The following is a 288,358-nucleotide window of genomic DNA, read 5'->3' on the forward strand; positions in this document are numbered from 1 at the left end:
TTTGAAGCAATTCAGCAAAATCAAACGACAACGTTGAAAGTTTTAACAAAATCGGGGTAAAATAAAAAAAATTATGACATTCTAAAGTTTTGATTTTACAAAACACTTATATCCACAACTCATTGACATGCAAATGAGAGACTCGATGATGCCCCTCACTCAATTTTTTCTTTTTATTGTTTGAATATACAATAGTTTCTTTCTAACAGATTTAACAATAAGGACCAACTTAAATGAACCATGATTTTTTTAATGGCCACATCTTCAGGGAGGAATAGAATAGTGTTTCACAGGACAACGATCAGAAAATAAGATATTGTATTTCATAATTATAATTAAGAAATAGGGAATGGGTGACATCATCAGTCCCATCATTAATACCGACTAGCTAGGATATGTTCTGTGAAATTAAGCGAAACTTAGAAATATCATAACTGGGCAATTTGATAATTTGATAAAATATGTACGTCCGACCCCCTATCTTATGTGGGACCTTCTGGACGTACAAAAACGTTGATCGTTTTATGGAATTTCCCAACTTTCTTATTACATCCGATTTTGATGACATTTTAAGTGTTATATGCCTATTGGATTTTTCTCCTTTTATTCAATTCAACTTTTTGTTGGATGTGTCCTTTAAGAAAACTGCTATTAAGGCCTACATAATTATAGAAATACGTAAAATGAGCTCTGAACAAGCGTAAATTTATGTTTATTATTTTATCATATTTTTTTTTGTTTTACGAAGTAAGAATGCTCGTCTGTAAAATTTTACGTGATTTATATTATATTTTGAATGGAAATGGAATAAAGAATTGAATTGAATATTCTCTAAAATCTTAATATTTACTCCACGTCCCCCAGATTCGGAAAAAAACTAGATGCAGCCAGAGTAATAATGAGTGCATTTGGTTTGGGGTATATGGGATCATTCCCACTGATTTATATCTCTATCACATGTGTACCGCTGGTGTTACAACCCTTTATGAAAGCAGTTATGACAGATCTAAAGTCCTTGAGTCTCCACCAGTAAATGAGGCTGTTAGCTATGAAATTAGTAATAACCATCGTCTCTTGTATATACACTATGCAGAACTGAAGTTCCAACGGTAATGTGTAGTGAATGAGATTACGACAGAGCCCAAAACCAACGGGGTAAAGCATAAACAGGACAGTTGTCCCCATGACCATACAGAATGTCCGCAGGACTCGTTGGTTCTCTTTCTTCCTCTCCTCCAGTTGGATGTTGCCGTTGGATTCGACCTTAGCAACGGAGCGATAGATGAAGATATAGCAGATGGATGTTGCCACGAGAGAGACAACGATGATGCAGGAATAGATTAGATCATATTGGTAGGAAAACCGATAAACAATTATCCCCAGCCCTGCCACAACGAACCAGGTTACGGCGCAGGTAATGATGCATCGAGGAGTCGTAATGATGTTTTTCACTCCAAACGGGTCGATTCGGATGGTGATGAGCTGGTAGATAGCGACCAGTAAGATACTCGTGTTGGACACGATGACAGTCATGACAAGGATACTGGGCAATGCCAGCAGATCAGTTGCGTAAATGATGTCCTATATTTTTTTTAAGATTCAGAACGGGAGAAACAGGGAGTAAGTGCAGTAGAGGAGAAGAAGAAGGAAGAAGAGGGGAAAAAGAAAGAAAGAGAGAGAGAGAAATAATCAAAGAAAGAGAGATAGATGGAAAGAAAGAAAAAGGATGAGGATATAAAATATCACAATCTAACTATAGCTAACATTTTATGGCAGTGATTGAAATGAAAATAGGCCTACATTGAATTAAATTTCGAGATCAAGTTTTTTCCTTTTTTTTCAAAACTCCTTCGTCTGAATTACAAAAGAAAATGAATTTCGATTATTTTTAGATCTAACATTCAATAATTCCCATTTTTATATCAACAAAACCCTGGAGAAACATGACATATTGCATAACTTATTCCATAATAGGCATAATACTTGTGATACATTCATGCCAGCCCCAATAACTCAGATTTAAAAAAAAACCTTACCTTATTGTGATATCTCATGATCTCGATAACTGCGTATGCGAGTACGCCCGTTAAATCAGCGAGAGTAAGGTTAAAAGGAAATATATAATGCTGTTTACGAAATCGTGGACGAGAGAGTATAAGAAGTAATGTTGACATAGTCAAGATGAGTGCAATCACGAGTTCCATTCCTTTGATTACAAACAAAGTAGCTTGGCATCCGCCCATTTCACTAAACGCCATTGTAAATAAAAAAAGATGCAATTTTGTTCTTCTTCGTCAAATATTTGGCAATTCTGCCGATGTACTCTGCCTTTCTTCTACAAAATATTACTATCTAGTTGACCGATGTCCGAAATATTGTAAAATAGAAAAATGAAAATCCATCTGTACTAGTGTTCGCATCTAAATCTCCAGAGTTAAAAATGTTTTCTGTAACAGACTGAAATTTAAAAAAAATAATAATAACCTAGAAATGCAGTGCTGAAAAATGATTTGAGTTTTTCCCAAAAAATATGAAGTTTCTTCCGAATGCGACGTGTACCTTATTCTGTTGCTGTGAGAGAAGATGGGTTGGAGCTGTAAATTTTATTAATAAAATTGGATGTAGAAAACAAAAGCACTGTTGCCATGACTGCGGTGTAAGGATTGGTTTGCAGTTTATACCATTTTTGTTAGCGAATACCTCAGTCACATTTGGTTTACGCCGGTCTTACGGCGAGTCGAAAGCATCCGTCTTATTCATTTTTATTCAAACCATGCACCCATGCTGTTTTCGACTCACCGTAGGGGAAATGTGACTGAGATATTACTCAACGAGCGTGACCAACTGTAATGGCACCTTAGAAGTGGACACGGTCATCGGTATTGAAAAACTAATTAATAAAATCTTATGATATTGATTACTTTACCCTTCTACTTCATGCAGAAACGTATTTTGATTGTGAAAATAGCTGTTTGCATTCAATTTCTCTATTGACAGCGTCCTTTTTGACTTTGTACACACCCCCAACCAATGTACGTTTCGCCGCCTGATATGAGACAGGGGCGGATCCAGCTTTCACCGATGGGAGGGGGGGGGGGTATTTTAATCCACCCTTTCCGATCGGCTACATAAAGCTGATTTCTGCTGAGTTTTATTTATATATTTTTTAGGGGTAGTCTTAATTAAAGTTCTAAGTACATAATAGCTTTATTCTTAAAAACAACATAATAAACCGTAGGTAAATAATTATTTGACCATCTTAAAATTGAGTATTCAGAATGATTTTCTTAACCAACATGGGTATCTAAGTCGACAATTATTGATGCAAGGCGCAATGTGCAAGCTAAAATATATATATATATTTTCGACCTGAATACTTTTAAAGAATTTTTTGTATGGCATCTAACTAAACAATAATTGATCTGAGCGCGAAGCGCGAGCTGATAGTTTTTTTTATTTTCTGAAAAATAGATATTCTAAGCACGTCTGTAGATAAAGAACAAACTGTATCCACTGGCGTATACAGGAGGCTAGGCGGCAAGGGACTCTCTATTCTGGAAAGGGGAAGAGAAGAAAGGAATAAAAGAACATAAGAAGAGGAAAAAATGAATACAAGAGGATGGCCGGAAATAATTGGAAAGTACAAAACAAAAATTTAGATAATTATATAAAGCTAAAACTATTGCTCACGCTTCGCACTCCCCAGTAATTTGCTTCAGTGGATATGAGGGACTAAAGTAGGCCTATTTCGTTTTCAATTTAATTTGCAAAAATGATTGGGCTCGCGAGTCGAGTTTTCATTATTTTGTATCAACGAGATGTGCACCCTATTCATGATTTCAAAATTGCTCAATATACAAGTTCTCCGACTCGCGCTACGCGCTTGCATTATCATTGGTTATGGAGATATGTATACCCTCCCTGAACTCCCACAAGCAGTCCTTGAAATGTCCCCTTTTCGGGTCAGTAGGCATATATCAAACATTTTTCAGCACTTTGAATTCACATTTCTAGTCAGATACTCATCCTGTTTATGATTACAAAAGCTCCATATAGTGTTCGGTTTGTAGGGATAAATCCCCCTCCCCTGAAAAAGTCTGCTCGGTCTTCGCACTCGCATCATTAATCGCGCAATCCATATTTTCTTAATAATGTTTAATTTGTACTTTTCTGGGGCAGGCGAGCCAGATCTAAAGGGCCTGGGAACGAATCTTTGACTGGGGGTGCTAACGTGAATTTGAAAAGCAAACAACAAAAAAGAGAAAGGTTTTCTAGACAATGAAGTTCATTTTAGTTACACTTTTTCCATTTTTACACATCTTCCAGATTACCTTAGGGGTGCTACCTGTGGCGTAACTACGGGGGGGCATGGGGGGGCACGTGCCCCCCCCCCCCCATTCGGCTGGCAAAAAAAAAAAAAAAAAAAAAACGGGGAAAAGGAGAAAAAGAGGGAAAAAGGGAAAAACGTAGTGGGGAAAGAAGAAATTGTTGTTTATCATAGTGTTATATTATATTATGTTATATAACATAAGAAGCATTTTTTCACAACTTTATGAAACAATATTTGCTTAATTGTGTCTTCATTGTTCCTGGTGCTCGCATAGACTTTTTAACGAGATATATAAACCTGCTGTACTAAAGCCTCCCGTTTTCAAATCAATATACAACAAAATAATATATTTCCTCGCAATTAGAGTTATTATTGTTTTAAGTAGTGATATATTCTTCTTTTTCATGACTACTGAAAGTTATTGCCCTATTTTAAGGTTTTAATATAAAACATATCCTGTCCGTGCTAACGTTCGCATTAGTGGATTGGTGAGATTTCTGCTCTTCATGAACTCCTAAAATCAGTCCTTAAAATGTCAATTTTTCTGATCTGAATATAAAAAAAATTTAGCTCGCGCTTCGCGCTCGCATCATTTGGTTATTGAAATAGGTGGAGTCTTAGTGAATACCTACAAACAAGCCTTGGAATGCCCCTCTTCGTGTCTGAATTTCCTAGATTTTCAGCTCGCGCTTCGCGCTCGCAGTATTTCATTAGTGAGATGCGTATGATAATCATGATTACAATGACTTCAAAAAGTGCTCCATGTGTTTAGATGTAGTTCTAACTAAATCAGCAAGCGCTTGGCACTCGCATTAGATGACTATGGTGAGATATGTATACTCTGACTTAATGGATTCGTAACTATAGTCCTTAAAATATCCATGTTTGGGGTCAATATATACTAAAATTTCAGCTCGCACTTCGCGCTCGCATCATTTGGTTAGTCAAATACGTAGAGTCTTAGAGAATTCCTACAAACAACCGTTAGAATGCCCCTCTTCAGGTCTATATTTCCTAAATTTCCAGCTCGCGCTTTTGCGCTTGCAGTATTTGATTAGTAAGATATGCATGATAAATCATGATTACATGACTATAAAAGGTGCTTCATGACTGTGTTTAGATGTAATTCTAACAAAATCAGCAAAGGATGGAAATAGCATTAGATGACTATGGTGAGATATTTATACTCTTAATGGATTCTATAATATAATCCTTAAAATTTCCTTGTCAGTATATACAAAAATATTAGCTCGCGCTTCGCGCTCGCATTATTTGTTTAGCGAGACAGTTAAGTATCATGATTACAAAACAATTTGCTTATAATGTCAATTTTTAGCCCTCAATATAAAAAATTTTCAGCTCGCGCTTCGCGCTCGCATTATTTAATCAGTGAGATACATATCCGTTTGATGGCACTGCATGTCCTTAAAATATCTCTATTAGGTCAGTATACCTGACAACTGAGCGCGCTTCGCGCGCTCCCTGAGTGACCCGAAATTTTTGCTGGTGCCCCCCCAATGCCGTGACCCACGGTACGCCACTGACCTTAGGGGTGCTACCTATGGGGAATAACACCCATAAACGCTGCACCCCCAAGGAAATACCCCTAGCACCCCCGCTTCCTACGGTCATGCAGTTTTAAACCCGTAGACATTGACATAGACAAACCCACGTCGGCAAAATGTTCGACAAAACACAGAAAAATCTTTGGCGCAGATAATCTTTTTCCAAGATTGAAGAGCGCCATCTATCCAAACAACCAGGTTAAGCTAGCTGAAAATCTTAGAGTAGAAGCACCTCCATGCATGATCAGAGGCAACCAACCTACTTTTCTACTTCTCAAGAACCCCCCCCCCTCCTGCCTATTATACTAAATGATGACCATCTGTACTCCGTGCGAAGATGCTGCGTCATTGCTGTAAAAAATAAGTGCAAAAAAAAATGAAATACATTTGTATTCTGTTAATTCATCATGAAAATAGTTTGTCATGTCATTGATTTTCTACTTTACCCCGTCTTGACTATTTTGTGAATATAAGCGAAAATTTCAAAGGCACATCACTTTTTTTTGGTTAAATATTTCATTGCCATGCTCTATTCAAATAATACATTGGACTAAGGCTCACAATCAGATTTATGGAGTAGGTTTATACATTAGATTTTATGTTTGTTTTTTTTATATTTTTTTAAATCTTAATCGATGATCATTGTGATTGTGTTCACTAGATTCTCGTTCTTTTGACGGAATTGATTTTCTGAATTCAGGTCTTCCTTATAAAACTTTAATCCATTTACAGCGTTCATGTTTTAGCACTTTGTACGCTTGAATTGGCCAGTATGCATTTCTTGTTGATCACATTATTCTTTGTTACTTATTTATCTTTTACTTAAATTTCTTTTTTTTCTGAACTAGTAATCATACTCTAATCTAAAGAAATTGTTTAAACATTTGAAATATTAATTTCATTTTGACAGGTAACTTACATTGTTATTCAGCTTTTTCAATTTCCACCTTCCCCGGGAAAAATTCCTAGGTACACCACCATTAAAAATAATTAGGCCTACATAACTCGTGTTGGAATTTATAGACTTTTCAAGTGTTTTAAGTAGACCAATAGAGATTTTGGAAAAGTGCTTGTGTGGCCGGTGAAGTACAAAATGTAAAATGTATTTCTAGAAAATCTACAAACTTCATAGTGGATTTAACAAATATTCTACCAACACAAGTCATGTTTGATTCACTTAGAATCTGTAGGAATTTAATTTCTGAGCGACAATGTGTTTGCATATGTTTCTTCTTTACTTAGAAATAGAAATATTTATGACATGGGCCCTGGCTATTTTTTTAAAAACATCAGCGGCGGAATATGCTAAAATCTGCTTAACGAGCGAGCGAAGCGAGCGAGAAAAAAAAATCACCTTTTCATGAGAATCTAACTTTGAGAATATTCTTTGACATAATATTCAGTAAATAAATCATATCCTACACTTTTCCTTTGTTTTCCTTTCCTCCTTTTTTTATTGTTCTTGGTTGTAGAACTTTTGGGGCCATGGTCCAAACCTTCAATACTTATACACGGCAATGCTACGCGGTTGGGGTCCGGGCGGAGCCCCCGGAACTTCTTGATATCAAAGTCATTTAAACCTCGCAGATTGCCACTTTTTCTAATCAAATCGCGGGTATATACAGAATATAGCTTTTACATAACACATTTATTCAACCCAGTTGCGTAATAAACCGAATATTTTGAGGGGGTAAAACCTATAACTTCTTTTATTTCCTCTTGGGTGTGGAACCAAGAACCCCCCCCCCCCGCCTGTACGCCAGTGATTAAAAGAAGGGTCCCTACAGGGGTTGTTATAGATCCATATGAAGGTTATAGATGAAGAGCCCCTACTGCGTGGGGTCTGGGGCAAAGGCCCGGTAGCTTATTTGCATAAAATTTAGCAACCTTATTTGTTGTGTGCTGTCCATTTTTCTCCCCGCTCTTTATTTTCAATCCTCGGCAGCCCGGTCGTGATATTATATCTCTTTTTTCTTGTCCCTTTTCTTTGTTTTCCAATTTGGCTTTTGACTAAGGCATTCTACCTTCGTTTCCCGCTATTGTCTTCCACTTTGTCATCTTTTAATTTACTTCCCATTATTGCATTACATATGCCTATTTCGGAATGATTTGTTCTTTCTCAAATGTTACGCTTTCCTTCTTTTTCCATTGAAAAAAATCTTCGTTTTCTTTTCGCTTTTCCCTTTCCTTTTCTTTTTCCTGTTTTTTTTTAATTTTCCCAGTGAAATCCGCCAGGGGGCAGCTTGTCCCCTCTCCCCGCCTGTTACGCCACTGAAAAAAACATGATGGGGAAATATAACGGTATAGACAAGGAAATATTAAAGAATATGTCTTTGTAAAAAGTCAGTCTAAATCTTTTTTTGTTTGGGGATTTTACGCGATTCCTTTTTGAGATTATAACCTTTTATATGTCAATTTAAGACCCAAATAATGCACCGCTATATACGTGCGACGTCTATATTATTAGCATAACAAAAGATACAAGGAATGCGTAATAACGTTCGTTTAGTGCAGGACTGCTCTTTTACAATGACAGGTTCTCGTGAAATTCGCTCGTTCAGTGCAAAGTAAACACCATTCATTTCACGGCTCAGCCCTTATATGCAGCAACACAGAACGTTCATATTGGTTTGTTCATCACACGCAGGTAGATGCGGAATATTATGCTGCATGCGACGAATGGTGCCAATATTTCGTCGCCATCCGTGTTCGTAATCTTGTAGAGGATATCTCGTCTACTGAAGATGGCAAACGAACAGACTAAAGAAGAGACTTATGCTTATTACTACCACACAAATTACATCAGAAATGCCCGTGCCATCGCCATCGCCTGGGCCATTTTTACCCTCTGCTTCTTCATCATAGTTTTGGTGGTGTTTGTTCAGCCATACTGGCTCGGGGACGGACCCAATGCCAATGGAATAGGGAACTTTGGACTATATCGATACTGTACGAGTTACAGTACGACAGGTGCTGAACCAACAACATGCGAGGGAGGGGTGTTTGATTTCTCCGGTGTTAGAGGGGCTGATGGTTTGGTGGTATCGTCAATGGTTGCAGCCACTGTCTTCGTGGGTCTTGCTGTTATTTTCGTGGCCTTATCTATTATTTCCATGCTCCTCTTTCTCTGTAAAGGCCCATTCAAGACGGGTACAGTGTTCGCCATTTGCGGAGTTTTCCAGTTACTTTCAGGTACACATTATCTTAACACAATCGTAAAAATTCTTTTGATATAAAATATTTCCCATTTGGTCCATTTGTATGCATTTCCACAAAAGCACATACCAAATATCATGCACTGTAAAAACTGCGGTGTTAAAACTGACACCAATTGGTGTTAATAGAGGACCACACCCTGAGGTGTTAAAATTACACCCTAGAGATTAAATGTAACACCAAAGAGTGTAAATGTAACAACAAAAGGTGTTGTAATAACACCTATAGGTGTAAAACTAACACCACCAATTTAACACCGGTGTAAAATAATTGGTGTGGTCCTCTATGTGCACCGGTTAACACCACAGTTTTTGCTGTGTGTTAAAATTCATGATTCTGCTTTCATTCCTTATAAGGCAATACAAGCATGAAGGGATCACTATAATTATTTTAAGAAGACAAGAGTGTGCACAATATGAGAAGAAACGGTTCTGAACAGATGGCATTTATTATGTATAATTCATCATTATTTTGAATTTGAATTATGATTTTGTTCTAGAAATAACAATCTTAGCGGAGTCTGGTAGTGCAACCTGTAGTGCACTCACTGCTCAATGCACTGCTTTTAAAAGGACATCAAATTATTGCCATACAGGTATCATAACCATGACAAATCGTAATGCATTCACATGAATGCGTGGTTACTATCTATTCAAATAGAGAGATCAGCCAATGATACTGAATAAGATGGAGTAGTTAATTCATAAAGAGAGCAAAATAAGAGTTAAGTGGCTGAAGATGGATCACGATCATCGCATATTACATGTATGCCCGAAATTATGAGAATGTTGGACAAACAAATGTGAGAATGGTATGAAGATCATCTCCGATTAAGAAAGGAAGGACAGATAAGCAGGTTAAAGTGAAATTGAATGGATGAAAACCTAAGTAATCTGGAATGTAAACAGAGCTATATCGAAATGCTTAATAATAGCTTAGAATTAATTTAAGTGTCCATTGATAATCCTAAAGTATTGATAATATGATAACTTTCTTTCTTCTCCATTTATGAGATCCATCTTCATGTGTATAGATGTGCCTTGTGTACAAGGCCTTTTTATAGGTCATATAGCAAGATATCTCTGCTGACTGATTTATTCAGTAGTAAATGTTTTACTTTTTATATTTATATTTTACTTGGTATACTACTGCATTAAAAACTTGCCATTTTATTTTTAGATATATTATGTATCATATCAATTATCAAATAATTCAATTTTTGTAATTTTTCGGAAGAAACATTTGGATAAGCACTTTGCATTGATAGGAATCTTTTTTTTGGGGGGGGGGGTAGTAGGAATCTTTAAGTTTCTACTTTTATAATTTCCGTAATTTTAACAATCTTTAAATAATTTGCAAAGCTATTTATAAAGTAAAAATATACGGCTGGTAGCCCTCTTTTCTACAGCAGCTTTAATTATTGTTGCCAGGCTTTCCTGGGGCAAGTGCATGATTATGAGAATATCACCACCATTGAATTAAATCATGAAAATATTACATGCAGCGTGACTTGTAAAAGGATATTGGCAATTGAACAATATGCATCTCTTATGGCATGTACATGTAGGTCCATGTTGTATGCATACTGTAGAGAACTACATAATACAACTTCTTTACAGTTAAAATAAAGTGAAGCCTTGATAGCATCTTATCTTCATTCAATCATGGCTTGATGGGTTAGTAACCATGGATACGAAATATTGCGAATAATTATAATGACGCCATTTGATTTTCGTATAATATGAAGACATATCATTGTGGAAATAGAGGGAAAGAGAGAGAGAGAGGGGGGGGGGGGGAATGGGGTTCCACGTGAAAGAGAGTAGGGGGGGGGGGGTTCGATAATCGTCATGAAACCATCAGTCGTTATATCATTGGCAATGTATGTATTATAATGAGTCTTAATTTATTAGCAAGCCTTGAGCGAAATATGAGGAGCAATACATGTACGTGTGTGTCCAGTGGTGTTTCTTTACCAATTCGTTGAGAAAAAATATATTGTCACATCATGTGAGAATGATATTCTGTGTAAAGACGCTTCTAACAGTTGACAATATATTATAAAGCAGCATGGATGGTTCGAAAATGATTAGACATATTTCAGCTTAATTGTGTTATACTAACCAATCTTTATTTCATGAATTAGTTCAATACGAAGGTCTATTTATGCTTCTATAATGATTTATTTTTTTAATTTGCTGAATACTGCCAACCAAAAATTACAAGTACATGTACATAAGGGCTGATACCTGGTAATATCAAGGAAAAGTATAGGTAACCATGATTGTGGTAGATGGGTACATACATCAAAGAGCTCAAAATACATATTTGTGGGGGTTTTTTTAATACCTTTCAAGAACTTTTTCGACACATTTTTATCAAGCCTTTCAAGCAATTTTTCGGTTCCCCTTTTTTGTATGAAAATTGATGGTATACCGAAAGATACGAGATCTCTAGTCGACTGATGGATGTTGTAAACAGACCAATGAATTCACCATGAATCGAAACCAGCTGCTCTATGTTCAGGTTATACATGTATTCAAGAATGATATAGCTGCATGTACAGTTGTATGTCATTTCATCTCGCTTCGGTTTTATCATAGAATAGTTAAGATAGAGCATGGTAGTCTCTTACAATGGATCGGTCTAAGTAACCAACGTGTTGGGGCGTGTTGGGGCGTGTTGGTGAATTGTTTCCTACCGATGAAAACAGATTCACCATTATGTTGGCTGATAGCTACCAATCACTTGATTCACGAATATGGCGATTAGATGCTTTGATATTGCTGGGACACTCACTACATAAAACATGAATATCGAGTAATGAAAATTCAAAATTTCATTTGAACAAAAGGAATACAGTGTCCATAATACTACCGTGACTGACCCAAATATTGCTCATTTCAATCATTATTGTAAAAAATTTTGCCATTCGTTTTCATGTAATTTGATATATAGATCTTATTCATTTTTATTTCTTGTAACATAGTTTTCTGTTTTGAAAATTAAGCATAGTGGATCAAAAAGCTATGAAGTTTATCAAATGTCATACAATCACAGTAATTTCATAGTAATCACAGTAATGATGTTTTTTCCGTTTTTTATCAGGCATCTGTCTACTCCTTGGAATTCTTATATATCCAAGTGGCTGGAGCCAACACTCTGCCTATAAAGCTCTCTGTCAGGATTCTATCAGCTATACAGACACGAAGGGATGTGAATTACGATGGGTCTTCTTCCTAGCCATCATCGCTGTCTTTGATGCCTTTATATTGGCCATACTAGCCTTCATCCTGGCCAGTAAGCAAGGCAAACTCTACATGGACATGCACTTCTCGGACTACTACAAGAATGGCAAAAGTAAGTCAACATGTCCACATTGGTACTGGAGACTCAGCGAGTGTAATAATATTATTCTCGGTTCTTGAACTTTCTAGGATTTAGCCAGGGAATAATTAGACCTAAACCCTGGTGGAGCACGACTTTATGCTGCCATTATAAGAATGTTATGCGTGATGTATCTCCCATTTCCATTATAATGTAACAAGACTGGATTTTTTATTCCTGTATAGGTCAGAGTTCTCTTCCCAAAGGTGTTAGCAAGATTAACAAGGTATCAACATTACATATTGATTCCACAGGTAATGGGGTCCAGCCCAAGCCGAAGAAGCATGGTACAGTCAACTCCACCATCTTCAACACCTACCCAGCTGTCCGTGAGAACAACCGACCCCGCATCAACGGATCAGCAAGCAGAGACAATACAGATGGAACCAACAGCATCCCAAGGGTGGAAGATGATCTTTACGCTCAGGTAAGACCTCGGTCGGTTCGTGATGCAGAGAGCCACGGGGCTGCCGATGACGAGCTGTCGAGTACGACGCGTAGCTCCAAAAGTGCCGGGAAGTCGTCACGGAAGTCGAGCAATCGCGAGCACAATGTTACCATTTGATTCGATTTAGTCAATAGATGATCTACAGTAGACTATGAGTGATTGAAGATTTTGGATGTAGCCTTGTACTATGTGATGTATGCATTTGAACATGAATGTCTTCCCGTGTATGTGTACCCATAATACTCTGCGAATACTGTGTCATGAAGAATGTCATCACTATTTATCGTTCACTGAAATGAGCACTGGCTGCTGACTGTTACGATGACAACTCAGTAGAGTGGTGTAATGAGATTTACAGAATTGAAGATCGGGTGTTGGATACATGCAAATATTGTAGAAATTTAGCGCTATCGAACGAAGCGGTCAAGCAATAATTTTTGTTAAAATCATTTAGTGACTCGGAAAACGACAGCAAAGGTGTTGACCATCTTCATCGAATGTTCAGGTTGCATTGGATGGTTTAGGGAAAACAGTACATGTATCCCAGCGCTCAGGGTACAATGTGCTAATCTAGTGTTCTTCCATTATGATGTCCATCATGAGTAAAAACATAGGAATAGATTCTGGAAAAGATTATACTGACCCGTATTCCGAACTATATCTCTGGTTTAAAGTTATGATTTAAATATGAATAGCTGATAACAAATACAAGTTATGACAGTTGGCCTTCATCATGTACATGTTCAGTTTATCAGCAGACATTCAAATCATTCGTAAATGTCTGTGAATAATAGCTAAAAGCGTCAAGAAACAGCATGTAAAGGAGGTCATGATTTTTCGGCTTTTCATAATTTTGATGATTTTAGAGAAGTTACTCGATGTGCAAACTGTAAAAAAATGAGAATTTTAGGAAGAGGATTAGGCAGGTATTTTTTTTAGAAGGAAGTTGAGTGAAAACTGATAAGTGATTATTGCTGTTTGTACAGATAATATTTATATTCCAAGGTGGGTTTTGCATGAAATAGAATTATAGATGCATATGCTTTGAAAGAATATAAGTTTGAATTGTATCCTTTAACATCATGTATGTTTTAAATCGTATATCTTATAGCGTTAATAGGTGGATCGGATTCCCGTGTTGTCAGCCAGCAGGTAACCTTAAAAAAAATCCTTTCATTATTTTCAGCTGAATATAGCTGATCTGCATGTAGTTTCGCAAATGTAGATGCTGTTTTGCAAATGTGTGTAACTGTGTATACCCAGTGGAAGTTGCTTTTGCGTGTACATAAAAACAAAGCATGTAAATTTATAATTTCAAAGAATTATTAATTAGATAACAGCTGCTAAAGCTTTGTGCATCTGTTCTTATTATATCACGTATACTTACAGTATTAGACAGTGATATTTTACTTATATTTTGGTTTTTATGAACTTTCAACATATTCGATTCGCATCATTGAGATTATATTTAAACTTTTGTACGGAGAAAATAAATAGGTTTTTTATGTTTGCTTATGGCCGTACGCAGTCCGGGGCAGAAATTTAAAAACTTTGTTGTTCTTAAAAAAATCGTCATAGGTGTGCACAGAATCCTTCAATTTCACTTCAGAAAATGACAAAGCTCGGTCGCTTCGCTTTCGAAAAACCTTACTCGTCTTTGCCCCCCCCCCCCGGAAAAAAAATTATGCATACGGCTATATGCTTGTTCTGGATTTACATGCTTTCTTTAAAAAATTGCATAATACTTAAAATATATTGATGGAAAGGAACAACTGAATCCCCCATTATTATTTGCCACTTGCTGCACGTATTTTAAGCCACTAATTTCAAGCACCGATACTTGAAGAAAGTAGAAATCATTCTTTGATAATAGGTATTGAGAAGTAAATGCATGTCTCCAGCAGGATGCTTTTTGATTAGATGGCAGGTTTTTTTCTTTTTAAGTATAATAATTTGCACGATTCGAACGTTGCATGTAATAAATATATTTCTTGAATCTGACATTATTTTGTATGATTTCGCAAATTATTTAGCCCTCAAACTTTGTAGCATTATATGTTGTCAATTTTCTTCGTACTGGAAGCTATTTTTATGCATGTATGTCTTGTCATAATTGCGTATAGACAGTAATGTATCTAAAATTCAGATTAACCATGTCTAGATATAGCAAGTTAAATTAGCTTGCTTTTTTGACAGGAAGCATCATGAATTTTGAAAAGAAATCATGAAAGTTTCATGATAGTAGAATATCTGCTTGCAACACTTAGGCCTTGAGGCAAGTGCATTTCTTATGTAAAAAACTTACATTGTACTGTAAAGAAATAATTGTTTGTGGCTGTTACTATGACTCATACATTCTTTAGAGATGCATGTGCACTTTCTATTAGTTTTTTTTAATGAAAACATTCATATTTTAGTTGTTTAGAGCAGATTAAGTGGTAAATATTTGTATCATGAATCATAGATTTAGAATATTCACTTCAAGATTGCGGTGTTCACTCTTTAATTTCTACATGTATTTATGGAATTTACACACATCATAAAAACTTGTCAGGAACATATATGTTGACGGTTCACATAAACGAAAATAAATGAATAGAATATAATATTTTTTAATTCCTTAATTTCCTTTCCATATAATTGCAACTTGTTGTAAAATTAAAACTAAAATTCAAAGTGCAAGTAGATTAGAAAATCATTACAAAACATTCAGATTGAGCATGAAAAAAATGTATTAGGTTTCCAAATTGAATTCAATTACATCAATACTTAATACCGTCTATACCATCCGTTCTAGTTATGTTTATTATGTTTATAAACCACAAATAGGCTCATCCAAGAACCTTCAACTTTATTACATTCTTGAATAAAAAATAATTTAGAATTTTGTAATATATAATTTTTCTCTACAAGGTTACACCTGACAACTCGAGAACAAGATTTGTCACCTGTCACGTGACTGATGTCGTCAGAACAGATTCCAAGCCATTTAGATATACTTTGAAGAATCGTCACATCGGTAATTCTGTGAGATGATGCTAAATATGCAAGGATGATTAAAATAAAATAATATAAGTGTAGGCTTTGTGGGGATCGCACAATGCTTATAGAACTAGTCTTCTTGAATATGCTTGCCATGTATTATTATGTAAGTAATGTAAGTGTTAAAATGAAGGGCAAGTTCAAGATAGTGCATTTTAATAAAGAAAATAATGTTAGCCACGCATTGACATCGAATATACCATTTCGATTCGTATTTTAGTCTTAATTTAAAAATTTCTTTTAAAGGTTATATAATAACTCATATATCACCAGAAATGAATACAATTGATTATTATAGGTAATTTAATTAACCATGAAAATGATCCAGTATGACTCCTTAAGTATACAGGTTGTTAGAAAAAAAGTAGGACCCTTTAGAGAAAAAAAAGTTTTCTTACGTCACTAGATCGAAGGTGTAAGCTTAAAAATATGTGTAAAAAGTATAGTATCTAAATGTATTTGCTGAAATTTTTATATGATGTATTACGTGCACTGTGTATTGGTTATACCGAGGACCATTTACATAAATTATATAGAGACGAAGATGTGCCTATTTTATTATTCTGTTATTAGTGAGTACGTTTTATTTCTTCACGTATATTCAATTGTTTTCGTAAATTCTAATGCTGTAGAATATTTTTTTATACTCTAAGATTGTTATGTAATTCACAATGTTCAGAAATTACCGTTGAATTATTGTGTATATTTTGTTTTGATTGTCTTAGTCCATATATTCATCAACATAACAGGTTGATTTTGACAGAGTGAAAACTTAATGAGATAAGCATATCGCTGAAAATTTATTTATTCAATGGTTAGAGTGGACTCACTATTACACCCAGCCCGGAAAACAGCTGGTAGAGACTAGTAATTTTCTTTCCATAATCTCTCTTTTAGCAATTTATTATTTTCTTTGTTTTCCGATGATAGAACACAATTCACGATGTGCCGGAAGGCCCAGAAAAGGGTCTTTCTTTTCCTTTTTTTTCATTAATTACCATAGGGTTTATATGAATACTGTTAACGTGAATTTAGAGGGAAATGCAAAGCTTTAAATGTTCATGGCTTATCTATTATGTGCTTTATTGATGCTTGAAGACCCATATAGAAATATTATCTCGATTAGAATTTAAGAGGGGTTTTAAAGAACAAAGGTTGGTCCTTAACTGCCTCCGCCTATTTACAAATATGATTACGGAATTATAATCATGATAATGATACACACGCTTCAATAAAACATACCTGAAAATTTATCTTATTATGTGCATGTACCGACATTATGGGGAAACCCAGTTCTTAATGAGAAGTGGGGGTTTAAAAAGTACTATAAATAAATCTGTGCATAAAATAAATGTTTTGCTAAGTGATAAGGGGGGGGGTGTTCATAATGCAGTAAGTTTTCAACTTCATTTAGCATGTAGTATATGTTGTAGAAATAGAGCAGGTTGTATCAAAATATAAAATACATATTAATAATTATCATAGAACAGTGTTCACCAAAATTGATCCTTGGTATACATATATTCATGTAATGATTTCTCAACTGAATGTCTAAGCTCACAGTTCAAGTATGTGTAAATAATTCATATTCTATATGTAAAGTTCAATTGGTTGTATAGGGGTTTTGGGCGTTTTATTTCTTTTTTTATATGGACCATGAACAGTAATATAACCTCGCCTCCTCTACTCATTAGTTTGTTGGGAAGAATGTTATCGTGCCTCCAATAAAACATTTGTTGCCCTCATATTTCATGGTATTTTCTTGGTCGACAATAGCTTCATTGTATGTACACGTTCAATGAAAACTGTAATCGAAACCGAATTCGATACCTGATATATTTTCTTCACATCAATCTTAACCCTATTTTCAAAGAAATTATGGCAGGATCGAGCAGCAATCTCAAGAATGGAATAACGTGCCAACCATTCATTAACCAACGACCTGCTTGTACTTTTTTTATACACACGTGTAATGTATATATATTAAAAAATATATTTATCAAGGATGGATTGTGATGTAGAAATTTCACATTATTGAGAAATAAAATTTCAAAAAGTTCAATGCTTTGTAAACCTGTGTCCGTTGCTCTTCTGTTCAGAGTTGTTTGGCCCCATTTAAAAAATTGCTTTCTTTCGGCATTCTTTCTCTTGTGTTTCATTTTCTTTGTTTATTGTTACTGCATCAATGCCTAACTGATCACTTTTTATAACTTTACCAAATATGGGGCTGACAAAGTGACAGTCTCTTGTGAGTGGAGTTTTGTCACCTATGTCAAATGCAGTAAGAAAATAAATGCACAATAAGTTCCTTGAAGGTACCTTCATTTTGTACATCACCATGCTGCACTGGGAGGGAAGTACTTGCTCATGTTTATGAGTATGTAATCCGGTGTGTTTCAAAAGTTGTAAACCCAATTAACAAAATGCCTTATATACACTAGAATCAAGAGAAGCAGAATATGCCTACATATGACTATATAGGCATATATTCAGGATGATTTTTTTAAATCAGAATTATGGTTCTTACATAGAAACTCGGTCAAATGGTAAATATTCAAATCGTTTTTTGTCATGAAATGCTGTTCGTAGAGGTACCAAAACCACTGCTTAATTTCTCGGCTCATTTAGACAGACACGAACTCCATAAAATGAATGACGTGTGCACTGAAAGACGGTATGCACTATTCAGGCGATATAGTGAAAATCTTGGGTGGAGTTCATTCCTGTATACATTATGCGTCATGAATATACCCCATAATACATTTCAATAAATAAGTATTTAATTAGTGCTTATCTCAACATGAGAAAACTCGCTATCGAATGGAATAAGAAAGATCGAACAGTAAGGGGGTTATTTTAGTACTAATCTATATTTTTAATTACCTAAAGCCGATTTCCTTTGTATGGGTTCTTCGCCTAATGAAGTAGATAAATGATGATGAGTACAACGATATTCTGCCGTAAAGAAAATAAAATCCGGACAGGCTCATTTTGAGGAAGCCCCAACATACAAGAACTGAGTAGAAAATAGGCCTGGCATAATATTATGTATTTTTTTTCGGAAAGGCATGGTGTGGTGGGGTTGCAAATAGGAACTATGAATTAATCATCATATGGTTCAAAAATATAAATACTGATCATTTTCGCGATTCCTTGGAAAATATATAGATTCGTTTTTATTATGTTTTTTGTGGAGGTGTGTGTATATAGCAAGAGCTACAGCCCCGGCTCTACCATATACTGATCGTGAGAAACTATAGTCCCCAACTCACCCGTCTTGTGAAGATAGCATACACCCTGGCAGATTGAGTACTTTACTATTATAAACATGCATGACGCGCTTGAGCAGTTACTCTCATCCAAGTGGAGCCGACAGTAGATGTGTTATTGGTGCATGATACATTGTAAACGGGCCTTGCACCTGCAACAAAAGGTTTCCAAGGATAGTTTGATTCTATCACAATATCAATGGTGTGCATTTCGACGAACCAGAAAGAATTAAAGAAAGGTACGATTGTTGTGTATCACTTTCTTAAACCAACTCCTGGTCAGAGTCCTACAGTCATGTAGATCGAGGTTAGATGTTATAACTTGTGCCGGAACATGGTTGGAACCACGACTCAAACTGGGGGGGGGGTAATTGTCCTCATGGTCTTCTATCACCCGTGTCTGTCCGACAAACTCACCTGTCAAAAAGTAAAATCGACTAAATTCAAGCGCCAACCCCCGAGTTCCGTAAAACCAAATTCTTTAAAGGCCAATTCCACACCAGAAAATGTTGATTGGAATAAAAGACTAAACTAACATAACGCTGAAAATTTCCTCATTAATTGGATGTTAAAAAGAAAGTTATAAAAATTCAAAGCTTTGCTTATTTTTCACAAAATAGTGATATTTCTTTTGTATTTTATTACATGAAATATTATTATTTACTCCTCATTGTCAAATGAACAGCGATTAATTCCTCTCTGAACATGTGAAATTAGTATTGTTAAGTACTATAATGGTTAATTCATGCATGTTGATCCTTATTGTCAAATTTGTAAAAAATGAAACATTGTAATTCAAACAATAAAAAACAAAAGAAATAGTGAGTGGATGACGTAATCTCATTTTCATACCTACCAAGATGTGCATATAACTGTTTTGTGAAATTAAGCGAAATGTCACAACTTCCTTATTTTACATCCGATTTTCATGAAATTTTCAGTGTTATGCTTGTTGGATTTTTGTCATTTTATTCAAATTAATATTTTGTTGGGGTGGACTTGTTCTTTAAGGGCATGATGAGTGGGGTAAACTACCCCAAGTACCGTTTTATGTTCATGTCATAAGAAAATAAGTACATTTTCTTGAAAGACCAAAGAGAATTGTATGTCAACATCTCGAGAACAGGTCACCAGTCACCGTAAAGTCGTAAGCAGCTGACTTATTGAGAAAAGCTTTTTATCTCAACTATTGAAAGAATGAATGTTCAGTTGGATCAGTCTTGAGTTGAGATTGATTTTAGGAGAGCAAACGCTGGCGCTGAGATTGCATACGTCATCATCACAAAGCTTTTAGTTAGATTTGATTCGGTACTTTATTTAGTCCAATGCCTGTGACTTGACTTCTGCAGACTTCCATCTAAAATGTGATTATGAGGCACCCTTCTAAGTGGTGAAGGCTTTTGACAACCCTCACATGTATTATTTGATTGCAATGATAGCAAATTACTGACTGAAATGACATTCGACATGCACAAGTGGTATGGCAATATAATATGCCCTATAAATGACATGCGTTACTCTTTTTAAAGGGGACATCATACCCCCCCCCACACACACACACAACCCCTTTACGACATGACACTTTTTCAAATCTCCCTTTTTCCTTCAAGTTCAATATAAATGTATCTATATGTTCCGAAATTCATATTTTACACAAATTATATTTGCCGTTTGTTATAAGGTATTATGTATTTTATCCGCATTTAGTTTGCCTGCTATTACAGCCCTTCAACATTTTGCACTTATCCCGTTCAATCCTTCTCGCTTGAACAAACGAGAGTATTGATTTTTGACAAGTGGTAGGCAATTTTCTGTTTTCTTTCTGGGTGTGAATCATAATTCCACGCCATGTACGCTTAGTGACGGACCGATCGATGCGATTATAATGCGATTTAGAAACAAAGAAGACTTAGAAGAGACAAATGAAAAATCTGATATTTTGCAGATCCTTAGCATAAACATTAAAAAAAAATACTGATAACCTTTTTTCTTTTTTTTCTATTGCATTTCACTAGACCGCATACGACAGAAGATATGAAGAAATATACAGAAATCGGAAAAAAGAAGAATAACATTCTTCCATCCTCCGTTCCCCTTCATAGGCCTACATGCCATTTCTCTTCAGTGTAGATAGTTAAATTATGCATCTACGATGGACGATTGCCGTTTCCAACTTACATTATTTTGATCTAATCGCGAAAACTGAACGGGTTTTTTTTTTACAAGTTTGTTATTTTAAATTGTGCACTCTTAAAATACCTACAATACATTTCTACACCTGAGAAATAGACAAGTCAACAGGTTATGCCAAAACAGTCGCCTTTTAAATCAATGACAAACAAGTAGTATTAACGTTTTATCATCATAATTGGTATCATTCGGGGGGCATATTTTGTGCAATTGGATGCAAGGTAGGCATTATCTAAGAAAGTGCACAGAAAATAAAATCTTAAGCCAAAGTAGTGAGGCTATCATTCTTTCAAGATACAAGAGACAACCGGTGGTCATTCTCGGATCCTATTCAGAGTCTGACCACATCTACTATGACCGATTTCAAGTCAAGTTGTCATCACACAAGAAACTTTTATTTAGAAATCGACGGAGTATTCTGGAGAAAACAATCCGTTGAGGAATCATGAACGCATCAAACCTTTTACGATCCATGTATGTGTCCGTTTAACGCGAGGTATTCCCCACTGAATTTACATAGTGGGAATACCTGACTTTGATATTCATAAATTTTTACTATTTTTATTACGTAATGATAACTAGGGGTTCGAGGCAGAATATTATTGATTGCTTTATGAAGAAGGATGATTGATTGTCATGGAAGATGTCCCTTCTTCGTTAACCATATATTATCTCAGTGTGAACATAAGTATCCCTCATAATGACACAAAATGATGTGGCACAAAACACTCATTCACAATCTCTCATATTCTACCGTTTTATAAAGTGTAAACTTGCTGTATTCGCAATATTGAGGCCGAAGATTCATCCAATGATTGTGAACTTGACATTAAAAATTGTGGGTTTTGGTCCAAAAGACGATATCCTTTCATTTTTCTCCGGTATGTGTTGCGACCATGGAAACAACCTTAGCAATAGGCGGTATATTGTGGGTGATTATGAAAATATGGTTCACATCTGAAACTATTGTCTGATTCGCTCGATCCTCCCTCATATTTTTCTTTCTATTTTGCTCGTTACTTCTTTTCTTCCAACTGTTTTGGTTTCCGCCTTCCTGTCGCCTGCACTCTACAAAAAGAAGAAAAACTGAAGATGGTGAAATGTTCTTAATTTGAATTATTGATGTGTTTGACCTAGATCGCTTTTAAAGGGAAATTGTCATCAAGGTGCTTTAATATTAAAGTAGAAAATTAGCTAAGGGGCACCCATTAGTGATATCAATATAATGCAATTTTCCCAGATATTGAAGAAATGATAATAGATTTAATTCCTCTACGTACAATTTATGTATTTCCTACACACGCTTCATAAATAAATCAGAATTCCTATCACATTACATAGGTGGCAACCACTGCTAGTGTCACAAAATCAAACTTCGATAACGCCCAATTTGTTTGATTTTCTCATTTTTCCTGCTTTTGATGAAGGATGAATTCTCCTGCAAAGTTAGACGGGTTAAGAGCAGAGGGCGCACCACCGATTATCTGAGAAGATAATTGATTCCCTTCTGTGACCAGCGTATCAATTTCATAAAGAGCAGGGCTTTCCCAAAGATTTTTATCAAATGAGTCTTTAAAAAATCAAACACATTAAAATATTTGCAAAACACACGAGATAAATATTTAATCTATAAGTTTACACTTAAAAATAATCCTGTAAAATTATAAATTTGTAATATCCTGAAGATTTTTTTACATTTTAACATTGGTACATATCCATTTAAGCAAATGACGATATAACTGTCAAAAAATATTTCCGCTTGAGTAAGCACCACATACTTTTGAAAAGTTAGTGAAAAATGATTTGCGCAGAACTTTGAAATATTTATGCGAATAAAAGTAGACCTTAATCATGAAGAACACGTGGCATTTAGCTAGTAAAATTGATTTGAAGATATCTTTTACCATTTTAAACTTTTTTCCTTGCTCAAAACACTTCGAAGAGTGCATCGCACCCCCTCCCACTCCCCTACACACCGAGGCAATCGTGACGATATTTACTTTACACTGAGCTGTGATTCACATGAAATGGCTTTGGCTTGATTTTTGAGTAAGTCATTGTCAAGCTTGAAAAAGTTGTGCAGAAATAAGTATTAAATGAAATGTGAACCCACTTTAAATGATAAAAACTTAGTGAAAAAATGCTGGAAATGTCTGATGTAAACTTTTGTTCAGATTTAGTTATGTCCTGAGATCCAGCTGGCACAAACAGGGTAAACATGGTGAAGGTTGTGCTTACTTAGTGTTGAAATTTCAATTTGGGTGGAAAAATTGTTCCAAAATGCTTGAATGTATCTGTTTCATTTCAATTGACTAAAAGTGTAAAGGAAATGCGTGAGAAATGTTTCGCAGGGTAAATTTGATTTCGCCCTTTCTCCTTGACACAGCGTGAAAACGAGCATTTCTGCGCAGATTTCCGCGAGCTTTACAAAAATGGACACTGCTTACTCAAGTGTAACATTCTGTCAAAATTTTTACCTTCATTGGATAGATGAGACCCAAACCTAAGATTATATGTGAAAAAATTACCCACATGCTGTATATTTTTTAATTCCCATGGCTTTTTCAAAGTGTAAATTTTTTTTGATACGCACTGTAGAATTAGTTTTAGCGTTGACGAAACTTTCTCATTCTCTACACAGTTCTACATTAACCATTACATTCGTGAACAACAAAACAGATGCGCACTGTTTACGTATTTCAGTGCAAAGTTGCACAATTTGCATCTTGCTTCATTCTAATATCAAAGAGCTATCACAAAGCCACATTGATTAAGGTAAAGGTGAATTTAAACATACAAAAAAGGCTTTATAAATGAATTTCCTAATTGATCAATCGTAATCCTCAATCATTGTTAATAAAAAAAAACTGCATAAAATTGTGAGCTGTATTATACTAAAGATGACTAAGTCACACGGTGTTTGACTAAGTACACTGTCACCTGCAGAAGCAGCTACTTGGACAGACAGAAGTACGCTAGAGGCAGTGGCGTAAAAGGCAGGGCGGGGCAAGCTGCCCCCCCCCCTTGGCGGATTTCACCGGGAGAAAAAACGGGAAATAGAGACAAGGGAGGTAGAAAGACAGGGAAAAGGGAAGAAAAGGGGGAAAGGAAAGGATGAAAAGGAAAGGGAAAGGGAAAAGTTAAAAGAAAACGATTTTTTTAATGGAAAAAGGAAGGAAAGCGGGAAAAGAAAAAAGAAATGAAAGAACATTTGAGAAAGAGCAAATCTTTCCGAAAAAGGCCTATGTAATGCAACAGCATGATTAGTAGGAAAGGGAAATAAATTCATAGATGACAAAATGGCAAACAATAGCGGAAAATGAAGGTAGAATGGAATTAGCCAAAAGCTAAATTTGAAAACGAAAACTAGGGACAAGAAAAAAAAACTTAACACGACCGGACTGGAATGAAAATAAAGAGCGGGAAGAAAGATGTACTACATACAACATTGTGCTATAAGCTTGCTAAATTTTATGAAAATAAGCTACCGGACTCTGCCTCTCTATATAACGCCCCTGTAGGGACCCTTCCTATATCCACTAAGCTTTACGTTCCATCACTGGCGTGCAGGCGGGGGGGGGGGGGTGGGGGTTGTCTTGGTTCCAAACTCAAGAGGAAATAAAATAAATTATAGGAGACAACGTAATGGAATGAATGGAAAAAATGAAATGTGTTATTTGGTGAATATAATGGAAAAATCTATCACATAATTAGCATTTTGATTTTAATTGGCTTTTTCCCAGCTCGCTTTGCTCGCTTGCGACTTTTTACAAATTTTCCCGCGTTGCTATGTTTTGCCCCTCAATATATTTGGTTCATTACGCAACTGGGTTGAGTAAATGTGTTGTCTAAAAGCTACATTCTGTATATACCTGCGATTTGATTAAAAATAGCGGCAATCTGAGAGGTTTAAATTGGCTTTGATATCAAAAAGTTCCGAGGGCTCCGCTCCGGACCCCAACCGCATAACACTGCCATATATGATTTCGGAAGGGTTGGGCCATGGTCCCCAAAAGTTATACAACCAAGAACAAAAAAAAGGATGAAAGAAAAGCAAAGGAAAAGTGTAGGATATGATTTTATTTACTGAATATTCGTCAAAAACATCTCAAAGTAAGATTCTCATGAAATGGTGATTTTTTTCTTGCTCGCTTCGCTCGCTCGGGACTTATATTAAGCAGCTTTTTAGCACATGCGCCATGCATACTGCGCCCATCGTTTTTTTTTTACTCTTCACGCTTATATACTGCCGCAAAGAATCCTGTTCACAGTGGCGTACAGACCAAAAAAGAAAAAAGAGTGGAAAGAGAAAAGGGTGAAATATATTATTCTCTGGATATCATGTCAAAATCTATCACAAAATTTGATTTTTATAATAAAAATGTTAAAGATTTTTTAAAACTCTTTAAAGATAAATTCTGCCCGATACCCAATATCTGGCCCTCTCAAAATTGTCGCCTCAAAACACTATTACGCCTGTTCATGATGATATGACCGGGAAATTTTGGGCTCTTGTCCCCCCTGGCCACCGACCCTTGTTACGCCCCTGGCTAGAGGATGTTTGCACTTCGTGTCCAAAGACAGGATCGTGGCTTGATCGGGAACAGTTAAAAATGCCTTTGAGTGCTTTACGAAACCTTGGACTTCTGGCAGTGTAGATGAAAGGATTCACGCACGAGTTGAAGTAAGTAAGGTTTACGAAGGAACGTTGCAGTGGACTCCCAAGGTAATTCCTGGCAATGTCGAACCCCATTTTTGCGAAGAAGTAGGCAATCTGATCTGGTGCCCAACAAATGATGAATACAACTATGACAATAAGCATCATCTTAAGAACGCGAGTACGAGCTTTAAGATGATTTGATGGCTTACCAGCGGTGACAGATCCTTCTGTTAAGATCTTGGAGAAATGTTGGTCCTCTCGATAAAGTTTCTTGGCTATTAGAATTTGGGTGAGAAGGATGAATACAGTTGGCGAACCAATGCGAAGACAGAGGTGGTAAACAGCAAAGGCCATGTCGCCTTCGACTGAAAGTCTTCTGCGAACGCACCGTCCATTGTGGTCTTCAACATAGTACCCAAAGATGGCCCTGCTTCCTGCGAGCATGAACGTCAACCAAACAAGAGCTGTACAAATCCACACTCGCCTCTTTGTGACCATGCGATTGAAGGTGAGAGGATGGACAACCGCGAAGTAGCGGTCGAAACATATGGCGACAAGTTGATAAGAAGATACCGTCATTAGCATCCATTGTAACGAAGGAGAAAAGATAAAGCGACAATAGAGACGTCCCACAACACTCGAAGGCATTGTTTGAGCTTTCGGGCGAGGAATCATCACGATGGATAACAAGAAATCTGCAAGGGCTAGATTGCCCACCAGGATGTCAGTGGAGCGTCTTGAGGAATTTTTCCAGAACACCACAAGGATGACCAGGAAGTTCCCCACTATACCCAGAATCGCAGAAACCATCTGTAAGATAACCCACCAAGGCCATTCCATTGTTGACCAAGACCATTGAAATAAAGTCTTTGGTTGCTTTTCTTCGGAGCGGTCTTCCTCGTAAGTAAAATTTAATAAAAAGTCGGTGGAGAGATCATCGTTGCTTAAACCATTTGAACTTGTGGTGAAGCCGAATTCGTTTGGTCGACCCGTTGATTCTTTGCCAGTGATATGTGCGAATAGACTTGATCCTGGAGAAGCCGATGTTCCTCCGAGACGAAGCGTTGATTGGTTTGTGGCCAGGGATTCATCTTTAACCAACACCAGGTAGATAATTGTGGAATAGAATTTGAAATTCATCTTCATATTATGGTAAAATACGTCCTCCTGATGAAATAAAATAGAAACTTAATATCAAAAAGAGAATTTTATTTCTTAGCTCGAATGAAAACCTTTATAAACGAGACGCCGATATCAATCTCTGTGGATCCTTTTTCTTTGCTGTAATTAATTTCATAACACTTCTTTTGATTTATATTTCAAATACAAATTATATTTTCAATAAGATATAAATTATATTTAAGACTTACCGATTGGCGATTCACTGATAGTTGTTGAAGAGCTGATGTAGTCTCCCAAGCTCTCACTTTTATATAGTCTGTGGTGTTTACCGCTGTGTCATCCGTTACGATCAATGCAGGCCCTGGAGAATAATGTTCCAATAGTGTCTTTTCTGGTTTTATATTGACTGTGCTTACAATCAAATCAGGGAAGTGGGAGGTGCTTCCCTTATTAAATCAAAATAAGTTGCCTCTCTTTTCAATGTACATTTAACTTCCTGACATGTTTTAAAAAGATATCAAAACGGTGAGACCATGACCTACTCTATAAGGAAAGAAAGTATCAGTAATTTCCAGAATTGAATATTCTCTCAAAGAAATCACTCATATAAAAGTCTGTCGAGTTTTCATTAAAGTTTCCTCCAACCTTCACTGTCATATGCAATTTTGATTTCGTGATACATAAGTGACTCTTTCAACAAAATATGCACTTGACGGTCATTCATTTTGATAAATATTCTGGATAGTCGAAAACCTGATACTAAAGCGGTTAATATGAATCTTTTCAATAATTTCTGCTTTCAAACAAGCCGTATACGTATGCGGTAATGATAGTGTATTTGAATTAAACGAGTTAAACGGTGCAGAAGTAATTGATTTGAACAACAAAATCAAATTCAATAAAATCAGCAAAGGTTTGAAAATAGAGGCCCTAAGTGCTTTTCAGACATCTCATTTGTTTAGCATTCCTTTATATTTTTTACGAGTGTGCTTCAGCTCTCTTAGAACTTCTTTTTTTAAATAATAATAAAAATATAAGCAACTTGTTAGGCGCCATATTCATCTCGTAAGAGGTGCTCAAGGCGCACAAGTAAGGGGGGGGGGCAAACGAAATTACAAGTAACAGAAAATCATTGATAAAAATGAGTTAAAGAGGTAATTTTTTTTAGCTTAATCTTAAATATTTCAACACTCTTGCTATCTCGAATCTCTCGTGGGAGGGAATTCCATAGTGAGGGCCCTGCATGGATGAATGCACCCCCCCCCCGTTCTATTACATTTTGGAATTATAAGAAGACCAGATTCACTGCATATGGAGCTGTGCAGCCCGCGAGACCGACATTTTCCCCTTCATCGGGTGCTGCGGTCGATTTGTTTAAGGCGCCTCGTTGCAGCGTCGTAACAGGTGCCTGTTATCAAAGGGGGGAGGGGCAGAGTCAAATATTTCCCAGTAATTCCGTCTAGAATTAGTGGCATAACTAGGATTTCAGTTTAGGGGGAAGTAGTGAGCACGGCAAGCGCATTCCGGGGGGGGGGTGGGGTGCAGGTGGGGAGTGTACACCCCGCCCCCTACGACTACTACTACTACTACTACTACGACTTCTAATTCTACTAGGTGCTGCTGCTAATATCATGATGACAAAATTAGTAACAACAACAATAAAAAAATGGGTTTTAAGACAACTCCCATAGAGAATTTCTCCTCCGGAGGGCAACTCCCCCATGACAACTCCCCTAAAGGACCATTCCCCCGAGGACAGGCTTCCCGGAGGAAAACTGATTTAAACCAGCACTTAGAACTACTTGAGTGACAAATTAATGTACGTTCTTTCCTATAGAACTTTCACCTTCTTGTTCTTATTTTTCTGTTTAAATGAAAAAAGAAAATGCTAAGATAGCATTGCCCATAATGAAGGTTCAATGTTTCAGGTGTATGTATTTTCATATTTCCAGTTTTCTTGTTAAACAATAAATGCACATGACCATGAAGAAGAATTACCATAAAAATAAACGTTGAATGAGTAGAGTTAATGATTAAGTAGTGTCAGTGAAATTATAGGCAACGTAAATTTATACTGTAAGTATCGGAAACACCCCCCTCCCTGCACCCCCCCCCCCCTAGAAAGCCTTTTCGTGCGCGCAGTAAGTGATCGCACGATTCGCGTGCTCACCACCGCCCCCTAAAATGAAATTCTAGCAACGCCACTGATTTTAAATTTAGTTACCGGGAATTATTTGTCCCCCCGATAACAGGCAGAGAATGTAAGATGAGCGGGAGCACTCCCTAGGAACAATTCGAAGAAAACGTCGGAGCTTCGGTGCTTTGAGCGGAAGGGGGAAAACTCCCCCTTATAGGGAGCGCCTTTCGCGCGCTCAGTATTGAGTGGTTCGCCACTTCTCGTGCTCACTACCGCCCCTTAAATGAAATCCTTCTGGACTTAGTTACCGGGCCATTTTTGGCTATACCCCCCCCCCCCCCGAAAACAGGTAGGGGGCGTATTAAGATGAACGGGAGCAGACAAGGAACGATTCTCAGGAACGTCGGAGCTCCCATCACGCTTCTTGCGGGGACACTCCCCCTCCCTGCACCCCCCCTCCCCTTAGGGAGCGCGCTTCCCGTGCTCACTACCGCCCCTAAACTGAAATCCTAGCTATGTCTCTAATTCTAGACGGAGTTACCGGGAAATATATGGCTCTGCCCCCCCCCCACCCCTCCCCTCTGATAAAAGGCATACGTCGCGGCAACGAGGCGCCTTAAACCACTGGGCACCTGATGAAGGAAAATAACATTTAAAAAAAAGTCGCTCTCGCGGAACTTCGGCCTCGCGGGCCTTCGGTCAAGTGTTCGGACCCCTGTGGAGCAGAGCCCATGCAGTTAAAGGATTTCGAATTTTGACGCGTTCACCCATGGACAACTAATGTAAAGATTTAAGAACAGGAGTGATGTGGGTAATTTTGTAACTAAGGGTCACTATACGAGCAACAGAATTCTGTAGTTTTTGCAAACGAGTAATTTGGGACTGGGGTAGATTAAATGAAAGTGTATTGCCGAAATCAAGACGAGATTAAATCAATGAATGAACAATTTTCTCTGTTGCGTCAAGAGTCAAATATTTGCGTGTGAATCCTAGGTTGCGTAATGATACCGTACAGATTTACAAATGTATTGAATACGAGTACCATCGATCATGTTCGAGTCGAGAAACATACCAAGATTGTTTTAGAAACTTCAATAATGTGGTTGGCAAGATGTAATTTATACTCTAGACAGATAGGTTATTATAATTATAGCGGTTATAACCCCTTCAAAAGATATATCCGTGTCCCCTTGCTTGTTACTTTCAACGACTAACTTTTTCACGCAGGCAATGCAGTTCTATGTCAATTTCAACATCTTTTATAAAGGAAAACCACTGTTTTTATTTTTTATTAATGAGAATTATTAATTGAATCCTGGGATACTCATATACCAGTACGTGTATAACAACCACGAACTACCCTCCGTTTTTAACAATTATTTCGAGTAAATAATTAAAGTAGCCATTACTCAACTATATATACAAATCAATTTGTATCACTTGAAAAGGACTCTTACAGCACTTACACAGAACACTTTCACATTCACTGCCCAAAATATAAGAATTCCCTTACTCTGAATATAAGAGAGTTAAACCTAATGTACATTTAAACTTAAAGTTAAGAAATCGCTGTTTGCCTCCTACTCCCGACAACCCCCTGGAATGTTTGACAGTTATACAGATCCCATTTACGACCCTTTCTTTCACATTTTTTTTTCTCTCTCGCTTTCTTTTCATTATTATTTTCCCTTTTTTGTCTCTTTTAATTGGATAGCCCCACCCCATACATCTTTGTTCAGTATTTTTTATCATCCATGACCGTGCATTTATTATCCCTGAAATCCAATCTCTGCTTACACTCCCTGATCTCCTATAACGTTCCTTTAATTGCTTTCTGTTCGAGAATCTAGCGTCATACAAGCCTTGCTTCTTAGCCTGTCCTTTTTTTTCATTCCTGCATGCATACTTGTTAAAAGGTTTGATTAATGTATTTTGTTTATTGTATATTATTTGCATTTTTATTTCCAATTTGCAAAATATAAGCTATTTTTGGTTTATGATTGATTTGTCTCGATTTATGTAATTGATTTTATTTGTGTTCCTCTAATTTGTAGGTTGAAAAAAAAATAGATATAGAAATGACATGTACCCAATAAATTCAAATTATCCGACGCTAATTTACTACATGTATATGAACTTTAAAGTAGTTAGTCTAAAGCTATTATATTTACAATTTGAAACAACAAGTATATGGTCAGCACATTGAAGATCCAATAAAAATCAAACTATCTTCCACTCTGAAAACACTGAGTAAAATTTTACCCAATATTGGGTAGAAGGGAACATGCATGTTTGCAGGGGGCCCATATTGGGCTAAATGCATGTTTCAAGGGTTTTATTCATATATTTTTATTTATTTCACATCTTTATACAGGGTGACCAATTCAGCTATACACGATAAAAAACATTAACAAAGATAAAAAGCTGGTTTGCAATTGGGCCCTGTTAATCAAAATACATACAAATTATAAAATACATAATATGTAAAATATACAAGAAATAAACCTTTAAAAGTCCCAATCCTCATCAGAAACACACAAACACACAGAAGCACCCAAACCCACACACACACCCCATTACACTCTGCAGACTTACTTGTAACATAAATTCAACATTATGATTACATTTGACATAAGCGAAAACAAATTTTACAAATAAGATACAATTAAGATGTAAATGGCGTGGGATTATTTTCAAGAATTCAGAAGACGTTTGAAATTTGCTAATGATTGTGCAGATCGAGTGTCTTGGGATAAACAGTTCCATTCACTTATGCCTACCGGTATAAACGTATTTTTGTAATACTGCGTTTTGAATTTCGGGGCTCGTAGCATTAATTTATTAGTTCTTCGTGTTATACGCACTGATACATCGTCATTAAAAATAAATTTGGTACTTAATAAATGGGGAGCTAATCCATTTACACACTTTTATACCATACATAATGTAGATTTCCTGTACAATTCTTTTAAAGAAGACCAGGAGAGAATTTGAAAAATACGCTCTGATGGGGTTTCCCATGTATAACCGCTAACGATGCAAGCTGCACGTTTATGTAGTTTTTGCACAGTATTATAATTAGATTCAGATTCAGGGTGAATTCAACGTAACATTACGTGAAATATACAAAATATTTGGTGTCTTTTTACCCAACCAACACGCATGTTCCCATCTCAACCAATAGTTGGTAAACCTTTTTTGAGTGCATTTAGCAAACTGTTAACAAATAATGTAGATGTGAAGTTTGCAGTATATTGTAAAGAACGTTTAAATCATTCTAGCAGCGTTCTTATACTGTGAATAACGTTAAGACCTCCTTTAGCCCGAGATTACCAAAGGAACTATATAGGGGAAAATAATTACAATGCAGTATTCAGTTCAATTCAATTCATTTTATTTCATTCACAGTAAATAAAAAATATACAAATGTAGAACATAACATAGCAATATGGCCTATGTATTAAGTAAATACATTGCATTAAACCTTAGAGCTAATAGCTGATTAAATATAACACATACAAATTTATCGTGTTATCGCGGATGGAGACAGCTGTGGAAGTCAAATACTAAGACATTCTTTTATAGCTGCCCCCTAAAAAGTTAAACTCATTACTCACTGGTATTTGTAAACATTTTCGGAATTTCGGAGCTGGGGCGTTCTAATGCCCCCCCCCTCCATGACCACCGTTTCGCGATGTATGCTTCTTCGTATTTTAGTATAGTAGAAAAAAATACAAAGCTTTAATTTTTTTTTGTTAGATTTTGAAATAAAATTCAAAAAATTATATCACATTCCACGCTTTTTTCTTTCCACTCTTCTTTCCCGGTTTCTTCATTTTCTTTGTCGCGAAACAAATAGGTGTCCATGTCCAGTGGCGTAACTACGGGGGGCATGGGGGGGGGGGTACGTGCCCCCCCAATCGGCTGGCCCCCCCAAAAAAAACGGAGAAAAAGAGGGAGAAGAAAGAAACGTATTGGGAAAGAAGAAATTATTGTACATTATAATATTACATTATATTATATAATTATGTTATATTACATAAGAAATATTTTTTTCATAACTTTATGAAACATAATTTGCTAAGGGCCAATTTGTTCATTATTCCTGGTACTCGCATTGTCTGTCACGAGATATATAATCATGTTGTACTAAAAGGTCCTATTTTCCAGTCAATATGCACCAAATATATTTCATCGCACTTCGAGTTATTATTGTTTTATGTAGTGACATGCTTCTTTTTCATGACTACTTACAGTGATTGCCCCATTTTAAGGTTACAAATTTCCTGTTCGTGCTTACGTTCGAATTAGTTGATTGATGAGATATGTCTGTTCTTCAAGAATTCCTAAAATCGGTCTTTAAAATGTCTCTTTTTCTAATCCAAATATAAAAAAAATTCAACTCGCGCTTCGCGCTCGCATCTTTTTGGTTAGTGAAATGCATATGGTCTTAGTAGATTCTTACAAACAAGCCTTAGAATGCCCCTCTTCAGATCTGAATTTCCTATATTTTCAGCTCGCACTTTGCGTTAGTGAGATGCATATGATAATCGTGATTACTATGACTTCAAAATGCTCATCATGTGTTTGGATGTGATTAAAAAAAAAAAATATAAGCAGTCGCATTTGATGACTATGGTAAGATATGTATACTCTTAATGGATTCCCAAATAAGAAATAGTCCTTAAATTTCCCTGTTTGGCGTCAATATATACAAAATTTTCTGCTCGCGCTCGCATCATTTTGTTAGTCAAATACGGCTTATGTCGAAAGGGTGGGTGCTGTCGCGTTAGGGTGCGTCAACGCGAACGCGAAGATTCGTCCAAAGCCCCCCCGGTTTGGCCGAAAGGGTGCGTTGGGAGCGCCACGTCGCGTCGCGTTCACTGGAACGCGCCCTTTCGTCCAAAGCCCCCCCCCCCCCGGTTTGGACGAAAGGGTGTGTTTAATAATAATGAATAAATAAATACAAATATTTATAAGAAAGCTGAATATAAGGTATTTTGTCAAACATTGCCAATTTGCACGTAAAATAGGATTTTCAATCATTTAAAACATTGACAATTTGAGGAAAAGAAAGAAAAGTTCAACTAAGAATAATAATGATAATAATAATAATAATGATAATAATAATAATAATAATAAAATCAGATACCCACCCTTGCAATAAGCCACTTGGCGCCAATTTTTCACTCCAAATTGGAGTGAATTAATTCACTCTTTGGGGTGAAAATTATTATTATTATCAGTATTATAAGTATTATTATTATTATTGTTATTATTTTTATTATTATAAGTATTATTAATATTATTATTATTATTATACAAACAACACGCACATATTATTATTATTATTATACACACAACACGCACACATGCACAACAGATACATCTCACAAAATATATAGAGGCAGGGTCTCAAGTGTGAAATATAGTAAGGGAGGGTCTGAAGAGTTAAACGTTGTGAATGCTGACCCGACATCAATTTTGGCCTTGCCCTTCCAGGACACATCTGCCGTAAGTTTTATAATTTTGGGGACATCAAATATCTCCAGGTATACGAATGTTTTCCTTTGTAATAAATACACACCTGCAAAGTATAAAATTGAAGGTAAGTTACTTTTTTTATTTGAAAGAACCTTGAAATCAGTCATAATTTTTACATGTATCAATATTACACCATAAAACATTTCCACCGAAAAATCCTCATGCAGCATGCCGTCATTGTTTTTTTTACCTTAAGAATGTTTGTGCCATATGATGATTTATGTTCCTATGCAAATTTCACATATCACTCGTCTTTTTTGTTTGTTCAGCTTTCTTATAAATATTTGTATTTATTTATTCATTATTATTAAACACACCCTTTCGTCCAAACCGGGGGGGCTTTGGACGAAAGGGCGCGTTCCAGTGAACGCGACGCGACGTGGCGCTCCCAACGCACCCTTTCGGCCAAACCGGGGGGGGGGGCTTTGGACGAATCTTCGCGTTCGCGTTGACGCACCCTAACGCGACAGCACCCACCCTTTCGAAATAAGCCGTCAAATACGTATGGTCTTCGTAAATTCCTACAAACAAGCCTTAACATGCTTCTCTTCTGAATTTCCTAAATTTTCAGCTCACGCTTCGCGCTTGGAATATTTGAACAGTGAGATGCGTATTTTAATCATGATTACAATGAATACAAAAAAGTGTTTCATGTTTTCTAAATAAATCAGCAAGCGCTTGGCACTCGAATTAGATGAGTATAGTGAGATATGTATTTTCTTATTTGATCCCTAAAAATAGTCCTTAAACTGTCTCTGTTTGGGGTCAATAAATACAAAAATTTCAGCTCGCGCTTCCCGCTCGCATTGTTTGTTTAAAGAGACAGATACGTTTATTTACTTGTAAACATTTGCTATGTCCCTTTTTAGGACTAAGTATCAAAAAAAATTTAAGCTTGCGCTTCGCGCTCGCATCAATTGATCAGTGAGACACATTACATATCCGTTTAATGGCACAGTCCTTAAAATGTCTCTATAAGGTCAACAGGCCCATATACCTGGCAATTGAGCGCGCTTTGCGCGCTCACCGAGTGACTCAAAATTTTTGCTGGTGCCCCCTCCCCAATGCTGTGACCCACGGTGCGCCACTGTCCATGTCCCTAGCCCCACCCCATCTGTGCGCCAGTTACTGAGAATACTTGTGCATTTAATAATAAAAATAAATACCCAGAGAGGGCGCTTGATAACAAATTAGAATTAACGGCTGAAAAAAATACAATGACCACTTAACTTTTGTATTATTAGAATGGTGATACTAAGTGTCAATCTTGACCCTTGACCAAATCTTTAGACGGTGGCATTTCAAGGTTAGTGACCTTTGCTAGCTATAGGCTCAACAAATGTAAAATTACGTGATGATATCAAAAATTAGTCTAGAGCGAGCGAAGCGAGAAAAATGCAACTTTCAGTACAATCTTAATTAGGGATAGATTTTGATATGGTATTCAGAAAATAACATTATTTATATAATTCTTACACTTTCCCTACCGTTTATTTTCTTTTTTTCTTTTTCTTTTTTGTTCTTAGTCAAATCTCCGTTCTTAATCATATACACCGACGATACAAATACTGTTTATTCTGATAAAATATTTATTACTTGTGTGAAACTGTAAATGTTTGTAAATGGTTTTGTGCAAACAAGCTTACTCTTAACTACAAAAAATGCAATTACATCATTTTTCATAACTCCACAAGGCATATTTATTTTGATAATGTATAGGTTAAGGTTAATATAATTGCAAGAAATATTGAAATGATATATCGCCATATTTTTATTACTGTATTTTGGTCTGGGCTAACACAATTATCAAACCCATCATTACAAATTATTATGTTCCCTTTTAAATAAAGTTGTACGTATTTATCATTATTATTGTTATTATTTTTATCAATGTTGTTGTTATTATTATTATATTTCTATTATTACTATGATTATTATTATTATTATTATTATCATCATCATCATTGTTATTATCATCATTTATTTATTTGGCCATAAAAAAAACTACAAATATTGTAAAATGTAAATAAAATTTGAAATTGAATAATTAAATAAAGATAAGAAGAAATGAAAGAAAAGAAGAAGAGAATAAGAAAATGATTTTCCATGGGCCAACTAGGGCTCGCACAATTAAAATTCAGTACTTGCCCAGAGGCATGAGAGCCCTCATAGAATAAAAATTGAGAAAGTATTACCGTCTTGTTCATTTTTATTCAAACCACTTACATGTAACTGGTACAAATATGTTAAAACTGCTGTTTTCGACTCGCCGTACGGCTGCCGTTGAGCAAATGTGACCGAGGTATTATTAATCACATGTGTACTCGCCAGGGCCCAGCATCTAACACATAACAAAACATAAAGACAACACATGGTAAATCACATGAAACTCGTCTCCTTTAATGAAGAAAAAGAAGAGAAATTAGGAACTGCGTAAAAAGAGTAATGATATATTCATATTTTTAGATTTGTATGTGCCCCAACAGTTTTGCTAAAGAAAGATTTCACCAAAAAAAATTTTTTGAAGCATTATTCTGAAATATTGACTGAATAAAGAGTAAGATCTAATTATATAAGGAATGCTTACTGATAGATAATTGATTCAAATGGCTTATTTCGAAAGGGTGGGTGCTGTCGCGTTAGGGTGCGTCAACGCGAACGCGAAGATTCGTCCAAAGCCCCCCCCCCCCCCGGTTTGGCCGAAAGGGTGCGTTGGGAGCGCCACGTCGCGTCGCGTTCACTGGAACGCGCCCTTTCGTCCAAAGCCCCCCCGGTTTGGACGAAAGGGTGTGTTTAATAATAATGAATAAATAAATACAAATATTTATAAGAAAGCTGAACAAACAAAAAAGACGAGTGATATGTGAAATTTGCATAGGAACATAAATCATCATATGGTACAAACATTCTTTTTAAGGTAAAAAAAAACAATGACGGCATGCTGCATGAGGATTTTTCGGTGGAAATGTTTTATGGTGTAATATTGATACATGTAAAAATTATGACTGATTTCAAGGTTCTTTCAAATAAAAAAAGTAACTTACCTTCAATTTTATACTTTACAGGTGTGTATTTATTACAAAGGAAAACATTCGTATACCTGGAGATATTTGATGTCCCCAAAATTATAAAACTAACGGCAGATGTGTCCTGGAAGGGCAAGGCCAAAATTGATGTCGGGTCAGCATTCACAACGTTTAACTCTTCAGACCCTACCTTACTATATTTCACACTTGAGACCCTGCCTCTATCAGTGTTGTAGTCAAGGCTCAAACCTCCAAGGCCAAGGCTAAGGCCAAGGCTTTAATACCAAGGCCAAGGCTTCAATACCCAAGGCTGAGGCCAAGGCATGGAAACCCAAGGCCAAGGCCAAGGCTTGAAACTTTGACCTCAAGGCCAAGGCCAAGGCATTTCAAACTTACGATATACAGAACAATGAGCTAACAATGCTTAGGCCGCTAGACATCACACATGGCAAAAATGTATGTGAGCGAGCAGACTGAGCGAATAAAGAATTTCACCCTTGTACATTTAAAACAAAAATAATTACATGATAGATTTAGACATAATATATTATATATAATATTTTTTGGGGGGTGGTTCAGAGCCAAAAAGGCACTTATATACCAAAATGGGAATTTTTGGTGCTAACAGATACATGTATTTTCAAAATGAGATTATCAACTGTGTGAAGTAGTTGTTTGTTTTGTAGAAATTCAGTTGAGCAAAGCCTTTTTAAAGTTATTTCTTATTGATAAGATAGATATTTTGATTTAGGTTTTACTTCTCAGCGAGAAAGTGTAGCGAGCAAGCAGTTTTGAAAAGAAAATCAATTCTGAAGTTGTAAAACTTGATTTTTGGTCAAGTATGGGGTTAATGACTGTTAAATCACTAAATCACTGTTGCGTGATGTTGCCGGTAGGAACCACGATCTCAAACTTCTGGACATGTGTAATAAGACATGAAAATTAAATATTCTGAGCTGTTTTTGTAATCATGAAAAAAATGTGTATCTAATTAAAGAAATAATGCTAGATAATGTACAGATCAGAAAAGGAAGCATTTAAGGACTGCATTTTTAATAGGATATTACATAACTCACCAAACAAAGTAATGCGAGCGCAAAGTGCGAGCTAAAAAAAATTGTGATATTCCAACCTGAAAACTGGACGTTCTAATCATTTTTTTGTGTGTAAACAGGAATAGAATGAGTACAATAATTGATGCGAGTGCAGAAAGCGAGCCAAAAATTTGTGATATTCCAACCAGAAAACACCATTCTAGATACATTTTTGTAACCATGAACAGGATTACATGTAGTACTGTACTAAACAATAATTGATGTAAGCATGATTCAAATTTGTGATTTTTAAACCTAAAATGTATTATTTTTACTATCAAAGAAGGTATTTCTTTTTGAAAATGGGCAGAATCATTCTGAAAAAAAGAAGGCATTTTTTACTTTTGAAAAAGAGGCATTTTTTCCTACAGGAATTTTTTTTTTGGGGGGGGGACAAGAGAGCACAGAGCGCAAGCTGAAATTTTCAAACGCTGACTTGAAAATGTGTCATTTTTAGGATTCTTGCCATTTTTCATGTTTTTTTCTGCTTATAACCACTTTCAAATTTCAATTCTCATTTCTTGTATCTTCTACACCTATTTTACCTAAAAAAACAAAATAAAGAATACTTACAAAATAAAGTTATATTCAAAAGGATACAAAATAAATGGGGCGCACCCCATACCCTTAGTGGGGGGGGGGGGGTAAACCTTGATTATATCCTGAAACATTTAATTATTAATAATTGTTAATAATATTGATAATTATTAATTATATGTCATTATTCTAATTAATCATTATTTCTTGAACCCACATTGACACAAAAACAAATACGTTATTTCATTGAATTTTTTCCCTTTGTTTTGTCAATCTGAGACACTAGACCCAAAACAAAATGTATACAATTTAGAAAAGATGTACTGCCTATCATTATTAACTAATTCTGCAGTATGATCTGCCTAACCAGCCACCCCATCTTTCTTACGCCCTTACATGTTTCTCCTTACAATTTAGAAAAGATATACTGCCTATCATTAACTAATTTTGCATAATTTTCTGCCCAACCATCCACGCCCATCTTTCTTACCCCTTTACATATTTCTCTCCCTTATCCTCTCTCTCTCTTCCCATTCCTCTTTCTCGTCTGTTTAAAAATATATCAGACCCCCCCAAAAAAAAAATGAGAGAGAGAGAGGAAGAAGTTCCACCACCAAGAATAAACTTAAAATAGGGGGATAAAGGAAAGGAAAATGTGGAGTAAATTTGATATTATTTTCTAAACATACTGTCAGTCTTTCAAAAAAAAAGCTTTTCTTATAGCAAAAGGGTGACAAATTTTGTTTGCTCGCTCGCTTCAATCGCTTTCAACTTTTTTGGCAAAATTGCAGTCAGATCTGTCAGAATTATTCCTTTTATCAAAGCGCTATAATCTTGATCATAATCATAATTACTGTCATTATTATCATTATTATTAATATTGTCATTATCATCATTAGTCATGATTACAACACATCACCAATTAATAGTTATTTTTCATCACTGCTGTTTTCTTTGTTACAATGTGATAATTCTTAATAATGATGATTTAACAATTACAATTGATGACTGCTGTTGCTACTGTTACTGGTGACTGGTAGTTTTGACCATTAGTGTCAATAAATATACAGAACAATTGAAACATTTATAATTACTTATATAAAAGAAATGAAAGTACAAAATACAAAATGCCTTAAAAAAGCCTTGAAAATGCCTTGAAATTTCAAGGCTCAAAATCCTCAAGGCCAAGGCCCTCTCAAGGCCAAGGCTTGAATGTTCAAGGCCAAGGCTCTAAAAAAATAGGCCTTAAGGCGCCTTAAGGCCAAGGCTGAGCATCAAGGCACTACAACACTGGCCTCTATATATTTTGTGAGATGTATATGTTGTGTATGTGTGCGTGTTGTAATAATAATAATATGTGCGTGTTGTTTGTATAATAATAATAATACTTATAATAATAAAAATAATAACAATAATAATAATAATACTTATAATACTGATAATAATAATAATTTTCACCCCAAAGAGTGAATTTATTCACTCCAATTTGGAGTGAAAATTGGCGCCAAGTGGCTTATTGCAAGGGTGGGTATCTGATTTTATTATTATTATTATCATTATTATTCTTAGTTGAACTTTTCTTTCTTTTCCTCAAATTGTCAATGCTTTAAATGATTGAAAATCCACTATTTTACGTGCAAATTGGCAATGTTTGACAAAATACCTTATATTCAGCTTTCTTATAAATATTTGTATTTATTTATTCATTATTATTAAACACACCCTTTCGTCCTAACCGGGGGGGGGGGGCTTTGGACGAAAGGGCGCGTTCCAGTGAACACGACGCGACGTGGCGCTCCCAACGCACCCTTTCGGCCAAACCGGGGGGGCTTTGGACGAATCTTCGCGTTCGCGTTGACGCACCCTAACGCGACAGCACCCACCCTTTCGACATAAGCCGATTCAAATTACAATACATGAAACGCAATCGTTGGATGCACATCATATAGAATGAGATATGCAAAGTACATGTAATTACTTAAGTAATATTGCAAGCATATCAAATTTCAGGAAAATTGTAATGGAAAAAATTAATTTGGTATAAATGTGTATTATTTCTCCAGACTACAAAATACCACATGCAAATACTAAAATTTTGTTTCATTCTATAAAATTGTTGAAAACAGACGACATCAACAAACTTCAACAATGTCATGAATGTCACTTGCTCTACTGGTGTTTAAATTTTCAAATTCCACAAAAAAAATCCTGATTCGTTTACGCATGTTTCAAACATACATCATTTACCCGCTTATTTTCTCCCCAAACATAGACAAATAATTTCCAACACATGCAACATTCGTTATACCATGGACCTACTATACTGGCCCCAAAATATGGAACGAAATTCCGGATTACATAAAAAAAAATCTCTATCAACAACTAGCTTAAGTATATAAAAAAATGTTTTTGTTATCTCTTATGAATATATTCCATCTCTCTCGTTTCCTTTTGATTTTAAGTTAGCATGAACAATGTACAATTGTTGTTGTAGCATTTATATTTCCTCCCCACTGATACATCTGTTGAGCACTCTATTTTAATGCCCGCCTCCCTGCTCACGTCTCCCTCTCTCGTTCCCTTTCCTTCTCTTCTTTCTCTGCCATTTTCTAACCCTATTTTCTTTATATTGTTTACTGTATTATATATTTAGGGGGTATCCCGCCACAAGCCTTTGCTTTTAGGGTATACGCCTTTTTCCATGGAGCTATCAACTTAGCTCCATGCTTCTTCTATAAACGTAGCATGTAGTCAAATAAAACCCCAACATAACAATCAGGTTAGATTTTTGCTGGAAGTTGTAGTATAGGGTGTCTACTCCAAGAATCCGACGGGTGCCACCTGGACACCCTTGGGCATTTTAATTGACGTCATAGGCCACGCCCACTTTTTCACATACCACTTAAATATGACTTTCCTATTTTACGGAATTGACATGTCATGTTTGGTATCAAATTAAAGGTAATGAAAAATCAAATGCAAATATATGGATTACTGGGCATTAAAAAAAATATTTCATATCACTTTAAAAAAAAAAATCGCTCGCGCTTCGCGCTCGCATTGCCCGTTAGGTGATTCACATATCTTGTTCAACATGGAGCTTAAATATCAAGTTTGGAAGTCAATATACAGAACATATTTCTCCTCGGAAATCGATTTTTCATTAATTTGTATGATTTAAAAATTGATTTTTAAAAAGTGCTCTGTAAAAAATGTTAGTTTTATGATCTGAATATTAGCATTTTCCGCTCGCGCTGCGCGCTCGCGAATTTTTATTTATTAGGTACCTATTACTTTCATGTATTCAGTTTTCAAAATATCCCTTTTCAGGTCTTATTGTCAAAACGTATTAGCTAGCGCTGCCATGCTTTCATTTTGATTGGCGGGTTATGTATGTCTCAACATTGATTATGCATATATAACAAACTACTTAAAATCCCCTTTTCATGACAGTTTATCAAAAATTTCAGCTCGCGATTTGCGCTCGCATTAATGGCTAAAAATATGTCAACTGATTACTGATACATCCTATTCATAATAAAAAAAAGTGTTTGAAATGTACAGTGTTCAGGCCATAATATCATCAGATTCCGCGCCCTCATTATGCATTAATAAAATAAGATATCAATTTGATAATTAAATTGTCCCCTTTGTTTAATCTCACGCTTAGCAAGATGAATAGGAATATATAATATAGTCATCATATTCATATGATAACATGTCCTAAGGATGTCACGGTCCTATGTCTCAAACTCAAAGTAATAATGAAAAATATCAGCTCTTTATCAAGTGCGATTTATATCCACCTTACAATTTTCCTATAAAGTGTTTGAAATATGAAACTGAAATTGACCCCCTTTTTCAGATCGGAATATCAAATGTTTTAAGCTCGCGCTTCGCGCTCGCTTTTATTTTCATGATAAAAGATGTATTTAGAATGCCTAGATTCTAGATCTGAAACACGCGCGCGCATGTTCATTCAGTTATCCAGTTTCAGATCACAATATAAAAAAAAAATTCTGCTCGCCCTTTGTGCTCGAATTATTAATGTAGGAAGATCCCCCTGCTCATCCCTTTCATGATTTACAAATCATGAATAGAGTGTCCTGTTCTAGGTCTAAATCTCGAATATTTCCGCTTTATTTGAAAAATTGGTTGAAATATGTAACGTCTTCAATGCTAAGTGTAAGCAGTCCTTAAAGGCACTTATCGATCAGTTCAAAACGTATACAAAGATTTTCTGCTCGCGCTCTGCGTTCTCATTATTAATGTAGGAAGATCCCCTCTTACTCATCCTTTTCATGATTTACAAAACATGAATAGAGTGTCCCGTTCTAGGTCTAAAACTAGAATTTTTCCGCTCGCGCTTCGCGCTCGCATCCATTGTTTACTTAAATAGCTATCCTGTTCATGATTACAAAAATTGATTAAAATTTTCCATTCTTTATGTAGAAATGTCAATATTTTTTAGCTCGCGCTTCGCGCTCGCATTATTTGATTGTTGAAATATGTAACGTCTTCATGGCTAACAGGTAGGCCTACCTTTCCGAAGTTCAAAACGTGTAACAAAAAAGTCTGCTCGTGCTTCGCGTTCGTAGTAATTATTGCAGGCACATCTTTTTTTTCAGAATGTTCAAAATTTAGGAAAAAATACATACAATTTCAAAAAAAATTGCTCGCGCTTGCATTATGAAATAAGGATTCAATGTAGGAAGATCCCCTCTTACTCATCCTTTTCATGAATTACAAAACATGAATAGAGTGTCCCGTTCTAGGTCTAAAACTAGATTTTCCGCTAGCGCTTCGCGCTCGCATCCGTTGTTTAGTTATATAACTCTTTAAATATAAATTCTGCCCGATACCCAATATCTGGCCCTCTCAAAATTGTCGCCTCAAAACACTATTACGCCTGTTCATATGATGATATGACCGGGAAATTTTGGGCTCTTGTCCCCCCTGGCCACCGACCCTTGTTACGCCCCTGGCTAGAGGATGTTTGCACTTCGTGTTCAAAGACAGGATCATGGTTTGATCGGGAACAGATAAAAATGCCTTTGAGTGCTTTACGAAACCCTGGACTTCTGGCAGTGTAGATGAAAGGATTCACGCACGAGTTGAAGTAAGCAAGGTTTATGAAGGAACGTTGCAGTTGACTCCCAAGGTAATTCCTGGCAATGTCGAACCCCATTTTTGCGAAGAAGTAGGCAATCTGATCTGGTGCCCAACAAATGATGAATACAACTATGACAATAAGCATCATCTTAAGAACGCGAGTACGAGCTTTACGATGATTTGATGGCTTACCAGCGGTGACAGATCCTTCTGTTAAGATCTTGGAGAAATGTTGGTCCTCTCGATAAAGTTTCTTGGCTATTAGAAGTTGGGTGAGAAGGATAAAGACGGTAGGCACACTAAAGCGAAGACAGAGGGTGTAAACCCCATAGGCCATGCCGATGCCGCCTTCGACTAAATATCTTCTGAGAACGCACCGTCCAGTGAGGTCTTCAACATAGAACACAAAGATGTCCCTGCTTCCTGCGAGCATGAACGTCAACCAAACAAGAGCTGTACAAATCCACACTCGCCTCTTTGTGACCATGCGATTGAAGGTGAGAGGATGGACAACCGCGAAGTAGCGGTCGAAACATATGGCAACAAGTTGATAAGAAGATACAGTGATTAGCATCCATTTTAACGTAGGAGAAAAGATCAAGCGACAATAGAGACGTCCAGCAACACTCGAAGGCATTGTTTGAGCGATCGGGCGGGGAATCATCACGATGGATAACAAGAAATCTGCAAGGGCTAGATTGCCCACCAGGATGTCAGTGGAGCGTCTGGAGGAATTTTTCCAAAACACCACGAGGATGACCAGGAAATTCCCCAGTATCCCCAGAATCGCAAAAACCATCTGTAAAATAACCCACCAAGGCCATTCCATTGTTGACCAAGACCATTGAAATAAAGTCTTTGGTTGCATTTCTTCGGAGCGGTCTTCCTCGTAAGTGAAATTTAATAAAAATTCGGTGAAGGGATCATCCTTGCTTAAAACATTTGAACTTGTGGTGGAGCTGAATTCGTTTGGTCGACCCGTTGATTCTTTTCCAGTGCTATGTGCGAATAGACTTGATCCTGGAGAAGCCGACGTTCCTCCGAGACGAAGCGTTGATTGGTTTGTGGCCAGGGATCCATCTTTAACCAACACCAGGTAGATAATTGTGGAATAGAATTTGAAATTCAGCTTCATATTATGGTAAAATACGTCCTCCTGATGAAATAAAAAGATAATGAATATCAAAAAGATAATTCTATTTCTTAGCTCGAATGAAAATCTTAATGAACGAGACACCGATGTCAAATCTCAGTGGATCGTTTTTGTTTGTTGTAATTGATTTCATTACACTTCCTTGTTTTATATTTCAAAAACATATTATTTTTTCAACGAGATATAAATTCTATTTAAGTCTTACCGATTGGCGATTCACTGATACTTGTTGAAGAGCTGATATAGTCTCTCAAACTTTCACGTTTATATAGTCTGTGGTTTTTACCGCTGTGTCATCCGTTACGATCAATGCAGGCCCTGGAGAATAATGTTCCAATAGTGTAATTACATCTTTTCTGGTTTTTTATTGACTGTGCTTACAATCAGATCAGGGAAGTGGGAGGTGCTTCCCTTATTAAATCAAAAGAAATTGCCTCTCTTTTCAATGTACATTTAACTTCCTGACATGTTTTAAAAAGATGTCAAAACGGTGAGAGCATAGCCTACTCTAAAAGGAAAGAAAATATCAGTAATTTCCAGAATTGAATATTCTGTCAAAGAAATCACTCAAATAAAAGTCTTTCGTGTTTTCATTAAAGTTTCTTCCAACCTTCAATTCTGATTTCATGATACATAAGTGACTCATTCAACAAAACATGCAGGTGACGGTCATTCATTTTGATAAATATTCTGGATAGTCGAAAACTTGATACTAAAGCGGTTAATGAGAATCTTTTCAAGAATTTCTGCTTTCAGACAAGCCGTATATGCCATATATGCGGTGATGATAGTGCATTTGAATTAAACGAGTTCAAAGGTGCAGGAGTAATGGATTTGAACAATAAAATCAAATTCTATAAAATCAGTATGCTAAGGTTTAAAAATATAGGCCGTAAGTGCTTTTCAGCCATCTCATTTGTATAGCATCCCTCGACTTTTTTTACTAGTGTGCTTCAGCTCTCTTAGAACATCTTTTTTTCTTATTAATGATAATAATAATAATGTATGGAATTTGTTAGGCACCATATCCATTTCGTGAGAGGTGTTCAAGGCACACAAGTGAAGGGGGTGGGGCAAACGAAATTACAAGTAAGAGAAAATCATCGATAAAATGAGTTAAAGAGGTAGGTCTTTAGCTTAATCTTAAATGTTTCGACACTCTTGCTATATCGGACCTCTCTCGTGGGAGGGACTTCCATAGTGAGGGCCCTGTATGGATGAACCCCCTCCCCCCGACACTTTGTTTTACATTTTGGAACTGTAAGAAGACCTGGGCCCTGTCTAACAAAGAATTACGATTTATCAAATCAATCGTTACTCTATGGAAATTCATCAGTGTCATAATTTTTTTCTACAAGAAATGTGCATAATGTCCTTTGTAAACAAAAAGAAGCACACTTAATTTTCAAGACATCGATGAATGCATGAATATGCATCATAGTTAGAAACATATGCATTGAAGATGCAAGACATTGCTGGCCGTCCATAGTTGCGATCGATCGGATCAATCGCAAATCTTTGTAAGACGTGGCCCAGATTCACTGCACATGGAGCGTAGAAGCCTAGATGGTGTGTAGAGCAGAATTGTACTGTGGAGCAGAGCCCAGTTAAAAGCCCCCTCAAGCCTGACCGAATGGAGACAGGCGAAGGGCGACGAATGGGAAAAATGCACGCGAATTCAACCAATTCAAATAAATAGTCCGGCAGCCCAGGAGGTTTATTCAACCGAAAGCCGGACAAGCAAATGACCCCATAGCTGGATGGCATGGACCTTGAAGTTTACAAAAATGCATTGCTGCCGGGTTCTATGCGTGGTCTTCCCTCCGAAATGACGTAATATATGACGTCACTATAAAATGGCCCTATTTCACCATTTTTCAGACATTGTACACATAGCATGAAGTCAAGGGAGAATATCTCAGCCAAATCATACTTGTTTTGTATGAAACTTTCACAATGTATTGTTCGAGTAGTGCACAAGAGATATGCAAAGTTTCACGAACAGAAATTATTGTTTACATATGCAAATTACGTAATGAAATTTGCATATCATTAGTTTTGGAGATTTCTCGCATAAAAAATTGTCAAAAATCGATTTAGAAATTTATTTTCTTTTGTAGTGTACTTTATTTGATATTTTTTCTCTCAAGCATAATATCATTGTCTTCATCCATATCTCTACTTTAAGAAAATATATAACAGTAATTGAAAAAGACATTATAGACTGGGATTTCAGCCCCCTTTCCAATATGGTGCGCACGTAGAAATCGTGCGTTTTTGGCCTATTTTCACCATATGGCTGACGTGTGCGAACGATATGCCTACTTTATTGATGTTTCCTGCATTTTGCATGATATTAAATCTTCCAAACAACATATTTTCTTCTTCATTATGTCTCTGGTGATCAATCAATGATTTCAGCAAAATTTGATTGCCCACTGGGCAGTCTATAAGCTACGTTTTCAGCCTAGTTTTCAACAACGAACCTACGTATACCATGTATGACTGCATCGTTGTAGTCGAGTCGGATAAGGGGGTTTCTATGTACCATCAAAACATTTTTCACTCAATGTTTTGGTATTTGCCTAAAGTGTCTAGTTAATAAAACTTGATGTTCCCTTCCCAAAATCGTGTCCAACGGAGTTCAAAATTGATATCTTTGGCGGCCCTCTTGGACATTTTTAATGAAAATCAATTATTTTCATATTTTATTGCACAAAGTCTGACAATAGGAAATTTTAAATCAATACGCATTTCACTAGGATTTGGATAGTAGAAATCGGTTGAAATTGTTTTCTGAATAGTCCGGTTAATATATTAAAAAAAGAATTCATCAAAAATTTTGAACCAAAATGTTCAAGTGCATTGACATCTATCTGTTTCATCTTGCATCCGATCGCCTTTGTTGATGTGCCTAACATGCAGAAAATAACGTACTTAGCGATCGATAGAAAGGTATGTATTACTTGTATCATGTGTATGAGGGTAAAAGGCATTTTCTACACAAAGCAATTTTTATGATGATTAAATCTCTTGAAAAAGATAGAAGTTCGAGGCATTGCTCTGCATTTTCATTTTGCATGCAATTACTCTCGGGCACCTTAAAGCATAGTCCCACAAGAACCAGTAAAATGTTACATACAGTACCATACCATTATCCATAGCTTGACAATTATGATATCGTGCTTTTCGGAGCCCCCAATGTGGTAACATTTTGTTTTGAGTATGTAATTTTTTCCTTTAAATCACTTTTCTCTATCAGCTACATATAAAGAAATTGGGGCATAGCAAAGCCTAACCCTCAGGGGGCTGCCAAAGTCACCCAATCTTTTTTTCGTATCTTGCCAGTTTCTCGGAAAATTAGTCATTTTGAGGCAAACAGTGTTTCTGCCTTGCGGTAAAGCCCTTGTTTTTGTTTTGTAACCACATAAAGATGACAAAGTAGGATCTTCTTTATCAGTTACATATGTCTATTTTCATTCTTTATTGTAAAAAATGCAATGTTTGAGCCCCAATCAGACAAAAGGGCATTTCTGCTATATAGTAAAGCTAGCTTTGATTTTGGAAACCACTTTGAAATAAAAGAAGAGGCATTTTTTTCTATCAGCTACATGTAAAAAAAAGTGCGGTACATCGACTGCTACCTTCTTCAGAGGCTCCAAGATTGGCAGATTTTCCCCATATTGGAAAAAATATGGAAAAGGGGTGGGTGACTTTCGGAACCCCCGGAGGGGATAGACTTTGCTGTGCAACCATTTATTAGCAGCAGATTGAAGAAAGTCTACTCCTTTAATTCCATGTAGTTTCAAAAGAATGAAACTGGCTTCACCATATAGCAGAAACGCTTTTTGCCTGAATGGGGGCTCGAAAATAGCACATTTTCCCATAAACAGGTAAAGTATGGAAAAAGGGTAGGTGATTTCGGCGACCCCATAAGGGGGGTATGTTCCAATATGCCAACACCTCTTTATATGCAGCAGATAGAGGAAACTCTACTCTTTCGTCTCCATATAGTTTAAAAGCAATAAGAGTAGTTTTACTATATAGCAGAAACACCTTTTGCCTCAATGGGGGCTCGAAAATAGCATATTCTCCCCCAAAATAGTCAAATTATGAAATAGGGTAGGTGATTTTGGTGACCCACTAAGGGGGTATGTTCCAATATGCCAACACCTCTTATATGTAGCAGATAGAGGAAACTCTACTGTTTCGCCTCCATGTAGTTTAAAAGCAATAAGAGTAGTTTTACTACATAGCAGGAACACATTTTGCCTCAATGGGGGCTCGAAAATAGCACATTTTCCCATGATTTTGCAAATTACGTAAAAGGGGCGGGTAACTTTAGCAGTTCCAAAAGGGAGTAGGCTTTATGGTACCAGCACATCTTTATATGTAGCAGATAGAGGAAACTCTACTCTTTCGTCTCCATATAGTTTAAAAGCAATAAGAGTAGTTTTACTACATAGCAGAAACCCCTTTTGCCTCAACGGGGGCTCGAAAATAGCATATTTTCCCATAAATAATTAAAATATGAAATAGGGTAGTTGAATTTGGCGACCCCCAAGGGAGGTATGTTCCAATATGCCAACACCTCTTTATATGTAGCAGATAGAGGAAACTCTACTCTTTCGTCTCCATATAGTTTAAAAGCAATAAGAGTAGTTTTACTACATAGCAGAAACAACTTTTGCCTCAATGGGGGCTCGAAAATAGCATATTTTCCCATAAATAGGTAAATATGGAAAAAGGTTAGGTGAATTTGGCGACCCCCCAAGGGGAGTATGTTCCAATATGTCAACACTTCTTTATATGTAGCAGATAGAGGAAACTCTACTCTTTCGTCTCCATATAGCTAAAAAGCAATAAGAGTAGTTTTACCACATAGCAAAAACACCTTTTGCCTCAACGGGGGCTCGAAAATAGCATATTTTCCCCTAAATAGTTAAAATAGGAAATAGGGTAGTTGAATTTGGCGACCACCCAAGGGGGGTATGTTCCAATATGCCAACACCTCTTTATATGTAGCAGATAGAGGAAAGTCTACTCTTTTGTCTCCATATAGTTTAAAAGCAATAAGAGTAATTTTACCACAGCAGAAACACCTTTTGCCTTAATGGGGGCTCGAAAATGGCATATTTTCCCATGATTTTGCAAATTACGTAAAAGGGGCGGGTAACTTTGGCAGTTCCCAAAGGGGGTAGGCTTTATGGTACCAGCACTTCTTTATATGTAGCAGATAGAGGAAACTCTATTCTTTTGTCTCCATATAGTTTAAAAGCAATAAAAGTAGTTTTAATACATAGCAGAAACACATTTTGCCTCAATGGGGGCTCGAAAATAGCATATTTTCCCATAAATAGGTAAAATATGGAAAAAGGGTAGGTGATTTCGGAGACCCCCTAAGGGGGTATGTTCCAATATGCCAACACCTCTTTATATGTAGCAGATAGAGGAAACTCTACTCTTTCGTCTCCATATAGTTTGAAAATAATAAACGTGGTTTTACTAAATAGCAGAAGCACGTTTTGCCCAAATGGGGGCTCGAAAATAGCATATTTTCCCATTAATGGGCAAAATACGTATAATTATCGGGTAACTTTAGCAGTCCTCAGAGGGGGTAGGCTTTGCTGTAACAGCACACCTTTTTTGTAGCAGATAGAGAAAACTCTACTCTTGTCTTCACATAGTTTAAAAACAATGAAAGTGGCCGTATTACATAGCAGCAACACTTTTTGCCTCAATGGGGTCTTGAAAAAGCATATTTTCCCACAAATAGGTAAAATATGAAAAAGGGTGGGTGATTTCGACGCTCCCTGAAGGGGTATGCTTCAGTATGCTAGTAGCAGATAGAGGAAACTCTACCCTTCTTATCTCCATGTAGTTTAAAAAGAAAGAAAGTGGCTTTATTCCATATCAGAAACGTTTTTTGCCTCAATGGGGGCTCGAAAATAGCATATTTTCCCATGATTTTGCAAATTACGTAAAAGGGGCGGGTAACTTTGGCAGTTCCTAAAGGGGGTAGGCTTTATGGTACCAGCACTTCTTTATATGTAGCAGATAGAGGAAACTCTACTCTCTCGTCTCCATATAGTTTAAAAGCACTAAGAGTAGTTTTACTACATAGCAGAAACACCTTTTGCCTCAATGGGGGCTCGAAAATAGCATATTTTCCCATAAATAGGTAAATATGGAAAAGGGTAGGTGATTTCGGCGACCCCATAAGGGGGGTATGTTCCAATATGCCAACACCTCTTATATGCAGCAGATAGAGGAAATTCTACTCTTTCGTCTCCATATAGTTTAAAAGCAATAAAAGTAGTTTTACTACATAGCAGCAACACTTTTTGCCTCAATGGGGGCTTGAAAAAGCATATTTTCCCACAAATAGGTAAAATATGAAAAAGGGTGGGTGATTTCGACGCTTCCTGAAGGGGTATGTTTCAGTATGCTAGTAGCAGATAGAGGAAACTCTACCCTTCTTCATGTAGTTTAAAAAGAATGAAAGTGGCTTTATTCCATATCAGAAACGTTTTTTGCCTTAATATGGGCTCCAAAGTGGCATATTTTCCAATAAATGGGTAATAATGGTATTTGCCCTTTAACTAAGCAAATAAAGACATACATATTGTCATGAAGCGTTACAGTATTATCGGTATATTATATCCTCTTTCGTGTCGAATGCTGATATTTTGAAATAGTTGTTGATGTTAATGATTGAACAGATAGATATCAATGCACATGCAAATTTTTGACCAAAATCATGCCCATTTCGGGATAAATTTTATTTCAAAATATATCATCAGAAAACGAATTAAATCGATTTCTACTATCCCAATCATAGAGAAATGCGTATTGATTAAAAGATTGTCCCATTGTCAGACTCTGTGCCATAAAATATGAAAATAATTGATTTTCATTTTAAAAAAGTCCAAGAGGGCCGCCAAAGATATCAATTTTGAACCCCGTTGGACACGATTTTGGGAAGGGAACATCAAGATTCATTAACGAGACAGTTTAGACAAATACCAAAACGTTGATTGAAAAATTGAGTGAAAAGTATTTTGATGGTACACAGGAACCTCTTATCCGACTCGACTACAACGATGCAGTCTTACATTGTATAGGTTCGTTGTTGAAAACTAGGCTGAAAACGTAGCCTATAGACTGCCCAGTGGGCAATCAATTTTTGCTGAAATCATTGATTGATCACCAGAGACATAATGAAGAAGAAAATATGTTGTTTGGAAGATTTAATATCATGCAAAATGCAGGAAACATCAATAAAGTAGGCATATCGTTCGCACACGTCAGCCATATGGTGAAAATAGGCCAAAAACGCACGATTTCTACGTGCGCACCATATTGGAAAGGGGGCTGAAATCCCAGTCTATAATGTCTTTTTCAATTACTGTTATATATTTTCTTAAAGTAGAGATATAGATGAAGACAATGATATTATGCTTGAGAGAAAAAATATCAAATAAAGTACACTACAAAAGAAAATAAATTTCTAAATCGATTTTTGACAATTTTTTATGCGAGAAATCTCCAAAACTAATGATATGCAAATTTCATTACGTAATTTGCATATGTAAACAATAATTTCTGTTCGTGAAACTTTGCATATCTCTTGTGCACTACTCGAACATACATTGTGAAAGTTTCATACAAAACAAGTATGATCTGGCTGAGATATTCTCCCTTGACTTCATGCTATGTGTACAATGTCTGAAAAATGGTGAAATAGGGCCATTTTGTAGTGACGTCATATATTACGTCATTTCGGAGGGAAGACCACGCATAGAACCCGGCAGCAATGCATTTTTGTAAACTTCAAGGTCCATGCCATCCAGCTATGGGGTCATTTGCTTGTCCGGCTTTCGGTTGAATAAACCTCCTGGGCTGCCGGCTTAAAACTTTCCGTCAAATCATGCGATCAGTAACTATTGTCAAATTTTATCAACGAACAGTAAGCGAATGATAAACTATGAAGGATATCGATATTTCGGTTCACTTCTTAGATTAAATTGCAGCCGAAGGCGAGCGAAAGGTTGGTATAACCCAAATAAGGCGAACGAACAGTGAGCAATGGTTTGATATGGCGTGCAATTATATAGAAACGAAGACGAGGGAAAAGATCGGGTGTTCTTGTACGTTTGTGTCATCGTGTTGCTTCGTTACAGGCATGGGCGGAAATCTTTCCCGAAATGTAGGGGGGACCACAGGGGCGGATCCAGCCTTCGCCAATGGGGGGGGGGTCAGCCATATGTTAATCCCGATTGGCCGCTTGAAGATGATTTTTGTTTGTTTCATTGAAGGGGTAGTCTTCATGGTCACTTCCTAGCTTTATTCTTATAAATCAACATAAATTTATAATATCATAATCCTTATTTATATAATGCGAGCGCGAAGCGCGAGCTGAGATTTTTTTAATTTTCTACCTAGAGAATGGAAATTCTAAGCATTTTGTGTAACTTAAACATAATAGGTATATAAATAAACAATACTTGATGCGGAGCGCGAGCGGAAAATTTTGAGATTTAGACCTAAGAACGAGACACTCTATTCATGTTCTGTCATGAAAAGGATAAGTTATTGGAGGTCTTCTTTACATTAATAATGTGAGTGCAAAGTGCAGCCAGAAAATTTTTACATACGTTTAATTTGAACTGATCGAAAAGGTACTTAATTGTTAAGCAGGGGCGGATCCAGCCTTCGCCAATAGGGGGGGGGGCGGATTTTTTCAGCCATATTCTCCCCGATCGGCCGCTCGAAGATGATTTATGGTTTCTTTGAAGGGGTAGTCCTAATAGTCACTTCTTAGCTTTATTCTTATGAATAAATTTAAATATATGATATCATAATCCTTATTTATATAATGAGAGCGAAGCGCGAGCAATTTTTTTTTGGCGGAAATTTTACGCATTTTTTCCTAAAATGTGAACATTCTGGGCAATGTTTGCTATCCTGAAAAAGATGTGTATGTAATACCTGTTAAAAGACTGCTTGCAGTTAGCCATGATGAAGACGTTACATATTCTAAAAATCAAATAATGCGAGCGCAAAGCGCGAGCTAAAATTTTTTGACATTTTTACCTAAGGAATGAAAATTCTAAGCACTTTTTGTAATTTAAACAGATAGGTATATAACTAAACAATAGATGCGAGCGCGAAGCGTGAGGGGAAAAAATCGAGATTTAGACCTACAAACGGCACACTCTATTCATGTTTTGTAAATCATGAAAAGAATGAGTAATCGGGGATCTTTCTACATTAATAATACGAGCACAAAGCGCGAGCAGAAATTTTTTGGTGTTGTGATCTGAAACTAGATAATGATTTAAATAGAAACCAAGTTGAGTATCTGAATAAACATGCGCGCGCGTGTTTATTCAGACCTAGAATCTAGGCATTTTACACATCTCTTATGAAAAATCAGAGCGAGTGCGAAGCTTAAACTATATGATATTCCAATCTTAAAAAAGAGTCAATTTCAGCTATTAATTTCAAGCACTCTGTAGGAAAATTGTGAGGTGGAGATGGATCGCACTTAATAAAGAACTGATATTTGTCATTATTATTTGAGTTTTGACATAGGACCGGGACATCCTTAGGACATGTCATATGAAAATGGCGACTATCTTCCTATCACTCTTGCTAAGCGCGAGATGAAACAAAAGGGACAATATAATCATTAAATTGATATCTTTATTTATTAATGCCTAATGAGGGCGACTCTCTGATGATATTATGGCCTAAAAAACTGGAAATTTCAAGCACTTTTTTAGTTATGAATACAATGCATCAAAATAAAAATATTTTTTTACCATTAATGCGAGCGCAAAATAATAGGTACTTAATAAATCGAAATTTGCGAGCGCTCAGCGTGAGCAGAAAATTTCAATATTCATACCATAAAGCTGTCATTTTAACAGAGCACATTTTAAAAATCAGTTTGTAAATCATACAAAATAATGAAAGTTCGATTTCCGAGGTGAAATGTGTAATGTATATTGACTTCCAAACTTGATATTTAAAATCCATATTGAACAATCACCTAACAGGCAATGCAAGCGCGAAGCCCGACCAAAAAATTTATATAGTGACATAAAAGATTCTTTTTATTTTCCAAGTCTTCCCCTCATCTTATTTTATTCACTCTGGAAAATTTGACAAGCAAAAAAAGGTTTTCATCCAAAATGTAAGGTCATTTAGTACAAAATACATGCATTATTTCGAATATGAATGATGCATTTTTTCCATCATAAAAGACCAAAAATAGTAGGGGGGACATTTAATATTGTGTCCCCCTGTCCCCCCTGGGGTTTCCGCCCATGGTTACAGGTTCTTTCGAGATCGGTCCACTTTGGCAAAAGTGCGATGAGGGACTATGCGCGACAATAACACACGAACGATAAACGAACGATTACCGCAGACTAAATAAGAGATGCGAATTTAAACAGATGACCAACGATGTTTCAATTCGTCAAAAATTTTAAAACATGTTCGAAATTTCCGTGCGAATTTAAATAATCGCAGCTATTAGTTCAGAAGGTGTTCGAACCCAAACACGGAGGGTATTAAAATATGATTTACTATCAGTTACCATTGGAAACCATTTCTGGCAATTCGGTTAGGTGCGAGGGGGCCTTAAAGGATTTCGAATATGACGCGTTCACTCATCATAATGTTTTAGTACTCTAGAAAGATGGGTTAGTAATGAAGTCATATTATATGACGGTAACCCCTTCAAAAGTTATCCGCGTCCCCTTGTTACTTTCAACGACTAACTTTTTCACGCATGCAATATGACAGTTTTGTATCAAATTCAACACATTTTACAAAGGAAAACCACTGTTTTGACTTTGTATTGATGAGAATTGTCAATTGAATCTTGGGATACTTATATACCGGTATAACAACCACGAACTACCCTCCGTTTTTAACAATTATTTCGAGTAAATAAGTTAAAGTAGCCATTACTCAACTACATGTATATACAAATCAACTTGTACTACTTCAAAAGGACTCGTAAAGCATTTACACAGAAAACTTTCATTTTCGCTGCCCAAAATATTGGAATTCCCTTTCTCTGAATATGAGAGAGTTAAACCTAACGTACATTTAAACATAAAGTTAAGAAATCGCCTTTCGCCTCCTACTCCTGACAACCCCCTGGAATGTTTGACAGTTATACAGATCCTATCTACGACCCTTTCCCCTTTTATTCTCACCTGCATAGCAGAGTGAGACTATAGGCGCCGCTTTTCCGACGGCGGCGGCGGCGTCAACATCAAATCTTAACCTAAGGTTAAGTTTTTTAAATGACATCATAACTTAGAAAGTATGTGGACCTTTCGTCTTTCGCCTCCTACTCCCGACAACCCCCCTGGAATGTTTGACAGTTATACAGATCACATCTAAGACCCTTTCCTCTTTTTGTCTCACCTGCATAGCAGAGTCACTCTGCTATGCAGGTGAGACTATAGGCGCTTTTCCGACGGAGGCGGCGGCGTCAACATCAAATCTTAACCTAAGGTTAAGTTTTTGAAGTGACATCATAACTTAGAAAGTATGTGAACTTAGTCCATGAAACTTGGCCATAAGGTTAATCAAGTATTACTAAACACCCTATTAGAGTTTCATGTCACATGACCAAGGTCAAAGGTCGTTTATGGTCAATGAACTTTGGCCAAATTTTGGGGTATCTGTTAAATTCCCATCATAACTTTGAAATTTTATGAATCTGATTCATGAAACTTGGACATGATAGTGATCAAGCATCACTAAACATTTTGTGCAAGTTTCAGGTCTCATGATTAAGTTCAAAGGTCATTTATGGTCAATGAATTTTTGCCAAATTTTTTTTTTTTTTTAATTACCATCATAACTTTGAAAGTTTATGGATCTTATTTATGAAACTTGGACCTAATAGTAATCGAGTATCACTGAACATCCTGTGCGCATTTCAGGTCAGATCACCAAGGTCAATGAACTGTGGGCATAATGGGGGTATCTGTTAAATTACCATCATAACTTTGAAAGTTTATGGATCTGATTCGTGAAACTTGGACATACATTCATTGACCCTAAATTACCTTTGGCTGAATTGGGGGTATCTGTTGAATTACCATCATAACTTTGAAAGTTTATTGGTCTAGTTCATTAAACTTAAACATTAGAGTAATCAAGTATCACTGAACATCCTGTGCGCATTTCAGGTCACATGACTAAGGTCAAAGGTCAATGAACTTTGGCCGAATTGGGTGTATCTGTTGAATTACCATCATAACTTTGAAAGTTTATGGATCTGATTCATGAAACTTGGACATAAGAGTAATCAAGTATCACTGAACATCTTGTTCGAGTTTCAGGTCACATGATTAAGGTCAAAGGTCATGTAAGGTCAATGAACTTTGGCCATGTTGGGTTTTTTTGTTGAATAACCATCATATCTCTGTAAGTTTATTGGTCTAGTTCATAAAAATTGGACATACATTATAAGAGTAACCATGTATCACTGAACATCTTGTGCGAGTTACAGTAGTTTTCAAAGTCAACACTGCTGCTATATTGAACCGCGTGATGCAGGTGAGACGGCCAGAGGCATTCCACTTGTTTCTCTCTCTCTCGCTTTTTCCACCAACATTTTCCCCCTTTTGTCTCCTCTAATTGTCTGTTGTATTTTTCTTCGTGGAGCACCCACCCCATACATCTTTGTTCAGTCTATTTTATTACCCATGACCGTGCATTTACCATCCCTGAAATCCAATCTCTGCTTACACTCCCTGATCTTCTATAACGTTCCTTTAATTGCGTTCTGTTCGAGAAATCAGCGTCACACAAGCCTTGCTTCTTAGCTGGTCTCTTTTTTCATAGCTGTTCTTTCTTTTTGAGTATACATACAGCTTTACTCTTAAAAAGGTTGGATTTATGTATTTTATTTTCTATATATTATTTGCATTGTTTTTACCAATTTGCAAAAAAATAAGCTTTTGGGGGGTTTATTATTGAATTGTCTTGATTTATCTAATTAATTTTTATTTGTGTTCCTTTTATTTGTATGTTGAAAAAAAGTAGATTTCAATTTGAAACAAGTATGGTAAGTGCCTTCAAGATCCAATAATAAAAATCGAACTTCCTTCCACTCTGGAAACACAGAATGAAATTTTACCCAATATTGGATAGACAGGGAACATGCATGTTTGCTGGGTATTTTGTTTTTACCCCATATTGGGCTAAATGCATGTTTTAAAGGGTAAATTTCAACGCAGAATTACGTAAGATAAAAAATGTATATTAGGTATCTTTTCACCCAACCATCACGCATGCTCCTATTTTATCCAATAGTGGGTAAAGTGGGTAAAGACCTGGGGACCGTTTCATCAACATTTTTGTCTGACAAGATGTCAGATCTGACATCCTTCCTTGATTCTGATTGGCTGAGAGGCACTGTTACTATAGTAACTGTCGGATAAAATGGGACTTGTCGGATAAAACGTCTGACAAGTCCTTTCTTGAAACGCTCCCCAGGTCACACCGCCCGAGTGTTGTTGGAGCGGTCGTGGAGTGGTTGGGAGAGAGGGTCGAATTTCGCTCACAAAACTGGGGGAAATCGAAAATATAGTGAACGGTAGCGAGCGGTGATGATTTTTTCTCTCCGCTCCAAGACCACTCTTACAAAGCTCGGGCGGTGTGACCAGGCCTTTAACCCTATTTAGAGTGTATTTAGCAAACTGTTAAACAAATACATGAAGATAAAAAGTTTGTGATATATAGTAAACAAAGTTTAAAAATCCAGCAGTGTTCTTACTGTGAATAACGTTTAACACTCCTTTAGACACCTTACCAAAGGAACTAAGGGGGAAAATAATAACAATGCAGTATTCAGTTCAATTTATGTTATTTCATTCACAATAAATAAGAAACATACAACGTAGGAGGGACTACGTATTAAGTAAATACCATAATACATTGCACTAAACATGACACATACCATATTTAGCGTGGATGGAGACAGCTATTGAAGTGTTATAATTAGACTTGTTCTTCCATTGCTGCCCCTAAAACAAGTTAAACTCAATACTCACTGGTATTTATGAACATTTTCGGAATTTAGGAACCGGGGCATTTGAATGACCCCCCCCCCCCATGTCCACCTTTTCGCGATGTATGCTTCTTCGTATTTTAGTAGTAAACTTTTTAATACAAAACTTTAATTTTGTGCTAAATTTTGAAATGAAATTCAGAAAATGTTATCACATTCCACGCTCTTTTCTTTCCCGGTTTCAAACTTTTCTTGGTCTCGAAACTTTGGGGCCCTGTCCATATCCCTTGCCCCACCCCACCTGTCGGCTTTTGATGAAACGGGAACTCTCCTACAACATGTACAAAGTTTAACGGGTTTAGAGCAGAGGGCGCACCACCGATTATCTGAGAAGAGCGTATATTGAATCCTTTCTGTGGCCAGCGTATATCAATTTGATAAATATCAGAGCTTTCGAAGATTTTTTTACAAATAAGTCTTAAAAACATCAAGTTGTTTTTACACATTAAACTATTTGCAAAACATAGGAGATAATTAGTTTTAGCGTTGACAAAACTTTCTCACTCTCCATAACAGTCCTACCATTACGTACATGAACGAGAACATAAATGCGCACTGTACGTATTTCAGTGCAAAGTTGTACAATCTTGCTTCATTCTAATATCCAAGAGCTATGACAAAGCCATATTGATTAAGGCAATTAAGATGACGTTAAACCTACACAAAGGACTATATAATTGAATTTCCTAATTGATCAATCGTGATCCTCAATCATTGTTCATAAAATTTTGGCATAATTCTGTCGGCTGTATCATGGAGTAAGCAAAAAAAAGGCATCATCCTACTAAACATGACTATGGATAAGTACACTGCCATCTGCAGAAGCAGCTGCTTGGACAGACGGAAGTGCGCTAGAAGATGTCTGCACTTCGTGTTCAAAGACAGGATCATGGTTTGATCGGGAACAGATAAAGATGCCTTTGAGTGCTTTACGAAACCCCGGACTTCTGGCAGTGTAGATGAAAGGATTCACGCAAGAGTTGAAGTAAGCCAGGTTTATAAAGGAACGTTGCAGTGGACTCCCAAGGTAATTCCTGGCAATGCCGAACCCCATTTTTGCGCAGAAAAAGGCAATCTGAGATGGTGCCCAGCAAATGATGAATACAACTATGACAATAAGCATCATCCTAAGAACGCGAGTACGAGCTTTCAGATGAATTGATGGCTTACCAGCTGTGACAGATCCTTCTGTTAAGATTTTGGAGAAATGTTGGGCCTCTCGGTAAAGTTTCTTGGCTATTAGAATTTGGGTGAGAAGTATTAATACAGTAGGCAAACCAATGCTAAGACAGAGGATGTAAGCAGCATAGGCCATTTCGCCTTCGACTGAAAATCTTCTGCTAACGCACCGTCCAGTGAGGTCTCCAACATGGAACAAATATATGCCCCTGCTTCCTGCGAGCATGAACGTCAAACAAACAAGAGCTGTACAAATATACACTCGCCTCTTTGTCACCATGCGATTGAAGGTGAGAGGATGGACAACCGCGAAGTAACGGTCGAGACATATGGCAACAAGTTGATAAGAAGATACAGTGATTAGCATCCATTTTAACGTAGGAGATTTGATGAAGATACAATAGAGACGTCCAGCAACACTCGAAGGCATTGTTTGAGCGATCGGGCGGGGAATCATCACGATGGATAACAAGAAATCTGCAAGGGCTAGATTGCCCACCAGGATGTCAGTGGAGCGTCTGGAGGAATTTTTCCAAAACTCCACGAGGATGACCAAAATGTTCCCCAGTATCCCCAGAATCGCAGAAACCATCTGTAAGATAACCCACCAAGGCCATTCCATTGTTGACCAAGACCATTGAAATAGAGTCTTTGGTTGCATTTCTTCGGAGCGGTCTTCCTCGTAAGTAAAATTTAATAAAAATTCGGTGGAGAGATCATCATTGCTTAAACCATTTGAACTTGTGGTGAAGCTGAATTCATTTGGTCGACCCGTTGATTCTTTGCCAGTGCTATGTGCGAATGGACTTGATCCTGGAGAAGCCGATGTTCCTCCGAGACGAAGCGTTGATTGGTTTGTGGCCAGGGATTCATCTTTAACCAACACCAGGTAGATAATTGTGGAATATAATTTGAAATTCATCTTCATATTATGGTAAAATACCTCCTCCTGATGAAATAAAAAGATAATGAATATCTAAAAGATAATTCTATTTCTTAGCTCGAATGAAAACCTTAATAAACGAGACACCAATGTCCAATCTCAGTGGATCGTTTCTGTTTGTTGTAATTGATTTCATTACACTTCCTTGATTTATATTTCAAATACATATTATTTTTTTCAACAATATATAAATGATATTTAAGACTTACCGATTGGCGATTCACTGATAGTTGTTGAAGAGCTGATATAGTCTCCCAAACTTTCACGTTTATATAGTCTGTGGTGTTTACCGCTGTGTCATCCGTTACGATCAATGCAGGCCCTGGAGAATAATGTTCCAATAGTGTAATTACATCTTTTCTGGTTCTATATTGACTGTGCTTACAATCAGATCAGGGAAGTGGGAGGTGCTTCCCTTATTAAATCAAAAGAAATTGCCTCTCTTTTCAATGTACATTTAACTTCCTGACATGTTTTAAAAAGATGTCAAAACGGTGAGAGCATAGCCTACTCTAAAAGGAAAGAAAATATCAGTAATTTCCGGAATTGAATATTCTGTCAAAGAAATCACTCAAATAAAAGTCTTTCGAGTTTTCCTCCAACCTTCACTGTCATATGCAATTTTGATTTCGTGATACATAAGTGACTCTTTCAACAAAACATGCAGGTGACGGTCATTCATTTTGATAAATATTCTGGATAGTCGAAAATTTGATACTAAAGCGGTTAATGTGAATCTTTTCAAGAATTTCTGCTTTCAGACAAGCCGTATATGCCATATATGCGGTGATGATAGTGCATTTGAATTAAACGAGTTCAAAGGTGCAAGAGAAATGGATTTGAACAATAAAATCAAATTCTATAAAATCAGTATGCTAAGGTTTAAAAATATAGGCCGTAAGTGCTTTTCAGCCATCTCATTTGTATAGCATCCCTCGATTTTTTTATTAGTGTGCTTCAGCTCTCTTAGAACTTCTTTTTTTCTTATTAATAATAATAATAATAATGTATGGAACTTGTTAGGCGCCATATCAATTTCGTAAGAGGTGCTCAAGGCAAAATGAGTTAAAGAGGTAGGTCTTTAGCTTAATCTTAAATGTTTCGACACTCTTGCTATATCGGACCTCTCTCGTGGGAGGGACTTCCATAGTGAGGGCCCTGTATGGATGAACCCCCTCCCCCCACACACACTTTTTTTTTACATTTTGGAACTGTAAGAAGACCTGGGCCCTTTCTTACAAAGAATTACGATTTATCAAATCAATCGTTACTCTATGGAAATTCATCAGTGTCATAATTTTTTTCTACAAGAAATGTGCATAATGTCCTTTGTAAACAAAAAGAAGTACATTTAATTTTCAAGACAACGATGAATGCATGAATATGCATCATGGTTAGAAACATATGCATTGAAGATGCAAGACATTGCTGGCCGTCCATAGTTGCGATCGATCGGATCAATCGCAAATCTTTGTAAGACGTGGCCCAGATTCGCTGCACATGGAGCGTAGAAGCCTAGATGGTGTGGAGAGCAGAATTGTACTGTGGAGCAGAGCCCAGTTAAAAGGCTCCTCACGCCTGACCGAATGGAGACAGGCGAAGGGTGACGAATGGGAAAAATGCACGCGAATTCAACCAATTCAAATAAACTTTCCGTCAAATCATGCGATCAGTAACTATTGTCAAATTTTATCAACGAACGGTAAGCGAATGATAAACATGTAAAGGATATCGATATTTCGGTTTACCTCTTAGATTAAATTGCAGCCGAAGGCGAGAGAAAGTTTGGTATAACCCAATAAGGCGAACGAACAGTGAGCAATGGTTTGATATGGCGTGCGATTAGAAACGAAGACGAGGGAATAGATCTTGTACGTTTGTGTCATCGTGTTGCTTCGTTACAGGCATGGGCGGAAATCTGTCCCGAAAGGTAGGGGGGACCACAGGGGCGGATCCAGCCTTCGCCAATAGGGGGGGGGGGGGGTCAGCCATATGTTAATCCCGATTGGCCGCTCGAAGATGATTTTTGTTTGTTTCATTGAAGGGGTAGTCTTCATGGTCACTTCTTAGCTTTATTCCTATAAAGCAACATAAATATATAGTATCATAATCCTTTTTTATATAATGCGAGCGCGAAGCGCGAGCTGAGATTTTTTTAAATTTTTACCTAAAGAATGGAAATTCTAAGCACTTTGTGTAACTTAAACATAATAGGTATATAACTAAACAATAATTGATGCGGAGCGCGAGCGGAAAATTTTGAGATTTAGACCAAAGAACGAGACACTCTATTCATGTTCTGTCATGAAAAGGTTAAGTTATTGGAGGTCTTCTTTACATTAATAATGTGAGTGCAAAGTGCAGCCAGAAAATTTTTACATACGTTTAATTGGAACTGATCGAAAAGGTACTTAATTGTTAAGCAGGGGCGGATCCATCCTTCGCCAATAGGGGGGGGGGGGCGGATTTTTTTCAGCCATATTCTCCCCGATCGGCCGCTCGAAGATGATTTTTGGTTTCTTTGAAGGGGTAGGCCTAATAGTCACTTCTTAGCTTTATTCTTATGAATAAATTTAAATATATGATATCATAATCCTTATTTATGTAATGAGAGCGAAGCGCGAGCAAATTTTTTTTGGCGGAAATTTTATGCATTTTTTCCTAAAATTTTGAATATTCTGGGCAATGTTTGCTATCCTGAAAAAGATGTGTATGTAAATGAATAATTACTACGAACATGAAGCGCGAGCAGAAATGAACTGATGGGAAAGGTACTTGTTAAAAGACTGCTTGCAGTTAGCCATGATGAAGACGTTACATATTTTAAAAATCAACTAATGCGAGCGCACAGCGCGAGCTGAAATTTTTTTACATTTTTACCTAAGGAATGAAAATTCTAAGCACTTTTTGTAATTTAAACAAATAGGTATATAACTAAACAATAGATGCGAGCGCGAGGGGAAAAAAATAGAGATTTAGACCTAAAAACGGCACACTCTATTCATGTTTTGTATATCATGAAAAGAATGAGTAATAGGGGATCTTTCTACATTAATAATACGACCACAAAGCGCGAGCATAAATTTTTTGGTATTGTGATCTGAAACTGGATAATGATTTAAATAGAAACCAAATTGAGTATCTGAATAAACATGCGCGCGCGTGTTTATTCAGACATAGAATCTAGGCATTCTACACATCTCTTATCATGAAAAATCAGAGCGATTGCGAAGCTTAAACTATATGATATTCCAATCTTAAAAAAGAGTCAATTTCAGCTATTAATTTCGAGCACTCTGTAGGAAAATTGTGAGGTGGATATGGATCGCACTTAATAAAGATAATAAAGAACTGATATTTTTCATTATTATTTGAGTTTTGACATAGGACCGGGACATCCTTAGGACATGTCATATGAAAATGGTGACTATCTTCCTATCGCTCTTGCTAAGCGCGAGATGAAACAAAAGGGACAATATAATCATTAAATTGATATCTTTATTTATTAATGCCTAATGAGGGCGACTCTCTGATGATATTATGGCCTAAAACACTGGAAATTTCAAGCACTTTTGTAGTTATGAATACAATGCATCAAAATTAAAATATTTTTTACTTTTAATGCGAGCACAAGATAATAGGTACTTAATAAATCGAAATTTGCGAGCGCTCAGCATGAGCAGAAAATTTCAATATTCAGACCATAAAGCTGTCATTTTAACAGAGCACCTTTTAAAAATCAGTTTGTAAATCACACAAAATAATGAAAGTTCGATTTCCGAGGTGAAATGTGTAATGAATATTGACTTCCAAACTTGATATTTAAAATCCATATTGAACAATCACCTAACAGGCAATGCAAATGCGAAGCCCGACCAAAAATTTTATATAGTGACATGAAAGTTTTCATCCAAAATGTAAGGTCATTTAGTATAAAATACATGCATTATTTCGAATATGAATGATGCATTTTTTCCATCATAAAAGACCAAAAATAGTAGGGGGGACATTTAATATTGTGTCCCCCCTACTATTTTTGGTAGGGGGGACATGTCCCCCCTAGGATTTCCGCCCATGGTTACAGGTTCTTTCGAGATCGGTCCACTTTGGCAAAAGTGCGTTGAGGGACAATGCGCGACAAAAACGCCCGAACGATAAACGATAAACGAACGATTACCGCAGACTAAATAAGAGATCCGAATTTAAACAGATGACCAACGATGTTTCAATTCGTCAAAAATTTTAAAACATGTTCGAAATTTCCGTGCGAATTTAAATAATCGCAGCTGTTAGTTCAGAAGGTGTTCGAACCCAAACACGGAGGGTATTAAAATATGATTTACTATCAGTTACCATTGGAAACGATGAAAAAAAATGCCTTTCGGCAACCATCGCAAGGCATATTTCTGGCAATTCGGTTAGGTGTGAGGGGGCCTTAAAGGATTTCGAATATGACGCGTTCACTCATCATAATGTAATTAGTACTCTAGAAAAATGGGTTAGTAATGAAGTTATATTATAATTATGACGGTAACCCCTTCAAAAGTTATCCGCGTCCCTTTGTTACTTTCAACGACTAACTTTTTCACGCATGCAATATGACAGTTCTGTATCAAATTCAACATATTTTACAAAGGAAAACCACTGTTTTGACTTTGTATTAATGAGAATTGTCAATTGAATCTTGGGATACTGGTATACCGGTATAACAACCACGAACTACCCTCCGTTTTTAACAATTATTTCGAGTAAATAAGTTAAAGTAGCCATTACTCAACTATATACAAATCAATTTGTACTACTTGAAAATGACTCGTACTGCACTTACACACAACACTTCCACATTCGCTGCCCAAAATATTGGAATTCCCTTTCTCTGAATATGAGAGAGAGTTAAACCTAATGTACATTTAAACATAAAGTTAAGAAATCGCCTTTCGCCTCCTACTCCCGACAACCCCTGGAATGTTTGACAGTTATACAGATCCCATCTACGACCCTTTCCCCTTTTTGTCTCACCTGCATAGCAGAGTGAGACTATAGGCGCGACTTTTCCGACGGCGGCGGCGTCAACATCAAATCTTAACCTAAGGTTAAGTTTTTGAAATGACATCGTAACTTAGAAAGTATGCGGACCTAGTTCATGAAACTTGGCCATAGGGTTAATCATGTATTACTGAACACCCTATTACAGTTTCATGTCACATGACCAAGGTCAAAGGTCATTTATGGTCAATGAACTTTGGCCAAATTTGGGGGTATCTGTTAAATTCCCATCAAAACTTTGAAAGTTTATGGATCTGATTCATGAAACTTGGACATAATAGTGATCAAGCGTCACTGAACATCTTGTGCAAGTTTTAGGTCTCATGATTAAGTTCAAATGTCATTTAGGGTCAATGGACTTTGGCCAAATTGGTTTTTTTTTGTTGAATTACCATCATAACTTTGAAAGTTTATGGATCTGATTCATGAAACTTGGACCTAATAGTAATAAAGTATCACTGAACATCCTGTGCGCATTTCAGGTCACATGACCAAGGTCAAAGGTCAATGAACTTTGGGCATAATGGGGGTATCTTTTGAATTACCATCATAACTTTTAAAGTTTATGGATCTGATTCATGAAACTTGGACATAAGAGTAATCAAATATCACTGAACATCCTGTTCGAGTTTCAGGTCACATGATCAAGGTCAAAGGTCTGTAAGTTTATTGGTCTATTTCATAAAAATTGGACATAAGAGTAACCATGTATCACTGAACATCTTGTGCGAGTTACAGTAGTTTTCAAAGTCAGCACTGCTGCTATATTGAACCGTGTAATGCAGGTGAGACGGCCAAGGGCATTCCACTTGTTTTTCTCTCTCTCGCTTTTTTCACTAACATTTTTCCCCTTTTGTCTCCTCTAATTGTCTGTTGTATCTTTCTTCATGGATCACCCACCCTATACATCTTTGTTCAGTCTTTTTCTATTACCCATGACCGTGCATTTATCATCCCTGAAATCCAATCTCTGCTTACACTCCCTGATCTCCTATAACGTTCCTTTAATTATTGCGTTCTGTTCGAGAAATCAGCGTCACACAAGCCTTGCTTCTTTGCTGTTCTCTCTTTTTTCATAGCTGTTTTTTTTTCTTTTTGAGTATACATACAGCTTTACTCTTAAAAAGGTTTGATTTAGGTATTTTCTTTTCTATATATTATTTGCATTGTTTTTACCAATTTCCAAAAAATAACATTCAGTGGGGGTTTATGATTGAATTGTCTTGATTTATCTAATTGATTTGTATTTGTGTTCCTTTTATTTGTATGTTGAAAAAGTAGATTTCAATTTGAAACAAGTATGGTTAGTGCCTTGAAGATCCAATAATAAAAATCGAACTTCCTTCCACTCTGAAAACACAGAATGAAATTTTACCCAATATTGGATAGACAGGGAACATGCATGTTTGCTGGGTATTTTGTTTTTACCCCATATTGGGCTAAATGCATGTTTTAAAGGGTAAATTTCAACGCAGAATTGCGTATAAGATAAAAAATATATATATTTGGTATCTTTTCGCAGCCGGCTGGCACCGGCGGTATCAAAGGCCGTGTCCCGCTCTGACCATATTATTTGGCTTAGATTTGATGCAGCTTTGCTGTTACTGAACAAGTCCACATCTACCCCTGATATTTGAAAATAACTAATATTGAAAATAACTGATATTTGAACTAAAATACACATTTAATAAGGACGGACGTGAAGCATTCCAATTATCCAACTTAGTTGGTTAAAATAATGTATCATTTTCTGAGAAAATATGTCAGTCAGGTCGCAGAATTATTTGGGATCAGGGAAAAGAAATTTAAATATGGAAATTGTGGTTTACGTAGTAAATTACACATAAGGCCCTGAGTGCGACGCCGAACCCAAGCAAACACATTACCATTACAACGGATATTTAAAAAAAAAACGATATTCAACTTAATTTTTTATTCTTATGGAATGCCGTTACTTTGATGTAGATGTTCCCTCAAAGATTTCTGCTCAACTAAATTTCACTCAGAAATCATGAATGATTCCGGACACTAATTCTATAGACTAGAATATTGGTCTTGTTATAATTGTCTTATTTTCAAAAAGTTGAATTTCGCAGAGTCAAAAGATGACTAAGTCACAAGGTGTTTGTAAGTACACTGACATCTGCAGAAGCAGCTGCTTGGACTGACGGAAGTACGCTAGAAGATGTCTGCACTTCGTGTCCAAAGACAGGATCATGGCTTGATCGGGAACAGATAAAGATGCCTTTGAGAGCTTTACGAAACCCTGGATTCCTGGCAGTGTAAATGAAAGGATTCACGCAAGAGTTGCAGTAAGCCAGGTTCTGGAAGGAACGTTGCAGTGGACTCCGTAGGTAATTCCTGGTAGAGCCGAACCCCATGTTTGCGCAGAAGAAGGCAATCTGAGACGGTGCCCAGCAAATGATGAATACAACTATGACAATAAGCATCATCTTGAGAACGCGGGTACGAGCTTTCAGATGAATCGATGGCTTACCAGCGTTGACAGATACTTCTGTTAAGATCTTGGAGAAATGTTGGGCATCTCGGTAAAGTTTCTTGGCTATTAGCATTTGGGTGAGAAGGATAAATACAGTTGGCAAACAAATGCGAAGACAGAGGTTGTAAACAGCAAAGGCCATGTCGCCTTCGACTGAAAGTCTTCTGCGAACGCACCGTCCAGTGAGGTCTTCAACATAGAACCCAAACATGGCCCTGCTTCCTGCGAGCATGAACGTCAACCAAACAAGAGCTGTACAAAAACACGCTCGTCTCTTTGTGACCATGCGATTGAAGGTGAGAGGATGGACAACCGCGAAGTAGCGGTCGAAACATATGGCGACAAGTTGATAAGAAGATACCGTGACTAGCATCAATTGTAACGAAGGAGAAAAGATAAAGCGACAATAGAGACGTCCCGCAACACTCGAAGGCATTGTTTGAGCTTTCGGGCAAGGAATCATCACGATGGATAACAAGAAATCTGCAAGGGCTAGATTGCCCACCAAGATGTCAGTGGAGCGTCTGGAGGAATTTTTCCAAAACACTACAAGGATGACCAAGAAGTTCCCCACTATACCCAGAATCGCAGAAACCATCTGTAAGATAACCCACCAAGGCCATTCCATTGTTGACCAAGACCATTGAAATAAAGTCTTTGGTTGCATTTCTTCGGAGCGGTCTTCCTCGTAAGTATAATTTAATAAAAAGTCGGAGGAGATATTATCGTTGCTTAAAACATTTTTTGAACTTGTGGTGAAGCTGAATTCGTTTAGTCGACCCGTTGATTCTTTGCCAGTGCTATGTGCAAATAGGCTTGATCCTGGAGAAGCCGATGTTCCTCCGAGACGAAGCGTTGATCGGTTTGTGGCCAGGGATTCATCTTTAACCAACCCCAGGTAGATAATTGTGGAATATAGTTTGAAATTCATCTTCATATTATGGTAAAATACCTCCTCCTGATGAAATAAAAAAGAAAAATAATAATAAAAAAATAATTTGATTTCTTAACTCGAATGAAAACCTTTATAAACAAGACACCGATATCCAATTTCGGTGGATCGTTTCTGTCTGTTGTAATTAATTTCATAACACTTCTTTTGATTTATATTTCAAATACAAATTATATTTTCAATAAGATATAAATGATATTTAAGACTTACCGATTAGCGATTCACTGATAGTTGTTGAAGAGCTGATGTCGTCTCCCAAGCTCTCACTTTTATATAGTCTGTGGTGTTTACCGCTGTGTCATCCGTTACGATCAATGCAGGCCCTGGAGAATAATGTTCCAATAGTGTCTTTTCTGGTTTTATATTGACTGTGCTTACAATCAAATCAGGGAAGTGGGAGGTGCTTCCCTTATTAAATCAAAATAAATTGCCTCTCTTTTCAATGTACATTTAACTTCCTGACATGTTTTAAAAAAGATATCAAAACGGTGAGACCATGACCTACTCTATAAGGAAAGAAAGTATCAGTAATTTCCAGAATTGAATATTCTCTCAAAGAAATCACTCATATAAAAGTCTTTCGAGTTTTCATTAAAGTTTCCTCCAACCTTCACTGTCATATGCAATTTTGATATCGTGATACATAAGTGACTCTTTCAACAAAATATGCAGGTGACGGTCATTCATTTTGATAAATATTCTGGATAGTCGAAAACCTGATACTAAAGCGGTTAATATGAATCTTTTCAATAATTTCTGCTTTCAAACAAGCCGTATACGTATGCGGCAATGATAGTGTATTTGAATTAAACGAGTTAAACGGTGCAGAAGTAATTGATTTGAACAACTAAATCAAATTCAATAAAATCAGCTAAGGTTTGAAAATAGAGGCCCTAAGTGCTTTTCAGACATCTCATTTGTTTAGCATTCCTTTATATTTTTACGAGTGTGCTTCAGCTCTCTTAGAACTTCTTTTTTTAAATAATAATAAAAATATAAGCAACTTGTTAGTCGCCATATTCATCTCGTAAGAGGTGCTCAAGGCGCACAAGTAAGGGGTGGGGGGGGCAAACGAAATTACAAGTAACAGAAAATCATTGATAAAATGAGTTAAAGAGGTAATTTTTTAGCTTAATCTTAAATATTTCAACACTCTTGCTATCTCGAATCTCTCGTGGGAGGGAATTCCATAGTGAGGGCCCTGCATGGATGAATGCCCCCCCCCCTTTCTATTACATTTTGGAATTATAAGAAGACCAGATTCAGTGCATATGGAGCTGTGCAGCCCGCGAGACCGACATTTTCCCCCTTCATCGGGTGCTGCGGTCGATTTGTTTAAGGCGCCTCGTTGCAGCGTCGTAACAGGTGCCTGTTATCAAAGGGGGGAGGGGCAGAGTCATATATTTCCCAGTAATTCCGTCTAGAATTAGTGGCATAACTAGGATTTCAGTTTAGGGGGAAGTAGTGAGCACGGCAAGCGCATTCCGGGGGGGGGGGGTGGGGTGCAGGTGGGGAGTGTACACCCCGCCCCTACGACTAGTACTACTAATACGACTTCTAATTCTACTAAATGCTGCTGCTAATATCATGATGAAAAAATTAGTAACAACGACAATAAAAAAAATGGGTTTTAAGACAACTCCCATAGAATTTCTCCTCCGGAGGGCAACTCCCCCATGACAACTCCCAAATGAAAACTCCCCTAAAGGACCATTCCCCCGAGGACAGGCTTCCCGGAGGAAAACTGATTTAAACCGGCACTTAGAACTACTTGAGTGACAAATTAATGTACGTTCTTTCCTATAGAACTTTTACCTTCTTGTTCTTCTTATTTTTCTGTTTAAATGAAAAAGAAAATGCTAAGATAGCATTGTCCATAATGAAGGTTCAATTTTCCAGGTGTATGTATTTTCATATTTCCAGTTTTCTTATTAAACATTAAATGCACAAAACCATGAAGCAGAATTACCATAAAAATAAACGTTGAATGAGTAGAGTTAATGATTAAGTAGTGTCAGTGAAATTATAGGCAACGTAAATTTATACTGTAAGTAGCGGAAACACCCCTCTCCCTGTACCCCCCCTCCCTAGAAAGCCTTTTCGTGCGCGCAGTAAGTGATCGCACCGTATTCGCGTGCTCACCACCGCCCCCTGAAATGAAATTCTAGCAACGCCACTGATTTTAAATTTAGTTACCGGGAATTATTTGTCCCCCCGATAACATGCAGAGAATGTAAGATGAGCGGGAGCACTCCCTAGGAACAATTCGAAGAAAACGTCGGAACTTCGGTGCTTTGCACGGAAGGGGGAAAACTCCCCCTTATATGGAGCGCCTTTCGCGCGCTCTGTATTGAGTGGTTCGCCACTTCTCGTGCTCACTACCGCCCCCTAAAATGAAATCCTTCTGGACTTAGTTACCGGGAAATATTTTGGCTACACCCCCCCCCCCCCCGAAAACAGGTGCGGGAGCAGACAAGGAACGATTCTCAGGAACGTCGGAGCTCCCACGCTTCTTGCGGGGACACTCCCCCTCCCTGCACCCCCCCCCCCCCCTCCCCGCGCTTCCCGTGCTCACTACCGCCCCTAAACTGAAATCATAGCTATGTCTCTAATTCTAGACGAAGTTACCGGGAAATATATGGCTCTGCCCCCCCCCCCCTCCCTTCTGATAAAAGGCATACGTTGCGGCAACGAGTCGCCTTAAACCACTGGGCACCTGATGAAGGAAAATAACATTTTAAAAAAAGTCGCTCTCGCGGAACTTCGGCCTCGCGGGCCTTCGGTCAAGTGGTAGGACCCCTGTGGAGCAGAGCCCATGCAGTTAAAGGATTTCGAATTTGACGCGTTCACCCATGGGCAACTAATGTAAAGATTTAAGAACAGGAGTGATGTGGGTAATTTTGTAACTAAGGGTCACTATACGAGCAACAGAATTCTGTGGTTTTTGCAAACGAGTAATTTGGGACTGGGGTAGATTAAATGAAAGTGCATTGCCGAAATCAAGACGAGATTAAATCAATGAATGAACAATTTTCTCTGTTGCGTCAAGAGTCAAATATTTGCGTGTGAATCCTAGGTTGCGTAAGTGATACCGTACAGATTTACAAATGTATTGAATACGAGTACCATCGATCATGTTCGAGTCGAGAAACATACCAAGATTGTTTTAGAAACTTCAATAATGTGGTTGGCAAGATGTAATTTATACTCTAGACAGATAGGTTATTATATAACGTTTTTAACCCCTTCAAAAGATATATCCATGTCACCTTGCTTGTTACTTTCAACGACTAACTTTTTCACGCAGGCAATGCAGTTCTATGTCAAATTCAACATCTTTTATAAAGGAAAACCACTGTTTTTATTTTTTATTAATGAGAATTATTAATTGAATCCTGGGATACTCATATACCAGTACGTGTATAACAACCACGAACTACCCTCCGTTTTTAACAATTATTTCGAGTAAATAATTAAAGTAGCCATTACTCAACTATATATACAAATCAATTTGTATCACTTGAAAAGGACTCTTACAGCACTTACACAGAACACTTTCACATTCACTGCCCAAAATATAAGAATTCCCTTACTCTGAATATAAGAGAGTTAAACCTAATGTACATTTAAACTTAAAGTTAAGAAATCGCTGTTTGCCTCCTACTCCCGACAACCCCCTGGAATGTTTGACAGTTATACAGATCCCATCTACGACCCTTTCTTTCACATTTTTTTTCTCTCTCGCTTTCTTTTCATTATTTTCCCTTTTTTGTCTCTTTTAATTGGATAGCCCCACCCCCATACATCTTTGTTCAGTAATTTGTATTACCCATGACCGTGCATTTATCATCCCTGAAATCCAATCTCTGCTTACACTCCCTGATCTCCTATAACGTTCCTTTAATTGCGTTTTGTTCGAGAATCTAGCGTCATACAAGCCTTGCTTCTTAGCCTGTCCTTTTTTTTCATTCATGCATGCATACTTGTTAAAAGGTTTGATTAATGTATTTTGTTTATTGTATATTATTTGCATTTTTATTTCCAATTTGCAAAAAATAAGCTATTTTTTGGTTTATGATTGATTTGTCTCGATTTATGTAATTGATAATATTTGTGTTCCTCTAATTTGTATGTTGAAAAAAAAATAGATATAGATATGACATGTACCAAATAAATTCAAATTATCCGACGCTAATTTACTACATGTATATGAACTTTAAAGTAGTTAGTCTAAAGCTATTATATTTACAATTTGAAACAACAAGTATATGGTCAGCACATTGAAGATCCAATAAAAATCAAACTATCTGACACTCTGAAAACACTGAGTAAAATTTTACCCAATATTGGGTAGTTCAAAGGAACATGCATGTTTGCTGGGGGTTTTCTTTACCCCATATTGGGCTAATTGCATGTTTCAATGGTGAATTCAACGTAACATTACGTGAAATATACAAAATATTTGGTGTCTTTTTACCCAACCAACACGCATGTTCCCATCTCAACCAATAGTGGGAAAACCTTTTTTGAGTGCATTTAGCAAACTGTTAACAAATAATGTAGATGTGAAGTTCGCAATATATTGTACATAACGTTTAAATCATTCTAGCAGCGTTCTTATACTGTGAATAACGTTAAGACCTCCTTTAGCCCGAGATTACCAAATGAACTATACAGGGGAAAATAATTACAATGCAGTGTTTAGTTCAATTCAATTCATTTTATTTCATTCACAGTAAATAAAAAATATACAAATGTAGAACATAACATAGCAATATGGCCTATGTATTAAGTAAATACATTGCATTAAACCTTAGAGCTAATAGCTGATTAAACATAACACATACAAATTTATCGTGTTATCGCGGATGGAGACAGCTGTGGAAGTCTAATACTAAGACATTCTTTTATAGCTGCCCCCTAAAAAGTTAAACTCATTAATCACTGGTATTTGTAAACATTTTTAGGAATTTCGGAGCTGGGGCGCTCCAATGACCCCCCCCCCCCTCAATGACCACCATTCCGTTTCGCGATGTATGCTTCTTCGTATTTTAGTATGGTAGTAAAAAAAATACAAAGCTTTAATTTTTTGTGTTAGATTTTGAAATAAAATTCAGAAAATTATATCACATTCCACGCTTTTTTCTTTCCACTCTTCTTTCCCGGTTTCTTCATTTTCTTTGTCGCGAAACTTTAGGGGTCCATGTCCAGTGGCGTAACTACGGGGGGCATGGGGGGCACGTGCCCCCCCCCCCCATCGGCTGGCCAAAACAAAACGGAGAAAAAGAGGGAGAAGAAAGAAACGTATTGGGAAAGAAGAAATTATTGTACATTATCACCCGTATCAGACATCTGAGCTGGTCATTTACAAAACCGTATTGCCCTACATTTTCTGAATATCGGGAAGGGTAGGTATATTGTTTGTATTTTCCTCGGTCTCAATGCGTGTATTTACTTTGCATGCAGAGACGAAGCAAAATATACCTTTGTATTTTCCCTGGTCTCACATCCGGGCATTTGTGGATGCGTATAAAGAGATACGCTTCATAAGGATCCGCCCACCAACAATATACGTCATAATAAAGACAACGCTGAATCCGAGCGCTTGCAAATACGTCATAATAGTGAAGTGCAGAGCCTAGACCGATATTAACATGACACAATCGAACTCTATTTTTAAAAGAAATATCACCATTATCACGATTTTTGCTCTAGATATCTGATTTGGATGATAATAAAAATATTGACTGGCTCTTCTTTCGGGGAACATCAAATATATTGCCCTTAAAAGACCCATATTGCCCTCGTCTAAAGACTCGGGCCAATATGATTCTTTTGCTGGCAATATATTTGATGTTCCCCTCAAGGCCAGTCAATATTATATAATTATATCATACAATTATGTCACAATATTGCATAAGAAATATTTTTTTCATAACTTTATGAAACATAATTTGTTAAGGGCCAATTTGTTCATTATTCCTGGTACTCGCATTGGCTGTCACGAGATATATAATCATGTTGTACTAAAAGGTCTCTTTTCCAGTCAATATGCACCAAATATATTTCATCGTATTTCGAGTTATTATTGTTTTATGTAGTGACATATGCTTCTTTTTCATGACTACTTACAGTGATTGCCCCATTTTAAGGTCACAAATTTCCTGTCCGTGCTTACGTTCGAATTAGTGGATTGATGAGATATGTCTGTTCTTCAAGAATTCCTAAAATCGGTCTTTAAAATGTCTCTTTTTCTAATCCAAATATAAAAAAATTCAGCTCGCGCTTCGCGCTCGCATCTTTTTGGTTAGTAAAATGCATATGGTCTTAGTAGATTCTTACAAACAAGCCTTAGAATGCCCCTCTTCAGATCTGAATTTTCTATATTTTCAGCTTGCACTTTGCGTTAGTGAGATGCATATGATAATCATGATTACTATGACTTCAAAATGCTCTTCATGTGTTTGGATGTGATTAAAAAAAAAAAGTATATATCAGCAATCGCATTTGATGACTATGGTGAGATATGTATACTCTCAATGGATTCCCAAATAAGAAATAGTCCTTAAATTTCCCTGTTTGGCGTCAATATATACAAAATTTTCTGCTCGCGCTCGCATCATTTTGTGAGTCAAATACGTATGGTCTTCGTAAATTCCTACAAACAAGCCTTAAAATGCTTCTCTTCTGAATTTCCTAAATTTTCAGCTCACGCTTCGCGCTTGGAATATTTGAATAGTGAGATGCGTATTTTAATCATGATTACAATGAATACAAAAAAGTGTTTCATGTGGGGTTGCCACGCAGTCAAGCTTTGCTTATAGTGGCAACCCCTGCAACCTTCTAATAATCGATGTTTTAATAGAAAATGCATTTTTTTTTGGTATGTTTTGCTTGTCAGTTATATGTATATTATTATTGTATTTTCTTTGTTAATATGTTCATGAAAAAGTGTTGCAGAAACCAATAAATGAAAAAAATGAATGAATGTTTTCTAAATAAATCAGCAAGCGCTTGGCATTTGAATTAGATGAGTATAGTGAGATATGTATTTTCTTATTTGATCCTAAAAATAGTCCTTAAACTGTCTCTGTTTGGTGTCAATAAATACAAAAATTTCAGCTCGCGCTTCCCGCTCGCATTGTTTGTTTAAAGAGACAGATATGTTTCTTTATTTGTAAAAATTTGCTATGTCCCTTTTTAGGACTAAGTATAAAAAAAATTCAGCTTGCGCTTCGCGCTCGCATCAATTGATCAGTGAGACACATTACATATCCGTTTAATGGCACAGTCCTTAAAATGTCTCTATAAGGTCAACAGGCCCATATACCTGGCAATTGAGCGCGCTTTGCGCGCTCACCGAGTGACTCAAAATTTTTGCTGATGCCCCCTCCCCAATGCTGTGACCCACGGTACGCCACTGTCCATGTCCCTAGCCCCACCCCATCTGTGCGCCAGTTACTGAGAATACTTGTGCATTTAATAATAAAAATAAATACCCAGAGAGGGCGCTTGATAACAAATTAGAATTAACGGCTGAAAAAAATACAATGACCTCTTAACTTTTGTATTATTAGAATGGTGATACTAAGTGTCAATCTTGACCCTTGACCGAAGCTTTAGACGGTGACATTTCAAAGTTAGTGACCTTTGATAGCTATAGGCTCAAACAAATGTACAAATTACGTGATGATATCAAAAATTAGTCTAGAGCGAGCGAAGCGAGGGAGAAAAATGCAACTTTCAGTACAATCTTAATTAGGGATAGATTTTGATATGGTATTCAGAAAATAACATTATTTACATAATTTTTACACTTTTCCTACCGTTTATTTTCTTTTTTCTTTTTTGTTCTTAGTCAAATCTCCGTTCTTAATCATATACATCGACGGTACAAATACTGTTTATTCTGATAAAATATTTATAACTTGTGTGAAACTGTAAATGTTTGTAAATGGTTTTGTGCAAACAAGCTTACTCTTAACTACAAAAAATGCAATTACATTATCTTTCTTAACTCCACAAGGCATATTTATTTTGATAATGTATAGGTTAAGGTTAATATAATTGCAAGAAATATTGGAATGATATATCGCCATATTTTCATTACTGTATTTTGGTCTGGGCTAACACAATTATCAAACCCATCATTAAAAATTATTATGTTCCCTTTTAAATAAAGTTGTACGTATTTATCATTATTATTATTATTATTATCATTGTTGTTGTTATTATTATTACTATGACTGTTATTAGTATTATTATCATTATCATTGTTATTATCATTTATTTATTTGGCCATAAAAAAACCTACAAATATTGTAAAATGTAAATAAAATTTGAAATTGAATAATTAAATAAAGATAAGTAGAAATGAAAGAAAAGAAGAAGAGAATAAGAAAATGATTTTCCATGGGCCAACTAGGGCTCGCAAAATTAAAATTCAGTACTTGCCCAGAGGCATGCGAGCCCTCATAGAATAAAAATTGAGAAAGTATCACCGTCTTGTTCATTTTTTATTCAAACCACTTACATGTAACTGGTACAAAAATGTTAAAACTGCTATTTTCGACTCGCCGTACGGCTGCCGTAGAGCAAATGTGACCGAGGTATTATTAATCACATGTGTACTCGCCATGGCCCAGCATCTAACACATAACAAAACATAGAGACAACACATGGTAAAGTCACATGAAACTCGTCTCCTTTAATGAAGAAAAAGAAAAGAAATTAGGAACTGCGTAAAAAGAGTAATGATATTGATATTTTTAGATTTGTATGTGCCCCAACAGTTTTGCTAAAGAAAGATTTCACCAAAACAAATACTTTGAAGTATTATTCTGAAATATTGACTGAAAAAAGAGTAAGATCTAATTATATAAGGAATGCTTACTGATAGATAATTGATTCAAATTACAATACATGAAAAGCAATCGTTGGATGCACATCATATAGAATGAGATATGTAAAGTACATGTAATTACTTAAGTAATATGGCAAGCATATCAAATTTCAGGAAAATTGTAATGGAAAAAATTAATTTGGTATAAATGCGTATTATTTCTCCAGACGACAAAATACCACCAGCAAATACTAAAATTTTGTTTCATTCTATAAAATTGTTGAAAACAGACGACATCAACAAACTTCAACAATGTCATGAATGTCATTTGCTCTACTGGTGTTTAAATTTTCAAATTCCACAAAAAAAATCCTGATTCGTTTACGCATGTTTCAAACATACATCATTTACCCGCTTATTTTCTCCCCAAACATAGACAAATAATTTCCCACACATGCAACATTCGTTATACCATGGACCTACTATACTGGCCTCAAAATATGGAACGAAATTCCGGATTACATAAAAAAATCTCTATCAACAACTAGCTTAAGTATATAAAAAAATGTTTTTGCTATCTATTATGAATATCTTCCATCTCTCGTTTCCTTTTGACTTTAAGTTAGCATGAACAATGTACAATTGTTGTTGCAGCATTTATATTTCCTCCCCGCTGATACATCTGTTGAGCACTCTATTTTAATGCCCGCCTCCCTGCTCACGTCTCCCTCTCTCGTTCCCTTTCCTTCTCTTCTTTCTCTGCCATTTTCTAACCCTATTTTCTTTATATTGTTTACTGTATTATGTATTTAGGGGGTATCCCGCCACAAGCCTTTGATTTTATGGTATACGCCTTTTTCCATGGAGCTATCAACTTGTGTAAATAGCTCCATGCTTCTTCTATAAACGTATTAGCATGTAGTCAAATATAACCCCAACATAACCATCAGGTTAGATTTTTGCTGGAAGTTGTAGTATAGGGTGTCTACTCCAATAGTCCGACGGGTGCCACCTGGGCACCCTTGGGCATTTTAATTGACGTCATAGGCCACGCCCACTTTTTCACATACCACTTAAATATGACTTTCATATTTTACGGAATTGACATGTCGTGTTTGGTATCAAATTAAAGCTAATGGCAAATCAGTCAGTTAAATTCATTAAAGGTCAAATTGCCTTACAAATGTAAGTAAGACATATAATGCGGAACATACCATGCTTTAAATACAAACAAATTATGTATTATATGCATTTTTTGCAAAGGTTAAGTTTGAAAGTGTGCTTATGAAGAATCCCATGGATGCTACCTTGGCATCTTGAGGAATTTTATTTTTCTGACGTCATAAACCACGCCAACTTTCAGTTACATTCCTCTTGTACATGTTATACCGTGTTTTTTTTTACCTGACTGCTAAGAAAGCATGAAACGGCTTAAGGTCCTCTCCGAGGGACCTGTTAATGAGGATAAATGCCTTACCGAAGGGCATAGCGCACCATTGTGGAATCGAACCCGGGTCACCGGAATCCGAAACCCCCGCTCTACCGACTGAGCTATCACGCCTCCATCATGTTTGATATCACATTAAATAAAATACAAAATAAAATCCACATGATATGCTACGCATTCAAAACATGTCCAGGGTTAGTAAATGTCATTGTAGTGTAAAATATATTTCATGTTTGGAATACAAACAAGTTGGGCTTTATTTTATGTAGGTCTAGTTTTGGTTAAAAGTTATGTTGAGGATGTGCAGATTAAGTATCTGACTAAGGCTACTTTGGCAACCTTGGGCAACGCCATTTTCTGACGTTGTAAACCACACCATCCTTTTTCACATAGATCAACCTCTTAATTATGACTTTATACAGTTCCAAAATGACTTAAGACTGATGATCTAGTGTACAAATAAATATATCATATTTCGGTATCAAATTAAAGCTTATGGAAAATGGAATGTACGTTTAAAGGTTAGAAAAATGAAGGACATGTAAAGGTGACCTTTAGGTCACTGACACGTATGAAAGGTTGATGATCGAGTGAGTTTAACATGACATTAAACAAAACGTTTGATATCATTTTGTATCAAATCATTTCATGTGATTCCAAAAAATCTACACTAATTTAACATTTTACACCATGTCCCTTTATATTCCTCTCACAACTACCCTCTGTATCATACCTCTTCGACCAGATGCTCAGAGGATCCCCTTCACCAACAACCTCAACTACATACCTCCGCCAGAGCTGTGTTACTTCGATTCACACTTGCAGTATGAACTATGAAATATATGATTTGACGGCCGACCAACAACTGCATCAATCCTTTAAAGTTATAGAACAGGGTGACGCTGACTTGTATCGACAAGGAAGTTCTATTAATTCCTTGGGAACAACCACTGTGTCATGAACAAGTACACTGTAAAAAAAATTATGACTCAGTAGTCAATACTTAATAAATATTAGTAGAATTTATAATTTGTAAATACTTTTTATTTTTTAAGATTAATTTTAACTTGTCTTTTAATTTACTTGATTTAATTGGGTTCAATATACATTTAAGAAAATTCACGTATTTCTGGCTTGCTTTGATTGAGTTAATCTAACTCAATTAAGCAAAGATGATTATTACTTATAAATCTTGTTGAATGTACTTATATTTTTCAATTAACGCCCTATTTAAATAATGCATGAATATTCATTAGACAAAATAGAGCAAGTAAATGTTTGTTTGTTTTTTAAATAACTGTCATATCTATTTGTGTTTGAATTTTTTTCGGATAAGGGTGTGCTAACTATTTTATTCTTTTGATGAATCAAAGAAAGAGCAACATTTAGCAGAAAATTTTACATGTCTTTTTAGGTTTTCGGAAAATGATTATTTAGTTATCACTGTTTAATTTGTAAGATTGAAACGATCGCGTATAAATATCAATGTAAGTACAAATACATGTAACAGGTAAGTGAAAATGCACAAAGTCTGATACTTGAATAAAAGACGTTTTAGATGAAAATGATGCCACCAAAGTAAAATTGTGACGATGGGGGAGCGGACTTTTGAATAACGAAAGTCACCCCCCCCTGATTTTTATTACAAATATTTTAGTAATTGTTTTACTAAATTTAATAGAGTTATTGTAACTTAATTTTCTTGAGTGAAATGGATGCAAAGAAAATAAGTTTACTTAAAACTGCCAAACTCATAAATACTAAAAAAATTAAGGCAATCTGTTGAAACAATTTTTTTGAGTAATTTCAACTATTTTTTTTACAGTGTACGGGTATAGGCCAAATGTCCTGTTCCATGTACTATCAGCTATCTTCTGAAGATGCAATTGCAGTAGAAGCATATATAATTTTTCTTTGACCGTTCTGTTCCACCAGTGTACTTATTTTGGGTTTTCAAGTTTTTTACATACTGATGGTTAAGTATTTGACATTTAATTAGGTATGGCATTGAAGTTTTGAGAAAAATGCTAGCTTTGCACAGATAATTCCCTTTCAGGTTGTGATACCACGTTGTGTCAATTTGGCAAGGGTAAGTTTTCCACTATAAACTTGCGGCTCGGATAAGGTCTTAATCTATAGAATTCAATGCAGATGAAGTGCACTTGATCAATAAAAAGGTGTAAATTTATACTTTTCACCTTTATTAACTAATATAATAAATGTAATGGTCTCTCTCAAATTACTTAGTACTGCTTCGCATTATTCAGCAAGAAGACAGATGCTTCAAAGATCATGAGCTTACACCCAACTGACAAGTCAGCAAAAGAGCATGATTATCAAAGGTGCTCTTCCTCAGGAGCTTGATCTGGAGAGCAACTGATCAGAAGGACTACCCTGCAACTTGCCTCCCATGTATGGATGAGAAGTATAAGTTGAGAGGGAACTCCTGTACCTGTTCATAGAACATTAGCTACTCCCAAAGAATAATTATCAGAACTTGTTCCATGTGGATTTAAATCGGATCCACCATGCTCCAGGGTAAGCATTTGTCACTTATCGTGTATCGTATGTAAATAACATTGTGTCATTATAAATACAAGGAAAACTGAAAATTCAGTTTAAACCAAAGAGGGGGAAATCAGTCTGGAACATGATTGAGAGAGAAAAATGTAGTGGAGTTTGGATGATGTAAAATGTCAAATTTGGCTAATTGGAAACTTGTCTAAAATTGTGAATTTGTGTTGTAGAAGTCATTTTCTTATTTGGCTCCAACATGATTGATCTTAAACTGGGAATTGTGTGTAATGCATTATTTACTGTGTTTGACTCTGTCCTTGATTAACAATATGTTTTTACAGAAAAAAACACTGTGCAGTTTTATTTCCATGTAGGAAAATGGGTAATATGATGCCAAGCTTATGTTACATGTTTTGATTAAAGTGTTGTTACATTGCCTGACATTATTTGACCTAGCAATATCATAACTGTACTTTAGGTGATCTTTTCTAATGTATTTATTCTTTTGTAACTTTTATATTTGCATTTTACTTGCCACAAGCTTAAGTTAGTTACCAAACACAATAGGTTTATTATATGAAGTGTCACATTATGTCATAATTACTTATAGGCCTACATGTATGTGAAAAGTGGGCGTTGTTCGTGACGTCAGAAAATAGAAATTGCCAAAGGGTGAGGAGGTAGAACCTGTACACACCCTCAACCAAACATGAGATATTCCACATTATATGTGGCCCATTTTGAAATTTAATAACTTTGAATGACCTTTAATTGCCCTGCAAGTTTTAAATGCCTAGTGATTCATGTATGTGGATTTCATTTTGTATTTGATTTAATTCGATATCAAATATGATATGTTTATTCCGCTTAATATTTAAGAGGATTGTTAGAATGCTGGTGTGGTTTATGACGTCACAAAAATAAAATTCCTCATGATGCCAAAGAAGCACCAGTCGGATTATCAATATGCACACCCTCAGTTTAACATTTCCCAATTCACATGATATCCAACTTGTTTGTATATGAAACATGATAAGTTCCACATTTTATGTATTACTTACATTTGTTAGGTAATTTGAACTTTTATGACCTTAAATGACCTTTAACTGACCTATGCGTGATTTAAATGTCCAGTGCTCCATACATTTACATTTGATTTTTCATTAGCTTTAGTTTGATACCAGACATGACATGTTTATTCCTTAAAATATTAAAGTCATATTTAAGAGGTATGTGAAAAAAGTGGACTGTCCTATGACGTCGAATAAAAAAAATGCCCAAAGGGTGCCCAGGTGGCACCCGTCGGATTCTTAAAGTAGACACCCCATACTACAACTTCAAGCAAAAAAAATTGCAGTCATACCCAACTTGACGGTCATGCAATAATTTTAATCATATCTACCCGACTATGTACATTATTCTCGGCGAACAAAATGAAATCACAAAATAAAGTGCGATTATGTCGTGGCTTTATTAAACAGAGATGAACACTTTTCGGATTCTGGTGTCACAATGATATGACTATAAAACATGAATTTGAACAATACCTCTGATTAGAGACTTACATACATGTATATCTGGAACCAACCCGTTTAGCCTCGTTTTAGCTCCCCGAAGGAGTGTTAAACCCCTGCTAGAAGACCCCTTCCCAGAAAATCCACGTTGAATTTCGCGGTTGCTTCCCACTGGTTCTCTGCTAGCCGGACAGGAATACCAGCACAGTTATCAACTATGAGCTATCGGCAAATCGGTGGATTACAGATGGCATACTTAATATACATCATTATAATATACATCATTTATATACATAATATACATATAGCCTTCCCGCATGAGAACTTGGGTGAGGCCTAAATTTCACGAAAAATATAAATGTATACCGAATACCAGCCTCCCCGCCTTTGAGATCAGGTCAGGCCTAAACTGAAACTTAAAGCGTGACAATCAGGTTTCAATCGCGCTCCTATAAAGTACTTTGCAAAACTGCAAGTTAATCCAGGGAGGCACTTACATTGACGAGTGGATACCACGCGCGACCCCCCAAAACACGTAAAAATGATGTCTTTTTCAAAATAGGGCACGTTACGTACGTGACGTAATAAGGGCGTCAAACATACTAAAATAATGAAAAAGGGTATCTATTTCGCTTTAAAGGAAAGCTACGTGCTTAGGGTAAAAAATAGGTCCATGGTATAAAAAAGATTAAAATGTTTTATAAAGGATGTACTTTTTGCCCCAACAGTCAACACTACGTGTTTACAGTCCGATTTGCGCGTATCCATATATTTGGTATCCACTCGTCAATGGAAGTGCCCACCGGGAAGTAAATCAATCCCTTTGTCGATACGAGTGAGGACCCGAATCACTATGAAACATTAATCAACGTACATGGCATAAACGTGGAAATGTAAGTAATAGGAGCGTAAATAAATATCATTCAATGCCTTAAACACCTTGCAAAAATGAACCTTGTGGATTAAAGAGCATGCCGCGCCGATATAAATCTATGCCAACTCAATCTAACGAACACTTAATCCCTAACACCCCTTTTCCACTAGGGCCAGGACAGCGTCAGGACAAGGCGCGGAATGTAATAATTACAATCCGCGACCCTTCCGCAACCTGTCCGGACATTCCTGGGAGTGTCCGCACGATGTCCTAAACCCTTCCTGGTGTTCGGGAAATCAAAATTTGTCCGCATCCAAATTTTGGTCTCGACCAAAATTTCGACGCGGATATTGAATTCCTTACACCTTCGGGACCCTGTCCTGACGATGTCCTGCCCTTCCTAAACCCTTCCGCGTCTTCCGGAAACCAGGTCAACTTCAAGAAGGAAAGAAGAAGCCATGCGGAACGTTTCAGGAACATGCGGATTGGAATAGGAAGGCAAGCGGACAGTTCTAGGAACGTGCGGACAGGAATAAGAAGGCAAGCGGACTGTTTCAGGAACGTTCGGACTGGAATAGGAAGGCAAGCGGAGTGATTCAGGAATGTGTGGATCCAATACTAATATGTATGGAACGAGTACACAAGTACAAGGGGGACGGTCCCCCCCCCCTAAATTTCTTGTTGATGACCTTTTTTTTTTTTTTTTTTGCTTGTCAGTTTATTTTCCTACGTCCCCCCTAAAATTTTTGGGTTGAGAACCTTTTTTTTTTTTGGCTTGTCAAAAATTTTTTGGTTGTCCCCTCCTAAAATGTTTGGCTTCCGCCGTCAATGGTCAGTGCACTAGATTGGGCAACGGGATAATACAAGACAAGAAAATTACAAAAAGTAAAGAAGTACGGGGTCAAGGGGCCTAATTAGTATATCACTAAACAAACCTGAGAACCTAATATTTCAAGCAGTGTTTGAAACATATTACGCGAGCGCGAAGCATGAGTTGATTTTTTTTTTTTGGGGGGGGGTTACAGACTTGAAGGAGGGATATTTCAAGCATTTTCTACTGATCTGAAAAGTGGACTTTTCAAATATTTTTTGCAATAGTTAAGCTGGCAATGATGCGAGCAGATTATTTTGTTCTGTACTGAACATAAAAAGATGTTTCATGCAACGTTTGATAATGAACTAGATTATTTTAATGTACTCGACTGAAAAAAAAGGACCGTATAGGCAGCGCTTGACTTTACAAATAGGACAAACATCATAACAAAATTAATAACACATGTGTAGATGTCAAACTGAAATTCAAATTTATATTCCTATTACATTTTAAGCACTTTGTTTGATCATGAATGAGGTGTCATTACTAAGAAATAATAATAATAAATGAGAGCAAGTTTATAAATATTGCTTTTCTCAGAACGGCTCAAAACGATTTACAAAAGGGGCAAAACGATTTACCCCAGGATTCATTTAAATCCCGCATGAAAAGTGCACAATTTCCACACCCTGGGAAGCATTCTTTGCATTCATCCCAGCCTCAAATGGCGCTGGCAAATTCAAGCATACAATAACTTTCGCTTCTAACCGGGTACCCATTTAGCACCTGGGTGGAGAGTGGCAAGGTATGCAATACGTCTTGCCAAAGGACGGTTTAGACCGCGGTGAGAATCAAACACACGACTCTTTACAAAAATAGACCTTCCTGAAAAAAGTCGTGCACAGAGCATGTTTCTCATGAACATAGAATATGAGCGCGAACTTACTTCTTTCAAACATCAAGGACGAAAAAGAAAAGACGAAAAGACCTAAGTATTTTTAGTAAAAAAATAACAGCGTGCACAAACTTCTTATGATTAAACTATTGAAAGTATGAAGCGCGAAATGGACCGTTAATTTTTTACAAATTGACCTAGCTGAAACGCTGATATTCTCCCCGTCTGCAGGTCTGTCAATTTCTTCACTCTTCTAGCTTTTTTCCCCTCTTCTTTGGTTACTCCCGGCATTTTTCCTATTTTTACGCAGTCAATAGGGCGTAGCGATCGCATTCGGCCTCCTGGAATTGCCCATTTACATTTTCTTTCTTAGTCTATTTCAATTGGTACAAGAGGAGGCAAAGGCGATTAGACACTGGATTCACATTTTCGTCCAAAAATTAAAACTGATATTTCTAATCTTACACATTCATAATCTCGACCAATTATTTTCTGTTCATTATCGCGATTTTTTTTCCTCCTTGATTCTATTTCACCTTTTTTCATTCATCTCCTTTGTTTATGCCTATTTATTTTGTGCTGTATGTATATCTCTTTAATACTGGGAGGGGTAAGCCAGCAGTAGGGAGAAGAGGGCCGTATTAGCACGGCACCCCCTTTTTCTTTTCCACCATATCACTTTTTAAGTTTCCCTTTCCATTTCACTTATTTTTCTTTTGTTTGTACTTTTTAAAGGAGGGAGCAAGACCACCTCGCCCATTGATCCACATGTGCCTGTCGAATGCAATTTGCATCCAAACTTCCTGTTTTCTTTCTCTTTTGTAATATATGTATTAATTTGTAGAAAAATCATAAGAAAGTAATGTTATAAAGAGAGCCCCGACTTTGCTATGAACATATGCAGTCTTTTTGAAGTTACCTTAGTTGAAAAAAAATCAAGATCCGAGATAAATTATTGTTATGTATAAAAAAGCACAAAATCTGCTTTCAAAAAGTGGATACTACATTACACCGCTATCACACTTTCCTTTATCCTACATATTTCAATTATCAAAATGCGAGCGCGAAGCGCGAGCTGAACATTTTTTTACATTCCGACCTAAATACTGGGCATTCTAAGCACCTTAAAAGGATGAACATGAAGGGGTATGACTATACACTTGATGTGAGCGCGAAGCGCGAGCCAAAACGAAATTCGACATCTCACGTTTTCTAAATCAGGAAAAGGATGGATAATTGGATAGATGGATAATATTCCTACATTAATAATAATATTTGGTAATCTGATCGGAAACTGGCACAAGATTCGTATCTAAATAAACATGCGTACGTGTGTTTAGATCCAGACCTAGAATCTGGACATTCTAATTACATTCTTTATTATAATATCAGTAATAAGAGTGCGATGAGCGAGCTAAAGATATTTGATTTTTCCGATCTAAAAAAAAAAGAATTTAAGCGCAGTTACGAATTGGATATGGATCGCGCTTAATAAATGATGCGAGTGCGAAGCTCAAGTTTATATTTTTATCATTACATATATTTTGAGTTGCGACCGGGACATTTTAAGGACATTTTTTGTCTTCATACGACTATGATGACTATCTTCCTAAACTTGTCGATATTCCATTCTGAAAAAACGGACAATGATTATTAGGAAATCATGAAAATATTATCATATTACTTATTAATCTACTAAGCCCAATGAGGGTGCGAAATTGATATTAAGGTCAGATAACTGGACATTTTGTAATCATGAATAGGATAGGATGCATAAACGGTTGATATATTTTTAACAAAAATAATGCGAGCGCAAATTGCGAGCCGAAAATTTTGATAAACTGTCACGAAAGAGGAATTTAAAATAGTTTGTTACAATTGATACAGGTATACATAACTCCCCAATCAAAATACAAGCGAGCAGCTTTAGCTGTTACTATTCACAATCAGACCATCCTAAAAAGGGATATTTTTCAAAAAAATATGGAATACACGAAGAGAATAGTTATTTGACAAATCAAATAATGCTAGCGCGCAGCGCGAGCGGAAAATGTTCATATTTAGACCATAAAATATAGTTATTTTACAGAAAGCTTTAAAATCTATTTGTAAATCAAACAAATTGAAAACTTAGCAAGTTATGTATCTCATAGATTAGACAATGCGAGCACATAGCGTGAGCGAAAATTTAACATAGTGACATGAAATCCCCCCCCCCCCATCTTATTTAATTCACTCGTCTTTCTCCTCTTGTTTTTTCTCTTCTCTTTTCCCTTCTGGTTCTTTTTCCTCTCTTTCCATTTTTTTCTTTTTGACTCGTTCCAAATATTGGGGAGGGGGGCATTTGATTTTCAAATGCCCCCCTTTCCAAAAGTGAGGGGACGCGTCGCCCCTGTCTCCCTGGGATGTCCACCATTGTATGCAATTAGATTTGAAATAAAAGAAAACCATATATAGTCTTGGTAGTCGAAGAAAATCCAAATAACACCCCTAAATCCATTTAAAAAAATATATGAACGATAATTTTCATGGAGTATTCGCAAGTTGTCCGATTGTCCTAGTCCTTGAATGTTCAACTCGTGACGTTGTCCTAAATGTCTCCGGTTCTGTCCTAATACGATCTGCATGCTGTCCGCACCGAACGCTGACAAATTTATTTAGATAATCTTGTCCTAGGACAGTCCCAGGAATGTCCTACGACAATACGCAGACAGTCCTGGTTGTGTCCTAGGACACATAGGCGGCGGAAGCACGTGTCCCCCCTAAATTTGAGGAGGGGGGACGGTTCCCCCTAAATTTGTTGTTGATGACCTTTTTTTTTTTTTTGCTTGTCAATTTATTTTCCTACGTCCCCCCTGAAATTTTAGGGTTGAGAACCTTTTTTTTCTTTTGCTTGTCAAAATTTTTTTGGTTGTCCCCTCCTAAATTTTTTGGCTTCCGCCGCCAATGCTAGGACAAGATCATTTGCATAATCTTTTACGGAATTTGGTTGCGGACAGCATGCCGAAATGACCAAAGTAGCTTCCGCAACCCTTCCAGGTCTTGTCCGCGCCCCTAGTGGAAAACCGCCTTATAGTCCTGTCAATATAGGGTTTGACCCACCACTAATTGCAACACGGGATATTCCACTAGAATGTTTTCCAGGAAGGTCCCCTAAACAACGTAGGGCCTACTAAAAGTCCCAAATAAAAAAACTTGTACGACATCGTATGCCTAATCTCTCGAAAACAAAGAAGAAACAAAGAAAAGTAGAGGATAAAGACAAGAAGAAAATTAGAGACAAAACAGACGAAAAGAAGAAAAGGAACAAAAAGCAAAAGCGAAGAATGAAAAGGAGAAGAAAGAAAAAGAAACCGACAAAATAATCAAAAGAAGGTAGTGGAACAAAATTTTAAAAGAAGAAAAAGAGGGGAAATAAGAATATAAAATAGAACAGAAGTAAAGAAATGAAGGAGAAAGAAAGAAAACCAAATAATTCAAACGAAAATAAGTTATTTCTTTCGAAGAAAAATCGAAGCCGTGGCTGTAATAATTATCTTGACTAGTCAGCAGACAAAAAAAGGAATTAAGAAGTAAGAAGAATTTACGGAACTAGACTCATGAATATTCATAACATCTTTCTCCTTCTTCTTTCCTTGGTTGGCAACCAGTCAGGATTGACTATTTTTGCTACAGCTTTTGTTCATTTTCTATAGCTTTCCCACAAATTGCCGATGCAGAATCGGCTTTATGTTTACACGTAGTAAAAAAGCCGATTCTGCATCGGCTCGCGGTTCAGAACCTACTACTTTGGTGGTGCAAATTGCCCGTTCTGAACCGCGAGCCGATGCAAGTTACTCGCGTTCACACGCTATGAAAAAGCCGATGCAAATGCCGATTAAGTGTAAACACGGTAACAGACTGGCGCGCTTATGACGCGTCTGTTAAGGCCCTAAACCGCAAATTGCACCTAAACCGCAAATCGCCGCCTAAGCTTGTAGAAAAAAAGTATTTTTGAAACGAAGGACCTTGGATGAGTGGTTTCACTCCCCTGGTAACATTTAGTATTAAAGTTTGAAAATTTTTGAAAATAAGCTACTATTACTACTACTACTACTACTACTACTACTACTACTACTACTACTCCTACTACTACTACTACTACTACTACTACTACTACTACTACTACTACTACTACTACTACTCCTACTCCTACTACTACTCCTACTACTACTAAAACTACTACTACTACTACTACTCTTACTGCTACTACTACTACTCTTACTGCTACTACTACTTCTACTACTGCTACTCCTACTACTGCTACTCCTACTACTACTACTACTACTACTACTACTCCTCCTACTACTACTACTAAAACTACTACTACTACTACTCTTACTGCTACTACTACTTCTACTACTGCTACTACTACTACTACTACTACTACTCCTACTCCTACTACTACTACTCCTACTCCTACTACTACTACTACTACTAAAACTACTACTACTACTACTCTTACTGCTACTACTACTACTACTACTACTACTAAAACTACTACTACTTCTACTACTCTTACTGCTACTACTACTTCTACTATACTGCTACTCCTACTTCTACTATACTGCTACTCCTACTACTACTACTACTACTACTACTACTCCTACTATACTACTACTAAAACTACTACTACTACTACTACTACTACTACTACTATTACTACTACTACTCCTACTACTACTCCTACTATACTACTACTAAAACTACTACTACTACTACTACTACTACTACTATAACTACTAAAACTACTACTACTACTACTCTTACTGCTACTACTACTTCTACTACTGCTACTCCTACTACTACTACTACTACTACTACTACTACTACTACTACTACTACTACTACTCCTACTCCTACTACTACTCCTACTACTACTACTAAAACTACTACTACTACTACTCTTACTGCTACTACTACTTCTACTACTGCTACTCCTACTACTACTACTACTACTACTATTTCGTACTGATTATGACTATAATAATATGAGTACATGGCTTCATTACCCTCGTAACATTTTGTATTAAAGTTTTAAAAAGATTATAATAAATATTTAAAAATTATTTATAGCGATTCTTTCTTTATTTTCCGCCTTTCATTTCTTCCCTTTTCCTTTTCCTTTGCTTAAACCTACAGGCGTTAGATTATACTAGGGGAGAATTAGGGATACACAAAAAAAACACACAAAAAACGGCACTATGTACAGCCCAAGTTGCCCAACTCCCACCATAACCAAGAGTCCAAAACCAACAAACAAGAAGAACAATAATGATAGCCTTTTAGGGCCCCATGGGAGACCAACTTTATGTTGAATGAGCACCCTGGTAAAATATTTAAATAAATAAACAAATAAATAAATACGTGTATCAACAAAGGGATCAACAACAACATTTCTCATAAAAATGAGATCAGCGCCCTAGTTCTAATTCCTCGCTCTTCAACCTCTATCCTTCTGCGATTTATGTTTGCCGCCCTTTGGGTGTTTTTTTTGTGTATCCCTAATTCTCCCCTAGTATAATCTAACGCCTGTAGGTTTAAGCAATGGAAAAGGAAAAGGGAAGAAATGAAAGGCGGAAAATAAAGAAAGAATCGCTATAAATAATTTTTTTAATATTTATTATAATCTTTTTAAAACTTTAATACAAAATGCTACGAGGGTAATGAAGCCATGTACTCATATTATTATAGTCATAATCAGTACGAAATAGTAGTAGTAGTAGTAGTAGTAGGAGTAGTAGTAGGAGTAGGAGTAGGAGTAGTAGTAGTAGTAGTAGTAGTAGTAGGAGTAGCAGTAGTAGAAGTAGTAGTAGTAGTTTTAGTAGTAGTAGTAGTAGTAGTAGCAGTAAGAGTAGTAGTAGTAGTAGTAGTAGTAGCAGTAAGAGTAGTAGTAGTAGTAGTTTTAGTAGTAGTAGTAGTAGTAGTAGTAGGAGTAGTAGTAGTAGTAGTAGTAGTAGTAGTAGTAGTAGTAGTAGGAGGAGTAGTAGTAGGAGTAGCAGTAGTAGAAGTAGTAGTAGCAGTAAGAGTAGTAGTAGTAGTAGTTTTAGTAGTAGTAGTAGTAGTAGTAGTAGGAGTAGTAGTAGGAGTAGTAGTAGTAGTAGTAGTAGTAGTAGTAGTAGTAGTAGTAGTATAGGAGTAGTAGTAGTGGTGGTAGTAGTAGTAGTAATAGTAGCTTATTTTCAAAAATTTTCAAACTTTAATACTAAATGTTACCAGGGGAGTGAAACCACTCATCCAAGGTCCTTCGTTTCAAAAATACTTTTTTTCTACAAGCTTAGGCGGCGATTTGCGGTTTAGGTGCAATTTGCGGTTTAGGGCCTTAACACGCGTCACCTCGTCAACCGCGCCAACCCAAATCATAAACATTTTTATGACCAGCTTTGTCCGCCGACTAATAAATCATTTAAAATCGCCGAGTTGTCTTTAAATATACATTACATTCTTTTTGACAAACTGAAGTCTGCTTTTGATGAAGGGTGAACTCTCCTGCAAAGTTCGACGGATCTAGAGTAGAGAGCGCGCCACCGATTATCTGACAGGGGGGTGAAACTCTGCTTCTGCATCGGGGGAGCGTTTCATGAAAGGACTTGTCAGACGTTTTATCCGACAACTACCTTTTTATCCGTCAGTTACCATAGTAACAGTGCTTCTCAGCCAATCAAAATCCAGAAAAGTTGTCAGATCTGACAACTTGTCGGACAAAAATGTTGATGAAACGCCCCCCTGGTCAGACATGGGGAAATTTTGGAAGGTCAAAAGTTCACACTGCTCCCATTTTTCGTTCACCGCAACTTCATAGCACACCAGCGAAATGGAGGCGAAGTCATAATTGGCCTGCGCGCGCACAGCATCAAAATATGCAAATGAATATTGTCACCAATTAGCATAATAAATTAATTGGATCAGCCATTCTCTCTGCTTATACTTATATAAAACTAAAAATGGGGCACTATAAATTTCCTCAACCCTTCTTGTAAATAATGCACATTCATGGTATAACGATAATTGAGCAGTTTGAAATCTGACAAAAAATGTTGCCCCCCAAAATAAGAATCATTTTACTCCGTAAATATGTTAGACTAATTATAATTTTAGTCCAACGGTCCAGGCAGGGACTAGAAATAATTAAGGTTATCTTAAATCTTCGTAGAAAAAAAGTCAAACCAGAAAGATCTAGAATTTCATTTTTAGTAATCTAGATCTAAGTAAATCCTATCCTAGGGCCTTACTTTTATTAAAAAAAAAGACTAACGTTAAAGTCTGTCTGTCACGTAGGAGTGACTTTTTTTAATTATTTACCTACTGCTGCTTGACACCAAAAAAGGAATACGTAAAACTGATAAATGCAGTTATTAAAAGATTTAATAAAATCTCTTAAATCATTCTGTTGTTTTCTTTTGATTTCTTTTACATTGTTTTACATTGATTGTACATGTAAATATACATGGATATTGACAACAAAATATAACTTAACTTAAACCATAATAGTTGACTCAGGCCCCCATCATCTCATCTGGCCTGACATGCCCCACTCGGCCCTGGTGGTCGGTCCAGTTCCAGGCCTCCGCAGCTTGCGATGTCTCTTCCACTCGGCCTCCGCAGTCCCTTGATGAAAAGCCCCCAGATCAGAGAGATGTGGCTTCTACGAATTAGTGGACGAGATCGAGCCCCCAATGATGACATGAGTTTTGACGAATCATGTCGGTGGAGAACAGGCGGCAGCTAGAATAGTTATCTCGTCACCGACGTAGTCCCTCAGTTTTAACATCGACTGCCTATACTAACATCTGTGGTCTATTCTAGCTCAGGTGATTCTCCCTGAATTACTGAAATTAATCTCCTAATATATCCTACCATTACTAGGACTAACTATATCTATAAAGTAATTCAAAGAATTTCAATAACAGATGAGTGTATAAGCAACACATTCTTAATAACAAAAAACTTCCTGTGCATCTGCACACCTACATTCATCAATGCTAGAGCACTGTATTAGCTATTTATGACACCTGTGTGAATTATTTCTTATTAGGTGAAACATTTCTAACACTTGTACAAAATATGACATCAACCTGGTACACTTTTAAACGTTTCCAACGGTTGAATTTGAAATATTCAAAACATATGTACATGCTTGTCAATAGGCCTACCTAATCTGGATCAAGTAAATATTTAAAACACATGTTGAAACATTATAACTGCTTTTAATTTTTTTTGTCCTGACACTGTCTCAAATCATTCCATGACCATGGGCATGGAAAAAAATCTACGGGAGTACCGTACAATAGATTTAGTTCATTTAAATTTAATTTCTTTTTAAATGCAAAGAATTATATTGATTCATATAAAGATGAAATAGCGGTGTCCAAAAATCAGTAGGCCCAGGCACAACTTTAATGAAACTTCAACTCAAGCTTGTTTGACACTAATTCCCAACACCGGCACCTAATGACCTAACCAAGGGAGCTCCGGCCCGTGAAGCGGGCTCCCTGGGTTATTATTATGACCTAGCTAGCCTATACATCGGCAGTTTCGCAGCCGGCTGGCACCGGCGGTATCAAAAGCCGTATCCCGCTCTGACCATATTATTTGGCTTAGATTTGATGCAGCTTTGCCGTTACTGAACAAGTCCACATCTACCCCTGATATTTGAAAATAACTAATATTGAAAATAACTTATATTTGAACTAAAATACAGATTTAGTAAGGACGGACATGAAGCATTCCAATTAACGAACTTAGTTGGTTAAAAAATATATCATTATCTGAAAAAAATATGTCAGTCAGATCGCAGATTTATTTGGGATCAGGGAAAAGAAATTTAAATATGGAAATTGTGGTTTACGTAGTAAATTACACATAAGGCCCTGAGTGCGACGCCGAACCCAAGCAAACACTTAAAAAAAAAAACGATATTGAACTATATTTTTATTTGAATGGAATGCCGTTACTTTGATGTAGATGTTCCCTCAAAGATTTCTGCTCAACTGAATTTCACTCAGTGATTCCGGACACTAATTCTATAGACTAGATTATTATATAGTCTTGCTATAATTGTATTATTTTCAAAAAGTTGAATTTCGCAGAGTCAAAAGATGACTAAGTCACACGGTGTTTGTAAGTACACTGACATCTGCAGAAGCAGCTGCTTGGACTGATGGAAGTACGCTAGAGGATGTCTGCACTTCGTGTCCAAAGACAGGATCATGGCTTGATCGGGAACAGATAAAGATGCCTTTGAGTGCTTTACGAAACCCTGGATTCCTGGCAGTGTAAATGAAAGGATTCACGCAAGAGTTGAAGTAAGCCAGGTTCTGGAAGGAACGTTGCAGTGGACTCCGAAGGTAATTCCTGGTAGAGCCGAACCCCATTTTTGCGCAGAAGAAGGCAATCTGAGACGGTGCCCAGCAAATGATGAATACAACTATGACAATAAGCATCATCTTGAGAACGCGAGTACGAGCTTTCAGATGAATTGATGGCTTACCAGCGTTGACAGATCCTTCTGTTAAGATCTTGGAGAAATGTTGGGCATCTCGGTAAAGTTTCTTGGCTATTAGCATTTGGGTGAGAAGGATAAATACAGTTGGCAAACCAATGCGAAGACAGAGGTTGTAAACCGTAAAGGCCATGTCGCCTTCGACTGAAAGTCTTCTGCGAACGCACCGACCAGTGAGGTCTTCAACATAGAACCCAAAGATGGCCCTGCTTCCTGCGAGCATGAACGTCAACCAAACAAGAGCTGTACAAAAACACGCTCTTCTCTTTGTGACCATGCGATTGAAGGTGAGAGGATGGACAACCGCGAAGTACCGGTCGAAACATATGGCGACAAGTTGATAAGAAGATACCGTGATTAGCATCCATTGTAACGAAGGAGAAAAGATAAAGCGACAATAGAGACGTCCCGCAACACTCGAAGGCATTGTTTTAGCTTTCGGGCGAGGAATCATCACGATGGATAACAAGAAATCTGCAAGGGCTAGATTGCCCACCAAGATGTCAGTGGAGCGTCTGGAGGAATTTTTCCAAAACACTACAAGGATGACCAAGAAGTTCCCCACTATACCCAGAATCGCAGAAACCATCTGTAAGATAACCCACCAAGGCCATTCCATTGTTGACCAAGACCATTGAAATAAAGTCTTTGGTTGCATTTCTTCGGAGCGGTCTTCCTCGTAAGTATAATTTAATAAAAAGTCGGAGGAGAGATTATCTTTGCTTAAAACATTTGAACTTGTGGTGAAGCTGAATTCGTTTAGTCGACCCGTTGATTCTTTGCCAGTGCTATGTGCGAATAGGCTTGATCCTGGAGAAGCCGATGTTCCTCCGAGACGAAGCGTTGATCGGTTTGTGGCCAGGGATTCATCTTTAACCAACACCAGGTAGATAATTGTGGAATATAATTTGAAATTCATCTTCAAAATATGGTAAAACACGTCCTCCTGATGAAATAAAAAAGGAAATAATAAAAAGATAATTTTATTTCTTAACTCGAATGAAAACCTTTATAAACAAGAAACCGATATCAATTTCGGTGGATCGTGTCTGTCTGTTGTAATTAATTTCTTAACACTTCTTTTGATTTATTATTCAAATACGATTAAATTTTCAATAAGATATAAATGATATTTAAGACTTACCAATTGGCGATTCACTGATAGTTGTTGAAGAGCTGATATAGAATATTCCAAGCTTTCACTTTTATATAGTCTGTGGTGTTTACCGCTGTGTCATCTATTACGATCAATGCATGCCCTGGATAGTAATGTTCCAATAGTGAATTGCACTTTTTCTGGTTTTATATAGAGTGTGCTTACAGTTAATTAAAAAAAGATGCCTCTCTTTTTAATGTACACGTAACTTCCTGACATATTAAAAAGATATAAAAAAAACGGTGAGACCATGACCTACTCTAAACGGAAAGAAAATAGCAGTTATTTCCAAAAGTGAATATCTGTCAAAGAAATCACTCAAATAAAAGTCTTTCGAGTTTTCATTTAAGTTTCTTCCAGCCTTCACTGTCATATGCAATTTTGATTTCATGATACATAAGTGACTCTTTCAACAAAATATGCAGGTGGCGTCCATTCATTTTTGTTAAATGTACTCTGGATAGTCGAAAACTTGATACTAAAGCGGTCAATGTGAATCTTTTCAAGAATTTCTGCTTTCAGACAAGCCGTATTTGCCATATATGCGGTGATGATAGTGCATTTGAATTAAACGAGTTCAAAGGTGCAGAAGTAATGGATTTGAACAATAAAATCTAATTCTATAAAAATCAGTATGCTAAGGTTTAAAAATATAGGCCCTAAGTGCTTTTCAGCCATCTCATTTTTTATAGCATCCCTCGATTTTTTTTTACTAGTGTGCTTCAGGTCTCTTAGAACTTCCTTTTTTTCTTAATAATAATAATAATAATAATGTATGGAACTTGTTAGGCGCCATATCCATTTCGTAAGAGGTGCAAAAGGCGCACAAGTGAAGGGGGTGGGGCAAACGAAATTACAAGTAACAGAAAATCATCGATAAAATGAGTTAAAGAGGAAGGTCTTTAGGTTAATCTTAAGTGTTTCGACACTCTTGCTATATCGGATCTCTCGTGGGAGGGAATTCCATAGTGAGGGCCCAGCATGGATGAACCACCCCCCCCCACACACTTTTTTTTATATTTTGAAACTGTAAGAAGACCTGGGCCCTGTCTTACAAAGAATTACGATTTATCCAATCAATCGTTACTCTATGGAAATTCATCAATGTCAATTTTTTTTTTAGTTAGAAACATATGCATTGAATATGTTGACATTGCTGGCCGTCCATAGTTGCGATCGATCGGATCAATCGCAACTCTTTGTAAGACGTGGCCCAGATTCACTGCACATGGAGCGTAGAGCCTAGATGGTGGGTAGAGCAGAATTGTACTGTGGAGCAGAGCGCAGTTAAAAGCCCCCTCACTCCTGACCGAATGGAGGCAGGCGAAGGGTGACGAATGGGAAAAATGCACTCGAATTCAACCAATTCAAATAAACTTTCCGTCAAATCATGCGATCAGTAACTATTGTCAAATTTTATCAACGAACGGTAAGCGAATGATAAACATGTGAAGGATATCGATATTTCGGTTCACCTCCTTGATTAAATTGCAGCCGAAGGCGAGCGAAAGGTTGGTATAACCCAATAAGACGAACGAACAGTGAGCAATGGTTTGATATGGCGTGCGATTAGAAACGAAGACGAGGGAATAGATCGGGCGTTCTTGTACGTTTGTGTCATCGTGTTGCTTTGTTACAGGTTCTTTCGAGATCGGTCCACTTTGGCAAAAGTGCGATGAGGGACAATGCGCGACAATACACGCACGAACGATAAACGAATGATTACCGCAGACTAAATAAGAGATGCGAATTTAAACAGATGACCAACGATGTTTCAATTCGTCGGAGATTTTAAAACATGTTCGAAATCTCCGTGCGACTTTGAATAATCGCAGCTGTTAGTTCAGAAGGTGCATGTTCGAACCCAAACACGGAAAGTATTAAAATATGATTTACAATCAGTTACCATTTGAAACGATGAAAATAAAATGCCTTTCGCCAACCATCGCAAGGCATATTTCTGGCAATTCGGTTAGGTGTGAGGGGGCCTTAAAGGATTTCGAATTTGACGCGTTCACTCATCATAATGTTTTAGTACTCTAGAAAGATGGGTTAGTAATGAAGTCATATTATATGACGGTAATCCCTTCAAGAGTTATCCGCATCCCCTTGTTACTTTCAACGACTAACTTTTTCACGCATGCAATATGACAGTTCTGTATCAAATTCAACATATTTTACAAAGGAAAATCATTGTTTTGACTTTTTATTAATGAGAATTATCAATTGAATCTTGGGATACTCATATACCAGTATAAAAACCACGAACTACCCTCCGTTTTTAACAATTATTTCGAGTAAATAATTAAAGTAGCCATTACTCAACTATATACAAATCAATTTGTACCACTTGAAAAGGACTCGTACAGCACTTACATAGAACACTTTCACATTCGCGGCCCAAAATATTGGAATTCCCTTTCTCTGAATATAAGAGAGTTAAACCTAATGTACATTTAAACTTAAAGTTAAGAAATCGCTGTTTGCCTCCTACTCCCGACAACCCCCTGGAATGTTTGACAGTTATACAGATCCCATCTACGACCCTTTCTTCCACAATTTTTTTCTCTCGTTTTTTTTCACTATTATTTACCCCCTTTGTATCTCTTTCAATTGTCTTTTGTCTAGCCCCCACCCCATACATCTTTGTTCAGTCTTTTTTTATCATCCATGACTGTGCATTTATCATCCCTGAAATCCAATCTCTGCTTACACTCCCTGATCTTCTATAACGTTCCTTTAATTGCGTTCTGGTCGAGAAATCAGCGTCACACAAGCCTTGCTCCTTAGCTGGTCTCTTTTTTCATAGCTGCTTCTTTCTTTTTGAGTATACATAAAACTATACTCCTAAAAAGGTTGTATTTATGTATTTTCTTTTTTATATATTATTTGCATTGTTTTTACCAATTTGCAAAAAAATAAGCTTTTGGGGGGTTTATTATTGAATTGTCTTGATTTATCTAATTGATTTTTATTTGTGTTCCTTTAATTTGTATGTTGAAAAAATAGATTATATTATATTTCAGGGTGACCAGACGTCCCGTATTTCCCGGGAATGTCCCGTATTTTGCTTCTTTGTCCCGGCGTCCCGACAAACCCTTCCCGGGACGCCTATTTGTCCCGTATTTCAGAATATTGAACAAAATGTATTTAAAAGTGACGATTTTTCATCAAAATAAACAATAAATGACGAAGCAGAGACAACAATGAAATCGATAAACTTTTGAAAGTTCTGCGGTGATGTTCTTGCTAACCCATTACATCGCAATTAACGAACTGGCCTCCTGCCATTGTGTGGCAGGCTACTAGCTAGGCATGTAGGATCGGAGCAGATTCTCTCCACCAAACATGCCAAAATACTCACAAAATCGGCGGGATATTTGTATGATTATATTATGGGTTCTCAGATTACTGATTTTGGAGATGTAATCGGAGGAACAAGTTACTGAGATTTCATAACTAGATTTAGATGTTTCAGCTTTCGTTTTGAGTCTTGTTGTGTATGATACCGCGATGTTTCATTTAATGTTTAAGTAAAAAAAATCACTTTCAAATTTTATTCATTTCTAAAACATTTTTTTTATTTCAAAAATATATTTGAAAAACACCAAATTTCATTATGACTTTGTTAGATGATTAGATTTTTGTGCTTGAAGTTTGAACTCTTTTCCTTTTTCTTTCTTTTCTATCCTTCTTTCTTCATCCTTATATCCTTCCTGCTTGCTTGTTTTTGTTCCATCTATCTTTATTTCCTATTTGTCTTTCCTGATCCTTTCTCTCTCTGTGTGCTCATTTTCTTTCTTTCCTCCCTTTTTCTTACCTGTCTTCTTTATTAAATTTCCTTTTTTATATTTCCTTTATTCTTTTTTCTTAAAAACTTTTTTTCCCCCCTCCCTTCCTCTCCTTTTTCTTTTAATTCTTTCTCTTCTTCCATTATGTTTTCATTCCTTCTTCACTTCATTCTTCCTATCTTTCCTCATTTCTTTCATTCTTTATGTTACTTTTCCTTCTAATTCTTTCCCGTATTCTTTGTTTGTTTCTTTCTTTCAAAGAATGAAGGAAACAGTTTTCTTTCCTTCATTCTTTCTTTCCTCCTCCTTTTTCTTACTTTTTTTCTCTCCTTTATTTTGTCTTTCATACATGTATTCTTCTTCCATATTTATTTTTCTTTCTTTCTTTCTGTATTCAATTCAAAGAATGACGGAAACATTTTCTCTCTTTTATTCTTTCTTTCATCATTTTATTCTGTCTATTCTTTTTTCTCCTTCATTTTCCCCCTTTTTTCTTTCTTCTCAATTCATCTCTTTTCTTTCGTCTTTTCTTTCTCTCCATTCTTTCGTTCGCCCTTCCTTCCAATTCTTTATAATTTGTCACAGGTGTAACAGTGTGTAGCCTTCTTTGTTGATTTTTTTGTCGATTGTCCCGTATTTCATTTTGTGAAATCTGGTACCCTGTTATATTTTCAATTTGAAACAAGTATGGTTAGTGCCTTGAAGATCCAATAATAAAAATCGAACTTCCTTCCACTCTGAAAACACAGAATGAAATTTTACCCAATATTGGATAGACAGGGAACATGCATGTTTGCTGGGTATTTTGTTTTTACCCCATATTGGGCTAAATGCATGTTTTAAAGGGTAAATTTCAACGCAGAATTACGTAAGATAAAAAATGTATATTTGGTATCTTTTCACCCAACCATCGCGCATGCTCCTATTTTATCCAATAGTGGGTAAAGTGGGTAAAGGCTCCCCTGGTCACACCGCCCGAGCGTTGTTGGAGCGGTCGTGGAGTGGTTGGGAGAGAGGGTCGAATTTCGCTCACAAAACTGGGGAAAATCGAAAAAAAAATCGAAATCGAAAATATAGTGAACGGTAGCGAGCGGTGATGATTTTTTTCTCTCCGCTCCAAGACCACTCTTACAAAGCTCGGGCGGTGTGACCAGGCCTTTAACCCTATTTAGAGTGTATTTAGCAAACTGTTAAACAAATACATGAAGATAAAAAGTTTGTGATATATAGTAAACAAAGTTTTAAAAATCCAGCAGTGTTCTTACTGTGAATAACGCTAAAAACTCCTTTAGACCAACCTTACCAAAGGAACTATAAGGGGGAAAATAATAACAATGCAGTATTCAGTTCAATTTATTTTATTTCATTCACAATAAATAAGAAACATACAACATAGAAGGGCCTACGTATTAAGTAAATACCATAATACATTGCAATAAACATGACACATATCATACTTAGCGTGGATGGAGACAGCTATTGAAATGTTATACTATAGACTTGTTCTTCCATTGCTGCCTCTAAAAAAATTAAATTCAATATACCACTAGTATTTATTAACATTTTCGGAATTTCGGAACCGGGGCGTTCTTATGACTACCCCCCCCCCCCCTTCATGACCACCTTTTCGCAATGTGTGCTTCTTCGTCTTTTAGAAGTAAACTTTTTAATACAAAACTTTAATTTTGTGCTAAATTTTGAAATGAAATTCAGAAAATGTTATCACATTCCACGCTCTTTTCTTTCCCGGTTTCAACCTTTTCTTTGTCTCGAAACTTTGGGGGCCCTGTCCATATCCCTTGCCCCACCCCACCTGTCGGCTTTTGATGAAATGTGAACTCTCCTGCAAAGTTCAACGGGTTTAGAGCAGAGGGCGCACCACCGATTATCTGAGAAGAGCGTATAATATTATTGTTTACTTTCTGTGACTGGCGTATCAATTTGATAAAGATCAGAGCTTTCCCAAAGATTTTTTTTTTACAAATAAGTCTTAAAAACATCAAGTTGTTTTTAACATTAAACTATTTGCAAAACATATGAGATAAATATTTAATCTATAATTAGTTTTAGCGTTGACAAAACTTTCTCACTCTCTATAACAGTCCTATCATTACATTAACGAGAAAACAAATGCGCACTGTACGTATTTCAGTGCAAAGTCGTACAATCTTGCTTCATTCTAATATCCAAGAGCTATCACAAAGCCATATTGATTAAAGCAATTAAGATGACGTTAAACCTACACAAAGGACTATATTATTAAATTTCCTAATTGATCAATCGTGATCCTCAATCATTGTTAATAAAATTTTGGCATAATTCTGTCGGCTGTATCATGGAGTAAGCAAAAAAAAAGAAATTGCATCATCCTACTATAAAGATGACTATGTCACACGGTGTTTGTAAGTACACTGCCATCTGCAGAAGCAGCTGCTTGGACAGACGGAAGTGCGCTAGAGGATGTCTGCACTTCGTGTTCAAAGACAGGATCATGGTTTGATCGTGAACAGATAAAGATGCCTTTGAGTGCTTTACGAAACCCTGGACTTCTGGCAGTGTATATGAAAGGATTCACGCACGAGTTGAAGTAAGCAAGGTTTATGAAGGAACGTTGCAGTGGACTCCCAAGGTAATTCCTGGCAATGTCGAACCCCATTTTTGCGCAGAAGTAGGCAATCTGAGACGGTGCCCAGCAAATGATGAATACAACTATGACAATAAGCATCATCTTGAGAACGCGAGTACGAGCTTTAAGATGATTTGATGGCTTACCAGCGGTGACAGATCCTTCTGTTAAGATCTTGGAGAAATGTTTGGCCTCTTGGTAAAGTTTCTTGGCTATTAGAAGTTGGGAGAGAAGGATAAAGACAGTAGGCAAACCAATGCGAAGACAGAGGATGTAAATAACATAGGCCATTTGGCCTTCGGCTGAAAATCTTCTGCGAACGCACCGCCCAGTCAGGTCTTCAACATAGAACACATAGATGTCCCTGCTTCCTGCGAGCATGAACGTCAACCAAACAAGAGCTGTACAAATATACACTCGCCTCTTTGTGACCATGCGATTGAAGATTAGAGGATGGACAACCGCGAAGTAGCGGTCGAAACATATGGCGACAAGTTGATAAGAAGATACAGTGATTAGCATCCATTTTAACGTAGGAGATGAGATGAAGATACAATAGAGACGTCCCGCAACACTTGAAGGCATTGTTTGAGCGTCCGGGCGGGGAATCATCACGATGGATAACAAGAAATCTGCAAGGGCTAGATTGCCCACCAGGATGTCAGTGGAGCGTCTGGAGGAATTTTTCCAAAACACCACGAGGATGACCAGGAAGTTCCCCAGTATCCCCAGAATCGCAGAAACCATCTGTAAGATAACCCACCAAGGCCATTCCATTGTTGACCAAGACCATTGAAATAAAGTCTTTGGTTGCATCTCTTCGGAGCGGTCTTCCTCGTAAGTGAAATCTAATAAAAATTCGGTGAAGAGATCATCCTTGCTTAAAACATTTGAACTTGTGGTAAAGCTGAATTCGTTTGGTCGACCCATTGATTCTTCACCAGTGCTATGTGCGAATGGACTTGATCCTGGAGAAGCCGATGTTCCTCCGAGACGAAGTGTTGATTGGTTTGTGGCCAGGGATTCATCTTTAACCAACACCAGGTAGATAATTGTGGAATATAATTTGAAATTCATCTTCATATTATGGTAAAAACACGTCCTCCTGATGAAATAAAAAAAGAAAATTCATATTAAAAAATGATTTTATTTCATATATAGCACGAACGAAACCTATATAAACAAGACACCGATATCCAATCTCGGTGGATCGTTTCTGTTTGTTGTGATAAATTTCATAATCGCTTTTTGATTATATTTCAAATACAAATTATATTTTCAACAAGATATGAATGATATTTAAGACATACCGATTGGCGATTCACGGAAAGTTGTTGAAGAGCTGATGAAGTAGTCTCTCAATCTTTCACTTTATATAGTCTGTGGCGTTTACCGCTCTGTCATCCATTACGACCAATCCATTATTTCTAGGCCCTGGGTGGTAATGTTCCAATAGTGTAATTACACCTTTTCTGATTTTATATGAACTGTGCTTACGATCAAATAAAAAAATAATGCCTCTCTTTTCAATGTACATGTAACTTCCTGACTTGTTGAAAATATATCAAGACAGTGAGAGCATGGCCTACTCTAAAAGGAAGGAACTTAATAACTAATTTACAGAATTGAATTTGTCAAAGAATTCACTCAAAAAAGGCCTTCGAGTTTTCATTAAAGTTTCTTCCAACCTTCACTGTTATGCGCAATTTTGATTTCGTGATACATAAGTGACTATTTCAACACAATATGCAGGTGACGGTTATTTACTTTTGCTAAAAACATGTAAAATATACTCTGAATTGTCCAAAACATGATACTAGAGTGGTTAATGTGAATCTTTTCAAGAATTTCTGTTTTCAAACAAGCCGTATTTGTATGCGGATGCGGTGATGATATTTGAATTAAACGAGTTCATTGGTGCAGAAGTAATGGATTTGAACAATAAAATCAAATTCAATAAAATCAGCTAAGGTTTGAAAATATAGGCCCTAAGTGCTTTTCAGACATCTCATTTTGTTCAGCATCCCTCGATATTTTTTACTAGTGTGCTTCAGCTCTCTTAGAACTTTTTTTTTATTATTAATGAATTTATATTATACTGTTATATTATATACCCTTCAAAAGTTAACCGCGTCCCCTTGGTACTCACGACTACTTTTTTTCACGCATGCAATATCACAATTCTTTATCAAATTCATCATCTTTTAAAGCCACTATTTAGAATTTTCATTAACGATAATTATCAATTGAATCTTGCTATACTCATATACCAGTAAAACAACCACGAATTACCCTCCGTTTTTGTCTCGCCTGCGTACCAGAGCGAGACGATAGGCGCCGTTTTTCCGACGGCGGTGGCTTCGACGTCAACATCAAATCTTAATTTTAACCTCAGGTTAGGTTTTTGAAATGACATCATAACTTAAAAAGCATATGGACCTAATTCATGAAATTTGGACATAAGGGTAATCAAGTATTACTGATAATTCTGTTTCGGTTTCAGGTCATATGGCCAAGGTCAAATGTCATTTAGGGTAAATGAACTTAGACAATGTTGGGGGAATCTATATCAAAATCTTAACCCAGGTTTAAGTTTTTGAAATGTCATTATAACTTAGTTAGAATATAGAGCTAGTTCATGAAACTTACACATAAGGGTAATAAAGTATTACTAAATATCCTGCCAGAATTTCAGGTCACATGACTATGGTCAAAGGTCATTTAGGATCAATGATCTTTGGACATGCTAGGGGCATTTGTTGTATTTCCATCGTAACTTTATTTTTTTAAAGCTAGTTTATAAAACTTGGACATAAGAGTAGTCAAGTATCACTGAACATCCGATGCGAGTTTCAGGTCACATGATCAAGGTCAAAGGTCCTTTAGGGTCAATGAACTTTGGCCATGTTGGGGATCTTTGTTGAATTACCATCGTAACTTTGAAAGTTTATTGATCTAGTTCATAAAACTTCGACATAAAAGTAATCAAGTATCACTGAACATCCTGTGTGAGTTTGAGGTCACATAATCGAGGTCAAAGGTCATTTATATAGGGTCAATGAACTTTTGTCATATTGGGGGTATTTGTTGAATTGGCATCATAACTTAGAACGTTAATGGATCTTATTCATAAAACATAGACATACGGATAATTAAGTATAAATGGTTGTCTCGCACACATTGATCACATGATCATGCATGGTCAAAGGTCATTTCGGTCAATGGACATAGCATTTCATTATCATATGGATGTTTCCTTTTGTGAATAAAAGAAACTTTTTAAATAGCTGTTTTCAAAGTCAGCACTGCTGCTTTATCAAATCGCGTAATGCGGGCGAGACTGCCAGAGGCGTTCCACTTGTTAACAATTATTTCGGGTAAATAATGAAATTCACTATTACTCAACTAATTACAAATTCATTTTCATCACCTGATCACCAATGACTCATACAACACTTACACAAAACACTTTCATATTTACTGCCCAAAAATGTTGGAATTCCCCTTCTCTGAATATAAGACAGAGTTTAAACTTGAGTACATTTAAACTTAAAGTTAAAAAATCACTTTTGCTCCTTCTATTTGACAATTGGCAAGTTCCCATCTCCCATCATTTCCCCACACTTTTTTCTCTCTCGCTTTTTTTTTCATTATCATTTTTCCCCTTTTGTCCCCCTTAATGTTGTATTAATTTATCCCTTCTTCGCGGAGCTTCCACCCTCATACATCTTTGTTCAGTTATTTTTATCATCACTGACCATGCTTTTCCCATCCATGAAAATCCAATCTCGACTTAAGCTCCCTACTATTTACGTTCCTTATTTGCGTTATTTATGTCATACAAACCTCGCTTCTTAAAGGGGAATCCAGCCTTGGCCATAAAATGTTGTGTTGGGAAGGAGAAAAATAAATTAAACAGAATGGTGAAAGTTTGAAAGAAATCGGACAAGAAATAAGAAAGTTATAGCTGCTTTAAAATTGAGATCACTAAAATTATGTAGATTTCAAATTGGCAACAGGGTAAGTAAATTATGACAAGGGGCAAGGACAACTTTCCCATAGGCCATGTACTTTATTATCAGGGATTTGTGGTTTTCTCCTAAGTACCAATTTCCCTGGGGCAGTAATCTAAATATAATCCAGGTAGTATATTGTTTTATGTCCTCATGAAAGAAAAATATAATTTGAAATAAAACTTTTAGGAAAAATGACATTTTAGCCATAATATGTATTGGAGTACATGGAAGAGTAGTCCTTGCCTTACATCACTATGCCATCCCATATGCGGCCAATTTGAAGTCTCCATGAATATAGTGATTACCAATATTTACAACTTTTAAAAATTCATAACTTTCTTGTTGTTTGTCCAATATTGTTCAATTTTTCACCTATCAACTTGTCTGATTTTTCTTTTTCTTATAAAAACAAGTTTTTATTTGGGTTGGATTCCCCTTTAACTGATCCTTCTTTTTTCATTCATTTTTATTTCTTTTTTAAGCATGCATACATCTATTCATATAAACTTTTAAAAAAGGTTTGATTTATGTATTTTGTTTATCGTACGTTGTTTGTAGGTTTATGACCGATTTGCAAGTATAAGCTCATTTTTTATGATTGATTTATGTAATTGATTTTTATGTATGTTTATCTTATATTGATATAGAAATGAAATAAACAAATAAACTCAAATTATACAACGCTAGTTTACTACATGTATACTTTAGAATAGTTAGTCAACAGCTATTATATTTTCAATTTGAAACAAGTATAGTTAGTACATTGAAGATCAAATAATGAAAATCAAACTTCCTTACACTGTGGAAACACTGAGTAAAATTTACCCATTATTGGGTAGAAAGGGAACATGCATGTTTGCTGCATCCTTTTTTGGCATGTTTTAGGGGTAAATTTGCGTAAAATTTACAAAATATTGGGTATCTTTTTATCCAACAAGCATGCATGTTCCCATTTTATCCAATATTGGCCAACTTTTTTTGTTTACAGTGTATTTAGCAAACTGTTGAACAAATACATGTAAAGTTCGTAAACAACGTTTAAAAGTTCTAGCAGCGTTCTTATACTGTGAGTAACATTAAGACCTCCTTTAGACCAAGCTTACCAAGGAACTAAGAGGAAAATAATAACAATGCAGTATTCAGTTCAGTTCAATTCAATTCATTTTATTTCATTCACAGTAAATGAAAATATACAAATGTGGAATATAACATAACAATAGGGCCTAATTACCATAATGCTTGCACTAAACCTAACACATCATATGTTTCGTGGATGGAGACAGCTATGGAAGCCTTATATTAAGACATGTTGTTCCATAGCTGCCCCCTTAGAAAGTTTCACTCATTACTCACTGGTATTCATAAACATTTTTAGAATTTCAATGACCCCCTCCATGACCACCGTCTCGCGATAAATTCTTCTTCGTGTTTTTGTAGTAAACTTTTTAATACAAAACTTTAGTTTTTATGTTATATTTTGAAATAAAATTCAGAAAATAATATCACATTCCGCGCTTTTTTCGGGATCCAAATGTCGTCCGTCGTCCGTCCGTCACAAATCTAATGACACATAACTCCACAACCGGAAGTCGCTTTTCAACCAAACTTGGATGGTAGATGGATTTGGGAGACCTGCATATTATACTGCAGTCGGAGGTCACATGATAAGGTCAAAGGTCATTTTAGGTCAACGTTAAAGTTTACATGCAATACTCTCTTATGACACCTAACTCCGCAACCGTAAGTCACTTGGTAACAAAACGTGGATGGTAGATGTACTTAAAGGCGACCGGCATGTTTTGCTACAGTGGGAGGTCACATGGTAAGGTCAAAGGTCATTTTCAGGTCAACATTAAAAATTATGTGCAAGGCTCTTATGACAAGTGTTATTCCATCCCAGTCATTTCACAATGAAGTTTCGATACAATTCAGTTGCCTGCCCTCGCAAATTACGATATTTCTGGTTATTTTCATAAGTGGGCAAGACGCAAAATTGCTTTTACCTTGTTTCTTTCCCTGCTTCTTCCTTTTCTTGGTCTCGTAACTTTAGGGGTCCATGTCCCTAGCCCCACCCCACGCTGTACTCCAGTTACTAAAAGTACTTATGTACATTCAATAAAAAAAAATAGATACGCAGAGAGGGCGCTATATAGATACCAAATTAACGACTGAAATGAATACAATGACCCTACACTTTTGTTTTATTAAAATTATGATACTGTTATATATAAGAATTATAAGAGCAATTACATTCATTTTATTTAGTAATTTTCTCTGTAAGGATAGTCATAGCGTAGAATGATTAAGAACATTCCAGAATGTCTCGCTAAAGCTTTGGTAGGCATGTTCTTTAATAGGCTGAGAAATTTTGTTATTTCTGAATAGAGACTGTGTCACAAGAGAGATTCCTAATGGCAGTAAAAAGGACAATAGGATTAGCTATTTTGTTTACATTGTTAATTTCATTGAGGTCATTCAAGAGTCTTCTAAAATTAGACTGCTTTAGAAATTGGCAGAATGTTCTTTTTGTAGACAATGCTAGAAGCTTCCAGAATAGTGAATAATTTGTAGTTTCTTCAAGAACATCACACAACACATTAAAACTCAGAGTTTCACGCCAGACTTTATGTCAGAGCATAGTTTATTTCCAACTGGAATATAACATTTATCTTCTGTGGAATTATTTGCACGCCATCAACGAACTGTTTGCAGTTACTTTGAGAGAGGAATTCTCAGTTCTCATCGAGATCATCAACCCGTTTTAATGAACGCTTTTTAACCCATGGATTGCTGAATTTGACTGTTAATCATCATCATCAACATTGTCTTCACAGACATTTCAACTCGTTACAGTGACTATTGTTATTCATCGTGCTTCAACATCAATTACATTATCGCCATCATTGTGAACTTTAATTTAAGGAATTTTCGCCAGCCAACTTGGATCTTATCTGGATCATAACTTTGGATTATAATCAGCATTTCAAGATATGTAAGATTAATATTTATTTTTATTTTGTTTAATCAAATTCAAAACTAAATTTTCATTGTTATTTGTTGCAGTATCGTAGCAATACTCGACTGTCATTGTTGATCCTTGACCAAATCTTTAGACGGTGGCATTTCAAGGTTAGTGACCTTTGCTAGCTATAGGCTCAAACAAATATGAAATTACGTAATTAGACCCGGTATTCAAAATTCAAAAGAATTGTTTAAGAATAATTACCAATTCCCATTACCTAGCACCATCGGCACCTTTATTTGAGAAACTGTCCTTTCTTAATACAGGGGGGGGGGGGGCTGTATGATATTGATAAATACGAACTTGCAATATTTATCTTTAAGTATAATAAGATGTTGTTACCCAATCCTTTTTCAGATTTTTTTCCCCAATACATTAATCAAGTTCATAATCATACCCGCATACATTCGTAATTCCGAAGCTTCGTTATTCCGAAGGTTCGGATATTCCGAAGGTTCGTTATTCCGAAGGTTCGTATTTCCGAAGGTTCGTAATTCCGAAGGTTCGTAAGTCCGAAAACGTAATGAGGTTCGTAATTCCGAAGGTTCGTTAGTCCGAAACGTTAGTTCGTTAGTCCGAAATTAACGAACCTTATTTCGTATTCGGACTAACGAACCTTCGGAACATCGAACCTTATTTCGTTTTCGGATTAACGAACCTTCGGAACAACGAACCTTATTTCGTTTTTGGACAAACGAACCTTCGGAACATCGAACCTTATTTCGTTTTCGGATTATCGAACCTTCGGAATAACGCCACAAATGTTCGGATTAACGAACCCTTTTACGTTTTCGGATTAACGAACATTGAGGTATAGGCAATTAACGTGTTTCGGAATTACGAATTTTCGGAATAAAGAACCTTCGGAATTACGAACCTTTGGATTTACGAAGTGTAACCATAATGCCTGTTCTTCTGGAAAATTTGATTTGTGGTCTATCAAGTCTAATCTCAAAGCTAAATCATTGAGTTAAAGGTCCCAAACAATGGAATACGATTCCCCAAAGGATAATAAATTCACCATTGATATCTTCCTTTATAAAACAGTATAAACATTTTCTATTATCAATTTTCTGTTGATGTCAATTCATTACTTGTGCTATTTTCCCTAACCCCTTCAACTGTTTTTTTTTTATTTTTTTTTCCTACGTTGAATTTATTACTGATCCTACTGAGTAGATATTGTATCTACTCACATTTGATTTTTCTTTGTATTTTTATCTTATTTGCGAAAAAAAAGATTAAATTGATAGCATCAACAATTAGTCTCGAGCGAGCAAAGCAAGTGAGAAAAAATCACTTTTTCATTACCAGCTTACTTAGGGATAGATTTTGATAAATGGTATTAAAAAATAACACTTTGAGATCATTCTTACACTATTCCTCCTACCATTTTCTTTCTTTTTCCTTTTCATTTTTGCTCTCGGTCATAGAACTTTTTTGGTCCCCCAGACCCTTCCTTTTGTATGGCGATGCTATGTGGGTGGGGTCCAGGGGCGGATCCCCCGGAACCTCTCGAGATTCAGCTATTTTAACCTTAAAGGGATGGTCCAGACTGGAGATATCTATATCTCAATTAAAATAGAGTACTGCATTCACAGAGCAAAATGCTGAAAGTTTGATAAAATCGGAAAACAAATAATAATAATGATGAATTTTAAAGATTTGCATTTTTCCGGTGAAACAGTTTTAATAATAATAATTCAAGATTTGTACATACACAGTAAACAAAAATAGCAAGTTGTTTAGCCTCTTCCACTAACAACAGGTTGTTTAAACTTTTTTTGTAATTGTTTAAACTTTTTAAACAACTTGTTTAAAAGTTTAATCAGCTGTTTAAAACGTTTAACAGTAGTTGTTAGAGAGACAGGCTTAAACAACGTGCTTAAAATTTTAAACAGCGTTTTTAACAGTGTAGCGCACATACCGGGTATCTGTCGATGACATTCAAGGCGCACATTCAACTATACAGTACTAAAGAGAAAAAGACATTTCTGTATCTTCATGAATCTTCATTAGGTGGGCTGATGATGTCATATCCCCTCTTGTTATTTTGTATTTTGCTGTAGCATTTCAGCATTTTGCTTTGTGAATTTTATTTAGATATAATTATTTTCAGCTTGGACCATCCCTTTAAAGATGTTCGCTATTTCAAATTTTCAAATCAATTACAGATATAAAATGCACGACATTACTTCAACACAGTGGCGTAATAAACCAAATATTTTCAGGGGGCACATGGCAAATGTGAAAAATAGGCGTCGCGATTTAGCAAAGACAAATTTGTCTAGCCCTTAGCTGCAGGGGTTGGGCGGTATGCCTCCTGAGCCTCTCGAAGTTCTATATCCTGATTGCGACCGTTATATTACACAAACACCATCCCTATTCTTTCCTCCTGATCTTTGTTTTTAGTCATTGGCAGCCCTGCCCTGTTCTTACATTTGTTTTTTGTGTGTGTTCTTTTCCCTTTTTTCTTCATTTTCACTTCAGCTTTTCTCCTAGCATTTTAACTCATTCCATTCTGCCCCGGGGGGGGGGGGCCACTTACATTGACGAGTGGATACCATGCGCGACCAAAAAAACACGTAAAAAGGATGTCCTTTTCACGATAGGGCACGTTACGTACGTAACGTGATAAGGGTGTCAAAAACACAAAAATAATGAAAAAAGGGTATCTATTTCGCTAGGAAAATTACGTGTTTAGGGTCGAATTTGCGGGGATGATAAAACAAAATTAAAATGTTTTATAAAGGATGTCCTTTTTGCCCCAACACTACGTGTTTAGAGTCCTATTTGCGCGAGGTGTAGAAGCTAGGTGGGGTCGCACTAAACCAAAGTAAGGTAAAGCCGATCGACGACCGAAGGACCCGTAACAATAAAACATTCCTGTACTTGTTTAGGGGTTCATTTCAGGGAATATTTGCCAAGAGTATCGTTTTGTTTCCAATACTTGTTAAGGGTAGGGTTTCACACGCCAATACTTGTTAAGGGGTGCATTTTCAGAATATGGAAATTACGTGTTTCGGGTGCTTTTCGAGACCCCATGGTCGCGCATGGTATCCACTCGTGAATGGAAGTGGCCCCCCGGGCATTCTGCCTTCATTCCCCGTATTTTTTAGCCTTGTTTTCGTTTCCCTTTCCAGCCATTATTTCCCGTTCCATGTCACCATCTTATTTATTTCCCCTTTCTAGCTCATTTATTAGTATTTCGGGTTGATTTCTCCCTTCTCAAATGTTCTTCTTTCATTTCCCACTTTCCTTTCGTTTTACATTATTTTTTCTTCTCTAATGTTCTTTCTTTACCTTCCCCTTTTCCCTTTATTTTTCCTCTTTCCTCTTTTTCTTAATTTTCTTCCCTAAGTTCCCTTTCCCTTTCTTCATCTCCATTTCCCCGCGAAATACTCCTACCCCCCGTCTGTTACGCCATGCACTTTTATAAGTTCAGATATTTGGTTAGTTGACACGAAATCATAGGGGGTGGCGAAAGGGTTCAATGGGCTTCAGCTTTTATAAATAAGTGTGTTCAAGATGTAGAAAATTTCTGTCTTATAATTACTAGTACTGTAATTGATTTTTTTTGTTATGGTCCATCAGCCCCTCCCCCACTTTCACAAACCCTTCCGCATCCCCATTCCCTCTGTTGAGATGAGATGAAAATGATGGGATGGATAATGAAGGTGGTATTGATGCTAATGATATCATGATGGTTGTAATGATATTATGATGTCGACATTGGATGATAGCCATCACCATGTCATGGTAATAGTAATGATGACGATTGTTACTGATTTCTTCACAGTTGAAATCAAGCTATTATGAGAGAAGAATTGTGTGCATATTTTAATTCACTTTTATTCATGGGAGGGGGGTCTATATTATTCATAAAGTCTTATGTTTTACCATTACGTAAATCCTGATCTGGCTCCTGCTTACGTATATGTTTTCACAGGCGTGTATCAATCAGATTATGATCATTTATTTCTGAGAACGAACTTTATCGTCGTCCGATCCGAAGGACGTGAACAGACTCGAATCTTGATATAACCGCCCCTCCCCCTGCCCCGTATACCAACATAGAGATATATTCTGGTACAGGTATGCACACGACACCGCAAGTGCCACGCCCACTATGAGTAGTTGTTTTTCACACATTCTACTTTTGAAGGTCAAGCTGCTATGGCTAAATTATTGGGTATTTCCAAGGTATACTTATTATTAAATTCTAAATCAAATAGCTCATTTTGTATTTAAAAAATGTAAAACGTCGTATGTCAATCGGAAAATTGTTTCATTTATATTTGTAGTGAATTTCAATGATCAAGTTGTCTGGAAAATTAGACTACAAGTAATGTGTATTTTGTTTACTATGACATCACCTCCCCGTCTGCATGTGCGAGCGTGTCTCTCCCTCGCTCGATTGTCAATCCTTTTTCAAAGAGAAGGCTACCGAGTACTACGTCATCGGCCAGCGCCAAGTCCTGGCTTGCCCACTCGGCGAATTACGATCAAACGCGTCGGTCTGTGCTATTTATTGGGCGGAGATTCACTGCGAAGCCCCAAATCCACTTCAGAGTCCGAGTATTTTGCTGCTTGCTCCTTGCTATTTGTGTTGTGCAATTCCATTACCGGTACCTCGACAAATTGTTTGCCAATCCAGGCATAAGTGAATTTAATTCGGGCAAGTTGAATTCCTATCCGGTGAGTACCGTATATCCGATTTTAGGTATACGTTTTCACGTGTGATTTCTTCCTTGTTTGTCAGCCTGTAGCCCGGGGACGTGTTCGTGGGCTGCCGCTGTACTAAAGGTGCAATCGTTGCATGTCGTTCCCTCCTTTGCATGTGTTGTCAATAGTGACTGTGTCTGTGCTGTGCATGTGGTCAGTGATGGCCCTGGCCTGGATCTTATTCTTATGTTTTAAGGCTTTATTTTCCATGTTCAAATTTTGTGTGATGAGTAATAATTTTACCCAGTTATCAATTGGTCGATAAATAAGAAAATACTTGTAGGTTGAGGTCTATATAGTATGATGGGGGGACCTAAAGCTACGCACTTTGTTTTCAAACAATAAAAACTGTCCCAATTTCAATATCTCAACAAATTATATTTCACTAATTTGTGGCAAACATTCTAAAGATCATTAGCCAAGTAGAAAATATCACAAAACTCACTAATACGAAAATCCCATCGTGTTTTTCGAACACCTCTTGATTTCGCCGCCCGATGTAGAAGGGGTCCTAAAGCTACGCACTCGATTTATCATGCAAAAAAATAGTATTTCCTGTGCCTCCATTTCTAAAATATATTCAAATTATTATAGGAGAAAATAAAATTAAAGCGAATATAACTCCAAACTTCCTAACAGTTGTTGGTTTTCTCTGCATTTAGAGATTTACTGCAGCCTCTGTAGAAAAAATTAATAGGAATTGTTCATCACTCTGCAGTCACAGTTCCACACACAGAGTGTGCATTTGCTATTGAAAACTGCATGCGCGATGAGTGGTGCGTAGCTTTAGGACCCACGCAGCTTTAGGACCCCCTACCATATATATATTTGGTCTGGAAATAATATGACTTCACTGTGAATGTGATGCGACTGTTATTTGTGAAGTAGTCTGTTTTGTTAGAGTGTGAGTATCATGAAATGAAATTTAACAACATCATAACATGTCTCCTCTAGCATGTCTAGAGGCTCGCTCTAGTAGTAGATCTTCGTCTAAAATAATAGTGTAGGTCTACACAACCTTACGAGGCATTAGATTTTTTTCTGAAATCCATTTATCTTTAAAATGAAATTGGTTTTCTGAGGTATCATTTCTAATCAGATGAAATAAGAAATTTTTATCTGAAATGATGTTTGTCATGTGAATATAAAGATCTGATATGATAAGCAGTAGGACAGCAGTACATCATCACATTCACACACAAATATACCCATGTTGCTTTGAAAAAAAAAAGTAAACTTGAATACAGTGGGCCCCACCCCTGCTGAGATCGACGTTGCGGAGATCATAAAATAGTCCCCACCGTGGAAGACTATCAGTCTCGGCCATTGTACATGTATTTCAAGGTGAATTTGCTCCAAATGTTGAAATTCAAATAGAATGAAATTAAATCATTGACAGTCATAATCATTTTTGTAGATTGGTGAAATATTTCAAAAGACTGCTGATTAATTGTATAACTCAAACAAAGATTCTTGCCATGTGATTGGTTGAGAGTTGTTCAACATTTGGTTCATTCTTCCATACTACATGCATTTTTCCATTGCACGGTGACCATGCATTTTTTATTTTTCCATTGCATGGTACGCTAGCCGATGCTAGCACTCCCTCATGTTTGTCGAGTTGAATGGAACTTTTCATCTTTCATTCATGAAAATGTTCTTCCCATTACACGCATACACATTCATTATTTGTATATATTGAAATGATACATGCAATAATGTGATATTAAAAAGAAATTTTTGTATAGCCATGTTTAGTGTACAGTTCGAAGCCATATGGATTTAATGAAATTAATGTCTCTTTGCCTCGCTTCCTGTCTGCAGGGATTTTCATTATGAGGTAGAGTGGTATAAAAAAACATCTTTTCTCATTTGGAATATTGGATTGATTAGCTTGTCATATAAAGATAAAGTGAAGATGAAATTGCCACTAGAATACCATTCCAATGAGATTTTAAGGGCTTTTGGAGGTGGATTTTATTCATAAAGTGGGCACTCAGCAGCTCTGCATGTGGGCATGAATGTTTCTTGCATCTACCGGTATTTGGCACTAAAAAATCAGTTCATCATCAGTACATACATAATTTTAAATCTAATGAATTTATTAGATAGGAATAACCATTTCGGGGATAGGGGATAATTTATTTAAACTTTCTGGCAATTAAATGCCTATATCACCCCCATCATGGAGGTAAGTGTTGCCAAGTTGGCTAACGTACATTTAGGTCAACAAAATAACCAATGTTACTGAGGATTTGTTAACTACAAATTTGCTTAAAATCCAATATTTATGATTGGGGATAAGACAATTGACAGACAATGATGAAATTTACATTGGTTTTTTTTTTTGTTGCAGTGGTTAGTCTGTGGTTCATGGGAAGTGAAAGATAACTTACATCTCATTTACTCTTTCCTCAGAACTCTTCCAACTTCTTAACAAACTTTTATCAACCATGCCTCCAAAGAAGCGATCAGCAAGCACAAAGACAGGTGGGAAAGGGGCTAAAGTGTTGAAGAAAGAACCAGATGATGGTGGACTGAAGGCTGCTGTTGAGAAACTCAAAACTGCCGACAAAGGGAAAAAATCATCTCATACTAAAGATAGCCATTGTAGTTGGCCTGGTAGTGTGGTAAGTGAGGATGGGATTGTCATGATTTTTTTTTTAATGTTCGAAATTGTGTACTTTAAATACTACACTCATAACAAATCCCTTTTTAGATAATCTAGTGACTTAACACCTTTTCACGTTTTTGCCCTGCAAGAAAATCCAAGGCCTGCTTCAAAGATGTTTGTACAATCAATAAAAATGATTTTTTGAATAATCCTTGATGAAATGTCTTGTAACTTTTAAATTAATTACTTGTATTTCTCTCTATGTTTTTAACTTTTTAAAAATAGGCCTACTTTTCTTAACATTGCAAATCACAAACCAAATTTCATATTTCTCTTGCTTCAAATATTGTGTTTGTATTTTTGGTTAAAAATTTTCAACATGGGTAATTTTACCAACCACATGTGCCAGGTGTCTAAGAATATCAAATTCCCCAAATGGACGGAAGCCGTGATGAGCTTTTATCAGAATTCTTTGAGCACATAGACTCATTATTAAGTATGGAAATTACTAAAGTCTAAACGTAAGGAATGTGTCAACAATCTATATCTTTTTCTGGAGAAAAAAAAAATCTTTGCTACTTTTTAATTGTATATTTCAGTAGATTAAAATTGTATGTATGTGATATTCTGTGTATTGTTACAAAGCTGTTTATTATTTATTATATTCAGTTTGATGATTTTGACTGTATGCTGAACCAAACTAATATTGGCCACAACAACAACAAGTACTATGTTATTCAACTCTTGCAATCTCACTTAGGATATGCTGTTTTTACCAGATGGGGAAGAGTGGTAAGTAATCAAGATTCAAAATCATCTCTTGTTAAACTCTTGTGAATTCCATCTAGTTCAAGGAAGCTAAAAACAACATTTAAATCATGAATTAATAAAGGGGACAATGTTGTGTCAGAAGTTATGTTGCTGAAACTTTCTAATGGTAGTTCTTACATCACTGTATAGACAATGCATTCACTTTTTAACCTCAAATTTTCTTTAAAAGTTCAATATTATGGTCAAAACTCAAGTATGACAAAGAAATCTGCTAGTCTTCTAAAATGTCCCCTTTGATCAAAAGATAAATCTCCCTTTGACCAATTTTCTTTGTTGGTCCTCTCATCATCCTTTCCAGGGAGAGTCAGGCCAGCAAGCAACACAAGAATTTAGTGGCGGTGATATCGAAGGTGCCAAGAAATTCTTCTGCAAGAAGTTTAATGACAAGACCAAAAACAAGTGGGATGACCGAGCAAACTTTGAGCCCAAGGCTGGCAAATATACCCTGATAGAGGTGGAGGACGCAGATAACGAGGAACTCCAGGAGACGAGTGAAAAGGTATTTTGATTTGGAAGAGTCTTAACCTATATACTTCATGCTAAACAGTCACCTCACACGTTGTTGTTGTTGTTATCTTGGGTTTTAAGGCGCGTTTCATTTGAATATTTACACACATTTTGCTTTTACAGTAGTCTTATTTTATTCACCTTTGCTTCAAGTTCAACACATTTGAAGAATGTATGATATAGGCCTAGCCACCTATAGAAGTTTGTGTTTTAGGTAAATCAACTATTGGATGTCAAGAATCTTGATTTAATAGTTTTTGTGTATACTATAATAATTTTTCTGATCCTCAGGAGTAATCCTGTCTGTATTAGAAGCTATGAGTCATCGGAGTATGACTGAGATGGTGTAAAATTACAATTGCTTGGCCATCGCTTGTTCAAACAATAAAAGCTTCAGAAAGTTCACAGTTGAGATCAAGAATATACCTGCGGACATTTGAATATCATATCATGGCTGAGAACCAGAAAAGAAAAAATTAGGTTTTAATGTAATATTACAACTTACTATGTGTAACTGTAAGTGACAAGCCATTTCAGAAAACATAATCAGTTGTATAATTTTCATGTATGACTTTATGTGTGACACTGATCTCCATTACTTTTATGTATTACATTCAAGTATTTTCAGTCAAATCTGATCATTTGATATTTAAAATCTGAGCATGTGCAGTTTCCATGTTAATATTTCTGCAAAACATTGTTTTGTCAGTTTGTATGCCAAACTAAACATCATGCTTTCTGTTGTACATCAATTTTGAGATTTTCTCTTGCTGATATTCCTGTTTTTGTATAATTTGTTATCAGCTTGCCGAGGTAGATGACTCATCTAAGACAGTGCTGCCTTCCAAGCTGGATAAGGTTACACAGGATTTTGTCAAACTTGTTTTCAACGAGGACATGTTCAAGGAACAGATGACCAAGTTTGAAATTGGTAATGCATTCTATATCTCATTGAGTGCTTCGTGCACGCTACGTATCCTACTATTACATGCCACACTCGTGCTCGCACGCCTACTATTGATTGCTTTGTGCTTGCATTGTTTCCTACCCTCGCCTGCTTCGTGCATGACTGCGCACATTCGGAATTACAATCATTGTTACGCCGTTTTGCATTGTATTGCGCATCGCATGCACGCCGTAATTAGCACTATTGTGTGCAGTGCGAACTCTGCTTTCTGACAGATCAACTTACGCGGTTTACATTGGACTTTTTCAAGTATTTCTACATTTTTTTACAAGATATGGCTCTGCCTCTGAGAAGAAAGACCTAGGTTTTTTTATCCATACAAAACACTCCACAAAATGGAAATACTTGATACAACTCATATTTTAGCAGTAAAGATAATAACCAATCCATACTATGAGGACACCATTATAAGGAGTATGAAATTTCCTACAACTTTACTACACAATAATTTGTGGATAAACTAATCGTTAGAGAGTTACAAGCAATTGTAATCATGACTATTGAAAGGAGTGAATACGGCTCGCGATCCCCAAATCAATGTGGCACAGGGGGGTTTTGTGGCTGGCACAGGGGATTAGCATCGGATTAGCACTGTGGCATTGGGTTAGTAGTGTGCGTGGCATGTTAAGAGATATTTGACGAATTATACACACAAGAGTCTACTAGTATAAAATGATGTGTAAATCTTCAAATCAAGAGCTAACCTTTGGATATTTAATATTTTGGAGATGAGCCAATGCCGTGGAATAGACTTATGGTTCACTAAATCCAATTAAAAAAAAACTGACTGAAAATTGGCACCAAGATGCAGTGGCATTCAATATTCATGTGCTTGTGTTTGTATCATGAGCAACATACATTGAGACCTACTGGAATGAAAATTCACACTGTCACTTTTTCCAATTATTCCCTTATTATTGTTTTATCATCTAGGAGTAGGAAGTACATGTAGTCTGATAGACACACAGCATTTAAAGTCACCAATGACTCAATCTCTAGTACAATTAACTATATAGTATCACCTCCATGATGCAGTGGTAACCATTATTGTTATGAGTGGTGGAATATACACCCATGCCAAAGACAGTCCAATAGTATCACAAACTACCAGAGGTCCAGACTGCTGTGGTATTTCCTCAATATTTTGGTTAAAAGTAGGTAGAGGACTAATGTAAGATACATGTACTTTCTCTATTTTGGTGGGAGCCATGGGGTGTAATCAAATTAAAGTGGCTGTAAAGTTCACTGTGGCTTTTATCAGTTTCCAATCCCCTCTAAATAGTATCAAAGCATCAGGCAGTACATTTTGTTTTGCAGGTGTGATAAGGAACCTAGATTGATAATGTGGTAGCAGTAGATGTAACCCATACCATTCCACAAATCAGCTCACAGTGGTTCAGCTATGACCCCCTCAGTTTGATTTTTATAGCATGTTGGGTAAAAGTGTTATTGTGGGGACTTTGGGAAATTATATTCAAATTCATATTAACAGTGACCCTAAGCAGTATTGGCTTTCACTGTTTTGCTCTATTTTTTGGTCATAGGAGCAGGCAGTGGATTAATTTTTTGAAGTGTTATTATTAGTATGGCAGTGAGTCCAAACTTCGCGGACGGTCATTTTCTCAAAAACTAGCCAATATCCTTAAAATCTGACATCAACATGAAAAGCGACCTAAAATTACCCTTTGATGAAAGTTTCTTTAGGATGAGTTCAGTTTTCATGAAAATATAGGCAAAAGATCGGCAAATTTGTCACTGCTAGCGCCCGTTTTGAAGAACTCAACAAGCATCACGATATAACCATTTTGCAAGCAGAAATCATCAAAAATGTGAGTTAAGTGTGGTACTAACCGATTCTATAGCATTTTGCCATCAATCTGATACAAATATTTCACTTTTTGAGCTGGAGTTTTTTTTAAATCTCCACAAAAGCTTCGGTGCGCGAAGTTAGGTCACACTTTTTCTGAATGTTTTTTTAGCACAGCCCGCATTCGCCGATCGGAATAGAATTTTGAGATCACAATACCGGCGAGACCCCTTGACCTATTTTACATTTTCGTCCATGATTTTATAGTTTACGATCTTGCCGTCAATGTGGTAACTATTTCTGGAATCGGTTTTGTATTAATTATGAATATTTTGTGAAGTTTGGACACCCCATCATATTTATTCAGAAAATGAAGATGACACAAACAATACATAACAAATCCGTAATTCATTAATATTTCATAGCAATATATATGTATTATATATTGGCTTTTCTGTTCGAAGGGAAAATTCTACCATATCCCATACGCCAATATCCCATTCTTTGTCATTCTTATTCGTCCTACAGATGTAAAGAAGATGCCGCTTGGTAAACTCAGCAAGGCTCAGATTGCCAAGGGCTTTGAAGCTTTAGAAGAACTTGAAGATGCGATACAGAAGAAGGCAAACAAGGGCAAGTTGAGTGAACTTTCCTCAAAGTTCTACACCATCATCCCTCATTCTTTTGGAAGGAATATACCTCCTCTGATTGATGATGCTGAGAAGATCCAAGCAAAGAAAGACATGCTTATTGTAAGTATTTTTTTAATCATTATCTTTTCTAGCACCTTACTATGCAATATACATTAGCAGGTAGTGGATCTTTGACAAAAGTTTTCTGATTGACATTATTATGCATTGGCTTAATACCATATGCCATTAAGATGCAAGGTGCATGTGTGTTTGTTGTGGAAGTTGGGGTGTAGTGATAAAGTTTGTACAGAACTAAAGTCAGAATGATCATGGTCAACTGATGATCATGTGGATTGCATTCCTGGATTATGAGTGAATAACCACCATTCAGATGATTTGATGTGTATATATTTAAGGAACGTGAACATAGTCTCTTAAAATGACAATTTTACATTAATTGAATTCCAATAAGTTTCTATTAGGTAAGATATTCTTTGAAGTGTCCCATTACTGATCATATATTTAGTTTTATTTGTCTTTGTTTATTTATTTTCAGGTTCTTGGAGATATCGAGCTTGCACTAGGTATGCAGAAGGAAAAGAAAAATAGAGATGCTGCTGTAAGTATTTCTTGAAAATATTGATATTGTTTTCTGTCAAGGCCATAGTGTAAAATTGTATTATCATGACAAATGCAGATTGTTTTAAAGGCTGTAACATTGGGGGGGGGGACTGGACAATTAGAGACTTTGGACTTTGCTTTATAGCTGCCTCCTCAGAGAAACAAATCCATTGCTAAGGCTTATACCCTAAATTTTGTAAGAATTTTATTTCTGATTATATACCAAGGAGTGTGGAACATATAACATCAATTGTAATATTCTGCAAAATTATGTAACATTCGTATAGTAGGATAGGGAAATTACATTAATGCAAGCATGGTGACTTCCTCGCATACTCCACTGGGAGTGAAGAATGTGTTTATAATGTTTTTGGAATTTTGGGTAAACCTGAATGAATTGAATAATCTTTGACTCTTGTTTGAATAGGCTGGCGATGCTGTACCCCATCCACTTGATGTCAAGTATGATCTTCTCAAATGCGATCTGGAGCTTCTTGACCCATCATCCAAGGAGTTCAAAGTAAGTGATCTGAAAGAAATATTATTTTATATAGTGGATGTTACCAAAAAACAAAACAAAATCAGGAATATGAGGATTGATGAGCGGAAGAAAGAGAAAAAAGTGTGATGTCTTTTTCTTAACTCAAAACAAATTGAAATTATTTCAATATTAACAAAAGGATGTAATGTATGTGAATTCAATCTTTGAACCCTATTGATGCGCTGTGTGGACGGGGATGAATAGTAAATTTGTCACTGTGTCATGCCTGTATATTACTCATTAGTAGTTTTAAATGATTTGTATTTACTTGTTATACAAACACTTGGTCTAATTTTTTGATATCATCTAAGACCATTATGACTGAACTAATTTTGTCTACTATAAATTTGTTCAATTTTTTTTTGTTCAATCATCAATATTCATATGAAGTCTAAATACCATTTAGTCTAATGCCAAGAAGGTCTTATTTTCAATGTGACTACTTGCTACTTTGCACTTTATCAAGTGAAAGGTTGGCTTATATGGTTCATCTAATCGTACTAGACGAAATGGGTATGGCCTAACTGAAAATACAAGAAAGTGGTGGATGGGCTAAATGATGATTAGACCAACTATAATGAGACAAACTGATTGCAGAGGAACAAGGGCCATGTGGAATCATGAGACCAAGCAGTAAGAACATGAAATGATTGTAGTCTTGTAGACCAATCAGCAATTTGAATTTGGGAAAATGTATCCTCGACGTCAAAGCCGTACATGTATGATACTGCGTGTTCTATCGCTGTTTACACACATTGTTAGTTAAATCTCTGTGTGATGTTTGATGCATGTTTTTTTTCAACTTGTTTCCACAGATTGTTAAGACCTACATTGCTAATACAGGCTGTGCTGGTTCAGATAAGCAGCTTCTTCATGTTTGGAAGATGGATAGAGAAGATGAGGTAAGTGTTGCTTTTAACTACGTTCTTTCTTTGGTGACACAACATTATAGGGTTAGATGTTGTATCACAATAGGGTTTTATGCTAGGTTTAGGGTAGGGTCCAGGGTTGAAGTTGGTCATTCCATTAATGTATGGAATTTGCAGCAGAGCATTTGTCGCCGAAGCAAACGTCATAGAACACTTTTTCATATTTTCTCATATAAGTTTTTGACAAAAATTATCTGAGCATTTTCAAAGGGGTCATACAATCTTATAATTATTTATTACTTAAACAAAGACTGAATGTTTTGAATTCTCCCCATATAGAATGTTATCAAGAACCAGGAAGTGCAGGGGTGTTAATGTTTATATGGTTTGGGAAACAATTCAATAACATCTCAACTTTCATTCTGTAAAAAATGTATTATGATGTAATTGTACAGATTCTGTTGCTTCCTGTAAGGAAAAAATGGGTCCTTGAAATTCATTGAGTGTTTATTTGCAGTTATTATAAAGTCCCTTTCTGCTCAAAGGTACATGTATATATGGCTTCAGTTCTATCACTTAGAAAGGGAGAAACACTGACAAAGGATTACATTTTATTGTATTCACAAAATCTAATCTGTTGTACAACAATTAATATCAGAACTTAAATAATTGACCAGTAACCTTGGAAGAACTTCTTCTGTAGCCATGCCCTTATCTGATATTTAACCATAATTGCCATGGAAGGGTTAGTTAGTGCCCCTTCACCATTTTTTTTTCAATAGATATGTAATATGATAAGCTTTTTGCACAAAATGTTTTACTTTTTTTAGTCTCTTTCAAGCAATAAATGCTAGACACGTGAAAATGAATGAAATGATTGTGATTCTATCAGCCCAGGCTTTAAAACCCCAAGAATTAATAAGGAGAAAAGGTAAAAATATTTAATGTGGACAAATTACATGCAGCCGGAGCAGCTCTCTAATTTATTGGAATCTGTTTTCAATATTTCAACAGAGTGATAGATTTACTGCACACGCTAATATCACAAATCGTCGTCTCCTGTGGCACGGTACCAATGTAGCTGTAGTAGCCGCTATCTTGAAAACGGGACTTCGAATCATGCCACATTCAGGAGGACGAGTAGGACGAGGCATATATCTTGCATCGGAGCAAAGCAAATCACGTGGATATGGTAAGTGTTAATCTGTTGATCTTGAAAGAAAAGGTGATCTCATGACATCACACAATGACATGCTGTTTATGCCATCAACAGCATGTTTGTTCAATATTCTTTTGTGTTATATCCTGAAACGTTTATCAATTCATTTCAAATTTGTTGTTTGTTTATTAATTTAAATGGAAGTGAAGTGAATTGAATTTCCATCAGAGTCTTTCAGTGACATATCATATAATATATCTGCGACACAAAGAATCATAAAACAAATTTTTTCCTGTACAGTATCTGGCTCATCTTTTGAGACTGAATGGGCTACATCTTCGTACGCAATAAGGAAGTAATAAAATATCTGCCTCCAAACAAAACATTAATGACTGTTAATAACAATTTGCAGCAAAGTGCTTGGGGGTATATATCTTCCACACTGGCAATATGATATCAGCACTTCAATATACTACTATGTAATTTTATTCATGTAGTTGGAGCAGCAAATGATGGCCGAGCCGTGATGTTCCTGAATGAAGCAGCCCTGGGTAAAGAGCATCACATCACAGCTAATAATAGCTCTCTTACTAAAGCACCTAATGGATGTGACTGTGTCATTGCTAAAGGAAACCAAGAACCAGGTATGATACCTAAAGAACTTCAACCAAGACAGACATTGTTTTATTAGGAAACTCATCAAATTGCTATTAACCCTGACCAGGCCTGGCTTGTTGGACTGTTCTCTGGCCAGTAGAGGGAAAGGGGGGGGGGGGTGATTCCATCTTCACTTGAGATCTTGGCCACTGAGCGCTGTGAAAATCAATTTTACATCATGATTAAGGCAATGAATAGAAAATTGCATGATGAGAAGAAAGGCTTTATACATTTAAAGGTGTGTTGAACCTTCTATCAGACAGTCTTGGAAGAATAAGATGGTTCTGAGACCATTTAGAAAAAGTAACAGATAAACAAAAATCCAAAAAAATTATTGTTGAGAAAAAACGTATATTTTGCCATTTGTAGGTCATGATACAATTTGAATCAATATTATATCGAACAACAATTTGTTTTTATCTGTGCATCTTAAAATTCAGGTTGCATATCTCAAAGGTAAATTGAAGGATTTATCTGGTAAAATTTACTCACCATAACCAAATATTTTCTTAAACTCTCATATTGTTACATAACCTCATTATATGTTGTCTGCATGCAAACATTTTTTTTCAGATCCTAAGAAGGAAACCATCTTGAAGCTTGATGGCAAGGATGTGGTTGTCCCTCAGGGAAAACCAGTCAAGCAATCAAAATATTCGTCATCTCACTTCTACCAGAGCGAGTACCTCCTCTATAAAGAGAGTCAGAACAGAATGAGATACCTCTGCCTCTTCAAGTTTTGGTAATCACCTCACAGTGCTGCAATGTATCTTGGTTGCTTGAGAATTGTCTGAACAGGAATCTGCTAGAAATCCAGTCATTTAGATAAGGTATGAAACCTGTGGAGGAAGGAGCATTTGTTATTCGACATTTTTACATTAGCTGGTAGAAATATATTAACTGTCCGCTCTTCTTTTTCATTATAATAAGGTGTATGTAACATATATATGCTTTATTCACTGCCCACTGACTAACTTTTATGTTTCTGTTACACTATGTAAGTATTACAGTAGTTGCATCTGCTGAATTTTGTTTAAGTGAAGATTTTTTTTTGAAAATTTGCTTTGATTTGCTTCTGTCACTTGGTTGGGTCAGAGTGTGGAAACAGGATTGCTTTTGACCATTGCATGGTAAATATTTTTTAATTCAATCTGAAAATCTTACAACTCATAAAGCAGTTGTGTGTTATGTTCAAAGATCATGATTTTTTTTTTCATTTTTCATTCATAAATGAATGCTTTGATCAGAATGAAATGAAAATGAATAACATACAATATCTGTGTAGGAGAAATTAAAAGATATTAAACCATCTAAGTATGAATAACAAACCTACTCTTAACCTAATTCCATTCTACATCTTGCCAGAGAGGCAGTTGCCTTTGTGGAAAATGAAATGCAGCCTTTTAGATGAACAATTTCATTGTGTTGAAATATCAGTTTATTCTTCAAAATGATGAAATGTTACTCTTATATGACAATTCATATAATCCCTTTCAAACTGTTCCTTTTTGTAGGAATGTTGTTAGCAATCCATTCTGCTGTGATTTGGGAATCTAAGTATGTAGAATTTCAGTATAAACAGGTACTGCGATTATCTACAAATGGCAATTAACTTCCTTTCTATTTGAAAACATGTTCATTTTTGCCAAATTTCAGCTGTATCCATTTTTATGCTGTTTTAATTCCAATGTTAATGGAAATTTGATGTCTTTCTTACAGAATTACATGTGTGAAGATATATTCTCTAAGTGAGTTAGATAAAATTTTATGATGAATGTTTTAGAGATGGTACTTTTTATAAACTTGTGGAATGAGGCTAGTCTAAATATCTTAATGCATATTGATATACAGAGGGTATATCTACTTGCCAATAAATTCATATATTTTACCTGTCAAATCAAAGATTTTATAGTCACTGTTTTTAATATGCACTGAAATATGTTATGGTAAAATAATTGTATCGATAAATGTATTATTTGTACGTTTTTTTTATAAGGCAGACACCAAAATCTTACATCAGTTCATGTAGTATGAAGATTTGATATGACATGAATTATTTGTACACATATTTCAATTCAGTGATGTAAAAAAAATATATGATTCTTTAAAATCTATGCATGTTTTACAGAAAATGCCTTTAGAGTAAATCAGAACTTTGATTTTAATGTATGATAGATTCATGTAGGTGTGATGTAATAGTATTTTACTTTAATTTTATTTTTGTTTTACATGTACATTGTATTTCATTTCCAGTAATACAATAATGATAGTAAATATCAAAACTTTGAATACAAAATTTAAAATCCAATGTCAGAAGACAAAGAAAATACAAACAAAAAGTTCATCAGCTAATGCCTGGGGATTATCAAAATAAATCAGGATTCTGTTAAGACTTTCCTCATTAGCTGGTGATAAAGATAGAACAAATGGAGTCCAACATTATGAACCAAAGATATTTGAAAAAAATAAAAAAATTTGCCACAAATGCAGGTTTTAGAGGATTTTTCCCCCAAAAGAGAAAGAAAAAAGAAAAACAAAAAAAGGAAAGAAAAGGGGAAACAGAGTTTTAATCTCCATGTTTTTATTAATTTATCATGTGTATATTGTGAAATGTGTAAATAGAAATCAAGAATATCACATTGATAAAAATGTGCTCATAGATTACACAAAACAACTTTTTACTCGATGTCTATACATGTTTACATTTGGTGTTTACATTTCATGCTATATAGGATAGACAGGGGGAGAATATAAGCTATTTTTACTTTAAAGTCAGGAAATTTGATTTTTTTTTTAAATGAAGAGACTGTCCACTCCTTGTGCACCCATGTTATATTTGGCCTTAATCTGCCTGTAACTGATTCTCAAATCATGTTTTATTTTCTTTACTTTTAACTCATGAACAGAGTAGATGGCCTTTGATGATGAATAGAGTACTATGTATCCAATGTATGAAAGGTGTGATATGTATGTAAAGCAATAGTTTTCGGAATGCTATTTTCCATGTTAACATACATGTAGAAGTTTTAGCTGCACATACTACAAGTCATTCTTATTCCTGTACACCTTGTTGATCAAGCTATTCTTTCAATATGCTATTGATACAATCTGGATGATATTATTTTCAAATCTTCCTGATTGCCAGAATAAACTAGCTGTATGAATGTGTATTCCATACATGTAGAAAAAAAGATTCTGTTGGAGTTTGTTATCTTTGTGTCATATTATCTCATTTACTCAAATTATGTTCCCTTTATGAGAGCAAAATAGTTATCAGTATTCAATCGCTATTGTGTGTGTTACAGGAAGTCATGTGTGTAGGATGAGAGTCAAGTTGTGAATGTGGACGCGGGGTTTTTTAATGGTATTTTTAGTTTAGAGAATGTATCTTTCTCCATATCTCATTGCATACTAAATGAATATAGCCCTTTGCTGTATTTTTAGCTTCTGGTAACCCTATACCACTGGGCTATTTTCCTATCAAATTATTATGAGGGGGTGGGGTTGTGGCCTACTTTTCTCTGCTACTGATCATGCCAAATAGGTCAGTTCACAGTTCATCCATGACAAAGTAACATTGCATACTTAAAATCTTCCTAAATAGTTTCATTAGTTATCCCATTGAAATAATTTCATGAAATTACGATTTAGCTCTAAATCACCCCCTAAAAATAGAAAATAGACATTTGTTGTTTTTGTTAGTTCCTGAATCTATATGACCCATGGATATTCGGTATCAATATTAGTTCAGGTATATATATATATATATATTTTTTTTTAATTGATTCTTAATGTACATCTTTGTTTTCAGACTTTACTTTGGAAATCATGGCATTATCACAATCACAGATAACACGAAAACAATCAATCTTATGGTATTAAGTTAATTACACTTAAAATTTGGCTTACAATTTGCACAGCATGCACTTGTACATGAAATACCGTTTTTGAGCAGTTTGTGTCTGACATGCACTTAATAGATTCCGTAACTTGATCGGGCGTCGGGAATTTGGTTTCAAAAGTTGCCGCGGGACTTGAAATAGGTCACGAAATCATGTTATTTGATATCGTAGAGGGGGGAGGGGGGGTATGTCCCTCATGGTTTTACGAAAAAGATCATGGGACTTTTTTTTTCATATCCGGTATGTTGCTTCCTTGTTTGAAAGGAAATGAGTCCGTTTGCATGATTTTATGTACTTTCTTGGGTTTCTTCTGCCAAATATCTTCCTAATTAATAACACAGAATTGTTTATACATAGCCAGGGAGCGGATGAAATTGAAAGAGCTAGTATGGGCTTTGACGGCGGAAGCCAAAAATTTTAGGAAGGGACAACCAAAAAAATTTTGACAAGCAAAAATAAAAGGTTCTCAACCCAAAAATTTTAGGGGGGACGTAGGAAAATAAATTGACAAGCAAAAAAAAAAAAAAAAAAAAAAGGTCATCAACAACAAATTTAGGGGGGACCGTCCCCCCTCCTCAAATTCAGGCTTCCGCCACCTATGGGTATGGGGAGGGGGGGGGGTAGGGACATGTATATCCTGAATGAAGGATACTACTAAATTGTTATGTTTATGATGTGAAATTAATTTGAAAATCCGAAGGTGACGGATATTTCTAATCGCCACTTTACGCCAATATTATATACATACACATGTAAACATATTACAGAAAAATATGTAAGACAATGATATCCAACGGACAACTTGCCATTTATCAGTACTGAATATTCTGATACAATACGTTGCATTTAAAGAAAAACATAACCACAAATATTATGCATGACGTGCATCACTGTATAGAACCCCATTTCTATAATGATGATAATTATACTCCACATACTTCTATTGATATTCCGCTTTAGTTTTCTGGAATTTTTCCCCTTTGTTTTTTTTTTCTTTTTTTACTGATACAATGACAATACAATGACAACGAGGGAGCACTTCATGAAAGGACTTGTATGACATATCATAAAATCACATGTATCCAACGGTTACAACGGGGGTTACCACAGTAACAGTGCTTTTATGTAATAAAATCAAGGGAAGTTGAACAATCAAACAACTTGTCAGACATGAATGCTGATCAAAGGCGGCGGAAGCGGGGGGGGGGGACGTGTCCCCCCTAAATTTGAGGAGGGGGGACGAACCCCCCCTAAATTTGTTGTTAAAGGCCTTTTTTTTTTTTTTTTTTTTTGCTTGTCAATGTATTTTCCTACGTCCCCCCTAAATGTTTGGGTTGAGAGCCTTTTTTTTTTTTTTTTTTTTGCTTGTCAAAATAATTTGGGTTGTCCCCTCCTAAAATTTTTGGCTTCCGCCGCCAATGATGCTGATGAAACACTCTCCAGGTGGCCCTTTGAAGAAGTAAACTGACTTTTAATTTCCCATGGGACTGATGATGTAACCCAAAATGTGCTGTAAAGAAATCTTGTCTTTATCAATAGTAATGGCTTAAGAAGACTTTATTATCGGTTGCTCTTTAAAATCATGTATGCATAGGCGTCAAATAATAAATGACTACTTCATTGATACATAATTTTTTTGATTTTCCACTGATAAGATAGATATACTTTCGCCCCAGTTCGTTTTTCAATTTCGATTTTTTTTTCTTTCCAGAAAGAATTTTTATTAGGCCTATATTCATTTTTATTCTACGTCTTACATAATCATACGCCTATGTGTACATGTGTATTTTGACTAAAAAAATAAAGAATATTCTGGAATTCAATCTTTTTCGTTTAAAAAAATTATATCATAATTCACACTTTACTTTTTATTGTCATCATGTCTCCCTTATCAATGGCCATATCAACACGGTTACCAATATTCAACCAACTCTATAAACTTTACCCTTGATAGAAGAATAAACTTGCAGTATGAATTATGAATTCAACCTCATATTTAAGAAAAGAGAACTAAATTTAGGTCGATGTCATTAAGCAAATTTACTTTCCAGGGGACGCAGTTTACCTTCTTTTCCTGCCCTTTCCGGAGCACGAATTCCTCAGTGCGATGCTTCTATTGCACTGAACAGGCAGGGGGTTGAGGAGCTGATCGTATGGATCATTTTCAACAGTGGCATGTGAGTAATAAACCACTTTTTTTTCTATTGATGAGTATTCAATTTTATTTTCCAATGAGCATGTTGTTTTTAAAGATTTTGAAATATTCATTTAAAAAATGTTGTTGGCGTACTTGGTTTTACTATATTTTCACGAGTTGAGAAGGGCTCTCATTCAATACGAGGCTGTAGAGCTTTAAATACTGGGCTAATATCAGTATATATTATACAGATTTTCGAAATTGATATACAATATGATTATCTTATCACAAACTGAATGGGGGTGTGAATTTCTTTTGTGTGAATACATATGATATTATATCCACTGCCAGTTTACCCCGTGCTCGTAGAGGCATACTGAAACTCATAAGAGGGGTTGCTTTTCACGTTGGGTAGAAAGCTGAAAGGGTATTGTTCGGAATATAGGCCTACATGTATTTTTTCAACAGCATAATACGGGTCAGGAATATATATCTCACCCTATCATGGAATTAGATTATAAATTATTATATCATGTTTCAGATATTTCAAGAATATTATTTGATTAGTGTTGTTAACCATTTTGTTATTTAAGGGGGTTCTTACTATACTGACAAAAAATATTGTCGCTGGGATTTTTTTACTATTTAGATTCTTATTCGCCTCATGTATTATACATATTCCTTAAATTATCTGACGAGCAAATAAAAGTGGCTCTTTTTATTCAATGATTTGAATATGAAAGGGGGTTTATTGAAGAAAACATTGTAGCTGGGATTTTTTCCTACCAAAATTCTATAAAAAAAATTATCGCCTCATATATTATACATATTCTGACGAGCAAATAAAAGGGGCCTGTTTTTTTTTAAACGAGGCAATATAATACTTCTCTCCCTTCCATATAGAGGCGACAGACAAAGGAACACATCAAATCACAAATTCACAGGAAATTAACAATGTAGATTGGGGTCAAAAGGGGTCAAACCTAGTCCCCACCCCTGTCCATTCCAAGATTCCAGGTATATTATAGGGGATAAAACATGCATGCTACAAAAATAGAAAAGAAAAATTGATATACCGGTTGTGATAGTTTGGAGAAGGAATAATTAAATAATCTTCCCTAATATTCTGACAGATATAAGTATCACCATGGCTACGTCAGAGAAGAAGACGAGGGAAGACTTCAATTACCAAGCTGCTATAGACAAGATGGCATCATCGGTCGTTACCGATGACGTCATCAAACGGTATCCTGACTCCAAGTTTATTGACTCAGAGGTACATCATGTTCAATTTCAATTCTCCCATTAATCCTACAATTAAAGAAATATTCTTATAATTTTTTAATACTTCAAAATATATATATTTTTTAACTGATTAAAGTGAGGTATCTTTCAAGCTTTAGATGCGAACCTTTCTAAAAATTTCTCAAGAGAAAGACGTACGTCATTGTTCTATTTTAAAAAGCAAATCTGAGATGCCCATTTTAGAGTTTAAAATCAACAAACATATCTTGTTCAGGTCCCGCCCAATATGCATATGGAGGATAAGCAGGGCCATCATGGGAACGATATTTTAACAGGGATGCTGCATGGTTTAAATTTGACAAGAAAAAAATAAAAAGTTTAAATTAAGGTGATCATGGTCCAGAAAAAAATGACAAGTAAATAAAAAAAAAGCAAATCAATATTTCACTAAACAATATGGGTCATGTGGGATACATTTTGTTCATACCTACCAGAAGTACAGGGGTGCTGCCTATGGAGAAAACACATGCAGCACTCCCCAGGAACCCCCCCCCCCCCGCTTCACAGGGCCTGAAGATGAATTATTGTTATTCTCTTTTTTTTCAAGTAAATAATATAATTTTGTCCTCTTCACTAGTACAGTGAAAGCTACCTCGCCTATAATGTACACGAAGATTTTGACTGCACATTGGTCCGAACTGATCTTGGGGAAGAACTTGTGAACGAGTTTTACATTCTACAAATCATTTATGAAGAGGACCTATGCAGCGTATGGACTAGGTCAGGGAAAATCGTGAGTAGTCATATTTGCAGAATTGAACCCGTGACGCCTGAATTTTGTAATTCACACAGATAATTCCACGTGTTCAGGGAGAAATAAAACATTGTTTCACAAGACAATGGGGAGAAAAATTTGAATATTTCATATTTCATGTAATAAAATACAAAAGAAATAGTGAAATAAAAAAGAAATAGTTCTCTCATTTGCATACCAACCGGGATGTGAATATAACTATTTTGTGAAATTAAGTGAAACTTTGAAATGTCAAAACCTCTTTTCACATCCGATATTGATGAAATTTTAGTGTTATCGGCTTGTTTTTTTTTCTTTTTATTCAAATGAACATTTTGTTGGGGTGGACTGCTGGAATTGTCCTTTAATCGTTAATCCTATGCATTTCTTTTTTCTTCATATCTGCTTAAAGGGAGAGGTGGGCAAATACAATGATGAAAACTTCGGACTGAGGCTGGGAGAGGCCATAGACTACTTCGAGAGCAAATACAAGGAGCTGACAGGTTACACTTGGTCCGATACCAAGGGGGGCAACAGCTTACCCTCTCCAGGTCCTTGTTCTGGAAAATACACCCCTGTTCAATTCAGATACGACGATGAGATTCAACTGAAAGAAAATCTTGGAAAGGTAAAAATACAAAATAGTTTTTATCATGTAAATGTTCACAGCTCTTATTTTCTGGAATAGATTATTCTGCGATTATTTTCTGATCTAATTCATTTTGTCTTACTTGGTTTATGCGTTTGTATATTACGCTTCTAGTGTCCTATAATATTGCTTTAATTTTATTTTCTTGCATTGTGCTTGAATGTATTCTCCTTTTCTATCTCTAGCTTCATAACATTCTATCTGATGATGGGGCTGCTAAGATGACCAAGACTACTCTGATCCAACCCACTCTAGACCTAGTCCAGCTAATATTCACCGAGGACCAGCTGTATAAGAAGTTGACAAGGTTCGATCTTTACGAAGGCAACGAAAAGATGAAGAAGTTCGAAATAGGTCTTAAAGGTATCTAATAATATAACCAAAGAGTTTTGATTCATCATGATATGATCTTGTTTCTCTTTTTTATTCAGAGTGGATGGATTAAAATAGAGGGACGTATCAATAGAATGATACTATTTTGCCTGCGAATGTTATTCTATACCCATAAAAAGATATTTTTATTAGTTTCTTTGATTCCACAAGATACTTGATCTCCTTTTTTTATGTGGGCCCAATATGCACTTAATAAATGCTGCGCTTCCCGTTATTAATGTGTTTAATTCATTTATTCATCACTGCTTTTTTTGTCTAGGTGTTGACTATATTCCCTTGGGAATTCCCACCAACACCCAACTACTAGAAGGCCTGTCTCTTTTGAAAGAGATCGAAAATCACATCATCCAGCGAGATGCGACAACGGAACAATATCGGCAGTTGTCTTCGGATTTCTACCACACTGTTCCATGCTTGATCAAACACGTCGATGGAGCGGTAATTGATGACACCGATAAAGTGAAGCGACTAAGAGATGTGATATTGGTAATGTTCTTCCTATTAAAAAACTTGGTTTGTCATTTGCAAACTAGTGTGCTTTTCCTACAATTGTTATAGGTGTGTGCCATTACAAAAAAAAAAAAACTGGTATAGTGCGGAAGATTGTAATGTGCAACTTTTTTCGAGGTAGGCCTATACATTATTTCGATTATACCCTAAACTGGGACGATGTTTAAGTAAGTGTTATGGTTTTTTATCAATATAGAACTGCATGACAGTTGTTTTGTTTAATCGAATCATTTGTTTGTAATGGGAGGTATCATCAAGTCTGAAGAATGATGCGTTTCGATATTTTTTTGCATGCATTTGCTTTAAAATAAAAAGTTGTGCGGGATCGGCATCATTGGACTATTTTTTGCTTTTAAAATTTTGAAGTCGGCTGCGTCTCAATGATAGAAGAGAAGAAAAGAGGAAGTAAATAAGAAAGAAGAGTACCAAGAAAGAGATTTTGGGCTTATCACTCTCTATTATTATTCAATTGACAGAAAAAATGACGTAAACGCATACCCTATAACGCTCACCTCTTTTAAGTAAAATCTTTATCCACACTTCGACTTACTATTCTATTATTTTCATTGTTAACTGTGTTTCTCCTTAAGCCTCGATGTCTCCCCTCTCTACCCCTCCCCCTCCCCCGCCCCCGCCCATCATAAATTACCCTTATTCCTATCATGTATATATCTTCACAGGTTCTAGGCGGTGTTACAAATTGCTTGAAGACTGTTGAAGAGGCTAAGGTATGGTCTTGAGATAAATTTTCGTAATATTGCCCAAACTAAATGAACTTTGAATGTAAAAGTTGTGTACAATGATACAATTATGTCTCTTGCATTAACGTTGCAAAATAATTCAGGGCAGTTTCAATTAATGGGATTTTTTTAGAATTACCGTCTTAAAATGGTAAATGTAAATCATTATGGCATAAATCAGATTGCCCTTATGCGATACAGAAACGTCCTGTCTCCACAGTAGTTTCAATATTGCACTAGTCTTATTCTCGATTCGTGCAATATTTACACTAATTACAAAATATGTCCCATTCTGAGCTAATGAAATATCTTTTGTTTCATCTTTGATTTTTATTAAAGGACAAGTCCACCCAACAAAAAGTTGATTTGAATAAAAAGAGAAAAATCCAACAAGCATATCACTGAAAATTTCATCAAAATCGGATGTAAAATAAAAAAGTTATGACATTTTAAAGTTTCGCTTAATTTCACAAAACAGTTATATGCACATCCTGGTCTGTATGCAAATGAGGAGACTGATGACGTCATCCGCTCACTATTTCTTTTGTATTTTATTATATGAAATATGAAATATTCTAATTTTCTCCTCATTGCCAAGTGAAACAATGATTAATTCCTCCCTGAACATGTGGAATTTGCATTGTTTAATACTATATGGTTCAGTCAAGTTGGTCCTTATTGTCAAATCTGTAAAAAATGAAATATTGTATAATTCAAACAATAAAAAACAAAAGAAATAGTGAGTGAGTGACATCATCGATTCTCTCATTTGCATGCAACTGACTCGTTCATATAACAGTTTTAGGAAAAATAAGCGAAACTTTAAAATGTCATAACTTTCTTATTTTAAATCCGATTTTGATGAAATGTTCAGTGTTGTGCTAGTTTGATTTTTCTCTATTTATTCAAATCAACATTTTTCTGGGGTGGACTTGACCTTTAATATACTACGATATTTTAAATCTTGTTACACAGGAGAACAAAGGAGATATAATACCACACCCACTTGATGTCCATCTCAAAGATGTCGTGAAATGTAAAATCGAACATCTTTCAGATACTTCTGATGAATACAAGGTGAGAAAAAAAACAGCAGCTCTACCCCTCCCACCCTTCCTGGCCGTCATCACCACTCTGGCTGTTCACCATCTGTTCGTATTTTTAAATATTTTAATTGTTTTTATATTCATGCTTTTAGTAATGATACTCGTTTTTTACCATGTTTACTTTCTTCAACTTAATTATTAGTCTCAAAGCTGCAATTAAAGTCAGCAATTTAATATTAGTTTAAGATGTGCATGTTATTATGAGCTAAACGCATAAATATGTTGATGTTGATTGCGTTGTATGGTACTAAGAATGATGATGTCACGGTGATGACGATGAAGATGACGGTGATTACTATGGCGATGAAGTAAATGGTAATGGCAATAATGATGTTGATCATCATCATCATTGGTGTCGATCCAACCCAACATAAACGGAAGAATATTATGATAAGAATCATTTGACAAGTATGATAAAACAGACATTCATCCAAATTTTACCCCTCCCCGCTATCAGGCATATGGAGTGCCCCGTTTACGTTACTACCATTTTGAATATCACTTTCTTTTTTAGGTTGATGATGTAACATAAGTGGAGAAGAAGAAAAGAAATAAGAATCGAATTTTAGAAAGGGGTATTTACAAGAGAAAGAAGAATGAAAACTCGAGGTCAGTGTTTCATAAATTGCAGCTCGTACTTCGCGTTCGCAATATCATGCCGGCTTATTGTAAATATAAACTTAAGTCTTATTAGACTACCCCATCCTCTCTATTTTATACTAATGATTTCTGATCTACGAGTAACCACTTGACTCCCTCAAGGAGAATAGAGAACAATATTTGCCTGCGTCAGTCATCCCATATTCATCAATGAAGAGGAGGAGGAGGCGGAGGATTATGATGATGGTGGTGGTGATGATGATGATGATGATGGTGATGAAAGAGATTATATAATGATAATAGAAAGAGAAATAAAATCATTCGAATTGTTTCTCTTTCATGATTTTAGATGATTTTGAAGAATATAGAGATGACTCGTAATGGATCATGTGAATGGGATGGCAAAGAGACTCTACTCAATATTTGGAAAGTGGACAGAGAGCCAGAGGTAAACAAGGTTTTTGGGAAACCATTCATTATTTGTATTTTGCTCTTTGCATTAAGAATCGTACAAAATCTTTGAAGATTGCCTACATGGAAATAGATTCATCCAAAGCTAAAACTAAAGCCTAATAAATGTTTTCTATATATTTCATCATATTTCCAACGGATATACCCGATTTGATTGAGATTTTGTCGTATTGCAAACATATTGATTTATTATTTTTTCAGTTGACATCATTTGCTGCGCACGAGGATCTTGGAAATCGTCGTCTTTTGTGGCGAGCCTGCTTGCGTCTCTACGAGTTTCCCTATGTCTTGAAGGAGGGGTATACAATTAGCCAACGCCGTGATCGTTTTGCATCTCATGCGGGTTGGGGCTTGTATTTTAGACCATGTTTCGATGAGGCTGCCAAGCATGGTAGGTTCGATAATACTTTTATTTATATCATAGTTCTAGAGCCCTTTTCAATATCTTCTTTCCAAGTCTCCCCTGAATCATTTCACCTTTTCTTTTTTCATCAATGCGCATGTTTTGAAAATAACGGAGGGGGCGGACGACCTGCCAATGTTCCTTCCAACAGACCCAATTCTTCAAATCAGGTACCGATGGAACGTCACCGGGAATGGTCTAAAAATATTTGTAATATATTTGATTGGTCTGGTTCGCTGGATTGAATGTGACACGTTGATTTTGTACTCTCCAACAGTTGATATAGAAAACCGGGTTGACAATAACGCAGTCCTGTTCCTGATGGAAGTGGCCCTGGGAAATTCAGAGGAAACGGATGAATACGATAGAGACGTCACCTACCTGGAGGAAGACTATGACAGTCTTACTGCCAGAGGGAGACAAGAACCAGGTGAGAATACGATACAGAAACTATTAGCTGGACTATGCCAGGTCGAATAACACAAAGTGTAACGATTGATCTTCAATTAGAGCTGGTTTCTACGATGGATTGCATTGATTATGTATGATCAGTTGTAGAAATCAACCCTACGATCAATTGCTCAATCTTTATGTTATGGAGTCCTGGTCACTCGGGGGAGGGAACAGATCTAGGATTTACCGGCGGTGAATGTCCGCTCGGAGGGGAAATGTTGGAAGGTATAGTCTCTCGAGACAGATCCATTATTCTTCATTTTCCGTCAATGGAGAGGGGGAATGCGGCGTCAAAAGGAAGGGGCTACAGGCCCTTTTTTTGTATAAAGATGATAGAAATGTTACTCTCAAATTTTTATGACTTTCCGGAGATCCAATTTTTACTATGATATGATTTCACTTGTCTCTTCCTTATACATTGTAGATCCCAGTCAAGATGTAGTCTTGAAGCTAGACGGCAACGATGTCACTTTCTCACTTGGTGCTCCCATAGCTCAGGAGAAGTACTCGGAGGCAGAATTCAATTTCACCAAATACGTCCTCTTCACTGAAAGCCAATATCGGATTAGATATGTATGTCTCTTCTCAAGAAACACTGAGATAACTATATAACTCTTAAAGGTAAAGGTAAAGTCCACCTCTGAAAAATGTTGATTTGAATCAATGAAAAAAAATCAGACAAGCACAATGCAAAAATTTCAACAAAATCTGATGTAAAATGAGAAAGTTATGACATTTCAAAGTTTCGCTTATTTTTAACAATAGTTATATGAACGAGCCATTTACATCCAAATGAGAGAGTCGATGATGTCACTCACTGTTTCTTTGGTTTTTTATTGTTTGAATAATGCAATTTTTACGAATTTGATGATCGGCAAAATTTGACCATCAAACTTTTTGATACATTTCGATTTAATATTCATGCATCAAATGACATCGTGTGCTCGTCTGACAAAATCTGTTATATCCATTGATACCATAGTAACTGTGCTTCTCAAAATCAAGGATAGTTGTCAGATCTGACAATGTATTGGACAAAAATGTTGATGATACACTCCGATTCAAATGCACAATGAACAAACATTCAAATTAACGAACAAAGCAAAATTTGAAGTAAATAAAATTAATTTAATATGGACATAATCATTGGGAATACATAACAGGTCTGTTGATCAAAATGAATTTGTTTCAAGTAATTAGCTTACACAAACTGCATGTATTATTGTTCAATTGTACTTTGCGATTTTAATTTCACTGTTTTCTCATTGTTATTACTGTTACTGCATTGTCCTGACAATAATTTCGATGCTTTCAGGTTTAAATTTCTAAACTTTTTATATATATGTATATATATATATATATATATAAGGTAATTTTCTATGAAGATTGCCTGAAAACATCATAGGTTAAACTGCTTTGCTTCTAATATTAAGTCACAGTATAGTTCTTTTCATAACACAGAAAATAGATAGTCATTCACTCCCCCTTATGAGAATTAAACAACCTTGTTTTGCGCACTGGGATTTATCCATATTGTGACAACGTAAATGTAATTTTGACAGAGAGTAAGGCATTGATCAGAAAAGAATGATACAACAGTCATCAAAATAAATTACAATACAAATATATTTATTATGATACAATTTTGATTGCTGCCCCGGGCGTTCATTTGGTTTTGATTCATCTAGATCTTTCACCAACATTGTTATTTCAGTTTGTTACTGTTGGTCACACGTCTCAGTAATTTTTCCAGGGAGGCTGTATGAGATAGTTCGCTTTTGGTTTCTTTCTCCGTTTTGAAAGTCCATTTGCCGTACTCTTTGTTCCATAAGCATCTGAAATTGTGATGAAAATAAACATTTTTATAGCCTAGCCCGGGTGTGAATAATGAATTAGATACATTGGAATTATTCTACATACAAAGTATATTTCAAGCAAAGATTATTGTGATATTCACAACTGAATAATTTCTGTTCTGGATTGATTTGTTTGTAGAGAAGTTTAGGCAATTGAATGACTTGGGGAGTGGCAAACTTTTCCAAATACCAATTTGTTTTATGCAAGGTTATTAAATATAACATTATAACATATATTAGGAAAATGTTGCCACTTTTCCAATCTTTCAACTGCTGATTCAGTATGTCAGATTTAAAAAGTATATGAAATGGGCTATAAATTTATTTACACAGAGCGATCGTTAAAACTTTGACCCTCCAATATTTATTTTGTGAGCTTTCCTCACGGATGGATTCAATGTACATACCTGTTTCTTTGGCTTCCGGTGATATTTTCTGAGATTCAAGACGTTTAGACAGAGTATCAGCAGCATTTTGTGGTTGGATGCATATCTTCCATTCTTCCTCATTTTCCTGGATTTCTGTAAAATATTGATGAATTGTACATGATGTTGTTATTATAAAATCATTATAAAAGAAATAGAAAGACAGGCTTAGATTTCCCAGATATCCAGATACTGTCATGACACTATTACATATGAAAAAATATAGCCTCATATTATCTGGAAGGATGCATGCTGGTTTTTTTTCTTCTTCTTTTTCTTTCGCTTTTTTTGGGGGGTGATAGGGTGAATAAAATATTGAAAAATTAAAAAGATTAGAAAGACAGGGAATCTCATATAAATAAGAGAGAGGGGGAGTGGGAGAAAAAGAAAGGGTGAGTCGTATGTTGGTTGCATTGTGCAGCTGTATTGGGGGAATTCGGAAGAGTATTATGAATATATGTTGTACAACCAAACAAAACAACCCACATAAATCAAATAGCTGCGGCAGTATAAAGAACACATTGAATTAAAGGTCAAGTCCACCCCAGGAAACTGCTGACTTGAATAAACAGAGAAAAATCAAACTAACTTAGTGCTGAAGATTTCATCAAAATCGGATGTAAAATAAGAAAGTTGTGATAAAGTTTCGCTTATTTTTCACAAAACAGTGATATGCACAATTAGGTGAGTCAGTCGATGATGTCCATCACTCACTATTTCTTTTGTTTTTTATTGTTTGAATTAGACAATATTTCATTTTTTATATATTTGACAATAAGGACCAACTTTACTGAACCATATAGTATTAAACAATGCTAATTCCACATGTTCAGGGAGGAATTAATCGTTGTATCACTTGACAATGAGGAGAAAATTAGATTATTTCATAATACAAAAGAAATAGTGAGTGGATGACGTCATAGTCTCCTCATTTGCATACCAGCTAAGATGTGCATATAACTGTTTAGTGAAATTAAGCGAAACTTTAAAATGTCATAACTTTCTGATTTTACATCCGATTTTGATAAAGTGTTATGCTTGTTGGATTTTTCTCTTTTTTATTCAAATCAACTTTTGTTAGGGTGGACTTGTCCTTTAGAGAGTGATATGTATCATATCATTATTTTTTCATTAAGTTCACGTTAAGTTTTATGATCATGCAGTGATGGGGTTTATTGAAGAGACAAATAATAAAAAATACATTGTAAATCAACTTTGCGTATTTTATTATGAAAATGATATAAGCAAAAACATGCTGTTGCCATGGTATGTTTCCTAATTGCAAATATATAGACATCAAATACGGCCTCTGCATGCTTCATGTCAGCATTAAGTCATATACTATAAATAGTCTTGAATAAATACACATCGGGTAAATTATGGTTAGTAATCTGTCGAACCATGGACTTCAAATATGGATCATAAAGATATCCATGCCATGTTTTTCATTGCTTTTGTTTAATCTCAGATCATTAACTTTCACACTATAAAATCAAAAATTAAATCTTTAATAATTAAATCAAAACCGATGTCTGACCATCCATGGGTCACTCCTTGTATTGTTTTGCCCTTTGATTTTGTTTCGTCTTTGTTCTGTTATTTGCGAATCTTCCTAGTCAATTATTATACATGCATTTTGTGTATTTCCTCATTGTGTTATGACCTGTCTGTTAATGCGAAAATGCTATACGTTTATATATTTCCTTAAAAAAGAAAAGAGAGAGAGAGATCATACTGGGATACCTTGTTGTATTGTTGTGGCCAATTTCTCGCACTGAACAGCTTTGAGAGCCTTCACTAGTTCATCAGCCAGCTGCTCTGGAGTGAATCCCAGCTTTCTCATCCATTGACGCAGAAGAGCGATTGTGACATCGGGAAAAACCTCATCTGCGCTCTCTCGTATATTCTTCATTTGTTGCCATGGTAACGGAGTATACATTAGGATGGGGGGAGGAAATGATTAGTAAAAGCAATATCAGTATGCGGTGACGGGTGAAATGAATAAGGATGATACCAGCTAAGTGAGTGAATGCTTGAGATAAATTTAGATAGAACTAGGTGTTTGCCATAGAATATGCAATCAACTTTCATGATATTCATTTATTTCTATTTTGGTTCAATTCACTTTAATGCTTTGGTTGAAAACAGGTGATGATTTTGTTTATTTGCTTATTTGACTATTAAACGTGTGAATTTCGTTTTATTGTTAATTCTTAAATAACAATATGTAAGTCAAAGTCCGAACTTTTTGAATCGTGGTCGAATGAATTTCAACTTTGATATTTATGATAGGCATATATCAAACTCAGAATTATAATCATCGTTATTTCAAAATCCAAAGGGCGTTCAAAACGGAAGAATCTATATATCTACATATAGGCGATAGGTCAACTTACCCGACTCATTTCTCGAGGTACTCCTAATTTTAGGCCAAAGGTATGATAGTCGTCTGGTGTAACACCATTACCAATCCGATGAAGAATGGTGTCGAACCAATGTTCTTCTGATTGAGAACTTGTATTTGAACTCTGGCTAGTCATCATTATCTTCCTTCAAAAAACACAAAAAAAACACATGATGATGATGATGATGATGATGATAATGATGATGATGATGATGATGATGATGATGATGATGATGTTGGGTAGGATGAGGATGATGATGATGATGATGATAATGATGATGATAATGATGATGATGATGATGATAATGACGATGATGATAATGACGACGATGATTACGATGATGAGGAGGAGGAGGAGGAGGAGGAGGATAATGATGGTTATTGATCTTGTTGATAGCGCTGACGATCTATACTACTACTACTACTACACTGTTAGAAAATTTATACTTAAAATAAAAGAAGTTCCTGCAGCAGAGTCTCGAGAACACCTGTAATCTTACCAGATTGCGTAATCTTACAGGAAATTGGTATTTGGTGTATGGAACCTTACAAATTTCCTTTAATAAAACACCCTTTTTCCTTTTTTTAAACAGAACTGTTCTGTTAAGTTGCAGAATAATTCCTGTTTTATGAATTTACAGAATGATTTTGTTATTGCTTTATGCAAAATCTTCTTTCTTTTTTCTGTAAAATCAGGGGTTTTTTAACAGTGTATACTGCTACTGCTACTACAACTACTACTACTACTACATGTACTACTATACTGCTGCTGCTGCTGCTACTACTACTACTACATGTACTACTACTACTACTACAACTTCAACTATACTGCTGCCACTTACTACCGCTACTACCGCTCATTGTCTACTGCTACTTTTGCTACTACTACTACTACTGATGCTCCTGCTGCTGCTGCTACTACTACTACAACTACAACTATACTGCTGCCACTTACTACCGCTACTACCGCTCATTGTCTACTGCTACTTTTGCTACTACTACTACTACTACTGATGCTCCTGCTGCTGCTGCTACTACTACTACACTCTAAAAAAATGAAGTGCTAATTTAGCTCTTAAGAGCGTAGTGACTGCACTTCGGAGTGCTGATTTGTTTAGTTCAAATTTGAACTAGACTAATCAGCACTCCGAAGTGCAGTCACTATACACGCTCTTTAAGAGCTAAATTAGCACTTCATTTTTTAGAGTGTACTACTACTACTACTCCTACTACTACCACTACTACTACTACTCCTACACTGTAAACTGTGGTGTTAAAACTGACACCAACTGGTGTTAATAGAGGACCACACCCTGAGGTGTTAAAATAACACCCAAGAGATTGAACATAACACCAAAGAAGGTAAATGCAACAACCATAGGTGTTGTAATAACACCTATAGGTGTAAAACTAATACCGCCAATGTACACCGGTTAACACCGCAGTTTTTGCTGTGTACTACTGCTGTTGCTGCTACTACTGTTACTACTATACTACTACTACTACTACTACAACTACTGCTACTATACTACTACTATTACTACTACTACTACTACTACTACAACTACTATTACTATACCACCACTACTACTACTACTACTACTACTACTATTCTACTACTTGGTCATAGTAATAGCCACTTCTAGTATTTACACCTTCAAAAGTAAACTCTTCACTTACTTTGTTTCTTCGCCGCGTATTCAGGATACAAATCCAGCTCAAAAATATCACTCCATGTTTTCTGACTGCACAAAATATATAAAATGAAATGCAAACCTTTTCACGTAGTATATCTCACACGTGTAATCATCAGGAATCAGTATTTTGTTGTGATAGGAGGGTATCGAAGGATTGTGCACCGTTGAATTTATTGAAAGAGCGTATTGTCGGGTTTATGGCTAATGCCTATTATACACCTCTCGGAAAGTCATTGCGGAGAAATCAATATAAAGAAGAGAGTACAGCCTCTTTGTGGCAAGAATAATATATTATTATTATTGTGCAGTTAGTATGACTGTGACGTAGAAAATGTGACTCGCAATCGGGGAGCGTTTTCATGAAAGCACCCCTTATTGGACGTTTTATCCGACAGTTACCATAGTAACAGGAATACTCAACCAATCAAAATCAAGGAAAGCGGTCAGATCTGACAACTTGCTGGACAGAAATGTTGATGAACTTATAAGAATTTTATCAAAATAACAGGATTCAACATTTTCAAATGAATTTATGTTCAGAATGAAATATTGACACCTGCAACACTGCCAGCATTGCATATGACAGAATATAGAAATATCCCGGAGAAATATTCGATCATCTTAGTTGATGAACGGTAAGAATATTGGTCTCGTATAACTATGTGGACACTCTGCAGTGCGTTCTCGCATAAGATTCATAGTGCAGAATTTCGATATGGATTTCTCTTTTTTTCAGGGGGGGGGGAGGAAGGGGGCTACTGTACATGCTCGATATATTTTCAATTACATACCCGAGTTCCCATAGAAAGGATTGTGGTTTGAAAGTGAGTGAGAACTGCTTTAACTACCATGTTTTCTTTTCAAAGGAAAGTAACGTCATTTTTGTTTATAATGCCCGTTCTTTATTCCACCGCAAACAATTCCCAATTAAGCCCCCCACCCCCCCCCCATCTCACACTTGTATATATTCCCCTATAAAGATTTTATTCAACATCCATATGATATTATACATTACGTCTAGTTTTCAAGGAATTATATCCATTTCCTTATTCAGTTCATCATTAGTGTTGGTATATGCAATTTCTAACGCTCTGATTAAATTTCTTTATACAAAATCAAACAATAAGGTGGAAAAATATCAAAAGTTCATATAAAAAAATGCAGGGTTGATTTGCTTAAAATATTCAGTGATTATCATCAGCTGTTAATAGGTCATATGAATGAATGAATTTATTATCCAATGTGCAAATTATAATACCAATTTACAAGTTTACAGACAATCAGTAATGAATACATATAAAAAGCAAGGTAATAATAACCAGAAAATAGCATGAATGCTAGTCAAGTCTGGCCCCTTCTAGTCTAGATAAATAGAAACATGTTTCTTAACTTGACAGAATGACAATGACTAAATAACAATTTAACGAAAGTTAACAGTATCTACATATATTATGAAAGATATCTAGATGATAACAAAAATACCATATGGATGATAACAAAATTCATTATTCCAACAGATGTTCAACAACAGCTTTACGAAAACTTGATCTTGATGTTTTTTTTCTAATTTAGGTTGGTAGCTCATTCCAAGAAGTTGTGCCTACATAAGATAAACACTCCTTTCCCAAGCTTGTCTTATATAACCTTTGGTACATACAGATTCTCATCTTCATTTTGCCTTGTATTATATCTATGTTGAATTAGTGAAAAATATTGTAGCAGTGAATGTGGCAAATTTGTATTAATTAGATCATGCATAAAACTACAGATAGATAATCTATACAGTTGGTAAATGTCAAGTATCTTAAGAACCCTGAATAATGGTGCTGATCTTGTCATATTGAATGTTATCGCACGCACTGTATGCCATTTTTTTAAATTAAATAATATAGAATCTAGATCAATTTTCTAGCTCCACCCCAGACTTCAATACCATGCGATGTGGGCCTGCATGAATTGAACAGCAGAATCAAAATACTTCGTGGCACGAAGTGTCTCAGTCGATATAGAATACCAACCTTCCTGCGTATGCATAATTTAATTTTGCAATATGATTTTTCCATGTTAAATGTTTATCAATGTCTACTCAAAAAAATGTTGTAACATCTACTTCAAACACATCGGTGTCCATGAGATGAATTTTCCCTCTTACCTTAATTGCCTGTCTCTTCCCTCTAATTAGCATATAATTTGTCTTTGACAAATTATTGACATTACACCAATCAGTAGAACTTTCTTTAATTCTAGGGTCACTTCTCCCAGATATATTTTCCAGCTTGAAATGTATGAAACAAATTGGAATCATCAGAAAACAATCTAAAAGTGAAATAGTTACTTGACCTTCGTAATATACAAAAGAAAAAGAGTTGATCCAAGAACAGACCCCTGAGGTATGCCGCTAGTTATTGGACTGTACTCAGAAAGTACCCCATTATAAGTTACAAACTGAAATCTATCACATAAGTAATCCTTAAAACAGAAGGGGAATGCCTTATCTTATATTGTTTGCAAGAATAAAGCTAAGATGTACTTATTCAAGTATATAATTTGGAATATCCTCTATACACAACAAAAGCCAGCTTTAATTGAGCGACCGATATCAGGAAAATCGGGATGTATTGTTTGTAAGTGCGTAGTTTTAGGTCCCCATCATGCAGTATAATGTGTATCATTAAATCCATTTCCAACCTTAAAATCAAGTAAAGAGATTGACTCCGCTAGTCTGAGGTTTTTATTTTATTTTTATTTCATTTTTTTCATCAAGGCCCTACGTCGAACATCAACACCGAGCGAGCGAGGTCTCGAGTAGAGTACCTACAAACTTTATGTACCGTAGACCTGTACTCTAGTCTCGAGTTATGGAAGACTCCCTCTACGTTTACATTCACTTTATTATTAAATTTCCACAGAAAAACCTAGAAAGATGGATCCAGCTCAATCAAACGTCAGTGACAAAGCCAAGGCTAATGATGCTAAAAGAGAGCTTTTTGAGAAAATTCAAGCAGGTAAGACAATCTAACATTTCCAATAGCCACCAAAGCGGTCCTAGCATTAACCTATACGGCCAATAGCTGGCACTGGATCTAGCCATATCATCAGTTATGAGATGTGTGGATAATTGCGGTAACTCGAGGGGCTCCCCGGCCGACGCGAGCGGCGCTGTGGACATGGTGGAGCTCGAACTCGACCCCTGCTTGGCCTGGCCTGGGCCCTGGCGCCTTGCTAGTGCTACGCTGATGGGTATTTATTAATCCTGGGTTTAGCCATAGGCACTCACACGTAGCCAGGAGGCTTCTAGAGAGTAAAAATCATTTACTAATGTATGCTTACTCTCAACAAAGCCAGGTATTCCATTCAATATTCAATTCATCTCTACGTACGGCACCGCTGAAAAAGGCTTTGACATTATGATTATTTAAAGGACAAGTCCACCCCAATAAAAACTTGATTTGAATAAACAGAGGAAAATTCAACAAGCTGCCAGCATAACACTGAAAAATTTCATCGAAATCGGATGTAAAATAAGAAAGTTATGGCATTTTAACTAAATTCATTAAAGTTTCGCTTCATTTCACAAAACAGTTATAACTTATGCACATCCCGGTCGGTATGCAAATGAGGAACTGATGACATCACTCACTATTTCTTTCGTATTTTATTACATGAAATATTTTTATTTTCTCATCATTGTCATGTGAAATGAAGTTTCATTCCTCCCTAAACATGCTAAACACATGGAATTCCATTATTTTAACATGTTGTGCTTCAGGCAAGGAGGTCCTAATCATCAAATTTGTGAAAACTGAAATATTGTAAAATTCAAACAATAAAAAACAAAAGAAGCAGGGCCTAGTGAGTGAGCGACATCATCGACTCTCTCGTTTGGATGTAACTGACTCGTTCATATTTTGTTTAAAAAAATAAGCGAAACTTTGAAATGTCATAACTTTCTTATTTTACATCCAATTTTGATGAAATTTTCAGCATTGTGCTTGTCTGATTTTTCTCTATTGATTCAAATCAACATTTTTCTGAGGTGTACTTGACCTTTAAAGAAAAAATTCTGCTATATTTAGAATAAACTATTTGGGTGAACTTCCCCTCTAAGCTTTTTTCCAATATTATTGTCCTAGAGATGTCTTTTCACAAAATGAAATTTCCATCCATTTTTGTTGAACATATTTGTCTATTTTCAATTGCAATGTAGTGTTAGTGCTATATTTTCTCAATATTTCATAAAGTCTTGAAATGTGTCAGTATGTTTTGTGCCTGCCATTCAACAGCCACTGCCCTCCGTTCGACATAGCACATCATGCATTTAAATTTTTTAAAAGTCTGCATTTGAGCGCCGCTGGATTGCATTGCACTGCATGCGATACCCAAAAGTTGCAGCAGCCAGTCACTCCCGAATTACGCTTGGACCCCATGACCCCGCATGGATGATCTTACACTAGCTATTTTAAGGTCAATGTGCATAATTGTTGTCAACACTGTGTGGATTTTAAGACTTATAGTTTTGTACTTTACATTTTTTTTAGGGGATTCCGATCTGGTCAGGCAGTTGATAGGGAGGTCTGGTGTTTCGGTCAATTGCGTTGATGAGGTAAGCTGACCAAGATGAAAACTTTACTGTATGTAATTTGCTTTAAAATATATGGGTTATTAAATGGATGTGGTACAGAATTCAGCATGGTCCACATGAAAGAGCAAGTCCACCCAAACTAGTCAGAGTCAAACTAGCATAATGCTGAAAATTTCATCAAAATTTGATGCACATGTATGTAAAATAAGAAAATTATGACATTTTAGAATTTTGCTCATTTTTCCCAACACAGTGATGCAATTGAGAGAGTTGATGATATCACTCACTATTTCTTCTGTATATTATTTGAATTAAATACAATATTTCACTTTTTGCAGATTTCACAATAAGGAGACTCTTCATTGAATAATAATGCATTACCTCAATGGCAATTCCACATGTTCAGGATTTTCATAAATCTATTTTGAAATGATTTCTCATCTAATAAAAATTGAGAATGTACAATGTAAATGAGAGCTGATGTAAGCATTGCGATCATTTCCATTGGGTATATGTAAACTTCAAAATTGAACGCAGCAAAGCTTGTTTGCTCCCCTAGCCTCATGCATTGTCATATTCGCTGTGTTTTTAGGCAATCCATTTTATGTCGTTGAAAAACTGAAAAAAAAAATATTATTTCGTGATAAAGAAATTTTGTATGCAGCAAAACAATTATGGATTATTGCAAGAAACTTGCTTTCAATTGCACATCAAGTCTCAAATTTAATATTAATGAGCACTTGTTGCTAGTATAACTTAAGTTGCAAGTGAATGCCAATCAATTACAAATATATGTTGAATCAAAGGACTTTGCACTAATATCTTGATTTGGAATTGAACATATTAAAGTTTCTTTCAATGCCCTGTAGGATGCATTCTTAACAACCTTTTTCAATCACACTGAGTCAGTTTCACACACATTTCAAACTCATGATCAGAGCAAACTGTATTATATATCCATTGATGATCTGATAATTTGGTTTGATTACAGCATGGCATGACCCCTTTGCAAAATGCTGCATTTAAAGGAAATCTTCATTTGTGTGAACTCCTGCTTGCCCATGGAGCTGATGTGAATGCAAACCACCATGAAAATGGCTACACAACACTCATGTTTGCTGCATTATCTGGTAATTATTTTATTGATTGTTTAAGAAAATAATGCTGTTTCATTTGGTATTTGAGAATAACTCATAAAAACAAGTATGAAGAATCTATTTTGTTGCTATCTTTAACTGTTCTGGCGTTTTATTGATTTAAATGATTCTGTGGCACTCCTTTAATTCCAAATACATGTATCACCATTTTCAAATTGGTACTAAAAGTGGCACTAAAAAGATAAATGACACAAAAAAAGATGAGATAAGAGGGGTTTTTTTACATATATACTTCTTATCCATTGCCTTGCCCTTTTTGCCATGGACATCTGGGGGGGTTTGTGGGGGGGGGGGGGGGTATGGTCAGTTCTTCTTCCACTTCTGCCTGGGGAGGCTGTAGTGGCAGTGATGGAGGATTCTTCCTGGTCAGTGGTTTTTCTGCTTCTTCTGGTAGACATGATTTTACTTTAAAGTCCAAAAATGCTGAGGAGAAACTGTCAAATAACTGGAACTGCAGCTTGATGATAAAATGTGACTTAAGCTTTGAACTACATGGGTTTATATCATGCAAATCGTGCGGACGCCAGAGGAATCTGACATGCGCAGAAATTAGTTTAATTTATCTGTATCATCTGTAACTCATCCGTATAGTCTGTATCTGTAAAATCCATAAGTCATCCTTAAGTCGTCCGTGACGTGTCAGCGGGTTGGCAGTGGATCCCTAATTTATATCTAACATCCGTTACTAATCCGTATTGTCCACAGAATATAGGTACATGTAACTTTTGCTCAAATTTCTGTAATTTGAGCAAAAATTTTTATTATCCATGCAGGCATCCCCAGGTCTGTGACATGGTCATGTGACTATAGCATTACAGCAGTTATAGTTATTTGTAATTATACCTATTCTAATTTTAATCCATTTAAGTAATATGATTTTAAGGACTACACTCATTCTGAAAATAATACTCTTAATTCCCAACCTCCACTTTCTTGCCTTTCCATTTCACTTCTATCTTTATCCACTTTTATCTCACTCCTTCTCAGACTTTCAGATTGTACACAAAGTGTAAAGTCTGAGATGGTAATTAATAAAGGTTTGTGTGATATTTATTTACGTTGCCTTGTTGTCACTTGCAGGGAATACTGAGGTTACCCGTTTGATGCTTCAGTCTGGAGCTAAGACATCACCAACCAATAGCGTAGGTCGAACTGCCGCTCAGATGGCTGCCTTTGTAGGGCAACATGCTTGTGTCAGCATCATCAACAACTTCTTTGATCGGGAACAGTTGGACTATTACACCATTCCAAGAGGTACAGTACATTTATTACACATGCAAATATTGAAGTCTTATTTAAGCTTCTATGATAGATTTTTTGTTCATTTGATATTAATTATGGTTCATTGATTTCAATTCATTTTGGTAGTATAATGTTTTTGCATGCAACATGCACACTTTGTCAAATGTAAAATTGTTACACTAAATATTGGTATCATTGTATGACTTTTCTTTCTTTAATGTATTATAAATGCTCTGTAAAAACTAATAGTGATTTCTTTATTTCACATCAATCTTATTCTACCATTTTGTAATCATTTATCAACTACTTTTTAAAATAAATTCTATTTTATTGATTTTTAAAACTGATTTTCTCTTTCCTATGTTTTCCTATTTTATATGCACTTTTTAATGCACTTTTGGGGGGTATGTATTTGCATGAGTATTCTATACAATCTGTAAATGCAGTTTTAAACTTTAGTGAGTGACTTAAGTTTTTTTTGTGTTGCAGGTTTTGAGAAAGAGCCTAAGTTACCACCACAGCTTGCTCCTGGTCTGCACAAAATGATCCTCATGCACAATCTCAATCCTGTCAGGGTAATTATCTCATATCATTACATATACATATCCTGGTCCTAGTATTGGTCACCCTATTAAACACCAGTTTATTTGTACATATCTTCCTTTTTCACGCCAGGCCTTTGTTGCCTGTCATTCATTGACTAATTACATTGTACAAAGATACTTTTCATGCCAACAGCTTTCTTCTGCCAAAAATCTCTCACAGCTAACAAAAAGTAATAAAACAGTCATATGTGGGTGAATGTTATATTATGCAAACGAGCCATTAAATATTAATGTTTGTTTGTTGTTAAACATATTTCAGTCATATGCTGTTCTTTTTCTCTGAAAGTCCTTGCGCTTTTTTGTATTTGCCATTGAATTTTTTGATAATTGTTTTAGGAAACATGTACATAGAGTCCCCTTGGCTCTTAACATTGCTCCGTATAGAATTTTCATTTCAGTTCTCTCTAAAAACTGCTTGATTACAGCTTGTACAGTACCTGAAGAATAATGAAAATCTGTTGAACGAGGCGGTCAAGGTTGCTAATGTGTTGGAACTGATCTCAGAGAAGGAGATGAAGTCTAGTTCAACCAATGATGTCTTGGCTGTTAAGATGCACTATCTGTCCAATTTGATCAGGCAGTGCCACAAATGGAACATGGAGAAAGATAATGGTGTCGATGACTTTATCAAATTGTAAGTTGACAAGATTTTATTTAAAGCAAAGAACATGGCAGACTGGATATATTCAGTGCTTCCCACAACAAAAGAAAGCCAAGGTCTCAGTCAGTTTTCAGTGTCTGTAGGCAAATTATTTATCATATTTTATTTACGTCATAATATAGCTCAGTCTGCTTCTGTCAGGCATTGGTTTTGATTGCTCGCAATCTGTGATGTGTTATGGATTTACTAAGAACTTGGTCTCAAATTATAGAAGATCTAATACTCATTCCATTAGTTTCATATATGGAAACAAAATATAACTGATCAGGATTCTTTTTTTTGGGGGGTGCACTATACATACAGTATTTATCTTATTGCATGAAGCAAATTAATTATCAGATCCTATTATACACTAATCTCCTTGAAATTTTCAAAGTTTGCATTTTTGTCTCACCTGCATAGCAGAGTGAGACTATAGGCGCCGCTTTTCCGACGGCGGCGGCGTCAACATCAAATCTTAACCTAAGGTTAAGTTTTTGAAATGACATCATAACTTAGGAAAGTATGTGGACCTAGTTCATGAAACTTGGCCATAAGGTTAATCAAGTATTACTGAACATCCTATTAGAGTTTCACGTCACATGACCAAGGTCAAAGGTCATTTAGAGTCAATGAACTTAGACCATGTTGGAGGAATCAACATCGAAATCTTAACCTGAGGTTAAGTTTTTGAAATATCATCATAACTTAGAAAATATATGGACCTAGCTCATTAAACTTGGACATAAGATTAATCAATTATCACTGAACATCCTGCATGAGTTTTATGTCACATGACCAAGGTCAAAGGTCATTTAGGGTCAATGAACTTTGGCCGAATTGGGGGTATCTGTTGAATTCCCATCATAACTTTGAAAGTTTATGGATGTGATTCATGAAACTTGGACATAATAGTAATCAAGCATCACTGACCATTTTGTGCAAGTTTCAGATCTCATGAGTAAGGTCAAAGGTCATTTAGGGTCAATGAACTTTGGCCGAATTGGGGGTATCTGTTGAATTACCATCATAACTTTGAAAGTTTATTGGTCTAGTTGTTAAACTTGGACATTAGAGTAATCAAATATCACTGAACATCCTGTGTGCATTTCAGGTCACATGACCAAGGTCAAAGGTCAATGAACTTTGGCCGAATTGGGTGTATCTGTTGAATTACCATCATAACTTTGAAAGTTTATGGATCTAGTTCATAAAAAGTGGACATAAGAGTAACCATGTATCACTGAACATCTTGTGCGTGTTCGAGTAGTTTATAAAGTCAGCACTGCTGCTATATTGAACCGCGTGATGCAGGTGAGACGGCCAGAGGCATTCCACTTGTTAATTTCATTGAAATTCACTACCAAGGAAACAAGGAAAATCTTTTAGGAGCCTTATGGGTAATATTTAGCTTGTAGGGGCTATTTCTTTTTCATTTCAGGGGGCACTTCTTGATGTCACTTTGCCCATTATCCTTATTATTTTTATGTATTCTGAGCAGCTAAGTAGTTAGAAACAGTGCCTTCTCAAAGGACAAGGGTACATTTACTTGATTTCAAACATTGGTTCACTCAATCATTAAAACATCTTGTTACGTCTAAATCATCACATTTCCAGAGCTTTTCAGCATTGTCAACAAAAAGCAATTAGCAGCATCATTTGGGTAAACAACCACCAGAAAATACAAAATATCTTGACAGATAAAATATATTCTCATGAAGGAGTAATTTCATTTGAATGAATTCATAAATATAATATGATTTGTTTAATTTCCATACAGTCTTCTGAGAGCGAGAGAGAATGATGGCGCCAGGGTGAACACAGAGAAGTTTCTAAGGGAGATCATCAGGGAATTCCCATTCCATGAGAGTGAACTATTTATTCAAATTGTGAGAAATTTAACGGATGTTAAAATCGTAAGTACTAAATCTTTGATGTTATTTTTTTTCTGATTCAAGCAATGATATGATACATGTACACCTGACCTGTGACCTGTAAAAATCTTCAATTTGGTTTTGCATTTGGATTAATTCAACTTCCAAGTTCATTTGTGAAGTATCTTAAAGTTAATATTTTGAATCTATATTCAGAAAGTCATCCATTGATCATACATATGAAGGTAAAATAATGGAAATTGTCATCTGCACCCAGTGAAAAAATACTGGAGAAGGTGGCGGACAAATTCGCCCCGGAAAAGGGCCTTAAGTTGCCCTCAAAATCACCCAAAATCATGCTTTCGGGGGCAACATGAAATCTGAATGTCGTCCCCAAATTATTGCTGAATGGTAACAACTCAACGGCCCAGTAGCGCCATATGCTCGAGCTCCGCTTACCATTTAAAAATCATCCAAAATCCACACAAAAATCATGAATAAGCCTTGAAAATCGCGAGGAGCGCACTTTCAAATTTCGAAGTTGCATCTTTCTTTTTTCTGTACCACTTTTTTCCACTCACATGGTACCAGGTATGGGAAAAAAAAATCAACGCAACAGTCAGGAAACAGTTGCATGTATAGGGGTCCATTATGACTCCCACCATGTGCAATTTCTAATGCACATGTTTCTCCTACAGATATCACAATTCTGTGATAAATAATTCGAATTACACAGGAAATAAAATCCAGAGTCTAGTAACCTATCATTGGTGAGTTGTCATTTGGCTTTGCTTTTCAAAACAGCCTACTAACATCCAAAATAACTTACCTTATTAATTATAACTTGAAAATCATTTGTTTTATTTTTCTAGGGGATGAGTTAAATATCAGACAATAAATCATCAAAGCTCCATCTATTTTACAAGGCCGGCGGCAGGCTCACGCACGCATGCACGCATTGGCGCTTGTACTAGCTAGCCAGTCTGAGCTCTGTCTCTCTGCCAGAGCTCTGGGGGACAATTTGCTCAGTAAAGGCCTCAATGATGGTGATTTTCTGTTTCAGACTGAGTTTACATTTCAGGTATATCATTCAAAACTGCCAATAAAGTTTGATGATTTCTTCATTGTCATGTATATTTAAGTACATTCTCACCAAATTTTGACTCTCCCATAGAGAAATGCAATTTTCATGGAGATCTGCATTTTCAAAGAACTTCAGGAAAAGTTAGGGTATGTGGGCCTTTATTGCATGTAACTGGCCAAGTACAGGGTATTGTACTGGAATAGATGGAGGAGAAATTAGATATTGAATTCATTTATATCTAAGTCCAACTCACAGTCACACACACACACCCACATCCAAGATTCTAAGCATGAAAAAATCACTTTAAAAATCATACAATATTCAACGGAAAGTAATAATTCATTAATAAATGAACAGGTATTCCTCAATATACCAAAAAGTAGCATTCAAAAAGAGCCCCCAAAATGTAAAAGGTAGCCCCCGAAAGTAGAAATGGAGCCCACAAAAAAAATTAAGTTTTTCCCTGTCTGCACCGGTGCCCCCCTCTATAAGTAATTTGCTCTTTGCACCCCACCTTTTTTAAAAATCATAGATTTTCATAAATACATGAATATCGATCCTATCTTCAAAGGTGTGTACACCAGTAGTCATCTCTGAAAATAGAATGGCATTTTCAATGGCATTGGAAGATTTCTGTTTGCTCAAGACAGGTCTTGACCTTCTCTTTTTGACTGGCCTAAAAATATATATGTAGTGCTCTAATGCTTTATAAAACCTGTATTTATAACAGACTGATTGTCTCTGGAGATAATACCATACCACCCCCCCCCCCACTGAAAAAGAAAGAATGAAAGAAAATAAATACCTGAAATTAAAAAATATATACATTTTTTAATAAAACACATGAACTCTGCTTGATATTCAAGTTAGCTTGCATGTATGTACCTTTGTCATGACCTTTGTACAGGGTGATGACCCAACAGCTCTGAGTATCATAACACAGGCAGTGAACGGAGCCAGGAGTCTGGAGGTGGATAACCCATGCTCAACCTGTGGAGAAGCTAAGGCAAGCAAGAAATGTTCAGCATGTAAAGAGGTAATAACATTGAAGAGGCTTACCTAAAAGGCAAATTTCATCAAATTCTCAAATTTATCTATTTGTATAAAAAAAAACACTCATTTAGTAGAGACCCTCATTCGAGCTAAGAAGAGGTTTTATGATTTCTGGATAATTCAGAAAACTGTAAGTTTTCACAACTTAATCATCTCTTTAAAATGTGACCTTGTAAAAGGGTTCATTGGTTTGCATTGACTTTGATTGTGTCTTTGAGGATGTTATTCTATCCTTGCATATCAGATGTTATTTGAACTGAACAATTACACTTCTGACATCAATGAAATAAGCAAACCAGGTGGGTGTTTCATAAAGCTGTTTGGAAATTAAGAGCGACTTTAAGAACGACTGGTGATCCTGTCTTGTTGTAAATGGTATATTCATAGGCGATGGTTTAGCGCGTAAGAAAGGATCACCAGTCGTTCTTAAAGTCGCTCTTAACTTACGAACAGCTTTATGAAACGGCCCCCAGTATTCTTTAGACTTTTCTGAGCATTATACCTGTCAACTGCATGCGACTACATGTGTGGGAATGATTTTTGAGAACTGTTGTTGATAAGATTTTGTACTTTATCTTTAAAACATTATTTCAGATGTTTGAAGGTTTGCATGGTGGCATGAACAATTGCTGATGTGGTTTACGGTACACCATGTGAAGTGTTATAGAAACAGTGGATAGAAGAAGAGAAGAAGTGGATAGGCGAGAAAGTGGAGATTTGAGAGTAGAGTATTCTTTCTTGAAAATAGTCCTGAAAAGGACTGTAAACCAGAAGGAATGTTGAGTGAGAACAGCTTGAGTAGTAGAGCTGATGGGGAGATGCTGGCTTGAGTCGGCGAGTAGAGATGATGAGTAGTAGCATCTCCTCATCAGCTCTACTACTCAAGCTGTTCTCACTCAACATTCCTTCTGGTTTACAGTCCTTTTCAGGACTATTTTCAAGAAAGAATACTCTACTCTCAAATCTCCACTTTCTCGCCTATCCATTCTTCTCTTCTTCTATCCATTGTTTCTATAACACTCCACATGGTGTACCGTAAACCACATCAGCAATTAACAGAGTATTGTCTTCATTTTTGATAAAGGTAGAGTAGTCCTGTGATATATTTTAGATTATCACATGGTCTATCTATTTGTCTGCTCAGTCTATGGGAATTATTATATTGATACTACTGAGACAATTATAAAACAAAGTATGCACTAGTTTAAATTCATGAGGTTAGTAATGAAACAGGCATCTTGGGTATTTGTTGCACATTTATAAATACCACTGAGTGCATGGCATCGCCACTGTAAACACACATTGTTGCATTATATGTAAAGTAAAACTTGCTCTTCATGGCCCGTATTTTGACATGGTCTAAATATTTGGTTAACTATGGATAGTCAATTCTTCCCCATTAAACCAAGAGGAAAGAGCATGGTAAAGATGTAAAATATACAGCTTAAGCTAAATTTTGACATTCTTGACTTGCCACGATTTTAGCACATAGTTAGACCATGGTCTGTGACTCCAATTTAAACTGGTCTTCAGAATAAGGGCCCATGGTTAGCTTGACGGTTGAGGCTTCAAGCATGAGCTTAAGACTTCCTCAGGACACTCGGAGCATTTTATTTTAGAGGATGCTGATGCCAATGCTTTTCTTGTTCAGGTTTTAGACATGTCTTTGCATTTGAATTTCCAGGTGAATTACTGTGATGCAGTGTGCCAAAAGCTAGAATGGTTTACACACAAGAAGCAGTGCAAGCGTCTAGCACAAGAACATAAACAAAGGTTGGACGCTATAGAGAAGGAGAACAAGAGACAGAAATTGGAAGAGAAGAAGAAGCTGGAAGAAGAGAACAAAAGATTGGAAGATGAACAGAAAGAGCCACTAACAAATGGTGATTTTAATGTTTTTTTTATTTGTAACATGAGTACATTTTTCTCTATTTTAGTTATTATATTGGGCTTGTGTCGTCACATCGGGTTGTTGCGTCGGGGCGGGCAGTTGCGAAACCCAACCGTTCATAAAAAGGGTACTAAATTCCCGAAAGGTCGGATCAAGTTAAACCGATGTTTTGTGAAATTGAGCAAAATTCTTGAATGGTCGGGTAAACTGTACCCAACATTTCGGGAATTTAGGTGGGCCCCTCCTCGAATGGTCGGTTATACACATTTGCCCAACCCGATGCAATAACCTGATGTGATGGCACAAGCCTTATATTGTAGTTATCTTCATCATCATTACTGTTATGATCATCATTTTAATGTTTAATAGATGAGAATACCTTGTGATCATGTTCATGTAATACCAGCTAAATTCAGCTGAAAAAATCATCTTTCCTTAAAGAACAAAGAGATACAGAAAATATTACAATGGGTTGTGAATTTTTGTAGGCAGTTAATCATAAACTTATCTTTATATGCTCAATTGAACAATTGCTACAGAGCAATGATCTGGCAATGGCATAGGCATACAATTTGTTTGCACATAGTCGTTAATCCAGCTTACCGGTATTCCTTATTGCAGCTAAGATCAGTTGCTAAATTCTGACAAAACTTTCTGCCATATTGATTTGTATTTAGGTACTGCTCACAAAGAAGACACCAGAAACGCACAGGAAGAATCTGAAACGACTGAAACCAGAACTATCAAAGAGACAACTGAAAAGTTAGAGGATACTACTGTGAGCTAATTGCATTTTATAGTGGATTGTGCAAAACAGAAACAGTGCTACTTCAATAGAACTACCATATTATATATTGGTTCAGAATTCCAGCTGACGTGTAGGAGACTTGCCTTTTTGTGTTTTGTTGTAGTACGCAATATGGTTGTGAACATATTTTGTTTGATATTACAAATTACAGAGCTGCCAACTATTCGGAAAAAAGAGTAATTATTACGATTTTCACACCTTATCATGCAACAACGATTTGGACCTTGGTTACTATGCTTTTCAGCGCCAACAGATATGTACAAAATTTTAATACACTAATAATACATTGCTGTGGCAAACTCATCCAAAGGCGGCAATTATTGCCATTGCATGCATGATTGTGTCGCTTTGTTTACGTTGCTGGGCATGTGATAATTGCCTCGGCCGTGGCTGGGTAGCGCCGACTGTTTATACCGTAGATTGCGTGCATTGCCTATGAAAAAATTCTTGCATGAATCCTTATATCCACGCACGTGCCCAGAAATAGGAAGTTATTTTTCCATGTTTCCAATGCAACGAAAAAAATAACCATACCAGTATATAGGAGGATTGTTACAATAGGTGCTGTTTTTTTTATTTTTTTTTATTTTTAACTTTTCATGCATTGTGGATTAGAATTTGTGTCAAATCTTTGGATTGTTAAAGTGGAGTATTTGATAAGATATACTGCAAAAGGATAAAATAACAATTTAATTGTTAGAGGATCTCATGCCTGCTTATTTAGCTCAGCAAGCCTCCAAACTTGCTACCCCACTAGGACATGAGGTATTTGAGCATTGTCTCTGTTGGTCCACCGCCACAATGGCGGTGGGAATGTTGTGTATTGCTGCTTAAAACTTCTGCATATGATTTGATTGAATTGATTTTTGATATGGCATCGGGTTCAAAGATGAAACAGTCTATCAGACATCCATATGATTAATTTCAGTGATGTTGAAGACTATATAGAAAGTTTTTTGAGGTAAGAAATGATTTGAATACCTTGGATTTTTTATGTTGAAGCTCACATCCTTGCCTTAGATCTACACATTTAGTAGGTCTAAAATCTTTTAAAATCTGTCATTTACATCCCTTTGTGCACCATACCACTTCAAAGTAATTCAAAACACTGCGCGGCCCAAATGAAATTACCTTTTTTATCTCAAAGAAATTTATGATAGCGCACAGCGCATATAAAATTACTCTTTTTATCTCAAAATTAGTATTTTTGAGCTTCTGAATTACTACTGTTTGGCAGCTCTGAAATTAATGTTTTTTGTTATTGTCATTATTTTTCACTTCTTATTCTTGTGCATGGCATATTTCAGTTAATCATACAGATATTAATTGAACAGCTATTGAACTTTTAAAAAAATTAGTTTCTCTCAAAAACTTGATGGGGGAAAAGGGATATATATTCAAAATTTGCACCTTTTTCATCTAAATGTTATCGTAATGTGATTTGACTCTGTAGTAGTTTCGACCTTTTTTTTTCATGTGTTCAGAGTTCCTATTTCAGTTGTTATATTGATATTTATTTAATCCAGTGTACTTTGGGGATATGGAAATTAATATTGCAACAGATTATGGTTTTTACAATGGTTATTGACTTGATATTGGATTTCCTAGGAATGTCATGTTATTAGTACAACATTATGAGTAATGTGACATGTTGGTTAGCATGATATACCAGTACTAAACTTCATACAGTAAGCTATATCAACTCACAAGATTGATTACTGGTAATGATGTTAGAGTGACTAATGCTGGCAATAGGTAGATTTCATTTACTATGCATGAAAAGCTAGAGATTATTGGCTGAAATTCATGTGATCAGAATTGTAGTTGTTTCCAATAGCACTATAGGTACAATGTAGACCAATGTCCATGTTAACATTTTCCATGAAAACCTTTCATGAAACCAGACCCGATGATGTGCGCCTTAAATGGCACTGAAGCCACACACCATAGGGTTTTTTTAATATGCCGGATAATTCCGAAATAAATGTAATATTTTGATTTTCATGTCCAAACTAACAATTAGCTTGAGATTCGATTAAAGCTTTCACTCTTAAGATTTTTGGTGGTATGATATCTAATATTGTCTTTTTTTATGAAACGTTGCTTGCACAAAATACCTCGATACATGTATGTAAGTGATCCCATCGAATTACACAATGAATTAAAGGGCAAGCTTCATACAGCAATCCATACTGGAATAAAGAGAGCAAATTCGTTTAAAGACAATGTTATCTACCCATTCATATCACCCTTTTATATTATGTTTTACCTTAAGCAGTTGTTTACAAGTTTTAAATGTAATGATTTTGCAGGGTTAGATAATCTGAATATTATATAGATTAACTTTGTAATGCTGTCTCTGTATAGATGTTTACTTCAAATTTATCATGCAAATTTATGAATGAAGGAGAGAATACCTGTCAGTTTAACTTTGAAACAGCAAATTAAATATGATAATTACTATTATTAGCAGATACATGTGTCTACCAGTGCGGGCTGCACAAAACGGTTGTAAGCGCTACATAGCACTAGAAGGCTCTGTCACATCTTACTGATTGTGATGTCAAACGTTGATCCAATAATGTGTTGTGACATTAGGCAATGCCATAACATTACCGGTTGTAGCAAGGCCTCTGTTAGCGTATTGTTTGCTCAATCAGAGTTTCTTAGGGCAGGTACTGGATGTTGTTTCCTTACATTCCAACCTAGTGAAAATCACATTATGATTGAGAGGTAGCCTGATGTAATTAACAGAGTTGTTGGTTGAGAGTGTTATATTCCAGGAGACATGATGTTCATTACAGGAACTTGATTTCTGCAATGTACACTGATCCTTCCACAGTTGGTCAATGTTTTGAACTTTTTCAGTCGTATGTAGTTGATTTGACTAAAGGTAATCAAGATTTTCTTCTCATTCCTATGGGGCATTGCAAGATACTTACATTTAATTCCACATCAAACTTGAGTCCTAAACTGAAACGCAAAACCCAATATCAAACACGAATTTGTAATTGGATTAGCATTCAATTGCAACTCCATATTCATTTAGCTCCCTTGTTTGCATGATTCTGGGACTTATGATTTGCAATTGAACATGAGTTTCTTGTAACACCTTGGTAGTGTGTTACTTACATTGAAAATCTGATTCATGAAATAAATTTCAGATTTCTTTTCCCACAACATGTAAAGTACCGTCAGAAATTACTTCATTACTTGCAGACTTTGAATATTCAAGCAATTAGCACTTTTTAAAGTTGTCGGCTCTGCACGACTATGTATAGTGCATAGATACACTCTTTTGCTATGTGAATGATATGTACTATACAAGTAATGTTCAGTAATATTATCATTATAAATTGATGCTGCTCGTGTGTACAAATTCAATGCACTATAAGCATGGTTTAATGTTATGACATTATGTTTAGATTAGATATGGGTTTTTTTTGTTCAGAGGTGCTAGTAAAATACATTCTTTGGTGTTTTTATTTGTTTAGCTGATGATGCTTTGTCTTGTATACTCCACTAATGTTCACAAATGTCCATTTGACTTTCTTGCTCAATATTATTTCAAAATTTAAGAAGTGACTTAAATGTTAATGATCACCTGCAATAGATGGTAATGGATTCTATATATTCCCATGATTTTTTTTTTTACCAATTGTTTTATCCCTGAATGACGGACAGTCAACCTGTCCGAAACGTTGAGTCTCTCTACTGCTCATCATCTACTCGCCGACTCAAGCCAGCATCTCCTCATCAGCTCTACTACTCAAGCTGTTCTCACTCAACATTCCATCTTGTTTACAGTCCTTTTCAGGACTATTTTCAAGAAAGAATACTCTCAAATCTCCACTTTCTTTCCCATCCACTTCTTCTCTTCTATCCACTGTTTCTATTTCTTCCACATGGTGTACCGTAAACCACATCAGCAATTGTACATGCCACCATGCAAACCTTCAAAAAACATCTGAATGAATTTGGTTCATAAGAATGGCCATCAATGTTTTGATAGCATTCTTACGGGTAACAATACTCCCCAATTTCATAAAGTGGCAGATTAGCATTATGCCTGGAAAAGAGAGGTAATAATTAATATGAATGTCAACACTAAATTTCATGTAGCTATCCTTTCAATTGAAGAATGTTACAATCAATTGAAAAATAAGATATGGAATTTTCATAACAGGTTTGTCCAAACGTGTGTAAAAATGAAAGATGAACAGTGAGCATCAACATAATCATTGTTCATTTAGCACAAATTCAAATCAGAACCTGTAAATCTGTCAATTTGTGAAAAAGAAAAGGATCAGTTTTCTGACATTTCCATATGTATGAATCATAGTAATATAAAAAAAAAACAACTTTGTGGTCTGATACTTAATCTAAAAAGTAAAAGAAAAAAAAGCAACCACAAAATATGGAATAAAAAAAAGGATAGTTCCCTTTTTGCATTTTTTTTTTTTGGGGGGGTGTTGGGGTCTCAAATCAATGCAGATGTGAATCCTATGTGGGTCTTCTTTCTATGCATGTGATTATATATCCATCACTACTGGTATCTTGCTTCAATCCGCAATATCATACTCTTTGGAGTAGAATTTACTGTAGAAGAGAAATTACTTCTTGATATATCCTGTAAGAGTTTACAAAAATAAATTTTAATCTATAATGTGTGGACACTGTGCATTAGCAACATATGTTAATGTTTCTATAATTGGTACAAGTTGCATAATTGTATATAGTCGGTAGTATTTATTTGAGGCTATTTGCCTCAGATAGAATTGATGTATTCCTAAAGAATAAACGTGTAGAGCATGGAATTGTTGTATTTGGAATATTGATTTTGTTATAAATGACGATGAAAGTACAGTCAACTTTGCAAGTCAAGCTCCCAAGAGTCAAATGTTGCATGATTTGGTTAGTCTCTGTATTGTTTTGGTCTATAGCAGTTGGTCTACGTGGAAAATAGTCTAATTTTACATGGGCTGAATCTGTTTGGTCTACTTTCAATCTGGTCTCTTTACCGTTTGGCCTACGGCGCAGTTGGTCTCCTGCTTACTGGATATAATTCTATCGGACTGTAATTCAACTAATTAATTTTCATTTAATAGTCAACTAAGAATTTGATTCATGAACAGTTTACGTAGCCATATAGACTAAATGGTGTCAGACCAAATGGATATTAATATAAAATTGGATGGCCTTGAGGTTAATACAAGGAAATATTGGACGAGCTTTGCATAAATATTGGACGAGTTGAAGACGAGTCCAATATTTTGCAAAGCGAGTCCTATATTTCTTTGTATTGACCGAAAAATGGGACATCCAGTATTATGATTATTATTCATACAGAGAATTTTAGCAAATAATTTTTAACTTACCCTCCCGCCCGGAGACTCTGACTCTGCTGTAAACAAACTTCGGGGATTCCCCTTCTAGTCGTCCAATATTTTCAATATTGTGTCACCTCGGAAAAAAATATTAGGCGAGTTCAACAAACTTTTTAAGTGGGTCGAGTGCATCAACAAAATAACGCTTGTATTTGGGCTCTAAAATTGTCTGTATGGATAATAGATGATATTGGTATAATAATATAGGATATTTATATTGCGCACATATCCACCTTGTTAGGTGCTCAAGGCGCTCCTATATTACCTGGCTAAGCTAGGCGTTCATAGCGCACACAGCTTCCTAAGGAATTACTTCCTACCGCTACCCATTTACCTCACCTGGGTCGAGTGCAGCACATCGTGGATCAGTTTCTTGCTGAAGGAAATTACGCCATGGCTGGGATTCGAACCCACGACCCTCTGTTTCAAAGTCCGAAGACTAATCCACTGGGCCACAACGCTCCATAGAAAAACAGAAATATCTTATACAAAGCAGTCAACAGTATGATATTTTGCAAAATAATTTATTGCTTAAAACGTACAGCTGCATGTACATACATCATGGATTTTGGTACATTGTTATACAAAATATAGACAGCATATCATAACTAAAACAACTACCAAACCATGACAATGCACAATTGCAGTCACAGAGCATTCTCAATCCAAAGTTTTACATTCTACGAAAAATCATAGTTTACATATAAAGGGAAGAACATTGAATTTTAAAGATGGAGTATCAATAAAGAGGTAAAAACTGATTTTTTTCATGATTTCTTGCAGGAATGCATAAAAGAATAAGGCCAAACATGTTTTGCTATTGCACAGATTTATCTCGATTCAAATACTAATTTTTTTTTAATCGAGACCAGTACAAAATTAGTATTTTATTTCAATCATTAAATGTGAGCAATCTTGAAGAAAAAATGTCAATTATATCTTTTTTAGTTCTATTGAATTCATGAATTACTCGGAGGAAAAAAGATAAAGTAATTACTTTCTGGTGGGGGTACGAGGTGGAGTACAATAACTCTGAATTTCCTGTATATTACATCCTTGGCTTGATAGCATTTCAGTAACCTTGTGAAGAAAAACAAAAAAACTGCTAAACACAGACATATGCAACACATTTACTCCGTCTTGTACGTTCAAGTACTGGAAAGTCAACTACTTCGATATCCTGGTTTTAATCATAATTGATTCCCTCCCTGATGGAATAAGTTATTATCTTAAGACCAAAACAAAACAGCATACAAATAAAACATGCACAACAAAGAAACATTTCAGTACAACTTTACGTATTGCTAATTTTACAAAACCTCTTACTATAGGCAACAATACAGCATACACTATAAATACCTTACAATTGCATCTCATTTAACAGGCAAATCTAAAATTCTTGCATAGGAATAGCTGGCAGCTTTACTAATAATTAAGTCTAATGCAATAAATAACACTTTATTTTTGATCCATGATTTTTTTTTGTAAAATGTAATGCAACATATTCTAATTGTACAGGTATGTGAAATGTAACTGAATATTTTTCCTTCAGTCTATGCAATAACATAGTGTACATTTTTTCTGTTTAAGCACACATAACAAATAGACCCTGTTTGTTTGCATAATTCATCAAGCACACATTCAATTTGCATCAAATTTAGTCATTCAAAGCTCACAAAGCTGATTGCTTTAAAAAAAATAGTATTAAAACAGTGTTCCTTTCATCTATTACATTCATTCAGTTTTTTGTTCAGTATCAACAATATTGATTTACATGGAATTCATAAATATAATTTTTTTTTTTACTTACAAAGCATATGTAAGTACATGTAATCTCTTACTTTACAACACAGTATATATTGGAAGATTTGTCAGAACTATGTAATATTCATATACAGTATAAAAACCTTATAAGATATACAGACTGTATGGTTCATATTAACAATGTATATTTACAGGTCATAAAAACATTTCATACATTATATACAAATGCATAGCAACAAGTTTGTAGTACACGTGGTAGTCTTTCACCAATAAATATTTGAAGTTTGTTTGAAATTTTCAAAAATTAAAAATGCACTTTATTCATATAATCAGTATAAAAAGACAATTGTTTGTTTCATTCACATGAGAATGTAAATCAATAAACTTGATCCCATTTCAAATTATTGGAAACAAATTAAAATGTCCCAATTACCAACTGTGTAAAAGCTACTTGGAATCCTATATTTGTTTTAAGAAAGCAACACCTTTTTTTTTAATCTCTTTTTTTTCTTTTCCTTTGCTCTTTTTTGTTCCGACTTGGCACTTGATAGCTGTGATTTGATTTTATACAGAGTAAGCTCCCCACGGTGCTCTGAGATGATATGATCCATTCTGTGGTGGGAAATATAAAGAAAAAAAATGAATAAATTGAGAATTGATTAAAACCATGCAATACCTTTTCTTAATAAATTTACATTTGTGTTCACGTATGTCTCTGAATCCATTCAATGAAAAACCACTTCAAAGAATGATGAATATAACAAATTATAATACAAAAAACAACAGTGAGCTATAAACAAAGTAAAAGTTTAAAAACCGTTGCTGTATGAAATCAATCCCAACTTGGGTTATTCAGAAAACATGAGTGAAATGTTAGCACATATTTCTTACTTTACGTGTGTGACTGCAAAACTTTTATGCATTAATGTACCTTATACAATGATGTTAAAATAGTTGTAATATGGCAGATGTAAAAAAAAAATTGCTCCAACCATTGTTTGCCTTTTGTACTAGCCAGATCAAAAATAAACTTCATTTCATTTATTCCACAATTAACTTCTAAAATTATACCATAAAAGATTCCTTAAAAAGGGCAAGTTTTATGGAAGTTGTTTTGTTGCTTTAATTTTCATTATATACTTTGTTACCACTGTACTCATAATGGATTAAAACTATTAGAGTAAAGACAGCTATCAATATAAGTTAGTAAAACAAAAATATCTACAGCAGGAAATGTAAAGTCATTGTACTTGAATACACTTTATTAAGAGTGGTCATAAAAGTAGTAATAACACATGCCTATAAATGTGAGAAGGTATTAGCAAAGAAAAAATATCCTGTAAAATCCAAAGCAAGTATATATGAAATCAACCTAGATTTAAAATACATGGCTAACACCACATGCATCTATCAATTTGACAGCATACAAGTGATTGCACTACTATAAAGTTTAAGAAATAATATTATTAGGGCATAACACCAGGATGTTCATACAAGTCAGAAAGATGTGGAAAACACAAGCAATAAAGGCACTGCCTAATTCATAATTCAGTGCAATATTCTACACACTATTCTACCAAAACTAAGATTAGACTATGAAGAAAGCTGTGAAGGAACAATGCAAGAAATTACACAAATGCAGAACAAAAGGGCTAGATTTTACAAACAAAAAAGAGATTAACAAACTTCCTATCAAATATCCTACCCATTGGTAGATGGGCTGATATCTGCCTTACTTTTAGAACTTCATTAGATTTCACACAAAATCAGACCTTGATAACTTATACTTAAAGTTAAGAAACCTCAATTTTAATGCTGAGTTCATACAATAGCCTACCAAAAAAAGGGTTTTCTTTTCAAAAGTCAAATTCCTGTATATATTCAAACTTCCTTCAATATCTAGTCTCAGTTGGGTCATTGTAGTAAGATTCTTTAAGAGCCGGTGGGTGTTTCATAAAGCTGTTCGTAAGATAAGAGCGACTTTAAGAACGACTGGTGATCCTTTCTTTTTGGTAAATGGTATACACACTTGGCAAAGGTTTAGCGTGTAAGAAAGGTTCACCAGTCGTTCTTGAAGTTGCTCTTCACTTTATACAAACAGCTTTATGAAACGGCCCCCAAGTCAGTTATAACTAACTACTGCACTGCATACACACCGCAACTGCAGTAGAATCTACCGGAGGATTCTGGCGAGGCACTCCAGGCTGGTTGGCCGGATCTCGAAACCTGCCCTCTAGAGCCTTGGTACGGGCCCACGTCTTGGCTGGCTCTGGAACCCTTTTCATCTATTGGTGGTGTCGATGATGAGCAGGATTGGTTGGTATGTATGCATTGTAGATGTAATTGTATTTGTGTGAAATGATGTAAGTGTAACATTAGTGGATAAGGCCATTATGTACGAAATGAAGAAATGGTAAAATGGTCATGAAGGGAAATATAATCATTTATAAAATTTGTGTATGTGTGAGCATCAATATTTAAGAAGATGTCATATTTTGTTTGATATGAAAAATATTGTTACAGTATTTGTTTAAATATGCACAAACAGATTAATGTATGCAAATTATATGCATGCATACGTAAATTCCATGCAATGTGTAAGTGTGTATTATATTGAATGAGAGGAGAGAAGGGAGGCATGCAAAGAGGAAATGATTTACGATTAAAAACAGTGAAGAATAAAATAAGAAGGACATGGAGGGTCTGAGGAATTCATGCAATATGAGTAATAAATAAATGCAAAAGCAAGAGAGAAAAATAAACAGAACATGCAAATATACTACTACAAGCTACCATTTACATGAAACATTCATGAACAATCTCTCTTCAAAATGTAATAAGACCATGCAAACTGAGATACACTATTCAACAGCATTAGCTTCCTTCATGTGTGAGTGAATTTCTGCATGAATATATAATCATACTCAAGTCATAGATATTTGACATGATTATATTACTATTCTACTAGAATTCCCTTGAAGTTTTTAAAGACGATTATTTTCAAAATAAAATTCTTCTGCCAAAAGAATGAGGTATGTCACAAAAAAAACTCTTTCACATGCACCATTTAATAATTGAAAAACAAAGGATGTTTGTGTGTGGGTTAGTTTACCTGATGCAACGTGTCTGGATCAAGAGCATGTCTCTTCATCGCTGGTTCGTAGGGGGCGCCATTCCCTGGTCTACCCCAGTTCTGCCCCAAGGACTGATGATGCTGCATAAGAAGAATGGGAAAGTACTTTCAACATCTCATAAAAAAGATTGGCTGTTCGTAGAAAGTGAAGAAGGGTAGCCCAAGCAAACAAGGAATGAAAAAGGAATTTTATTCTTAATCTTAATGGAGTAAAATGAAGAACAAGAGTTTAACTACATGTATATGTACTTAGAATAATTAATTTTAGGTGATTTCTTCCTGGAATACATTCTGATCTCTCAAACTTTGATAATGTCAACAATACCTGATTACAATATTGATAAGATTTACTTTTGTTTGCTCTCCTAATAAATTGTGAGTTTTGAGCTATCATTCTACAGATGATATGCATAAAGGAGAAGTTCACCCTCATGTCAAGTTAGTTCTAATTTTAAGAAAAAATAGAAAAACAAAAGAAACATTGGTGTAGAATTTGCAAAAAAAATAAATATAAACAGATTAATGGTTTTTATTTTGCGATGTCTATAGCAAGCAGCTCCAAAATGATATAAATTCCAGAAAATGCAATTTAAAAAAGATTCTGAACCAGTTTAAAATGGGAATTTATGGAATATTACATTCCTAATGGGCAGCTGCTTTCATATGGTATCACAAATTCAAAATTTAAACAAACCTTAGTTGATGGATCAGTTTCAAGCCTTCACCAGTATTTTTCTCAAACATCTTTATTGTCAGAGAGAACTTCCCCTTTGAGAGATGTACTAAAGTAATAATGTACTAAATTACTCACCTTGGAAATCTCTTGTCTAGAAATCTCTCTCTCTAATTGCTTTTGTCTATTCCTCTGCTCAGCTTGATGTATTAAGTCTGTTCTATAATCTTGTGCATCCAGTCCTGGTCTCCTGATATCCATCACCTGTTAAAGAACATCATTGAATAAGATAATCTTCATTCAGTATTTTATTTCATCAACAATTGGTGTGCTTGATTGTACATGATGTTACTCCATTTCAGATAATCTTGATAGATTGGTTGACAAAAGATTACTCAACACCATGAATTAATCACTGAGTTTCTCTCTAAGAGTGAATACACATCTCACTAGTTTTTCTGGGATCTCACTTGAAGTTCAACTGATGCTATCCTAGGACCCATTGCATAAAACTTTACCCTAAAAAAACGCTGGAAATTCCAGATTTTTTCAATGTGTAAGTTTCCATTGCATAATTTTGTTTGCAAGAGGTAATTTTATGGCAAAAGTTTTATGCAACAGGTCCCTACTAGACTTGGGATTCATCTTTCAATTAAATATTTCTTTTGTTTACCAATTCTCACTCTTGAGTGTGCAGCTTAGGATAAAGTTGTCAACCAACAAGGAAAAGGAATTACATAATGCATAAATCAATTCAGATATGGAATATCTGAATACACTTTTCCATGACACACAATTGAATGAAGTGATACTGCTGAGGTAGTTTATGTTAGATAATGGCATTCTCTGTGTCTGCCCCCTCGCGCTTTCAATATAGAGATTCAAAAAAAGCCAATAAGAGTTAACCGATCTAACTTTTTAGATAAGAGTTAAAATGGCATTAAGTTGTTTGCATAATTCAGCTCACTTTGACTGTATAGGATGAGTTTTGTACTTGATTTTTTTTTTCAATAATTCAACACAAGGACAAGTAATATGCACACAAGGCATTGGAGATGTGTTGACTTTGATTAATTAGTTGGTAAAACAAAATTTGGATGACAATTTTAAGAATGATTTGTATAGAAAATTTGAGAGGCTCAGAAGAGAGAGGCATGCAATTAATACAAATGCAATTTTGACATTATTCTTCTCGACTTCTCTCAGCATAAGAATACAGAGTAATATGTACTTACATGTCTTGTGATATCAGATGTAGCCTTATGATGGATCGGTAGAGCGGTGCCTGTTGTTGGGTCTTTACTGGGGTATCCAATTTCTTTGCTTCTGATCCAGTTCACAGTCTCCCCTCCTGGCTTCATGATTTCCTTCGCTTCACGCTGTCTCTGGGTTTTCTGATAATCAATCTCAGTTTCTAGACAGAAAGCAAATAAATATAATCATCATCACAAACACTGATACATTACGTTGAAAAAGCACACAAAAAACAACAACCATGTTTAGCGTCCTGCTTTTTGAAGAAAATAAAAGGAGGAAAAGGTCCCTTGTTCCTTTCAAAATGGTTGTCCGACCCATTTATTAAAAACAACCAGCTGGCCATGTTTCCAAAATGGCTATCATGTTTGTTCATTTCCTGTTCTCTTGTCTGTATTTTCAAGTCACTACTTGACTTGGGAAATCATTTGCATTAGTTTTCCTGAATGGAATTCATGACATTTACATTTTTTATCGGGAGGGGGTTTACACACGATCATTTTTCTTTTACACAGACAGTCTGCAAAAAGAAGAGGAAAGGCATGCTAAGCATGTATATGATTTTTTTCCACGGCCTAATATACTTGGTCCTTTATATGTCTTTCACAGATGAAAACAGGGCATAAAAAATAAATATTAAGAATAATCTTGAAAACACAATTTAAAAGTTTTATAGAAGTAATGATAGGTCCATTTCCAAAAGTGTATCTTAGGAATTACAGCTTGAGGCAAGCCCGAGAGGCAAGCTTCACATAAAAATAAACCCCAACTTACTGAGTGATTCTAGATACTGGTGCTTGGCTTGGACCTCTTCTCGTTTGGGCGGGTCTACACCCATGAGGTCCATGACGGCTTTACCCCTGTTAGCAGCATAGATGCTACCATCTGGTAAGTAGACAGGTGCACCCCCACCAGGTTTACCCCATGGCTCACTGGTATCTCTCTTCACACCATCCTCAATCATGAACTCTACAAAGGAATGGAGTAAGAACATACATGGATATCAATTACTGAAGTCACCGCTCCCATATTCAATGGATTCAATGTAAAAATATTTCACATATGGATACGTTTTGTTTCAAAAACAAAGAAGCAAGGATATGCCACTCTGATTATGACGTGAATTTCAAGCAGATCATTCAGAGAGCACTAAAAGTGTGTTGCAAAAAATATTCAAATGATTACAATAGAAGTTTACAGTGTCCAAGAACAGCAATAAGTCTTGTAAGAAACCACCAATTTGTGAATGATTACTTCTTGCAAAAAAAGTACAATTTTAATCATTGGAGATAAAATTATACTATCATTTGCATTTTAGGAAAATAATAATAATAAAATAATAATAAAGGATTTATACAGGGCATGTATCCACCTTCAGATGCTCAAGGCGTTCCTAAATTACCCCGGCTAAGCTAGTCTACCAATTTTGGTGCTCACAGCTTTTTGAGGAATCAATTTCTGCTGGTACCCATTTACCTCACCTGGGTTGAGTGCAGCACAAAGTAGGTAAATTTCTTGCTGAAGGAAAACCCACCATGGCTGGGAATCAAACACATGTCCCTCGGTTTGAAAGACGAGAGTTTTAACCGCTAGACCATGACACCCCCACCAGTGGAATTTAATACTGATTGCAAGTATATTTTTGCACCACTCCCTTCATATGAATTAATCTTACAAATGCATTTGATGAATGTGAATTTAAAGAAAAAATTAGCCTGAGAAGTTGAAAGCAACTGTTTTGTGTCCATGGTAATGTCATGGATTTTATTCTAAATGGACAATTTGATCATCCCAATTTCAGAGGATATGAAATCTTTTAGTGATGCTCTTCACAGTAACTAATAAAAGCTTAACAAATGTCATTAACTAATTTGTTAACAAGCCTTCAAACATTAAAAAGTTGCCAAAAGTCTACCCTTGAACAAGTGATAAATGCTCATGAATTTAGATAGTTGACCTGAAAGTAGGCAATAGTGTATTTTATGCAGTCGAAATAGGTTAAGTGCTTACATGATTAATGATATCATTTCACTTTCTAAAAACGTTAATGGAGAGACTAAAGCAAAGCAATAAAAGGTGCATGTACATTGAAATATTATACATTCATAATCCCACAATGATGCCTCATCTCACATTGTTCTATGTTTTTCAATTTTCTTCTGATCATAATCGTCAGCAAAGTAGATTTCTACTAATGAAAAAATATGCTAAAAATATTTAACAAAAATTGTGAAATTAACCTGAGTGAATGACAAAATAGTATGTTGAGGTCCAAATTATTTGCCTTAAAACAATTATCTATTCAAAATTCTCTCAAATACATTCCTGAACATTTTTAAGCATGCATGAGCTTTTCAACATGTATTTTAATATCACTCCAGATAAGAACTTGTTAGAATTTAATTTGTTTGCATGATTTAATGAAGTTAAACCATTTTGTGAATTTGAACTTTACAAATGTGCACTGCTTGAAACATGTAGGCCCACAAGTTAAAGGACTACTTTTAACTGGATGAAAAATGTATCTAACTTCAAATTTACCATATTCTTGCCATTTCCCGGTAATCAGTAAGGCACAAAATATACATTAACTAAGTTATTGCCTAACTACAGGTATATTTATTTTACAAATTTATTATTGATCTGTAATTTCTTATTGAATTATGTATATGTTGCCAATGCCCATTTTACCCTTTGCATTTACAGAGGTCCTTTGAGTCACAAATACCCGAGCCCTATAGATGCCTGCACCCAAGGTGAGATGATAGGTGACCATAAATGAAAACATTGAGAAGATAAAGAAAGACATAAATGAAAATACAGAAAGAGATATAGATATGAGAAAAACACAAAATGGGATAAGTAAACAATGCAGAGAAAAGATTGTGAGAGCAGTGCAAGAAAAATGAATACTCGGGATGTTTGAGAGAGGAAACAACAGAAGATCTGAAGAGAGAGAGAAAACATGAAAGAGAAAAGAATAATGAATATAAAGAAATAAAATTGAGAGAGGCTGACAGTGAAAGAGAAGAGAGAGAAAGGCAGAGTTAGAGAAACAGAGACAGACAGCTGTTGAGGGATTTTTGTTTTGATACATGTTTGTATACAAGCAAGGGGCACAGCACAATCAGGTAATGTGACAATATTTCAGTACAAAGTGCAATGTTAATAAGTAAACAATAAATTTGGCTATGACTTCCGAGACAATTAGAATAGCAAGATAACTTTGAATTATATCCTTTTTTTAGTAGAATAAGAGATAATTTGTCTTATCCACTGAAAACACAAGGTGTTTATTTGCTTTATATTTCAAAATGAAAATTATCTTATTTATTCATGGCTAAATTCAGGTAAAGCATTAGAAGTTCAATCTATCCTGGATGCATGCTCATGGTTACTTTTAGTTTGCAAATGTTTATGCTTCTTGAGGTGCGATTCTGGATATAGTTGAGGGTACACAGTGAAGTACACATTTACCAAATATAGTATACAGTGCAACATACTTTAATTTGGTGCATATTCCAGATTATAACACTCATTGCGCTTCTATAGCATTTATCAAAGCTAATTAATTTGAAAGATCAGCCAAAAGCAAATTACTACCTTTAATTGGTTTTGATGGACAAAATACAATTAATCACATGATTCTTTTTTCTCTATTATTTCAGGTAAATGGAGAAAAAGAAATACTTGTATCTACAAGCATTATGGGCACATTTTATCACTTTTAAATTAAATGAAGACGAAAGGGTCAGGCAATAGTTATAGTGCAGTTTTCAAGCAAGTGAGCAAACATTCACTACAGGCAATCATATTGGGTACCTGTCTGCCGAAGAGGGCCACGTAAAGTTCCTATGTATAGCAAGATGATGGATAGATTGGACATAATAAAGGGAAAAAACATCAGAAAATGACACAATACAGAAATAACCAAAATAAATATCAAAGAAACGACAGAAAATTAACAAAATGTAAGAGATGAAAAGGGTAATATTTTAACAGATTAATTAATGAAATAATAACAATTTCTTTTTAATGGGTGAGTACAACTACATAATTTGAAAGAAATAATGGTTTAATGTAAATTCAAAAACAAAATGCATCAAATAATAACTGACTGTACTGACAAACACATCAAGAAGCTTGACTGGAAATTATAAGAACATCATGGAAAACAAATCATATTTCATGCTCAAAGTATGATTACTATAGCAAAAATTGATACAATATTACAAAACAAGTGTATAAGATAGATAAAAGGTCCTATTCAATGATGTACATGTATGCATTAGGATAGCCCACTTACTAGACCATATAATAGCATTCCATGTTAAAACACCAACATTTTCCTGATATATAAAGCTACAAGATTTAATTAAAGCATTTCTTTTTAATCAGCCAAAGCATTCCTTAAAGATTTCTTAAAGATGAATTTTACTGTTAAACCAATAGTTACCTCCAGGATTTGCAGAGTTTTGTAGAGTCTGATGGAAACGGGTCTTCTTTTCTCCCTTCTCATCAATCTGATGACCACCGCCTCCAAATGGTTTGGTTTCTATAGCAACACCCTGATCATGACAAGGGGAGGAAGAAATATACATTTTCATTCATCCACATGATAGTTTCATGACTTCCGTTCAGTTAATCATCAACCAAATCACATCAAGATATGACAATTTCAAGTATGTACATCACTTGAACCACCGGTGATTCAGGTGAGGAAAAATCATTAAACTTTTGATATACAGGCCTTATAATATGAGTTAGATACAAAAAGCACATGGATAATAAATCTTCAACTTTCTTGTTTGTAGTACAAACACGAGCAATGTCTGACTTTATCAGAGTGCAAACAATCTATTGTTTTTTTAAATTGAACTACACACTGAATTACCCCATCACAGAAGCAAATAATCAAATAATGAGAATTAGATAATAAACTTTGTTTGCACTGTGATTAAGACCACATCATGAACATCTAATGAATTGTTTTTACCGTGCTGACAGGTACAAAGTTTTCTGAAGCAGTATTTGGATCACCCCACCTAAGCTTCTTGGTGTTCCCGTAGGCATCTCTCTCAGGGGCCCCGTGACCTTTCCCCCATGGATTGTACTGTACAGTCTATGGAGAAAAAAAAGACAAATTAATATTTTTTCCTTTATTATGCGCAGCAAATACAGTCTATTGATTCTATCTATGCATATACAACGAATCTATAAATGAAAAGAATCTGGATTGAAACTTATTATTTAAATATTGAATAACACAAAATGCAAATTTCTGCTGCTATGCTGCAAAAATACTCTCATTCAGAAAATTTTAGCATGCCCACCGTTTCTTGTATTATATACATGATTGATGTGCCTTCTATTTTGAGAACCAATACCTGCTAAGATTTGCTATTCCATTTGGCTTCTAGCTTGATCAATAATTCACAGTACATAACATCATTTTAAAAAGATTTGCTCTTTACAAACAAATTCAAGATAAAAGTACAAGTATATTAAACTTTAAGACTCCAGTGAAAAGAGAAATTTTTGAAAATGTAAGAAAATGTTATTGAATAATATCAACATCTCAAAAATTTTTAAAGCAATAATAAAAAGTGTTCATTGCATGAATTTTATATATACTTACATTTCCTTCTTCTGTAACTGTTAAAGAGATGGAGGAAAAGAATACAATACAGCAATTATTGAATTACATTTCAAGAACTATCAATGACATTATTGTGCATATAAAGCAAAGGCAAATGCGATAGATATAACTCTATGTATAATTACATGTACAAAACAATTTTTTGTGAATGTTTAAATAGGATTTAACAAATTGGATTCAATGAAACAAAGCTGATTACAAGTAAAATATCAATTGACTTAATCACTCTGCATTAAGAGATGTGTGTTCATATGTACGTATTTGTCATGATTGGAAATAATGAGGAAACATTCTTTTATCCAAAATCATGAAAATTTACTTAATGTATGGTAATCTTTCACTTGCAAGGCTGCAAAGCTTTGTCAGAACTTCATCTGGATTATTTGATTTTCAATGGATGAAGCAGTCCAAAGATCATTTGCATTTTGTCAATGCCTTACCAAGTTTCTTCATGTGTGGTTTTTCTTCAATCTGTTTCAGTTCCAGCGGGTCTTTGGCAAGTGTCCTGGCTCTTCCAGTTTTTAGATTACCTAAAACAGAATTATCATAGTGCACTTTTATACTCATTATTCAGAAAGGTTGATCTAGTGCGTCACTGTTGGGAAACACCACTCATTCATCTATTTGAGTGAAGATGTTTAAGGGTATCACAACATTACAATGAAATCAAAGCATTGTTTCTCATAATTAGCTCATCTGAATGGCTAATGCATGAAGGCAGTTTAATGCACAATCAGTCATATGTGTCTTTCTTATAATAGAGTGCCTTTATACATGTAGTTATTAATCTCTTCGTGTGCTATATACATCTTGGGGGGGAGTGCTACGCAATCAATCAATATCCTCGGATCATCCATTGTTATGATTCTGTTTACCTAACCACAGATATTGATTTTCTGTTGTTAGCTTCACTGCAGGCATCTATCGTATTGATCGCATTCTATAACCACTTATACTTCCCTACGGTAAATATTATGACTTTGAAGTAAAATGTTCCTTTAAATTTTGTTGCTACTTTTAATGAAAATCACAAAAACGATATATTACTACTCTCCAGTTGCACAGGATTTGATTGTTCAATAAACATTTAAAATGAAGTGTAGTCATCATGAGACAAATTGCACAATAAAAAGATACATATATGCCTATGGTACTAGTTTCAAATGAAAAACTCTTGTTGAATGGGAAACTATGATGGAATGTACATGTACCGGTAGTTGAAAGATATTACCCAGTACGTGTATATACACCACCAATGTGCATGTACCACATCATCACAATTACTTTCCGCCATATGATGTAAGAAGAACCAACTCCATTTTACTTTGAATGTCACCACTAAGTTGAAATCTAGCATACAACTTTTTACCACACATCCTCACAGCCAAGAACCTTGATATCTTTAAAAGAATATTGATCTACTCTTTAATTGGCTTAATTATCAGTAGTTTCCCTTTTTAAAAGCAAATATTGACTTACCCGATTCAGTCTTGATAGGAGCCCCAGCGCCGGATTTTCCAAAAGGATTATATTCCCACTGTCAAATAAGAAATACAGTCATTATATAACATAATTGGGATAAAAACGTAATTCTTTGGTGACTTGCAAATCAATTTTTCATGGTAATGTGCATTTTCCAATATTTTAGAACATAATTTACCTACTGAACACATTATGGAAAATTATTAAGAAAAGCAATGTTTTTTTTTATGATATAATAGGTCTCACTTTATTACAGGGCATGCTATGTGGTATAGGATGTGAAGAAAGAAATCATGATTTGCTTGCTGAAATTAAATAGATAAATGGATGAAAAAAAATATATCCTTTTCCATGTCTATTTCTTCTCAGAAATTGTATAAATCATGCAAATCAAAATGATTCCCTTATTTCAATAGTGTCTTCATAGTTAGACTAGTAAGACTTACCGTTTTTCTCTCTTCCTCTTTCTCCATCTGTCTCTCCATTTCTCTTACTGTTCTTCTTTCTAATGCCATGTTTCCTGAAATATTCACAAAATTACATTGCTATTATAAATAAAATCATCAAATCACATAATTTTACATGTAGAAAACATGAAAGCCTTGCACAGCAAACCTAAAGCAGTAAATACACAAAACTCCCAATTCTGCTAATTATAAGCATCCATGTAAAAAACAACTTGGCAAAATAAACTTTTCAGCAAATTAAAGATCTTGAAGCTAAACAGATATTTACAGAAGGAAAAAAAAATTTAACCAGGGAAAATTTTTCAAGGTACTCTCCAATATGTTTATACAGTGCTGCATACACGTATAAGCAGATTGTCTAACTATGTAAGAGGAAAATTATCAAGTAGAACTGTAACACATTGATAATATTCCTGAAACAATGAAGGCCAAAGCAAAATCAAAACATTTTCCTTTTAAATAATATTAAATAAACAATTAAAAATCAAAACAAACAAAAAGGATGTTTCCTTTCTTTTAACCACACTATAAAAGAAAACCAACTTCATATTCCATCATCAATCCACCCTCAGCCCTAAACTGGAAATAGAACAAAGAAAACATTAACAGAAATTCAGAGTTTTTTCAAGCAACCTCAGACAGCCCCGTAGAAGAAAGCAAAAGCAAGATATAATGGGAAAAACATCAAATTATATTGAATAATACCTTGAGAGTTCTTTATGGAATCTCCAATAACATGAAATAAAATGACAAGAAATAATTTACAAAATATGCAGATGCATGTATGCAATAAGTTGTGTTTTTAAGGTTAATTAATCCAAATATGTTTTTAAGCTGAATACTCTCTTGCCTTAAAATAGAAATCACACATTTGCTCTTTCATAATACCATTTTAGTTTGTTTATGACACTTATATGCATACACAAGAATTCACAAATATTGGTATATTTTCATTGATTTGGGGACTTTCTGAACTGCCATTTTCACAAAAATTCTCAATTATTTAAAGATTACTTGAAGCACAGACATTTCATTGACTACTCCTTTGGTAATGGGTGTAATTTTATTCATGATAATGGTATTGTATTTATGCATTGCAAGAAGAACAACAGAAATGACAAATTTTCAAGGTGGAGACCTGGCAATAACACCACTACAAAAATGTCAGGGATACCTATTCAAAGTGACAGGTATAAATTCCTTACCCAGTTCTGAGTTAACTTTATCTCCATATTCCTTAGGATTGGTATATCTGGTATTATTCTCTACCCCTTTTCTCATTCCTGCTCCTTCTCTGAATCTGATATCATTGTTTGCGCGGATACTAGCCTTCAACTTGCCAGAGTCCGTCCGGATCGGCGCCCCGTGGCCAGGTTTGCCAAACTGAAGGAATTTCAGCTGTAGAAATAAAAAATATATAAAGATTTGAAAGATAAGAGAGAAAATATTTCACTCTAAAGGCAAGATACGACTCATGGTTTCTTTGCTATACCGTCACTGCATTATTAAAACGTTGTATCTAAAAATGTTAAAATTGTTAAAACAGCTCAGAAAAAACTTGATTTGAAGTATTTTAAGTATATGATTTACTACAAGAAGCAACCTTCTCTAGCCTACATCGATTTCTTCTACAGGAATTCTTAAATGCAGCTTTCTCTAAGATGCCTTCATTTGAATTTTGAGATACCAGCTCTTAACACTCTAGCAACATTATTCTTCTTCTTTTCATTTATCAACCATGACAAAAATAACCATACATGTAAATTGTTAAGGATTTTAAATCTAATGAGCATCGATTGTAATAAAATCAACAAGAATCAGTTCCCACTTTTCTACAAGACAAACTTGTAGAACACAATATTCATGAACATTGTTTCTAAAATAAAATTAAAAAAAACACACATGAATAAACAGGAAATTACAATAGCATAAGCTCAAGATAAAAAAAAGAAAATAAAACCAAAATGATCATGAAAAACAAAAATAGCATTCTTACAAGTTCTGGTCCATCATTAAGTTGGTCATCAGATACAGCCCTTGTTCTATAGGCTTCTCGTTCTCCTCTTGGTGCTCCGGCTCCTGGTCTTCCAAACGGTTTATAGTCTCTTAGCATTTGAAGATCCTGTACAAAGAATATTGCAAATGCGGTGATATTCATGTTAGCATAGCAGATCATTTCAACTTTATGACAGTAAAAAAAAGTATGCTTTCAACTGTTCTGGTGAAGTACAAAAATAAAGTATACTTTTGTTGTATTTTTCATAACATTAGAAGACAAAGGAAGATAAAGGTTGCACTAGGTACTACATGTACAGTAACTGGCCATTTGCTTCCATGAGATTAAAAACTTATTCAAATTAGCCCACTTTTTAAAAATAATGATTTACATCCACGTCATTAATAATTGTCTATAATCCCACCACATTTTATTAATGTATTTTCAACTTCCGAATATTTTTTCATGTCTTTTGGTTATCATAAACCTTATTTGTTATTTGACGAATCGCAGTTTCTTTTTAAAAATACAATTAAAACACACGGTTCATTAAGTCACCTAGTATCTAATTTGGTGATTGTACATACATGTAGTCTGACCATGATTAAGATAAGAGCGGGGGGGGGGGGGGGGCTCATTACCTTCTTCTTTGTCTCTACATCTGATTTTAATTGTTCTTTCTTAAAAGTCTTCCACTGAGTTTGATCCCATTCAGCCTCTCTCATCTGCCTCACTTTCTTTCTTACTTCAGCAGACCTGAAAAGAACAGGAGAAATATTACAATCATTCGTTATCTCTAGAATATGAAGTGTAATTCATATAAGATTAAGAATCATTCATTATCTTGTATTGGCTTCTTCATATGAAAGATAAGTATTATTTGCATTGCCTAATGACATCATCTGGAACATGTTGATTAAATGAACTTATCTTTTATTTCATTCCAATGTTTAATGGATAGTAAGGAAGATGTCATAATTAGGCTGAAAAAAAAATTGTGTAAAACAAAAAAAAATAAAAACAACATGTTCAGAAATAAATAAGTTGTTGGTGAATTTTCTGGATCTATATATAATATTTTACAGTGCATTATTAGTTGTATGACACACAATGAGAATACAATGGACTCACGTTCTATCTTCATTCCAGAAGGGGGTTTTCTTTTTGGCTGACATCGGAACATTTGGCATTGTGTCATGTTCTTCAGAACCATACTGCACTCCATTCTTTGCAATAACATTAGGTCTCCCTGAATGCATTTGAAAGAATTCGAAACCAACTCTCATTAGACATACACGTTTCGTGCAGTAACAGAAATACTTTTAAACTTTAACGGTCCAACAAAAGCTAGCTGTTCTCATGTACACTTATCATTACTGCAGATGATGCTGCAAAATCATAAATTTATAGTCCACATTAATTTGATGCATCACACAAATAAATATGAGTGTTACAAACACAAGCATTATCTTTTTTGTATTTTATTAAAATACAGTATGCCTATATGCAGCATTTAAAACAATTCCACACCTAAATGTATGCAACATTTATAAGAAGCCTCTATTCACTGTTATTCGAATTTCATTCACACGTACAATCTTCATTTTTCGAAGAATAGACAAGCGGGGGGGGGGCTTTGCAAGGATAAAAAAATCAACAGATATACATGTATGATAATATAATTTAACAAAACTGTTAATTTTTTAGGCATTACAACAACAATGTATGTAATGTACAATACATTGATCGAAATGTATCCATCTACATGTAATGCTTAATTTGTGAAAACTTCAATAACTTTTATTAACGTACTCATTGTCAAATGTCACGAGGTGGATTTTATAGCAAAATGGTCTACTTTCCATCGTTTTACTTATTCAAGCCTGGCTCACACCTTTGCATTTTGGGATTGTGTTCAGTTGCAGATTGTATGAGTAGTCAAATGCAACAAAACACTATGAAACAAGCTGATACCTGTATGAGGTCAATACGCAAACTAACGCAGAGGCCTTGCATTCTAGCTCAGTGCATTTAGTTTTTCAGACATCCGCATAAAAAAATATGAAGCAACCAAATTTCATACAAGCAAAGATGAGTGGGGCAGTTCCATGGTTACGGAGTGACATTCAGAAAAAAAAATTGCATTCAAACAAAGATATCACCCATATTTGAATAGTTATTTGCAAAGAAATGGTACCTGACAGTAGTTGCTGAAACCCACTTTTCAAAATAATAACATTTGTTTTTTTGATCCACTGAATTAATGAGATATGAATACTCATAAACATGGTTACAGAGTGACGCAATATTGGACATTTGAGGAGAAAACTTATTGCTCAAACTCTGTGAATTTTGAATTGATATCATAATTTTGATTTATTGATTGGATTGTCTGTTGTTCTAGCTTAAATATGCTGCATTACATTAAAAAATTGGTTTATTATTTGCAACTACATGTACGTGATTGCAACTACATGTAAATAATTTGCTGCGTATGGCTGTTTTAAGTTAATGCAACTTAAAACACAAAGGTGTGAGCCAGGTTTTAGAAAAAAAATTAAGAAAATACATTTTTTACAGAAACTGAGACTATATGTATATGAATAAGTGAAAGACCAACACCCCTCTTAAAGACATGTGTATCATAACACTATAAGCCAACACACTGAAAACAGAAAAAAAAGATTGGGTAAAAACAATAATACATTCAAAATAAAACCAAAGCACCTTTGAGCCAATTATTAGTTTTACCAATACAACCCATTACCAACAAGGATATACAAATAAAGCAAATGAGAAATGAATGTGAGGTTAATTTGATCAGGAGAGTGATTAAAATATCAAGGGAAAGGATACTCTGATGAATAAAGGGTGATGATGATTCCTGAATGGGAAAATAATCCAATAAAGTCATCCTAAGTTGATTGATCACTACATCGTGCAACCATGGTAACAAGCAGTGGATATCATGAGAGCTCAAATGAACTGATTATTCTGTTTTATTTTTTTCATTCAGGTATTAATTCCTGCTGATGCACGGCCTTCTAGTCAGTCAAATGTACTGCAGGTTGTAGATGTTCTTTTACTAATTACATGTAGTAATTAGGCTTGAATTTTATATACAGGAAGAGGGAAAACTAAATGATAAGCTCTTTGCAGAAACCTGGCGCAATGCATACATGTACATGTAGTGGACGATTAAAGGACAAGTCCACCCCAACAAAAACTTGATTTGATCAAATTCAACAAGCATAACACTGAAAATTTCATCAAAATCGGATGTAAAATAAGAAAGTTATGGCATTTTAAAGTTTTGTTTCATTTCACAAAACAGTTATATGCACGAATCCATGACACATGCTCCGGCGACGATTGCTCCGGTGACAAATGCTCCCCAAAATGCGACATTTGCTCCGCGACATTTGCTCCTCGACATTTGCTTCGCCGACATTTGCTCCGCCGACATTTGCTCCGCCGATATTTGCTCCGCCGACTGTTGCTCCGCCGAAATTTGCTCCGCCGACTGTTGCTCCGCCGACATTTGCTCCGCCGAGAGTTGCTCCGCCGACAGTTGCTCCGCCGACAGTTACTCCGCCGACAGTTGCTCCACCGACAATTGCTCCACATTTAGCGACAAATGCTCCGGCGACAAATGCTACCTGAACGACACATGCTCCGGCGACAATTGCTCCGCCAATATTTGCTCCGCATGTAGGGACAGTTGCTCCACCGACATTTGCTCCGCATGTAGGGACAAATGCTCCGCCAATAATTGCTCCGTCCACAATTGCTCCATCGACAGTTTCTCGTCATGTTGCTTTAAAAAAATAAATATAAGACCTAAAAAAAATACCTGCGACAAATGCTCCTCGAATAACAATTGCTCTGCTCACGATTGCTCTACCGACAGTTACTAGGCCTAAAAGAAGACAAGACACTTGCTCTGACGAAAATATTTGTTACATCCTTTTGCGTTACATACTTTTTTGTATTGTTTTGTTTTTCCATTCAAGTTGTTGTGCCACTTTATATCATAGGCGGATCCAGGGGCGAGGGGCCCGGGTCCCCCCTATTGGCGGAGCAAAAAAAACAGAGAATAAGGGGGAAAAAGAAGAAAAAACAGGGAAAAGAGAGAAAAAAGAAGAGGAAGACAAGTGAAAGACTTGGAAAATAAAAAGAATCTTTCATATTTCACTATATAAAATTTTCGCTCGCACTTTGTGCTCGCATTGCCTGTTTGATTTTCATAATTATCTTGTTCAATATGGAGCTTAAATATCACGTTTGGAAGTCAATATGTAAAAGATATTTCGCCGCGGATATCGAACTTTCATTATTTTGTTTGATTTACAAATTGATTGTTTTAAAGTGATTTTTAAAAATGTTAGTTTTACGATCTGAACATTAATATTTTCTGCTCGTGCTGCACGCTTGCAAATGTTAATTTATCAGTTACCTTTATTAATTTCGTGTATTCCATACAGTTTTCAAAGTATCCCTTTGCAGGTCTGATAGTCAAAACGTATCAGCTAGCGCTGCACGCTCGCATTTTTATTGGCAAGTAATGTATGTCTCAATATTGATTATACAACAAGCTTCTTAAAATCCACATTTTGTGATAGTCTATCAAAAGTTTCGGCTCGCGATTTGCGCTTGCATTAATTGTTAAAATGTATTCATAATTACCAAAGTTCTTGAAATGTCCGGTTTTCAGGCCATGATTTCGTGCCCTACTTAGGCATATTAGCTTAAGAGATAGGAGAAGATGGGAGAGGTTGTAAAAGAAATAAGGAACAGAAGTCATGAATGTAGAGAGAGAGAAAAAATTTTAGTACAGGAGGAGAGAGGGACGGGGGAGAAAGTGGTTTTCAAGGAAAGAAAGGGAGAAATAATCGAGATAAAAGCGCTGATGGGAAATTTAAGTTCAGCCAAACTATTTCTTTTCGCTGAGCAATTCAATTAGGAATGTTAAAAAAGTATAGAATAATGATAAAAACCATACAGCTTTGGAAAAGAAGCGTTGTTAGTTTTACAAAAAAAAAAAAATTCAGTGGATAGCATTTTCGGCAGAGCTATTATCAGAGGAGCATTTGTCCCTACATGCGGAGCAATTGTCGCCGGAGCATGTGTCGTTCGGGTAGCATTTATCGCCGGAGCATTTGTCGCTAAATGTGGAGCAATTGTCTGTGGAGCAACTGTCGGCGGAGTAACTGTCGGCGGAGCAATTGTCGGTGGAGCAACTGTCGGCGGAGCAGCTGTCGGCGGAGCAACAGTCGGCGGAGCAACTGTCGGCGGAGCAAAAGTCGGCGGAGCAAATATCGGCGGAGCAAATGCCGGCGGAGCAAATGTCGACGGAGCAAATGTCGAGGAGCAAATGTCGCGGAGCAAATGTCGCATTTTGGGGAGCATTTGTTACCGGAGCAATCGTCGCCGGAGCATATGTCGGGTTACCACATGCACATCTCGGTCGGTAGGTAAATGAGGAACTGATGACATCATTCACACATATTTCTTTTGTATTTTATTATATGAAATATGTTCATTTTCTCGTCATTGTCATGTGAAATGAAGTTTCATTCCTCCCTGAACACGTGGAATTCCATTATTTTAACATTTTGTGCTTCAGGCAAGGAGGTCCTAATCGTCAAATTCGTAAAATTTGAAATATTGTATGATTCAAACAATAAAAAACAAAAGCAATAGTGAGTGAGTGACATCATCGACTCTCTCATTTGGATGTAACTGGCTCGTTCATATAACTATTTTGTTAAAAATGAGCGAAACTTTGAAATGTCATAACTTTTTTTATTTTATATCCGATTTTGATGAAATTTTCAGCATTGTGCTTGTCTGATTTTTCTCTATTGATTCAAATCAACATTTTTCTGAGGTGGACTTGACCTTCAAGGGGATCTTTAAAAATAATATATCAACAAAATTTATCCATATTTACTCGGCCCAAGTGATGTAGTGGGAACCTGGCAGGAATTATTCTTTAAAATGCAGAGTGCATTTGTTGCTCTGATAAAACCATGATAATAAGCAACTGTGTAAAAGGTAGATTTATCATATTTTTTTAAGATACATGTATGATGTAACGTAATGTGTACATGTACATGTATGAATGAAATCTACCTATACAGTGCATCCCAGAAAAAACGAAACCGAGATTTAGCGATCATTTATCATTACTTAATCATAAATAAAATAGGCGAATGACCTACCAATTTAAAGCTTAGAATCTCCTCTTTCATCTGATATTATTTAGATTATTTCTTATTCACGCATGAGTGAGCAAATACAATTTGAAGAAAGGATATAAAAACTCATCTGGGTTTCAAAAAGAAAACCACATTTTTGAAAAATTCAATATCTCCCCCTTTAATTTGATACCTAAATTGCAGAAAATGGTCAAGAAATAACAAAGTTCTGGTCATTTGAAATAAGGCTTGCATTTTAATAATTTCATAAAATGAAGAGGTTCTCCATGCTGGCTTTCAAACTCACTTGACAATCCGTTTTGTTGACGATCAGCCATGCATTAAATCTTTTGTTCACCATGCGAAAGCTTCTGCGGGAAACTGGTGAAAATACGTTGATCTCATGAAATTATGGAAATACAAGCCTTATTTCAAATGAACAGAACTTTTTTATTTCTTGACCATTTTCTGTAATTGAGGTACCAAATTAAAGAGCAGATATTGAACTTTTTAGAAATGTGTTTTCTTTTTGAAACCCAGATACCCCCCGCCAAATGAGTTTTTGGTATCCTTTCTTCAAATTATTTTTGCTCACTCATGCGTGAATAAAAAATAACCTAAGTAATATCAGATGAAAGAGGAGATTCTAAGCTTTAAATTGGTAGGTCATTTATCTATTCTGTTTATGATGATAAATGATTGCTAAATCTCGGTTTCGTTTATTCTGGGATGCACTGTACATGTATTTTGCAAGATGCATTTATGAAGACTATGAACAATGTGAAAGCAAACAATTATGAATGTTTATCCTGATACATGTATGTACCGTACATGTACTATTTGTTGGCATACAGAAGAAATAAACAATGTTAAAAAGTAAAAGCTTGGTATGGGTTCAAAAGGGTCCAATAGGGGGTCAAGGAGGGGAATAGCATCTACAGGATAGATACAGAAGATTACAAGACTAAATATAGCAGTTTAAGCACTTTTTGTTTCAATCAATCATTTTTATACAGGTCACACCAATGTACAATGCTTCTTTTGATACAGTGACTAAATATTATCAAGATGTTACAAAAATCAGAGGGTTTTTATAATTTTTTCTCTCCTTTTATTCCAAAGTAACTTATTAATGTCCCCTTTGCAAATATGAAGGCAAGCTTACCGCCTACCCATCCAGTTTTGAACAGTAGACATGTACATGTATGTTTAGAGCTTATACAGTGCGATCTATGTGCCTGAATCAGAGGTGAAAATGACGAGTAGTATTGACTGGCTTTATTTCCTGAATATTCCACATCTATAGTGATAATGACTGAGGTGTGAAAATGTGAAAACTTTTGGTCATGAAGAGATAATTTCCATTAGTAATTATTAGAAAAGATGAATTATCAGATTAAGTGTACAATATTCATGTATTAGTTCAGTCAGCAATATAATGTAAGCTGTCTTATCCAATAATAAAGCCAGTCATAAATTGAGACAAGAGCCAAGTTGCAAATTTGTTTTATTCATGTTAACTTTGCCATTTACAGCAATGACATCCATGGAAACTTTGATGAGTTTTTATTTTAATATACCGAGTAAAGATGCCTCACAAATAGTATTGATGACAAAGTTAACAACAATATAAACTTTTATGCAACATGTAATGAATGTTTCCCAGTGCTTTTTGTTGGGGGTGGGGGTGATGGGCAACCTTCAACACATTGACATGTATATCATTGCGAGGATTACCATTCTGAAACGCGGTCTCTTCACTGCTTTCTACATTGTTCTGTAGTTTGTGATCTAAAGGAACTCCTAGTATTGTTTTGAAGGAAAAATAAGGTTTGAGTAAAATTAGACAAAGTAGAAAGAAACAAATTAAAGAAATGTAACTTATAGAAGAAAAATAAAAATAAAGGTGTTTTTTTATTAATCGGAGTAAAAAAAATCACAAATAAAAACTGCTCATATTTTGAAAGTTTAGTGAAAATGATCAGGCATTGGAACTACAAGTAAATGTATCAGAGAATTCTGATAATAATAAACCGTGCAAAGATATTTTTCACTTGTAAAAAAAGTATGTTTTTAACAAGTTCCTAATAAAATAGTGCAATATGAAGGCATACATACATGTATATGAATATTGAAAACTGTAATTAATATTTCCAAGATCCAAATGCCTCTGTTTTCTCCACTCCAGCTTCTATGAAACATTTTTATTTTCTATACAAGCTAAAAAAAATTTAGGAAAGAACACTTTAAATCTGCCATGTTAAAAATCTTACCTTTCACAAAATGTTGTGGTCTTCTGTGTGTAACTGTGGGGATGGGTTTAGGTGAACCACGGAGAGGATCTCTTCCCTGAACAAAATTAGAATCTGGAAAGCCTTTGAATCTATGTGAATCACCAAGTGATTTGGATAGGCCAATTGTGTTGATGTGATGAAGGTCTCGGGGTGTTACTGTAAAAGACAGACAAGAAAATTTATATTTACAGAATAAGATTACATTGACAAGTTACTGTAAGTATATTTTATCCATAACTTTAAAATAAATTGTGGATAAAGCACTTTAGATTTTTAAATTGTAAATCTGCAGACACCAACAGCAATTTTAAGAAAAAACATGGCAAGGCCATCAAGGCCAAATCCGTTACTATTACCCTACTGTAATGCTTCTGTTTATTGTTGGCCTTGGAAATACTACTTATGTTTGCTGTTCAAATCATACTCATAGGTTATAACAGAATATAGATTTATAAAATCCAGAGGGTTCTATACCCATTGTCTCAATACCCAATCTCAGGACTGGCATAATTTAAAATCACTCTCTTCCGGCTCAGACACAAGCATGATGAATTTGTCTTACTTAAAATTGAATTGAATTAACTGAAATTAGATTTCGGCAATTCAATAATTAACAGAAACTGCTCCAAGACTTGCCCCGGGAACATCGACACGTCTTCAGACAGTGAAGACACTGAGCCCGAGGGAAATTTTGGCTAATAATCCAGATTGAAAATCAGGCAGAATCAACATTTTAGTACATGATGAAGAAAACATTTTACATCAAGAAAGTTTTACAAAAGCATCGTGGGGTCTTGGCCTAAACTGCTAATCCATTCTTAAGAATACATGTACAGTACTTAGCTAAGAGCCTACTAGCTATAAAGTCTAAGATTACAATACTCACTGTCGTGTTCCAGTTTTAGAGGACCTGTGTTGATTGGGTCTGCTTTCGTGCTCGCCATTTCATTCAAGTTTCAGAACATTCAACTCAATAATATGATTCATTTATCAGTCACAAACAAGTTAACATTTCCTTGGCTTCAGTCGAATAAGGACCTTAAGGCGTAAGTCATTCCTTAAAATTAAATCCAGCGTTGTTACAAAGGTTTCCTCTTGAAAGGTTTATCGCACTCAACGTGTTCTTCTGCACACACTCTCACACCAAGTACAACAAATAACAATCAATTCATGACCCTTCCCCCGATAGTTTTTGTGGCCATTGTTCGCAGGCCCCGTTGATACCCGTTGCTATGGCCGCCCGGTCTGTGCATGTTTGGTACGAGCTGTCTCGCTCACACACGTGCTGATATCAACACAGATGTAAACAAAACTCAGCTTGGTCGTTCTTGCACGCTAACTTCTTTCGGTCATCAAATGTAATGATCGTGAGTAGAGCGGGAGTAGATCATGCTGCGAACTGTAAAGACGCATTCAAAAATTCATCATGATAATAATTATTACAAATTATTTCACAAACAAAAACTCATTTTAAAAGAATCGTTAAAGTAATCCCTGCCACTGTAAAACGGGTTTGCAGAAACAGACTAGCTGTTAGCACCCCGCCCACCGTATGCGTACCACATCAAGAGGTGGGTCGACCGGGAGTGAAGATTCTTTTTTTCTCTCTCTTTTTCTCTCTCTCTCTTCTTTTTTTTGTAAGTAATTGTAGACAAATTTGATTATTGAATCACAGTCTTGAATACATGGTCACATGTAACTGCATTACATACACACATAAATTTTCCTATTTTCAGATCGGGTAACAACCCCGGGTAATAACAGGAAAGTAGATAGATAGATAGATAGATAGATAAAAACCCAAACAGATACGAGTCTGATTTGCATTGGGGCCGTGCCATGAATAAAATGTACAAAGTGAAAGGCACCCAATCTTAGTATGAATAATACATAAAACATAATAATCGTAATTATTACCAGGTGATAATACAAAAAAGAGTAAGTTATGCAAATAATTACGAATTATAATCAAATGATAAGTTGGAATATCTTCAATAAAAAATACAGAAAATATGACATTATTTTATAGGGTGAAATATTACTCACATAATTATAAATTGAAAGTACGGGTGTTAGGCCTTTTTATTGACGACAAAAGTGTTTTGAGTAAAGGTATAAGAATATATTATTAAAGGTCAAGTCCACCTCAGAAAAATGTTGATTTGAATCAATAGAGAAAAATCAGACAAGCACAATGCTGAAGATTTCATCAAAATCGGATGTAAAATAAGAAAGTTATGACATTTTAAAGTTTCGCTTATTTTTAACAAAATAGTTATATGAACGAGCCAGTTACATCAAAATGAGAGAGTTGATGATGTCACTCACTCACTATTTCTTTTGTTTTTTATTGTTTGAATTATACAATATTTCAGTTTTTACGAATTTGATGATTAGGACCTCCTTGCCTGAAAGCACAAAATGTTAAAATAATGGAATTCCACGTGTTCAGGGAGGAATGAAACTTCATTTCACATGACAATGACGAGAAAATAAAAATATTTCATATTTCAAACAATAAAAAACAAAAGAAATAGTGAGTGAATGACATCATCGACTCTCTCATTTGGATGTAGCTGGCTCGTTCATATAACTGTTTTTGTGAGATGACGCTAAATTTTGATATGTCTTATTTTACATCCAATTTTGATGAAAATTTCAGTGTTATGCTTGTTGAATTTTTCTCTTTTTATTCAAATCAAGTTTTTGTTGGGGTGGACTTGTCCTTTAATTACATCTTGTTTTAATTAGTGCTAACTAAAACTGGAAACCATGATAATGATTTTAAAGCCAAGTTGAGGACTGATCGAACATGTCGAATATCGGAAAATGCACCTCTCCTGAAATTAAAAAAATATAAAAATAAAGTCTATATTAAGGGGCCATTCCATCCCAACATAAACTTGATTTTGAATTTTGAAAAGAAAAATAAAAAAATCAAACAAGCACATATTTCGCCAAAACTGGGTGCAAAGTATAATTCTACAGTGCGTATCAAAAAAAAGTTTACACTTTGAAAAAGCTCTGGGAATTAAAAGATATACATTATGTGAGTAATTTTTTCACATATAATCTTGGGTTTGGGTCTCATCTATCCAATGAAAGTAAAGATTTTGACAGAATGTTACACTTGAGTGAGCACTGTCCATTTTTGTAAAGCTCGCAGAAATCTGTTTGCGCAGAAATGCTCGTTTTCACGCAGTGTCAAGGGGAAAGGGCGAAATCAAACTTACCCTGCGATACATTTTTCCTACATTTCCCTTGCACTTTTAGTCAATTAAGATAAAACAGATACATTCAAGCATTTTTAAACGAATTTGCCACCCAAATTGAAATTTCAACACTTAGTAAGCACAACTTTTATCCTTTTTGTGCCAGCTGGATCTGAGGACATAATTGAATCTGAACACAAGTTTACATCAGACACCTCCAGCACTTTTTCACTAAGTTTTTATTATTTTAAGCGGGTCGACATTTGATTGTTTATTTAATACTTGTTTCTCCACACTTTTCCCAAGCTTGACAATCCTTAACAAATTGAAAATCAATCCTAATTCATTTTATGTAAATCACAGCTCAGTGTAAATCAAATATCGTCTTGATGGCCTTGGTTTGTGGGGGAGTGAGACGAGGCGTAATGCACTCTTCGAAGTGTATTGGGCACGGAAACAAGTTAAAAGAGGTCAAAGATATCTTCAAATCAATTTTACTTGCTAAATTCTACGTGTTCTTCATGATAATGGTTTAGTTTTATTCGCATAGCTATTTCAAGGTTCTGCGCAAATCATTTTTCACTAACTTTTCAAAAGTAAGCGGTGCTCACTCAAGCGGAAATATTTTTCGATATTTATATCGTCATTTGCTTAAAGGGATCTGTACCAATGTTAAAAAGTGGAAAAATCTTCAGGATATTACAAATGTATAATTTTACAGGATTTTTTCAAAGTGTAAACTTTTTTTTGATACGCACTGTATAACACTGTTTTAAAGTTTCGCTTATCTTCACCAAACAGTTATAACAACAGATCGGTAGGTATAAATAAATGAGGGAACCGAGGACGTCATCAACACACTAAGTTTATTTTGTATTTATTGTAAGAAATGTGAATACTTAGGTTTTCTTCTCAATACAATCTGAAACAGTGTTAGATTCATGTCAATTACCATTGTTGTAATCTGTTGCGTCTCCTTATCGCCAAATCTGCAGAAATCGGGAACAATTTATATTTCAAACAATAAAATACAAAGAAAATAAACAGTGAATTGGTGACTTCAACAATTCTCTCATTTGCATAATTATCAGTGTGCTTGTGCCTATAACTGTTTTCGAAAAATAAGAGAAATTTGAGAAATTGACAATGAGAGAAAGAGAAACAAGAGCTAAAATGAATTTTCTTTCGTTTCTTCCCCTTTTTTTCCACTCTGAACACAGACAGTATTGCTAATCTGCCAACATAATCAAATACAGGGAAGAGCCTGATCATCATCGTCAATATAGATCATGGATCTACTGAATTTCAAGAACAAGCGTTGCAAATTAGAAAACAAAATTATTTCTTAATACTGTGAACAACCTGTGACTTATATCAATGACAATAATATTTCAATGAGCTTGAAATATATTGATTTTCGAATTTATAATATAGACAGGTCTTTCTTTTGTTGTTGTTTTTTACCTAGGCCTGCACATCAAATTAAAATTGCTCGTGGTCGTCATTTTCTATTTACTTTCTTTGGACTTTTTGAGGGGGTGGGTTAGTATTTTTGAGCAAATTTTAGGGGGACTTCAAAGCCCTAACTCAAAAAGAAATGCCCATGGGTATCTCATAGACTCATGCTACATTCTGATGATGACGAAATTATATTCTCTAATCAAAGAAAGTTATTTTTCCGCGCTTGCTTTGCTCACCCAGATTGTCTATGTTTAAGAGGTAAGCATGTAGCTGCGATGAAATAAAATTTTCCTGGTCCCTATATACCTAGCTTACAGTTATTATAAAATGATCAATCAGAGTTCAAATCATATTGTTTTATAAATCAAGGATTCGAACTTTATTTTGCAACATTATTCGTTATAACGCAATAATATGATAATGACACCCCCATTATTATAATGAGATTGTATCGAATTACAGATATCATCTGTTATAAGCCCTTGGCGGGAATATTTGGAAGCGAAAGATTTATTGTATCTGTGAGGAGGTGTGGGTGTGGTAGATATACTGAGCATCCAGAACAAGAGGCGTCACCATCCAGAACAGTACCCTCTTCATAATCAGTGATGCCCCCTGTACTCCCTCAACCTTCGGGGCCCTTCCCCTATTTCCAGGCACGCCTATTTGGCCTATATATCTACTGCAGATAACACAACGTCCCTATGGATGACGTAGTTGAGTGGCGTCGGTCTCCTGAAACGGTTAACCGTGGGTGTCCTATATATCATGGTATGAGCCTTGTGGGGGCACTGGAGTACAGATGGGGGGCTTGGGGCTCTTGCCCCCCTCCCAATTTTCACGTCCTAGAAAAAAAAGAGAAAAGGAAAGAGAGGTTGAAATATTATATTTTTCTGAATATTATATCAAAATCTATCACAAATTTTGCTTGCTCGCTTCGATATTTTGCAACCTTTAAAATAAACCTTACGCAATACGAGTCCCTTAATTTTTTATTTATTTATTTTTTGTTGGCTCTACATGCCACTGCTGTGTGTGTCAATGTCGAACTTCTTCTTATTCTTATGTTGGTTTGAGTGGCGATATTTGACTATTGTCGCCATTGACTCTATCTATAAAAATATCACTTCTCACATAATGATATTATTACCAATATGACGTATACATATGAAATATTTTTCTTGTGCATCCTTCTAATATGAAAAAGATGATTATAGTATATACAAAAGTTTGTCGTAACTCTTGTAAAAATGGCATATATAACCAAAAAAAAATTATTATACTTGTATATACTTATTATTTGTTTTTAAATGTGGAAATAAAATAAATCAAATCAATCAATCAAATCTTCACCACAAAACAAACCGCTATCTTCAGCTCAGTTCCAACTGGAACGAAATCAATCTGTTATGGTATCCGATTATTTTTTATTATTGTTTACCGTCTGAGAAATTTATGACTTATCTTAGACTTTTTAAAGAAAGTGAAGAAAAGTATATTATATAGACTAATAATCAGACATTTGATGGCTCAATCAGAAACCAGGAAGCAATTCTGTGACACGGGGGGGGGGGGTCCCAAGAGGCCAATGATTCAATGTAAAAACTGCGGTGTTAAACTGACACCAATTGATGTTAATAGAGGACCACACCCTGAGGTGTTAAAATTACACCCTAGAGATTAAACATAACACCAAAGAGTGTAAATGTAACAACAAAAGGTGTTGTAATAACATCTATAGGTGTAAAACTAACACCACCAATTTAACACCGGTGTAAAATAACTGATGTGGTCCTCTATGTACACCGGTTAACAGTATACTCCACAGTTTTTGCTGTGTTTTGGAATGGAGCAAGAACACTTTGTCTTAATCACATTGCTCTACAACATTATTCAATGGAAAAGAGATTGCGTCTCAGTTAATAGGCATATACAAGGGGGCGAAACGATCGACCGTTCAGGAAACTACAGAGATTTTCATTATAAAAGTTGTGTTTTTATAGAGCACCTTATTTTAAATCGGTTTTCATAATACGTTTTCCATGCGAAGCGGCCCTTGGGTGGAATCGACCCCCACAGTTAACAGATTCGGGGTGGGTGGGGGGTCACCCCTGAATCGGTGCCTGGCTACACCTTTTTCACATTTCTCGCTGCATATGTTTGCCTTGTTAAAATAATGCTTTCCCATTTATTTAGTGAATCCGCCTCCTTCTTTCTCAACTGCATGATTGATTGTTAATGTGTCTGTGGCTATGCCCCTTTTAGACGATCCATGATTTGCCACTGCATGCTTCCAATGATACATACTAGCCTCACTAGGCGACCAGCCAGCCTCACTAGGGATGTAAAGATATCCAGTTCATGTACTATTGACTGGAATCGAGATTACTGTTTGGAGAACTGAAAAGGGACACTGCAATTTGGCAGATGTTTCACCTTTCGTGGGAAAGAAAAGTATTTCGCCCAATGTAGCTGAAGCATTTTACGTATTACACTTACAAATCCATATATAAAACCCCGTTTGTTTTTGTTGTTGTTACCAATTATGCCTACAGACACCTCAAGATAGAATATCTATATCTATCATTTGAATTTGACATAGATTTAGAATCTATTTCGTGCATATTCTGTTCACATTAAGTAACTTGCCGAACTAAATAACATTATGATAATCATCATAAAACTACCCTTACAAGTTAGATTTAAATTACAGTTTTTAAACAAATATTTAATTTCAAACTGTTAACTGTCTTCACTCGACTCATGCTTGGTATTTAAAAGGACTGTTTAATTCTTTGAAAATGCTTGCTATATAGGGATATTTAAAGCCAGTGTAGAAATAAGTCTTTAGGTTTTATGAAGCATATAAAGACGTTTATCAAAGGCAAATCATTTATCGTAAAGCTAACTTTTTACTTTTTATGCCGTTTGTGGATATCACTTCTCATTACTTGGGTTTAATAAATATTGAAAACCTCGTAATTATGTAAAAATCTTCAAATGAATGTTCGTTCCTTGAATGAAATAAAACTGAAGTCCTGCATGAAATAGGTCTATTCTTGAGACAAACACGTTAGGTCAAATTGCTTTATAAAACAATGATTGCAGCAATACATAATCACGAAACTTGGAAATAATTAGCCAAAAGAGTGTATGAATTAGACCAATGACATAAAGGGCGACATAACAAAGGTAATGATATCGAACTTTATAAAGATATAATCATTGAAAATTTGACAATCTTAATTTTCATTTAATATTTTTTCTTCTTATTTTGTATCGTTGATGTGTGAAAAAAGTACAAACCACTGTTCGAACAATGAAGGTTTCACGAAAAGGGGCCGATATCATATGTAGTTTTAAAGCTAAAGGTGTTTGGTTATGACACTTCTCCTCTTTTACGATGTAGTAGGCTTGAAGTGGATGAGGACGTCCCAGATGACCACGGAGAACGTCACCTTTATCGACTGGTCGAGATGATCCGAGCGTCTGCTTCCGACGCCTATGATGTCGAAAGAAGGCCCGTGGAGGATTACCACGATACAGATGACGAAAGAACGTTCAACCTTTTTTCTCGAAATATCAGTTGAAATCGAAAGGTTCAGACCAATTTTCTTATGCATAATGATATAGAAATAGTCTGAATAAAACTGAGGTTTGATATAACGAAATCATCGGCAATCTTTTTGTTGAAATATCCTCTTATCTGTAAAATATCATGAACTCGTGCTCAGTCGATCTTGCGGAATAGTGAGAGTACTATAGCGCCAACTACGATCTCTCATATCGCATTAGATCCCTCTCGATTATCTTTCTATTTATGGAGACGGGGGGGGGGGGGGTCCGAAGAAGAGCAGCAACACTCCTAATTGCTTATGCAATAAACCATGCATGTTACTATGTCAGGCAATAATTATATCTTTTATGCATATACACTCATAAAAAAATGAATTAGGGTCTACCATTATATAAAACGGAACTAAAACCAAATTGGTCTCTAGGACGGGAGGGAGGGGGTCTATAAGTCAAGATTTCAATATGACTATACTGTCGTACGTAGCTTTTATCTAATTAGGCGAAACACATTGATTTTTACTGTAATTCAATTATATACCAACAAATCCTTTACAAAATAGCCATCGAAAAAAATGATAAGCCTTTAATTGAAAGATGGTAATATATACGTATACGGTTATACCCGGTCCACGGATAGCTTATTATTTCAGTTTTAGTGAAGAAGTTGAATTAAAAGTAAATAAATGACGGTTAAACTATTTCAAGGTTTGTTAATGACATGATGATGATAGTATAGTCCAGAGTTTCCTGGGGAACGTTTCATTAAAGGACTTGCCAGACGTTTTATCAAACAGTTACCATGGGAACTGTGCTTCTAGGCCAATCAAAATCAAAGAAAGTTTTCTGACGAGACAAATTCATAAGACGAAAATTTTTTTTTATGAAACGCTCCCCGAGAAACATTCATTATGAACTTTTACGTGCATTATTTTGTCGTGTGATATTGTTGGGAATGATTGTTTTTTATGGAAAACATTTTTACAGTCCTTTTTTAGATTTTGTTTATACAATTTTACGAAGCTTTTTTTTTCATGTACACAAGTCATTCTCGTTTGATTCAATGACAGATATGAGTATAACCATTCTGCTCTTACAATAATTCCTATACATTCTTTTTTCCCTTTTCTAAATTTGTTTTCAAGCATTTCATAAGCAATTACAGTGCAGTAGAATATATGCACATAGTTTCTGCACTATTCAAATCAATATGTTATTATTTTATTTATTTTTATTCTGCTCTTATCCTGGTATCCGTCTTCCGGTGTGTTAAAAACGAGTGAGAGCGCCCGCATCCATGTCGTCACCGGCTCCAAAATATACCGGTGTGATATTGGTGAGATACCACTGACACATTCTAGTCGTCTTACCCCTATTTAAGAGCGACTCCTAGAATACAATGATCATTTCATCTTCATCTCAACTTTGCAACAAGAGAGTCACCTGCAAGGCCCTGCTCGATTTCAGTGCTTTGCACTTTATCTTGTAAATAGTGATCGTGATTTTGAACTGCAGCTGAGGCTCCACTGCGAGAACATTTGGATTTTTTTTTCTCTCCCAGTTGTTACCATTATATCCTTATACTGTTAGCCGTCGGAACCATGCATGTGGGGGAGAGATAAAGGAAAAACAGACAGATGCATCCAGGATTTCTATATACCAATGGATGTTTTTAATTTCTTATTCTGCTGGAAGTTAGTCTCGCGAGCACAAACGAGCTGATTGGTGAAAGAACTTTGTTTTGGCGATCAAGGATAGATCGCATTCTTTTAAAAATCTATGATTTTACTCTCTTCGTAAAACCTATCATTGTGATCTTATTTTAGAGTGACCAGTAGGTCTTTGATTAGGTTTCATCTATATACTCAGGCAAAATAATTGTCTTTACATAGCCCTACCTACTTTGAGTTTTTTTTTCTCAGTAAACACTAAATAAACTGTAAATTTTAACATTTTGGGGATCGTAAAGAGGGAAGAAAAACAAAATCAGTCCACGAACGTCATTCTGATGTCAAGAGGGTTTCTTTCGAGAGGAAAAACTGAGAAAAGTGAATTGTGAACCGACTGCTTCCGCTGGATCCAAGCTGGAAGCTGAAGAATCCATTTCAGCTGCTCTACCGCTAAAACTCTTAACCAATCCATTCACCCGGACAAAACAAGCGAGAAGAGAAAAGGAAGATCTCGCGCGCCTGATCAAGCACCAAGGGGCTGGGAATATTATTATATATTTTTTTATCTCTTCGGATTTCGAGGTATACGAATATCATTTTGTTATAAACTCAGTATGGCTACTGTTTCGATACTTGGTGGTTTGTTCGTGCTGCTTTTATCCCTGGCGTGTGTACAACCTCAGCGGTGTCCCCCGTTCCCCATTACGTGCACTGGAAGGGTTAATCCCCAGAGATGGGGTAAAAGATCATCATCTTCATCATCATTGACATCAACCACGTCCTCAACATCAGATTCGCGACTCATACAACATATCAGGTCAGTCTCAATATTCTCACTCTAATGACTTGTTGCTTTACATATATTTTTTTCTAATCGTATATATGATACCATATTTCGGTCTTGTATCACTGATGCAGAAGAAAGATAGAAAACAACTGAGAACAATTACAGACTATACGTAGATGGATAGATTTTATGAGATAAAGAATTCAGAATTCAAGGCTAATGGTCTAATCTGCCTCATTAATATTCACGACGTATAATCTTCCTAACTATGCATTACGCCAATACATTTTTCTTTCTTCTAATTTTAGTGTAAAATTTATTTTACGAATTCTCAAGCAGGATTGCTTGAAAGAGTTGGCAACATACACTCCATAAAAGTGTGTGATGACTTATAAATCAGCCTATACATTATTACCTTTATCAATATAGGCATACCGACCAATGTGCTTTGAGGGTGTAGTAATCATGATAATCCAGGGGCCGCGGAACGGTTTTAAAAGTGAGGGACTGGGGGCTGAGCCAAAATTGGGGGTGCTGACCATGCAAAAAATCACAATCATAATGGTCATTTTTACGTTTTTGTACAAGGTTCTGGAAAAGAGTGAAGGGCTGAACCCCCCCCCCCCCTCCGCGCTTCCGCGCCCCCTGTAATCATGGGGGGAAAGGGTCAAATACAATATATTGAGTAATTTTTCAAATCATGGATTTGCAAATTTTGAACATTTTTTTCTTAAAAGATGTTATCCTCGCTTGGAGTCTAAAAGTTGGTTCATAAACACAGTGGAGGCTCCAGACGGGGTGGGGACCATGCCCCCCTCCCCAACCCTTTAGCCCTTGGAGGGCCCACCAAGGCAACTAATATTCAAAAGAAAATATCGCGCCTTCGCCTTTGGAACCGATATGCACCACCCCTCCCTTGTCAGGTTTGGGAGGAAAAAGTCAAACGATTCTCCCACCCCCCCATGACCGTCTTGAATCCGCCACTGCATGCAAAAATCATTTAGTTTGTCTTATAGCGTTATGGTTCTCGGCGACACTGGGAGTACTAGTAAACCTGATTTCACCAAAATGTTCGCCGGAAAACTGTTCCCATGCCCCCGCCCACGCCTCCAAGAACTAATATGTGAATTACCCCCACTACTGCCAAAAAGCTAAAAACACACCAAAATAAATCAATGCTCGGTGTACATATTACAACCATGACTTAAAAAAAATGCATATTGACAGTGTCTTTTATTCCCTAAGGTCTATATTTGAGATATTCTAAATACGTAAAGAAGAAACTGGGTACATTGTTAAACGTCACGAAAATTGGAACAGCCTTTTCCGAATTTATACCCGATTTTTATTTCTCGTCTTCACTTTTTGTAATCCATCATTCTTTTAGAAACGTCATCCTCCTCCTCAGAGATTCAGTTTGCACGCGGTTCAGTTGCACTATCATATGTGATTTTGGGGTATGTTGTCAATATTTTGTTTCATTAACAGTTGACGCTCTAATAAGATTCGCAATGACTGGGTTCCTATCATAGCTCTTCGACAGAGTGAGAGGCAAAAATTTACAATTCATGCTTTTACTTCGTAATAAAATTCACTCACTTAAAAAAAAATGTTTTGCCACCTGGTAAAATAGTAGCCTGATATTAGGGTGAGGTTGATATCACATCAAATTTTTTTAAATGAACAACAAATTCCAATTACCATTTTTCATACTTTATGTTATATCGGTATATACATAATATAGATTTTTGCGGGTATCAAACGGGCATTGTATAAAGCGCATATTTTCTGGCATGGAACGGCTATACCTTCATTATTGTGGTTATGATTAGGTTAAGTTCACCAACAATATTGCTTTTAAATCCCAATTTACAACATTCATTCATAATTCAAATTTTTTTTCTTGCTGACTACTTGACTGAATTTCCTCAAACTCCCCGAACCGTTTTATTTCTTGTGTTTTCTTGAAGGATACATATCAATTTCATAAATTACACTTCGGTCAATACTCTCACGCGGTAGCATAGGCCTTGAGGGGTTGCCGTATATGTACTTGTACAAGGAAAGAAAGTCACTGCGATTAATTTTCAAAATGTTCCCTCCTCTGATACCATTGACGCTCTCGTATAGTGTGATTTTAATTGAAAGACAACAGAAGTACATGGATAGATTGTTTTAAGTGTCATCCTACAAAAAAGGCCACTACAATGTCCAATCTTTCTTAGTTTAATTTCTATCCCTTTCTTTCTTATTCATCTGTCTGTCTTTACGTCCCACTCTCTTTTATTCTCTCTTTTGCTCTACCCTCCATCTCATCCGTAACTATTGAAAGAAAATAAATCATGAATAAATCAATTAAATGATCTCATGAGACATGTAAGGGCGACTAAGGAAGTATATTCTTAAGTATGTTTTTCAAATACCCCAAAATAGACAAAATGATTGTCCCTTTAAACAAAAAGAGTCATTTCAAATAGAGTTACACACTCAATACACGTTTTTTGGCCAATGGTGGATGCATACCTGGGCACATCAACCTCCTCCTTTGAGAGCTCTCAAAGATTCGGGTATACGCACGAGAGGACCCCCTTTTTTTGCTTGTCAAATTCTTCTCAACAAAAAAATGTCCCCTTTTGGAACATTCTTGATCCGCCCCCCGGGGAGGGGTGGTACATGTGTCTCACCACCTCCTGCTTAAATGCTGGTTAAAGTGATTTAATGATCTCCACATGCCCTTTTCTTGATTATGCACCCATGCTTTAATCGACAACTAATAATTGTTTGCGATGGTGTTAAACTCGCTTGTCGCTGCCTGCTCATGAATGAAAAAGAAAGATGAATTAACGTCCTCTCATCAATTTTCGGTCCATAAAAGATACTTTATTGCGATTTATGAAGGACATATCGAATCAATTAATCGAGCAATTACATGTATGTTCGCCATCGTTAATCATCTTTCACACTCGCTACAATGGTAACACGACAATGTAATGTGACCTGCAAACACTCTCACTTGGCTCATTAATCACTCCGAAGGAAGAATAGAGCCAATTTCGTTCACATCGTTTGATGATGACTAGCTTTATAGATTACCATCCCTATTCTCTCATAAAGTGCAATTCAACTGATAAAGGGCATACTTGATGGAAAATAAACAATAAACTCTCATCGAAAATATATGTTACATACCATTGCACATCTGCACAAGAGTCAAACATTATTATGTTTTTGTTGAACACTCGTCTTGAATACAACTTTTAAAACAATCAACGATTTGCCGATTGATCATTATTTTGTTACCATGATTACCATCATCTACCTTGCAAAATTGCCAATCTTTTGACCTAATTTATAACCATTTACGGTCCAAAGTTCCGTGTCTTAGAATTTACAAGCGAGCCAAGCGTAAAAAAAAAATTAGATGGGATTGTCAGTGAAAGAAATCATTAAACCAATTCATTTTTCTTAAAGACTGTTCAAATGTTTTGTTAATACATTTTTAGAAGAAAATAATGGCCAAATAAGAGGGCAGAGCAAAACGATAAATTTATCTGTGTATGGAGAATTGAACAGAATTTGAGGCCATGATTATCCAGCAAAATGTAATTTGTTTATTGCATCATTACAATGCTGTATATTCTGCTCATTCAACCTACTATCATTATTGTGACATATCGTGGAAGAGAGTTGCATGAAAATGTCTTGCAGAATAAACAAATTCATTCTTTGCAAAAACACAAATAAATCTATTTTCTCGTATATACACGCATCGCCTTGCTCTGATTTAATATTGTCAGATTATACATACGGCGGTAAGATTATGAAACAGCTTCATAATTTCTTTCACTTATAATCCCTGCTGCCTAAAATTTGAAGTTGGGATTCATTTTTCTTATAAAATGGAATGGCCGGATCTAGTCATCTTCTGCTCTTAGAAGTGAAAAATGACAAGCTTTTCTCTTTCGATGATACTATATCAACAACAAAGTAATGTATAAAATATAACAATCAATTTTCAGGAGGCGGCTTATTAATTTTGGCTAGTGTATTATGTGTTAATAACTGTTAGGGAGCTCAGCGAGCGAGGAAGATATGCACCATCGAAGAGAAACGTAGTGTAACTTTGTCAAAATAAAGCATGTTCCTGTTAAAAGTTTGTATTTATTCACCATGATCTCATGGCGACGCGAAACCTGTTTGTCAATTCATTCGGTTCGCTCACTTAATAAATAGTGAAACCCTTTTTCCACATTGCTAACTGCAATTGCTTTTCTTTTAACACCATGTAAAAGCGAGCAAAGCAAACGAGGAGGAATAAGAAATTTGTAGTGATTATATTAATGTTATATTTTCTGATTAAAATTACGACTCTAGAATTGTTCACCTTACTTGCCAAAGTTATTTGCTTCCCTGACAATCCTGTATGTAATTCAATTCCAGCAAAAAAAGAGTACATTTTAAAAGAAAGACGTGAAACTTCGTCGGTAAAATAAATGTTTTACTTCTCATAATTATGACATGCACTGTCAAACCCTTATAATGTTTAATTCCTGAAGTACAAAATATTGTTTAGAATTTACTACAAAGTATGTGAAATAAATGAATATATATATTTTTCATTGTTTCAAGATTACGATGGTCAAAATAAGGTGGGAAATTCCCCATGCACAAAACAATCAGTTTGTACCCAGATTATTATGGAAATGGAAAACAGTTCGTTATCATTATATATTCAGTTCTCCTGAGGCCAGGTGCCATCGCTATTTTTTCGGACGAAATTTCAACGTGCTAATTATGCTCCTCACCATTTCTATTTCAGCTGGCAATGATAAGAAGTATAAAAATGTCAAACGCCGATTGCTGACATTTCCAATTTCAAACTTGTGTTACTCATCTGTAGGAAGGATGGCATACGTCCACATTTTCAGGCAAGGCATTTTATACTTTTTTGAAAAAGTGTAATGAATTCGAATCCAAGATAATAAGCCGATAGTCTGCTTGTTACAGAGACTGGAATGATAATGATTAACGACAAAGCAATGAATATCATTATCATATACTTACTACCATATGAACATGCTGCATAAGATATTCATCTTTAAACACATCTTTCATCCCTTGTTATGAATATTTGACAGACATACCGAATTTCCCAACGTGGTGTCTGCGAAATCCATCGAGAGCTCACATCTCGAGATGCATTGCCAATGTTTCCAAATATTTAGATATCGAAGTTATTAGATTTTTTAAGATCAAAAGTTAATAGAACCTAGATATTTAGTGGCGTAATATGCAGGTAGGAGGAATTCGGGAATTCGCCAATGTACGAGTTTTCAGAGGTAAGAAGGTCGGACTTAAGCTGTGCCTTTCAATAGATATATCATATATTGATATATTATTATTGTATCAATTTTTATCATTATTATTATTATCATTATTATTATTAATATTACAGTTATTATTATCATTATTATTATTATCATTTTTTTATATTATTATTATTGTTGTTATTATCATCATGATCACGAATATCACTTTATACACATCTTGATCACACTAATGAAGTCTTTCCAAATATTACCAATAGTTTGATATTAATTTCTTTGAAATAAGAATTATTTTGTGTGGGGAACTGGAAACTGAATCTATACGCCATGCCCCCTCTGGGTCTCCGATTTGTCCCAAATAGAATTTCGCGGTAGATGAGGAAGTATTGTGATTACTTATAAATAGGGCTCGACATTGTGGTATATATAGTCCAATCATTGGTGTAATGAGCAACCCCTCCAACCCCCAAAAATAATAAATAAATTTATAGATAAATAAATTAATAAATAAACAGAAAATGAAATAAAAGAATGAGAAATAAGGATAATGAATAAATAAATGAAATTAAACTTAAAAAATATTAAATGAAATAAAAATAACAAAAGGGCACATTGTGGCAATTTTCGCCAATTCGATTAAAAGTCGCGAGTGAGCGAAAAACATGTACCGTTTTTTTAACAGAAATCCAATTTGGGGGATATTTACATGATATTCAGAACCAACATTATGTTTTACGAAATTTTAATTTCCTTCTGTTTCATTCCTGCTTCTTGTTTGTGTCTTCTTTTTTTCTTTTTTTTTGGGGGGGGTCGTATGAATTTTGGCGACCTTGTGCCACACCCCCTTCGAATTCTTTCTATAACAGAAATCCAATTTGGGGGATATTTATATGATATTCAGAATCAACATTATGTTTTACGAAATTTTAATTTCCTTCTATTTCTTTCCTGCTTCTTGTTTGTGTCTTTTTTATGGGGGGGTCGAATGACTTTTGGCGACCATGTGCCACACCCCCTTCGAATTCTCTATAACAGAAATCCAATTTTGGGGATATTTATATGATATTCAGAACCAACATTATGTTTTACGAAATTTTAATTTTCTTCTATTTCTTTCCTGCTTCTTGTTTGTGTCTTCTTTCTTCTTCTTTTTTTTGGAGGGGGGTCGTATGACTTTTGGCGACCATGTGCCACACCCCCTTCGAATTCTCTCTATACACCAATGACAACAATAATGTGATGCAATGATAACAATAACCACTTTGCTTTCTTGATTGATCATGACTCTTTTACGTCAATGATATTTTAAAGTAGATCTAACCATGGACCATACATGATCTAACGGAAATCGATGTCAAACTGAAACAAATTTGCAATTCGGATGGCAAAACTTATCAAGGGCCACGAGCAAAATGTATTTAGCGTCGTTTTAAGAAGTCATTTTGTTGGCTATTTGGTTGGAGTGATAAGGTCAAATCGTAAAACGAGTTAATACTGTCTGACCTTATCATTCTCAATGAATTCTGGAGTGTCTTCAGTATTTCATCTCTCTTTTTAAGTTATACTAAGATTTTCAAAACGCAACTTGCATGATATGAGTAACATTATCATGACCGTGTTTAATCGCACTGCACGTTTTGTGACAAAAATCGGAGTTGTGACATTAATTCTTTTTAAAGGAAATAATCCTCAAAACAGGGATTCGTGATCGGTCACGCGGCCCCTGGCAAAAGGGGCGGGGTGCATGTGGCTTTAATGAAAGAGGCGATACAATTCCTTGCTCTCTTCAAGCGATTTACTTTTCATATTGTCTTTTTTGCTATACATGTATTTGTTTATGTCATTTTCTATCATGACTATTAAATTGTTTTAATGGGGAGTGTCATCTCAGGCGTGGATCGGACGGGGGGGGGGGGTTGGAGCGGGAGCGGGCCTTGCTCCCTAGCATCTATTTTCTTATAACGGGGGGGGGTGTTGAAAATTGTAGGGTAAGATTTTACCCTGACCATGGGTTGTTTCTCGGCCAAAAGCAGGGAAAACATTGCTCTGTAAAATCTCGAATATATACTATTCACCAGTATTCTTCTTTTAAACTGAATTGAGAGCATGGATCTAACAAGAAAAACAGCATTCTACAACATTCTGGAAGTGAAGGACCCTATTATTGGTTTCTTGAGTTTCAGCTCAGATATAAAGAAATTGATCAGAAGAACGCGTTTATATTCTACACCTGACACAGGATTGTGCTTTTATCAATGTGATGGCGGGCGACGTGCACACATGTTGCTAATAACTCTCAAATGTTTACGTATAGAACCTTTATATAATATCCATTGGCTAAAACTTTTGAAATGCCCTCAAATGGAACATGGGCCTGCTTTGGAATATCGACATTTTACATTTTCTATTACTTTCATTTGCTGAAATTAATGACTAGGTTTCCTTATCCTCTCAAGTTTATTTTGCCAACAGGGATCGAGGACAAGTGAACTTCAACGGCCAACTGTAGATTTAAATTGTACCACCATTTTTTTTTTACAAGTGCATCCTCTTTTAGATTTTTTTTTCAATCTTACATATTTCCTCTCAATAATGTTCCATTATCCAATTTCCCTTTTTTCCGGCCCTCGAGCCCTCGCCCCTGAATCGCTAGATAATTGAATTAATAAATAACTTCATATAAAGGTACATTTCATCATTATTCCCCCAAATTATTACATATTGGTACGATTGGGTCTCGACGTAAACCAGCTACACGTATTACCTGCCTTATGTTTCTGTATAAACGAAGCCATCGAGGGGATTTTCCCGAGTCGTTCATTAAACCTTCTTGCAGAAGATGTATGTTTTCTGAGTGTAACAGCCGTTGATAAGGGTTGTCATCTTTCATCGATATAGCAGGATATTGATTGTATTAACGACTTTTAATTCAAATAGAAACGTACAGCCAGGGGCAGCGATCCTGGGGGCAAGGGGCGCAGTGCCCCTTTTTTAAACACTGGAAAGTGCCATTTTTTACACATGGAAAGTGCCCCCTCAGGAAAGTGTACTGTGCCACTTTCATCTGTGGAGGACCCGTTTTAGGTGTTACCAAGTGATCCCTTGCCTTCTTTTAAGTTCCTTTTCTCGAATCAGTGCCCTTTTACCCAAGAAAATTGCCCCTCACGAACGTGTTCTGTGCCCCTATCACCTGAGAAGGACCCATATTAAGTGTTAACGAGTGCCCTTTTGCTTTCTCATAGGTGCCTGTTCTTCATATCAAGTTGTACTTAAAAAAAAACACTCCTTTCGTGCCCGATGAGCGCCCGGTTTCTTTATTTAGCGCCGCTCTGCTTCCTTCTGCAAGTGCATCCTTTAATCGCATATTCCCTTTCAAATTATGATTTGCCCCATTCGCTACTTCTTTTTGTTTTGATAATTAATTTCATTCCTTTAACCTCTAATTAATGCCCCATTTTAAGAAACCAAAATAAAACAATATTCTTATTTTATACTTATTGAGGATAAACTTAGAATACAAAGTAAGAATAATCGTCCGTGCCTAATGATTAATGAGTCACGTCGTGAGTGGGGTAAATAGGTAATTTTTCCCTTTGATTTAAGTGCCATTTTCGAAAGAAAAGATGCCCCTTTTCCCTATGCCCCCTACTTTAAACTTCGCCCTGTCGCTCTTCAGAAAGACAATGACCTTTAGAATATGAGTTTTGAAAAGAGAGAAGCAATTCTACACATTATTATTCTATTATAAACGAAAAATCCTAATTGCTGGAATTAATTTGACAATGCAATCTTGTAGATCCATGATTAACACCTTATCGGATGGAATACAATGAATGGAAAAGTGTAATATATAGGTAAACAAAAAGTTCAATATTGTCGATAGTTTCTAGGTAGCGATGGTCATCATACGGGCCATGATGTCATCAACTACTGAAATTGCCGCCCCACTTTTAATGACCCACTCTTGCATTTTGTTAAATTGAAATTTTACGATTTCGTGAAAACACTATAACCCTTCGTTAAGTGGTTTTCGTTTACAATGCTCTCCGTATTCAACAAACGTTGTACTCCAATTAACTCATCTGTATCCACAAGCGGATAATTCATCAATGAAAAGCCATATGAAGAAAGAAAAATCACCTTTTTCTTAATCAATTTGCAAGGGTGTCTTAGAGTAATATGGCTGCATTTTTGGTGAATAATTGAAGCAATAAATCTGAACGGTCCTTAAAGAAGCCCACGTATTCAGGGTACATTAATACTATAAGGGTTTAAAGCTATCATGCCAATACAGGCAGTCGAAAATAAACTTAGATGAAGTAAGGAGATCCACGGGTGTTACCAATATCAATGGTAGCGGAAGACCAAGACATTTTACAACACTTGCCACTCTTCACCCATGTGTATATAACGCTTATAGCGTCAGAATCCACACGGCTGATGGCCATGAACACTTTTCACGAAATCTGCACACTCTTAACTTGTTGGCAACTGGAACTGGGTGCTCCCTTTAAAAAGCCTATAGCAATCACAGAATTTAGTATTCAACAGGTTAATTGTACTTGTATAAATTAAATCCAGTGAGTGCTTCGTTTGTCTTCGGGTTTTAGGGATCGGATTGGTGTGGGGATTATAATTATGGTGATAGGACAATGGTATTTAAGTAAGGATCAACTCAGGGATTTTATAACCGGAGAAATTGTCGCCGGAGATTATTTATTTATTTATTTGTTTGTTTAATTTACCACTCGTGGAATCGCACACTCTATCAGAAAATGTATTTTTTCGTAGGGATCAAAAATAGCACGGACTATTGTAAACGACACAAACGCGGTGAATGGCGTTAAACGACTTAACTTTCATCATGTCATATTACGGAAATATCACTATCAAGTTTAAAGAGTAGAGAATATTGACACGGATCTCCATGGCTGAACTGTTATGTAAAGTGCAATCAGCTTTGGTCAGGTAGAAATACCAATGTCACACCACCCATCATACCCACTCTACACACCACTACATCCGATTCACATCACCAGTTTGCCCATTCCCAAACGATTATTTATGCTTTTTTAAGTATAATTACAATGTTTGCATTCAAAAACTGCCAATATTGCCAGTTTGATTTCCAAATCAGAGATGACCACCAGAAGTGGAGCCTAACAATATTGATTTAGCCTGACGTGCAGGTGCTGGTGTTTTGACATCACAATCACACTTTCTGATCATGATCATGTTGATATTTGATATACATGTGAGATCATACACAAGGGTAAAGATGATGGGGGGGGGGCTACATTACACAAGCCCTGCTTCTCAGTTGGCCCTCCCTCCCATTCAATGTATATTTTTTTTGATAATTTTCTATTTTAATATTAAGTTAATATTCATACATGTATATACTTAAAATGTGATTGTATGCTACTTTTTCAACTGTATAATGATTATAAATCTGAAGAAAAAAAATGAAAGTGGAAAATAAAAACAATTTAATTGAATTGATTTGAAAACCATATTTCCAGAAAACTCTAATCAACCCCATAATGGAATATTAATATTATTATCGAAAGAAGCAATGGATATACACCCACCCTGCTCTTTAGAAGTTGAAAAAAGGGTATGTTCAGTGACAAGATTGTCATGAATATAACTTTATGTACACACGTGTTGTCTGTTTTTTTCAGCATGAGAAACTGCCCTTTGTCATGTCATACCGAGGTTTTACCTGACTGATAAGAAAGCACGAATGCCTGTGAGCAAGCAACCAGGGGACTGACGGCTTAAGGTCCTCTCCGAGGGACCTGGTAATGAGGATAAATGCCTTACCAAAGGGCACTAGCGCACCACTTGGGAATCGAACCCGGGTCACCGGAATCCGAAACCCCCGCTCTACCGACTGAGCTATCGTTGTCATGCTTGTGTTTAAACAAATATATAATCAGAAGAATACTCTTATTATAGATGATCATAATTATTTCCCTCCCCTTGGTTCATGTACATGATTAATGAGAAAAAAATGCATCTTAGCCAATGTTTCAGAGGATTAAAACATGGTATCCACATAAACGCGGGGAATAGCTTTCTTTTTTTTAAATCATGGATCTGGAAAGCTCCCTCCACAGTCATTTTATCATGATTCTTGTATATAGGCGATGTGTCCCAGTTGGACAACTGTTTTAGACTACCCTCATCTTATTGGCTGAGAACAAATATGTCAATGACAATCATTGGTCTTGGTGCTCACTTGTTTGTACTCTATCACGAAACTTTTATCTTGTTATATCTGTCTTATACTGTCAACCACATGTTTCCAGTTGCGTCTTTAGGCTAACGAGGTGGCAAAAGACCTGTTAAGGCAGACCTAATCGATTTGAATAGCGGCAGTTAAATAGTATTTATGGTAAGATACGACTGGTACATTCGATCCATCATTCGATCGATGGCTGAAGACAGTTTCTTGCGAGAATGAACAAAAGTCTGCTACATTTCAATCACCCCAAATTAATGTTTGTTTCAAGGTTTTGAAACGACCCATCTTAAAACAGTAATGTGATATATTAAAACCATCTACAAAATGGATGTAAGAATAACTAAAACTATCTCTCACTATTCCAAGAGTTTTTCAACGTTTCCCATCACGATTTACAAGAAATATTTTGATAATATCAATAACAAATTCAGGAAATTAAATTTTGAGATAATGCGCCTTATGTTAACTGCACTTTCCTATAATACTTAGTTATGGTTACAACTTTTCAAAATCAATATAGTAATAATTCACAAACTTTAGTAATTCACTTAACCATTGATTTTTAGTCGATACAAAGCTTTTGAATAAGACCAAATAATTACCGTGATGCATGAATATTATCTTAATCAATATAAGTTTCAGAATGTTTTCTGTAAGTCAGTGGTTACCGAGCAACTTTAGCATAATTATGAAGACAGCCATAAAGTGGAAGTATAAAACCATCCACTTCCGAATCTATAACCTGGTTTCTATTTTCGAGAATATTGACTTTATTTTGTTCAAGAACGCAAATGCATCTTCAAGAAGTGACCTTTCGTAGAGGACGACATCTTATTAGAGTGCACTTTAGTCTTGCCGACCACGGAAAATGACTAAGGTTTAGTAAGGCATCGACCTGGGGATATCTCATAATGTCGGTAACAATCTCTTGCTCATTAAGATCCAATACACTTTCAAAGATTTCTTGCCAAGTATATGGTCCGCCATTTTTAATCCTTTTTTGGTCTCTAGATTGCTAGGTTCATCACATCACTTTCATCTAAACATCACAGATCATTGTTTATAGAGATATCAACACTTGCAAACTGATTTATGCCGACAGACAGATCACATATCCGAAAACCATATTAGAAATAAAACAAGAATAATGTAGGGGTGTACTGCTATAACGAATCAGCAACCATTATATTTTGTCGAGATCCGATCACTTCTAACGGTTTGAACAGATGATTATGTTATACCTGACGAGCCCCTTCTCCTGCAGATCAACGGCTCGTTCTCTTGAGCTTTTTTTTTCAGAGCTTAAGGATATTTAAACCCGAACCTTCTGAGCACTATCAGGAGTACATAGACACTTCATCTGGGTGGTCATCTATCCAAATATGATATTGGTGTGGTAGGAAATAGGTATTGCAGTAATCAGACATATGAAAATGTAAGAACAAGAAAACTATTTGATAAAGTATCTGACTTAAACCAGGTTTCAAGCAATATGCAACAAATTTGTTCTTTTTCGATAGCTCTCCTAAAAATAGACATGTTAGGATCTACAAACATTTTAGATGAAGGTCGACAGATTACGATTAAAAACCCTTCAAGCGGCCGTCATCGATTGCAAATCTAGAGCGGTCCGCGTGCAAGAATCCGTGAAACCAGAAAGTCGATAATAAACAATGCTTAAAAAAATGAATGAATTTACCGCGTCTTATCAGCCAATTATATGCAGTCTTATTGCTGCATAGGAGCTATGACCATTCTCTTACTCATCGCCCATTCGATTAAGTTTACCATTTGAATGTATACTGTTGTGTCTATACTTAAAGGTCAAGTCCACCTCAGAAAAATGTTGATTTGAATCAATAGAGAAAAATCAAACAAGCACAATGCTGAAAATTTCATCAAAATCGGATGTAAATTAAGAAAGTTAGGACATTTCAAAGTTTCGCTTATTTTTAACAAAATAGTTATATGAACGAGCCAGTTACATCCAAATGAGAGAGTCGATGATGTCACTCACTCACTATTTCTTTTGTTTTCTATTGTTTGAATTATACAATATTTCAATTTTTACGAATTTGACAATAAGGACCTTATTGCCTGAAGCACAAAATGTTAAAATAATGGAATACCACATGTTCAGGGAGGAATGAAACCTCATTTCACATGACTATGATGAGAAAATCAAAATATTTCATAATTCAAACAATAAAAAGCAAATTAAGTTTTTGTTGGGCGGACTTGTCCTTTAAAGATATAAAATCTCACCAGCGTTTTCTGCTTTCATCATGTTTATACTTTCTATATCTTTTGGAAATATTCTTTTCAATACCACCGTTCAATGGTATTGAAAAGTGATATATATATATATGGATATTTTCTAACTGGCAAGAACACAGTGTCCCACAGTGTGGAACACAATGTGAAATCACTCTCACACTGTCGAATTTGAGCATTTCAACAAAGTGAATCACATATTCACCTAGTCGACCATGTGAACACGTTGTGAACAGGGACACTGTCGAGATGTCCACAGTGTGAAAACATTCTCACACTGTTTAATTTGAGAGAGTGAATAATATTTTCACATCGTCCACACTGTGAACACACTGTGATCACACTATGTGGCACTGTTCTTTCCAGTAATATGTTTATCATATCACTTTGCCTGTTGTGTCAAGGAGATTTATCCGAGTGTAATTCCAAACTATAGCAAGGTTTCATTGTTCATGTCAGAAATACATGCCCGAAGAATCTATTACAAATCTTGTTAGGCTCATTCCATTTTTCTTTTTATTTCCTTGCAAAATTCACTTACAGACAATATTTACTGCAGAATTATCTTAAAACTATATAAATGAGCCAGCAACTTTCACTCAATAATAATAAGTAATGGTCGAAGTTAGCCTATGCTATCATTAAACAGATATGTGGGTTTCTTTTACTTAATGATATGAGAAAATCGCAGGTTTGTACAAATTACTCTACCATAACTTTAACGAAGGGGACACAATTTGGTAAGAGTATAACATCAGATGCTTTCTCGTCCACCCCTGAAAAAAAGTTGACTTGAATGAATATAGAAAAATCAAACAAGAATAATGCTGAAAATTTCATCAAAATCGGATGTAAAATATGAAAGTTATGACACTTTTAAGTTTTCGTTTACTTTTCATTAAACAGTTATATGCAGTAACGGGCAAATTAGAGAGTCGATGATGTTCCTCACTCACTATTTCTTTTATTTTTATTGTTTGAATTTGCAATTTTTGCATATTTGACAATAAGGAACAGCTTGAATGAACCATACAATGTTAAAACAATTGTAATTACCCATGTTCATGGAGGAAGAAAACTCTTCACCTTCCCATTAGAAGAAAATTGGAATATTTCATATCATGAAATACCAAAGAAATAGTGAGTGAGTGACGTCATCAGTCCCCTCATTTGCATACCTTCCAGGAAGGGCTATATATATATATAACTGTTTTGTGAAATTAAGCAAACTTTAAAATGTGCATAACTTTCACATTTTACATCCGATTTCAATGAAATTTACTGTGTTATGCTTGTTTGATTTTTCTCTCTTTGTTCAAATCAACTTTTTGTTGGGATGGACTTGTCCTTTCAAAGTTATGAGCTAACCTTTGGCAAAATTTTTTGCCAAATATTATCATAAATCGTATCTTTATCAAAATAATGACCCATTAAAACTGGATGAAGAAGCCATGGCCAGACATTATGGTCATGCCGCCAAACTTTATTTTTTATATGCTTCATGTTAGCTTTCCTCATCGTTTAAACAAAAAATGACACCACCTTTACTTCTCAATCCAAACATCGCTGATTTCTACGTTTGACCTGATCTCTCCTGGGTCCAGTGCTTAGTGACTTTGGAGACTGGATTTAAAAGGGAAGAGGGCTTATCACTAAGATCGTTGAATCTGGTAATTTTTGGCGAAATAGAAAATGAGAAATATCTCTTCTCTTCTCTTTCAAGTGTGAAGAATATTGCTTTATTTCTTCATTCTGCTCCGTGATCTTTCTCTTTACCTTATGAAAGATGAAATTGGATATATAGAGTATTTATATAGTTCGTAGGAATAGACAATAATGATCCCAGTTACATTATTTTCCTCTCAAGGGATTTTCGGAGTCTTCGTGGCTAAGGGGCATTATCGTATTTAATGGGCCAGGGCGGCTCGTTGTTTCCACACCGGATGCCAGCTGCGAAAGCAAAATGTCATTGAAGGTTTGCTGAAAATTCCTTAAAGAATAACGGAGAAATAACTTTTGTTTGAGTTTTAATATTGTGACGTCACATGAGAGCAAATGTCACGTGATATAAATTGAATGAAGTTGAACATTGCTTTACCTGTTCATTTGATACATCATCATATAGATTATATCATACCCGCTTCTATGTGGGAAAAGTATTCTTTTTATCATGAAATCATTAAGAATAAGTATATTGAAGTAGAGGGCAACTGGTCGCATGACGTCAAAATAGAAAAAAAGAAATCCAGTCCCAACCTCTCATGATGGCTAACTTCCTAAAGTATGTAGAAATGTACCTTAGTCTAAAAGTTGTATACCAACATCAGAATATGATAACTAAATCATTTACAATGGTTAGAAAACCTCAGAGGGGATACATTTGGCAAATTCTATCTTCCATTTATTCCGCGGTGTGAATCGCTTAATCAAATAGCTTACTGAATGGACTTTCTGTGAAACGAGATTGTTAATAGCGTTATGAAGAGAAGATAAGCCGATGATATATCCAATAAAAAGATTTCCGTTCGGAATGGATGTGCTATGATCATTTTCACGGTATCAATACCTGTGATGCAAACCCCAAGTGAGTTGGCTAATTTTGATAATGGATGAAATACCCGATACAATCACGAGATGAAAAGTGTATATTATTTTCATTGATGCTCTTGCGATATTCAATTTTACCACTTCCCTCTAATGATTTTTCATTCACAATAACATGGATATAGACTTCGGTATTGCATTGGGAGTTTCTTTCTGGGAAAAAGCGCGAAGTGGGGAAAAATTGAAGAGATCTGTAGGGTTTCCTTTGCTGTTTGGGGGCTAATTATATAAAATGTCCTAAATTCAATTGATTTTAGTACTACTTATTCTCCTGAAGAGCTTAATGATAAAAAAATAGAATTTGATATGAGGATTAAAAAACGTTAAGTGATTCATTTGGCTTGAAGTGCACTACCACGATGATCTGCTTTACAAGCATGACAAGACGAGAATGATCGGATTTAGTAGAAAAACTAACGAATTTAGCCATCAGCTTATGGGATTTTAGTAACAGGACACATAGGCAGGAATATTTACCCCTATATAGTTCTCATTAGTTTGTGTGCATTTTTTGTTGGGGGGGGGGGCATGCTGCGAGAAGTGGCAGTAGTGTAAGATTTTAAGGTTGGGGCAATAGAGGAGCAATGACAAGATTGGGTTATGGGGACGAGCAATTAATTAAAAGTTAGGAAAGATGTAAATTTGGCTTTGGTTTCTGGAAAAAGCAATTGGGAGGAAAATGGGAGCACCCGAAATATCTTTTTTTCTTCGGTTTAAATGATTTCATGCTATCTTAATATCAAGAGCATTTTTTTTATTCTCGATTCTTGTACCCGACTATTCTTGTCTTTCACCAATCGTGTAATAGTGCTCGAACTGATGCAGCGAGAAAAGAAGCATTTAGTATGTCTTGACAGATTTGACGCTCCACTTGACGACATGACAACTCATAGTAATAGCTATTAGGCGTGCAAAATAAATGGAAATAAAATAGTCGTACAGGAACGTTTGCAGATAAAAATCTCATACAAATCTCCATCATTCATTATTCATAGGCTTATTTTTCTCGAATAGGAGGATGCAAGAAGCATCTATAATACTGATTTTTTTTTTAAAGGGAACAGTTGATGTAAAGTCTTCTGCATGAGTGATTTTGTCCTCTTTGTGAACGGATAATGGTGAGTGTATACATTTTCCGATTGGTTGCACCGATTGGACAATTCATTTGTGATAGGCAATCCAGCAATTATTTCTTTTCCTCTATACTCTCGTATCATAATTGTTCGGTATAACATGGAAAAATAGATATAATGCATTTTTATACAGATAAATTTGTAGAATGTACAGGCAAGAGGCAGGGGGGGGGGACCTGCAACCCCTTCCATATCGAATGATGATTACAGAAGAGGTAAAATAATGAAAGAAGTACATAGACAACAGAGTAAAAATAGAGGAAGATAAGGTGAGAATTAAGTGAAGGTTATAGGACAATGAGACTCACTTCAATGTCCTATCCCTAGCATGCCTTGTTAAATAGTAAATGATTTTACGACTAAGATCACTATATAATTATGCTCATTGACATTGAACTCCCTATGTACACTTAAATGTAATCATGTATGGAATTACACCCAATGCGAAAAGACATTTTCAACAGTTACTTCCGACAACTCTTGTCAACCGACTGCCATTATTACCCTTGTACGTAATTTATTGTAAGAAATTTATCAAATTTCTCTACACGCAGTCAGACAGTCGATTGCACCTTATCAGCTATTACCTTGACGTGTTCATTAAAAAAATCTGAATTTGGCCCGCCGCTTGATTTGCAAGGCGTGTAGGAATCAAACTTGTTCATAAAAATCCTTAAACTCTTTTTCGTGTCAAGAGTATTTTGAATTTACAAATTTGTTTAACTGACACGCCGCTTGATTTGTAATGCGTACAAGAAACAACCTTGTAGATAGAAATCTTTTAACTTATTTGGTTTCAAGGAGCATTTAGATATAGTGTGAAATACACCCACGCAAACAACGCATATATCTACGGTAGATATCAACACACTACATGGATACATATCATGTTACTTAATTTATGATTGAAATCTGAATCATATAAAATTTCCATATTAGCATAATCAAAGGTCAGACAAAAGGTAACTTTCATTGAATTTGACCGGACCGGAACGAAGAGAGCCGAAAGACGCGAATAAATGCTAAAGTCCCCAAGGACAAATGGCACGTTTTTTATGCCAATGAACTAAAAATCAGTGGTTAAAATCTAACAGGTACTATCAAACCAATTATGCAAATGTGTGTTTTTTTTCATCTATACTTTATACTAGCCAAGTACGCACTGAAATCATATGCTGAAGAACTTGTTTCTTTAAAGTATAAGAGCTTGAAGTACTTTTGAATTTAAATCATAGAAGAACCACATAGTAAAGGACATCTGGAAAGTCGAACTGCTAAAATTCAAATCAGAACTAAGAATTTTTTGAAATTCCATAATCTAACCACGTAGGCTATATCGTCAAGTAGGTAATTGAATTGTCCTGCACGGCAAAAGGACAAGAGGATAAGAGTGGAATGGTCGAATGGAACAGACACGTAAAAGGCGCCAAAATCTCCCATTCATACTTACTATGATTTGGCGGTTTTCGAGCCCACTTTTAAAAATACGTGTTATTTGTATCGAGACATGATAAATTCTATTGGATATGAAGGAGACGACAGTCTATTAGAGTTTTTTTGTGTGATTATCAAAGTGATTGAGTCCGTGTTTCATCTACACATCTACTTCTTGTATTCACGCATCCATTTATCTATTCGTTAGTTGCTGTTTTTTTTAATCATATTGTTTAACTGTCATTTTGATTGCTTTAAGAAAGTTGACATGAATCCCAAATGCAAGGTGAAACATTCAAGAGGCTATAAATTACAAAAAGTCGAAATGTCATAGAGTATACTCTAGATCAAATATGATACCCCCAATATATTAAAAGGACAAGTGCAGTAATCGGGGTAAGCCTATTTGCACTTAATGAGTGATGTGTCATGATGTCCGCTACCCCTACCAATAGAGAGGCGCCAATATTTTGGAGGAAACCAATAACCCGACTGCCAGTCAAATAGGCCAAACAGGTGGCAGAGAGGTGCCATTGCAAATATGTTCAGTGTTGTCTGACGGGCCACTTTTACCTTGCCACGTCTCACGTGATATATGCGCTCTCGCTCCAGGTAAATACGAAAGCCGGAATAAAGATGAATATTTTATGGTTCGGAGTATTCTGCTCGTTATCGATTTGATGGCTATCAATAATTTATCATACGACCAATAATCTGCTATTAATGGGGGCGATGAATGACTGTCATTCGGTGAAATGATCGCAATTCACCCTACTTGTCAACATACACACAACTCTTTTTGTGTATACATTTTAAAAGTATCTTATTACCTATTTCTTGTTATACATGTAATATAATTTACTTATAGTATGATCATGTACCCCTTCCAAAAAGAATAAGAAAAATCCATTTCCGATATAAACATGCAACCGAAACAGAGCCTCTGCTCCATATTCTTAGTTGCTTATCATATCAAACATGTTGAAAAAAAATACCGTATTCAACATTACATATTTAAACTCTAAGCTTTAAAATGTAGTTATTACTATTAGTTAGGTTTGGGATACTTCAATTTGGAAAAAATACACGAGAGAATTTTGTCACTTATTTGTCGCTTTAGTTAATCCATATCAAGAAAGTTAAATATTACTTCTCAAAGACGCTGTTCTTGAGGCTTCGGATGTATCAAAGAACGATTTAAATTTTGCATATCATTACTCTCACCAACAATTCACGTACAAAAATGCATGCAACTCGACGTCCATCCAATCAATGAACACCCATTTTATCATCGCGACAGTTCGGCTCCGGCACAGAAAAAATACCACTTTTAATTGCTCGTATCTCTGGGATTTAACTGTCCTATATCTTTCTCCATCCCCTTGCTACCCCAGCCTAAAATAAAAAGGAATCAATAACTAGTTCATGTTGTGTATCGACATGTATTTCCTTTAATTGAGATTATCTTGGGAGATGCATCATTTCTAATCAAGCGAGAGAAAGTGAGTGAGAACAAGCACATAGGGTAATCTAATCATCTCTTTTCTCCAGTAATTGTCCTTCGCGCCCCCTACACGTGCTTGAAATTTATTCCAACGCGGGAAATGGCAGGTAAACATTCCATGTGCATGTCGTCTGCACCTGTATACACATGAACCCTTAAAAAAATACATGTCTTTTTCTTTTCGGTAATATTTCAAAAAGCGACCCTTCAAATTTTAGTGACAGAGTTGATGGATATTGAATGGAGGAATGTTAGAGATCGAGCTATCACACGTAAAGCTCCAATCAAATCAGGACCAAAAAAATCTCAGGCTTCATTGTGAGATTCATTCAGTAAGAGTCGACCTTCCAGTCTTTTCTTTTCTACAAAAACATGGTAAAGGATGAATGGCTGAATAATAGTAAACGCGCTTCAATTTTGAATATCAATATTTGATGACTATTGTTATAAAAATAGAGCAATTAGATATTTACACAATGGCCTTGGCATTATAGCAACACGATTAAACATGTCAGTCATCGAAAGATGGATGTTTTCATGAAAAAACCCGACTACATTTAAAATAAGAGAACATAAAATGTCAAACATTTCTACGGATGTCAATATTGTTCTCCTTTTCCAGGGATGCAATTCAAATCATCCGTGAAATAATTGTCATGTTACGGCAATCAATAAAACAAAAACCATTATGTTCTAATGAGAACCCAAAATACGTCATTTATACGTTCGGTTGAAAGGGAGCAGTCATGACTTGTGTTAATTTGTTAAACAACAAATAATGTTATGTATTTTTTACGCAACGTTGTGTGAAGTTTACCCATGAATTTTGCTTTTTGTCACCCAATTTTTACTGAAGCTAGCTTGTTTAGATTTTGTATACGCAGCCCATTTAATTTCATATCTATTTATCTACCATTTCTATTATTATAAAAAAAAATCGTTATAAAGAGTGTAACCTGTTCATTTACAGCAAATCGATAATCATTATAACGCATTCATATTCTTATATTAATATTTTTTCAAGATTGCCATCCTTTCTTATACATTTAATCAGAATCATAATTGACAGATCGTTACCAGCTCAATTTTATTTCTCTGTTCTGTATTCCATACATTTCTTTAATTGGAGTACATGAATAACCCGAAATATTAGAAATAGACATTCAAAAAAGACCTTATGAATTCGAATAATGTTTTCTACTTCCCTTTAGAATACAGTAACATTTTTGAAGCTGCCTGTTCATCTCGTCATTGTTTTTGCTTCAAATCTGTCATTTTCCCAAGAGAGAGAAAGAGAAAAAATAAAAGATAAGATGCAGGTTTGAATGAACCGGAACACCTATGGAGCGACTTACTTTTTCATTCATATGAAAGGACGTCAATGAAAACCCCCGAGGAATACCCGTTGGCGGATAATCGAGTTATAACAGCAAAAACATTTTCCGAATTCTTACGAGACACTTAAATGCAAGTACCATTTGATCAGCGAGTACTTGAGGAATTGAAAGAAGCCTGCTATATTGATTTGAATTTTCACGCCACCATACCCGATTGAAAAATCGTACTGCTGTTTTCTCGACTTTCAAATAAATGGAAGATCTTTGGCTCGTGACACGTAAGATCGACATAATCTATTGTGATTGTCACGATTTCAGGGAAACATATTGTTGAAATAACGATGATTTATGAAGCAATATAGTTCTTTTTCATCAAGACATGTATATTGTGATAGGGGAGGGGGATCAATGAATTTACGAGGTAAAATTCTATCCGAATAAATTGATCGTATAACTTTACAATCAAACTATACTTCGTTTTTGATGCAAGGTGTATCTCTTTATGTTGGGTTTACATGTTGAAAATGTATTACGCCTACTACTTTATATAATTATATTACTTTTCTTTGTCTACTACTAACTGTTTATTCTTGATGAAAATTCGCTACTTAATGTCCTCATTGTACAACTATATATATAGCTGTGAAAATACGCACATTTCTGATATACTGTAATCACATAATCACATAATTACATAATCCAATAAGTAAATGATAATAAATAATAAGTAAAAGTAATGTTCGTTAGAAAGATACCATGCACAGATAACAACGCAAATAAAACATCAAAAATGAAAAGTGCTGTAGTTGTAACTTCATAATTTTTTTTACAATATTTGAAATTGATGATGTTCTTTTATCAGGTGATTAAGGCTCGTTTCCAATAGCATATCTTTAAAATTCACGCTTTATACCTTTCACACTTTCGAATCAAATTATGCGAGTGGGTTTTCCTAAATGTCCTTCAAAAATATGAACGGCTTAAGGGCATGGATTTTTGAAAACATGGCGCGGACCGGTCGGTTGCATTATAGAGGCATTTGGGACTTTTATTGTTCATCTTCAACGCTCATCTGTCTTTCTTTGTTACTGGGGAAAGCTTCCCCATCTATCACAAAACGTCATAATTCCTGTATGACTGGATCATTCAATTCGCCTGAGGTCAGAATTGTGTGACAATAGAACAGTGTCGAAACACTCGTAGGTACTTCAGAGCGGAGATTCATAACGCAAGCCATCGATATTTATGGAGGATCGTGTTCTGCCAAATAGAAAAAAAATGGGATGAAGTGCAAGTGTGAATCTGGTGATAGAGAACTATGGATATTGATTACAGCTAAGCAATTGTATTAAGGGAAACATATCGCACACGATGATATCAATTGCTTCGCCCACTCCTATAGCTCACTAACGTTATTTGCCTCAAGCTATGTAGATCATCCTTGTAAATCGGATATTTTGTCTTTTTTACCTTTCCGATTTGTGAATTGTTTCAATTTCCATTGACTTTTCGTCAAACTCATAATCATACAATGGCTTTGCATAATATGCAGAGCAGTGAATCTATTCATACCAAAATGTCTCCCTTCTCTGATCTGATGACTCCCATCTTCACCCCATTATCACCTCGGTATACGTCCGTTTCTGCACAACCTATATCTTCTTACAACTCCCCTGTCTCTGCATGCTTTACTCTTTTCCTGGGTATATACATTTTATGAGTTTTTGATACTCGTCACGTCACGAGGGCACTGTACTATTCTTACTAAACAACTTAAATCAATCACAGATACCAAACTGCGAATGTATATATTTTTGTATCATTATACTCGCTATCATTAATCAGAAATACGATGTTTAATCATCGCTTTTGAATAAGACTAATTATCACAATTTCATGAGGGATTTATAAAGAGGGGTGCTGACAAGCCCCTGCCCCCAAGAAATAACTGAAGGTTATTTTGGTCAGAAAAAATGACAAGTAAAAAAAGATGTTCATTCCCAGATGGAGAATTGGGTCAAAATATATCCTTTATATCAGTTCATGTTCCATACATTTAACATACCAACCCAATTTCCAGGGGTACGTGCTGACTATGGTGTACCACCATGCGCGACACCTGCAGAACAAAATCTCAGGGGTGCTTCAGCCCCATTTCCGAGGGCCATACATTTTAATGTAGTAAATTTATATCGATTACTATTTTTGGCCTTGGCATATAATTTCCAACAGAAAGCAAAATAGATTTTTGTTAACGATTCATGTTCATACTTGTTTCCTTGGCCTATTCCATACTCATGAAAACTATACGTATTTCAAAAGATATTGGTAAACTTTACATAATCAATATGTCTGAATAAATATTCAAAATTTACTATTTCAGTGGCAGATTGATAATGCATCGCTCAATTACCAATAGAAAAATGAATCAATTACATTCATTTTATTGTACATATAATGTTTAAAATCGTTGGACAAACTAATTCGGTCTCATGCAGTTATATTTTAGACCTGAAAATATATACGATCTTTCACCTATTTTTTCTCATTAGAGAAAGAACTAAATCATATTTGCAGCATTCAGACCTTATCACGATGTATTTTTATTCATTTTGTTTGCTCTTGCAGGAATGCAGCTAAACTACTCTTACATAAAAACACAGAACCTTCGACGCCATTTCCACGTGAAGACGATGAAGTCAGGAGAAAGCTTTCTGATATCCTAGACAAATTGCAATGGAATTTAAATCTTTGAAATTGGTAAGTAAACAATTCACAATCAAAGAAAGCTCACTACAAAAATTTCGTCGTTCGCCAAGTAAAAGGGAAATATAACCCTTTCGATTTCCAGAAAGATACATTTAATTTTATTTACATACTGTATCAGAAAATGTAAAGAAAATTTGTCGAGAATATCGGCCATATTGCCCTTTCACTTAGCGAAAGATGATTTAGTTATGAAAAAGAAATAAATGATAATGAGCACAGACGTTTGGCCCCAAAACATCATACTTCTAATGTGAAATAAGTCACATTCTTATAGTTTTACTTTATTTTTCATTACACAGTGATCTACATAATGTGGTTGATATCTGCAAACTGATATTTTTATTCTCAATGCGAACATAAGTGAAAACAAAATATTTACAATTGACCTGAGGATATGTCGGCATTTTGAAAGAATAATGCTATTTTCCATTCAAATATTAAATCCGCTTTACACACTCGATCCCAACTTACATTTGAATTTTCAAGTTTTCATGTTCTTTAATTTACACTTCACTCATAACAATATATATTTAGACTTTGTTATGCTTATTGCTCATACAAATTATAACAAATCTCTTAATATTCTCAGTCTAAGAAAAAATAAAACCAATCATACAAATAAGCGCAACGAGAGAATCTCAGGTCTGTTTTAGAATTAAAACCACAACAACTTGCAACAGATTATGCCAAGATGGATATCACTGACACACACACCCACCCACACACCCATTCACTCACACACACACACACCCACACGTTCACACACACACACAAAGGAATGGCTATTTTTTCATTCACTCGTAGGTCTCATATATGTTTAACATCTTTTGACGTGAGAATTTTGTTAATGTCTGCCTATAGCAAACATTATTTTATGTCACAGTCCCATCGACAGAACGGACCCGAGACCGACCATAGCTATTGCATTACATCCAATGACATACCATCGGTCGGTTTGGAGTCGGTTTTGTTCGTGTAACTGTAGCATTGCAGTTACTGCATAATTCAAATCTCATTTCATTGAATGGTGCAAACGTGCTTAATCAATATTTTTACGATAAAAGGAATTAATTTGAAAGTGAAGTCACTCGCAGATAAAACATTTTCTTCTTTAACGTGATGGAATGATTTTTATCTTTATTTTTAAACATGCAGTCATACAAGCTATTATAAAAAGCACGTGGGTAGAGTGTTATAGTTCGCACGAGTTAGAATTTAAAATGCACGAATTACACTCATGTAATCAGATTGTGTGATTCACGTTAAAGTTCGAAAACATATATCCGTTCATATGTGTACTAAATTAAGTAGTTCCAATGCCAATATTCACAGCTTAAAATAGCTTTGAATCATTTAATGTGAGGGCCGACTATCACTCTAAAAAAAAACAAAAAATCATCAAAATAATCATAGATTAAGGGAAAACATGATGTATAATGAAATATCATACAATGGTCTTATCAGAATTGAATTTGATCATGATTCGCCTACAAGATGATATAGAAATGAATAGAATAATTGCAATCAGCTGACCCATTATCATTTGGTTATTTGAAAACTCTTTTGGATAAGTTTTAACCATCTTTAATTTTCATTGTTTCTTTTAAGAGCAAATGATGCGTGTTGACTGCATGTAGCAGCAAAAAAAATGAGAATCTGGTAACTATATTAAGGTATATACACAAGGAGAAATTGAAATAGATTGATTGCCTGTCATGTATACATAAAAATAAACTTATCAACATTTCATTGTATTTTATCAGTCAGAATTGGTAAAAGTCAAGTCAAAATGACAAAATTCTAGTAACATAATTTGACTTTATATCGCTAGGTATCTGAAGTGTGTCAATACTTAACTGACAAGATCAAACATGTTAGAAATAGAGCGAGTAAAACTAATACTCTCTTGTTTAACTTGCAATTGGGTGTCCTATTCTCGCCATAATCCTTTTAGTTTGATTTTAGAGTTTGTATTTCGTAAATCACAGTGATATCCCGCCCCCGTTCGTGTTGTGTTTGATCCTTATAATCGAAGTGTTGTGTTATCGAGATACAGCCTTAGAAGAGTAAAAGCCTTTAGGAAGCATATATAAATCAATAAGAGATGCAAAATTACAAGGAAGGAAAGCATGCAGATTCTTGTACATTCTGTACATTACAATTGTGTATGCATCCTTATTTCTTCAGTAACACACACCCTCACAAAAAAAAATATTCTATAAGCGTTTCAAACATGTCCTACTCTATCAGTTTATGAAAAAAAAGCATTGTGTGACAAAACGTAATAGAGGAAAAAGAATCAATCGTCGAAATCACTAAAAACGCTCCGGTGTTAAACCATGTTATCCAATACTCATTGCATGTAGTGATCTATGAATGCAACCTGTCATCACATTTATGAAATGGGTCATTTGGGCTCCCCCCCCACACACACACACCCGCATACACCTCACACACTCACCAAAATTAGTATCGTAATGGAACCTTTGATGTCGCATGTCCTCGCATTGTATAGTAAAAATAAAAGCCATTGGTGTGTGTGCTCTTTACAAACTCGTCAAAAAAAAAATCCTGTATTTAATTTAAAGGGGTACTCCAGGCTGAAAATAATATGATGTGAACAAAGTATTTAACAGATTTTGTTGCTGAAACTTTTACTTAGGAATAATTATTTTAAGCCGCGATTGCCGCCTTTGAACACTGAGAGGGAAGGGGATGGGGCGCATTGGCAATTTTTTTTTCATATGACTCGTATAAATAACCATTATTATAAAAACAAAAACAAATTATTAAAGAAAGAAAATACCTCCATTTAAACTTCCTCTTTACGTGGATCGATTTTCCTTGATGTTTTTTACACCATGTAATTTCATAAATATAACATTTTACTTATATTTCATTTGTACATTATCAACATTTGAAATTGAGCATGAACTCATCGGGTTCAACGTGGGTAAGAATGGGAAAGTTCCTTGTGATAATGATGACGATGATGTTGCTCTTTTATATCACTGAAAAGCGATCGAATAATAGAACTTCCTTTTCTTTTATATTTTTGGTAAAATGTATATACGTGCATATTCTGAAGAGTTAGTAATAACCTACATTGTAAAAAAATATTGGGTAATTTTTTTTACCACCACGAGGGTAATGTGTCCAACCAATTTGGGGCAGTATTTTACCCAATGCGGGAAGCATATTGTCCAGTAAGATTAAAGAATAAGCAGCAATTACTTTAGAATGGGCAAAATTTCCATCACTCTGGATAAATAAAAATGCCCAAAAGTAATGCCCAATGTTGTGGTTGGACACATAATTACCCTGATGAATCACTTTTACTTAACAATTTTTAGAGTGTATCCTACAAGGCTCAATATTGGCCCAATCTTGTTCCTCTTATGCAAACATGACTTCTTCATTGTATTTCAATATTACAGCTTTCAATTAGCATGCAGGTACACTCTAAAAACACTGAGTAGAATTTTACCCAATATTGGGTATTAACCCTAAAAAGACTGGGCTATTTTGGAGGCTAGAAAAACTGGGGGGGGGGGCCCAAAAGGCCCCCCCAAGATCTCGGCCGTTGGTCGTCCGATCGCAACCAAATTTGGCACACACATCCTTTGTCATGTCCTCTAAAAGAAAACATAGTCAAAATACTGATATTCATTGTATTTTTTAATATATGCATAATTAATTATGCGAATATGCAAATTTTTATCAAAAAATTGAATTTTTCATACTTTGGTACCTATTGCGGTCCATAAATTCCCGTTTCAAGGTTTTCAGCTGTAAGAAGAGGTTGTTTATCATGGAATTGTGTTATTTCGTGCTTGAATTATTAGATATGCTTATGCAAATTAGTAATTACTAAATATGCAAATAAGTACTCTGCACGCGTTATGTAGAGAAATACAACATTTGGCATGTTTTATTGCATTACACTCTCTTGCAATGAGCCAAAGCAATCTTGGAAGATAAACAAGTGATGTGTTACATGTACACTAGCTGGTGAAAACAAAGCATAAGAGATATCACATAATTTATGCAAATTATATTCATAATTAATTATGTGAATATGCAAATTTTTATCAAAAAATTGAATTTTTCATATTTTGGTACTTATTGCGGTCCATAAATTCCTGTTTCAAGGTTTTCAGCTGTAAGAAGAGGTTGTTTATCATGGAATTATTAGATATGCTTATGCAAATTAGTAATTACTAAATATAGTTGTGCAAGCGATTCTGGTATTTTGCACTACTTTTCTTATGTTTTTCTTTGATTTTAATTTCTTATGTATTTCTTTATTTTGCATTTCTTATGTATTTCTTTATTTTTTTTATGCAATGTTTTTCATTATTTTCATATCCTAGAACTGCTACTTGAATTCACAAGTGACATGATATAGAAAGAAACAAATAAAAATGTAGTTAGAAAACAATGTGTATAACATTCATTCAAATACCATACACTTTACACACAAACGAATACAAATTTCAATTTCTTACGTGACATGTGATACGAAAATGTTACGTAACTCCGCAACCGCGGCATGGGGGTATACAAATTCGATATCAAAAGTTGCGCAAAACTCAAGAAAAAAAGCCATGAAATGGCGGCGCAAACGCTTCATGTGCAAAAAAGTTATCGCGATTTATGTCTTTTTAGGGTTAAGGGATCATGCATGTTTGCTGAGTATGTTTTTTTTTACCCCACATTGGGCTATTTCAATGAATCATTGCGTAAAATTTACAAAATATTGAATATCTTTTTACTCAACCAACAGGCATGTTCCCATTTTACCCAGTATTGGATAAACCTTTTTTAGAGTGTAATACTGTTATTCTAAATACTTGGGAATAATATTTTTATCCAAGTGAAAATTGAAAATTCGCTGAAACGTGGTATTCAAGAAAAAGGATTGCACTTCGTACGAGTCCTTTCTAAATATAATAAATCTTCCTAATTGACGGTGAATAAACCTAACCCATTCAAGCCAAAAACAAACCATGATGATAGTGGTAATAATATCACATTGACTCAAGATGTTTTGTGTAGGCATCGATTATCCAGATATGATCTGTGTGTATAGAATCAAGATCCAGTGACAATGTGGTAGGTAAATATTGAAAGGACACCATATTCATAACTAATCATGCTTTCTACACCCCGGGGGCTTGCTCAATTTCAAAAACGATTAGAGGTTCTTCCAATACAACTATACATCTCAATATCCTCAGCGATCTACGCGCCAATTTACCCTTTAGTCAATGCCCAATCAGGCATCTTTCTCCTATACATCATTCCAATCGATGAGATTTGTTCGCCACTAGCTAATCAAAACAAGCACACCTCGTGGGTATTGGAAGTAGAGAAAGGAATACAATTTTACTACATATATAGGCGCGGTAAGGAGCTAGCTCGGTTATCTTTATTTCATAATTCACCCATATTCCTCTCTTTGCTCATTTTAAGATATCGTAATGTGTTCCATTTCTTACTTTGTGAGATCAAAAATAATTGTTGGGTACACATACTTCAATAAAATGTTACGAATGTATTGTCCTTACATGAAAACAACAGTAAGTTCCAATTGTGTTGAAATAAGGTAAATGAATTGATGAGGATACAATAAGGATTTTTAGGTATGTACTCGGTTTCTGGGGTAAACATGTAGTATTACATTCGCTTTCATAAAGCGAAAAAGTGCTATTGCACTGTCTTATTTGACAATATCTCAATATAGCAATTTCGTGTCGCTAAAGAGATTTTCAAATTTGGAAACAAATTTTTGAATTTCAGAAAGGCAATCGTGATGGAGACAAATATAGGCATTTCCAATTTACGCCAGATATAATAATGTGATGAGATGAAAGATACAATGGATGCTGGCTTTAAAAATAGACATCAGACGACATGCATCTCTATATTTATTCGCTGAGTTTTAAATTATCTACACTGTTGCACATATTTTAACCTGTTATGCTTTAGCGGATCATATTTACGTTTGTACTTTTGGGGGAAGAATATGAACTTTACAGGGCGACGCGTTGCAATGATTGATATAGATTCCTTTACTTCCAACACCTCCTAGAATCACTTTCTCAGATTGATGGTAAAAATATTTTGATCGCACAGCATTTAAACCCCAAGGCATTCATATTCATGATGTCTATCAGAATCGCTTAGTTATACACCATGATTGATTTGCTGGAGAATTAACCTTTGCAGCAAAAGTACATTTAGAAAAACTATACACCATGAGGATTTGATGGTTGTGAGATTACGTCGTACTTTGGACGAATCCACGTTCTAATGATGCTATCGATGAAATACCATGCGAGTGTGATTCAGAATGGGTGTTGTCCAGGGCCTTGGAGTTTGTGTGATGTTGTTCTGCCGACACGGCACCCCGGTGTGGATTTCAACAATCGAAGCGAGTTCGATGATTCCCCGCCCCAGAGGGGAAGAGAAGATATACCCTCGTGGAGATATCACAAGATGATTGTGCGAAAAGATGGGTAAACAATACTCCTAGCTTTCAGAGTTTGGATCAAACAGATAGGGCAGACTCGGCAATGCTGTCTAAACAAGAGATGACTTGTTGTCCGAACGTAAAAGTTTTTTCATACTCTCCTATCCAATATTCAGACGATCTGAAGGATATTGTCATGAAATACCTATCGGGTGTACACAAGCCTGAAGAAGATACAGGCATCTCCTCTCCCCTTCTTATAGGGTGTTTTTAAAGGACAAGGGCATTTCACTCTACAATTTAAATTTTACGCAGTGGGAGCGGGCCTTTAATGCCCAACAAGGAGGTAGGGTTAACATGAATAAGTTGAACTGATATATTCATATATATTCAAAGTCCATAAGCTTTGTCCAGGAAATACCAGGTTTCAGTATATCTAACGTAATTTTATTTTGCTGAAATGCTCAGTGTTTCCTCAAAGGGTTTATGGTTTTATGATTTCAGTTGGGTTCTGTTCGTTTGAATTATGTAAAAATTAAATATGATTGAAAGTTATTACTTTTGTTTTTACATTTTGATTAATATAAATTACATAGAAGAAACATAAAAAAAAACACTCGTCCACTCTTTGAAATAGAACCAAGCATTTTAAAATGTACAGTCGTGCTTATAACAGATTGAGTCCAGTTAAACTCTTGACTCATATAGGTTGCTTCAGAGCGATTCCTTAAGTCAAAGGCGGATAAACAAAGCTCGGAATCTAAAATGTCTTACCTCGACTGAACGTCACTTGAACTTGAAACATTGCCGCCCCAATAGCAATTGATATGAAGGTATGAGAAGACAAGGAATAAACTCGATTAATCCCTCGTTCATATCTCATATCTCCTAAAACAAATAGACAGTGCAACATGGTATGAGAAGGAGTAGATAGGTGATACCCAAAGCAAGCAAAAAGTTATCATGTACCCCTGTCATGTCGCTCCTTTCCGCCATACATGCCAAGCTTCTGTTGACACCGCCTAAGTGTAATGTATCACCCATAGACCTAAGGATGTTAGCTTTTCTCGCCTACGTGCTTACGCCTTTTCTCTCTGTTTTTCCTTTTTTTCCATTTGCAATAATCATGAAATGATGTGAACTGTAATTATTATTATGGAGGAGGATATTCGAAAGTGTCAAACTTCCTTTTGTTTATCGAAGCGTCGAATAGAGGAGTAGATATTTCTTGGAACTTGTACTTTTATATATAGTTGTCACATTAACACGGAAAAGCAAATACACATACTCCCTACCCCTAGTCACGCACTCTCTCTCAGGAATCCAACTCACAAAATGAGTACAAACGAATGAAACAGATCTTTCACGTTATTTAACAAAGAAAATTCTGATGCAAATTCCAAAAATACAAGTATCTGTTTCAAAAAGTACCATTACCCAAGAAATGCTTTCATGTATTTATGTAATGCCAATCTATAGAACTCCCGTTAAAAAAGCTCTCTGTTTCTAAAGCAGCTGAAACAAAACAACATATTTTTTAATGGAAAATGGGTGATTCTTTTTCATGCTAGGCCATTCTAGGGCACTGTTTTATGTAATAATACTATGACTTTTAAACCATACAAATATGGTCTCCGAATCCATTATATAAATGTATATGAGTGTTCAAGGTAAATTACATCAACTAATTACTGATCGGTCAAATCTAATAGTGATTTGTTTGATCTCTTTGTCGATATCAAAAAGAATATAGAATATATCATTCAACAAAAAGAATACTATTGAATATATTTTTAAAAGGTTGGTGAGTATGACTGTGTCGGTCCGATAATGGTCAAAGCCTATCAACCACAATTCTGGTAGATTCTAACCAATGAATATTGATTGATTTTGACTATTTTTGTCGGTCGGACATATATTTACTATACTAACGAACTGACCAATAATTTTTAATAGTTTTACCTTCCTCCCGTTGGCATTGTTTAGTCGAGTTATTGATCAACGATAATGTACCAGATTTCCCACTTTTTCTGTTCTATTTTTCTTTTCATGCAGGGCTATGTTTTCTGGAGGATTAAGTTTACTTTTTTCTAGACCACCGTTATAATACACCTCGCTGAAAATCAAGCAAGGACAACATCAGCACAGTCTAAGTCAAACCCAACCAACACATTGGACAAAACATCTACGGCAGATCAAAGCACCTATGAAGTGAATAGAAGATTCATCTATTTCATCTTTAGAGATCTGTCGAGCCAAAGAGCGAGTCCTCAGAATAGCTCAATCTTCTCCTTCAACAGTCTAAATTGGACATCGTAATCAGCTTATAACGACTCACAATTATTTACCTAAACTACACGGTAGCTGTTTATTCGCAAACATTGCAAGTACCCTCAGACATTTTCGACCATAACTTGTTTTTTAATCGATTCGACCGAATCCTTCATATTGGCCGACGTCCCACGAAAGAGAGGAAACCAATTGCGACTCGTATTACGCGAAGATGTCAGATTATGATCACTGATCTCTTCTTTTCTGTCTATTAAAACAACCGTCATGACAGGAAGTCAGCAAGAGCTTCCAGAAAAGAGCAAAATGGTACGACTGACGCTCATTACGCTTGGGTTCGATTTGATCAATTCTCTATATGGCATGCATATAGTTAATACATTTCAAAATATTTGATTTCCATTGTCATCTTAGAGTTCTGACTTTACTTTCCCAGTTATGAAATTATCATTTTAGAATGACGTAGCAGCATGTATCTATAGCAAAGGAATTACAGTTCAATGAAATGATCAGTCTTTACTTATATCACTATTTGCATTTATAGCGTCAGTAATAGATTGTTACTAAAATCAATTACTTTGTCACCAAGAATCAATTTCAGCACCCTGTGTAATGCACCTACGTGAATGCCGTATAGGAAATGATTTTATCATAGAAGTCAGAACTTGGTGCTTGTCGAGAGGTATCGAAACAATGTTAATTTGTGAGAGAAAGATCCTACATAAAAGTAAATAATAAAATACTAGTATTCCTCAATAAACAAATTTCATTATCATTATTAATATCAATTATACTAGTAGTAATCTTAATACTATTATTAGTACTACAATAGTAGTACTATTAGAAGTAGTAGTAGTAGAAGCAACAGCAGCAGCAGCAGCAGTAGTAGTAGTAGCAGCAGTAGTAGTTGTAGTAGTATACTACTGCAACTACTACTGCTGCTACAACTACTACTACTACTGCTGCTACTACTACTACTGCTGCTGCTGCTGCTGTTGCTTCTACTACTACTACTTCTAATACTCATACTACGACTACTACAACTACTACTGCTGCTGCTGTTGCTTCTACTAATACTACTTCTAATACTCATACTACGACTACTACTACTTCTACTACTATTACCCTTGTGCGAATTTTAAAATTTCAACTGTTATTACTACTTCACGACGACGACAATTACTACACTACGACTGCAATTACTTTTACTACTACTACTACTACTACTACTGCTGCTGCTGCTGCTGCTGCTACTATTACTGCAACTAATACTACTGCTAAACCATCACCGAAATGTCTACTTCTTCTCCTACTACAACTGCTACACTACCAGACTCAAAGCAATGTACTGTAACATTTTACCAATATTTAGTTAAGAAGGCATGACTACATGTTGTGGGAGTAAAATTTGAAATATTTTGAGTGTATAAAATACATGCCTCGTGGACTACTACATTGCTCTTTTTCTTCCTCCGTCCTCTTTTTTTTTCTTATTCCCTTCTCATTGTTGCTAGTTTTGTTCTTCCTTTAGCTATTTCTTCTTTAAATACTCCTTACTATCTATCACCACACACATCTGATAAATATATGGTATATTCAAGGCATGTCCTCTTTCTCTTGTGATGACTACGATGGCAATGCTGATAGTGGATATTCACATGATTCTGTATCACATCAAAAGTTTGTATAACTCATATAATAACTCACAATGTAGGATAAATATAAACAAAGATAATATGAAAATTTATAAGAAAAACACCTGAATGCATGTTATCACAGTAATACAAGGAGAAAGATAATGGCATGGATGTGGTGAATAGTAAGAATAGTATTTAATGATGAGTAATGTTTTTTTTTACCTTCACTTAGCTGTATGCGACTCGCAATCCCGTAACCACGCGACTACTTTCCAACAACAATAATAACAGTAACAACAGTCAAATTCAATCATACATGCTCAGTTCACGATACATGTAGGCTATCTCAAAGGATTTGATAGGTATATATGATTATTTTTAAACAATCCGATGCGATAACATTACAAAAAATAGCCCCCATTTACCCTGTTCTGTTGTTAAGATATAAAGCATGGTTCAATAAAAAGAAATACCTGAAAATGCGCTTTACATGCATTTTCATGTGCTTCCAGAAAGTTACTATAGAATACACCACGCTAGCAGTTGATCGTGCATAACTTATAGGAAATTGCTATTACTTATGGCAACATGTGGTCATTTAAAAATATACGTATTCAGACTGTACTCGACACTTCTTGTATAATTCTCATATAATGTCTATTTCAATATTTTAAAGAAAGGGTATACATACACGAAGCATCCGTTTATTGTCACCCCTGAATTAAGCTAAGAACAATGCAATTAAAACTATGTTTTACTTTTGTTGTGCACTACTAAATCGGACATCAAGTGTGAGTGATTTCGTCTTCACAATTTCCTCAATTTATAGTGACGATGTGTAATGTGATTATCAAACATAATTATCAAGAATGTAAAGGTATGCAAGTACAGTTTTAAGTACAATGGTTGGTAATGATTTGCAAAGGAAGAAAATGTTATGCAATGTCTAGAAAGCCCATTTTTTCAACAAAAAAAATCTATACTTGCACTTTGAATGTAAATAGGGGAAATGTATCTATTTCTTATTTTTGCTCATGTAAGTATCGATCATGTTTAAAATGAAACAATTGTTTGTAAATCTTGTACAAAATGTTGGAGATGAAAGCCAGACGATGTGCTTTAATTATATTGTAATTTATTTGATTGTATGATTATCTTGATAAATGAAAAGTGACTTACCGCTGCGCTAGAGTATATAGATGTCGTTGCAAATTAAATGGGGCTACTGAATTCAATTATGCTGTCCTTAATTTTGTTTCCCTTTCATGTCATTTTTGATAAGATAAGTTTGAAATGTCGGTAAGAAGTAAAAAAAAAATATAGGAAAAAAGTGCTCGCTCATTGAATCGATGTGATCCAATAATACTTGAGTTAAACTAATTTCGGGATTAAGTTATTCATATATATACAGATGTATGCAGAACTGCTCTATAAAAGAAAAACTCAAAGAGTAAAATTATTGAAATGCTCGCATAGTAAACCTAAGCATGCACGGGCAACAACAATATTTTTATAAGAAAAATGTTTATAGTGCACGAAACCAAATAAACGTCTCATTAATGTTTAAGTGATATTTAGACCACCTAAACATCACTACTTCTAATTTACTAACCCCAATATTGTTGAAAATGACCAGAATTTTTGAGAAGTTAAAAAAATAATTAAGTTTGAATTTTGGTAAAATTCAAGCATTACTTTCACATTGTCCCGATGACCTTGGAAGCTATTGCCCTGCACAAAAGTCGTGACTATAATAATTAGGAGACAGTCAAATTTGGATAAATTATTTCAAAGGACAACTAGTGTCATGGGATACAGACTTTTGTAATATGGGTTAGTGTGTCACTATACCGCCTTGTATAGTGAATCTTTTCACTTAATGGTTAAATGGTCAACTGATAGCCGGGTTAATTCAATAATTATCTTTCCAACGAATCTGGATCATCAGTCTCCTTTTCTTTCTTTCGCGTGGGGGTTGTCTTATTTGGAAAAGTAGAACGGTAAATTGTCACTTCTAGCTTTGTAATTCAAACCTAACTGACCGATACGAGTGAATTAATTGACAGCTATCCTGTCGAATGTTTTTTTAAATAGATAGACTCCAGTGCACTCAATTGACCATTGTCAATTGTGACAGTTTTTTTCCCGAGATCTTTTATTTGTTTGGGTATACACAAAGATGAATGTTAAAAAAATATATATATATATAGCAAGGTTAAAGTCGAGGCCGCATATTTCGAGTTACGAGAGCTCTAGAGAAAACTTTCTCCCGCAGACTTTGTACACGTGACTCGGTCCAGGCCGGTAAAATATGGCCCCAAAGACCGGCCTCAACTCCATCCTTTTTAAATAGATCGTAACGGGAATAATTACTTCTAACACGTTAATTTCACTAATTTGATCAAATGTCTTATCTTCCAAGATAGATGAGTACATATAGCCTCACTTAGATTAACGAAATTAAATACGAGATTATTGATGCATGGACGAAGAAAAAAAAAACTTCGAATGTTTTCTTCGATGAGGATTCTTCAATTTCTATAGAATTTAGGTGTTAGAACAAAGGGTATTTTGTTTTACGATTTTATCGTCTTATGTTTTGGTGGAAACGAAATGTAAAGTCTTTAAATTCCTATCACCCTCATTGCTTGTATACGTTTTGGGTTGATAGACTTGATTTGTGTTCTGTTCTTAAAAAGAATTAAATCGTAATAAATCAATGCAAGTGTTTTGTCTCAACGTCATTTGGTTTATTTCGTTTTTATTGTCCATTCCAGAGTCAAACTCATAATATATATCATTTTTAACAGCATGTATTACATGGTAACGAAAACTGATAACAAAACCAGACTTTAAAATAAACATATACAGAGACCCGCTAAAGCATCCATCACATTTTAACTTTCAAAAGCGTCATCATTGGTGGAAGATACTTTCTCCTCGAAACGATTGCGTACTTGGCAGTATGAATGACCGAAAATGATACAAAAATATTTCATATGATATTATAAGTGCAGGACGAAAGCTTATTGATACTTTAAAGTGCAATCTCCTTGTCAATTTATAAAAAGTCATATTTTTGTCACTACTGACGAGATTCGTCATCAAGCCAAATGCATGGATTTATGAAAAGTTATTGTCGCCATGTCAACATATAACTTTTATAAACTTTATAAGATGGCTTTGCAAGAAATCTTATTTCGTCATATCGACATGTAACATTTTGAAAATCGACTTGTCAAGATAACGGATCTCGCCTTGTCGATGTATTAAAGCTATTAAGTCGATATACCAAGATAAGATATCCCGTCATCTCGTCAAGTAGACTGCACTTTAAAACTTTTATTTTACAGTATACAGATATCATGTTGATGTACAATAATTGAGGTTGCTTTGCGAAAGTTTCTAGCAATTTGAATCGTTTCCTGTCATTTCTAATTTTACACGATAATAGTGTATAATTTTCTGACGCATGTTCATCGTTTAATATTGATAGTCGTTTTCACAAGGGTGCAGCTAAATTTATCTGGTGAATGATGATGACAAGTAGTGATCAGATGAATGGCTATGGTAATGATCGTTCAGTTGCATTCCACATTAGATTGCCCTTGGACCTCTGTAGGCTCCATGAGGAGTAAAACCAATCTCACCTCACCACGCTGCTAAAACCCAAGCAGACGATATTTTGACCAAGAGTATTTAGCAAACTCAAATATCACGATTAAGATAGTATTCTAATAAGAATGGAAAACCTTAAACATAATTGTGTTCTATATTGGTAATGTCAAAAGCCTTCTAATTTTAGACAGAGTCGTAAATGTTAACCTCTTCTCTTTGGTTAAAAAAAAGTACTCGTGCGTCATTTTGTGCTAATTTAACTGCAGATCAAAGTAATCGTCATATCTAGTAAAAAAAAAATATATATATGAGCGAGAAGTTGAATAATGAGATGAAGTTTACTCAATAAAGAACGATTCACAAATACCTGATGTCATTCGAAAACAAATGTCTTTCAAAAAGCTAGTTTTAACTTCACAAGAATTGCATCGAAATACGGCATCATTGTGCATGTACGCAAAATTATATTGCTGTGTACACTAAAAAATTTCAGATAATTAAAGGTTTGGCATATTTTCAGCAAATATTACTGCGTGCCCAGGACCAGAGATGTTCCAATTGTCTACTAAGAATCCGATTCAGTTCAGTATTCGTCAATTCGCTCTGCCAAATTTAGCAGAGCGTTGAAACATTTTCCACTATATGGAGTAAGATATACGATTAAATTTGTGCAATGTTTTGCGCGCTGTGTTCATTTAATTGAATTTCGGAGTAAAATCAAATTAAAGAAGGGCTAAAGCCCTAGATGCGTAGGGGCTGTCTGTTTCAGACGGTATATCTGACTGTCTTTTCCATATTGAATTCTCCTCCCGGATTCTTGTAACTCTTTATCGTGATCAATCGAACTCTCCCTGCGCTTAAATGTCGATTTTCGGCGGGATAGTCATGTCCTTCTGAATTTCAATACAAGTTTGATGAGAAACGATGACGAGTGCTCAAATGGTGAAGAAGAAGAAGGGAAGGAAGAAAGGTGGGTGGAAGATAATGATAACATCTTAAGATTGCAAATGCGTAACAGGAACGAACTGACGTGAGAAGTAGCAGGTGGAATGACTAAAAGGCGGGGAAAAGTACAATGGTTGATATTGAAATTTAACACAATCGTAAAAAAAAGAAACTTACAAATGAAAGAACAATTTATTCTTTTTAATGGATGGGGCATTTAAACGAAAACAAAATGAATTTGTAATCTACATCTCTACGATTAAAATAGTACTTTATCTATAAGAATAACATGAATAAGTTATTGTGCACATTTCATTTTGTTCATTTTGAAATCAAGATAAAGGTAACTTGTTTCAATCAGGCAAAGAACTGTTTTCATTTTTTGGTTTAGAGAGCGATATAATTTGGCAAGATAATCTTCTTGTTTTTTTATATACATACAGTACATATACATTTTCTTTTTGACAGAACATTTTTTTTCAAATCCCACTCCTTTAATTCCGGATATTTGAAACTGCCAAGATTATTTCCGTACAATTCCTCACTGAACACGGAATTTCCCATGATCGACGTTCAAAATAGTTGGAAAAGACACAAAAAGAAGAGATCATTAATGTTCATCAAGATGCTAATGTTGGGTAGATAATCTGAAAGCCATGGAATATGAATAATCGCCTTCGCCTAAGTAAGGGAGAGAGGTATCATTCATAATATGTACGACTGTCAAAATAATCAAAATACCAAGATATATATTTTTTTTTAAGAATGATCTAGACATTTACACATTTATATGAATGAACCACACAGAAACTGCACATAATAAACCGTGAAATACACATAAGAATGAACTATATCATTAAGTGTTGTTAAAAAGCCAACAACTAATTACCCATAATGCGTAAAGCATTTCCATTTATTTGAATGGAGGATAAAAGAGCATTGTTGATTAAATGCCTCGCTCATTGGCATAGGTGTCGTGGCCGGGGATCGAACCCTGGACATTCCACGTATAGCCAGGAGCCTTAATTAGACCATTCGGCCACATCGCCTCTTTCATCGCGATATCAACGACATTTTGTAATCTAAAACTTTGTTTTGATATATATATATATATATATATATATATATATACTCCACTATTTGCCGCATGCGATTTTGATTCCATTGTTTTAAGTGATTTTTGGTTATCCAATAATAACCTATATATGAAGTGAAATAATATCATACTGACGGCATTGTGACGTACATGTATGTATCTCACGGTAACATTGGCGAAATAGGCTCTAGACCGACCGATTGTAGCTTTTGTCGGTCTGGGCCCTGTTGCATAAAAGTAACTCTTATAAACTTTGTAATCCAGTGGTAACTAATAATAATAATAATGTTTTATTTACTCAGGGTAACCTACCATGGTAACAATACCCTTCAGCCCACCAAAATCACGGACTTAATAAAAGTTATCATTCAGTGGCAATAAGATCGCCAAAAAATGAGAGGGAGAGATATTGCGTATCTGACAAAATTTGTAAAAAGTTGCGAGCGAAGAGCAAAAATTTTCGACATTTTTACACAAAATAAAAATTTTGTGATAGATTTTACAATAATATTCTGAAAAAATAGCATCATATTTCACTCTACTCTTCCTTTTTTTTCCTTGGCCATGACCAATTTCTGGGGGGCAAGCGCCCCCAAGCACCTCATATGTGTGCCACTGTTACCATTGGAGGGCAAAGTACCATAACAGTATCTTTTATGCAATGCGTCCCAAAATCGGTTCACCTGTAATGACTGTTACCAAGATTTGCGCTTAGAAACTTTTGTATTAAGCGCTATATAAATGTTAATTATTATTATATAAGTTAAGGTGAGGGTTTGTGTAATTCAGTTTTGTGAGACATACATCAATTGGTTATGATTATTTACGTCTGGACCAACTTTTATTGTCACCACCCAATAGACGTGACCAGGGCTCGAACCTCGAACCTCTGCATCAACTTGTTACTTCCCCACATAGCTTGGATTACAGGCGCACACCACAATGCCCAATGTGGTACTTGCATTGTTCCTAGTGAATTCAACTGGTTTGAGGATGGTTATCTGTACTTCATTTATTTATCTGCTAGAACCACCTCTAGAAGTTGATTTCCACTCCTATATGGTAGAGGTTACAGGTAAAGAAACATGAAATATCGGCCATCATGTTCGACTCTCCTAGTCTAGTAAAATGAATCGAAACAATATACTGGCATAGGGTGTGGAATATACCTGGAGATACGACGACACTGATCCAACGAACACGTTTGATGAGTGTATATTCTATGAGAGTGAGTGACGGCGTCATAAATGATTAGATCAGTTGGTGTCCTCGTAGAGTCACAGCACGTAATCAGTATGCTACCATACTTATTACCAGAGTGGGCGGCCCAAGAAAAATGACAAACCCAATTTGCGTCTCAAATTGGCGATCCACGAGGAATGTCTTGAGCGAGTAGACCCTAGCGGCGGGACTGACCCTATACCCGCCGAAGGTCTTGGGGTAGACGACCATCGTTAACTCACTCCTGTTGATCGCCATATTACTGATGCTACCAAAAATATAAGAGGAAATAGAGCATATAAAAATAGACTGAAGGTCATTCTCCCATCCACCTGTTTGTGAATTTTATATATAAATATCACAATTTTCCCATAAAATTCAACAATTTTTCTCAACGCAACGCATCAGAGAAAATCTACAGTTCAACTACTCTAAAAACAATGATAATAATCCTATCAGCTATTGAAAACAAATAACATTTAGTGATCTGCTTCGACTTATTTAAAAAGTTTATGAGGAGACACCTGTCCTATTGTATCAGAAAAGATTTATTTGCCGCCCCCAAACTAGGTATATTCAAAATCTGACGAAAAAAAGGAAAAATCCTTGGAATAAATAAAAAGGTATTAGCATAACCTTCTCCTTCACTAGTTATGCTCGTGGTGAAAAAAAAGACTTACTGATATAAACCATTAATTTCACAGATAAAAAAATAATAAATTGATTGATAATCTTCCAAATAGCTATTATAATTTTTGCCGTTTTTGTTAATAATTTTGTTTTAATTGTTCACAAGCAGTCATACAGTGCATTTAATACTTTCACCGGAAACATCCAGTTAAGCAGGATATTTACTGCAGTATCTTTAAGTAACATTATGCTTTCGTTAAAATGAAAAAAAAAATTAAAATCCATAATTTATTGTTCGAAATAGACATGAAATGAAATACTTCGAAAATTTGCTTTGCCCATTTGATCGTGGGCCCAGCAGACACTGTGCGGCGCCAGATCGACGAGGCTCTATACCTTTAATCGTTGAACGCCAAACAGGGTAGCAGCAACTCCCATCTTTTAACGTCTTTTGGTCTGACGCGGCCGGGGTTTGAACCCCCGACCTCCCGGTTGTGAGACGGACGCTCTACCAACTGAGCCAACACACCGGTTAAGAGAAAATGAGTGAGAAAACTCAGTGAATGAAGTCCGAAATGTCGCCGTCAAGAACATATATAACTTGTAGTTATCAAGTTGCACGGTATACCTGTGAAATGATACCCACTCACTCCCACCCAGTAACTAGTCTATTCCAAATATGAATTAATATGAATCTATCTTCATTCATGATCTTAATAATCCTTCTAAATTGAAATGGCAACATCCCCTGATTAGAAATCCTAAGAACCTTTATGATGTGCCATGTGTGATGCTTGTGTTATGACGACTACTCGTGGGGGCGATGTAGTTGTTCTTAGGGCTGTTGTATTTGTTGACCGTGGTTGCTGCTGTTGCTGCTGCTTGCCTGGTGGCAATGATGTCTCAGTTCATGGCTCTGCTCCACAGTACAACTCTGGGTAAATTGCCAATTCGTCTACTGCCAACTCGTCCACTCAACAAATATTCTACCTACATTTAGTCTAATGCTATCCGTCAATCAAAATTTCGTCTAACAACGATTTGGTCCAATCATCACTTCGTCTAATCACCACTTCGTCTATGACCATTTCGTCTCATAACCTGTTGGTCTAATATCCATTTCATTTTCTTTCACTTCGCACAATTAACACTTAGTCCAATTGGACCAAAATGGTAAGTGGACTTAATGGCTGTTGGACCAACTGGTTACTAGACGAAATGGCAATTAGACCATGGGGATAGTGTACGAACTGATGGTAGACCAAATGATAGTATACTCGTCTGCAGCCATTCCGTCCACATTTATGGTCTATCATTATTTTGTCGAATGACATTTTGTCCATCAACATTTCGTCTACCACCCATTTCCGTCCAGTCACCATTTCGTCCAATAGCCATTTTGTCTCAGGATCAGTTCCTCTATAACCATTTCGTCAGCAACCATTTTGCCTACCACCCATTTAGTCTAATTCCATTTAGGCTAATGCCAACTCGTCCATTAATCAGTTCGTCCAATGTTCATTTAGTACCAATAGCTATTTCGGTTAATATCAATTAATCCAATATCCAAATAGTCTACTTTTCTAATCGTCCAATTACCATTTCGTCTAATTGTCATTTCGTCCACCAATCATTAGGTCCAATAATCAGTTCGTCTGACAACCAAATCATCTTATAACCATTTCGTCCAAATCCCCGATCGTCCAAGTGTAATTTAGTCTAATAGCCATTTTGTCTATCACAAACACGTTGTGTTATCCGAGCGGGGGCGGCGAAATGACTTCTTAATTATACCTTGAAATTATTAAAGATAAAATAAATGATTAAAAAAATAATGATGAAAACTAGATCTACTATCAAGAATGGAATGATATGGTACATCGATACCCCCCCCCTTTTTTTGGGCCTCTCTCTCTCTCTCTCTCTATCTCTATTACATCACTCACACAAAAGGGGGAAATGGAGTGGTTTAAATGATAACACCGAAATAGGGTCCTTTGATTTGAAATTTACCCTCCTTTCTTTTTTTTCTTCTTTTTTTTAACAAGTGCACACATAAAATGATACTCATCATTCAACATCATCATAATCGTATAACAATGACAACAACAAAAATAATAGTGACAAATGATGAGAGGAATGATAGCAATAAATAAGAATGGTAATGCAATGATAATAATAATAGTAAATGTGAACGCGATTGACATGGTAACTCTCAATTAATGACATTATGATTACAGCCATGGTAAAACGGTTCCCAGGTTTTCGCCAGATGTCTTCCCCGTACTAAACCGTCTCTTTAAACTTATAGAAAACTTCCTTCCCAGCATACTCACACGCTGTGCAATCCAGCTGAACTATGACCCCTTTCTCTCCCTTGAACTGTACGTTGATGGAATGAGGATGGAATGATGACTTAAGTTTACAAAACATCATTCAACCACTTAAAGCTCTCAGTCGACATTTGTAAATAGAAATTTATTTCCATCGAAGAACGCCCACAAATAGATATACACAACCAAAAATAGCACATTGTTCAAGCCTGTCACTCTAACAACAAATTGTTTAAACTTTTTTGTAATTGTTTAAACTTTTTTTTTTAAAAAAATGTTTAAAGAGTTTAAACAGTTTTTGTTACAGTGACGGGCTTAAACAACGTGCTTAGAAATGTAAACAACTTTTTACAGTGCATGAGTTATATTCCCCGTATGAATTTACACATTGATGTCCAGGACCATGCGCTTATTTTATTTTAATTTGTGTTTTGTAGTGATCTTTATTATTCATTCACATAAATTTCATACATACATAATCAAGAAAATATAATCATATTTATTGATATATATACCTAACGATAGACAAAAGATTGATCTGATAATTATACAAATAAGTATAGCAGGTATACCAGGAAAGGTAAAAGAAAAAAAAGAGGCCTTCCTTTTCCAGAAATACAAGCAAAAATAATCGTTGATATATGATTCAGATATTTTAGATATTCATTGGTCAAATCATCTATAAACAAGTATATACACGATCGATTGTATTCCAACAAAAATAATCTTCAGCATATTTGTATATAGTAATAGGCCTGTATATATACCAATTAAAGATCAGCGTACTGCATGTCTCTCAAATAGCTTATAAGAAACGTCGGAGGATTACAAATTATGTGTAATTATCTTTCAAATTATTACTTATCTCATTCTAATGTTATATAGAATGGCTTCAATGGATGAATCAATATAATCTTTCTGAGAAAATGACATTAGTGAATAATGTGTTCCTGTATTCCTGGCTGACTATAAAGTGTATAGCATAAATCTGTACTATCGCAATTTATTGTCAGCGTACATGATTGCCGTCTTTATCTTTAAATGGCGTCACGAGCTTATTTTTGATTTGCACAAACAAACTATGCTTTTATGTCAATAACACCCGATGATCCTAGTAAAACAGCTATAATATCACGATGGCTTATTTGGAATCAGGGCAATTCATTCAGACAAAGTAATATCCCAATCAAAGATGGCATAAAGATAGATTGCGCGACAAGTCTTGAATAGTAAATTGCTGCTATATTCCTGAATCAACGTCAATATATATTTTGACCCATTTTCCAAACATGTTTGAGCAGTGGCGTGATCATGCCAGGGGGCTGATGTTGAATCCGTTACCTTGAATTATATCACAATGTTATATCTCATTCGAGAGTGAGCGATGAAATGACATTTCGATAGGGCTGATGTTTCCCATACCTTGTTCATGATGGCATTCGTCAAATTGTTTGATAATTTAGGCATGTACAGTTAATGAGAATTATGATACTAGAAAAAAATAAAACAAGAATAAAATTTTTGATTTATTTATTATTATATATATATATATATATATATATTTATATATATATAATATATATATATATATATATATATATTGTAAGAAATGGATGAAGAGAACAATGGTAGGCGTAGCTTAAATCAAGGTTCCCTAGAGCTATCTACCCTTTGGAAAAATTGGTGATGCCGAAAAAATGTCTCTGCCGGGAATCGAACCCGGGCCCCCCAGCTTTGAACGCTGGTGCCTTAACCACTAGACCACAGAGACGGTTAGTAGCTAGGGCGAGCCCGATCCGATTGACCGTCAGATAGACAGATTTTCGACACTATACCAATTATATATTCCTTTGTCGGGTGAAGGTGAGTTTTGAACAATGACAAGCCGCCATGCCTCAGCTGGATCAAAGCTATTGCTTCGATACAGTACACATATGGGAGAAGAAATACAAATGTGTAGTTATACATGTACAACAGCTTTTGGCAACTCTTTTTTAAGCTACGCCTACCATTGTTCTCTTCATCCATTTCTTACAATATTTAAATAAAAAAGAGTTGCCAAAAGCTGTTGTACATGTATAACTTTACACACACACATATATATATATATATATATATATATCAACGAGAGGAATATATGGTGAAAATTAATTGGCCATTATCCACTATTCCCGCTCTTCATGTACATGTCTTTATGGTGTAGACAAGCGCGCTCGAGTTTGAACATTTTCACCTTCCGACCATTTATGTACTTCAAACGGTAGGGAGAGAGGGTCGAATTTCGACAACGCTCGTCACCGCGCGCAAAATGGAAAAAATCGAGAAAAAAACATTCATTGCCTTAGCGATGGACCGCTTAAGCCGGCGTTGCTTTACGGTAGCAAGCGGTTAAGAGAGTTGCTTTAGTGATGACACCTCCATATAAAACGCCAAACAAAATGGATCGCTGCTTCAACGCCCGACACCGTTCCAGCAATTCCGTGTACGCTTGTAAAAGGCATACAACCGCTCTACCAAAGTTTGTGCAACGTTTGATCACCGCAGCGGTGGTCCAGCTTTCAAGATTTCTGCGTTGGCCAAGCGGACCCAAGCGTCCACGAACTTGCGTCTAGCGGTGCCAAACTTTGACTGGGTGTTGTTGGAGCGGGGGTGAACTTTGCGGGAGCGGAAAATTGCCCGCTCCTAACCGCTCGCTATATTTTGTGCAGCTCAAAACTTTCGGAGCCGTAGGAAAGACCATCAGAGGTGGCCGAGCGTATACGGTGTTGTCTTACCGATGGTCATCTTCTGTTAAACGGTGGTAAACGGTAACGAGCGGCAATGATATTTTTTTCACCGCTCCAGGACTGCTCCAGCAAAGTTTCGACGGCGTGAACACTACTTAACCAAGATCGATTTGGTGTAGCCCTATGAAATGTCAAACATGCAAGGTTATTAGATCCAATAGAAAGTATACTTAGAATATTATGATTAGAGTTAATGAAATTGAATTCTAGAATACTTAGAATGTTCATGTCTTATTCATCCTATACCTGTTACAAAACTCAGATCCATTCCTATTTTTTTTGTTTACACGTAAAATTGAATTTATGGTAAAGGTGCTCTACATTACATCGCGTGAATTAAGGTCACTGATAGTTAAAGTAAGCATCTACACATAAGGATTCGCAGCGCTCGCGTACGCGAAAAGGATTGACCACAATTATGACGAAACCATTTACGAGCGACAAAATGATATCTTGTGCATCATCGTGATCAGGAATAAACCTGGAAAAAGAAAGGCTATCACACTTTCTGAAATTAATGTTTATTCTCCAAAGAAATGCACTCAGTCCATTAGCATTTTAATAAAAGTTCGAAAACCTGCTCCATCGTCAATCTGCACGATTTTCCACCCACATGACCGTTATTTATTTACATCTCTTCACAGACCATCCTTGAATGGCGATTACGCCACTGAGCTGAAAAGCAAAAGTTTGAGGAAAGTAAAACAAAGAAAAAACGAGTTCAAAGTGAACTTACATACAACAGAAATCTTATAACCCCCACAAAAATAATTTAATTGATTTTCGGATGATCATCATTATTTGTACATCGGATCATCAATTACGCTACTGGTCTCTGCATGGATAAAGTATATACAATGCACCACGCAATAAGTGACGCAAAATGAAGTACCATTTTTGCAGACAAAAAAATGATGAGAGTTTGAAGGAAACCGGTATGTAATTTGAGAGTGATTTTCGAGGACTGTAAATTTGTAGGCCTGAATATCTATCGTTAGGGCAACCTGAAAGGCACATAGAGCTAAAACATAATTGTCGACTCCAAATAGGCAAGAGAAGAGATTCAGGTTAATAAAATATGAGGGACCCTGAAAAAAGGCGTATAGAGTTCAAACATAACAGTTGACCATATAAGGCGAGGCAAGAGATATAGGTGAGTAAATGAAAGCCAAAATATAATAACTCTATATCTCCCTAATGGATGCGGTTTATCAGATTCCCTGCTTTTCATGTTCATTGTATTCACAAAAAAGCAGTAAAAATAAAAGGATGAAGTGTTGTGAATGAACATGATTCTGGCAAGGTTCGTTTCATGTTAATAAGATGCCGACAGGCTGGCCATCAATCATAACTAACCCAAGTATAGTTACTAACCTCTAATGGACAGGCAAAGTGAAGGACATCCTGCATATCTTCAGGGAGTTGGACAAGAAAGGAACAAAAAGGCTATCTTCTGACATTTCTTGCTTTCCTCTCTCTCTCTAAAAGATTACGATGAAAACCTATATGAATCCATTTGCTACTAACCCGAACCCCACCCGTCCTCAGAAACACGCCAACGCGAATCCTTTAACATCAAAACATGATTCGTGTTTTCAGTTGAGATTAAACACAATTCTCAGTGATCCTTGATAGATTATCAAAATGCTTTAGTAATTCATCCCTTGATCAGCAAATGGGAAACGGGTTTGTATGAAAATCATATTACTAATTTGATTTTCATAATTTACCCTCATTGATAGGGAGAGGATTAATTCTCGTGGAACAACTGTAATTGATCATTGAATTACAATAAAGTTATTACTCTTGCAATATAGGTTGTAATATATTAGCGTTTCATCGACATTTTCCGGGTCATTCAAGGGTCAATGCTGAAGAGTGATTATGATTATCTTTAACACTTTTGATAAATTTATATTATATGTCTTCCATGGAGATATAAACAGACCACAATGTAATCGTAGGTATGGGCAATGATAACTTTTTGTAATGTGTGTATAATTATCCATATATGGGGAAACCTGATATAAGCATATAGACGGGGGTGGTGCTTAAAGGGAAGTGATTCCGTGGAGATGGAAACATGTAAAAAAAAAAATGAGCAAGAAGAGAGAAATAAGTCATAACGTTAATGATTACGAATTTTGTAATAATGTGGCCACTATAATACTTTATTTTTAATTGGCTGTTGAGTGTTGACCGTGTAACCTTGGAAGTTACTAGAAGTTTTTCATGAACCAAGCCCCAGAAAGAACTGAGAGAAACTTTATTTTAGAGATTTTCTACCAATCATTGATAAGGTCGATTTAAGACTCTTGTTCTACATCTGTTCAATCTTTAAAAAAAATGTTATATGTAACAAGAATTAAAGGTAATTTATTCATATTATGTAAAATATTAAAATCACCATCTTAAGATATATAAAACAATGGCAATGCATATATCTGAATGAAAAATAGAAAATCGAAACTTCTTTCTTTTCAGAAATATAGGTCGAATGCCTGAAATAAAATCGGTCATCACGGAACAGACCTTCATCATATAAATTATTCGTATAAATGAGAAAGATGGAAATGCAATCTCAGTCAATCAAGTACACATCTAACCGCTCAAAACCATTATACAACGACTATAATATATTTATTCAAAGGAAGACAAAAACCCGTATAAGGAAAGTAAACGAATGACGTACTTGAAAACAAACGCAAAATGAAATCAATTGTCCCTTCTCATGTCAAGAATAAAACATTTTTTGCATTGGAAATCTCTTCATGTTGGGGGTTCAAAGAGTACATGAACAAGTTCTTTTAGATGGTGTATGTACATGTATCTCAATGGAAGCTATTGATCACTGAGAATCAATAGAGAAAGTAGCCAAAATTTGAGGGGCCTGAAATGGTATATAGTGCAAATCTCTTTTTTTTAATCTGCGAACGAGGGAAGCGAACGACAAAAAATAATAACCATTCTAATGCGAAATATAATTTTGTTATACATTTTAACACAATATTCATACTTTACCCCTATTCATTTCCTTTTTGTTTATGTTTCTCGCTTTTTTTGTATTTTTCATCGTTATAGATATACACATTTGTAGACATAGCGCAGGAAAAATATTGATTATGTACAGTATATGTTTTCGACAAATCCCAATAAATCTATAAACGTAAAGTCACATAAATATGCATGCCTTTGATCAAATATTTGTTTTTAAGTTTATGAAAACAAAAAATAAATCAGGAAATGTCTATAAAATCGATACTCTACGTAAAATAAAATACATCAGATTGTTTAGTGATCATAATGCATGTCATACACCCATTGGCGGCGGAAGCCAACAAAATTAGGGGGGGGGGGGTCTACCTGAAATTTTGTGATGGACACATGTGAAAAAACATTTGACAAGAAAAAAAAAAGGTCATCAACCTAAATTTTAGGGGGGGGACAAGAGACATTTTAAGGGGGGTCCACCAGAATTTAGGGGGGTCGAAGGAAAAAAAATTGACAAGCAAAAAAAAAGGTTACCAGCTAAAAAAAAATTGGGGGACCTGTCCCCCCGTCCCCCCCCCCCCCCCCGCTTTCCCCGCCTATGCATGCACCCTATGTTTCTCAGTAGAACATTAATGAGTCACTGTTTAACACTCATCTATCCTAACACTCGCCGAGTCACTAGAAAATGGCACACGTACCACTACGATCACGATATCCAGGTCGATGTAAGGCCCATGTAAATACGTAGACGAGGTCGATGATCACTCAAAAACTCTCGTTTGCTGATTGACTCCCATCAAGGCTCCACAGTATTTGGATCAATTACTGTCTGCTGTGATATTATTGGGGGACTGGGCGTTGTTTAGGCCGATCGAATCGCGGGGAGGGTGGAGTTTCTTCGTCATTTTTGTTCGACTAGTTGTCGGATCTCACAATTTCACTTGATTTTGATTGGCTGAAAGGCATAATTCTTATGGTAATTTTCTAAAAAAAAACATCCCTGGTTAGACGGACGGGTCATTTCATGAAACACTGGCCTGATAGCGAATGATTTCATGATCAGTATTTGAAATTAGTGTGCTCTTCCTAGCTTCAAAAATGTATTTTTGCCTTTAGTCTGCAATACTAATCGGAAATCTACACCTGAATATTATTTTAAATGAAATTATACAGATTAAGATGAATCAAACATTTTGTGTGTACAAACTATTGTTAAAAATGTTTGCTTGATTGACTTTTGACCAACATCAGTTTGCTTGAGATCCTAACATGATATCAATCATGCTAATTCGAACAAATATAATTACAAATATAATTACAAACATAATCTTGCCAACATCAATTAATAATAAGGATTACGATATTGTTTCATTCTTTCAAATGCGATCTTTTTTTAACTGGGGTCGAAGAGCAGTTGAATTTAATTTAGATCTATATACATAATTCATTAATAAAAATTATTCCTTGATTAACAGAGTTCTATATTTCGGTACCAATGTAAAAATAACAATTCCATATACGATAGCGGAAATCAAATTGCACATTTGTCTGTAATATAAAAAATGATATTAATTACAAATATTGATCCAAAGCTCTTTGAGCAATCTTGTCAGGATCATATTGAAACAAAATGAGAATCAACCGAATTAATTGTGCTAATGCAGTACATGAAAAAATATGTAATTCAGTCCAAGTGTCCTAGAAAAGACAAGTCAGATGTATAAACCAGAAAACTAGATCACGAGTTCTTTTTTAAAAAAGAACCCCAAGCTTGACCTTATTTCTCTATTAGTAAATTTAAAGCAGTAATGGGCGGAAATGGAACAACAAATAAATGATCAAGGCATGTTTGCAATTTGTAGGAATATAAAGGAACAAACAAAGAGGCCCCCAAAAGATAGTAAGACTGTAGTGATTAGTCTCCAGGGACCTTTTTTTCTCAAATTGAAACAACCTTTCTATCAAATTGTTGGACATGAAGCGATGGAAACACGAAAAATCGTACCTCTCCAATACATCTATATGAAAATTGAAATGATGAGAGTTATAGCATACCATAAGCGTTGACTGTAATCATAGATTTCATTTATTTCGTTACATATTATGAATATTATTCAAATTTTATCAATGTCATATGAAAATCATGTTCCAATCATACCATATTGAAAAATAACATTGAAGTAAGATTTGCAGTTCAGAAAGGTGACATCAGAATTAATAGTGATGAAAAAAAAATCAACATTCCAATGATGATTTAGGAAAAAATATAAGACATTTTTTAATAGTTGATTTTAAAAACCTGTTAATGTTGTACATCTACATATTTGAAGAATGTTTGTTTCTCAAACCTAAACATTTCTACACTGTAATATGAGTTTTAGGTACGTAATAACAGATGAAGGAATAATTGAATATAGGATTATATTGTATTACACATTTTTGAAATTTACGAGGGAGAAGTTAAACAATTACTGCTTGCGGAGGATAAAAGAGAATAGAAGTAAGAAGACGTATATAACTTATAAAGGTATCTATGGCAAAGAAGAATAGTGTAGTAGGTTTCACGGTACATCATGTATCTTTCTTGGGCAAGCGTTGGTCCTGAAAAGGACCAACCAAACTCGACGTTTCGACAAGTGTGTTCTTGTCAAGAACACACTTGTCGAAACGTCGAGTTTTTCAGGACCAACACTTGCCCAAGAAAGATACATGGTGTACCGTGAAACCTTCTACACTGAGAAGTGATATCGGAAATAACATTTCCAGGTAAGTCTTCGTATGTTCATACATTCGAGGAAGAATATCATCAAAGCAGATATTAATAATAATAATAGGCATTTATAAACGCCATTTATCTAGAAATGTTCTATTCCGAGGCGCGTTGTTGTTATTATTATTATTATTACCCCGCGGCTTTAGATCGAGCTGCCTTTCAGCGCTCATGCATTCAAGGAATTAATCATGCCAGGTTCCCATTCACCTCACCTGGGTCGAGTGCAGCACAATGTGGGTATTTTCTTGCTGAAGGAAATTACGTCACTGGCTGAGATTCGAACCCACGACCATCTGTTTCAAAGTGAGAAGACTTATCCACGAGGCCACAACGCTCCACAAGTCCAATTCCATAATTCCAATACAATATACAAATAAATGTTATCGTAAATCGATACGACTACGTCTAAGTGTTAATATAATCCCATATGATTAAAACCGAAGATCAATGCTGATAAATCAGTTAATTACGTTTTAGTGAAATTACTGTGTCAAAACAAAACAATTGATATTCTTAGGAGTCAAATTAGATTATCACAGAAATGAGTTTACGGGTGCAATTTATATGGAAATAAAGAGGAATTATTATTTCAATAAGCCAAGAGTAAAGAGACAAACAGAAGACATTATTTTGGGTGTTATGAAACGAAACATTTGGTATATTTGACAGGTTTTACAGTCATTATTCCCCCGATTGATTATATGTCATATTGTCGCGTGTGTGATGGAATATTATGCTTTGAAATGATAGAGCTTTAGGAAGCAAATTAGGTGTAGTTAGCATGCGAGAAACAACTCGGGGGTAGTCAAAGTGACCTTTTCCCCGAGACGTTGGTACATTACAAAGTGACAGGAGATATCAATTGCGTATCGGGAAAGTACAATCTTGGCAAGAATCAAGGCCCGTTCACTTTCTGAGAATGTCCCAGAAAGAGAATAAAAATGAGATTACATCATTAATAACATATCCCCTTTCTCAAAGGTACCGTTTTGTGCACCCAAAATTCATCCTATGAGGGTATACTCAAAATCTTTGGGGATGTGAACATGTGCTATACATGATACTTATTGTAGGATATACCCTAAAATTCTAAATCAGGGGCAGCACTACAGGGGCGACTGCCGTTTATCCGATTTAACAAGCAGTGAAGAGGGAGACATAGGAGAAAGGGTTGAAGAAGGTGGAGGAGGAGAAAAAAAGGAGGAGGGCGAAGGAGACGAAGATGAAGTTAAAGAAGAAGAAGGAGAACAAGAGGGAAAAAAGAAAGAAAAAAAGAAGAAGAAGAAGGAGAACGAGAGGGAAAAAAAGAAAGAAAAAAAGAAGAAGAGGAAGAGGAAGAAGAAAAAGAAGAGAAGGAAGAAGAAGGAGGAAGAAGAAGAGAAAGAAGAAGAAGGAGAAAGAAAGAAAGAGGAGAAGGAAGTGGATGAAGTGGAGGTGGAGAAGAAGAAGAAAAAAAGATGATGATGGAGAAGAAGGAGAATATCTGTCAAAAATATGCCTTATCATTTTGTCCGCATATACCAAATATAATACTTACATCCTGTAATGCTCTTCCTCCTGTCTAAACAAGTTGTGTATAGCAAGTCCATTAATGAATTTTCTTACAGTAACTTTTGTTCTCCAATTTCAAACCTTTCAATTTGTATCAAAAGAAATTCCTTCGGTCTTGAAACAAATTGGAGAATTATCTAACCTTATCACGTGTTCATACAGCCAGACAATGATGTAATGCGCAGTTATCATTAAGCTTTTAGTCGTATCTCTCGAGTATTGAGGCCGCCTTCTTACTCTTCTTGGAGACGAGAAAAATAAATTGATGCAAGATTTTTCAAAGACACCCTCCTTGAATTGAAACCGGAAAGTCATGTCCATTTCCTCCCCCTGAGTTCAAGACTAGACAATGCACGCAATGGAACTGACTTGTAGCTTGCTTTTTGATAAGGGCAATAGGAAATGTGTGCAGGGAAGAGCTAGATCCCTGTCTTCGGATTTTTATTCCATGCCCAAAAGTCAATGTCTGCATATTTTGTTATTTATGTAATCCATGATGCATGGAAAATTGATATTTCTTCTGCTGAATTCTAATTAAAACAAAATGTAAGATCAGGATGGGCGCAAGGACCTGGGAAGCGTGGTGCTGCGTCTATTATTCTCCACTTTCTGGAATTCTAGAAGGTGTGACAAAATGGAGTAATGTAACAAAACAACCTAAAACCCCTTTTTCTGCTTGTCAAATTTGTCGGGGCGAAAATGACCTTCATTTTGAAGTGAAAACCTTTTTTTTAATTCTCAAATTTACATCAGCTCCCTCCCTCCCCCCAGTAAGATAGATCGTTCCCAGCGTCCTGGATGGGCGTAGAGTTGACGACGGTCACATATTGTATCAATTTGGTAGTTTGGTAGTAATAAGATCATTGTGTCATTGCAAAAGAGAAATGGTCTACATAGGCTTGCGTACCTTACCATAAGATATATCTCGAAAACGGATTAAAAGGATCAACGTGTTACTCAGTTATGTCTCAGAATAAAATTTTAAAACAAACTACGAATTAAAATATACCAAGCATAATATTGGCAAAACTACACAAGTAATTTTGGTTTAGATGTTCAACAATACATGGGAGACCTTCCCAATGAAGAATCTGCCTCGTGTAACCATTCCACTACTATTGAAATGCGGATAAGTGACATCATCTTCATGTCGTCCTGTCTTCTAGATCACCCTGGTACCGTCCCTGAATAAATTTGTGATTTTAACCAATAAATTTTAATTTTTTTAAGCCAGTGGAAAAAGGGGGTTCTTACATACAAGGGCCGCAGAACATGAAGGGCTAGGTTTAAAAAAAATAATCTTCTTATGATTTTATATGGGTGGTCAGCTCCCACTTTCGGCTTTGCTCCCCCTTCCCCACTTTGAAAACCGTTCCGCGGTACCTGAAATAAACTATCAACCAAACGATGCAATATTACGAAGTCATTTTGGTAAGAGAAGAATTACTAAGGTTGGGTACCTTCTGATAAGCTTTGACAAACTTATCCAATTCCCCCAAATCCGTTAGAGTGGACACGTCTGGTTGTATTTCCTACGTACGTACCAGGATAGACTTTCAACAAGAAATCAGGATTATATGTTCGTCGGGGTTTAGTGAAACTGGTATCTAAAATAAATTTAGCAGCTTTGATTAAGTAGTAAATGTCTCCGTTGAATCAACTGTGTCCTGATCTTAAACAAACGTATACTCTTCTTTTGTCTGCTATGGAAAATGACTTAATAGTAAAAAAGGGAATTTATTGTGCTTTCTAAGCAGTCTTGTGAAAAAAAAAATGCTGAACAAAAGTGTATATATCACTGAGTTTCATCATGTTCTTATCAACTGACCTACGTATCATCGTCCAGATTATTCAAGAATATAGAAATAATTACAAGAAGTAAATATATTTATTCCAATCTATATCGTAAAGACATGATGACAAAGCAGTTTCAGCTTTCTCATTATAAAATTATGACCGATGATAAAATTCACTATTTTGTTTTTCAAACATTGAGCCTCATTATTGATTGTTGTTTAGCAACAGCTGTAAACAGAATTAACATAGAAAACTAGTCATTTTTATTAACGATTGACGTAATGATATTAAATTTATATTTATTCATTTTTTTAACCGGTAGCTTTGGCCTCTCCTGATATTATATTACTTACTCCCACTATTTCCAGGTAATTATTTGTATCTTTATGATCGTTTGAGAGACAGGTGCCAGCTATCCCACAGATAAATCGTTTTATATGTCCTCCCGTTTCTCAGCTACAAATGAATTAATTACCCAGATATTGAGTGCCATTTACGAAATATGTATATGATCACTCCATTGTTTAAAGTTTCTCTTTGAAGTTACCGCTAGTAATTGGGGAAATGAGGGGGAGTGTATAAGCGCGGACGGTTTAACTGGCTGATATATAAAAAAAAAATGATTGATTGATGACACGCGATCGAATTATATGCCGCGTCATTGTTCAATTACATGATCTCTAATTCTGATAACATGATGCCGCTTCCTGGAGATCGAGTGTAAAATCTGGTACCGTATTGTGAGAGGCTAGAAATAATAAATAGGACTAACTCCGATTCGACGTCAGGGGATGATTTTCAACATTCAACCAGAAGCCTGAATTAGTGAATTGTGTTTTAGGAGAGAATCCATGGAAACGGCGGATGTTTTTAACAGAGCACAAAGAAATAGGCCCCTTAACCATATTAACATGATAAAGATGATGTTCCTTTGCATTTGCCCCGGTAACTTTCTGTGTTCGTTCGAAAAATTAAGGCGACTTTGAAAGTATTCTAATGAATTTTCAAAAGTATTTATGCTAAGGTTATTGTGTTATTTTTCGTCTGGCATAAGTCCGAGCGATGCCCTATTCTTCAGGGGTGGGGTGGGGGTTCTGGTTCTATCGTGTCACCCCCAACTTGAATAGTATGACGTCACGGATCTACGACAATGAGGATTGGAAGGGGCAAATTCATTTATTATGTCACTATACATATCAGCGAATGAGTGATGCAAAATCTTAGCTAAACAAAGTGTAGCAATTTTAGCCCCCATAAATAATAATAATAAATAAATGATTAAAAAATGAATAAACAAATTATGAAATTCATATTCTGCTCCTGAAAGCTCACAATTATTGTCACTGTTTTATAGAATTATGTATACAGGAAAACTTTGATGAATACTTTCACGAAGCTATATACTTTGACGGCACATATTTATTATGACAAGCAATGAATGAAAAAGGATCCTCTATGAAATACATTCAACTGTTTTTTATTCAATAGCCCCAAAGCGCGGTAATGTTTATTAATGCCTGATGGGACGGGGTTGGCTTTCCATGGAGTGTCTTGTCATTGATTTCAACTGCCAAAATTGCTCTTTGTCAATCAGATGCAAGGATTTTAGTAGCTTATAACATTATACATGACGAACATTGGCACGTCGCTTTATGAAACGCCTCTCTCTCTCTCTCTCATCTAAAGTAGATATGAACATACTTTATAAATGTAAAGGATTGAATCTGCCACTCTTACGAGAGGAACCAAATTTTCACTCCTAATGTTAGGTTAAGCCCCCTCATGTTTAAGTAGCCATGACCCCTTCATCTTATGAACCCCCCAAAAAAAAAATAATAAATAAATAAATAAATAAATAAATAAATAAAAAAAATAAAACAAAATAACAGAGATGAAAAAAGAAAGTCAAGTCACCTAATGAATATTCATAAAAGGGAATCGTAGGGGTTCGTCGTAGACCATTATCTGGTTGAGCTTCGGAGACCCATGCACGCGGCTCTACACAAAGATCTCTGGTTCTGATCTAAGTCTTACATTCATTTTTGTTGAGATAAATTGGAATAGTGGTTTTTGTTCTCATTTCAGAATACACAGTCCCTTATTTGACTCGTTGAGAAAGAGAGTTCATGTAGCCTTCCATTCATTTACTTTTAGACATTGTAGAGAATATATAATTTCTACAGAATATGCTGATCATTGCAATCTTCGAAGTTTGTTATGACATTAACACCTTCGGGTAAACTTCCTACAATACCGCAATCACTGTCTAAATTATTACGACAGTAGTAAAGCGTTCGATGCAGCTATAGTGCTGGAATAAACTATTTAACAACAAAGTGCAGACGGCGATTGGGGATCTTTCGATAAATTAATAGATGCAAGTTGATTTTGGAGGTTCATTCAAAATGTATTTTCATTACGCTAAAAGGTTCACAGGAATGCTGTTTGATTGTACTCGCAATATCTTTAAAAGAATGAAGACATGCGACCATACTTCCTTTTGCAAAGTTTTCTTTAATTTTGTGAATTTGAAAATTCCTGGAAATGAACAAAAAGAACCTTCGTAAAATCACTGTCTCACAAAAAGGCACGGGGCTTTAGGTTTTTATATTTAATGGAGTGTAAGGCATTAAGAAGCATTGGTATATCTATACTTATGTCTGAGCACATCCCATGCCGTTTTACCTACAAAATGTCAAGGTAAAATGTTTCTCTAATCAATGATGAATTGTAATGTGTTTCAATGGATCGAAGATGGAGACTGGTACGTGTTTCAGCACGGTAAACATTCACTGTTTTCAATCGCTTTATAACTACACATCTTAAAGCCCTTTGTCGTCGATCTATAGAGACTTTCGAAACAGCAGGAGCATTTTTTTATTTAGTTTATAGGAAAAATCTCAACAGAATTATTTTCGATTTCTGAGTAGGTGTTCGTCAAAACCATATTATCTGATTATGGCATGACTGAAAGAGTAGAGACCTCCTTAACCGTAAATGATAAGCGCATAAATTCTGATATCCAAAGTAATACATGTAGCAACCTTTTTAGTATGCGATTCAAATGATACTCTCGAAAAGCGGAATATTGTTAATTGTATTACCATGCTCTTTGAAAAAAAAAGTATTGCGAAATACTCAGTATCTCTAATATCATTAGGCTTATGTACATGGTATGGTAAGCATTATTTTCTAAGTCTTTACTCTTTGCTCAGCGGTTCAGGCATAGTGCTTGGTGAGAAGCAATTGCTAGAAAATTAGAGTGGTCATAAAACCAAGGTAATGTCATAACTCTTTCAAAAGAACCTCGAAAGCGTACACGAGTTTGACCTCTCGAAAGCGTACACGAGAGCGACCGTAACTGGATGAGATCATGCATACTACTTCCCACCTGATAATATCTCACCGGAATTCTCACCAAATTATATCATGACGAACTTTTGGACGGATTTCCCAATGACCACACAAGACAAGACTAGTCAAAGACTTGGAGCACTAAGTTCGGACATCTTTATTTCATGGGATATGTCAATTTAATTACAGCGACCTTATATCAGCATCGATTTAACCGACAAAACCAATAACCGGAAAATACGTCACAGGTATGGGAGATGACCCCTAAGCGAGGGACTCACGATGATGTATATATATCATGTTGGATTGATTTTTAATCTAATTATTAGCTTCACTATCAACCACCAGTGGCGTCAAACAGTGGTCATCATTGAAATATATGATTTCGAGGTATTCAGATGAACATTTTGAATGACTTATCTTTGTCAGAATCATCGGTGGGGACATGTTGGATAAGTTTTTAGGTAATTTGTACATTCTAAACTAGTTCCAACGCTTCTTAATTTTCCTATTTTCTTTTTTCCCAAATCTTTACCAATGAAAATTGTTTGGGGTATGGGTACAAGGCCACAACCCCCTAATCTATACGCAAGATACTCGTATGTCTAAGTCAGTTGACTAACACTTTTGAAATTAAAATATAGAATTGGAAAGTTTATTCATAAGGATACATGCCATACTGATGCTAGGTCCCTGGTTATACATCTAGATTAGAATATTGTTAAAACAATAGGCCCTTGGTTATTTATATTTATTTGTTTTCATCCCTCTACCTTCCCTGGTCAATTTCGATCTATATTTTCCCGAATTAAGTTCTAAAACGTTCAATCTGACATATCAATACTGACAGGTGCCCGACTGGCCAATTTCCGCGTTTGGGGGTTTTATCACTTCACAGGAGTGAAAATGTAAATCAAAGTTGATTGCCCAGTCAACCCATAGCGAGTATAAAGGATGAGATATCCGAATATTCTGATTAATTCATCGCGGCTTTGATCAGACGGTAATGGCTTGAGGTTGGGTGACCTTGTAAACAAGTTCATTCTTCAAACATATCGGCAAATATTGGAATAGGAATACGCAAATTAAGAATAACGGTCAGGTATACTTTTCAGGCACTTGTGTTTCAGTAGGAATGAAAAAAAAACCAGTCCCATATCAATATAAACTCCTCAAAAAAAGTTTGGAAATCTGATTTTTGATCGTTAATCCTTCCTCGGTCTTAGTAAATATCAATGTGTAATTAATATCAATGAAAAGATCATTTAATTTTCTATAAAATTATACCCTAAACGATATGATTATGGTTCACATGGAGTGCAGTGCCTTGAAATGTGGGGCAAGGTCAAAATTCAAAAGTTGCAAAATGACACAATATTGAAAGTCACTGTTCTTTTTTCCGTGGTGATGAGTGAATTTCTCAGCTGTTTCTTTTAACTTTAATCGATAATCCCTCCTCGGTTTTAGTAACTATAAAAGTATAATTAATATCAATAAATAGATCATTCAATTTTCTTTAAAATGATACCCTACACGTTATGATTATGGTTCACATGGAGTGCAGTGCCTTGAAATGTGGGGCAAGGTCAAAATTCAAAAGTTGCAAAATGACACAATATTGAAAGTCACTGTTCTTTTTTCCGTGGTGATGAGTGAGTTTCTCAGCGGTTTCTTTTATGTTTTCATGCACCTTTACATCAATATTAACATGGAATCAAACACACCTCTGCACAAGCAAACATATAACAAACAAACAAACATCACTTCATAAACCACAACAAAACATAAAAAATGAAGAAGCAGTACAGGGGCTTGATTTGAATGGATTTTCATCTCTATTGAAACAGACAAAAGAATCATGTTCTGTATTGACCCTTCATGACTATTTCTGCTCGTTTTATAGCTTTTCAATTCAGACCTCATCCAACACTTTTGAATCCTGCTCTTTACGTGATGGCATGATCATAACAAGCATGGTATCATTTTAAAGAAAATTAAATGATCTTTTGAATGAAATCAAATATGCATTGTGTAAAATTGGGAGTTGGGAGAAATTAATGGCCAAACTCAAATTTCCAAACTTGTTTTTGCTCGTTTTGCAGCTTTTCAATTCAGACTTCATCCAACACTTTTGAATCCTGCTCTTTTCGTGAAGGCATGATCATGACAAGTATGGTATCATTGTAAAGAGAATTAAATGATCTTTCAAATTATTTCAAAATTGCATAGTGTAAAATTAGGAGTTGGGAGAAATTAATGGTCAAACTTTTTTTGAGGGGTTTATAACTATGTGTGATTTCGATATGTTCTAAGGAGCGTGTATTCCTTTTCACTCATTCGTATTTAGATTCAGAAGAAGTCTAACTTTTAAAAAGTTCAAAAATTCAGAGCCTAGAAATAATTCCATTTGTCAATCAAAACCGTCTATTACGGTTACTATCGTTGGTGCATCCGCTTTTTGTTGAATTTCTTTTCCTTTTTTAACCCCTTTCCGAAGTTCTTTCCCTTTATATAAAGTTGTGACATTATTGCCTGTGTAATATACCGTTTCTCGTTTTGGATTGCCTCAAAGGAAAAATTGTGACATTATGAGAAAATCAAAGGAAATAGCTTTACAATCATGTGTCGCTATGGTAACACATTCGTGTGAGTACCCAATACTGCCTACATAACCCGTGCCCCTTGGATGAATATGATTAAAATGGTTGATAAGAAATTAAAAAATATTTTTATCTTTAATCTCGATAGAAATCTTTAAAATATATTGATTATATTTTTACATTCCGCAGAAATGCACGTAGAGCGAGGGGATATCAAAATTATATTTGTGTAGCACGACGTCACACAAATTACACCACCTGTTATTGTAGTTAATGTAGGATGAGTGATTTGTTATACAAACCTGCGCAGTGGAAATCATTTTGATCGTCCGCGCTCGTGACCGAGTGAACAAACAAGCCATGGAGAGCGCGGCAACCGACTTTGATTTGATCATACAAGTCCATGATTTGATTGATGATTAAAAACCAGTCACTTTCCATGTACGATGCATCCCACTGTCATTTTGTTATCTCATTCACAAAGATGTGGCGAAACTTGCCGACTGTCACGTACGTCGATGCCTCCCAAATTGGCAATCAAACCCCTGTAAATGGTTTGGCGATGACTTGTGATTTTGGATTGAACAGGCGTACACACAAATCTGTCCATTAATCAAGGTCTTTTACGTAGCGCGAGGCTTCCATTTTGATTTCTCTCTCTTTTTTTCTTTTAGAAAACGGAGTTTCAGAACAGCGCTCTGGCGTACTGTGAGCTTTTGATTTTCTCAAATAAACTGCTATTAATACTGCTAAAAAGCATGTGGGATTCAAATTTCGTCCAAGCTTCATGTTCATAATTATCTTACGCAAGAATATAATGACAGATAATGACAGATACATTTCTGAACGAGCCATCATCGCCTGGGAAGGTTGGAAAGGAGGGGGATTACACTTTGAAAAAGTTGCAGTAGTTCAATCTCCAGCACAAACATAGAAGTCGTGGAGTAAATTTGCAAAAATTAAAATAAAAACAGTAAAATAAAAAGAGACGCATTCCGCTAGATATTATAATATATTCTATCTATAATTGTTATTTTTAGGGGTGTCGGCATACCATCCATTTCAAAACTTGATGATAACGCCTGCCTACAATACGATTGCAAAAGGTTCTTGAAAATGTTAGAATCAAGTAAATGATACTTGTTTGATCCTAGTTTTGAAAATGCCCATTATTTCTTATCAATTTATAAGAGGTCGCTATATACGCATAAGTTTGCTGTCAAAGTAATACGAATGACCACAGTTATTAAACTTGTACATTGTGTTCAGATTAAAAATTGATTATGATAATTAGGTAAATGTCCTTACATCACTTCAAGATACGATTGCGACACATCGCCTGCCGCTCCAGATGGAAATGTATCTCGAGAAGAGAATACATCTCTGCTTTGATATATCAAGTAGCTTGTAGCAAATCACGTTTGCATTTAACGTTACATCTCCACCCATCTGGAATGCACCCATTTCAGTAAATTAGGGGGTAATTAGGAGGTAAATGGTCGTGAATCGGACAACTTCAGAAAAGCCTTCTTCAGCGCTTGAGCTAACAGACTTACACCGCTTCGTCTCCTAGCAACGGTAAACTACTTCTACTTTTCCGTATGATAAACGACCGGTAGCAATCTTTATTTCATGTTCTCTTTCTCAGAAGACATCTTGAAATCGAGAGTGCACCTTTGCCTTGTATCCCTGTACCCATGACGGAAGTGCACGCAGATCTCGGAAGCAGAGGACGGCTCTTTGCCACTTTTATGAATGACACTGTCAAAAGAGCCTCAATGATGGTGATTAAATTATTTGAGTTGCGTTTGTTACGTGTTTGTGGAGAGAAGAGGCGAAAAATAGCTAGTCCGCTTCGTCATAATTCAAAATGTAACTCCGATTACATTTCCATAATTTATTAAACAGACATGAAAAAGAACATTTCTATAACTGATTATGTAACTGAAACTAATAACCATGGGTAAATTAATTAGGTTGTCGCGAATTCTAAGCATGGAAACGCAAGTTTCAGTATTAAAATGGTTAAGCATTAACAACAGTTGTGAGTTAGTGTGTACTTCCCAAAGGGTTTGTTGGAAAAATAAAGTCATTATTGTAGACCATGGTACTCAATGTATCAGTTATTAATTCTGACGAATGCGATATTATTTACAAACAAGACGAGTACAATCACTAGTTACTTCGAAGTTCGGCTCTATCATAATTATTAACTCATCAACCGCTAATAATGAAGATTGGGGGCTGCCGGAACAATGGTTTACCCTTATTTAGCATCAACCCAGTCCCAAATACAGGGGATCTTTCCCAGACGGATAACCAAGACATATGATAAGAGGTTCCATGAATTTTGCTCCAGCGACACATGCTCCGATAGCAAATCTGCACATTAAGCCAAAGATAAATCCTTATCTCCCATACTAAAAAAAATCTTATTCTTATCCTTACATTATTCTCAACCTAAAACTCTATTACAATCTTAACTCTAACCCTATGTCCTCTGAGATGTTAAGACCAGAGCAATTGTCGCAGGAGCAACATCGTGTTACTATAATAGGATGATCCTAACCCGTATCATAGAACCACTACTAAGAGACTATCCGAATGGCTTCCGACAAGAACAATCAACTAGAGGTAAGCTCCTGACACTTTGGAGAAAGAGGTAGGAACCTTTCTGTGTAATTATCATTTTGCTTGACTTCAAGAAGGCCCTCAATATTATCTATCGATGGAAACTCCTTGAGATTCCTGAGAAATTGGTTCAGGCAATCAGCGCCATTATATGCTAGGACACGCGCTAGAGTCTATATGCCCGATGGAGAGATAGAGTACTTTGACACACCGACTGGAATACTTCAAGGAGACACACTTGCACCCTTTTTGTTTATCATAACCATTGACTATGCTCTGAAGAGTGCTATGAATAGAAAGGAGGGGTTCTTATTGGTGTCCCATCAAAGCCGTCGGGTTCCTGCTGTAATGGTCTCTGACTTTGACTTCGCTGACGATATTTCTTTGATAACAGACACGGCTGAGAAGGGTGGAGGACTTCTACTGTAGTATAGAATGGGAGTGCAAGAAGATTGGTGTACAGCTCAGTTTCAAGATTACAAATACAACCTTCGATGGTGCAGTTCTTGAGGTGCAGATCCACGATTGCATCGACAGCCCGGGACATCAGGATTGGACGTGCCCTCGCATGGAATGCATTGCACAGCATGAGGAAAGTCTGGAAGTCCCAACTTAAAGATGCCATTAAAGGCGACTTATTTGTTTAAGCGGTTGGGTCTGTGTGTATGGAGCATTGACATGGAAGCTTTACTGCCCAACAAGAGAAATCAATAGATGGAATGTACACATATTGTAGTTCTCATAAACCAATATATCTCGTATAATGACGCCACAAATCAAAAGCACAAAATTCTAATAACTGTATTAATCTTCGATGTATATCTCCTCAAACCTTCACCAATTTTTGTTTTCCTTTTTTGGGGGGGGTATTATTACAAAATCATTTCGTCAGGGTCGACTTTCACATTTTCAATTACTATTAGTATTACGCTAGCCTTGTAAAGTAAATCAAGTGTATTTATATATGAAGTACCTTATTTTTCTGTCATAAAGCTTACTTTTAATGTTGAGCATGAATTTGATATCTTACAAAACGATTTAAATTACAATTTTCATGAAATCGTTTTCAGAGTAGGTGAAAGTTGTTTAGAATTTAAGACTTTAATGAGAATTACCTCTCGGTATACAGGCTAGTCGATATCTTAACAATCACCAAAACCATGACGCAACATATTTTTAACATCCCTTGCTTAGCCTAGTAAGATGCCTCTGTTTTCCGGACTTATATGAATCTTCCGCCGGAGATGTTTCACACGTGACGTATTCTTATTCACGACGAAAGGTAGCCCAGTTTTCTCATCTTTACTTTGACGTCATAAATGTAACATTGAGGAAAGGAGGCTTACTCCGTTGTTCTATTGATTTGTGATGACGTAAAGCTGATATTAGTGAAGAAATGTTGAAATGATCTTCCACAGATATCTATCAAATACTAAGATTACAGCGTGCCTCGTCTACTGGTACCGCTCATAGGAATAAATAACACATTATCACTTCATTGTCGCTCATGTATCCACCATTAAACATTAGTTCTCCTTGTGAAACCGTCTGAGACAAGATTTGATTCGGGTCTGTTAGCATCAAAATGGTTTGACTGTGCTTTGTAGAATACCAAAAGGAACCGATATTACGAGTGCTATCACTGATGTATAGGGAGGGAGGGGGGGGGGTAGGCAGGCAATTATCCCCCCCCCCCACCACCACACACACACACTAGACTCCAAAAGGATAGTTTAAAAGAGAATGGTAAAGGAGAAGTATTGTAAAAAAAATATGATATTAGTTTTGGATATCATATCCAAATCTATATCACACAAAAAAATGGGTTTTCATTTTAATAGGTGAACAAGTTGTTCAAGAAATATAAATTAAATCAACCAAGAAATTAACGTACAATAAAAAAAAATGGAAATTCATTTTGATATAAAACAATATTTTGTTTTTCCATTTTTAAGTTAGGAAGATAACTCAACTATTCGTTATTTCGTTAAGAGAACTCAAAACTTATAGCATCGTGACAATTACTGCAGGATCTTATTCAATATTTGATTTATAATGGAAATAAAATCTAGTAAACTGGCAGTCACACTGCGAAACATTTCTATTCAGGTGGTGGAATTTAGATTTCTGCGAGATAAACATCTTGAAATGTATATAAAGAATTATTCACATGTATAGACGTGAACGCAGAGATTTGCCATTCATCAGCGCGTATTAAAGAAAGGTCTTGTCCTCTCGTATACGTCACATCAATACAATCACCTGTACAGAGCTCTCAGTGAACTTATACCATCTTTAGAGAATATGAAATCCTATCATACTTCGTTCCAGCTTCCGAAACTTTAATGCTATGTTTTAAAAGCACAGGCTGGAAATATCACTCCTATAGAAATGATAGAATTCATTTATTCATACACGAGGTTATTAAAAACATGCTGCCACTTTTTGTTGCTCTGCTGCGCCTATCGGTCAACATGCTCGTGTATAGGCCTGTCACCAAGGCCGTCGTGTCTATCGTAAATTGCTTTTTTATCTAAATGAATAAATGTGGGAATGCGCATATATTGTAAGCCAGAAAATAAGGTTTAAAACATTCCTGATATCACCAGCATTGAAGAGAAGTATTTTTTTTCAGAAAAAAGGAGAGGAGTATGGATCGGGCTGCGCGAGAGCGGGATAGTGAAAAATGCGTTGATATTTTGTTAAAATGACAAGTATATTGATTTTTATTTTTTTAGTATTGAATTTTGTTAATATTAAAATAAACAAACAAAATGAACAACCTTTAAGAATGCCACCTTGTTGCATGAGTCACCACCATCTTCTTTGTTATATTCGCTCGCAAAGCTTCACTCCAATATGCATAATTCACTACACCCCCTTAAAAATCCTAGTGAAAGACTCCCATCCTCATATTAAGATGGTGTTGACGATGATATTTTATAAAGTAGGCTGTCATGAACCTCTTTCTCACCAGACTCATCGTCATTCCCATCAGTGTAATATACGGATTCCATATGCCTTTTATCATTTCTATTATGTTCCATATTACCACGTCTCAACTCTTAATGATAATAGATTAAGGGTCGAAGATGGATGATAAAGGTCTACTGGCCCGTAAAGATATACCTTAGGCCTAAAGCCTACTTTACATAATCATTGCATATAACATCCGTCATCCAGTGTACTCTTCGGTATTGCAAGTTCGAAAAGTGTTGGAAGTAAAAGCTCAGATACTATAATTTGAGCTTGAAACAAAAGCAGTATGACAGGATTTCCATTTTCATATGAAATTTTGCGATATTAGCATATTTCAGTAGGTGAATGGTAAAATCGATCTTTAATACAAAAAGCTACTTTCGAGTTTCTTGGATAAGTCGATATGGTATTCTGATTCACATCTAGGTAATATCAACACATCGTCATGGTAGGCCACAAATCAAGATTATGGGCGATTTAGCGTTGTCGGTTCGCTCTTTCAAGAATATCGGCTCGGTTCGACTTTGCATTTCCGTGCAAATACGCCAAGTGATGAGTATTTACATTTCTAAATGTATTTTACATACTTTTTTTCCTGGATACCTAGTCACATGTGTATTTCCATGAATCGTAACCTACATAACAAAATGTATTTGAGATGATATTTCAACATTCTAAAAAAAGGCAAACAAGTTCGAATTTCTAGATTGGTATCATTTATCTAAAAAGAAATGAATGTCCTCAAAATTTAATGAAATAATAGTTGACCCAGCTCACACTTGTATCTATAATAGATTTGTTTTAAGAATGTATTGGCAATCATAATCTCCTAATGTCTCTTCCTATTTAGTCCGTGAATTTCTTTACATATTTTCATAATTTTGCACCGACTATATATATCAGATCATGGTTGCTTGTCTTTGCTATCGTTTCAGCTTTGATCATTATGCTTCCCCTCACGTACCTCCTCCTTCTCAATCTCCTTTATCTTGGTCATCCTGCATGGTCTTAACAATTCCCCGTCAATAACAACAGCCTCAAGAAATAACATTACATCAACCTTATTCACTTCGAATTGGTAGTAGACAAATAGCCAGCTTGGTGGCGGGAAAACCTAATGAGCCCCCCATGACGGAACCCTTTGCACAAAAGGTGACTCTAAGAAATTTAGCTCCCAATTTGGAAATCTTTCGTACTTCAATGTCCAAAGCTGGTTTCAATATACCTCAACCCCCGAGCTAATCAATATTTGAAAGAAGGTGACGTATTCGTTGTTACCTTTGTTTTTACGGTATTTGAAGAAATGAGTAAATATCAAGCCTTTGACAATCTGTATTTTGTTAACCTTTCGTATGTCCACATTTGCGTCTTGGCCAGAACAAAGGATATTGAATTGTCTTGATGTGTTTTTAAATGGATGGTCGTACGTCCGTTCTATATCAGAGGGTTCAGGGTGGGGCTGGCATGACGATGAAAACTGGTGATGTTTAATTCATCACGGTGACCTGACCGCGTACCTTGTTTGGTCAGTAACTCTTTAATAGGTGCAAATCAGAGGCGTTAAAGTGTGAGACGGGGAGTCAATTAGGATCAATCAAACCAAATGGCGGGAAATCGCTGCAAATTTGTGATGGGTTCGTTACCGCATCGTCGGCCAGTCTATCGGAAAGGTGCAGTGATACATCGAGGTGATATAGAAAGTTAAAGAACCCGACCCGAATATTTAAAATAACAAGACATCGATAGAAAGGTACTCACTCTATGAACCTTAAATTTCATTCACAACGAGATCAGATTTAACCTATAGGATGGTTCATAGTCCTACATGATGGGTTGATAAGATATCTCTTTTAGCCTACGCTACATCCATTATGGATCTCTGTATCATTAAACATCTCTCATATTATTCTATTATTTTTCTCTCATTATTTTTGTCTTGGTAAAACCCAAAGTCTTCTATTCATCATTATAAGAGGATCCATACACGATGGTAGAATGACCTCTAACTTTAATAAAAAAAATCAAAGTCCGCTTTTAGAAACCACATTAAAAACAGAAAAATATGAAGAATCATATTCTGGTTTGATGAATAAACTTTATGAATATTTTAACCAATAGTCGCTAGATGGAGATAAAATGTCCTGTATATGTTAATGAGATGCTGCGATGTAAGCTTGGGACTTACCTTATAATTATTTCTTGCACTCGGTACCTAAATAAACATTCATTTTCCATAAATGTTTCAGAAATCAGTTTATTCCTAAGTTGGTGGTGTTCATGATCTTATTACAAAACATCAAAGAAATGCAAGCTGCATGAGCAAGTTGCCAATGTGATTTCATGTCTTCAAATCTTCAAAATAGTTTCGTATTCCTTGTTTTTCACTTCTTCAAAGTTATACTTGCAAGCTTCTAACATGCTTTCTCATTTGTTCCAACAAAACCCACGCGCGTTTAGTCTATAGAGTTATATAATTCCTTCGACATGTGTATCTGTTCCCGTCTATCGTGCATTTCATGACTTCCATGTGCTGAAAAAAGGTAATAGAGATTTTCAAATTGGTTCGTTTGTCCTCAATTTTCCAAGGAGGATCAAAACAGATTAATGGATAGATATACGTGATATGTGCTGGACAAACCGATACTACACGATGTTATTTGTTGTTATATTGGCCTCTTCGCAGATTACCCATATAGGTCACGTCTTAGTTGAGGTACAAAACTCATTCCAATTAATCATGTTACTTAATTGCAATTTTATCCACATAATCTTATTTTTGATTTTGGTATTGTTTATATAGCTCGTCAGATCAATAGACAAGTGCAGGTATATTAATTCGCTCTGTTCTCATGCCCCTCCTCCTCTTCTTCTTCTTCTTCTCCTCCTTCTTCTTCATCTAGTTCTCCTTTTTCTTCATCTTCTCCTCCTTCTGTTCCCACTTCACTACTTGTTACATCACAGGGGACGGTCGTACCTGTCCCCATGAAGCGCATGCCCTGAATACCTTCATTTCCATTTTCACGCGCAGTATATTGTCCACAAATCCGTTCGTATGCGCGTAAGGGGTGAGGAACATGAAAAAGGCCAATGTAGTACAGAAAGTCAGGTTTAAGATACAGAGGGACTTCGGCATATGAAGAAAAAAAAACAGCTTTCTAATCAAATATTATCTGGCAACGCGGGGAAACATTTCTTTATGAAAACTCTCTCACTATCTCTCAAGAAAGGAGAATGTAGTTTTACGAGACACAAACAAGAGAATAGACAAATCAAGCTTGAGCATCATCTGCATGTGATTCGCTGCTCATACCTTGTATGTTTCAAGCCAGTTTATATGGCAAGAGCCTACGGCATTCATTTAATAAGCAGCACGAACAGAAAAAAAGGTGGGGATACTTGATAAAGGATTGCACTGTAACATCAAGGTCTAAAAAGGGTCTCAAAACCGAAATGCCGAATGAAACGTGAATACGAATTCGCCAGTAATTCGATATATAAAGGTGTAAGTGTACGTAATATCTAGGTTACGGTTTTAAATGCGAAACATGAAGTAAATAATATAATAACATGCAGGAAATTATGACTTCCAAAGTCATGTTTTTCACGAATGGAGTGCTGTGGTCCGCTGTCTGCAAAAAGGAAATATTGAGATTGTAAGAAGACATTCATTTCGTTTTCGAATAACATAGTGTTCTCACTAGGGTAGTTCTCCTGGGTAGGCTACTATAAATTCCAACCGCAAAATTTATAAGAGCAAATTCAAAATAATATACAAAATACTGTAGGCGTATAGAAAGCTAAATGTCAAACGTCTTTATTAAAATCTTAATAAAAATTGATGTATACGATATGAGAGTTTTACCCATTCGATTTGTCACTCGTGGATATTGTTGGAGTGATATATCTTAAAAGAAAATGTATATATGCAAAACATATTCTTGTTTTCTATTTAACTCACAAAGCAAGTTTAATGAAAGGTTGATATCTACTCATGTACGTACTTATTAAAACCCCATTGTTCTTTGCAATTAAATATTTTGGGCAAAATGTTCCTCACGTGACAGATGACTCACGTTGCCAACTGATATCGCTGAGGGCTACATGGCTTTCGAAATAATCCTTAAAAATACCATGGATCCGTGAAAATACTGTGTGAAATGTACTTCTTGCTCCCTCTATTAAATATTATGATCACGTTTTACAGGGCGAAAGGATTTTTCAGAGTAAAAAAAAATGATTGCCTGCAATCGTCATAAGAAGTCCAGACACTGACAGTATTCAATTATCTGGCAAAGGTATAACCCCATACGGTATACTTTGCTTTGGTGTCGCTTTACCGAATAAACATCGTTCCTTCTTCTGAGGCCTAAGCGAAAGATGGATAGATTTGTTCTTCTGCGCACTTTCTCACCCCACCATTCTCCCGGCGTGTACCGCCAAGCCAAATACACGCCTCGAGTGTCACCGTGCTAGAATTACGTCAAGTTCACTAAGATTCAACATTTGAACTGTCGAGTCCCATGACTTAAAGACACGGTCAAGTTACAACTGTATAAAAAGAACGCTTCCCGATCAGAAGCAAAAGTAGAATATTGTGATTATTATCACTTTCCAATCATTGCTCAACACTTAATGAAAACAAGTCATGATGCAAAACACTAGAAATCATGTGGTATAAGCAACATTTTCTTGATATGCATATAGGGGATATAGATTCACCCTTAACTTCAAGTCGATAGCAAAATAGGTTAAGAAACGTGACTGGAGACACATTTTTCCTACTTTCCCAAGTTTTACATTCAGTTATGGTTTCACTATTTTTCGCACTGACATGTTTTCTTATCTGAACATTTCATTGCGTGGATGGATGAGTTTGTAGAGAGTTAGAAAGAGGGATAATTTCGTGTTTTAACTCACTAACCGGGGACATCCAGCAATTGAAGACGTCCCCTGTATAGAAATCCATACCAGACCACTCTTTGTTACATTTTAAATAGTTTAATATGGTAAAAGCATAATTCATATTTAAAAAGGCCAATTTAACTCAATTCATAAGTCCGTTAATAAATCATGGATGAAATTCACAATTTTGAATAACATCCATGCGCCTCTATACGAAGGTGTTAAAAGGCCGATGGATCCCCTTTGTCACTTAAAAAGAGTGGGTGGACGTGTGTGGGTGTATATGTGGGTGCATGTGTGGGAGTGAGGGTGGATGAGGTTGTGCGTGTGTGTGAATATTGCGTACTCGATGGTGTATAAAAAGGAAACTTGGAGTTAACATGCAAATTATCTGCCAACATAGACTGGCGCTATGAATCGATGCCAGCATGGGCTTTACACATTTTCGCCTCGATTGGACTGTGACATTTCACGATAATGTCGAGATAGAAAAGTGGTTTACCCCCATCCCTTCCTCCCCTCACTTGGCCTGAAATAGACTATTTATATATTTTAGGAGCTTTGTAATAGAATGAGTAAAAAACAAATGTACAATAATAATAAAAAAGTTGCAGACGAATTGGAGAATAAAATCCCGCTCCATGTATTGCTGATATATGACAAAGAACTTGACGTTAAACTTCATTGTGCCTTTAATTCAAACCTGTTCCTTGTTTGGTTTATATTTAAAGAATTGAGTAAGTGAATTGTTTGATGAGTAAGTAATTTGCTTAAAAAAACACACATTTTTTTTATTCCAATCGCACTTCTATCTCGTTTATGTTTAAGTTCACATAAAAAACCCAAAGAATCTTACAGGGGCGGCCGGACGTGATTTCGTTTGGTGGGGGCAAATCCAAAAAGGGCACTTATATGCCAAAAAGTAAAACATGCTTTTTGGTCAATAATGGATCTAATTACTGTTAAAAGGGCATCCTTGCGAGATGTTGCGAGAGCCAATCACGAGCTCAAACTTTTGGAAATTCCATGCAATAAGACATTAAAAGTAAAGATTCCGAGCAGTTTTTGTAATCATGAAATTAAAGGATATGAATCTGACTAAAGAATTAACGCGAAGCGCGAGCTGAAATACTGACCAGAAAAGGACCAATTGAAAGACTGCAGTGACTCATGAACAGTATATATACAGGCTACATATTTCACCCATTGAATAATGCGAGCGCGAATCGCGAGCTGAATATTTGTGATATTCTAAGCAGAAAACTGGACGTTATAGGAATTTGATTTAACCAGGAACAGAATGACTACCTTAGCAAACAATAATTGGTGCGAGCGCAAAGCACGAGCCCAAAATGTGTGATATCCCAACCTGAAAACTGGACGTTCTAAGCATTTTGTATGAACAGGACGAGTATCTTACTAAACAAAATGCGAGCGCGAAGCGCGAGCCAGAAAAAAAATATTTTCTCACCTGAAAACTGGATATTCTGTAGCACTGTTTGTAACCACAAATTGAATGAGTACCATAATAAACAATAATTGATGCGAGCGCGAAACACGAACCCAAAATGTATGATATTCCAAGTTCCAACCTGAAAACTGGACATTCTATGCATTTTTGTAACCATGAACAGGACGAATACCTTATATTAAACAATAATTGATGCGAGCGCGAAGCGCGAGCCAAAAAAATGTGATTTTCTAACCTAAAATGTATTATGTTTTACTTTAACAAGGGTATTTTGTTTTAAAAAGGGCACATTTCATTTTGAATAAATGGGCATTTTCCATTATGAAAAGCGCGTTTTTTCTACGGGGAATTTCGGGGGCTACTTGCCCCCCCTGCCCCTCTCCCCTGCCCTCCCCCAGTTCCTTCGCCCCTGGAATCTTCTTAGGTCTACCTGTCTGCCACTAATTATAAAGACAGATTAATTGAATTTTTACATAATGATATTCTATTTTAGAATGGTCTATGGGTCAATCTAAACGTTCCTTGCAGAGCATCAGAGCATAAGCACATATGCCCACATATTCCCAGCAAACCTCTCTCGTTTTTTTCTTATTCCAAGATGTTGATATCCAAAAACGTTGATAAGGTCAATGAATATCTAAAGGAGAATAAACATGAAAAATGTTTGGATGTAGGGCTAAACCTGCTCATATTGGTCAGACAAGCATGTGCCCATTCGATTGCATATAATTGAAACCGGTAGAAATAATCGCTATCATAACACTCTGCGCGCGGCAAATTTAAGTGACAAAAGAAGTCTTAACAGCAAGATCAATATTTATCCATGTAGAATACTCACTAACCTTTGGTGTGGAATTAATAATACTAAACAGCCTACAACCATCCAACAATAGTCTTTCCATGCCTGGCTTTCTCAGCTTTCAAAAGAACGCCATTTCGCTTCCATGCCGTATGATGTGTACTGAAGTTACCACACAAATCTCATGGCTAGGCGACATTTTCATCTCGCATTGTCTTTTGATCCGATATCAACTTGATCGGAACTGATGTTGTTGATGAAAAAAATGATTATAAAAACAATATTAATGATAATGATGATAATAATGCAATAATGATAAAAACAAAGTAGAATAATAATTATGAAAAGGACCATATTGGTGCCAAGTTTTTTAACAATTATATATAAAAACAACTTAAGTTATGATACAAATAACAACAATGTCATTCACTTTAATCATAATTTAATTAGTACGACAGCAACAATAATAATGACGATAATTACTATCATATTAGTGTTCGATCGGTACATTTCCTTCAACATAAAATAGCTTGCCTTTTCGTATGATATTGATGATTGCTAATTTATAATAACAAGTCAAAATGAATTAATCGTTCGAGTAATAATCTGAAGTACTTGGTCATTTAAATGTCACAATTTCAGTTTTATTTTTCACTTTTGCCGCCACCATCCACTAATGTGATTATTTTGTACTTACAGGTTTACAAATTACAAAATATTAAGGCACGGGCATTCACCTTCACTTCAAATATGTCATCACATTTCATGCCTCAAAAAGAATCAGCTTGTACTCATCTGAATTTAATCACATTATCACTTTAATTCCGTGCCATTATTGGTGCATGTAGAAAAACACACGTACTATGTTTGATGACGTATTAAACATCAACTTCTTTTTTCGCGGCCTATAAAAGGGAATTTTATTATTAATCTTAAAAATAATCGATACATGATTATGGAATAGTTATCGTCAGATGGACATACTACAGTTTGTATAGGTACCAAAGTGAGCGCGGTAAATTCAAATAATCACTTAATAGGATTGATACCATGGATCATCAATTCATCATGTAAATGACTTTACTATCGTCATCATCTATATAGCTGCTTCAGTCTAATTGTTTCCATATGAGATGACATCCAGACTGTGACTGAGCTAATCAGTGATCTAGTGATAACATACATATTGAATGGCAAAAGCGCTGTTTCATTTATCGGGAGTTATAGGTCTACTGGAGCGGGTTTTTTATTTTTTACATCCCAGAAACACTTTACGCTATAAAACAAAATTTTAATTATCGTGGGATGTACGATATTGCAATTATGCTGGCGAAAACTTTTATCGTATCATATGGTTCAGACCGAATGTATTTTCGGAACGGATTCGTCACTTATATCATCCTTTCTACTTTCCCCGTTTCATTCCATTATAGAGGAGTTTTCGCGCCATGACGCAGAACTTTTTTTTAAGAACGTAGAGAATGTATTGTCATGACAAAGGGCAACCAAGAAGTCTTTGTCGAAAAAACGGTGAATTAAAACAAAAGTGTTGTCCTGAAATCTGGACCAACGACATTTTTTTTTTCATTTTGTTCCTCAGCTCCGAAATTTAGGACGAACCTGCTGTCCCGGTTCACAAATTTTTGACAAAGACCTCCAAGCTGTGCCTTGTTATTTGGCGGGCATTTTCAATACATTCACTGTGTTCTAATATTTCGCTTGGCGTCTTGGTGTGAGACCTGCTTATAATTTACACACCTACGCATTATATTCTGACAATGTAAACGACTCCCTTGTTTCTCTAAATATATACACTTACAATAATTTGAGTGAATTTTCAGGGCCACAATTTTTCCTCTGCTTCTAATTTCGCCCGAAGTATCGTCAATTCGCTATTGTTCTCTGACAAAATGAGAGATCGATGGACGTGTAATTTATCGTCAGGGACAATGCCAACTATCGATTGTCGCTGGGTTGACTTTATGAATTCATTGACTAGATTAATGTGAAGTAAGGGTCAGTTCGTTACGTGAAAGTCAGAGACTGAAACTAAACGATGTTTACGAAATCAGCAATTAATGATGAATTTTTCTCTCCAAGGCAGAATATTAAAGAATACAATACATGCCAAAATGATGAATTAAATAATGAATAAAACGGAAGGAAGTAGAACAAATTTCTTTTCCATCAATGTGTAAGATAGTGTAGGACAGATAAGAAAGAATATAAAAATTAAATTGCAGACGTTTGAAAGATTCGTGATTGAGTCATTAACTGCCTTTTAGTAGGCGATTAATGACACCTACTATATGCCCGATCTTTTTGTTTTATCTCGTTATTCTTTCTTTTACCGTCTGACGTCAACTAATATTCTTTCACTACTTCAAGGACGTATAAACTATTGCAGTGAGTTGAGTTATTACAAGGTGATGGATATCCATACCGGATGTAATGTATTTCTTGCAAACTCCTTTTGCTCTCTTCTGGAATGCGATAATACTGAACCCAATCCGCTGTAGCTACTAGTAGTTTAATCAAAATCAGGAACCATCATTCGCCATTATCGTTTAAAATTTCATGCTTTATATGGAGGAGTCGTGGTATAGTGATTGCAGCTCGAATTCCTTCAGCAAGAAATTTACTCTCATTGTGCTGCACTCGACCCAGGTGAGGGGAATGGGTACCCGGCAGGATTAATTCCTTGAATGCACCAAGCGCCTTTAGCAGCCATTGAATAGGCAACTAGATAAGTCGACGCCTCATAAATGCCACATGTTTTTTATTATTATACTTATAATATGTTGAGCCACCATTATCATGACCGCTGAAACAATCTCTCATTATACTGTACTTCCTTCAGCTTAATGCGGTCACATCGATGAAACGGATACCTGACAGACCAAACATGTTACGTTATTTCAACCATCGTTCGGTTAAACCGTTTGGAGGTGTATCGCTAATATGACTGTATAGTATTGGCTATGTATTCAGGAAATAATAGCATCTCAATCAATAAAAATAGATTTACACGTTATAAACCTAAAGGGCATGAACTATTGACTTTCGAGTTGGTTATGATAGCTGTCTCCTTTTTTCAGGGCCGTCACATTATAATCATGATATCGGTTAGCTCCTTCTTCGCGAATTATTTTGCTCCTCTTATCAATTATTATTATCATCATTGATATTATTATCATTGTTATTGTCATTATCATTATCATTATTGCATTGTTATTATCATTGTTATTGATATTAGTATTATTATTATCATCATTGCTGTTGTTATTATTATTATGATCAATTCCTTTGATTGATTGTATAGCTGAATTCTTGAAGGTGATCTACAAAGATGGTACATAACACCTGCACTATTTCAAAGGGTTGAGTATTACCTTGATTATTTTGCCAAATATTTTCAGCAAATTTATTGGAATATAATTATTTCTGATACCAGGAGTGAACCAATATTCTGATCCAATTAACAAACCTAAAATCCATTAACCTACATTCATCTATTCCTCAAATCGTCTTTCGGCTCTATCACACTGTTGTCGCCTTCAGATGTTTTAGACATCTCATCAGTATGTAATCCTCTAAGTACCCTTCTTAAAATATTTCATTTTCCATGCTATCTATGTTAATTTATGTTAATGCCAAATAGAACCATGCTTTCGCCTATCCATGAGCATGATAGATGTCTGCAGAATAACAAGGCAAAGATTACGAGAGGCTGAAGTTTTGGAACGGTACCCTCCTTCAGAAAATTTGGAAGAGCGCGAATGTAGTGAGTTAAACTTAATTCAACACTCCAATCTTTGGATAATAAACATTAATTTCAAATCGGCCAAAAATTCAAAGAATAATAGTGAAATATGAAATAACGATATTGAAGGCAATTATTCATAGAAATGTGTATGTTTCGTTTTTTTTTCTTATTGGAAGGGGGGGGGGTGTCAACAAGATCAACCAACCAGTATACGCCGATGGAATTCATGATAGAAGCATTGGTAACAGTGGCCAAAGTGCGATGCAGTTTGATTACAAACGTGTCTGGTTATAACATTAAACAATGAAACTACATGAAAATTAGCAAATATATTGATCGTTGAAAACATCATAATTATGTAGTATCAGCTGAAATGGATAATGATAGGCCTGTATAGCTTTTCTCAGTCTTCTACCCCCGGGGGCCACTTACATTGACGAGTGGATACCATGCGCGACCCAAAAAACACGTAAAAAGGATGTCTTTTTCACGATAGGGCACGTTACGTACGTAACGTGATAAGGGTGTCAAAAACACAAAAATAATGCAAAAAGGGTATCTATTTCGTTAGGAAAATTACGTGTTTAGGGTCGAATTTTCGGGGATGATAAAAGAAAATTAAAATGTCTTATAAAGGATGTCCTTTTTGCCCCAACACTTCGTGTTTAGAGTCCGATTTGCACGAGGTGTAGAATGTGGGGTCGTACTTAAACCAAATAAGTTAAAGCCGACGATCAAAGGACCCGTATAATAAAACATTCCTGTACTTGTTTAGGGGTTCATTTCAGGGAATATTTGCCAAGAGTATCGTTTTGTCTTCAATACTTGTTAAGGGTAGGGTTTCACAAGCCAATACTTGTTAAGGGGTGCATTTTCAGAAAATGGAAATTACGTGTTTAGGGTGCTTTTCGAGACCCCATGGTCGCGCATGGTATCCACTCGTGAATGGAAGTGCCCCCCCCCCCCCGGGCTTCTACCATGCCTATATTCGACTCTCAGTCTAATTGAAAGAAAAAAAGCTGCACTTCGGTTTCTTTTCATTTGTCCAATTATTATGGCTGGAAATGGTTAATAAATTCTAGAAAAAAATATATCGATGTATCACACTCGGTATACTGTCGACGAAATTGTGGAATTTTAGTCAGTTCTGAATGTCCGTAAAGGGAATGCAATATTCCTCAGATAGCTTACAAGATATTTAGAGCAGTATTTTAAATTTAACACTTTAAGCATGAGCGGATATATGTAACTTTGTAAAGAGAAAACACTGCCTCTGTTAATAGCATGGATGGGTCCATGGTTAATAGCTATGAAGATTCACCAGAGAGCCTGGAGACGAATCGCATTCGTTTCCTGCACCTCTCAATTTTCAATATGCGAAGTGTGAAAGACACAAATTAGTGGTGTGGTATACATATATAAATCACGTGGGAAATCATTATTAATAGCAGCCATGTTCAACATGTGTATATCTGAAATAAATTTATGAGACACATTTATTCAACATGTTCCAGGTGGGAACTATAGGTCTATGACAAAGAGACATACACGTCATGCTTGAAAAGGTTGATAATAAACATAATTTGACTATCAATCACAATCGCACCAAAATATTAGTATATTACAAATTTGCAAGCGTCTATAACTCTTAACATTCACGCGTCAATATTTAGTCTATGATAATCACCTTTCCTCAGACACTCATCTTTCTTCCCATGCATCCATCTTTAAAGGTCAAGTCCACCCCAGAAAACAGTTGATTAAAGTAGATAGAGAAAAATCAAACATGAATAGCGCTGAAAACTTCATAAAAATCGGATGTAAAATAAGAAAGTTATGAAATTTTAAAGTTTTGCAAAACAGTTCTACGCTCAACTCAGTGATATGCAGATTAGAGAGTCGATAATGTCACTCACTCATTATTCTTTTTGTGTTTTATTGTTTGAATTATACAATTTCAATTTTACGAATTTGACAAATAGGACCTCCTTGCCTGAACCACAAAATGTTAAAATAATGGGATTCCACGTATTCACATGACATTGACGAGAATATAAAAATATTTCATATTTCTTTTAATAAAATACAAAAGAAATAGTGAGTGGGTGATGTCATCGGTCCCTTCATTTGAATACAGAACTGGATGTGCATATAACTGTTTTGTGAAATTAAGCGAAACTTTTCTATTTATATTCAAATCAGCTTTTTGTTGGGTGGCCTGGTCCTTTAATAATCCCTCACCCACACACTGTAAAAACTGCGGTGTTAAAACTGACACCAATTGGTGTTAATAGAGGACCACACCCTGATGTGTTAAAATAACACCCTATAGATTGAACATAACACCAAAGAGTGTATATGTAACAACCATAGGTGTTGTAATAACACCTGTAAGTGTAAAACTAACACCACCAATTTAACACCGGTGTAAAATAACTGGTGTGGTCCTCTATGTACACCGGTTTACACCACAGTGTTTGCTGTGCACATCTTGTTTTACATTTCATCTTGCCCTCCCTCTATCTCTCTCACACTACATAGCCCTCTCTTTCGTTTCCATCCCTTTATCCTACCATTCCTTCTTTACTACTCTGTCTCTCGCTCTCTTTCCACGTATACCCATACCATCAACGTTCATAATAATAATACTGTTTGTAGGGGAGAGTGGGTTAAATAAGGCCACCTTTTTACGATTCCAATTACATCTTTTTCATGTGAAGCAGTACAACCATCATTAGATGTCTATTATGATATCTAGAGTAGACTGACATTATCCACTAGAAATGATAGAACTAATCATCCTAATTTGCATATTAATGAGCCATAACTACTTTTTGAGGGAAGGCCTTATCTGCCCCAATGAAATGGGGCAAATGAGGCCGCCTGATTAAACCTATTTTATGATGCTTTATTCAAAGTATAAATAGTTCAGTTGGTTTGATACAGTTACTAAAGTGGCAATGCTACTTTCAAAATGTTAATTTTGAGGTGCTGCTGGGTTTGTGCTCCTCCTGGCCATGTGCACTGGGCTGTGAAACGTTCTCTATGCTCAAAATCTGTGCTAAGGAATTTTCTTAAATACATGACCTTACCATTCTCGAGCAGTGAGCTAAAAACTATCAGTCGACCTTATTTACCCCACTCTCCTTACATGTATTTATTTCTTTATGGAGGAGGGGGGGGGGGTGACAGAATTCTGTAACACATTTTCTGCAACTGTAATGACTGGGTTGCGTATCGTGTTTCTGCCGTCATTCCATGGGGAGCTACAAGACGCATATAGAAAGGCAATAACTGTAATGGCGTTTTCTTGCAGGGCTTGGCGGAGACAAGGAAACAGATGGGCGATCTAGGTCCTCGGGTTAAACTAGAATCCCCAAGGAAAGATGGTTATCAAAGTGATAGGTTGATGAGCCACAAATTACTCCATTTTTTTTCTCTAAACAATGCATCGTCATGATGTTTCCCAGGGAAATACGAACATGTTATAGTTTCTTCCTTTTCCCCTCTTTTCTTGAAGTAGATTTCCAGAGAGGTTTCCAGAAATCTATATGCAGAAAGTCAACATAATTATCTTGCCTTAGGTACAAGTACCTATATTTACCATCTTTACGACTGAAACCGGATTAAATATATATTCTACATGAAAAAAAAATTACAAGAGTAGTATAATAAATCATTTAATTATAATGACCGTACCCTGGAGTTTTCTGAAAATATTACGGATTTAGTATTATGGTGGTTTCGGGCCATATAGGCATATGTCGGGAAATAATTGGAAATCTTATAAAAACTTTAAAAAATCAACAATGCCAACATTCATAGGTAATATAATAATTTATAAAGGTTTACAAAGAGGTATGATCGATACTTTTTATTGCATCTGACTCGATCCCCTCTCTATAGCAGCTTCTAGTTCTTCTTTCATCCCCTCGTCCTACATCTCTCTACTTTGGTCTTCCTACTCTCCCTGATCGTAACGTCATTGACATAGGCCTCTTGTCCTCGTCAGCCACTGGTCAGAGGAGTCGAGAAAAAAAAAAAATATGAAAATTGTGATTCGCTGACAGTTAATTTTAATGATAATAAGTTTTAAAGTTACTACACATAACTAATCGCCCACTCATTACACCCCCCCCCCCTCCCTCCCTCGTGAAATTGAAAATTGAGGCATGAATAACACCGAATGACCAACAAATCCCAAACGAGCATTTCATATCAAAGTTCGTTATCCTGCACTCTGCTGTGAACTATTAAGAGATATGATATTTAATTTTGAGATGGATGAGAGCCTGTTGCCTAAGAACCGCTTGAGGGCGTAATTCTGTGTGCTGCTCGGACCTTCATGAGTGATTGGTCACGGAGCTATTATGACAGGTTTGGGAAGGCGGGAAACACCTGTCTCTTTTAGAGAACTTGGACAGATGGGAAAGGTAGAAACATTGATTAATCTTTGAGATGTATTACTATATCAATGTGTGTCCCATATTCCATGCATTTGAATATTTAATTCCAGAAAGGAAAACCCATGTAACTTTCAACATCCCGCGTGGTAACACACAAAAATATTGGCATATGACAGAAGCTGCCGATATTGTATATATACTGCCAGAAAGACTGCATATCTCGGGAAAAACGGAAAATTTGGTTATCCAACGAAGATGGTACACTTTTAAACACATATTTATAAGGTGGATTCTGTGTTGAAAATATCTTGATCCCTTTCAAAAATGAAATAAACGGGCAAGTGAAGTTTTAAGTAATCATTGTTTAATATTAAGCAATCACTATGGTGTTTTGACGTTATATGCTGCATGAATCATGTTATTCGAGAATTATTCATGAAAAAATTCAAAAAGTCTAAACGGTGACGGTAGAGGCAGTGACTAAGTGGATTGGATGGAAATCTATCTCTTTCCCTTTCGCCATCATTTTTGTCTCGTTTTTCCTCTTATTCTCGCTGATCATGATTGCCTATGTCAATGATGCTTCCGATTCAAGATCGCATGATATAGAAAGTTAGTCAGTCTATAGATCTATCGAATGCGCCACTCTTAAAATCGTGCGATAGCTCGTAAAAAAACATTTTTGAAAAAATAAAGAGACTCGATTGAAACGTAAACCTACTAGTGAGTGCATATAGTATAGGGCAAGTAGAGACACGAAACAAGATATGATAGTAAAAGTCTTTAGGAGTCCTGTAAATCATTTCAAAATGGAAGAGATGCGTCACATACGGACGCTTCTCAGAAAAGGAAAGTTTATATAGTATATGATATACATGTATATTTTGTTTTAATGTTTGAACGTTTTGGTACTTGCAATATTTATTTTCGTATCCTAATAAAGCATCCTGAAGAATGACCACCTTCATTAATAAGAGGTGATTTATCACAGGAGACAAAGTATTTATTCTAAAGTCTGCAATCTAATTAAATCTACCCATTTTGAATTTAAAAACATGCAGGCAGTATATGTTTTTCTTTTATTTAAAATGAGTAGATTTTCAAGATTATACTGTCTTGTTCAATGAATAGACAATGTCTACCATACATTGGTTGGATGAAGTAGAAGCAACATTTGTTATATGAAAGGAGGTTTAAGAAACTTTTATAATGCAGTATACAGTCGTGTGAGACGGAAATCCATGTGTCATATAGAAGTGATTGTAATAATACAGGGGCCTCGAAAACATTTTGTTTTCCAGAACCGTGTACAAAAACATAAAAATGACCATCTGATTGTGATTTTTTGTATGGTCAGCTCCCCTTTCAAAACCGTTCCGCGGCCCCCTGACATAAATTAT

The 288,358-nt window shown here is 35.7% G+C and overlaps 9 protein-coding genes and 1 long non-coding RNA gene across 18 annotated transcripts; 5 read left to right on the forward strand and 5 right to left on the reverse strand.

Annotated features, from left to right (window-relative positions):
* Positions 1-8,462: 8,462 nt before the first annotated feature.
* On the forward strand, positions 8,463-18,059 carry LOC121411213 (LHFPL tetraspan subfamily member 3 protein-like). 2 transcript variants are annotated; one of them, XM_041603795.1, is made up of 4 exons: positions 8,463-9,087; positions 12,220-12,471; positions 12,753-12,925; positions 14,058-18,059. In XM_041603795.1, exons 1-4 carry the CDS (start codon positions 8,640-8,642, stop codon positions 14,061-14,063), a joined length of 879 nt encoding a protein of 292 aa, XP_041459729.1. In that variant the 5' UTR covers positions 8,463-8,639; the 3' UTR covers positions 14,064-18,059. The 2 variants fall into 2 exon arrangements, with proteins under 2 accessions (XP_041459729.1, XP_041459728.1); XM_041603794.1 differs by having other exon boundaries at positions 12,753-18,059.
* A 7,868-nt stretch (positions 18,060-25,927) lies between these two features.
* Positions 25,928-27,247, reverse strand: LOC121412048 (allatostatin-A receptor-like). Its single transcript, XM_041604959.1, has one exon. It carries the CDS (start codon positions 27,245-27,247, stop codon positions 25,928-25,930), a length of 1,320 nt encoding a protein of 439 aa, XP_041460893.1.
* A 69,361-nt stretch (positions 27,248-96,608) lies between these two features.
* LOC121412049 (allatostatin-A receptor-like) lies at positions 96,609-97,922 on the reverse strand. Its single transcript, XM_041604960.1, has one exon. The coding sequence runs from the start codon at positions 97,920-97,922 to the stop codon at positions 96,609-96,611; it is 1,314 nt and encodes a 437-aa protein (XP_041460894.1).
* A 6,417-nt stretch (positions 97,923-104,339) lies between these two features.
* Positions 104,340-105,653, reverse strand: LOC121412050 (galanin receptor 2a-like). Its single transcript, XM_041604961.1, has one exon. It carries the CDS (start codon positions 105,651-105,653, stop codon positions 104,340-104,342), a length of 1,314 nt encoding a protein of 437 aa, XP_041460895.1.
* Positions 105,654-116,085: 10,432 nt separating this feature from the next.
* LOC121411215 (protein mono-ADP-ribosyltransferase PARP3-like) lies at positions 116,086-129,995 on the forward strand. Its single transcript, XM_041603796.1, has 12 exons — positions 116,086-116,312; positions 118,758-118,969; positions 119,623-119,745; positions 120,083-120,283; positions 121,096-121,222; positions 123,594-123,817; positions 124,254-124,316; positions 124,746-124,838; positions 125,675-125,761; positions 126,743-126,920; positions 127,385-127,531; positions 128,118-129,995. The coding sequence occupies exons 2-12, from the start codon at positions 118,793-118,795 to the stop codon at positions 128,288-128,290; spliced, it is 1,593 nt and encodes a 530-aa protein (XP_041459730.1). The 5' UTR covers positions 116,086-116,312; positions 118,758-118,792; the 3' UTR covers positions 128,291-129,995.
* Positions 129,996-133,547: 3,552 nt separating this feature from the next.
* On the forward strand, positions 133,548-141,558 carry LOC121412217 (protein mono-ADP-ribosyltransferase PARP3-like). The gene is made up of 12 exons (XM_041605124.1): positions 133,548-133,623; positions 134,717-134,859; positions 135,466-135,621; positions 136,034-136,249; positions 136,456-136,633; positions 136,923-137,149; positions 137,854-137,901; positions 138,889-138,990; positions 139,969-140,067; positions 140,292-140,481; positions 140,771-140,923; positions 141,371-141,558. Exons 2-12 carry the CDS (start codon positions 134,731-134,733, stop codon positions 141,556-141,558), a joined length of 1,686 nt encoding a protein of 561 aa, XP_041461058.1. The 5' UTR covers positions 133,548-133,623; positions 134,717-134,730.
* A 1,073-nt stretch (positions 141,559-142,631) lies between these two features.
* LOC121412218 lies at positions 142,632-147,559 on the reverse strand. 3 transcript variants are annotated; one of them, XM_041605127.1, is made up of 5 exons: positions 147,408-147,559; positions 145,624-145,773; positions 144,971-145,133; positions 143,210-143,323; positions 142,632-142,781 (listed from the first exon to the last, which is right to left on the reverse strand). In XM_041605127.1, the coding sequence occupies exons 2-5, from the start codon at positions 145,768-145,770 to the stop codon at positions 142,684-142,686; spliced, it is 522 nt and encodes a 173-aa protein (XP_041461061.1). In that variant the 5' UTR covers positions 145,771-145,773; positions 147,408-147,559; the 3' UTR covers positions 142,632-142,683. The 3 variants fall into 3 exon arrangements, with proteins under 3 accessions (XP_041461061.1, XP_041461060.1, XP_041461059.1); XM_041605126.1 differs by having other exon boundaries at positions 145,624-145,777; XM_041605125.1 differs by having other exon boundaries at positions 145,624-145,777; positions 147,312-147,557.
* Positions 147,560-150,210: 2,651 nt separating this feature from the next.
* LOC121411216 (ankyrin repeat and MYND domain-containing protein 2-like) lies at positions 150,211-166,062 on the forward strand. The gene is made up of 10 exons (XM_041603797.1): positions 150,211-150,333; positions 151,867-151,931; positions 152,902-153,040; positions 154,148-154,321; positions 154,799-154,884; positions 155,340-155,548; positions 157,335-157,470; positions 159,420-159,548; positions 161,250-161,448; positions 162,134-166,062. Exons 1-10 carry the CDS (start codon positions 150,252-150,254, stop codon positions 162,241-162,243), a joined length of 1,329 nt encoding a protein of 442 aa, XP_041459731.1. The 5' UTR covers positions 150,211-150,251; the 3' UTR covers positions 162,244-166,062.
* A 3,863-nt stretch (positions 166,063-169,925) lies between these two features.
* On the reverse strand, positions 169,926-193,879 carry LOC121411217. 6 transcript variants are annotated; one of them, XM_041603801.1, is made up of 21 exons: positions 193,460-193,879; positions 192,553-192,729; positions 192,017-192,082; positions 185,211-185,328; positions 184,721-184,835; positions 184,080-184,205; positions 183,289-183,481; positions 182,789-182,809; positions 182,063-182,136; positions 181,614-181,671; positions 180,575-180,664; positions 180,114-180,130; positions 179,472-179,597; positions 178,932-179,043; positions 178,298-178,327; positions 175,250-175,444; positions 174,457-174,635; positions 173,360-173,485; positions 172,528-172,629; positions 171,593-171,700; positions 169,926-170,027 (listed from the first exon to the last, which is right to left on the reverse strand). In XM_041603801.1, exons 1-21 carry the CDS (start codon positions 193,515-193,517, stop codon positions 169,980-169,982), a joined length of 2,139 nt encoding a protein of 712 aa, XP_041459735.1. In that variant the 5' UTR covers positions 193,518-193,879; the 3' UTR covers positions 169,926-169,979. The 6 variants fall into 6 exon arrangements, with proteins under 6 accessions (XP_041459735.1, XP_041459732.1, XP_041459738.1 ...); XM_041603798.1 differs by having other exon boundaries at positions 171,572-171,700; positions 193,460-193,878; XM_041603804.1 differs by lacking the exon at positions 171,593-171,700.
* Positions 193,880-202,155: 8,276 nt separating this feature from the next.
* LOC121411218 lies at positions 202,156-237,417 on the forward strand. The gene is made up of 3 exons (XR_005969438.1): positions 202,156-203,306; positions 227,768-227,899; positions 236,439-237,417. It is a non-coding gene; the product is annotated as an uncharacterized LOC121411218 (long non-coding RNA).
* The last annotated feature ends 50,941 nt before the right edge of the window (positions 237,418-288,358 follow it).

This window comes from Lytechinus variegatus, chromosome 3 (genome assembly GCF_018143015.1).
Source record: "Lytechinus variegatus isolate NC3 chromosome 3, Lvar_3.0, whole genome shotgun sequence".
Lineage (NCBI taxonomy): Eukaryota > Metazoa > Echinodermata > Echinoidea > Temnopleuroida > Toxopneustidae > Lytechinus > Lytechinus variegatus.

What these genes read in the sequence shown, in the direction of transcription:
- LOC121412048 (XM_041604959.1), bottom strand. Translation starts at nt 27,247, where the DNA reads ATGAATTTCAAATTCTATTCCACAATTATCTACCTGGTGTTGGTTAAA.
- LOC121412050 (XM_041604961.1), bottom strand. Translation starts at nt 105,653, where the DNA reads ATGAATTTCAAATTATATTCCACAATTATCTACCTGGTGTTGGTTAAA.
- LOC121411217 (XM_041603798.1), bottom strand. Translation starts at nt 193,517, where the DNA reads ATGGCGAGCACGAAAGCAGACCCAATCAACACAGGTCCTCTAAAACTG. An exon ending in TTAATGATGGACCAGAACTT is followed by an intron (nt 183,482 to 184,079) that starts GTAAGAATGCTA and finishes TTATTTCTACAG; the next exon opens with CTGAAATTCCTTCAGTTTGG. An exon ending in CTAGACAAGAGATTTCCAAG is followed by an intron (nt 172,630 to 173,359) that starts GTGAGTAATTTA and finishes CTTCTTATGCAG; the next exon opens with CATCATCAGTCCTTGGGGCA.
- LOC121411216 (XM_041603797.1), top strand. Translation starts at nt 150,252, where the DNA reads ATGGATCCAGCTCAATCAAACGTCAGTGACAAAGCCAAGGCTAATGAT. An exon ending in CGGTCAATTGCGTTGATGAG is followed by an intron (nt 151,932 to 152,901) that starts GTAAGCTGACCA and finishes GTTTGATTACAG; the next exon opens with CATGGCATGACCCCTTTGCA. An exon ending in GTCGATGACTTTATCAAATT is followed by an intron (nt 155,549 to 157,334) that starts GTAAGTTGACAA and finishes ATTTCCATACAG; the next exon opens with TCTTCTGAGAGCGAGAGAGA.
- LOC121411215 (XM_041603796.1), top strand. Translation starts at nt 118,793, where the DNA reads ATGCCTCCAAAGAAGCGATCAGCAAGCACAAAGACAGGTGGGAAAGGG. An exon ending in TTACCAGATGGGGAAGAGTG is followed by an intron (nt 119,746 to 120,082) that starts GTAAGTAATCAA and finishes CATCCTTTCCAG; the next exon opens with GGAGAGTCAGGCCAGCAAGC. An exon ending in TAAAGGAAACCAAGAACCAG is followed by an intron (nt 127,532 to 128,117) that starts GTATGATACCTA and finishes ATTTTTTTTCAG; the next exon opens with ATCCTAAGAAGGAAACCATC.
- LOC121412218 (XM_041605127.1), bottom strand. Translation starts at nt 145,770, where the DNA reads ATGATGACTAGCCAGAGTTCAAATACAAGTTCTCAATCAGAAGAACAT. An exon ending in GGCCACAACAATACAACAAG is followed by an intron (nt 143,324 to 144,970) that starts GTATCCCAGTAT and finishes AATATTTTACAG; the next exon opens with AAATCCAGGAAAATGAGGAA. An exon ending in ACCGGAAGCCAAAGAAACAG is followed by an intron (nt 142,782 to 143,209) that starts GTATGTACATTG and finishes TCACAATTTCAG; the next exon opens with ATGCTTATGGAACAAAGAGT.
- LOC121411213 (XM_041603794.1), top strand. Translation starts at nt 8,640, where the DNA reads ATGGCAAACGAACAGACTAAAGAAGAGACTTATGCTTATTACTACCAC. An exon ending in AGTTTTCCAGTTACTTTCAG is followed by an intron (nt 9,088 to 12,219) that starts GTACACATTATC and finishes GTTTTTTATCAG; the next exon opens with GCATCTGTCTACTCCTTGGA. An exon ending in CTACTACAAGAATGGCAAAA is followed by an intron (nt 12,472 to 12,752) that starts GTAAGTCAACAT and finishes TTGATTCCACAG; the next exon opens with GTAATGGGGTCCAGCCCAAG.
- LOC121412217 (XM_041605124.1), top strand. Translation starts at nt 134,731, where the DNA reads ATGGCTACGTCAGAGAAGAAGACGAGGGAAGACTTCAATTACCAAGCT. An exon ending in CCAAGTTTATTGACTCAGAG is followed by an intron (nt 134,860 to 135,465) that starts GTACATCATGTT and finishes CCTCTTCACTAG; the next exon opens with TACAGTGAAAGCTACCTCGC. An exon ending in TGAAAGAAAATCTTGGAAAG is followed by an intron (nt 136,250 to 136,455) that starts GTAAAAATACAA and finishes TTCTATCTCTAG; the next exon opens with CTTCATAACATTCTATCTGA.
- LOC121412049 (XM_041604960.1), bottom strand. Translation starts at nt 97,922, where the DNA reads ATGAATTTCAAATTATATTCCACAATTATCTACCTGGTGTTGGTTAAA.